This window comes from Poecile atricapillus, chromosome 3 (assembly GCF_030490865.1).
Source record: "Poecile atricapillus isolate bPoeAtr1 chromosome 3, bPoeAtr1.hap1, whole genome shotgun sequence".
NCBI lineage: Eukaryota > Metazoa > Chordata > Aves > Passeriformes > Paridae > Poecile > Poecile atricapillus.
Window position 1 is genome coordinate 67,580,733 of NC_081251.1, and position 288,358 is coordinate 67,869,090.

Sequence of the window (288,358 nt, forward strand, 5' to 3'; positions counted from 1 at the left end):
AAATTTACAAAGCACTGCATCACGTTAACTATTTCACCAAGGCAAACCCCAGTCATCTCAAGGCTGCCAACCAAAATTAATAGGCATGTTTAACCTTAATCTCTCTGTCTCATTTCTCAATAAGTAAAATGTTGATGTTCCCTACATCTCATGAACGTAATTCATAAGCATTTGTTATATGCTCAAGGTACTGTAACAATGAATGCTGTAGAAAAACCTACTACAATGTCAAAAATTCCACATTACAAGCAGGATTAAACAGCTTTAAAAAAAGCCTGAGGACATATGCTGAACAAAGAGATTAAATGTATACCAAAAGGCTGCACAGTGTCTGTCCCATGTACTCTACAAGGCAGTGGTCCTCTGAGTAAAACAGTATCATTATACAACTAAAGGCTAAATTGTAAGTCATACTCTCTACAAGTCGAAACAGGCTTGTCTGGCCTATCCTAAAGTGACAATACTTGGCTTTTAAACCATAATATTCCTTTCATGTGGGACTTGTGTTTTGCATTCTTTGGGGGTTTTTATGTGAACAGAATGTAATAATTTAAGTATATATATATATATATATAAACTGCTTTATGCTGTGCATGCAAAATCATACTGTTTATGTTAAAGCAGATGAGTAATAGGGGAAAAATAAAAATAGGAAAACAGTTGTATTGTATCAAGCTATAGCACAAAGTAAATTGCATTTATTTTTCACGCACATTGCCCTAGCTGGGAATTGTAATAATAGGTGTGATAGTTCACATATATGAAAGTAAATAATTTTACAGCTAATTTACATGTTTAAGCATGTTTCAACAACAAAGATTTATATTTCTTCTTCCTCCAGAGATATTTTTTTTATCTGTTGATGCTTAGAAATATGGCAAGAACTCTCCACAATGCAGCCTTTCCACTTAAATTTTGCTCCATTGATTGGTCTCTTATTCCATCCTTTTTTTTTTTTTTTTAATCTCTGCCTAGAGATCAAAGACATTCTTTGCAACCAGAAAAATAAAGATTTATTGATTCACCTTACAGGTGTTGTCTGTCTTCTCATCAAAGCATCCATTTTTCTCAAACATTCAGTGTAAGAGCCTGTTTCTCATCTGCAACAGCAACTAACACTACTCACCAAATCTGCAATGTTGTCACCCAAGCAAGACCGTAGATACTGAAGTATTCAAAAGAATATAAAACATTAAAACATTCATGGCAGCAGAGCATGGTAAGTGAGCCCCCAGTATTTCCTAAGTGTTTCAAAGAAATATTAATGAGAATTAAGAAGTCATAGTTTAACCATGCAATTAGTTATGACTTCATCTGCTAGAAGGTGCTGGCTGTTTCTGTTTTAAGTGAACCTAAAGGTTGAGCACAAAGTGGGCTTCTTTTTTGTATTCTGTTACTTTATCTTTTTCAGAAATGATATGTCATACCTCACTTTGCCTGTGTTACAGGTTTTGTGTAAGATTGTGGAGCATCTGTGCATCGATGCTGTAGAACTGTGTAACTAAAACCAGGAGATTCCTCTCCAAACTAAGAAGGTCTGTTTTTTCAGGCAATATATGAGTATTTTTTTATCAAGGAATGCAATAGGAATGTTCTTTATTTTAGACTCTGTCCTCTTATCCAGACCAGCAAGATTAATTTCCATATTTCACCCTTTGCTGCTGGTTGTCAACAAAAAAAATCAAAGCCAGTAGCACAGGCAGCACTTACCCAAGCCTTTCAGGACAAGTGGCAAAAACATCTGAATGCAGTCTTGTGAGCAAAATTTCCAGCTGCAAGTGTGAAAAGATTACAAGTCAGGTCCCCTAAACAGGAATAATTTTTTTTAAGCCTTAAAAGGAAAAGTGTGATGGCTTTTTAATTTCTTACATGGTGAGTTACACTTGGCTTCTGATTTCCAATTTTTCTTAAAAACCACTAGCAAATAGAATTTTTATGTTTCTTAGAAGTGAAGAGTCTCATATGATGACATGAGCAGGATCTTGGTAAAATCCCCAACTCCAACCAGGTCCATAAAACAAAATGGTAAACCAGCATTACCACCCCAAGCTTTCCTCCCTCCACTGCTGCACTGACAACGCAGGCACACGGGGGAATGAAATCTATTTCTACATCAGACAATGCCCAAGAACAAGAATAGCTCCAAATAAGCCATCAGGACACATTGGGGACATACGTTGTATAAAGAGGATGAAACTATTACGCAGCTCAGCACTGAACGAATGCCATTCACCCACCAGTCACATGGTTGGAAGTGGCTGTCTAGGAAAAACAGCATGATCGAGTAATTAGAGACTCATATGAGCCATATGTACAAGGGGTCAAATTAAGGTTGTGTGTACAATTTTAACTTTGTAATTTCTGTACTTGTCTAAAGCCTCGTCCCCAGTAGGCAGCAGCTCTGCTTTAACCACCCCAGCAACGCTGCAAAGTGAAGAGCGGTGCCTTTCGCTCCCCACGAACGATGTTACACGACTAGAACAGCAGCGGACCTTAACCCCGCCTCAGACTGCTCCGCACCCGCGATGTGGGAGCCCGCCGGGCCGGGGCAGGTGCGCGGTGCCGGCGGGCCCGGGCGGCGGCGGCGCCCGCAGGGGTCGCTGGCGCGGAGGCGGCGGGCGCATGGCGGGACCGGAGGCCGGGGTGGGCGGGCCCGGGGCCGGGCCGGGCGAGGGGCGGCGGGGCCGGGCGGCGCGAATAAGTCGGCCGCGAGTTGCAGGCGGCCGGCGGCAGAGCGCTGGCTGTAACTTGACACCGGGGCGAGAGGCCGAGCGGAGAGAGGGATCGAGAGCGGCGGCGGCGGAGGAGGAGGAGGAAAAGAAGAAGAGGAGCCCCAGGGAGCGGGATGGTGACCACCTCCTTCCCCTCCCCTTAGCGGCGCTCCGTAGCAGCAGCAGCAGCAGCAGCCGCCGCCGCCTCAGGAGCGCTGGGGACTCTCGCCTGCCGCGGAGCCGGGGGCAGCCGGCGATGGGGACGGGACGGATCCCCTGAGCTCCCGGGAACTTTCCCGGCCGCGGACAGGGCAGGCGGATGGAGGATGCGCTTCCCCCGGCGGGCTGCGTGAGCCGGCGGCGGCGAAGGGGAGGATGAAGAAGAAGCAGCAGCACAGCGGCGGGGAATGCCCGGCGCCCCGGCCCCCGGCGGCCGCGGGAGAGGGCCCGGGCCAGGGCGGGGGCTTGATGAGGCGGCGGCCCCTCTCGCTGCTGCCCTTCCTCTCGCTGCGCGACTACGTCTTCTGCATGGCCACCCTGCTGCTCTTCTGTTTGGGCTCTCTCTTCTACCAGCTCAACGGGGGCCCCCCGCACTTTCTGCTGGCCCTGCGGCACTGTCTGGGTAAGGGCGGCCGGCGGCGGCGGGGACTTGTTGCGGCTCTCCCTCACCCCCCGTGGCGGCTGGGCTGGGGCCTCCCCCCGCAGCGGGGACACGGCCACGGGGCTGGGGCGGCCGGAGGCCGGGGTGCCGGGCGGGGTGGGCAGGCGGGACGCGGCGCCCTGAGCGCTGACACCGAAGCGGAACCGGCCGGCGGCGCCCCGAGAGCCGAGTGTGGGGGCGCGCCCCGCCAGAAGTTCTTGCTGCCGAAAGTAGAGTCCCTTCGAGACTTTCTCAGCCCCGAGACCCCTCTGCGCCCGAGGGTGGCTGTTCGTGTGCCCGGTGACGGTAGCAGAGCGCGGTGTGCTCCGAGGAGGAGCGGAGCGGAGCGGCAGCGCTCGCTGCCCCAGGGGTCGCGCTCCGGGGGAGCTCGGGCGCAGCCGCCCTGAGCTGTCAGCGCCTCCCCGCCCGGTGCTGTGCCCGGAGAGGGGCAGCGCGGTGCGGATGGCCCACAGCAGAAGATGCCGTTGTTAAAAAAAACCCAAAAAACCACAAATGACCAAAGCAGAATCCCCAGATGCACTTCGTGAACCAAGCATCCATCCTCGTGCAGGAGGCTGGAGTCTGGAGAGAAGGGTGTGCTTAGTAGGGTCAGTGCAGTAGCGCTCAAACACTCGAGCTCACTCTGGTGCTTTGCCAGCCTGGTTGCTTGCGTTACCCTGAAGGAGGTGCCCCGGTAGAGTGGATGTAAGTCCCAAGCTGTGACCTGTAGTTTTCATCCTCATGCTGACCACAAGTTTCCACGTGTTTTTATTTTGTAGCCAGTTTCCGCATCGCCAAGTGTTGCTTCTCTGCTCAGCAGAGAAGTTGTGTGAAAAAGAGTTTATCGTGGGGTCGAGTAAGTGTCTGAGACTGGCAGGACTAATTCAGGTGGTGGTAGGACAAGGGGCAATGACTTTAAACTGAAAGAGGGCAGATTTCGTTTAGCTGTTAGGAAGAAATTCTTCGCTATGAGAGTGGTGAGGTACCAGAACAGGTTTTCCAGAGAAGCTGTGGAAGCCCTATCCTTGGTATTGTTGTTCAAGGCCAGGCATGATGGGGTTCTGATCAGCCTGGTCTAATGGAAGGTGTTCCCTGCCCATTGCGGGGAGATTGGCTTAGATTGGAAGAGACCTTAAAGACCTTAAAGTTCCAATCTGTGATTCTATGATACGAAATACGGAACAAAAACCAAGTGTTTCTCAATATAGGAGGATTACCACAGAATAATTCATGGTGTGGGTTTTTACTGCATTAGCTGCTTTGCTTTACTTGCCTGCAAAGGTAACTCTTTGGTGGTACAAGTACAAGCCGTAAGAGACAATCTTGGGTTACAAACAAAAATACAGTTCATGTATTTCAGAAAAATAAGCTGCAGATCCTTTTCTATGTGTCTGTATTTTATGAACATATAGAGAATACAGCCGTGTGTGCGTGTTGCTTTTCCTTATGGGAAAACTATCACACATCTTCAGTTAACTAGTGAGAGAGAATGGAGAGGCAGTAAGACAAGAGACAGCAAACACAAGTTGCAACAAGGGAAATTCCAATGAGATACCAGGAAAAAAATTTCAATGGGGGAGTCAGGTGTTGGGAGAGTCAACCCAGGGAGGTTGGGATGTCCTTGCAGATATTCAGGACTCAGCTGGACAAGCCTCTGAGCAGCCCAAGTCAATTTGTCCCTGTTTTGTTGGGGAAATAAATAGGACCAGGAGAAAAAAGTCACTTCCAGATAATGTTATTCTGTGTTTGTGCTGTAAAAAGTCAGTGAAAATTCAAGTGAAAGCAGGAGAAGAAGAAATGCTTTGGATATTACTTCATGAACAACAGCAATTTTGGCTCGAGTTTTAATGACTTTTTTTTTTCCTTAATATTACAATTAGGAAGAAATTCCTCTGCTGAAGAGGAAACTGACAAATTTTCTGCCATAGAATCAGAGAATTGCTAGGGTTGGAAGGCATCTCTGGAGATCGTCTAGTCTACCCCCCCATCCCAAGGCAGGTCACCTAGAGCAGATCAACACAGGAGCGTATCCGGGTGGGTTTTGAATGTCTCCAGACAAGGAGACTCCACAGTGTTCATGGGCAGCCTGTTCCTCTGCTCTGCCACTTCTTGTGCTTTAGTTTATGGCCATTGCTCCTTGTCCTGTCAGTGGTGTCCTTCCAGGGCACCATGGAAAAGAGTCTGGCACCATCCTCTTGGCACCTTTGAGGTATTTATATGCATTAATGAGATCCCCTCTCAGTCGTCTTCTCTTTTCTGGACTAAAGAGGCACAGCTCATGCTGGTAGAAGATTTTGTTTGCAATTGATTGGTATTTTAGTGGGATTAAACCCAATCTCTGGTTTTCGGAGGAAAGTTTTTGTCATTTTTAAAATTTTCATCTTCTTCAGGGATGTTGCTTAGCTTGGGTGAAAATAGACTGCAAGAAATGCAGGGTTAATCAACTTCTTACTTTGTGGCCTTTTGACTGCTTTGAGGGATGGGGGAAATAAAGCTAGGATCTACTACCCTACCCACTCTAGCCAGTAGCTGCATGTCTGCTGGAAAATCTTCTGAGGCCTGCAGATGAAAGGCTTGGAAACCACTGCATCTCGGAGAATGGGCCATACTAATTTTTGTGAGGTGCTCAGCAAGTGCAGAAAAGCCTTTGTTGTGTGTGCCTGAACGTGATGAGCCTCTGGGGATGGAGAGCAGTCTTATTGAAAATGTTTTGGGGTTCTTTTGAAGTGTAGGATTCTCACAGGAGAAAGCAGACAGATCTATTAATCTCTGCTCCTGAACTTCTGCACTTGTTATATTAATTAGTGTAGGAATTTCCTTTCGGTGCCTGAGCGACCTGGGATGTTAAGAAGATACAGACTTGGCTAGCATCCTGCATCAGGCTAGTGGCTGAGAGGGAAGAAAAGTCCTCATGGCAGGCTGGAGTCCTGGTACCCACTAAGCAAGTGGTTATGCCTCCACAGGCAAGTGGGATATGATTTAGGTGCCAAGGTGTCTGCTTGTGTGCAACTTCATGAAGTTACTTTATACTTCCTTGGTCTGCAGTTTCATTTGGGTTGTCAAAGTTGATCCATGTAGGTGACTTAGCTGAATATTTTATTTTTTAATTTTTCAGAGTCATGCATACTCCTTGAGGTATCCAGCTGGGAAAGCATTCCAATTAGGAACAATTTTTTTTTGTAACTAGAAGGCTTATTGTCTTCCAGGGAGCTAACAGAACTGCTTGGAGTAATAGGTATTAGGCATCCTGTCCTGCTAACTGCCAAAGCCATATATGTAAATGTGTGGTTTATACAACAGCTGGAAGTTTCATGACATTAAAAAAAAAAAAACACAACAACAAACTTCCCCCCCTGAAGCCACAGATTCAGTGTACAAGCAACTCTTTCCTTGTAGTCCTTCCAACCCATAATTTATGGTGTTAAAATTTACATCTCCAAACAAAAATGAGTACTTAGTTTGTAAAGCATGTTTGCAATGTGAGAATTTTGCAGTTGCCCTCATTGTATTTAAATCTACAGAAACCAAGGAGCAGCCTAAAGGGAATATTGATTTCTCTATTTTGTGCCCTCCATAGTGTGGGAAGGGTCTTCTTGTCTGACTGGAGAGTTTTTGTTTGCATTTGCAAGTTTCAGTGCATTGTTCATATTTAGTTATATTATTGTGGGGGGACTGCTAGGATTTTTTTTACTCAGAATCTGAAAGGAAGTTCTTGAGCAACAACACAAAACTTCAGTAGCATTCTGGACAGAAAGCACACATGCATCAGGCAGGTGTGTGCATAAAAGAAAATCAATACAGTGAAAACACTTGGTTTGAAAAATTTTCATTTTTTTATTAGGCCTGTATGATATGTTGCGGAGGAGGTATACATTTATTTTCAAAGGAATGAAGTGTGAACATTTGCTAGTTCTATTAACTTTCCTTTGGAGGTGAGGAATATGAATGTGTTTTCAGAATATTCAGACTATTAGGAATCTATTTTTTTTTTCTCTCCCAGACCAGCTTCTCTGGTGTCTTATCCATATATGCCTCTTTTTGTTACATTGCCATGCTGATTGGAGAGAATCTTGGAAAACATTATGGCAGTTTGTAGGGTAGACAATAGCTGTATTCAGTATTTCCACTTCGCATCGCTGTCTCTTCTCTTTTGTACCGGAGTCATCCCGAGCAAATGAGAGTAGATAGAGTAGTAGCTATGAGGCTGTGTTTCGTTATTTATCCTGTCCTGACTTCAAGCTCACACTAATTCAGGGTACAGAAGGTCTGTGGAAAGCTGATGGTTTCTGCTGTCTCTTCTGGATGTGGCTCACAGTGAGTGACTCGCCTCAAGTTTCACACTGTAGTCATCCCATTGGGAGGGATATAGAGCCCTGTTTTTCAGCATGAAAGGGAGGTCATGGATATATGTGGGTTATTTCTGAAGAATCTGTGGAAGATACTTACAAGTGACTCTGTTGCCAGTAGGCTTAACTTTGCTGTATTGGGGCTCATACCAGTCCTAGACCATCTATGAGCTCCAAAAAAACAGGAAGCTTTAAAAACTGCCAGGCTTTCCAGTAATGAACTGCAGTATTGGGATTTGGACAAATGAGGTCTTGCTTGTTGATTCTGCCAAGGTAATCCTGGCTCACTAATTGAAAACCAACTCCAGCAGTGGAAGGAAGTGAGAAGAGTCTTCCCTTAGATGAGTAAGACACAAATTGTAAATCTTAGCCCAGTGGCTTTTGGGGAATGCACTAGGGACTCCATTCCCCTGTAACTGCAGTGGTTTTTCATTGCTTTATTTTTCCCTGCTTTGACTTGCAATATATACATGCTTCAGATTACAGAAATGATAATTTCCAAGGGCTGGCAGCAACCCTCTAATGGCCCATAAAAACATAAAACCTTTGTATCATCAGCATTTGCTGTGCAAACTTCTTTGTGTCAATTAAAACATTTTCCCTGTTGTACTTGCCAGGAACCTGTACAAGTACACTGGTTTGACTGCATGTGAAAGTTGCCTGTCCTGTGGTTTCTTAGACTCAAGACAAGAGCCTTAAGTGCCCACTTGTGTTCCTCAAACAATTGCTATGTTGCTCTCCCTCTTCATGACACTGGAAGTTCTCAGGTATTTTGGCCAAGATGTGCTTGGTAGCTTTAAAGTTGTCAGAGCAACGGTTGTGTTTATTTTGGGCACATCGAGGATTATAACCGTAAGAGAAGCAGAAAGAAATCTGAGTATTTGGGGAGGTTGTTACAAGGATCTTCAAAATATTTAGAACTAAACAGCAAGTGGAACTTTTTATTTAAATCGAGGTAGTATGAATTGGCTTTATTTTGGTAGGGTGTTGCGGTTGGATTTTTTTGTTGATTTGGTTTTCTTTTTCCCCTGACCCATCTGACTTTTTCCTGTTAACCTATTAAGAGAGTGACAAAAAAAGAAAACCCAACTATCCAAATAAAACAGTTGAAGTAAATGTCAGTGTTTTGTATGCAAATTTTTTATCAGCTGTAGAAGGGAGGGACAACAATAGGGTTTTTAGGGTTTTTTGGGAGGGATTGGTTGGGGTTTTTATTCGGGTAATACTGTATTTATATATAGACTTAATATAAACTGCAGAATTCTTCAGGGCAAGCTTTTCTAAAAACTGGAAGCACCGACCATACTTTGTTTTTTCATGTAGACAGCATGCTGCCTTTACATGGCCAAAAAGGGTTGTCTGATCCAGTTTTGTTTTGCACATGCATGGATCAGGAATCCCTTAGAGGTTTGAAGGCCCTTCAGGTGTGTGAGTAGGAGAAACACACTCAAGAAGCACAGTCAGGTCTGTAGGTGAGACTGACTGTGGTGATGCAATACCCATTTCTGAGATGCCTGAGCTTTTAAAAAGGCCTGGGTTATGTTCTTATTGACAAATATTTTTTCTTATTGTTCTCAAAAGAGAGAGCTCTTCTGTACTCTAAAGCATTTTGATTTTGGTCTGACTTCTCAGAGGATTGTTTCGTTACAATACATGTGGAATTAATTCAAAATTCATTAACATTGTAGGGAGCTGAAAGGTCAGTTTAGAAGATGCTTCCTAAAAGCCTTGAAAAGAGATAATCTGAACCTAAATCATGAGTCTGTAGCTATATCTTAATTAGCTTTTCTGTCCTCTTTGAACTTCCTCATTTTGCTGCTGTGAAAGCCATACATATTATCTTTTAGATAAAGTGTGTTTGGACTTCCATTTAGGTTACTAAGCTCTTAAGTTTTAAATGAGCTTCTTTGGAAAACAAAAGAGGAGCCTCATCTTCAAGTAGCTTTTGTTAAAAGACTGCTCATCACTCACAGCTTGTCTGATGGGAAGATTAACAAAGCTTTGCCTAACACAAGGTGATGTCAGGAAATACTCTGGATAACCAGAATGCACCTAATTTTATGACCAAGGTCACAAAACTCAAGCCTTTTCCTTTCAAAAAGACTAAGTGGTCTCTGGACTACATTGTGCTGGCTGGCTAAAACACTCTGTACAGTGAAGTCATAGCAAAAAATGCTTGTGTGAATGTGTTGTGATGATATTCTAAATATATTTGGAAAATTGGATGGCATTTATTCAGAAATGTATTTTCTGCTTTCAAAATCAGACTCCAGTCTGGGGATCAGGAATTGCTTTTAGGTGTCTGTGTACATGTTTCTTTTTCATACTGTCCCTGTCATTTGACAAGGGATTTAAAGGATTAATTAAGTCCCTAATGAGAGGGAATATTACTACAGCTTTTTCAAAAATTAATTTATTTGGTCTACTTTTAGGTTATATGGCAGTGTGGAATATACACCTGTGAGAGAACAAGTCTGTTGGTTAAATAGCATGTTTCACCTAGGATGAATAAATAAATAAATGGGATGCCTGAGGAGTTGAGAGAAGCTTCAGTTCCCTGCCCTGAGAGACTTAATGTGACATTGAACAAATCGTGTATTAATTCTCTTGAACCCCCTTTTGTTCAAGTGACATTTTGAAGATTAACGTGTGATAGAATAGTCTGAGATATTGTGGTGGTCATAGCCACAGAAATACTGAGAGGAAAAAGATGCTTTTGATAAATCCTTTTATTGTGGACAGGTTTTGGCTGTGTCAAAGAGATAAGGCAGAGAGTGTTAGAAAGGAGCTTCTGTGTAGACTGAGACAAAGTCAGTGGTCCAGCTGCTTTACTTTCAAGGGTGTCACCACTGTTGGCTATCACAGTCTCTGCTCAGTTTAAATTCAGGAGTTATTATACTTAGTTTCCAGAGTGTCATCAAAGGGCTTCAATTTTTAGATGTGTCCTCATCTGGAAGACTTTATGTCCACAGAAGTTACCAAATCATTTATTTGTTGCTTCCCATGGTGCTGCTTAGACTTTATTTGTGAAATTGCAGTTTCTTGAAGCCTTGTTCATCCTGAGTGGCAAGCACTTTGTTCTCTACTAGAGAGTAGTCAGCCAAAAGGAATTGATTGTTATGAGGAAAAAAGTGTTTGTTGCAGTGATTCTCATATTTTCATACAAAATTAGGGAGAAGGAAGGTTGCTTTTGTTGGGATTTACAAAGGCTGATAAACATTCAAGGGAGAGAGACTGTAGCAAAAGTAACTCCTACAGAAGCTACAACACTTCATGCTCTGTGGGGAAAATAAAGGCTGTCTAATTTTTCCTCCCCTTCCCCTTAATGAAAAGTCTAAGATTGATTAACATCTGTGCTAGCTCTACTGCACTGATTCCTGATAAAAACTGTTTTGAAATCAGTAGCACGTGTCAAAATCACCAGTGACAGTAAGTGGAAGTTCTTAATTTGTTATTTAAGCACAGGGCTCTTTTAGCAAAATTTGTAGAACATATGATGAAGGTATAACAGAGGGAATTTGATTTTGCATGGTTTTTTGGTGGGAACATTCTGTAAAATGGTTGAGCAGGTATCCTTTTTTTACCACTTTTTTACCTCATTTGCAGATGGTAATTGGTCCTTTCTCTTCCATCATTTAAATTAGTATGTTAATAAAAAGTACTGTCTTTTGTGTCTAGCAAAAATCTGGGATTACTGAAATTGCTTGAGTGTATTTTATATGATAATCACCACATGTTTTTGGACATGCATTTTGAGACTTTCTGGGTTGTTTTCTTAGTTTCATGTGCAAATACTGTCGCACTGTTGGGAATGGTGAGAAGAACGACACAGACTCTCTTGGGAGTCGAACTGGAGAATTTCTCCAAGGTTTATTGCCTCAAATCTTTTTTATAGACCGATACGTGAAAGTACAGAAAAGTAAAACTCTTATTCGTTAGTGAACTAACACATCACCATAATTGGTCAGTGGGGTACGCCACCCCTGGACCTTCTCTTGCAAGAAAACAAGGAACAGACAAACAGCACCTACAAGGCTGTTTTCTATCTCTGAGGATTGTTTTAATTCCTCCTTATGATTTCCCAGGCCACTTTCTCAGGCGAGACTGAGAAAGTTATGTGGCCTGCTATTCCACAGGCACTGTGCTCCCTGCTTCATAGTTAGCCTCCATAAGTACTTGCACATTGTTAGCTTCTGGCTTCTGTAACCTGTTCAAGAAGAGCTGGATGTTTTGTTTTCATAGTAGTCCCTTTCTGCAAAGACAGGTTTTCAGGTAAGATGTAAGAGTTTTTCATCTTGGACTAGACAAACAAGTCTGTTGAAGGGTTTTTTTTGAAGTTGTGACTTTGCACCTGCTGCTTGACCCCCTGTGAGCTCTGTTTAAAATAGCAGTGGTGTGAGAGAAAGCCCTGTGTTTCCTCTGTTACAGGTACAGCCAAGGGACTCAGTAGCAACTCTGAGGCCTCATGCGAGTGTGTACGAAACACACAAAAATCAGCTACTGCATTGTTGTACGGGGCAAATAACTTTTGAGAAGGTTTCTATTTGGATTCTCTCTCCTGAAGAACTAGGCGGTAGGGGGAGGTAATCCTATCCCCTTTCTGTGCTGGGGTTTTGGTTTTTTTTTTTGATCAGTAAGTTTCAGAGCTAGGGCTTGCAAGGGTCTAGGTGCTGCTCATTCATACCATGGAGGCAGGGAAGACAAGAATCCTTTTGAAATTGGCAAGAATTAAGTTCTTTGAATCTTGCTATAAGATTTATGGCCCTCTCAGCTATTTGTCTGCTTTTCCTGTCTCATCAGTGAGGGGAGAGAGCCATTTCCAGGCCATTACAGTTGATTATAGACACAATACAAGTAGGATCATCCCTTTTTGGAGATGGCAGTTGTCTGTAGCCTGTTGATGTTAACTTAGAAGGGAACACCGAGCTGGGATGGGTTGCCACTGCCTTTCCCTGGGCAGCAGAGGTGCTTGCCTGCAAGACCTAGTCTAACTGGTACAGCAGTAGCTCCTCAAGGTTTAGCTTATGTCTTGGGTTTTTTTTGTGTGGTTTTTTTTCTATTTTCAAGTGAAAGCTGTGGAAAGTGATGACATGATTTTTTACTTTTTTTTTTCCACCAAGAAATGTTTCCTCATCCTTATTGGTGAGCAGGCAAGTAGATTTTCAAACATAACTTGTGTTTATATAATGAGGCATTTGTTTTTCTTTGTTTTAGAATCTGGGTTAGAGGATGTTTGGAGACTGGAGGGATGGATAGGAAGTGGAGAGCAATTATTTGACTGAGATTTATTTTACTCTCTTGCTCTTTAGAGCTGCACTGAGGGAAGCTCAGTTGTGTTTCAACTGTTGTGTTGAAAATGGATGTTTGGCTTTGTTTGTAAGCATGGAAGCACAGTGATAAGGTTTGTGTTACGGTTTTTGAGTACTAATGCTTTAGAAATAGACATTTGGAAGCTTGCCAAGGCTTGCTACTTATCATACTTAATGATTTGGAGTAGAATTAATCAGGAGACTGAGATGGAGTTCATAGTGCCTGTGCCTGTTTGAGTGAAGAAGCAGTACATCTCTGCCATAAGTAAATAGTATGTTTCAGCACCCCTGAGAGTGTTTATTTTAAAAACCTCTGCTGATCAAGTGGATGGTTCAGTTTAATGTAGCAGCCCCAAAGAGAGGATGCCAGCATAACATTGTACTCTTACAGAGTTACTAACTGCTAGCAAGTGACAATTCTGGGAGATGAGATGCTGGTGCCTGGATTAACAGTTGCTAGTTAAGGAGATTTGATTTATTATTTCCACTTTTTTTTTTTTCCCCCTTTTTTTTCCCTAGATGTGGAATATCCTGTGTTTCTGGGAGGGGACTTGCTCCTTACAACTCTTCTCATAGTTTAGTAATAGATGCTTCTGAAATACATACAACAAAGTTAGAATAAGTGAATGTTTCTTAGCTTTTGCTTAATTACTGCTGGAGACTATTGTGAGGCTTGTGTCTTTTCTTGGCCTTTGAATGTAATGGCAGATTTCTTTGAGAAAATCAAAGGTTCCTCCAAAGATCTTTACATGGTGTTTTAGCCCAGATTTTAAAGCTTGCTTTTGAAATCCAAATTCCAGTTATGTGTCTTTTTACCTTGTAAAATACCCTAAGATTTGGGAATTCTTGCGCAGATTAGATCTTTCATTGTTGTCTGAATGTTCTGGGGTTTTTTTTATTCTATCCAGATTATCAAGTTTTACACTTTTCCTTCATGGCAGTGTCTTGTCTTGTGTCAGGGCACGAGTCCTGAAGGGATTGGGGCATGGGAAGCCTTATGACATTCTTTCAGAAAGACCTTGAGAATTATGTCACAATATACAAGTTTTGGGTTGGATTTTAGAAGGCACAGTAATTTTGTGAATATTTAGAGTAATTGATTGATGTTTATACTTCTGTTTATCTCATGGCAATTAGGAGCAAATTATATCAATATTGGCTGTACTTAATGCTGTCTTTTTGTTCAGTCTTATTTTTTTGTTCTCTTACTACCTTCTAAGAACCTCTTTTTCTTTCTGCTCTCCTTATATTTGCAGGTAGTTTCCCAGTCCATTTGTTACTCTGTTCCTCTATAACACAAACCATGTTTAGCAGGTGATGATTTCCCAATCATGAATTGCTGGTGGTCCTATTTCCTTCAACCAGGTTTTCTTTCTTCAGTGGCTTGCATGATAAAGCAAATATTCTTGCCTCTTTTGCTGGCCTACATCTAAAGAGCCCCCTGAATCTCTGCATTGAAAATCAGGAAAAAAGGGGATCTGAGAAGAAGTGTCCCATAAGCAGCCCATGCATTTGCATTCTTAAAAGGTAAGGAAAAAGGCTGCTGAGGTACTGTGAAATACACAGAAAGATCTTGGAGGGGCAGTGTTGGTAGACCTCCTCTGTACAAGTTTGATGAGATTACAGGTAGAAATTGCATTCAGATTGGGTAATACAGTGCCTAGAAGAGTAGTGAAATAGGAGAGAACTATAGGGGGAGCAGGGGACAGACAGGTGTCTTGAATAGAAAAAGTTACACAAGATTTAAACTGTGCGCATGGCTTGTCTTGTAAGACCTTTGCTCCTTGTTTCAGAGGTTCCCTCTGAAATCAGCAGGGAGACAGTGGTATCTCCAAAGACTAACTCAGGCTTCTTATGTGTCTGTGATGACAGAACCCCTGACTTAAGCACCGAGAAATGCTTGAAGTTTGGTGGGAAGGATCTGAGTTGTTGTGGTACTTATTCTGAGAAGCACTCGTTGATGACAAGTGGTAGGCTTCCAGAGAGAAAGGAGAGAAGGATGGGGAGGTGAGAGAGGAGCTGGGAAGTTACACTAGCAAGATTCTTAAATAGAAAGGTCATCACTTCATATTGGTGGGTCATTGGAAGCTGAGTGCTTAGGATGCATAAAATAATGACTACGTAGGACACTGGAAAAATATCACCATGGGGATATTTATCCCTGCTTGATGGATGGATTTGGTGCCATGTTTGTTTCTCCCTAACTCTTGCAGTTCCATGGAAATGGTGCACGACACCAGCTTAGATATGATCTGAAATGTTGAAGCAGATATTGTAAGGGAAAGGCTGTGAAATTGCTGACTTCTCAGTTCCTTTCATGTCTGCAGCTGATTGTTCTTTTCCTAGCAGAACTCCCCATACAAATGTGCAGATTTCTTTTGTGTTGCCTGTAGGGAGATAGCACAATAAGTAAATTAGGGTGAATAACAAAATAGCAGAGTCTAAACCCTACCAACTGTTTATGTGAGGTTTTGTGGGGGTTTTCTGTGAGGGAGCATTTGTTTTGGGGCATTTTGTGGGGGGAGGATTGTTTTTGTGAAGTAGAGATTTTCAGAAGTGTGATTAAATGAAAGCTGAAATAGAAAATGTTTCATTCTCTAACTCATCTCTCTACCTTGTCTCACCGTTAATGAGCAGAACTATCACTTAATATCATCCATTCAATAATATTTTTCTGGGGAGTCAGTCAAATTCAGCATGAGTTATTTAATCTTCTGATGAACAGCCTTACTTCATTAGGCCTGTTGCATTTTCCCCTGTCCATTTTTGAATCTGATACTTGTCTCATCTAATCAATGAAGCAAATTTTGGCAAAGCTCTTTGATTTTTTTATAGCTCAGCAGTTGTCTGTTTTTTGCACTATGTTACAGGGAAACAGCTGACAGCTCCAGTTCTTTTTCCTCAGCAACTCTTTGATTATGAATTTTAGAAGCTGAAAGACTTAAATAGCATATAGTACCTTTCACCTTCTGACCCCAGCTCAAAAACAGCTGAGGCTGGCAGTAACTGGATTTTATTATTACTGTGCTGAGGTGTTCAGTTAGCTGTGTGCAAGAAGTTCATTTAGGTGGTTGTGATACTGCCACTCCCCTCTTCGCTCCACTGGCTCAAGGATGCTGCATGTCAGGCCAGTGTGAGCGTGTAACACCAATGGGGGATCCAATGGTAAGGTACCTGGTGAGGGTCCCAGTGGGCTGATGCACTTTTTTCCCTTTCTAAATGTGCTGTGGCTGTAGTGGTGGTGTATGTGCTACTCACACTTAGTGCAAGAGAGACTTGGGATTCAGAAAGGTGTTAGTGAGGGTTGCAAAGCTTGGAGGTGGAAAGGGAGGCATGGACCCAATCTTGTCCCCAAGATAAGAGCTGTGCCTGTATGCTGAATTTCTTTGTACTACCCTGCTGCATAGTTAAGCTTGTTTGTTTGTAGCTATTATATCAATGATAAATTTATTATTTACAGAAAAGAAAAAAAAGGATAAGCCTGAAATTTCTGCTCAAGTGTCCTAAACAAAGAAATGTTTCCATCATGTGTAAAAGAAGCTGCTCAGTGTCCTTGCTTCCTCTTCACTCAATCACTACTGACTGGAGAGTACAACTCTGGTTTTTTATCCTCAGGCCTCAGTTTTCATCTAGCATGTCAAAGAGGAAGATAATTATTAACAATTTTAATTCATTTAAAGGGCACAGAGAGGTGATGTGCCTTTGGTGTCCTTTGCCTAATTAATAGCAGTATGAGGAACTACTCATAAAATTTTCCAAAAAATTTTGATTCTCTGCACTCTTAGAAGGACAGAGATTTTCCCAGAAACCTGTGCACCATGTCCACCACAACTGATGCTCAGCAACAAGGAAACTCTTCTAATTGCCCTTACTTCAGCACTTGCCTGCCTCTCCTGGCTGGGGTGGTTTGAGTTTGTTCAGTATGTGAGCTTTTTATCTGCACAGTGTTCCTGAACAGTAATGAAGTTGTTTTTCTGAGGGGACTTCTGAGGCACAAGGTAGTTCAGGGAAGAGTGAAGACAGGTCTACCAAACTGTGCAGCTTTTGCCCAGCCGAGCCTCCATCCAGCCCAGGCATAGAAACTCGTGTTTTCCTGTCTTTGAGGAGCAGCTTTTAGAGTCTTTTCTCACCCTGTTTCCCTCGCTAGGGAAGCCTGCTACTGCAGAACTGTGTATTGGGCTTGAGACTCTCAAAATGACAGGGAAGCATGTGGGAGGGAGTGATAGCTGGGAAAAGAAAAAGTGGGGTGAGAGAAGCAGAGGTTGCTGGGCAAAGCTTTCCTGATTTAAGCTAGAAAAGCATACCTTTTAATATATTCTGCTTAAAATGAGCTTGTGAGAGACAGGAATAGTACTGGGGGAGCAGACAAATGCTAAGCAGCATATTAAGGAACCTATTCCTATTGAAAAATAATTCTTGCTCCTTTCTGCAGCTGTCTTCAACACGTTTGTGGAATTTGCTCACTAAAGCCTCTACTGTGAGTGGGAAAAGTTGTATTTGTGGCATGAGTAGATGTTAAAACAGCTGCTTTATATAGCCATCATAGCTTAAAAGCTGTATAGTCAGGTTCAGAAACGTTTCCTTAACTTACTTAGTCTCAAGACAAAAATATTTTTAATACAAAGGAGCTCATAATTCAAGGGAGTTGATTTGCTCAGGCAAATTTTATCCATCTGTTAAGCTCTCTGGTTATTTTTAACTGAAATTTTAATTCCACATTTTTACTTTGTTTGGGGGTAATGCTTGCATTGTATGAGAAGAATGACAAGAGAACCTGTTCTTGCACTCTAACAGAATTATCGCCATGCCATGGGCACAAAATAGTTATGAAACTGAAGGCAGATCAAGACTATGATGCTCTTACAACATGATTGTTTTGGCTCGCAAAGCCTGAAAACTGAAAATTTTCGTACAGATGACTCTGGATCCACATCCAAGCTTGAAATCCAATTGTTGTGAGAAATAAATGTGGTGGTCTCAGGCAATTCCTTTGTGAATATGGTCAACATCAAAGAAAATAAGAAACCCACAGTCATTAAATATATAGTTAAGTTGAGATAAAAATGCCAGGTTTAGCTATTCAGCTAAATATAATATGTAATATGGCCCCGGTTAAAAATATTTCCTTACTCATGCTCTATAAATAACATCATAAGTATGGTTTATACTTTCTCCAAATACCATTCTTGACTTCTGTTCTAGCCTGTTTGCACTCCTCATCTCAGACTGCACTGCGTCTGGTGAGGCATCTCTTCTATTTTCAATGAACCTTTTATTTGCTTTAGTGGCCAGTGAAGGGTTCATGGATTGCAGAATCGGGGACCTTTAGTTCCTGATGCCACATGAGCAGTGGGATTTCTTATTGCAAACCTGTATGTTGCATTTGGTCCTATTGTATAGGGCCAAATTTACTGTGCCCTTCATAGCTATGGCCTGGCAAATGCTCAGCTGGGAAAGGAGGTGGGAGGCAAGAACAAGGAAGAGGAGAATAGTAAGCATTCTTTCACCTTCCTTCACTGTGTTTATGGACACTTAGAACAAAGTGATGGTAGCACTAATGTGTTCAAGCTCCACTTACTAAAAAACCACAAAAAACAGTTTAAAGAAAGTACCAATTCATGGAATGTTCTTTTGTGTTCTCTTGCATGCATTGCAGTTTCTCTGAGAAAGAAAAAGAGTTGCTTTACTGCCTTAAAAATCCTGGGAAGAAAAATAGTTTAGAATTGGGAAAGTTTGTAGTTGGCCATGAAAGTTAGAGTTTGCATTGATGGTTCTTATGTTACTCTTACCAGCTTTAGTCTGTCTGTGACACAAAAGTTAGGATCCTACTAAGAGTTACGGCTCAGTAGAGCCTGATATTTATTTTCTTTTACTAGAAATAATAGTGTGTGACCAAAGTCGGGTTATTATACTGGCATATATTGAAATTTCTTAGAATTTGCATTTCATTATATAATATTATTTTATTTATGTAACTCTATCTTCTGTTTGTTTTATTTGGAGATCAGTCTGTAATGCTGTATTTTCGTTCTTAGGAGGAAGGCATGCTAGATTTGTTTCATGAATAGTAATATTTTTCCTGCATGTGTTTTAGTATGGAGGTAGTGCAGAGCTTAAATGAAAAGTCAGCTCTAGTGTAAAGTGTGGAAAAATGTGATGGACATCATAGACATGTTGCTGATTAGTGGCAGTTCTAGGAACAGAGGTTGGGACCTAGTATCGGTCTCAGTGTGAAGGAGATTGATACGTCAAAATTGCATGTCACATTTATGAATCACTTGTAAGGCTTGAATTTTTTTCCAGGACTCTGGAAAATTATTTTCTATGAACTGATTAATTAACATGCAAGAACAGAAGTTTTGTGTTGCAAAAGGAAAGGTAAACTACTTGGCTGCTAACTGTAGAACTTCAGACACTACGAATCTTACTTCCTAAGTAGTAAGCTAGAAGGTAGAATATGCTGCTGCAAACTTTTCTTGATCATGGTGTCCTTTGTATAGGTTTATTTTAGTGCCTGTGTGAAATCTATCTTTTGTCTTGCGTCGTGTCTATCTCAAGGAAGGATACAGTGAGTGGCTGAGGAGAAAAATAAGTAGTGACTTCGGTATAAAAACATGAGTTTGCTTTATGCACAATTAAATATCCTGTTGGACTTGAGCCTTGGAATCAGGATAATGTATGCTTCTAACATACTGTAGCTGAAAACATTTAGAAACAGTGTTTTATTAGCTTCTGTATGTGTTCTGCAGAAATAAGTTTTTCCAAAAAGGGTCTTGGATGATGCCTGGGTGCGAGGGAGAAAAAGGATGGATAGCTAGTCCAAGAGAGAATGCGTGTGGTTGTGCTGGGAAGGGAATGCTTCTTAGCAGTGCTGGTTATCATTTACCACTTTTAGCACAATTGCTTTTTTCCCCTTTGTGGTATGTTTTCCCTCTTGGATCAGTAGGAGAGCAGTTCCTTAGAACAGGGAAGTAGTACAGTAAATCCATTGTGCCTCTAGGATGCATTAACTTCAAAAGATATGATGCCTTAGTATCCTAGTGAAAGATAGAATCTAGCCTGCTTGTTTGTTGGGTTTTTTTTTTCCCTCTTACTGCAATGTGATTTTATCTTGCAAAGGCATGGTCTAATTCTTTCAAGTGAAAAATGTTGAAGCAGATTTGTTTCAATGAAATTGATACCTCTGGCAAGTTGGATCTAATTCAGATGGCTGTGCCAAGGATGGAAGTCCTGAAGCTTAAGGAGACAAAAGAAAACAAAGAATTTTTTTCAATTAGAGCTTAACTTTTAAAAAATAGAGCTTAAAATTACAAACTGAGCTTAAAATTACATGTGAATTGAGAGCTGTTGTGTTAATTTATTTACTAAGATAAGCAGCAATATTACGAGATTTTTCCTTCGCTCAAATGACATTCATATTTGGCACTGGTGAGCATTCCTATCTAAAGGAAATTTTCTTGGTTTTTGCAGCACTTCTGTTTGCTGGAGTGAAGGAAGAGCAATTTGAATACATTCCTTTTCCTACAGTCCCCCTGTAACTGTGTGTGTTAACTAGATCTTGTCAACTGGCAAATTGATTCTGAGGAAGTTTTAAAGGAAATCTTTAAAGAGTCAAGACTGAAAGTATCAGGGCAGGCTCTGATATCTTTGCAGAACTTCAGTGGATGCAGTGATGAAGCAAGCTGACAAAGAATTCAATTGAATAATTTAAGACATAGAATTGAGGTATATAATGGTACTTAATTGATTTTTCTTAATTTTTCCCCCTCTCTTTTCCTCAAGTATCTAAATAGATTATACAAGTCTTACTTGTGGTAGTCTCCATGTAAACATACACCAAATACTTTAAAAAGGTAAAGACCTAGCTCTCTACTTTCTGTACCTCTCCCCACTGGGTTGCCTACTGACTGCCTGAACCTCTGAAAAAACTGAGTTGCAGAAAAAGGATAAACCAGCTAATACTCACTTCGTACCCTTTAACATGGAGTCTGCTGCTGAATCACCACTGGATAAGAGATGAAGGAATTCTAAAAAAAAAAAATCAGCAGCCCAAAACCAGGAAACAAAGGAAAATAAAAAGGTTTGAATACTTGAAAGATGTCTTGTGACCTTAGCGGAAGGGTCCCTGTCTAGCAAAATTTTAATATAGTAGATTAAACAAGAGGGTAGCAATTCTCAGATAAGGGGCCTGTGTAACTTTCCTTTGAAAGGAAACCCACAGTTAGTGGGTGGTAACACCCAGTCTGCCAGCACAAGCCAGGTCAAGAGGGTCTTCTTGAGAAGGAGGGGGAACCATGCTACTGCCCCTCTGCCCAGCAGCCATTTAAAGCTGATGATTCTCTGCTCTAAAAATAAACCGTTGCAATAAAGAGAGTTGGGATTAAAGATAAACATTGATACTGTAATGTGAATATTAAATCCTGCTTTATATTGTAGACTTGTATGCCATTTGTTACAATGCTGTGCTTTGTTGACCTGTGGAACTATACAAATAGGAAGTTTTCCTCAAGTAACCTATGGGTAAGAGTAGTTTCTCAATACTTTGGGATGGCAACTTTATGATGCACTCACCATGAGCATTCCCTTACCCACTGTGCTTGCTTTTCTATTCTGCCTTTTCTTGGGAAGGCAGGAGTGTAAGCAATAGGATGAAGAACTTCTTCTGAAGTTGTTCTGCAAATTAAAAATTGGTCTAGTTAATACACATAACAGTACCTTACACTGTGACTTAGTTTTACGATTTCAAAAAATGTTGATGGGACTTCTTGTTCTTACATGTAGGAGGTTTTTTTTTAATTAGTTGTCCCATATTTGGATTGTAATTTCCTTACAAACTGAAAGGAGAAGTTTGAAGTTGAAAATCTAAATAATCAGAGCAATGTTGTAGAAGCAATACTTATCAGAACTAATGTTGAAAGGCTAGCATCAATATCCTAAAAAGAATGTTTGAGATCAGAAAGAGGAAAGGGTCTTGAGATAATGTTCATAATTATTAAATACAAAATAAACTTCATTAAATACAAAGTTTTAGATAGACAAGCTTTTAGATAGACAAGAATTTACAAAGTATGTACCTTTTATAGCTCTAGGGAAGAATGAGAAATTACTGGAGTTTTAAGCTTATTTCTGTCAGTGTGCTACTTCCTCCACCACATGAACAAGTATCTAGAGAAACAACTATGAATCAAATGGTATTCCAAAAAGTTAGCAGTTTAAATCTCCAAGGAGGAATGTTTGAAATTGTAGGAATTTTTGAATATCTCTTTTGCTGTTCTGTTAAAGAAATAATTTGAATCTTGGATCTTCATTTGAATCTGTCTCTCTGAAAGTAAATATCAATATGGTCTGTTAATTTTGAAATATATTGAAATTGTCATCACGTCGTTGACAGTGACTACTAACAGTTAAGAAAACCCCATGATCTAAAGAGAACAAATAACTACTGCTTACTGTTGGACTCTCATCAAAATCCTTCTCTCTCTCAAAAATGCAGCTGCCTGTAGCTGCCAGCTAATGTACAAACAGAACCAAGAGAGGGAACAGCTGCGCTCTGAAAAACAGCATCGCTCAAAGGCAGCAGCACCCGCCTCAGCTCCTCTGGTATTTGGTTTCAGGCTAGAATTATATATTTTGGGGTACTTTTATATATGTAAGTAAGCTTTTCTAGGGGATCTGTAGGATTATGGATTTCTCAAAAAGAAAAAAAAGTAGCAGTATATTGATTTTAAGAGTAACTTCATCCCATTTTTGCTTACCTTTTTGCTTTTAACATTTCTTACCATTTTCTGTAGCAGTTAGTGGTTTTTGAATAGGGTTTGTAGGTCCAGTATTATGCAGACAGCATATCTGAACCTACTTGGTGAGTGCATGTTGGCCAAATGGTCCTATGCCTGGTTCACCTGGATTTTGAGGAATACCATCTAGAAACAGGTGGCAGGTACCTAATAAAAATATTTCTGCTCGGTGGGCTGCTGTGTGGGGCCCCCTCATTAGAGGGCATTTAGTGTGTGTCATATTTCAGGTGGGACTGGAGCTGAATCAGCATGTGGCATATATAAAATAAGATAGCAAGTGGTGGTTAAAATTAGGTCAATTACACTAACAGAAAAAAATTAAAGTGGTATGAAGAATGGTTAGTATATAGGTGTGCATTTATGCAGCTCTTTGTGTGCATTGTGGTGTGCCAAATATTCTGCATCTCACTGAAACACACAGAGAGCTTGTTGTAGTGAAAATTTGTTAGACACTAGAAACTTTTGACAAACTATGTTCTAGTGAATGTAAATTCAATATTGCCATAAAATCTAACTCCAGTGACTCTTCAAGTGGCTCTAGGTTTTTGTGTAGTAAAATGTCCTTCAGTTACTACTGAGAACAGAAGCATTTTGTCTCTATTGCTATTGTGTATTTTGCTCCAGATGACACAGGATAGAGTATCTTATTTTTGAACTCCATAAAAATAAACCTTAATGCTTTGTTTGCTCCAATCCAAAAGAGCCTTTATTTCCTGTTTGTTATGGTTTAAAATGGACTGTATTTTAGAAAGGGTGTAACACTTGTATTTTCTAGGTAGTATGAATATAATTTTTCACTCAGTGGAAAAAATATGTGTGTTGTTTTGATTTCCTAAGAGGTAACTTGTTTCTGGGTTCATGTTACAAAGTCCTGGTTTACTGAGAGAGTAGGCTTTACTCTTCCTAGGCACCATATGGTGTGTTGTTTTCTGCATAAAACCTGGTAATTTTCAAGGGCAAGACAATTGCAACTTGTTCACTGTTTTTAGGCACTTGGGTGTTGCTGTTGCCGAGCATACAAAGTAATGTTGTACATTGGATTTTCATGGTGACACTAACATGGAGCCTGTCTGCTCCGTCACTGACATCTTACTCCTGGGAAGTCTTTCCTTGCTGGGAAGGTGTCAGGCAAAGTCTGTCCCCAGCCTTGCTACCCTGAATCCTTCACCTCGCCTGCCTGTGGGGCACCCTGTGGTCAGAACAGTGGACCTCATCACATATTGTAGTCTTAAAGACAGTTTGTCTGACTTAAGACATTTAAGTTCCCCCATAGATGGACAAGTAGTGTTAACTTGGTTGTTGGTAAGAAGTCTTTCAAGTGATATGTAAAAAATAGGCATTGGGGTTTAGTAATGACTTCTGTGAACATTATGATGTATTAGTAAACTTAATTGAAAGTGTATTTCAATTGACAGTGTCCTAAATAAGGCTTTTGAGATCATAATTATGGTAGTTTGGGACAAAATGAATACTTAAGGTAAACTTACTTTTAATTAGCATCATTGTTTGTGCTTGCAATAACATCAGATTTGCAACATTTGACAGTTTAGGAAAAGAGGAAAAAACCCAATCACAAAAGACTCAAAACTAGTAATATGTTTTTAGTATTATGCCTCATAGGAAATTTATATTTATTATATGGATACAGAAGGTGTTTCTCTGAAGAAAGAAAATGAGTGGTTTTCTCTGAATTCTAGTCATAGGGAAAAAAAAGCCAACCTGGTTATTGTCTACTTCTATTTTTCTGTGAAAAATATTTAAAAATGTTATAATGGCAGGTGTAGTGGTAAAAGTTACACTGAAGCAAAGTTGAAGAAAAGGAAAATACAAGGTTGGCAGTAGCAAGATAAAGCTTTGAAGGTTTTTCAGAAATTACAGCATTTTAGTTTTATTAATATTTTAGTTCAGATTCTTTGTTTTCTCTTACTTCAGTGTTCTGAAGCTGTAGTGACTTGAGGAAATGTGTCTGGTTTTGGGTTTTAGCATGCACTCAGTTGTTTCCTTCTGACATTCTGGAAGTTGGATAGCTCCTGGGCTAGGTACATCTTTGACAAATTAGAAAGCTCTTTAGTTTTGTGAAATGATATCAATAATGTAATACAGATTTTTATAGTAAAGCTTCTAGTAGTACTGAACAGCTGGAAAAAATTACAAATGTTGTAAAAGCAGAATAAGCAGAGCAGAATAGTGTTTTGGACATGCTGTGCTGAGTCTTCTGGTGATTGTGGGCCATGTTTTAGTCATGGTGGCTGGGGAACATCTCCTGTAGAGCTGGAAGAATGATGGTTGTGCAGGAAAGCCAACTTCCCTCGGAGTATACCTGTGGTGTGTATTGGGCTGAGGTTGCCTGTCAGAGCTATGGTTTTTCTGGTGGTGCCAACAATTTGCTCAGGAATAGTGTAATCGGTATTGTCTGTTAAAATATTGAGTTATATTAGCTGAGTAATACTTGTTGGGTGGGTGCTGAATCATTCTTTCTGACCATTGCAGAATGGCAGGAGATGCCATTGTAGGCTGTGTGTAGTTCTTCCACTGTTGAATGCTACTATGAACATTGAAAATGTCTTGAAGACTGTGGGAGGAAATGCACAAGTTTGTGCATCCCCCATGCTTTGTGAGTTACTGACCAGAAGTTGTTTGTTCAGTCTTGCCGACAGTAGACCTAAGCTACATGCAGGATCCTGGCCTCTCTCCAAAACAGCTTGTGCCTTTGCTGCGAGGTTTCCAGTCTGTTCTGGGCACTGACTGAGAATCTGGACAGCCAGCCAGTGCCTCTCACAATGGCACCAAGTGCATTTGGACCAGTACCACGTAGCTCTACATCAGCTGTTTTTGGGGTGTGTGACAATAAGTTGTTGTATATTGCAGTGAGTTTAAAAACTCTTGACAAGGTCCTTGGGGTGTGGGGGCTGAAGAGGATGCTGTGTCATGCAACACCTGGATGCCTGTACCAGTCCTGAAACACACCAGGCATGTGGTCTTCCTACGCTAAGTCATGGCGTTACCAGTGGCAGACTAACAAGCAACTGAGAAGACCCGCAGGGTCACTTTGTGAGATGTGCAATAAACCATGTGCTGGCTAAATATAGAATATGTAAACTGTATTTACTTGCATTTAAGTTTGGATTTAGATGCAGATGTTGGGAGCTTGCACTAGTGAATTTTCTAAACAAATAATCTCCTGCCTATCAAAAGGCAAGAGATTGGCCTTGATTATGATACCAGATCCTATGTGTCCTAGCTGGTTTCATCGTGTTGCTTCAAATTGTGTTAACACCTGAATGCAAAAGTAAATGTTTGCTAGGTTTTTTGGGTGGATTTTTTTGTCATGATAATAAAACTGGGGGATTTAAGATTCAAGAAATCTGTTGCATTGAATGACCGAGCCTATTTTGCAGAGCTTGAAAATGGCATTTACAAAAGCTGGAGGTGATAAACTGAATTTGAATTTTGGAGATGCTTTTTAGGTTGGTGAAACCTGATTACAGCAAACTTCTTGATTTGAGTACTGCCAAGTTCCCTTGGAGGGCTGTCTTTGTAGTTTGAACTTTGCAGATGTCAGATTTTTTTAATGCATTATATGAAAGCATTGAAAATACGTGCATCAAATGTTTTATGGAAAAATTTGTAGCATAAAGCTAAGAGTGAAAGGAGTGTTCTGTCATCTGCATCTGCCCAGACACCAAAAGCCTTTGCAATACTGTGGTCAAGATGTTTTGTTTCAATTTTTTTCCTGTATGGTAGGGCTGTTGACATTTTAGGAATTTTTGTGGCAACAGTTCAGTGGAGGAAAACAGGATTAGAGGCTTGGGTTGGGGGAGACAACCCACATTCTATATATACCTCTGCTACTGGATATATTTGGTATGCTGTTTTAAATAACTTACCTTTATTTTCCCTTTCGATAAGCATATGGGCTAAGCTGTTTGTTTTTGAATAGTAAGCCACACAGTGGTGATTCTAGATCTGTAATTACTGGAAAGTCTCTGAACATAATCAAACCTACCCTTTTGGCGTTGCCTGAATTGGACCGAAGTAAGCAGCTTTTAATAGCACATATCAGCGTACCTGCCTCGTTCAGAAGTTGTTGACTTTGTCTTCCTACACTTGAATTTTAAAATTCAACTGAAGCTTCAAGCTGGTGTGGCATAATTTGATGGAAACATTAGGGTTGTTTTTTTCTGTTTGTTAGTTCTTGTGTTGTCAAGAGAAGGAAGTTAGAAATAAGTAAAAGAAAAATCTAATGCTGAAGCAATGCCAGATTTGATTGGTATTTTCAATGGCATAAACAAGGTGCTGTCTTTGAAGAGACTTTCCACCCCTCTGGTGGGGATGGTGGCCATCAGCAAGTATGGAAGCCACTGTTCATCAGAAGTCTGCAAGCTTGTAATGTTTTCTTGGTACAAGTGACTTTTGTCTTTTTTCTTTTTTCTTTTTTTTTTCTTAATTGCTGATCACCATACATTATTTAGAGATTGAAAATAATGAAAGGGAAAGCACAAGTTAAAGAGAAAAACTTGATGATAAATATTTTGTAAGTATCTGAAGTAGGTTTTATTGAAATACAGATTAATGTCTGTAGCTCTGAGGCAGCTGTGACTCTGATGCATTTTGTACCAACTGATGCCTCCGTGTTGATCGATCTGTAAGGCGAAGGACTGAATTTCTGTGTGTGTGATGGTCTTGCGTTGAGTCCCTGCTCTATCTGTTTAGGTGAAACAGTAAGCTGTCAACACTAGTGGCAACAGTAATGGTGACGAAGATTTTTGAGGCAGGTGTTTTAACTCCTGGTGTTACCTGAACAGCAGCATGAGATTATGGAGGGAGGTGGATGGGGTGGGTATAGCTCCGCAGCTGAAATCTCTGCCCTTGTGGTTTTTTTCTAATACTCATGATCCATAAACAAATCACCACATTATATGAAGATATTAAGCTATTAGAGAGCATCCAGAGGAGGGTAATGCAGATAGCCAAGGGCCTTGAGGGGAAGTCACATGGTAGGAGTGGCTGAGGTCACTTGGTCTCTTCAGCCTGGAAGAGACTAAGGGGAGACCTCATTGAACTCTACAACTTCCTTTTGAGGGGAAAAGGAGGGACAGACAGATCTTTCTTCTCTGGTGCCCCGAGAGAATGGCCTGAGGCTGAGTTGGGGGGCTTAAGTTTAAGGTATCAGAAAAAGGTTCTTCACCCTGAGGGTTTTTGGGCACTGGAACAGGCTCCCCAGGGAAGAGGCAACAGCACCAAGCCTGACACAGTTCAAGAGGCTTTCAGACAAAGCTCTTAGGCACAGGGTGTGACTCTTGGGGATGGTTTTGGGCAGGGCCAAGAGTTGGACTCAATGATCCTGATGGGTCCCTTCCAACTTGGCACATTCTGTGAAATAAAGCTTATAGGCTTGTTCCTAAATGCTCTGTTTGAGGGTGTTTTTATGGAGATAAGCTTACTGGGTAAAAAAACAACTAATAGTATCAGGTAGGTTGTTCAGCTGTCAAACTGCAAGGATGAAATTGTAGAATGCTATTCTAATCTTTCTCTTGAATAGAGCTAGAGATATGAGGGATGTAATACAGAAATCAAAGCTAGGAATACAGGAGGGTAAGACCCTACAATCCAATTCACTACTACTAAAAGCATTTATCTCCCATAATGAATTTAATAACTATTTTAAAATTGGGTAGATTTGTTTACTTCTGCATTCTTACTGAAAACTTGTTACCAAACACTGCTGTGTTGTTTAGAAAATTCCCCTCATATGCAACTGAAACTTTTTGCTCTGGCATCTTTATTTATCTTTGGTTTTGTGCCATAGTTTTTTTGTCGTTTAAATAACTCTCGTTTCTATGAGCCTGTAAAAGCCTCTCTCATAAAAAAAAAAAAGCCCAAAACAACACTTTTAATTTCTGGCAGGACTTCCTCCTTTCCTCTGGTGGTGCTGGTAACACCTCTTGTACCCATTAGAGGGTGAATAACTTTCTGGAAAAATGGACAATAATGTTAGACAATATTTTATATATAACCTCATGCAAAACTTAAATGGTATTACTTGTTCCTTTTTCCACTGGACATAACTTTCCTGAGGCACACTATGTTCCCATTTTCCTTTTTTAACATTCATCTAGATATGGACTTGTTGATCAATCCATTGTTCCCAGGTGGAAAGCTCATGTCCTGTTAGGGAGGGTTTCTGAGTGTGAAGTTTGTCGTTTGAGTTGCATCTCATTTCTGTTATTCTAATCCTCAGCATTGCCACAGTTCTCCATAGATCAAGTTGTAATTCATCTCTGATGACAATTCCTTCAGCTTTCTGTTACCAGGGAGCATCATTATGCCTGTCCTAACCTTTGTTGCAAAGTAATTACCAAAATGATTCCAATTTGCAACATGTCCAAACTAAGGTGGTGCAACTTCTGGTTCTTACACAATTACAAACTTCTTTTCTCTCTTTCTTGGGTAGAAATGATTAAGTTCAGAGCAGAGCAGTAAATTCTGTTGTGTTTTGGTGTGGTATTGATTTACAGTAAATATATGAAACTGTAACAATTTTGCATTCCTTTGAGTGTCAGACTAAGATGAAACAAGTTCTTCCCTTTGAATTTGCTATTCCAGTTGTTTATAACTGCAAATGTAATATAGGAACACACAAATGGAAATTGTCTGAGATGGATGACAGCAGGGAACACTCCTAAGATTACTAATTTAAACTAGGCAAGTGCTGCCATTGCATTTCCTCTCTGTTTCATATGTGTTTTCTGCCCTATACCTGAAGATGCTCTGTGGGAGCTTTTGTGTCCAGTGCATTCCTTCCACAACCCTGGCAGAGCTCGCAGGAGACCAAATTCGAATTCAAAGGATGTCATTCATGCATAGGTGATTGCTCTGACTGGGTCTTAAAAAAATTGTCAAGCCATTAATCATTTATTTTTTAAGTAGAAACATGAAACACTATTATTATTTAAATTAAATCAAGTACATCACTGAACTACAGGTATTTGAATTTTTTTCAAATCTATTTTAAAATATTGAAGTGATATTTTTGATAAACCTCATTAAAGGAAGATTAGTTTTGTAATCCACGATCTTAGAAGACTGTGATAAAGAGTAGGATACCTGAACTAAATGTGAGCAATACTTATCTGTCATGGTGGTTTCTTTGTATGTTGTTTGGATTTGGAGAAAGGACTGAAATGCTTTTTGCCTTACTGTGCTTAAAAGTCTTCTTGGTGGTATGAAGCCATTTCAACAGTTGCTGTAAGATCTCTGAATTTGTTGATGTCATTTATTAATAAATACCACAAGTCAAGTATTAGTGTGTTAGGTGTAAACTGCTCATCTTTCCCTTTCCATGTATGAAATACAATGCATCTGACTGAATATTATTGGTTGCCTTCAGAAGACTTTCAGAGAGACATGTGGAGTCATTTATGTGAGATATCAAAGTATCTTTCTTTTCATCATTAAAAAATGTGACATACTTCTAGCCATTGACCTCTGTCTCCTCCTATTTTTGTATGTCTACTGAATCAAATGAACTGTGCGTGTTGAGAATCAATGTTCCTACCTTACAAAACCCATGAGATCTGATATGTTACGGAAAGGAAGGACTGCACACCTGCAAGAGAAACTTTGTGTAGAATTTCAACATGTGGGTGGTCTGTTTTCCCTCTTGGAGTTTTCCAAGGTTGTCAAAGTACCTGAATGTTTCATTGCAATGGAAAGCTCTCTGATGTTTTCTTGTGCTCAAAATAGGAAGTGTTTGTCCCTGAATTTAAAGGTAGAGAGAGAACTAGGATGAGTTGCATTCTGGGGCAAGAAAGCCCTCTTAAAGAAACTTGCAAGTATGTTTTGTGCAAGATTGGCCTAAATCACCCTAATTAGGATGTAGTCCTGGAATGGCTGTATCGGCTCTTGTTCTGCCTGTTGAATTAAGCAATGATAACATGGCAATTGGCTGCTTGGAAAATAACATCTGCTGTTAGAAAACTTTCTAAAATGCCTGAAGTGTATTTGGTTTGCTTTCTTACAGCAATTGTTTTTATCTGTTAAATGAGAAAAAAGTTGTCTAGATGCTGGGAAGTATGTAAAATGCTTTGAAAGCTATAAGGAGTCTGCTCAGTACTGCTCAAAACTGAGCTTGCCGGGTTGTCCCACCAGGTGCTCTCGCTTTCATTCTGAACAGGGAATTAGACCAGCTGGCAGTGACTTATCTGATGCAGAGAATTTTGTACTCCAGTAGGTAGAGAGTACAGCAGAGATTTAGTAATTGTTGTAACAATCCTTAAAATGCTTGAGCATGTGCAACTTTGACTTTAGCATACTTATATGCTTCTGTTGCTTACTTGCATGTGGTGAGAAAGATTTAAACAGCAGCAAATCTGGATCAGAGGTGATGCTTCTGTCAAACAGTTGAAGGCCTCCTCTCTTGAAACAAGATTTTTACTCTTTGCAAGTTACTATTTCTCTGTTATTATTTTTTCTAGTTTTGTGTGGCAGAAAATGGGGGGACTTTTGAGTGTAGTTACCTTTACTGGTAGTTCTGTAGAAAATGACTACCGTGTGAAGCCAGCAGAAAGCTTTTCTGCTGTTAGTGTGCTGATTACAGTTGGTTATGATGTAGGTCAAAGGGGCCTGAAGATACACAAAAATATGAGATGCACATGGGTTTTTCATAGTTAGGGGATTAGGTAAGAGAGTTACTACAGCAACAAAGAGTCAATAAAGTGTTCCAATTGCTGGAGTCCATAGGCTGTGGGGTTTCATGCATGTGCCTAAAGGGCTTCCTGCAGATTCAAATAATTTGCCTAGAACATAAGGACTGTATAATAATGAAAGTTACTACTTCGGTTTGAATCCTTTATTTAGGGAATAGCTATTTCAATAAAAATGCTGTCACACTCTTGCACTCCAGAGGTGGGGGAAGAGGTTGTTGAATTGGCTGTTGCAGGAGAGAGCTCACATAGATGCAAGAGAAGATGCTGGGAGACCAAGCTGCAGAGAATGTGAGACTTGCCATTGTGGCATGTCCTCTCAGGAAATGTGATGTCTTCTTTCCCTTCCCACATCCTGCGTGCAGTCTCTGTTTACACAAGTGATTTTGCTCACACTTAGACTTACTCTGAGGACTGTGATGGTGGTTGTCTCATGGCTGCTACTGTTTGTGGTTTGGACTGGGATAGAGTTAATTTTTTCCTAGTAGTTGGGATAGTGATGTGTTTTTTGATTTAGTACGAGAATAGTGTTGATAACGCACTGATGGTTTAGTTGTGCTAAGTAGTGCTTAGGATAAGTCAAGGACTTTTCAGTTTCTTTTTAATGAGGATGATAGCTGAAATGTAAATATGGGAAGGAAATGAGGGGGAATAAATCTGAGAATGGTAAAATAATTAAATACAACAAATAAAGTTATGTGGTGTTTTAGACAATGTATCCTTTTTGGCTAGATCTGCTCAAATATTTCCTCCTTAAGAAAGGAAGACTTTCCATAAATCATGAAGATAAGTTCTGTGGAAATACATGTATCTGTGTATGAGAAAGATATATGCAGTTCTTCTGTAAAACAGGGTTTTTTTAATATAAAAGGTGATGCCAGTATGATGACCAAAGAGGATAAGATTTCATTAGAAGTCATGCTTTGACTTCTGCTATTATGGGCTTAATTTTTCAAATGTAGATGACATGCCAGAATGGCTATTGACAAAATAGTAGTTTTAAATTATAGCTGTTATTAACTTGCTACAGAGAGGTGTATTTCACTGAATAGTCACAGTGTATTTCACTAAAATATTAGATTTTAAGTATTTTGTCTGTAACCAAATGGAAATTAGTCCCAATTCATAAATCAAAGGCAGAATATTTAAGGACTAATCCTGAAAATTAGCTGGACAAGTAGTACCTGTAGACTCTATTAAACAGCATTGTCCTTTTAAGCTTTTCTTAGCTATTACTTGAATACTGTTGCTGGTATCAAGTTTAGCCATGTGAGGAGTACAGTTGATTTGGTTGTTTAAATCTGAAGAATCATCTCAGTATTGCAGACATAGATTGGTATTCTATATATTTAAATCCTGATTAAAAATTTTGGCCTGAGCAGCAAGCACCTATTTCACTATTATGTTTGTGCCATTCAGATTTGGAATACTTGCAAATACTTAAATATATAAAATTACACAATTGGGTTGGTCAATGTTCAAGTTTAAGCTTGTGTTATATGTAAACATCTTTTTCCTGTACATCACCATGCCCCTCAGACTGATGCTGTGATTCTAGAGGAATACTTTTCTCCTAATACACGTGAGATGTACTTTCAACAGTGAAATGACACTTATCTCTGTGCATAGTGCAGTTTTGAAAGTTGTATTTTTAGGAGGGTAAAACAAATTGAAAGAGTAGTGGGAGGGGAAAAAAAAAGCATAACAATTGTTTGAAGGCTGGAAAAAATACCTTGCAATGTGACACTTGGTGTTGGCTTCACATAAAGAAGACTGGGACATAACTGGCTCGCAGTGTTCAAGTACGTTTGCAGGGAGAAAATTCCAAGAAAATTACACTATGTGAGAAAATAATAACAGGAAGCAATAGCTGGAAGCTACAGTTAGATAAATTTGAATTAGAAATAGCAATGATAATGAGATTATGTGGAGAACTGGGGACAATCATAAGATATGTGACAAGAAAAATCTGTTGTGGAGAATCTTTCTCTAACAAGGTCATTATGAGTAGCATGTTCTTTGTAAAAAGTTACAAGAAACATTTTAGCTTTTATATCCTGTTTGTGTAGAAGCTATGGAAAAAAAAGACCACATTTCTTAATTAAAGGAGGAGAAAATGTTCTGGGAGGTTATCAAAAATGCAGGACAAAAACATTTCTTTTGGCAAGGACTCAAAGATACATCTTTTCTAAAAAATAAAATGTAAATGTTCTGGAAAATACTACAGCTGTAATATTCAGCACTCCAAAAATCAGTCATTTTAATGCAACCTCATTGTGGCTCTTTAGTTTAGAAAGAAATTTGACTGTAATCTTTGTCAAAATAGTCTTAAGCTGTTTGAGAAGGATCAAGGCTTTGCTTTTGCCTTCAAAAATGGCAGCTCTCATGAAAGAGGGACTGCTTTGTAAATATTTTGAAGGACTCTACAGGTGGGAGATCAGGGCAGTAATTTGGAGGTAAAATTTCCTAACCTGTTGTACATTATTGTGACATGAGAATAACTTTTTCTGGCCTTTGGGAGGCGAGAGAAATCTGATTTCAGGAACTAATCTGAACTTTATGCCATGTTTTTGGCCTTGTTTGTTCATTCTATGTATTTTGCCCAAGGATTATTTATATTTGGTGTACTTCAGCTGGATACTCGTCCTTTCATAAAAATAAGGGTGCTGTGGGGCTTGGTATTATGAAAAATTGTGGATGATAGCTTTCATAAAACAGCCTTAAAGAAGGGTGTAGGAATCAGGGCAGAGCTCCTGGGCTCTGGCAGGCACTGTTACCATAAGATCTACAGAGATGTCACGGAAGAGTTCTGAAAGACTCTGAAGAGAGAAAAAGCTGTACAAGTATTCACTGAGTGAGTTTTTTAATGAGAATGGTTTCCTATCTGTTTTTCCTTTGGCAAGATTCATCTGTTTTGACTGCAAGGGAGGAAGAGGTATTGCAGGTGCAAGATGTCTGGGGAGAAATGTGGGCAAGGGATGGTGATTTGCTGAGCCTGGAGCTGATGGAGCTGAATTGGGTTTTGCAGATAAGGGCAGAGAGAGGAAGAGGGCTGGGGAGGAGGCAGCAGGAGCCCGGGAGGCTGGCAGAGGTTCTGCGGAGCACAACCAGCAAGTAAGGGTTGCCTTGGGTCACACCAGCCAGGTCTTGCAGCTGACAGCAGAATTGGAGGTGGGACTGTCCCAGAAGAGGGGCAAAGCCAACAGTGGAACAATCACAGATGCTTAAGAAAGTTAACATTGCATTGAATTGGGAGCTTGACCTCCTGAAAAAGGGGAGCTGAAAATCCAAATGCAAAGTATGTAAATTCTTGTGGCTTAAGAGCAGATGTCCAGTTTAATATCATATACCTCCCCAAAGCACTACATATTTCCATCCAAATCTAAACCAGTGCCAAATACCAATGTCAGAGTTAGTGCCCTGTTTCTGAATTGGCCTTACAATACTTGTAGCTCTCATCAGATGGATGGTCAGTCAGTCTTTTCTTGTAATGGTAGCTGAGTCTTTTATACTTCTTTTCTTAGTCTTTTGAATAACAGAACCAAAATTACTGAGTGATAATTCTTTCCTTCTATATTCTGTAGTCTAAGACATTGGGAAAAGTAGGAAAGTAGCCTTCTTTCACGATGGAACAATCCCAGCTTATTTTCCTCAGTATTGCAGTTAATTCTAGGGTTTCATGCTTCAGGAGTAATGTGCATGCCTAGTGTTACCAGTGTTAGCTGGTAATCTGCCTGGAGATAGGCTGCATAGCTTTAGCTTGGGGTCACCAAACAGGCCAATTTTCTATATACAGAGTGGTTTTAGAAAAACAAGTATACTTGTTTGTGTGAAAGTACTGTTAAGTCAGAGGCAAGAGATAACAATTTGGAAAGAAATGTTTTACCATTTGAAACTGTGTGTAACAAGGCAGAGAAATTATTTTCCCAAGCTTAAGAGATGATAATTGTTTCTCACAAAAGCACCCCAAAAGAAAAGGTGCAGTGTTTCTTCCCAGTTAATGGGAAGTTAATGATGTTCTGTAGTGCTTCATCATCTTATTTGAATATGTGTGCTCTACTTACAGCAAGCATGAACTTGTTTCTCAGATTTTAGATCTGTTTATTTTGAAACTGATATTTGTGACTTTGGAGAAAAAACCAATCCCTTAAAATGAGGGTTGGGTTTACCATGGCTGTTAGATATTGTGATATTGTTGTGTCTGAGGATTTTGTTCTGCACTTTGTGAGATATTAACAGAGCAGTCACAGATCAAAAAATGCAAATTCTCATTCTCGTAACCCAGCCTTTGATTTCCATAAAGCTGGAGATCCAATAGGATGACCACTTTATTAGCCCAAAAAAATTTGCAAGAAAAAGCTGGAGGAAAGAAAGGTATAAATGCCTGCATTTTAATAATGGGATACCACAAAGGAGGCTGGATTTAGTTACTTTTATGGACAGTGTAGAAACAACAAAAGTAGCTAATGGGCTCAGGCTGTGCAAAGGAAGGTATTTACATAGACAGTGCTGGAAGGCTTCTTGCTTTCATCCACTTCCTGATGAGATCTGTACCTCTGCCTCAGCCCTTGTTTGTGAACAAATACTTCTGGGAAAGCATGTGTCTCTGGTCTAAAAAAATCTTTTGGTATCTTTTTGTCAGATATTAGAAAGGACAATGGTAATTTTTGTTGTTCCCTAAGAAAAAACAGGTGTGGCTCCTATGCTCCTGTGCAAGGCACAACAGCCCAAGACATCTCTTTGAGTACTGAAGAGGAAGGATATCATGGTGTAGAAAGTTGCACAGCAAGCATCATCCAGGGTAGCACCCCTAAAAAGTCTCTTATGATCTGTTAATAAAATCATCAATTAGAAAATGTCTGAAATTGATATTTTCAGAGTTTGGACTAGCTGATCACGAAGGTCTCTTCTGTATTGAATGACTTGACTGCACCAGCAGCTAAAATCCACACTAAAGGAAGCTTCTTTCAGGTCACCTCCTGCCTGTAAGTTGTCTCTGAGACATACCTCAAATAAAAATTGGGAAGTTGATACGAGAGCTGGGCTTACAGAGAAATCCAAATTGTCATAAGTGACATCAGAAAGAAACTTCAGACTATTTCTGTGTTGTTGCATTGGAACTTTCTGTGTATCAATATCCTCATGTCAAGTACAAAACAATATCTTGAAATATTAGACAAGAACGAGCTCTTAATTACATGCATTTTTCAAGCTTATAGATTTACTTGGGTGGACTTTCTATTACCAAGGACAAAAAGAACCTTAATCTGTCTTCTGAACTCAACTCATTAAATTGGGGACAAATTAGCACATCATCTGTCTGCTCAAGACTTTGAGGATAAACAACTACCTAAACTCAGAATATATGAAATAGTAACAGCATGACATCTCACTGCAGTATATCCATGTGATCACATTCCACTTTTATTTTGCACGCAACTTTTCCTAAGGACTTAATCAAAACTTGGATTATGCTTTTAACGTCCTGTGATTCTGACATTCAAGAATGATGAGTTCACATAGTTAAATTTTCAGTACTTAAAATAACAAAACAAAGCCACTAAAATTAAAAAAAAAAAAAAAAAAAAAGCAACCCCCAAACCAAAACTTTTGTTAATTGAATTCAGATGTCTTATTTGGAGAACATTCAATTAAGAACAAAAAAAGATAATTTTTAGTTCAGTGAGAAAGTGAGTTTTTAAGTTTTAATTTCTTTATTTTTTTCTGTATAATAGTGCTTCTTATGTGTCCTAAAACCTGTCTGAGTAGCACAGTATCAAGATTTTGTTTGTATGGTCTTGCTTTCCTTTTTTTTCTGCTTAGTCAACAACCAGGTTATGTTTCCAGCTCCAATTTCCATGTCTAGCTTCAGAGTCAGTTTCAAAATAGGTGTTTTGTTTTTACAAGTCTTCATAAATTTGAGATTTTAGAAGGAAAATGTTCAATTGTGTCTTTAGATTGCAGAAAATGTCATTTATAAAAATTCACTTTGACCTTTTTTTTTAACATTACTTGATGCAAAAATTTGTATTGGCATTATGAAAATAATGGTTTAGCTGGAGGTGAGTAAAAGTATTTATTTGTAATAGTGCCATGTGAAGCTGCAGACGCACAATAGTTGAAATATCGGTGATGTTTCCCTCACTATTTTCATGAAAAGTAGTCACTCTTCATAATCAGTTGTTCTGTTGTCAAGCTGGGCAGATCAGTGAGAGCAGGAGATCTCCTGTGACCAGTCTGATAAGCTGTCAGGACTACTGCCAAGGACCAAAGAAGTGAAATCCCTAGAGAGGCTGGAGAACGGGGGCAGGGCTCTGTTGTCCCAGTGATGCAGGGAGCCAGGCTGCCCTCGGCTTCATCAGGCGCCAGTGTGAGAGCAGTCCCAAAAGAGGCAGGGAACAGGAGGGTGGGAGAGGAAAGCCTCCTGCTGACCGCCCCAGTGCCCCACTGGAGGCTGGCATTTGTTCTTGCCTTTGCAGTGGGTGCTCTAGTGGGCAGTATTTTTGTAGGTGATTGCAAACTGAGTGTTCCCTATCTTCTGGACCTGGAAAGGAAGATGTTTCTGTCAGTTTTCTGGAAGCTTTAGGTGCACAAGTGACACAAAACCTGTAGTTCAGGCAGGATGTTTGTCTGCCTTGTGTTGTTGGAAGATTGTTTTATTGACTGTTCCATAACCCCAGCAGCCACTGTGTGTGTGGATTGCATGCTTCCTGATGCATCTGTACCTTGGCTTGTCCTGAAGGATCTTCTTCAGAATAATTGCTGCTGTGGCTGCCCATGTGGCCGCTGCAAACACAGGGTGGAAACAATTCTGAGAGTTACTGTAGGACCACGGTGCCTCTGTGTGAGACAGGTTCCTGCAGGGTGTGAGCATGGAGAGCATTGTTTTCCATGGTGGCCTTGCACAAGGGTCCCTCATGACCAGGCTTGCAAAATGCTGCTGGGGACTGCCAGCCAGACTCCAAGGGGTTTGGCTCATGCAGGTCCTTGGGAGGAGAGTGTGACAGCTCAGCAAGGGACTCCACTTCTTGTGTGAAATAGGGAGGCAGGTGAAATGTTGCTACGACTGTAAGGATGAATTGATGCCCACTTGCCACAAAGGTTGTTCACTTACCGTGATGTGCAGCAAGAGGCTGTTTGGAGGTTTAGGTTTGGTTTGTATTGCAACAGAAGGCTGATACTGCGTGGTTGGAGTTGTGGTTTGGGAATTTTCTTTATTTTTATTTCATTAAAACAGCATTCCTAGCAGTTGAAGAGGATGCAAAATGGTCACAATTAGTGTTCACTGGAAATGTAACTGGAGGGTGGAGTATACTGAGAGACCAAGTTAGCAGGCCTTCTGTTTGATTTGGCAAAAATCTCAAATGTCATTGAGTAGTAGCGGGTTATTCAAATTTGGGTTATTCAACTTTGACTTTGAATGTTCTCTCTCCCTGTACTGTTTTTCCCTGTTGCTGAGCAGACTGAATCAAGAGGTCTTTGGGATGAACCACAGTAACACAGCTCTCCCCCTGTATGGCACAGGATGCTCTTACCAGTCAAGAAGTATTGTTTTTTAAGAGTAGTGTATGGATTTCTGCTAAAGTGAAGGCAGGAGTTTAAATGAAAGTGTGAAATCGAGTTTTTCTAAAAGCAGCAGTAGGAAGAGAGAGCAAACAGGTTTCAGTTTGTGTGGAAGCAATGAGGGGAAAGAAGAAAAAAAGCATCTTGTAATCCCTGTGTTGCCTTCACACTTCAAGACAAACAGGAGTCTCTGAAGTAAGCAGCTTATCAGGATTCCTACTTCCAAAATTAGTTGTTTCAATTCATGGGGGATAGAAATGAAAATACAGTCAGGAACTGTATCTCGGTGAATGATTTCATATATAGCACATGGTAGTTTTGGAGTATCCAAAGGTGCATTTGCTGATTTGGTCATTAATTCAAGTTTAAAAACACCATGGTTTGTAGTGTCTCACAGTTTGCTATCAGCCACAAAAACATTACTGTTCAGGTGCTTCACACAATGTGTGGAGAAGCCAGAGGGAGAATGCTGTGTGCTGGTAACAATGGACTTGACGCAATTGTTCGGCACTCTGAGGTCGTGGTGAAAGCTGCCCACGCAGTGTGAGATGTGGCACTTCTGGTGCTGCTCAAGAATGGAAAGTGACACTGCTGAGGTGCCTCTCTGGTCTGGTCACTGTGATTGGGAGAGGCGGCTGAAGGCCATTGCCAGGATGTCACCAGGGCTGCAGAGTGGCACTGGCAACTCAGGGATGCAGGTGCCATGTTCACACCCAGGAACAGCTCAGGGCAGGTTTGGAGAAGGGATGGGAGTGATGATCCTATGCTGGTTGTGATGGTTGCTTGGGATGCTGAGGGTGATGATAGTTTAAAATAGAGTCTGGTTTCTGGGTGTGATTGTGGTTCTCTCAGGGTGTGCTACCATGCAACACTGCCATTATAAGCAGAAACCTGGTAGTGTTTTATAGAAGTAAGTTTTCATTACTGTGTTTAACTCTCAGTCTTCATTATGAGATATTTTTTATTTGATGAGAATGCTAGTAATGAGTATAATATTTTTCGTATACTACGGTGCTGCAGCTATTATGACATATGTACATATAACATATGTTAAAGAAGATGTCTATTAAAGATTAGTACTCTTGCTTTGAGCAATATCTGTTTTAGTGCTTAGAATGGGAAGATGTAACATTTTGGTTATATTTGCAGGTGATTCTGAAGTAAAGATACTGTAAGGATACCAGAAAGGGCAGAGAAACATTTCAGAATAATGTAGAAATAGTACATTGACAGTAAATAACAGATCAGTTGTGGGAAAAAAACATGGAACCCTCATATTTACAGAAAAATAGTTAAAATGCCAAAATTGCATAATATTCTGGGTTCTAAATGGCATACCAAGAACAGAAGTAAAAAACCAGATTGTGTGCCAGATTTGCAAGGAAGTAAAAAATACTATAATTTTAACTGTGTGAAAACAGTGTTATGTTAGATGTGAAGATACTCTTCCATTTGTGACAACAAAAAAACTTCTAATCACCAAAGACATCATAACTGGGTTTCTCATATTTTTGTACTGCCTTTATGAGTTTCCTGAAAAGTGTGAATTGCCTTCACTTACTCCTGTGCTGAAAACAATTTTTGAGATTGTAAAATGCCTGTTTCTCTGTGATCGTTTTAACAGAAACCATAGTTCATCCAGGATATTGCTCAGCAGCTGGGAGGAGTAAAACTGCTCTCCCCTTTGTGATCTTGCAGTGACTAAATTGTTCCTAGACTTTAGTTGTACTATGAAATCACATTTCCCAGCCTTCCCAAGTTACTAACATACACTGCTGTCCTATTCTGTCTGGGTGAAGGCAGTGCTAACCAGCAATGTACTATAACACAAATACATCAGAGTTGTCTTCTATTTGTATTGTACACTTACAGATGTATGCATACTTTAGAAAGGGTGCCTTGATTGTCTGGTATTTTTATGTTAATATTACCAGAATATTGCATGAAAAGTAAAGTGTCAGAAAAGTACCCCTTGTAACAGCTCGGGTTTGTGCAAGAAATCCCTCTGTCATTCAGAGGAAGAACTATTATATGTAACCAAAACTTAAGTAGCTGGAAGTTTCCCATGATTTCAGTGCTGTCTTCCAGCAGAAATTCTGAATGTTCATTTGGGTTCTGATGATTTGAGTATCTGTTCTGCAGAACAGCTGAGAAATTAGGAATAAGCACCTAGGTAAATGGTGGTTTTCATTAGTTTTCTCTTTCTGGGTTGTGGGTGTTGTTTTTTGGTTTTTTTTGTGATTTGTAGCCACAAAAGAGCACCATTATCTAATGTGGTGAACTTACTTGCTTTTGGTGCGTCATCTACCTTAGCCCCAGCAATGGTACCAGTGTTGGCCAATGAATAGGGTTGGCTCTGTTGAATCCACAACTTGGAGAAACAACAGTGGAAGTCCAAAAACTTTTTAGCCACAGTTTATCTTAATATTTGTTTTTTAGTACATTTGTGCTAAAAGAGGAAAGGGATCCACCTGATGCTGTGATGTTTCACTCCACGTTTCTTGACACTGATGTGCACTGTCCTTTTTCTCTGTTGGCTCCCACGGTAACTTTGAATGTGTTTACATTTAAATGTGTCCAAATGGCACCTCCAGAGAAGACAAACAAATCTGGTGAAAGGTCTAGAGAAAAAGTCCTATGAGGAGCATCTAAGGAAACTGGCATTGTTTAGCTTGGTGACCCTATCACTCTTTCACCTCAAAGAAGGTTGTAGCAAGCTGGGGGTACATCTCTTCTAAGTAACAAGCAATAGGACAAGAGGAAGTGGCCTTAAATTGTGCTAGGGGAGGTTTAGATTGGATATTAAAAAAAAATTCTCCACTGAAACCGTAGCATTGGAACAGGCTGCCCAGGGGAGCGGTTGAGTCACCATCCCTGGCAGTACTTAGAAGATGTATAGATGCAGTGTCTAGGGACATGGTTTAGTGGTGTACTTGGCAGTACTGACTTAATGGCTAGACTTAATGATCTGAGAGGTCTTTTCCAACCAAAATGATTTTCTGATTCTGCAGTCTAAACCGAGACTTGTGACTCCTGGGAGCTGTGAACATTGGTATTTGTGAAGGCTGCCTCAGACTCTGTCGATGTTTAACTTAAAGGAAGTTGTCCTGCTGTTGCTGGTAGCACTCCCAGATTCAGCAGTGATGGTGGAAGATGTTGAGGACATAGCTTGATCCTTTGAACAAGGCAGGCATTTTGCATGGGGTCTGGGCTTTTTCAGGGTCTGTGTACTTGCAGTACCCAGAAGGATGCAGCATAGGACTGAGACCTTGCAATGCCAGTGACAAAATGCTGATATCCATGTTTCTGCTTGTTTGGTTTTTTCTTCTCTTGGTGAATTCATAAGGGATTACCTCTGTTAGTTAATAGATTTCAGGCATGGTGCTTAAAATTTTACTAAGCATTCAGCAAGTGCCATGAGAATACATGGTGAAAATGGATCCTGTCATTCAGCTGCATTATAAAAAGGGAGAATATAATGAAAGCTATGGCTTGTTGAGTTCAGAAAGAAGCATAAGGCCCTGAAATTTTTTCTTTAACTGAAAGTGGCAGGAGTATGCTTAGCCTACTGTCATCCTTCCCAGGCCTAGCAGAAGTGTAGTAGCCTAATATGACATGATGAATCAAGTGCAAAGTTGCTTTTCTTGCAGTCAAGATTGTATGTAGAATATGATTCCATTATAATAAAGATACACTTCTAAAATAGCAGGTGAGATAGGAGAGAAACAATGAACAAACCAAACTCAGAAAGGATATATGAGCACAAAACTGGTCTTCTTAGTTCTGCTGTCAAGCTCTAGACTTTTTTGTTTTATTGAGGGGGTGGGGTGATGGTATGTGTGCACTGGTTTCATGCTGTGATTCATGTCCTAGGCCATTTGTTTTAAAAAGAAAACAAAAGTGACACAACCACCCCGGTTTCCACCAGGATTCTCTGTCTTGCTGTAAAATTGTATAGTTTTATATATGCCTCGTATAGCTGCCTGTACAAAATCCTGTTTGTGCTCACTTGATGCATGTTCCAGCTGATGGCACTCTATTGTTCCTCTGTCTTTAAGTTTCCATGATCTATAAAGGCGGTATATTACAGGGTTTCTATGGAGCTAAATGCATTGCTTGTTTACCTGCCAACCAAAGAGTCAAAAGTGTAAGAGTTTATAAAGTCCTGGGCTTAAATAAATGAATAGTAAACTTCTAGGGATGTTGGAAACTTGATGTGTTTTAGTTAACAGTGAAGTTAGTGAGTGCTGGGCCCTATGTGAGTGTGTCAGAAGGATGTATCCTCTTCCCAAGGAGGTCTAATCTTAAGGCTTGGTCCTGCAAGCGTTGCTGGTATAGACCTTATTTTAAAATACCAGTTCTGTCAGTAGCCTTTCCAGGAACTATGGTATTAAAGTGACCCATCTCAGGGCTTTTATAATGGCTCTCTTTTTATTACTCTTAAAAAATACATAAACTATGATTTGTATTTAAGGATTACTCTGATGACAAAATTGCTATTAGCGATGTTTGATGTGATGACACTATTTTGTCTTATTTGAGGGAAGATTGTAAAGAAGGGAGGAAAGCTGCCTGGCATGGGAATAGGAATTCTAGGATCAGTCATTTAAAGCCCTTTATTGCTTGTGTCTTGGCTGTGAACTCTCATCTCAGCCTGAATAAATACACGGGGGTCTTCTGAAATATAAGTATTGGTAATCCCAGTGCCATGGCATTATGTCAAGTCTTCTACCTCAGATTTTACCTTCTTAAGGTCCCATTTTCAGCTTTCTAATTTTTAATAATTTAGACTGGTATATTTTCCATGTCAGGAATATGTCTAGGGCTGGGTTTTCTTTTTTCTTACTTGCTCGTTCTGATTTTATTAAAAAATAATGTATTGATTTGAAAAGGCTAGGGGAGTTACATTGTTCTTAGAGTTTGACAAAAATAAATTCTGGAGGATTGTTAAATAATGTAATACAGTGGAAACTGCTGTGGGAAATGAGAAGAAAACAGTGGAGACCTATTAAACAGCTTGTGTGAAGCTGCAGCAGCAGCAGAGAGGAGGTATTTTCACAGCTGTATTTTGTTTGGAGTTAGGGGAGCTGAGGAGCTGACACTGGATGACCATACCATGAGAGCTGCCGATAGAGGATCCATAAGGATGTCAAGACTTGGAACAAAATGACTTGTGGTAGGAAGTCTGAGATGAATTTTTGAGGTCTAAAAGGGAAAGTAATGCCACAAAGTCCTGACACGTGTCCCAAAGCCTAGAGTGTTGTGAGGCCAAAAGACAACAGAGCACACAGTTTGCACAGAGCAAACTGCTGCAACTTTGCTGAAAGGTTATTTCACGTTCACATCAGGGCAGCAAATAGCTGTGGCAGTGCAGTTCACTGAATGTGCTCTTTTCAAGTGTGTAGGTTGTGATCAGACTGAAACAAATTTGGTGTTGGTAATATACTGATTTTTGAGTATTTTGGGTTTTTTTTTAAAGAATCTCTTTCCCACAGGTGTCTATTAAAAAATCAGAGTTCCATATTCTGCAGAAAGTACCTCTGTCTTTGAATCAGAGGTCAGGATAATTTACAGAAGTGTTACATTTTCCATGAATAACTAATGTCAGTACTGCAGGCACCATCTCCACAGCTGTTTGTGTGTCCTGATGGTTTTTATATTGCAGCCCATTGTTTCTATGTCTGGAGATGCTAGGTTCCTTAATTTTTAAGTACCTGGCTTTAAAACACAAGCATTAAAAAACCCAAGACCAACAAAGATCACAGTAAAACTAATAAAAAAAACACCGAACAAAACCTGTGAGCAGTGAACACTTGAGTACATGGAATGAGATTTGATTTTGTTTCTGCAGTGCTTGTGTCAACACATTTCCTGAGTGAAGACTGCATCCTAGATAGGGCTTACTTAGGAGAAGACAGTTTTGCAATCTATTGTTGCCTGGGGAACTCAATGATTTAACTTGAGAATTTCTTGTTACCAATTACAGAAGTACTTAGTTCTCATCTTAGTATCTTCTCTGTAAAGGGACAGAAATCTCATGTGAAGGAAAGACAAAGCCATAAGAAAATTAATGAGTGAGATCTGGATGTTCTTGCCATGAGAGTGTTTTTGCTTAAGGAAATATATAACTTGCAAGTGTAAATTGATCGGTGATTACAATTAAACTGATCTGTAATTGTATGTAAGTTTGTATTTAAGCTTCTAATGCACAGAAAATTACAACTCTAACTTTGCTAATAGGGGAGAGGATGCTTCTTGTGTTACATTTGTATGAGTTTTTGGTTTTTTTGTCTTCTTCTTGCATCCTTGGGGATAAAGAGAACACATTTAATTGTTAATATTCTAGATATATACTATATAAATAATAGTTAATAATAACCTTTTCCTAGTACCACAGTTGCTGTTGAAAATAGCATTGAACAGTAGCCTAGCTTAGCTCAAGAGGGTCTTCAAGCTTTTTTTTTTTATTTAAAACAATATAAACAACCCTACATTAGATTTCTCTAGGTAGATTTCCCTATATTTTTTGATAATGCTGTCTTTCTGAGAAATGTAGAATCTAATGCAGAGTAAAGAACAAAGGATTACATTTTTCATGTATCTAAATGTTGATTTCAGAATGCTGCAACTTCTTTACTCTCCGTCTCAGCCAAACTCAATGGAAATTTGTAGAAATTAAATACTTTTGCTGAAATGACCCTGTGAAATGTAGAATAACACCACTCTGCCTGCTGTATGATTAGAACAAGAAGCCTATTCTCACCTTTCAGCAAAAGTTAAAAAATATTGTCTTAAAGTGTCTGGCATTATAAAATCATCTTTACTCTTAAGCAGAAGGTTGACAAGCAAGTCCTAAAAACGTTACATCATCATACGTAATACAGATGTACAATAGTACATCTAATTTATACTACTCTGTAGGATGTGACAATGTGAATATCTTTGTTATAACTTTTGAAACAACTAATTTAATGTTGCATAGAAATCTCCCAACAACTGAAGCAAAGCAGAGTTTGTTGCTTATATATATATACATATACATATATATATATTTAATTAGTTAGTTACATGCAGTACAAAAAAATTCCTTAATCTATGTGTACATTGAGAAGTTGAATTTAAATAATGGCTACTATATTGTCATAGTCTACATGGCACAGATGTTTTTCATATATTTTGAGATGTCTCTTGTAAGAAACATTGTCTGCAGGAGGCCTGGTGAGTGGCAGTTAGAGATCTATTAAACTACCACATCTTAGTGGTGACATCCTGATGTGGTTCTCCAAGCTAAATAAAACACAGGAAAATGATATAAAAAGAAAGAGCACGCCTAGGTAATTGTTACCAGTAGTGAATGTTTGCAACTCGGAGTTCATGAGTGCAGTCAAAGCATCCAAGAGCAGTCCTAAGTAAACAGTTATTCCAGTGAGTCAAAATACATTTTAGACCCTCTTGGTTGCTTTCATCAAAGTTGCTTTTCATCATTTGACCTCCTCACCAGTTAGGTTAGGATTAGATATATATAAAGTGAAAATCTGTCTGGGACAGGTAGGGAGCATGAGAGAAATAATTCTGATTTGAAGACTTCTGCTGAAGCTGATGACACTTGGTCTGCTTCTGTGGTTGTATGGCACTGCTACAAGCATAGTTACCTTCTCTGTATAAAGATGTTAATGCAGACCTGCCATTGCTAACGCTTCTAGAATGCTGTTTTAGTCATTGCTGAGCTTAAGGCAACAAGAATGAATCAATACATCTGAAAACTTGTCTTCCAAAGGTTTTCACTCAAACTTTTGAGAATTGAAAGCATACAAAATGCTTATCAAAAAATCAGTAGTCAAATTTTTTCTGTTTCAAATTGGTGCACATTTGTATTTACTGCTGGATATGTTTGAATTGATGAAACTCACGAGGGCTGTTGTGATGGATTGGCATTTAAGAAAACATAGGGAAACACCTAAGGAAGTTAAGGCTGCTAGAGGCTGATGGGAGTTTTTTTCTCCTGGCCAATAACTGGCCATTTCTGAGAACTGACAGTAGTTCTGGCCATTGAAAAGTGAGATCAACCTGTGAACACCACCTTAAGACCTAAGCCCGAGAATTTCTTTGTCTCTTTGTTTCCTGGCTGTGAAAGGTAACAAAGCTCCAGCTGGCTCCCGTCCCCTGCCCAGGCTGTGCGGCCTGGCCGGGAGATGGGGCCTGCGGGGTTTTTCCCCTTCCTGGGCTGGGCTGGGCTGGGTCTGCCACAGTCCCCGGGCAGGAGATGGAGCCTGCGGGGCTCCCCCCGGCCCCAGGCTGGGCCGGGCTCTGCTGCAGCCTCCCTGGAAGCTTTCGGGGTGGCTGAAGCTTTTCTCGAGAGACTCCGGGCTCTGAGCACTGCTGAGCTGAAACCTGGCAGCATGAACACCTGCGGCTTGAACAAGATTTTAACCCTTTTACCACCCAGATGAAACTTGCAGATTTAATCCTTTTTCCAGGAAGAAGGCAAGAAAGAGTGATCAGCAGGTAAAGAGACAACATAAACTATCAAAAACAGTGAAGAAAGGAATTAAGCTTTAGATGGGGGAGAGAAATAAGGAGATGCTTTAATAAGCTGAAATATTCTTTTGCTAAAACTACAGAGATGGACAACAGTGTTCTGAAAAACTCCTTTAATTCATGAGAGAGTATTTTGGGGGGAATAGAGTATTTCAAAGTGTGTATTTAAGCAAATGGTGAAGTAGTTGTGATCCTATGAGATGCTGGAACAGAAAAAGAAAAGTAATAGTTGTTAAAAATTTGTGGCCCTTAAGAGGCAAAGAGAAAACTTCTGTTTCCGGAGATGATCACAGAGACAGATGAAGAGAACTTTTGCCTTTGAATAACTCATCCTTAAAATGACACCCCTGGGCTTATGACCCATAACACACCTCAGAGTGGTGTGAAATGGGAGGAGTGAACTGATGACAGAGTTTTCCGGGTGGCTGGCATCAGAGAAATAGAAAGCCATGAGAAAAATAATTTTCTTGTGAAAAACTCCATAGATTGGCAGAAGAGAACTTCTTTTTCTCTACCAAGACTGATAAAAAGACTATAGCAAAGTTAAGACTGTTTTAACCACCAGATTTTTTTGTCTCTATGTTGCCATGTGAATGAGAGAATGGTCGAGTAGCGAGGAAAAAGGAGTTCTGGAAGTTTTATTCTGGTTTCTTATTCTCGTGGTTTTGTTAATAAACTTTCTTTATTCCTTTTAAGTTTTAAGCCTGTTTTGCTCTTCTTCTAATCCATATCTCACAGCAAAAAATGAGTAAGTTTTCTAGTGATTTTTTAGCTAATGCTTTAAAACCACAACAGCTGTGTAGTGTCTTTCACACAGGTAAGCCCAGTTTATGCATTGTGGGTCCTTGGCTTCAGTAGTGAGGACAGTGTTAGATTTTGAAGAGCAAAACAATGCATTCCTTTTATTTTTCCATAGGGCATCCTACCAAATGTTTATGAATCAATCTAACAAATCATGCAGTCCTCCAAAAATGGGTAGAAATCTTATTTAAGATCATGAGAAATGAGGCTAAACACAGAAAAAGTAATATTTCTAGAAATCATAGGTTTTGCTGGACACTTGCAGTGCTTTGTAGAAGAAAATACTTCCAGAAATACTGACTTTGTTACCTATTCCAAATGTACCAAAATGACTCTTCTCAGTAAAGGCTGAAATTGAAAGTAGAAGTTATGTATTGCAAGGTTTTGGAATGACAGGAATGGGGTTAATCCTGTACTTTTACAGTTGCAGAGTTCAACTGAATGAAAGGGTGCTGAAATAGAAAGGCAGGTTTAAGTCTAGTGCAAAGCTCTGTGTATGCTAAATCTCACCCCTTGGTTTCGAACATGCAGTTTCTCTACAGAAGTTCTTAAAATACAAAACTTCTGCACTAAGAAGTCTTTGTGTCACTCAGATGCCTGTGTTTGAGACTGGGGTAGAAAGGAGTTAAAATGTCTTCATGAATAGAAGCTGGATAGTGTGAAAAATGAGCAGTTTGGCCAAAGCATTTATAGTAATGGAAAATATTTCTATTAAATCATGTTGAAGTCTCAAAAGCCATCTGAAGCTGTAGTATTTTTTGTAGTAGAAATTAATAGCATTTTATGCTAATGTGTCATAAAGAAGAAATAGCTCATTTAGGTACATTATGTTCCTTATCTGACCTACTTATATGCTTCATTTTGCAGTTATAGGCATCTAACAGACTTGGCAAGAAATACTATTTCTAATTTTGTGTCTGTTAAGACCTTGGAGGATGGGAAGCTAATAATAGTTAAGCAGTTTGTAATTCTTTATTTTAATTCTATATTCAGAAAAGAAAGCAATGCAAAGAGAGCTGCTTCTTATAGAGTGGTATTGCTTTTCAGGAGGCATATAAGTATAGGGAAGAGTTTTACAGTGGTTCTCCTGTGTCACAAAGAACTGCTTAGGAGGAAAAGGAGACAGACTTGTAAAAAAGCTCTTTTTAAAAATTTTCATCTGTACTTTTTCAAATCAGATTCTAAAAGAACCTGAACTATGGAGAAAGTGAAAAACAGACATACAGCTCGATCTTGGCAGGCTACCTCTTATGGGGGGTCCATTATCCTAAATGCAGCTGCCTCCGTAAAGAAGTGTGACAAAATCTTAGCAACCATATGACTCAGATGTTGTGAAAAGCACATGCAAGGAAAACTCATTTGGCTTCAGCACAATAAAAATATGAATAATTCTTTAGAGATGTATGTGACCAATTTTCTGTGAAGTGTGTTCATTTTTTCTCTGCTAGGAAGGTGCCACTGGGGTCAGACCACAGACCTAGGCAGCTTCTCGGAAATGTGCCTCCAGGGACAGAAACTTCAAACCAAATGCCCAACAAACAACTCCTTCTGGATAGCATTTGCAGTGTAGTACTTAATAATACTAATAATAGTAATAAAAATCTTCCTTGAATAACTGGTGATGTGCCAGCTGGGTGTTTCCCAAAATTCATTGACTTGCTGTTTGCCAAGATTGCCTGTGCAGGGGGGAAAAGAGAGAAATATATCTGCATAAATGCAGCAGACAGGAATAAAGCTTGCAAGTTGGATTAAGTTTAAATACTAAAACCCTTGTCTCTGGAAAAACATCATGTGAAAGTGCAGAGCTGATGTCTGGCACTGATGTAAGAGGAAACTCTTGAGACTGGTATCATCTGAGAAGGTGTCTGGTCAGATACAGAGTTTGTAGCCTGAATAGCAGAGTGAAGTGAGACTAAGAGGCCTTGCACTGGACAAGGTCTTTACTGAAGCTTCATCATAATGTACTTTGTCCATCCCTCAGCCTCAGTGTCATCACTTTGGTAAGGGGAGTCTTGTGAAGACAAGGTTCATCTGTGGAGCTGCAGTCCTGCACCTCAGCTGTGCAGAGAGTCTCCTGTGTTGGCTGTGCTGTGCCCTGTGTGGCAGAGTGTATGCACTGAAAGTATTGTGGCCCTGTCACCATCACTCCTATAGTGTTTCTTCCTCTGCATCATGCGATCTGCGCAGTAGAGGGGAAAAAAGTTTTCTCTGAAGAAGTCAAATAGCTTGCAAATATTCTTGCAATTACCTCTCTATTAGGAGGAAAAGGGGAAAATGGAGTAATCCTAAGTCTTAAAAAGTTTCTTCACATGACAGTCAGTTAAAGCAAACTTCTTACCAAGCTAGTGAAACTATCTCTGTACATTCAGCTGGGGTGGAATGATCTTCCTGAAAAGCTTTCACAGACTGCTTAAAGAGATCTGAAGGAAGGAAACTGATTTTCACCTCCCATTATGGCTCTTTTCTGCAGTTACCACTTTGTTTCCATTCTGCTTTTATGAAGATGTTGCCCTTATCCAAGTTGAAATTTGTATTCTTGTTTTTACTGGATTGTACCTTGTGTTTTCAGACCATTTCTTTAACCGATCAGTATGTTTCTGTTCTCCTCAGAGTTTCAGCAGATTTTAAGTCCTTTCATTTGGTATTGTTATCAAATTTGATACTAGTGCTTTTTAATGTATCTTTCAAGTAATGAATGAGAATATTGAGTAATGGGATCCAGAACAACAGCCAAGGGAAGTTTGCCTGATTGAAAACAAAAAACTGAGATCTTCATTAAAAAGAAATATTGCTGGAATAGGACCTGGTTTAATTTGCCTGTTGATTCTAAAGCAGAATGGTAACACCTGGCTCATTCCTGGCAGATGCTTGACTATTTCCCTCTTGGATATCTCCAGTGTTGTCCAGTCCTCATCCCTGACTGTTGCAATGTTTTTCTGTTTCCAGTTTAAGAGTGTTGGGTTCTGATAGCTACTTTCAGAGTATTTTCTTTCAGCCATGTTTTGTTCATTCGTTTCCTGTTAATTCTCAGGTATCGTTGTTACTGCAGCCTTCCGCAGGCAGATTCCCAAGTATGCTACCTGGATCTCATGGATTCACGCTCTTTTACAACTGTCAGATGTTCTACTCTCTAACTTGCTGGTTTCTGTGCTGCTCTAACCACTTTTGTATTCAGCCATAATAATTTGATACAGTGTCCATTATTATTCTCACATTATCCAGTTAAGAAATGAAGTCAGAGACCAGTGTTTGTCTGTGTTATTTCAGTGGGTGGTGGTTCAGCTGTTGAACTGTGAGCTTTTCCCTACTTGCCCCTTTAAATTCTGAACAGGTCTGTTGGCAGCTGTGTAGCTGTAGGTATTACTTGACCACACATCTTGAGAGATTTTTTTTTCCCCCCTCAGGAACACCTGTGTGTATTTATAGAACTGACTCTGCATTTTGTTAAGTCTTGCTGAGGAAATTAAGAAAAGAATAGAAGTCATTACAAAATATTTGGCACACTTTTTGGCAGAATGTAAAATAAAAATCTTTGAGGAGAAAAAAAGAGGACACCGTATTAAATTTGTGCCCATTTGCTGTGTGATACCAGAATGTTGAATTTAAGAACCATCTGAAAAGCATACTGAAGTTAACAACAGGTTAATGGGTCTTTGAAGTGTATTTAGTGAAGGGCTGCCAGGCCACAAAGATAGATCAGTCTTTGTTTACATAGCAAAGTGAATTAAATAAAACTGCAATAGTTTGGCTTAATGGCACCCTTTTTTTTGGTCAGGTTTTCTCTGCAGTGCCTCAATAGAGCTGTATGTGTGCTTTTCTTTTGCATGCAGGAAAGTACCTGGCAGGGCTGGTTTTATTTCTTGATTAAATGTTGATTTTTACCCCCATCCCTTCTCCCAGTATTAATAAAGTAGTGTAGCAGACAAAACAATTAAATTAAACACCTGTCTGTACATTTTTAAATGTTTAAAATCAGAGTGGCTCTGTGGCTTTGTCATTTTGATCTTCTGCAGTCTCCTCTCTTTGCAAGAGGAGGGGCATCTGATGTATATTATATCTGGAACCTCCTGTTATTCAAACCCTTCATATCTGTATTCCAGTGGTACATTCACATATAACACATATGCAGAATTGCCAGTAAGTTTTCAAAAACTCTCCTAAAATGTGCCGTTTTCTCTCCCAGTTCTGTTAGAAGTATGAAACTTGTAGGTAATCAAATCTGAATTACATCATTATTAAGTTCTAGGCTTCAGGTCACTAGGTAACAAAGCAAAATAGGTATTTTTGTCATGTTCCAGCTTTTTTCCTTCATTGTGTGCAGTAATGTAGAGTAAACTGAATGTGGGTTTGGTGCTGGTTTGGTTTTGTATTTTTGGCTGTAGGTTGGTTTTTGTTGTTGTGGTTGGTTTTATTGCATTTAGGATTTTAAAAATTAAGGATAACTAAAATTATTTTAAAGGCAAAAAAATCCATAGTGGATTTTTCTAAAAAATAATGTTTACTTTAATTTTTTTGTGGTTATAAATGAAAATTTTGATAGGATGTTAGTCTTGCACAGAGAAAACCAATTGTAGGTATGCAACTTTTTACATATGATAGAGGAAATGGCAATAAGTCACTCTGTATTCCAATGCAGACTGGTCAGCGGGGTTTTGCTATGTTTTGCTGTGTTAATGTTCTCTGTACACCTCTGTGAAAACTTTCCTCTGTGAAAGCTGGTGTGGCTGTGCTGACCTCAGCAATAGCAGTGTTTTTCCCTTTAGGTTTGATTTGAGCTGTGGGCAACATCATGCTGCTCATCTGCTAGTTTTCAAGTTGTAGGTCCTAAACCCCTTCCTGTCTTTGGACCACAAAGGGCTCCAAGACATGATGACTAAGAAAATCATATTATTTCAGATGTGGAAATATCTATAAAATTTCTATGGGTGTCCACTGCTTAATTGTGAGAGAAAAAAGATAAAGAAGGAAGCACAGCAGAATTGATCGTCTTCTGATAGCTCACTGGCACTTCAGTTTATTTTGAAGGTGCAGCTCTTAATGATTAGTCGTGCTTGGTGGGGAAATTGTTCTTCAAGATCTGATTTCCAGACCAGAAGACTCCTCAGAAAACTATTAAACTGTTCCTTTCTTTAAACATCAGAGGGTCTAAGGGATTGTTTGCCAGTAGAGGTTGTATTGGCGCCTGGGAATTTGGAATGGTGACTGAATGAAAACAAAGAAGAATTCCCACAAGACAAATTAAATATGGCCTTAGCTGGATCCCAGCTCCCTTAAACTGCTGCTTGTGATTTCCTACAAGGGAAAGCCCTGCTCCAAAAAAATAGTCCAAACTCCACATTTTCAGTGTTGGCTTTCTCTCACTCTCTTTACACAATTCTTTCTGTGGGATATCTGAATTGTCCAAGTAGAGTCACGCTGTTTCAGTTGCTATCAAAGGGTCTTCAGTTCACGCATAAGTCCATTTATTTCCTATTCTTGTACTCCCCAATCATTTTTTGGAAAGGTTTTTTTCCAGAATTGCAGTTACTTTCATTATCTGTGCTTCTGAACTGTACACAGCAATATTTGTCCTTAATCCTGGTTGACTGACCAACTTATTCTGTTTAAACTTGGCTTGCTTCAAGCAAAACCCCCACACTTCAGTGATTCCAAGAAAAAAGGAACATAACCACAACGTTTCCCCAAAGATTTTGCATACAGCTGATTCACTTAACCTCAAAGATAATAAATTATGGACAAATTTGGACTGCATCCATGTATTCACCATTTTCTATAATAAAGCTGACTTTTTTTTTTAATCATCTCTGGCAGAGTGTGGAGAAGTGTTCAGCCAGCCCAAGTGTGCCGTTGAGCATGTTTGTGGAATGCATAATACCACTTCTTTTGAGATTTGATTATTTTGTCTGACTTGTTTCTAATGCCTAAGATTTTCGTGCTATTTCAGGAAGGCAGAAATTTTCCTTTTTATAAAAAGTAAATACTCTTCTTCAGGAGAAACAAACAACTAGAATAATCTTGTTATTAGCAGACAAGAGCAATGATGTCTTTATTAAAGCTTTATTAAAGGAGTTGAGAGAAAACATCCTAATAATTTACTGCCATAGGTTGCTTTGGGGCAACAGATAAGGTTCCTAGTGAGGGAAGATGACTCCCTCTTCTATCACTTTATCATCCACCACAGAAAGCCTCTTCTCTTCCTGTGGCACATAGTGACGTCAAGCATACAAAAGCTGTAAGATAATGCTCTCCATCTTCTAAAGGCTTGTTAATGCAATTGCAATAAAAAGTTGAGGTTATGTGCTTTTGGTACAGTGAGGTTTGGTGCTTTTGGTATCCATTCCTGTGTCTCTGATTTTTACTGTGCAACTCTCCTGCTACATCAGCTGTTAGTAGCTGGTAGCTCATAGATTGGCTTTAGCTTGTATTTCTCAATGGTTGCAATTTTTGTAATGCTGAATTTTTCTTTTGTTTTTAAACTAAACTAATCTGATATGTATTGTCTGGGAAGTGGCCCTGTGTGTGAAAGCGGCACCCTGTTTTAAGTATTTACAATTTGCAAATACCCAGGTTGGGCATCATGCCTAAGATTTTCATGGCCTCTTGTGTTAGAAAGTCATCATCTTTCCTTCAGGCCTTTGGCGTAGGTACACATGTTAAATTATATTTCTGCATGCATTAAGGCTCCCATAGTGTGGCCCCTGTTTCGCAGACAGAGGGGAAACAAGCTGAGATCTCTGATGTGGTGATCAGTGCTGGGCTTCACAGGGTTAAGGAGCTGGCTGGTGTACCTCACAGGCTGCTGCTGCGCTCCATTCAGCTGGGCTTGTGGAGTTATTTTAATGTATTTTACTTACTGTATGGTATGAATCATGCAGCAAAGGGTTCTGCTTTTATTACTGGAAACAAATTCTCAATTAAAACTTGAACCCAAAAGAATTTAGACTGTTAAATTGGTGTGGCAAGCCATGGAAGCTGAGATTGACTGGGACTTGTGTGCCTGAGGAGCAGAAGGAGGAGCTGTGGCATGAGACAGTAGCTAGCTCTGCACATGGAGTTTGGGGCAGTGTAAAGGTATGGGGGCTGCCTGCAGCTCACCATTCTCTGCTCATTGTGAGTTATTCTAACTAGGTTTAAAATCAATACTCTGTTTCCTTCTTCATTTGTAGTTGTCTGGCAATTAGTTTCTGTCAGTTCATAGCTTCTGAATTTGAGCAAGCATCTGCCTTGTAAAAAACCTTTATAGAATGGGCTATAATTGTACTCTTGTCTTTTAAGTGGATACAGTAGTCGCTAGACTGCTGTGAAAAAAAACATTTTGATTAAATCAAATCTACAAGGCATATGTTCAAAGCTAGAGATATTTCCATGTTGCTTTAATAATTAAAAAATTTCCAAGGAAAAGGAATGCAGTCTCCATACTAAGGACATATATTACTGATACAGAGAGGTGAAATTAGTTACAAGCTCTTTAATTTTAAGGAATATCTTAAAAATGTTTCTGTGATATTACTCTGACACTCTTGATGCTGTGCTATAAGCTGCTGTGGAGCTCTTGACTAGTAATTCAAGTCCTTCTCTACTGTGAAATAGGCTGTGATAGGTGATTGGTAAAGATAGTACATATGTAATTAATATTCCTTTTTATTTAGGTAAGCATAAATTGCATATGATTTGGGGAGACAAGAAAAAATAACTTGTTAGTCCTGTAACCACCTTAATACTGATTATGAAACTTAAGCTTTGCTATTTTTAAAAAAATTAGCAGTTTTCATCTAATGTTTATGACTTATCTAATGTGTTAGCTTGTTTAGACAACAAACTTCACTTTTTTGTTAGGTATCAAAATGAAACAATTTTCCTGACGCCATGAGAAAACAGTAAGAAATTATTTTATCAATAACTGTCAATCTTTCTGCTTGCCTAATTGTAAAGAAGAGAAAGCTGCTATGAACTAGTAACAGCCTGGTTCTACAGAAAAGGTAAATCCTGAATGAGAAGTTTTCCTTGCTCTTGTCCCAGATTAAGTGGGAGGAGAAACACTTATTTTCAAGTCTGTGTGTGTGGAATAGCTACTCTAAACAGAAAACCAGACTGCCAACTCTTTTAGCAGTCTAGGAGCTGAATTTCTTCCCTAGCAATTAGAATCCTATCAAAGGGACGAATAAGAAATTGTCCTAAATGTAGGGCATCAGCCATGTTATCTATGGCATTAAATTAAGTCACTGGATTGTTCAGAGGGTGAGTATTTGTGTCAAATGTATATTGAGATGGGTTTCTGGTATGCTTCAGAAGATGACCATTAAAAGGTTACTGTTCAGGCTTTTGTAGTTGCACAACCTCTTCCAAGATCAAGGTACATACATTAAAGAATGTGTTTGGGGTATTGGGACTTCTCTTTAGATGAGTTGGAAGCCTTTGGACTGAAACTTTCATGGCTTTGTAACATGTGTTGGAAAACCAGAGGAAAAGCAGAAAGCAAAATATTTCTGAGAAGTTATCCCAACTTCTTGTACATAGAAATCTGTCATGCTGTGATGGCAGTGGTGGTCTGCAGGTTCTCTCTCCCCAGGATGGTGTGATCCAGGTGGCAGCTGCCTCTCCCAAGAGTCTGGCAAGGGAATGGCGGCCTTTCCCCATCCAGCCCCGTGCTTATCCTGCTGAAACTAACCCCCCAGTACTGTTGTGGGTGATACTGAATATTCCACACTAAAGCTTCACCTCTTTGTTCTGTAACAGTAACACTCACACACAAACACCTCTTTCCTGCCTCCTGGATCCAGAAAACTCTGGGAGAGGAGTTTTGGCACTTGGAAAAATGAGGGGTTTGGCCAGACTGTGAAGAGAAAAGCCATTAGGTTCCAGCTTTATCCCACTAACCTGTGTTTGTTGCCTATTCAACACCCCAGAAGCTCATGAGCAGGACAAGCTTTTTTAAAGTCCTCTTCCACGTGACTTTAGGATGTCTAGTAGGTACCTGTAAAAATAATTCTCATACCTCATACTGATGTAAGGTTAGAGCAGAGATATTTTTTCTGTCTTTGGTAGGAGAATGACTGAGAGGAGAGGCATGTGTGGCCCAAGGGGATATTTTAGGCTTGCTGCAAGGTTTCATCATCTGCTAGAAGTTGTTGGGAAGGCACGTGATTAATACTTTTGGAGAAAGGTTGGGGAAGGACAATTACAGAATACAGCCTATGTGTGTGGGGGACTGTGTATTTTATGTATCAGTGTGTGTTTTTAAGGAAGGGGTAAAAAGTCTGAAATTCTTGCCTTTTTTATTGTAGCTAAGAAGGGTGCACTTGTTTCACTTGTTTAGAAGCTTTTTTTTTTTTTTTTTAAGCTTTTTGTCTGAATTTAAGGAACATCTTGAAAAGGCAGATGCAATTACATCAGAATACAGTTCCCATTCCACCAGTACTGTTTAGGAATAAAAAAGTAGCTTGGAGGTTGGGAAAAATACAGTTAGAGAAGTGAATGCTTGTCAGTTCCATCAGACCAAGAATTGGTAAAGGTCTTTGATACTTGATTATTTAAGAAAACTTTTTGAGGTTTGCCTTGCTCACTTAAAATGTAGAAGGATGCAGCTGGCAGATTTTTGTCATACATATGATTGAATGCTGGTTGATTGATTAATTAAAGCCACCTTGGGCCATGTTATTTTGTTTGTAAAATGACAATGTGCATCTAATCTTGTATTACAAATGTAGTCAAAATAAATTACTTGTTAATCAAAAATTAAAACAGAGAAAATTTATTTTCCTTTAATTATTTGACATTACAAAACTAGTGGGATAGAGATGCACTGGTTCCATGAATTGGAAAGTTTGGAAGTTGCATTGGATGGCTTTTGTTTATCTCCATCCTTCTTATTTTTGTAGGAAATTCCACTTATCTGGATGACCACGGACCACCACCTCAAAAGGTAAGCCACTGTTACTTTTGTATTTGCTTTATCTTTACTTTTTTGGCTTTTGTTTTTAGCTTGTATGTTTACTCATACAAGCCAGGCAACTCTGCTGAGTTTACATCAACAGCATGTGGCCTTTCTGACTTTTTCCCCGCTAATGTTTTCAGATGTTTGTAAGTAACTTGGGTTAAAATGCATTATGATTAAGCTAATGGATTTTTTCTCACTGGGTCAAGGCGAGGCAGGGATTTAGTGGTTTTGTCTGTCAGCACTTTCATGCAAAAAACCTAGACACTGCAGTTGGAACTAATCCGGCAGGTGAAGATAGCCTTTGGCTGGCAGCATTTCCTGAAACGTGTTCTGCTGCAAACACAATACTTGAAGCAGATCAGTAGGATAAAGTTAATGAATGTGAGTAATGAGCTCTTTTTTAGGAATGAGGTTCACTGCTCCTACCATATGGGACTGTGCTGCATAAGCTTTTCCTTCATGTCATCATGGCACCTCATGACATTTCAGGTTAGGAAGAGCATCATGATAGTTTCTTCAAGAGGAAAAAAGTGGAAGTAAGCATTTAGGATCTCGTGGGGGTTTTTTGTCCGGTGTTGGTTTGGTCTCTAAATATGATTTGGTAAAATATTGTGCCTGCCTTTCCAGCCTGTTAGAGTTCCTTTTGCATAGTACAGACACATACTAAAAGGATGGATTATTTTACTGATGTGGCCCACCATGGGTGCTAGAGCAGCAGGTGACAGTAAGTAGTTAGAGAGGGAGTGGGTGTGAATTGCCACTACCTCTGGTTGTAGCCCTCCCTTGCCTCTGTTCAGCTGACCGTCAGTCACATCCTGAGCTGTGGGCCTTGAGTTGAAATGATCAACCACATATGTGCACCTGTGTGGTGAAACAGTTGGCTTCTGGTCAGCACAAGGAGGATAAAGTGGAAAGCAATTCCACTCAGCTTAATTATTAGTGAAAACAGACAGGAATCTGGGTATCTTCACCTTTTTGCTGTGCAACAAAATCTGCTGTTTTCAGCTGATATGTGAGTATTTGTACATTGTTAAAATTGAGGTGACTCACGTGGAGGAATAATATACATTTTATTTTCTTCCTGTCAACACAAATTACTCAATTGCAAAAGCAAATGGACGTAGAGAGAAGTGACAAAATCAACCTGTTATGTTTATAATTGCAAACTGAGATAGGACACGGGTATTCTAAGGCAAAACAAAACTTGCCAAAAGAAAAAAAGCTGTTTAGTACTCTCTGGTTCTTTTAAAATACTTTTTTCTTTTTTTTTTCTCTTTTTTTTTTTTACTTATTTAATATTACCTGCTTCTCTTGTCCAGGAGAACAGCAGGCTGCATGAAGTAAAGAATTATGTTTGTTGTGTCTCCACAGTGAGCACTCTGCTTTGAAGAATAGAGCAATGCTTATTCCAAACCTGTATTTCTCATGCATGCATTAGCATTCAGAAATGCCAAGCTGTTCTAGTAAGGATAAGGCTTTCATCTAGATAAGAGTTTTTAACCTTAAAAACTTTATTCAGATTTTGGTACTTTTTCTTCTGGAATTTTGCTTTACCAATTAATGGTGCCGTGGATGGGATCCATACTCCAATGGGCAGTAGGAATTGGACAGATTTATCCAACCCATTCACTTTTCTGTTTACATTGTGAAAATATCTTTTGCCTGTCTAAACATGTAATTTTAGGCTATGTTCACACAGCCTCATCCAGCTGCAGCTCAGCTGTCTGTAGAGAGGCCAGCTCAATAGATACCTACATGATTGATTGGTTGGGTAGGTACTCTTTGATTAGCTACCTACTGTCAGTGAAGTTTTTGGGCTTCCTCTGTAATCATCCTCACTCCTGGAAGCTTGGTAAAAAGCTCAACAGAGTAACAGGCTATTATATAGCCTGTTTATATACATATATATACACACACATATATATACACATATATACATATTATATATATATAAAATATATATAATATAGCCTTGTATAAGTTAAAAGTATTTTATTTTTTTAAGTATTTGCCTGTGTTTCAAAAGCATTGATAAAATATGGATTATTTTGATCATCCCTTGGACAAACTTGCTTATTCCTTAGTGATTTGGGGTTTTTTGTTTTGTTTTTTATTCCTCTAAGCAAGACATGGGTGGAGATTGATAGATCCCCAGATAATTCCTGGTATTTGCTTGGGGTCATGTTTTGAACTAAGATGCTCATGCTTTGTAAATCTCATGCATTGCATTTTTGGCTACGTGCAGTTATTTACCCCCTTACAGTTTCATATCTGAACTGTGAACTCTGTGGGTGTGAGTGAAATTCACTGTAATTGCCATTATCTTTCAAGTAGCCTCCATTCACATGGCTTGATAGCTGCCTTCATTTAAACTAACAGATGGTTAAGGTCTATGCATGCTTTAATTCAGCATATAAAAATGCATCAGAAGAAATCAATCCTGACTCCAACATTTAAAATATTTTATTATAAAATGCTTAAAAGCTAGAAGTGGAGATAATGAACAACAGTGTATTGCCTGAGGTTGAAATGACTGGGAGCTAATATGAGAATTGTGTAGTAAGCTGTAGAGGAAGGCCACCAGCAGTTGATACGCACTGGACCGTAGCTGTTTTGCAGGGTACATTCCAGTGTTTGTAGGAAATCATATTAGTTTTGGCTCTTTGTCATGGCTAGGTGCCAGAGCTTTGGATTTTTTAAAATACCTGTGTGGTTTTTTTTTTCCCCCAGTGGAAGAACTGGAAATAGCACTTGTTCTCTGGGTAAGGAATTAGCATCCTCACATTTCAGGAGATCAGGGTACTGGTCTGGTTTTTTCAAATAAAGGTGGCAGCACAATTTTCTCAGTGCAAGCACAGAATGAAGGCCTGGCTCATTTCTGTACCTAAGCATCGGTGGTGTGGTTTTGATTCTTCCTTGAAGACCAGGTGAGCCAGCTTTTAAAATGTTCCCCCAGTACAGGTTTACTTGACTGTTGAAGATTAGCAGTGATTACCCTTGCCAATGATATGAAGGTAATATGTCTAGGTGTGGTGGTTTGACCCTGGCTGGAGGCCAGGCACCCACCAAAGCCTCTCTATCTCTCCCATCCTCAACTAGACAGGAGAGAGAAAATATAGCAGAAGATGAGATCATGAGATAGGGACAAGCAGAGATCACTCACTAATTTTAGTCACAGGCAAAAAGATTCAACTTGGAGCAATTAATTGAATTTACTGAAAATCAAAACCAGAGTAGGATAATGAGAAGTAAAACAAATCTTAAAACACTTTTCCCCCACCTCTCCTTCCTTCCAAGTTTAACTTTATTCCCAATTGTCTACCTCCTCCCCACCAGCAGCACAGGGAATCAGGGAATGGGGATTAGTGGTCATGTATTGTTTCTGCCTCTGCTTCCTCCTCTCCAGTACAGGATCCCTTCTGTGGGAGACAGTTTTTCCCAAGTTTGTCCAGCGTGAGTCCTTGCCACAGGCTTCAATTCTTCATGATCAGCTTGAATGTGGATTCCTTCCACAGGGTGCAGTTCTTTGGTAGCAGACTGATCGAGCCAGCATGGGTCCCCCATGGATTCATTAAGTCCTGCTGAGAAACCTGCTCTAGTGCTAGTGTGGGCTCTTCTCTCCATGAGTCAACATGTCCTTCCAGGAGCCTGCTCCTCCATGGGCTACAGGTGGATCCTCTGTGGACCTTCATGGGCTGCAGGGGCTTCTCTGTGGACTGCAGGGGAATCTCATTTTGGGTACCTGGAGCACCTCCTCTCTCTCTTTCTTCACTCACCTGGGTGTTTGCAGGGCTATTCCTCTCACATATTCTCATGCCTCTTTTCTCTGGCCACAAATTAGTTTTGCACAATAACATTTTTTCCTTCTTAAAAATATGTTATCTCAGAGGCAATACTACCATTCCTGATTGGCTTGGCCTTGGACAGCAGTAGGTCTGTCTAGGAGCCAGCTGGTGTTGGTTTTGTTGGACATGGGGGAAACTTCTGGCAGCTTCTCACAGGAGCCATTCCTGTAATCCCCTCTGCAGCAGCAGAACTTTGCCATGTAAACCAAATACACAAACATAGGCCACTCAACTTTGGTCCTTAGGCACCAAAGACTTCACAAGATTGACTAATCCTAGATTTTTCATGAGTTCTGAGACAGATCTGTGTGTGCTTCTCTGCAGGTAGATGTAACCTCCAGCAGCCGTAGCAGTGATGTTAGTATATGATAGATAAAAAAGGAATGCAGTTGAGCAAAACAACCACTGCTGGTGGTTCTACACTGTGAGTGAAAGTTGGTTCTTTCCTATTTCAAATCTCTCTTTCACTCCCTCCTGGCTTTTTTTAAAATGAGCATTTGAAAATGTAAATTTTAAGATTTGCAAAGTGATCATTTGTTTATCCTTTTTCTGTAGATTGGTGTTTAAGTGGTGCCTTTAAGATTATGCTAGCTTCGTTTTTACAAACACTTTTGAAATGGATGCTCACTAGTGGCTGATGGTGTTCGCTTAATGTATTTAATGTCTGAGCATTTCTGCAAATAAAGTGGGTGTATTTTGTTCCACTATTTGGACCAGCTATTTCCTTATCAAATCTTCCCAAGATTTTCTTATTCTATCCAAGATGGTGAAACTGGCCTTGGAGGACAAATGATACAAACTTTATCAGACCTACTGTTGTTTTTAATTGAAAGCTTTTCCCTGAGAACTTAGCAAGAGCATCAAGATATATCCCTCTTTCAGTAGTGATGACATATATATTTGTGGGGGAGCTGTGCATATGGCTTACAGATAAATTACAGTGAAGTAATCTGTTCTCCTTTTCTTGATGGTTTTCCCTTAGGATGCCTGTCATGGACCCAGTGTCTTTTGGCAGCTGTTCAGGTGTCAGCAAGACACTATGCTTAGCATGTGTGACAATGCTTTAAATGAATACAAAAATGGATGGGGGTTAGGATGAGGTCAAAATCAATCAAAATAAGAGACATAGACAAAATAAATCTGATTGGATTTTATTGGTTTAAATCTGGAAAGTGGATAAGTACTCTTTTCACCACTCTTTCAGTTCTTGGCTAGTAATTACGTGCTAATTGTTCATGTTTTTCTTCTGGAGCAAAACTACCGTATCATAATAGAATCATTTGGAAAAGACCTCTAAGGTCATTGAGTCCAATCCCTAGCCAACACCATGTTCACCACTATGGGAAAAGATGGCAGAATCCTTGGGTGGCCTTTGGTGTGTACATACTGTACCCAGTCCTAGTCACTCTCCATTGTCAATTAGATTATTTATTCAACTTTAAATCTTACTAAAAGGTCATTTCAGCATTGCCCCTTTTACACTGAGTTTTTATGTTCATCAGGTTTGTGTCAGTTTTATTTTTACCTAGTATTTTGATAGCAGCATTAAGATAATGAGAGCTCTGTGTATATATTTTTTTAATTAGTTTTTTTTTAGTTTTGATTTTTTTTTCCCAGTGAATGCTTCGTGTTTCATTTGAACTAGTGTTTCAGTTCTAGCCATCCCTTATGAGAACATGGTTTTAACCCTTTAGTCTTAAGTGATTGATTTGTTAGAGATAAAGTGTTTGGTTTACAGCCGAACAAACAAAAGAACAAATTAAAAGAACAAACCAACAAACCCCCCAACACTTGGAAGCAAGCAAGATTTGTTTTCTTTTAGGTATATGCTTACCATGGATTTTAAAAGCGTGAGTAGTAGTGTGTTGTTTTTGATAGAGTTGAAACTGTTTAGCTGAAAAATGGGTAGATAATCTTTAAAGTAATCCTTCCAGGGCAGGTTGGGAAAGATTTCTGTGATTAAAAAAAAAAATTCTACCCTGCTTATGAAATGAAGAGTTGTGATTATTGTAATTTCTCTTTCTTTGCCTTTTTTGGGTTGAATTCTCTGTGGATATATCTTTTCCCTTATCTCAGCTTTCTTTGGGCTGAATTTCTCTGGGATCCTCCCTCGTGGGGAGTCCCACTTATCTCAGTTCTTATTATTAGAAGAAAACTTCCGAGCTCGTTAGAATCTTGTTTCTCGTGTTTATTAAAGGATCCTTACAAAACTTAACAGGTCTCTCCAGGCTGGTGACAAGGTTAATCTTTGCAATTTGGCACATTTCTTTCTTCTGATGGTACAAACAAGGCCTTGTGGCACACTTCGTGTCTGATGCACAAAATGGCCCTGAACTACGCAGTTCTTTTATCTTTATACCTATTTTTACCCAATTAACAATAGACACGTATATTATTTTTCTTAATGACCCAATGACCCATCACCTCTGTGATGCACTGCAGCATTTTCTATCCAATCACTTACTATTACTCAAAAACCTCTAGGAGAAGAACATGAAGAAAGAAGAAGGGACAAGGGACAACACCCTAAATCCTCCATCTTGTCGCCTGTTCTCTAAACTAACTTTTTCACCCAGTGATTTAAAAAACTTTCTAATCTACACACTTACACTTTTAGCTTTTTCTATCTAACTTCAACATTTGTTTTCATGTATCACCATGAAAACATGCTCATGAATTTCATATTATATGAAATTCAGTGTTTTTGTAGATCTTATAACTAAGTATCAGAAACAAGGACACACTCTGTATTCCAGACTCCAACAATTATTGTGCAGTGTACAAATTTTCAGCTAGAAAAAATTGTCAGAATTTAGCAAATAGAGTAAGTAATAGAAGCAAGTAAATAAGATATAGATATAAATATAGAGTAAGTAATAGAAGTAAGTAAATATAGATAGAAGTAATAGAAGTAAAATAGAGTAAGTAATTTCCAGTGGTTACCAGACTTAGTACCTGGCTGATAAAATACTAAGAGAGAAGAGAATTCACTAACTGCCTTAACCACAAAGATCCCTTTTATAGTTTGAAGCACTGTTTTACAATAAAACTGAGCTTTTAGGCCTAAAAAAACCCATAAAGCATTTCTCCACTTCCCTCAGTTTACTAGAAGCAGTGTGTTGTTGTTTAACGCAGCCAGCAACCAAGCCCCACATGGTTGCTCTCTCACACTCCCACCAGCAGGACTGGGGAGAAAATGGGAAGGGTAAAAGGTAGAAAACTCATGAGCTGAGATAAAGACAGTTTAACAGGGAAATCAAAAGCCACGCACACAAGCAGAGCAAAACAAGGAATTAATTCACTGCTTCCCATGGGCAGGCAGGTGTTCAGCCACCTCCAGGAGAGCAGGGCCCTATAACACGAAACAGAAACTTGGGAAGACAAGCCCCACCACTCCAAACAACCCCTCTACCTTCTTCTCTTCCCCACTTTATATATTGAGCATGATGTCATATGATCTGGAACGTCCCTTTGGATATCCCAGTTGGGGTCAGCTGTCCAGCTGTATCCCCTTCCAATTTCCCAGGCACCTCCGGTCTCCTTGCCAAAAGAAAAGCACAAAAGACCTTGGTTCTGTGTAAGGCCTGCTCAGCAATACAAAAAATCTCTATATTGTAACAGAATATCTCTCTATTATTGCTGTTCAGCACAAATCCAAAACATAATAGCCACTGGAAAGAAAATTAACTCTACCCCAGCTAAAACCAGCACATGGTGTAAAATATTTGTAGACTAACTGGTTTCTGTTCTTTTAAAACTGTGTTTTCATTTCTTCTAAGTGGCAGTATCTCAAGGGAAGAAAAATCTGTTTTTTACAGAGGATTTTCCCATTGTCTGATATTCATAATTCTTTGCAATCCTGCTGAAGCAGGTGGTGAATGATACAGCACAACAGGGAGATATATCCAAAAGCTAGAGTTGAATCTCTGCTATTAAGTGTGAATTGCGTCATAAAAATATATGAATTGTACTGGAGCACTAATTTTTTTTTTTTGTTCATTTTAATTTATTGCTCAAGAATCTTAAGGATAAAATAATCACTTGATTCCATGATTTATCAATATAGAAATGATTACTTACTTTTTAATACTCGTTCAGTTTATAGTATGTCAGAAAGTTGTTGATATGGGGAGGCTGACTGATCGTAAATGGAAGTACAGAGAGACTTGGGAAATTAAAGCCAGATTGCCTGTCACAAGAAGATAAATTTGTGAAGGATGCTGTGCATGCTGATGTCCTGCAAAAATTTAAACAGTAGTCAGCTGGATTTTTACTAAGCCTGACATTTACAGCCTTTAAATTTTGAAATATGTAGACAGCAGGTATGCAGGTTTTGTGACTACTACAGTAGTCTGTAATTTTCATCTAATTTCAAGGATGCTTAGAAAACATTTTGCCTTTTGGTTGGTGCTTTGTCACGCTGTGCACATGGTTAAAGGTGAATCTTGCTTGCCTCCGGCATTAACACAGCAGCCTACCCACTGTTACCCAAAATAGAAAAATTCTAATATCACCAAATTTTCAATCTGTAGGTTTTGTTCTATGTCACACGCTGTAGCTAAAAAAGTACGTAAGGCATAATCACCATTTCTGAAGCTAGTAAAGTTCTGTGCTTTCACTGGAATTTAGGACATAATCCATTCTGAGATGATCTTTGTTCACCTGCAAATAATCTGTGCAGATTATTACACAGCACATGAAAATCTCTTAGAGATTACAGGTTTAGATTTCCAACTGTCTTGCATATTCCTCCTTTCTTTTCATTCTTTCCATGATAGGAAGGTATTCATAAACTAGCATAGCATATGAGAAGGTCATGGCAACTCAATCATAACCATTATTCATTCATTATCTTTTTATTAGAAAGTGCTGCATTATAATACCAAAATCCAATTGCAGCTGCATCTGGATGACCTAAACCTTCAGTGGAAAAACAAATCTGCCATTCTGTGTAGGGTCAACATGATGGAGTATCTTTTGAAAGTGACTAATTGATTTGGTTAATCTTGCTAAGCTTTGAGACTCCACTGAGTATCACTCAGGTTTCTACCACCGGTCTTATTTTTGTTAATGGTGTTCTTTAATCCTGAACTGAAAGGATTTTCTTAGCTTTGATGCTTGAAGAAAAAAAGTACCTGAAACTTGAGATGTTGGGGAGTCTTACAAAACTGAAAGAAAAAACCACCAAATATGAATTCTAGTATTAATTTTGCAAGCTTCATGATTCTAAAGATGAGCTGGTAGGTCCTGGCAGTCTTCTACTCAGTCTTTAAGAAAGGATAAAGTTTAGGTCAGGAAAACTGTAAATAGCAGTGAAGTGCTCTGATAAGGGCCATGAACTTTAATCAGATACGAGATTGTGAACATGCCTACACGTGGTCAAAAGCAGAGTCAAAACATTAAGCAAAGAGGACAGAGTTTCATGACTGGGCTGTAGAAGCTACTGTGAAAGTGGCAGTGTCATGATGATTAAGGTGAAGGAATTCGGGCAAGGTAGTTCTCAGGACAGGACCCATAGCATCCCCCATGTCCTGGGGGAGTGTGGAGGCCTTTGTGGCTGGCACTACTGGGGATTTTCAGTAGATGCAAGGAGAAGCTCCTTCCATTAAAATGGAAAGGAGTCATACTCTGATCAGCAGGAATGAGGTTTGGTTTGTCTCTGAGCAAGTCAGATTAATAATTTCAAAGTGTAGCAGAGTGAAATGGGAGCACTTGATGCTGGACCTCCTCTGTTACTGACTCTGACATGTTGTCTTCAGCACCACAAGATCCATTTGTGATTCAGGACATGAATTGTGGTCCATAAGAGAAAGTATTTTGGGACTCTGAGTCATTTTAGTGATTTCTGCCAAGCTCTGGTTCTGCTGGAAGAGTTGGCCAGCAGCAGATTGTCCTTCCTGTAGGTGCTTCTTGGTGCTGTTCCTTCCAGGTGAAGAGACAATGCCATGAACTAGATTTGAATCTGTTACCTGCAGGAATGGTGAAGGTGGTCAAGCATGCGGAGCAAGAGTACCTCAGAGACAGCTCATCGGTAATGAGCGTGTGGGTTTCAGTCCTGCAGAACTGGCCTGTTTTACAAAATTAAAATCCAGTTATGGCTATAAACAACCTTTCTTTCATACTGTGATTGACTTATGAAGTGCCTGTGCAAAGTACAGTGGAAAAGACAAGCACACTAGAGACTATAAAACAGAATGTGGAGTTACTGAAAGGGAGCCTAAAGTAAAGGGCAAACTGAAATTCAGCATGACAGGTCCTTGGCAGTGGTGAAACTGAGTTGCTGCACTAGCTGCAGCCCAGTCAGTAGTCAACCACAATAGCTACCAAAGAGTTAAACCTTAATGTGAAAAAAGACAAGTGCATACAGAGGAATAAATTATTCAGTCTACCACTCACCACATCCAAATCCAATATTATTGGCTCCCAGGGTGAATTTGTGAATATTGCATTGGAAGGATAGAAGCAACCATAAGGTAGAAGTGAGGTTACTTAAGGGAATGCCAGTGCTGTGAAGTATTGTAAAAAGTTTTAAAATCAGACTTAGTTACTTAATATCTCTCATTTTGCAAGTATCCAATATAAACATGTGGGTTGGATGTGATAGGATTTACTACTTAAACAGAGAATAACTGTGCCAGTGTGTTCTGAGCACATCGCAGAATGTACAAAACCCTGGGCTCTGAAGGAAAAACAGCAGTTTTGAACCTTACAGTTCCAAGATACATATAACGTGATGCTGCTCTGGAGGTAAAATCAGTCTTGCACAAATTCTGCAGCTTAAGGGTTTTTTGATATTACATAGTAAACCTTCCAATGGAAAATGGGGCAATTAAAGTGACACTTAAATTCTTAACCTACCTGAACTCATGTTAATTCTTTCAACAAATACCAGTATCAGTGAACCATGTTCTTGGATAATTCATCTCCTTTATCTTCTTATTAGGTAGGTGCATACCAGAAAGATAACTTCCACAATGTGATTAACTTAAAAAGAGATAAATATACTGCTTTTCATAAGAAAGCTAATGAGGGTCTTCCAGTTCTTTTTCTGTTGTAATCTGTAGGATAAAGATGTAATCTCATGTAGGATAAAGAAAAAGAGCAATAGGTTTGTTCTGCATCCCTCTCTATAGTAGTGACAATACCATGTTCTTTGATTCTTCTAAATTCTATCCTGAGATGTCTGCAAGACATGAACAATGACTGTTCAGTTCTCCTTGGCACGTTGGAGACAAGATACAGTACTATATCTGATTTTGACCCCAGAAGAGGTGAACAAGTTGCAAAGCTGCAGAGGAAAGCAAGAAGAATGAAGAAGAGGTTGAAAAGCATGTCATGTTAAGAAGGTTCAAAAGGAAAAGATTTTATTAATCTAGAGGTGGTGGTTGTACCCACCCCCAAACAATTATCCATTTGTTAGGGTGATTCCCTCTCACCTGCTTCATCCCTGAATGGAGCTGGAACTGAGCTGCCATCACTTAAGTACAAGTGAGCATTGCTGGGTGATGAGAGCCAGGAGTGCTGCTGCCACCTCCAGAGGCTGCCTAATATCAGTGAGTACCTGAAAGTGCTGAGTGAACAGAACATCTGCTCTCTACCAACCTGTTTGACTTTGTATACCTGTGCTGAGTTTGAATGTTGCTGTGTTGCTGTAACTTCACATGCCTGAAATAAACCTGGTTCTGCACTCCCTGTGGTGTGGGGAGTCTTGTGCAGCAGATTGGAGGTGCAGAGGTTTTGTTCTGCTGCAGCCTGCTGTTGTAGATGAATAGTAAATCAGGGGTAAGGTGTAAGATGAGCAAACCCAAATGTGTTGACAGGATGTATCCAAAACTTTGAACTTTAAAACTGGATCTTTGACTTTTCTTTGTAGTTTTCCCAGGTTATTATTGATGTTATTGTTGTTTCCATAGCCACAGTATCTTGTAATAGATGTCTGAGACTTAACGGGGATACTTTACTATGCTTTGAACTCGGATCTTTTTAGATTTGTAAGTGTGCAGTGCTTTTTCACAGAAAAATTACTGCAAGTTTTGATTTTGGCTATACAGATCTGTCTTGTGGGACACATCAGAGATCATAGGCTTTGGCAAACACTTCATAGTAATGCTTTTCTTTAGTCTTAATAAATTCGAGGACTGTCTACAACCAAGTTTCCTTTTGCTGCTTGTGCTCCATGCTTATGTTTTCAATTTAGCTTGGTACTTAGGGATGTTGAACCATTAGAGAAGACATTTTAACTTAGTCTTCCAAATATGTCATCTGTCTAACAGATGAAATGCATTGTTTGTGGTGGTGGGGGAGGAAGTCACCCTTTTTCAATTAAATTAGTTTCTTAATGAAAATGCAACAGAAGAATATTCTGTTTCTTCTTCTGCCTTATTTTCAATGCTCTGCTGCAGTTATATGGCATTTAAACTTTGGAAACAAACAAATTTCATCCTTACCTTTTCTTGTGGTTTCTGGTGTATTTTCAGTGACCCGGAGAACTTACCATGCTGTCTAGTCTGCTTTAGAGTTGATTAATTCAAAAAGCTTGTCTCTGTCTAGCATCACTACATTCTACAGGTGACTGTTTATATAACTGGAATTGTGTGGTTTAGATGGGGAAGGAGTCTAGCTAGTACTTTATTTTTTTTACTCCCTTGTTCATTGTTCAGTAATATTTTCTGCTGACATAGCTTTGTGTTAGCAACTTTGCATTGTGATTGCTTTAAAAGTGAGCAAGTTGATACTTGTTTGGAATGAGATTTTTAAGCAGCAATTCCTGAATTTAGTTTTGGAAGGCTATCTCTTAGTGGCCTTTGAGTTTTTCTTTAAAGACCATGGCAGGCTTGTGAAAAACTTCAGTTAAAAAGAGCATCCAATGTATCTAAGAAGATCTCAAAGCTGATGACTGAATTATCTGATCTGATGATTATCTGATGATGATTATTATAATCCACAGTGTGAGGACAGATACTCTGTGGAAATGGTAGAAGTTCAACTGAAAATTAAATGTGTGGTGGGTAACAGAAATCTGGAACAAGTTGTGTAAGAAATTCTTCAGGGAGCATGGAAGGATGTGCCTTCTAACATGCCATGTATAATTTTTGGGGACACTGAAGAAAGAAGAGAGACACTGGAGAGAAATGGACTGTTGACAGCTCTCAGGTTTGTAGTTACCTTATGAGTATCATCCTCCTCTCATGAGTCAAATGGGCCATTCCTTTGACCAATTAAGCCATTTTTAAAATTCTTATAACACCGTCTCAGTTGGACAGGAAAAGAAAATTAAGAGGTTGGACTGGGAAGGTATGATGCTGTATAAAGATATGCTGGCAAATTTCACAAGTTTCACTGTTCGCACAACCTTATCAGTACTTTCTGTGTTGGTTGGCCTTATTCACCTGGTAAACATGGAGCACTGCCTGACCACAGGTTTAAGTGTTTGCTCAGAAAGGAGAAGCCACATCTGGCCCTACTTGTGTGTAAGGACATGGGTCACTTGCTTGCAGAAGGTGTGAATATAATGGATTGCTTTCTGAAAACACATCTCTCTGACATGAGTCAGGGACTGATACCTGGATTGGGAGATTTTTGGCAAATGGGCAAAATTGTACTGGATTTGTCTCAGTAACAGTGGAATGATTTAGGCCTATGAGTGAATCCCTACATCATTGACACTGCAAGTAATTATCCAGCCTAATTTTTTTTTTTTTATAAGTGAAGTACCATTATTTTTTTAAAATATTTATCTGTAGAGAAAGCCCCCACTGAAGATGAAAACATGGGCTTTTATCAGGTTATCTGTTGAATGGCTCCTTTTCTGAGATTGACAGACCTCTCTGTAGAGGTACTTGACAGTCATCTTCTGCAAAGCAAGTTCATTTGGGGTTATACTTGCTTTCTCTCCTTGATTTAATTTCACAACGATTCTTTACATCTTCTTTAACTATGGAACAAAAGAAAAAAAAAAAAACTGTTTGAACTGACAAGTAAATTGTTGTATAACTTTCCAAACCCTTGGAGGGAGCTGTTTTAATTATACTGTGGGTTTTACTTTTTTATGGCTGTAAGTGCTAATTTGTGTAACTCCAAAGTGAATTATCTGTTTGAATTGTTTATATTACCTCTGGGCTTTGATGCAGTGCTCAATAAAGTCACTCTGCAATTATTTTGCAGTTGTGTATATTGTTACATGAATATCAAGTTGCCAGAGCATCATCTCAGCAGTTAGTCAGTCTACATGATACCCACTCTTAGGCAGTAAGTTATAATAAGTGTAATCCATTTAGCATTTTGTAAACATCCAACAGCTGTTTTTCACCTTGTGTCTGCTAATACAATAGGAGCCTTCTTTTCAAGTTCCTTCTCTGCCACCATCTCTTGTATTGTCGGAGTGTCTTGTGAGCATCATGAGGGGGAGAAGAAATTTCCTCTCTGGAGAAGTTTTCTATTTCTTGCATCTTTAGGTTTGCCTGGTACAAAGTCATGTTTCTGGAAGAGGTATTTCTTCTCAGAAATAACTTCAACATTTTCTAAATGCAGAAAGCATATTTACAGCATCCAAAGGGAACTGGTCACATTAAACAAATAGTTGCTTGTGCACCAAAAGCCTGTGTGCTGCATGGCTTTGTGCTCTGGACACATCCTTTGGGGCATTTGGGTGTGATAAGTGCAACGGTGACGTAAATGGATGAAATATGAGCAGAGCTTCAGGAGTGCACCCCGAAAACCAACCACACTCAGCAGTGCTGCAAGGGAAGTTTTGGTTACCACTCATGATTGTTCTTCTGAAGTGAGCTTTGAGCTGTAGTGTTAATCTTGAATCTTGTCCGATTAGGCCTAAGTGTATTCACTGTGTACTGAAACAAGGCATTGATACATTGGTCTCTTTTAAGCTAAACAAGTATCTGAATATAATAGCCCTTTATTTCAGGTTCCTTTATCTGCAGTGAGTATTTGCTGTGGTTTCTTTTTGGGGATTACCATGGTTATTGTTTGTGTGCAGAACAGAATTGTGCTACCTAGGAAGGTGAGTTTCAGAAACAAATGTGAGAACCGGCCAAACTTGGTAACTGCTGTCGTTTTTTCAAGCTGACAAAGTTGTTTTCAGTTAGAATAGAGAATTTACAAAGGCCTCCTTTAATTTTACCTAGTTTTTAAAGAATTATAAGATTCACCCAGAGTTAATAATCCAGTCAAGGATTTAACTAGAACTTGAGTGTCATCTGTATGCAGTAAAATTGTATGTGACTGAAGTACCAATAAAGAAAAAATTTTGCTCACTGTCTTGCCTAGTCCAAACTGCTAGGAAAATCAAAGCAATTAATAATTATGAAGCATTTAAAAATATTTCCATAACTCTACAAACTCTCATCATTCATCTAATTTCTGGGATGCTGGGCAAACACATAGTGTATGTGCTCTTCCTCCTTCACTGGCACTTGTCAGCATCTACTTACCATTTCTCTTGAAGGCTTTCACTTACTTACACAGCAAAGTATTCCAAAAGCATATGTCTGAGCAGAGGAGTAATCCCCAATCCACAAGTTGCAGTGATGTGTGGATGGTGCTGCAGGGCTGTGACAAGTAGTGATGCTAGTGTTTGTTATGCAAAGAAATGAACCAAAAAGGGGGCAATCCAGATTAGGGCGCGTGTTCTTTTTCATGATGGTGTGATAATCAGCATAATAAAATGTGTTCGAATTATAACCGTTCACCATTAACAGTAGTTTCGGGAAAGGTTAGCTACAGCTGTAGCGCAGAGATGCTAAATTCATCACCTTCGGAGTTCTCTAATAATTGAGGCTAAGATTTTGCATTTCATAGGAAGCAAGGCTTCTGAAGGAAAGATTGATAAAGAAGTATGGGGACTATGTTTCTCATAGAAAACCCTATAGAAATGTTACAAAATAGTAAGACTTAGTGCATTGTGTGGGGTTTGTATGGGCCTTGACAGGCCCTTCTTTGCTTCCTGAATCAGCAGATGCTAGGTCCTGGAAAGTTTAACTGAGGATTTAACTTAGTTTAATCACCCTAACTCTACTCCTTCCTAAGGTAATTTGGGGAAAAAATAACCTCCACATTTATGTTGCAGTGCAGGATATCCTAAATATTGCAACCAGTAACAGTAGTAATGTTCATTTGGTCATGAAATGTAACACTGAGAGCAAAGTGCCAGTAGGTTCCCGTTAAATATAAGGGAATACAGATTTTTTCCTTTTTTTTTCCATTCTAGTTGGCAGTTCTTTTTGAAAGTAGTCTGAAGGGTTGCCTGATGAATCATTTTGCTTCTCTCATGAAGATCTGTTAGCATTTCAAATGCATGAAGAAGTACTCTGCACTGATAGTGCCATATGCCTCATCTGACTGCTTTTATGTTAGAAATCCTCTGCTGGGAGAACATGATTGCAGGAGTAACTATATATGTTGAGGCACACCATTGCTTTGGCCATTCCTTGTGCTGAACACAGGTTGCCTGGAACCCAGGTGCAGGCCCTATGTCAGGAAACATTTCGTGCTATTGTCTTAATAGAAAAATGATCTTTCCTTAAATTCTGTATATGCACCACTATGGGTGAAACTGAGCTTGTTAGCTAATTTAAAGACTTCCTTTGGAAGCCTTTAAACAGTTTCCTCTGGACCTGTATTATCACATGCTGCTATATGATATGCAGCAAATACTTGTCTGGTGCAGTAGTGTGACTTTAGAAAGCCTTTTGCTGAAACAATAGCCCATGGACATCATTCAGGAACAAAATAAGGCTGCATCTGTCATACTGTGAGACACTGACTGCCTTTTCCCTTGTTCTGGTTTCCTGGGGAGGAGAGCAGGGTGCAAGAGTTTGTGTGGGCTGGACACCATTCCCAGTGCCCAGGCTGGATCAGTATAGAACAGGCGGCTGTTTTATTTAGTGTTTCATTTATTTAATAAATTAAATAAATAAAATTTTAAAAAATATTGTTTTATTTATTTAATTTAGTGAACATTACCTGTACAGAGGTGATCAGTCTGTGCCAGTTGGCTGCAGGCCCCCTGTGGCCCTGTGTTGATTATTGTGCATTTAGGTCCTTGGCCAGTGGCATGACTTGTTCTCTGAGTCTGTTTGAAAGATTCATATTTATATTTGAAATTGAAAGGGTTGATTAAATTTGGCTCTGTGCAAATGGTTGTTGTTTGATTTCTTATGTTTCTTTTTAAGCTGAAGTTTTGCAATTCAGGCATTCATTCCTCCTGCATTATGTCAGCTTGACTTTGAGTTGCAAACTGTAGCGCAAATTCACTCCTTTTAATTCTTTAAATGGGAGATAGTCAACTAAAGATGACTATTTGCATTGAGATTACAAGCAGTAAGCTCAACATCATTGCCAATAATTATGTAGTATTTCTGGAGTAGTTGCCAATCTGTTACATTTAACTACATCTCAAGGGGGAAATCTCACCTTGCCACCTCCCTGAACTATGCTGTTTCTCTTCTGAAGAGCTACCGTGCTAGAGGAAGTGAATGCTTCTGATGTAGGCAGGGCCCTAGAAACTCTCCTCTATGTGTCTGTTGGTTTAAGGCAAAAACGTGTGATTCAGAGGTACACAGAAACAAAAATATTAATATACTGACTCCATTTTTTTCAATCTTTGTTTAGGTACTTCCTTTCCCCAGTCAGGTGGTCTACAACAGAGTTGGAAAGTGTGGGAGTCGAACTGTGGTTTTGCTTTTGAGAATTTTATCAGAGAAACATGGATTCAACCTGGTTACATCTGACATACATAACAAAACAAGACTGACTAAAAATGAACAGGTAAGTTACTCCCGCTCATCTTAGATCCTGTTTTCTTATTACATGTATGAAACTGAGATACAAAGGCATATGCTAGCAGATAATCATACTGAAAAGATGTATTGCTACTTTGTTCTGAATAATCATGCAGAATTCATCATTCTCTAAGTGACTTCACTTAATAAGAGAAACTTCACTTAATAAGAGAAACGAGTGCCAGAGCCAAGAGCAACATGATGTGGCAGCTAACCAGAAAAACTAACTTCCAGTGAGGCAGCTCTTGAATTTAGTCAGCATAGCAGTTAGACTACCAGCGAGGCAAGAAAGGTTAGTACAGTGAAGTTAGGTGCTAACAGATCTGGGACATGTATTAATGTATCTGCAGGCCACGGCCATTTATCGTATAACCAGAACAGCTTATTCAGACCTAGCTTGGGTCTTAAACAGAGCTGAAGTAAATAATAGCCAAAAGGGTCTTTTCTGTTGACTTTCTTAATTCACTTTAGCAATCAATTGCTTCAAAAAGTTGTTTCCCAAGGCCATGCTAACCCATGTTGCTATAATATGACATATCCTTGATCCTATCTCAGCTTCTTGGTTATCTGTCTTTTTCATGTTTATTGCACAAATCTCACTGAGAGAAGTGAAAATACCACACGAAACCTCTTTACCCAGGCACCCTTTCGTTTCCTTAAAGTTGTAGAAGAATTATTTTGGCAGCTTTTTTTCTATGAAAGATGCAGTTATTTAAATTTTCTTCTTTCCAGGGTACACGTGTACCCACTGTAAGTATCACTTCTGTTAGTAAATTGATACAAATAGTGCAGGAAAACCTCAGACTCAAAGTGCACATCTGTAGTCGGATGCTGCACACATTGCCCACTGCTGCTAATTTGAGCTACTGTTCAGGTAAAGGCTGCAATTGCTGCCTGTGTCACTTCTAGAAATAGCAGCCTGCAAACCACAAAAGGATGTGTGCAATGATCAAAATATGGATGTGGGCCTGCCAGTGACATTGTGCTGTGATTGGGTGTCACTCACTTGCAGCCTGTTCATGAGCACAAGTTTGTTATTTTACATGCAGCAGTTCATTCCAAATGAAAATTTAGGAGCTGATATTGCTCCTGCAGGTTCCCCCTTCCTCCCCTTCAAGGTGTCCCTTATGGTCCCACTACAGCTGGATGACCTAACTCTCCATAAGTGAAGTTCAGAGGTGAGACCCAGCTGGGCAGGGTTGCCACACCAGCCCAAATGCGGCTGCTATACATGGCTAGGTACATGGTTGTGGCACGCCAGTGACAGGCTGTGGAAGGGGGACGGTGTCCCCTCACTGCCCCTGCTTGTGGCCAAGGGAAGGCTTGCTCTGCCTCTGCTGCAGCATCCCCATGTGTATCCTACCAGCAGCACCACCACACAGCCTGGAAAGGTAGCAATATGGTCCCATCAGAAAGGAATCAAACTATCCCTTGCTACTGAGCCTGTCTAGTTAGTTTCTCTGGTGGGATATGAGAATTCTGTGGGTAGGACTGCTTCTGTGTTTTGAGCTGTTTGGGTTTTGTTTGTATCTTTCATCCATTTTCCTTGCTGATTGGAGGATGTGCCATAAATCCCAAAAATCTTTCAGGTGTTAGTAATCACTAGCTTTCACCATGATCAGCTTCTTCCTTTCAGTTCTGTCTTTCTCTGGTAGGTGGATTTTCCTTTATTAAAACCTGATACAAGATCACTTCTTCACAGTCTTCTGTGCTTAGTCCAGCATATGGAGATTCCAGAGAGGCCCAGACTTACTTTTGATGAAACCAATACACTGACAGATAATTATCTGCATTACCTTTTGCACTCCCTAAGCGGTTAAGTTACTAGACAACAAATGTGCTGGAAGTATTGTTATGAACTGATGATTACTCTATAGATTGCCGTGCCATAATTTGAGTCTCTTTATTTTCATTAATGGTTTATTTCCATAGTTACAATAGGCTCATAATTTAATGAGTACTTTTGCTGAAAAGTGCCTTTGATCACCAGAAAACATGCTTGGAGACAGTAACTATTCTGTTGTTCAGGGCATTTTTAGTTGTCTTCTCAATTTTTAAGAGCAGAATATGAAAAAATAAATTATGTTTTCCACCTTTAATGTGGTGTACACAAGAGGAAGTTAAGGCAATGAATGATCTCAGGCTCCAGGCATTGGAACAAGAAAAAAGAGAGCTGGGCTGGGCTGTAGGCTTCCAGCAGGAGCATGGGCTTCTCACTTAAGATAATATGTCTTTCCTTCTTCACTCATTTCTCTGTCCTGTATTTGGTTAGAGCCCTGATCCAGCCAAGACCTTGCTGTAAATATTTAGCTTATGCAGTCTGCTGTTGTTAAATAAAGTTAAGCATGTAGGTGTTTTTAATGACTGTGGGGATTGCACATAATTGGAATCCATATTCTCATTGCCTTTTCCAGTCTCCTTCCTAATAAGAAATTTTCCCAAATTATGTGTGTCTGCCAGCAATTAGACGTGCAGCCTCTGAACATCTGTGGGCATAAGGGAGTGAGTTCTGGAAACAGATGTATTAATATATGGCTTTCCACTCGCTATAATATTTTCAAGTAAATTAAATACAGGAAATAACACATAATATTAATGTAATTGATGTGACTTTAAAATGCCACTCAAAGTGTTGCAAAATGAGCTCTTCCCCTGCCCGGTCTTTGTCCTACACTCCCATTTTATTGCATTCAGGGAAGTAAGAATGAGTATGCTTATAGGTATAGAAATGCCAGTCACATACAAGAGTAATTGGTAGTTTATCCTCAAATTGTTTCCTTCTACCACCCATCATTATGGTTGTGCAGCCAACTTTGTGTAATTCCAGTTCAACGCACTAAAAATCCATCACTAATGTTTCTTAAATGCTGTTAAAGACAGAAAATTGGTCATACCAGCTTGGGGAGGTGAAGAAATTCTTGAAACCGTTCCAAATTTTTGAGAGCTGAAAATGAAGATCTAGTCTCATTCCTGGGATTTGGTTGTTTATGGAAATGAGTACTGAGATGAAAGTGATATACCAAGATTATTGTGGGTACTTGTGCCTCCTGAGCCCTAAGTGCCTTCAGTAGAGACTGAAAGCAGTGGAAGAGCATAAAGAGCACACAAGAAATATACACAGAGATTGGTTTTTTTCATCCTTTTCATGTCAATATTAGTGGAGACCATAGTGCGATTTTGCAAGACTGCATTTGGAAAATCCCGCTTGCCTCACCATTTTTATACATTTTGACCTCGGATTCTCACACTGAAATACAGCATCGTTAAAAAAATGGTAACATTTAGGCTGTTGTTCAGGTGGGATTGTTACCTGATTATTTTGTTTTGTTCCCAATAGAATTTACTTATTGAAAACCTCTGACAAAGCAGGGCTGCTCTGGGTGGTCAGCACAGGGACTGGACTAGCCATCTCCAGAAGAGAGAAAGGTGACCTGTCTCAAAGGCCAGAATTGAGTTTTTGTGCAGGAACAATGCTGTGGCTAAAGAAAATCCATGCCCCACGTTTCTCCGCTCTCAGGGAGGACCCCATCCAGCCCTCCTGGAGTCACTTCACGGTGCCATCTGCTGGAGTGTTATTTGCAGTGCAGCACCAGCCCACTGCAAGTTAATTTCAAGAGCAAATCAGTGTGTTTTTCAGCAATGCTTCACTAAAGCTGCCTAATTCCTGCAGAAGAGCTCTGGGCAGTAGTGAGAGAGAGAAAAAACTCTTTATGGGCCCTAATGCTAGCTCCTTTCATATTTCTCAAAATACTTCTACAGCTTCTCCCTCCAACCATGGATGTGTTCTGACTCATCTCTTCCCTAGCAGAGTTTGCCAGGATTGTTTATCTTCTGCTGCTTGCACCTTTTTACTTCTTTTCAAACTTAGGATGAAACAACCATCTGTACTTGTATGTCATTCTCCTTCATCAGTCATTCCATCCAAAAGTACTTGTTTCCTTCAGCCCTCATCCTCTGCTCACTGTTGCTCTCTGTGGGTCCTCTATATCTTATTTTCTTTCTTTCTTGTTTCATCTTACAGAAACAAACATACGAACAAACAAAATCTTAACAAACAAAACCAACCAACCCAACATACTCTTCAGGAAGACACTGGATGATTTTTCTTTTTGTTCTGCTTTTTTTTCTGTAACATAATCTTAGAAGGAAGGAGGGATCACCATGTCTTTCTGAGCAATACATTTGGGTTGTTAGACTGAAATCAGTTCAGGACAGCATGATGTGAGAGGGAGAGGCCCATGGGAAATATGGCCACAATTTGCATGTGGCCATGAGCCATTACAGTTACTTATTTTTCCCTCTTGACATCTGTGTGTCATTTCAGTTGAGCCTTACTTACCCTTTTGGCAGGATTTTTAGAAGAATGGATTTTGCTTGTTTGTTCTTGTGCACATTGTAGCTTTATCCACATCTGCTTACAAGTCCAGTTGCTGATCATTAAGTGTCTAAATATGAAGGTACTCTAACTCAGAACAAAATTCTGTTTCTGCTTTGAAGCAAGCTGTTGTCTTAGCTCAAGAGATTGAGTTTGGTAGCAAGAGATGAAAAAAAAAACCAGGAGCCAGATGCTGTCCTGCACTGTGTGCATCTTTCCAGCCTCCCTTTGCTGCTGAAGCTGAGGTGCTTGTGCTTGTCCAGCAGCAGGTTCATGGGACTCTGATACCAGGTGAAATGGAGTGAGAAACATGGCAGTGCTGTGATGTGAATCTGCCTCCTGATAGCAAATTTGGGTCAGCCTTGGGGACAGCTGTGAGCCAAGGGAAGCACGTGTGGTGCTTCGTAACACTCACATATACACCCAGCTAAGTTTATCTATCAGTATTCTACTGGAGCTGCCTGTGCTTTTAGATTTAGTGGGGTTACTTTGTATGGTTATAGTATCTTTATATCTCCATATTTATACTCTAGTAAGATTTTCTTCATTTATTCCAAGAAGGAATTACAGTGATGACCATGGAGCCATGAACAGAGTTTTTATATCAGATCAGTAACTTCCTTCTGCTGTCTTCCTTCCTTACTTCATGCAGATAGAGCAACGCAAGTAAAATGCAAAATATAACATGAGGCTTCATACTGTTCTGAGAATTTCACTTCTTCTGTAACTCATCTCAGTAAAAATAAAAATAAAAAAATAAAAAAAAAAGTAGCGTGTTGGCTACCACAGAATCCAATTTGAGATATCTGATACACAGACTTCTATCTGATACTTCTATCTGATACAGGGTCTTCTATTGTTTGATTCTGCAAGGTGAACGAAGAATATAATTTTTTGGCAGAGTGACTTCTAAAGAACTGTCAACACCTTTGTTTGCTAGGAAAGCCTTTGTCTCTTCAGAGCATGAAAAACAATATTCAGTTCATTTGTGCTAAGTGTTGGAGAGTTTCCTGGGCCTTCTAATTCTGATCTGGACAAGCTTTGCTCTTCAGGTTTATTAATTTCTTGCCCAATGCATTTATATTGTATTGAAGAAGCTGTGCAAAGACCTGTTTGTGCTTGAATCAAGCAGTCCAGACTCCAAATAGCACTACATAAGGGATGCTATTTCCTTCCTGACTTTGTTTTTAATTTGTTTTTATTTTTTTTAACTGCACATCTTTTTTCCATATTCTCTTGTATCTCTTTTCTCTTTATATTGTCTTTTGGTGATCCTGTCTTATGTTCCATTTCTTTGGGTTTACAGCCTTTTTCAAATGTAACATACCCTCCTATACTTTCTCAAACCTAATATGCTAATGTGCTTGATGTGTTCAATTCCTTCCTTGTATTCCTGATGGACAGGAAAAGGTCCATCCTGAGAAGATGAACAAGCTGAACTGTTTGCTTCAGTGGTCATCATACATGTATGTGTATAGAATTGTTGAAGACAAAGGGCAAGTCTATAAGTGTGTGCACTTCTTTATTCATTCCCAGCAGTTAAATGGCTGTAGCATGTGTTGGCTGAAAGAAGGCAGGATATGTGCACTGGGAAAAAGCAGAGGATGCAAGATGGATAAGAAGCAGTAAGATGACACACACATTATAAAAACCATGGCAAAATATCAGTCTATTGAAACTGGACATTAGAAGGGGAAAAAATTTGGCAACTGCTGTCTCTATGGTTTGGTATTTGCTGTGGCAAAGGCAGAATGTTTTACCATGCTCTTTTTGCTGCTAGTAATTCCACACATGCCAGTCACTTTATTTTGACCACACAACAGGCTGGACTCCATGTTTTCGCTTATTTTATTTATGTCAACTGTAGCACTCAAGTTTTAAAAAATAGATTTTTAAATTAATGTCTCCTTAATGGTGTTAAAATTTAGTGCATAAATTAATATGATTCAAATCAGAACACGTGGTTCATGGACTTACCCCTTTTTTTTCCCCAGTGTATGAATTGCTTTCCACTACCCAGTTTGTAAAATCAATAAACCTGTCATTTCAAGTCATTTATGTTCAGTGTCCATAACATAGCCTGTGTTTGAACACAGAACAGAAAACTGAAAAATACATCTTAGGAAATTAGTAAGAAGGAAGTAAAATTAACTGAAACATCAACTCTCTAGCATGATGCTTCACTAGACACTTCCAGTTTCCTATAAATCATAGCTAGAGCTTAGCTGACACAAAATAGACGATCATATCCATGGTATTGTTTACGTAATTCTATTTTAATAGTCAAAAATTCAAATTATTTTTTTTTAAATATTAACGTTTTATGAATGGGCCTGAACTGGAATTTAGCAGCATCTTTCTAAAAGTGCTCATTTAATTTATACTCCTAATTTGTTGTAATAGGAAAAGCAATTGCAAGTCCCAATTTCTATATTTAAACAAGCAAATCAATTGGTGTCTTGGCTGTGCTGGCAGCATTTATTGTTACACGAAAATGGCCATTGGCTCAGCTCCCACTTTCTGCTACAGTTGCAGACATTTTACATTTTTGGCATTGGGGTGAATAAATCTGGTGTCTTTAGAGGGCAGCTGCCATTTGGAAAGCTCTTGCAGATTTACAAAGAGTTGAGATTTTTCCTTTAGTTTTTGCCTTTCTTTAAACTGATACCCACTTCTGGAAGTATTTTGGAAGTACATAAGCTCCATGGTAGCAGAATGGTGTCTGCAGCTCAACCTTTCTTGCTTAGACATAAAATATTAATCATGCTATCTTGATGACAGTATTCAGGAGGGATAGTGGGGAAGGAGGTCCTGAGTAATTCAAACTAGAAAATTATATCATCATATGTTGTTTGAAAGTTTTATGTTTGTCTCAAGTTGTGCATTGATGTAACGTGGAAAATTTGATTTGTTAATTCTTTTTAGATGGAATTGATTAAAAACATAAGCACTGCTGAGCAGCCCTATTTATTCACTAGACATGTTCATTTCCTCAACTTTTCAAGGTAAGGCATTTTTTTGGTCAGAAATATTTTTCTCTGAGTTTTATTAATTGTAATACATAAAACACTTTCCCTCTTTTACTCATAAACAATACCATGCACTTTTTCCCCCTTTCTTCTGGCACTAGAATTCACATTCTGAAGTTATTGGTTTTTCCCCCCACACTCACTTTTCTGTAGCATAATTATGTACAGTATGTTTGTGAAAAGCCAAGATGCTATTATATGCTTTTGCCTCTTGAGATGATTGTGATTTACAGTGTTTCCAGTCAACATGCAAGAGATGGTAACTTAGGTCTTTAAATTGTGTACTTGTGTTTCAAAAGTGGCAGAATATTTCTGTTAACATTTCATCTGAGTATAGCCAGACACTAAAAGGAGACTGAAAACTTCACTGAGTTCATTAATTTTGTGCCTGGAATAACTCTTCACCAATATAACCAATTTAATTTTGTTCTGACAAAATAGTCCCCATTCCACAGGCTATGGAAGTATTTTTAAACCATGCAAACAGATTATGCTCTGTATCATGGGAGTGCAGTTTCTTCTGGCAGATATTTAAAAGTATGCAGCAAGGCTCTAGAGACTTTTATAGCACAGAATGTGAAGAAAATTGAATTTGGATGAAACTTCTAAGGAATTTTTGGAAGGACTTGAATGAATGATGCCAGTTAACATTTAGCCAGGATGCAGAGGTTAAAGCTGACTGTAGATGGTTATTGCCCAGGCTGTGAATTTAATCTCCAAATTATATTCAGGAACCATGCTATCTGTGCCATCAGATTGGATTCTTGCATTTAGATTTAAAAAAATTCTGTAGGATTATGAATGTACTGCAGATCTTTGCTTGTCTAAATACACAGAATTTTGTTTGTATGGTAGTGTGAGTGCATGGCTTCAGGCTTCTATAGACATGATAGTAAGAAATTAGAAAATTGGGGGAGGGGTGTGTTTAGTTTTGTTTTCTTAGAAAATAAAATATTTTGAGCAATTGGAAATTCACTTGATAGAGAACTAAACTATGGGCACGATTTGTTTACATGGAAACAAGAAGAGTGTAACAAAATTTTGATCTTCTGTGTTCTCTTTTCTGATTCCTTGAGAGTTCCATTTCTAATGTATTATCTTTAAAAAATAAAAATCATTAGGACTTGACACTTTTTGGTAAATTATCTCTTTCTTCTTCCAAACTGCAAGATCAAGAGTAGGCACACATCAGGGTCAAAGGAATGTTTCCTGAATAGACTGATTTTTCAGAGATGGTGCTCAACTTAGGTATGAGAGAAGAAGATCAACAATCTTAACCTCTTACTCCTGCCTATGGATCCCATTTTCTGTACCTATGAAATGATGTACAGAAATGAAATTTCTGTACCTATGAAGTGGTACATCCTTGCCACAAAGGTACCATGTTTCTTCTGCAGTGTATACATGATGTATCTACATTGTATTTAATTTTTCTTACAATACAAATCTGAAAAAAATACAAAACAGTTATGTAAGATGTATAAAATTATTTATAGTTTCTCTTTTGGTTTTTCCTTGCAAACCTGAAAACATATCTTTTGTTTTATTGAGAGTGTCCTTGGTTTAACTAGTAGGTGTAAAGTAGTGAAAAAGCTGATGAGTCTCCTAAATCAGACAGCATAGAATTGCAGCAACATTGCTTGCTGGTGTTCAGCATTTCTTTGTTTTCTGATAAATTAAACATTTCTGAAAGTTTAGTCCCTAGTTTCAAAATTTATTAGCAGTGTTATACTTAATAGTGAATTAGCATGTTTTATATTTTCTCAGTTATTTAATTCTAAGGTGATTTTTTTTTTAAACTGATATTACGAAATGGATTGTCAAGTATTCCATTTATAAAGATTTTGGGATGTGATTTAAATACACATCATAAATATTAAATTATTAAGAAAGTGTTCTAGTTTTGCTTGATTTCTTTAAACTATTAATTTATAGAATCCTTCCTATCTGTAGTGATTACCTGGACTCAGATTTTCTATGGAATACTGTTCTTGCCCCAGCTTTTCTGCCAGCTCAACATAAAAGTTACGCAGAACTCCTCAGACTAAAAGAATGGGGCTCAGAATACTGATGTGGTGCTTTCTGGCTGACAGCTGAAGACCTCCAGACAGTAGCTGGGCATGAGCATCCAGCACAGTGGGGAGCAGGACAGATGCACAGGGATGGGTAGGGGACAACAATTGACTCCTGACCGCAGGTTTCGGTCAGCTCTAGGTCCATGAAAGGCTCAAAGATCAGCTTGAAGATTAAATAATCCTATTTTGGTGAAACTTGCTGCTCCCTCCCAGGAAAAGGCATGAGGCTTTCTACATGCCGTCGCAGCAAAGCCTTTACTGGAATCTGTGAATTTTTGCAGGAGCAGCCATTTTGGACATCAGTCCAGTGACTCACTTCTCTTGTCTGGCATTTTATACCTTTGAAACCAAGCTTTTGTTCACTTGAAGGGAGAAGAAACAGTTTGTTCTCCTTCCTCCTGCATATTTTGAGCTGGCAGACAGCTAGGAATTAGTAGCAAAGTTAGCTACTTTGCTACTCTTTTGATAGGTCACATTTGGAACAAAAGAAGTCTCTTCTGCTTGCCTTGCATCTCTCTGCTTGAGTGTGGGGATTGTGTTAGCTCTTTAGGGCATGTCACCAAGGTACTACAGAAGCAGAGAAAATGTAACCAGAGTCATGAAAAATGTGAATCTGATTTGCTTTGGCTTGAAATAGAGATGTAGAATCATTTAGGGTAGAAAAGATCTTTAAGATCGTCAAGTCAAAGTGTCAACACAGCACTGCCAAATCTGCCACTAAACCATGTCCCTGAGTGCTGCATCTACATGTCTTTTTAAACACCTCCAGGGACGTGGACTCAATCACTCCCCAGCAAGCCTGTCCCAATGCATGACAGCCTTTTCCATGAAAAACATTTTTCTGAACATCCAGTCTAAACCTCCCTGGTGCAACTGGAGGCTGTTTCCTCTTGCCTAGTCACTTCCTACTTGGCAGAGGAGACCAACCCCCACCTGGCTATGAACCTTCTTTCTTACTTGTAGAGAGCAGTAAGGTTTTCCATGAACCTCATTTTCTCCAGGTCAAACAGCCCCAGCTCCTTCAGCTGCTTCTCATATGACTTATTGTCTAGACCCTTCACCAGCTTTGTTGCCTTTCTCTGGACACACTCCAGCATTTCGGTGTCCTTCTTGTAGTGAGAGGCCCAAAACTGAACTGAGGTGTGACCTCACCTGTGCTGGATAGAGGGGAAGATCACAGCCCTTGTCTGGCTGGCCACACTATTGGTGATCCAGGCCAGGATGCTGCTGGCCTTGGCCAGCTGGGCACAGCTGGCTCCTGTTTGGTGGTTGCTGGCCAGCACCCCCAGGTCCTTTTCTACCAAGCCGCTTTCCAGCTACTCTGTCCCCAGCCTATAGTGCTGCTTGGGGTTGTTGTGACACAAGTGTAGGACCCAGCACCAGGTCTTGTTGAGCCTTTTTCAATTGTCCATCAATCCAGCCTGCCCACACCTCTCTGCAGAAAGCAGAGCCTTTCTACCCTCCAGCAGATCAACTTTCCTGCCAAGCTTGGTGTTGTCCAAGGGTGCACTTGGTCCCCTCATCCAGATCATTATTAAAGCTATTAAACAGAACAGGCCCCATCCTGAGTCCTGGGTAACACCACATGTGACTGGCTGCCAGTGGGAGTTAACTCCACTCACCACCATTCCTGGGCTCAGCTGCCCAGCTTTTCACCCAGCAAACAGTGCAGTCATCCAAGCCACGAGCAGCCAGTTTGTCTGGGAGAATGCTGTAGGAGACTATCACAGGCTTTGCTGAAGTCCAGACAGACAACATCCACAGCCTTGCCCTCATCCACTGAACAGGTCATCTTGTTGTAGGAGTAGGTCAGGTTGGCTAAGCAGGACCTGCCTTACACAAACCCAAGGTGTCTGGGCCTGGTCCCATGGTTGTTGTGCACGTGCCACATGGTGGGACTCAGGATAATCTGTTCTACAACCTTCCCTGGCCCTGACGTCAAGCAGGCTGACGGGCCCATGCTTCACTGGAGTCTCCTTACAGCCCTTCTTGTGGATGGGCATCACGTTTGCTAACTTGCAATAACAGAGACCTCCCTGCTTATCTAATACTGTTGGTAAGGGATGGAAAGTTGCTCCGTGAGCACTTCTTGCATCTCCTTCTGTACCCTTGGGTGGATCCCATCTGGACCAATAAACCTGTGTGTAGCTGACTGGTGTAGCTGCTCACTGACCATTTCCCCTTGAATTAAGGGTACTTCTTTCTGCTCCCTGTCTCTGTCTTCCAGCTTGGGGCAGGGTGCCCCAAAAATGACTAATCTTTCTATTAAAGCCTGAGGCAAGGAAGGCATTAAATACCTCAGCCTTTTCCTCATCCTTGTTGATGCTTCTCTGCTTCCCAAACAGTAATAAAACAATAAGCTTGTTTGTTTTGGTTTTTTATAAACCTGTCAGCATTTAAGACTTTCTGATTATTCAGAAAAGCATCACAGCATTTACTTACGATTGTTTCCGAGTGAAAACAAAAAAAGGCTGTATCTTCTTTCCAGAATAAATCTCCAGTGGAAGTGAGCTAAGCCTCCAGTGATGAGTTTGAGTACATGCATGTTTCTGAACCATTAGTTTTACTGAACAAAGTTCTAAAACCTTGAAAATCTTATCCTGTCCTGAATGCTTGCCAAGGCCATTTTCTCCTCATTCTTGAACTCTTTTTTAAGAGTGCCTGTTGGTTCAGCCAAGTAAATGAATCCCCCTTTACTCCTTTGCAACTTCATCTTTTGATTCAGTACTATCTTTTCTCGATCTGAAGTAGTGCAAAGGGGCAGACAAAAAGATAAATCTTAAAAGGAGACATGAAAGCAAATCTTATGTGAATTTTTACAAACATAACTCTAATTAATTCCAGCTTCAAACAGAAGATAGAAAACTTTCTTGTTCTTCTTTCATGTTAGCGAATTTCTACATAGCCCTTGTCACAGAGAAGGCTTATATTCAAAGTGTTTTGCAGCTTCTGTTCCCAGTCTATCCAGTGCAGTTATGGCTAGCTTTAGGAGATGACCCCATGCTTCTGGAGCATCCAGTCCATTTCAAGACTGTGTCTTTTGTAGAAGGTGGTGCTTTTTTTTCGTGGGTTTGGGGTTTTTACTGTCTTTTTCTGGTTTGAAGTATATATACTAATGTTTCTGGGAAAAAACACCCGAAGTGTTAATCAGGAGCAAATATTAAATAATGTGTCTAAGCAGGTTAAGATTTTTATGTTGGTATATTCACTGAGATTCCAGGTGTTGCTGGTAGATCCAGGCAGTACAGCCTGCTACAGTGTTGGAGTGCAGAAGCTGTGAGGAAGTGGAATAACCTGCAGAGAGATAAAAGGCTATTCCAGAATAGCTGTAATTTGTTCACTGTGCTTTATCATATGTGCCTGTTGTCATCTATTTAGTCTGAGAAAAAATGAATGAGGAAGAAGCTTCAAGTTTGGGGAAAAGCCCCCCTTGATTTCTCAGTAATCTGCTGACTTAACTGTAACAGTCACTGGGCAGCGACTCAAGACACTTGGTGCTCCAAGTGTCACAGATTTCAGAGAAGTGGGAAGAACATTTGCAGAAATGCATAGGCGAGTGGCAAGGCCATAGTTTTGGGTAAGGATGAGTCAGGGATGTGGAGAATTGCATAACTTCTGTTTTGGTCACGGGAAGGCAGCGTGTCTCTCTCCAATATCAAACTGCTGTCCTCCGGCCATGCGCTTATGGACCCCAGTCCTGGCAGAGCAGGGAGCTTGGGTGTTCCTTCCTGTCTTGGGGTAAGTGAATGTTGCAGGTGAGTGTGTAAAAACCTAATGACAGGCCTCTGTCAGTGACTGGTGAGTTTTGCTTGTTTGAAGGCTGGCTGGTCAGGACAGGGTGAAGTCAGGGGAAGGAGAAGCATTAAAACAACCACTCAGAAAGTGAAACAGGTCTCACTGGTGCCATGAATTCTTTACTTCTTGCAGTTATAGGCCACGGAGGAATTAGCTCCTTTAAAATTTCCTATGATATGCTAAGAAGATGCAAAGATAAAGCACTGGTTTGATTTAATTTAATTAATTTAATTTTACAGTTTAATTAGCCCTTATAATTCAGTTCAGTATATCTTACTTGTTCAGAGCTGGGATGAATTATCACCCATCACTACTGTGTCAGGAGTCCTCCTTTCTGTGTTGTCAGGCTGCTGCCCTCTTTTTCCTTTCAGCTGCAGTTTTTAACATCTTAGGTGTGTATTTAGCATATGTGTGCATGTGCTTTAGGGGAGGGGACAATACTTCACTTTTGGCATAAGTTTTTAAAGAAATAAGAGCCATGCAGGAGTTCTAGGTGTTCTGCCTGTCTTTCCATCCTCTCCCTCCTGAATTCCTAAATAATTTCTGAATATGTTGGCCACTTGGAAACCACATTGAGAAGGTCACTAGAGGACTCTGAGGCAGCCACACTGCAGATACATCTGCTGAAGGGAAAGCCATGCAAAACAGAGTTGGTGGACTTACCTGCTGGGCCACAGCCAGCAGTCACCTCCCTGTGCCCTGCTTGGATGCCAGCCCCAGCTCTGTTGTGTCCTTGCTCAATGTGAGAGATGTGGGGAGACAGCTTTGGGGGAGGAGAGAAAGATCTGTTGGGTCTTCTGCTTGGGAAGAATCTTGCATTTAGTTGCTAGAATCAACATAAGAAATATTTCCAGTTTTCTGGTTTTCATTAGCAGAGTTCATGTGTAAAGTTCTTGTTTTTCTTGAAACAAGCCTTTTTTGGTAGACAGTCTGTATCAGCATTGCTGAATTTTTTATTTTTTTTTTTATTACTTTTTTGCTCAGATACAATGGCCAACACTAACTAATAAAAATTAATAAATTGAGCTGACAGTGTCACATGAAGCAGTGCTGGTCAGGTTGGCGATTTTCCTTCAACTGAATTCTGACCTGAATTCTGACCCACGGGTAGCAATAAATCACATGCTACATGAAGGCAGGGATGGACAGAGAAATTCAATCTGGATAAGCCCAAAACAAAACTTAATTTCTGAATGTTGCTGAACTTTTTTGTTAGTCATTGGTTCTGTGTTTTTCTCAGGCAGAAGCAGTTCTAAAAATTACATTTAAACACAGCACTTTGATGTTACACCATTCCCCTGTTCTTGCAAAATGTGTCTATAGCTAACAAACAAAAAGGAGGTAAATCTTGATGAATTAACTTTGTCACGTGAATAAGCTTCGTGTTTGAAAGCACAGTCTGTGCTGGCAGCTTGTGTTTGGAAGCCTTGCATGTTAGCTTGTTGATTTGGAAGGGTTGGATGATACATTTACAATTTTTTTTTTTTTTGCAAATAAACATCTTGCTTTGCAATGACTTAACCTATGTATGTATATCTTTGGTCTGTTGATTTGGAAATAGAATTTCACTTTTTTTATAGACTGACATACTGGAGGTCAGTTAAACCAGAGTGATTCTGTGATGCTATTTTCATTGTATTAGAGTGATGTGATTTTTGTCACAACACCCAGATTTTTTAGTAATTTGAGGGTTATTGTTTCTTCTTTTCTTTGTAACAAGTAATACCACACAACGTGTTCATGTTTTATAGAACATGCCTATTATGTGTTAACCACATTAGCATTTGAAACCACTAGCATTTGAAACGAATGTGTTGGGCAAATGCGTGGAGCTGGCATAACCAGATGCTGAATGTCCATGACCCTTTGAATGCAAGCTCAAGTATACTTTGTACAAAAAGCAGTAGTTGGTTCAGCCTGCACTGACTATACAGCTCAGCTGTGGGAGGGATTGGGCTCTTTGAATGCCTCCTTGAATCAACATCTTGAAACAATGATTGCAGCCTAAGATTATCTACTAAAGTAATTTTATGTTGTGGGATTTTTTTTTTCTCCTTTAAAAAAAAAAATACACACTTAGGGAAATGCCATTAAAAATATGGTAGCAAAAAAAATTACCCTCTGGGTAAACTGTTAAAAGTAGGGAAATGTCAGCCAAACTCATGCATGGCTTTAACACTGTGTCTTTATGTGTGTTCATTATAATCTGTACTTTTTGCTAACACATCATGAAACACTTTCTACCATCATGTGAGGTCTGCCTTGTAAAGTACACATTTCATGAATGGCCACATGGTGCTGTAATCCCTCCTACATATTTTTTTTCCTTTTTTATACTACATTTTTTTAATTATGTGAGTGTGTAATGATGCTTTTTAACTGTAACTTGATGGAAGGCTAAGCACAAATCTAATGTGCAGTTTGACCTTTATGTGATCTAAACAGGGTTTTTTGGGGGTTTATTTTTTTAAAAAGCATTGCTTTATGGTGAGCTTTTCCACAGATTCTAAGATCATTTAATTTAGAATTTATTCCCCTAGTTTTCCTGTGTTCTTTGCATAATGGACTTTTTATCTTTTGTTCAGCTCATAACACGATATTCTCAGAATAGAGATTGTTGCTTGAAATCTAGTTACTGAAGGTGGGGTCAGGCATAACCTCTCAATTATCTTGTTCTTACTGTTGTTCAGCTTCCATGCTCACATTCACACTGCAGATTACCAGTTTGGGAGTAATTTGATTTAAGAAGGACGATGATTAGTCCAAGGGGTCCAAAAGAGAATAAGAATATGATCAGAAAATTTACCTACAATCACAGGAAAAGAAAAACAAATAGAGAAGACAGGGAAAGAGGGGACTGGCATAAGACTTCTGAATTTTTATTTAAAAGGTTCTGCAGAGATAAAGAAACTATGCAGTTCTTAATGAGTAATGATAACACAAGCAGACTTGAATAGTATCAAGTTCTTGATCAGACATTTAGGAAAAAGTTAAAACAACAAGGACAGCAAAGCAGCAAAAGAGATTGTACTTCAGGATTTTGAAGCTGGTAGTGGCACTTGCATATCTGATCCTGCCTTCAGGCAAAAAGATGGACAGTGACAGTTCTGAGTAATTTTGAAGCTTTTTTACCCTTGATAAATAAGTTTAAACCTAAAACTTCCATCTTTCAGGGAGGAAATTGAAGTCTTGATTCTAATTCACCAGTAAGAGAGAATCTGTTGCTCTTGATAAATTCTTTCAATAGTGAATTGTTCTCTCAGATAGTAAATTAGGAGTTATTTTTCCTCCTAATTTTTCTGAGAAGTTCAATTGACTCCTTTTCCTTGGATCTCAGAGTGCATTTGTCCACTATGTAAAGACTCATCAAATTTTTCACCACTGTAATTTCATGTGTAATTTCTTACACAACTAACATGCAGTCAACTCTCAGCTTTCTCTGTATTTTTTTCCTTCTCATTCTCTTTGCAAGTTGGAGGCTTGTAATTTTTTTCATCGTTTTTGTGATGCTGCATTTAACTTCATGTTTTTCTGAAAACTGATTCTGTGAATGGTCACATGAGTGCTATCAGGTCTTTGCTCCTCTCTCCTCCTGCTTCTCAGAAAAAGGGAGACTAGGATTATTCTGGCCTGTAAGGTCTCCCACACTGCTGATAATATATGGAAGTATGCATGTCCTTGCCAGAACTACTGCTTGCCTATGAATATGCTCTGCTTCAGTTCTAGATGCTTTGGGTTTCATTTGCCATATTACAGTGCCATACTACAGTGCAAAATTGTAGTATTTTTGTAATATGCAAAATTTCTTGTGTCTTTCTTGCCTGGCGGCTCAAGTGGCTCTTTACCAGCAAACCACTTCCTTCATTATTCTCTTTTTGCAGCTTTGTTTTCTGAAAATATTATCATTTTACGCATAGCTTCTGAGTCACAGATTATCACTTCAAACTGTGCAGGTTCAAAGCATAAAGCAGAGTGATGTCCACAGTCCCTCTCTGATGGTAGATTTTCACACCTGTGACAAGGCAGCCATGCTCTAAGTTTCACTTAAGTTGATTTCTATACTCTATAGATTGCATACTTAATAAATACTGCAGAGTTACAATGATTTATTTTTTTGTTATACAGTTTACTGTATTTCAGTTTCCATGTGGACACTCCGAACAGTGAGTTGCTCTCTGCAACAGCCATTTCCACAGGACAGTTGTAGTCACCCATACTCCCCCTTGATAAACGAATTCATACAGGAACTGCATATGCATTGCTGAGTGCATTGCAGCATCCTTTGCATAATAACCTTCCTGAGAAGTTGAGCCCCAAGATTTTATGAGAATGTAACTTCCTCAGCCAAATCTGTGGTCTCATTCAGTTTTGAAAAGAAATCTTTTCCACTTATCATATTTGTTGATTTAATGCTTTCCAAAGAGCTGTATCAGCTACTATACTATTTGCAGGAAATTTGTTGTAATACTTTGTAATTAGTTTTTCTGTTCTTCTATCTAATGCACAACATTTGCATCTCTGAATTACAATGAAACATTAATCAGAGGTCCAGAGAGATCCTGAGCCAGACCTTTGGAAGAAAGTCTTAAATACAGGGTGTCTGGAAATAGGTGATTTTAATTAATAAAGAGTTTAGCTGCTGTTAGTCCTTTATGGAGAGTTAGTGTTTACTCTCTTACTTGTTTCCAGCTGTAACTTTGCATTACATAAATGAAAACATAATTAGTATTTCCTTTACTTGGGACCATGCAGGATACTTTTCCATGTTGGTGCTGTTCATTGTGAATTTATATAATATTAAACTACTTTGATATCCTCAGGAGAATGAAAAGTACAGGGTAAAGAAATGACCCTCACTGTTTAGTATGCATGAATGACTGACAAAATAGAGTCTAAAATATTCTGGTAGATTTACAGGATAGTGAAATAGAGAAATACAAGGCTTTACAGTGTTATCTTTTAGCCATTCACTGGTCTGAGGCAGGTTACTAAACAATTCCTAGAGGACTCCATTGTAATTTTACAGTGACATGACCCAGACACATCACTTCAGAAACTGAAATTTCTACTATGGAAATCTCAGGTCCAGAAAGGGTGATCGATGAGGGGTGTGTGCTGTTCTACTGCTGACCTTGAACCACTGGGCATTTTGTATCCCTGCCCTCCCATTGAAGGGCAGGCAGTTCAAGGTTGGAAAAGATTGTTAAGGTCATCAAGTCCAACTGTTAGCCTACACTGCCAAAGTCCACAGCTAAACCATGTCCCTAAGGGCTGCATCTACATGTTTTTTCAATGCTTCCAGGGGTGATAATTACATCACCTCTCTGCATTGCTTGTTTTTTGTCTGGGATAAACTAGAGAGCATAACAAAAAAGCAGACTGGCATAACTTTGAGTTCAGCTGGGGAGAGTCAGCCTAGTTAGTACTCTGCAAGAAAGGAGAAAAGCCTCATGAAGCCAGAGTTTTTCACTGAAGTCTGCTCTACATAGTCCTTGTACCAGTTCAGCATTATGACTGAAATAACCTTATGGCTGGCATAAGTGCATCAGTAGATAAATGCCCTATATCAACTCCCCCAATTTTAAAGAAAAAGTTGAAAACATGACCACAGCATGAGGGGGAAGTCTGCAATAGAGGCAGTGCAGATAAGAACAGGAAGGTAAACAAATACTTGATTATGGGGGCTGGCAGTACCACGTACTCCCAGGCAGGCAGTACCTCAGCCCGTTCCTCTTTGCTGCTCATCCTTGAGGAGGATCAGAAGTGACTGCTGCCTTGTGTGCAGGGGATTGCTTTGTCACAAGTTCATCCTGATGCAAGATGGTACAAAAACTTGTATTTCAAAATACTTTTTTCAGAAGGTAAATGTTGAAGTAACTGCATCTTATTTAAGTCCTAAAAAGGTGAAGGTTCTGTGTTAGTGGTTTTACATGACCTCATCGTTAAGCTGTGCTGCCGGGCAGGTGAGGGAGCTCTAACATGATTGATGGGTAAAGGTGGCAGGGCAATTTTACTCTCAGCTTGTGATTCTCAGTTATATGGCACTGTAAAAGGAAACTGTGCTTCCTTTATAAGAAGGACACAATATGCCTTCTCCTAATAATATTATGTGGCTGCTGGCTCTTGTTTGTTTCCATTTTATTGAATTTCTAGTAGCTGCCCTTTTTGTTTAAGGGAAAACTGTGTATGTTAAAAGAGTAAGAGGCAGACAAAGTTGTTACAGAGAATAGAATGGGAGTCATCTTTTCTCTGAGGAGTTGTGCTTTGCCTGCAAGGATGAAGAAGGCATCTTCTGCTTGTGTGAAGAGCTTTGTATTGAATGCAAAGGCAGCAGCCTCCTGAAGTGAAATGAAAAGTAATAGGAACTAAGAGAGTCTCCGTTTTAAAGTGAAGCAAGTCACTTTTGTTGATTTTTTTTCCCCTAATTTTCAAGGGGTTTGTAAATGGTTTTAAATTAAGATTTGGTCATGTAAATAATAAAATTGGAATTCATCAGAAATGTGAAGGGGCAAGCTCACCTACCTTGCATAGGGAATATACTATATATTGTATATTATATATATTTTATATATAAGACATAGGGAATATATTATTAATGAACCTAAATAAAATTGATTGAAGCTTTCAAATAGTCTTTTTGATAAGGACACCAAAAACATACCTTCAACAACAAATCAGTTAAAATTAATGGGATTTACTAGTATATATAAAATAAATGAGACATTAAGTACGGGAAGAGTGTTGTGGGGGTTGTTATATCCATTTACAGTGTTCTGGTGGAGTGGTGGTATCCTGACCCACTCTTCCCAATTGCACTGATTGCAACTTCATCATGTGGGATCCAATCATGATCCCACTCAGAGAAGGTAAGTCTGCTACTTAGGCCTAGAAAATATCATCACGTCCTATTTAGAATCCTTCACAATAGGTGTTTGAGAGCAAATAAGGTGATGTGATGTATAATGAGAGCACATATCTATTTTTTTGCAAGAGCACTTTCATGTGGGTGTTGTTAATCTGAAAAGTTTCACTCTGGAGAGCATTTAATATGTTGTGATTGATAGATATCTAAAAATACGCTGAACATACTTGAACAAATGGAGCATTGATTTGCCCTTTTCTTTAAATAGCTTAAGGTAATTGATTTTTTTTTAACCGTTAGGATTTTTTATGTATTTGAGTGCTGCTTAGCTTCCATAAAAGCCTCTGAGTACAGTCCATAGAAACAAATGGTTGGAATTTGAAGTATTGTAAATTATGTTTTAAAAAATGCACATTTGAATAAGGCCAGAACAGACTTGATTTTTCTAATAATTCCTTGCTTGTTGCCTGGTGGAGCAACCCACAGCTGGGTGTATAGCAGCTGGTTACATTGTGCAGAAAATCAGAAATTTGAGCTGTCCTGTGTTTGGGGAGGTGGGAAGCATGCACAGTCTCCATTTCAGAAATGGAAGTTCCTCTGTAGCGTTTGTGAAAGAGTGACCTTCTGTCTCAGCTGTCTTCTTGGGATGAATGAGCCCTCTTTTCTCAGGGCTTTTGGTCCTGAATTTACTGTTCTCATGTTCAGAAACACGATCTCACCAGCAAAAGGACTGGTTCCGGGAATATTGTTGGTTATGTAATCTCACCCCTCCTTTTACTTTAGAAAAGACAATATGTATTGAAAATTTCCATCAGGACAGGCATTAGCTGTCTGATTTTCGGTTTTCATTCTTCTGATGAGCATTTATGTAGATTTAACATCCTCTACAAAACCTGGGGCAGGACATTCCTGCTGTCTTGCTTCTATGAATCTTGTGGTCTTTTTGTCTTTATCTTAAGACAACTTGCTTGTGTCATCACTTCTTACTGTCTCTATTGTTTCCACTTTTCTTTGTCCTCCTCCGCTCACCTCTGTCTTTTGATTATTGCTATCTGCATCATGCAGCAGGAAGATAATGTGTTCAATAATTTAGATGCAATCTATTACTTCCAGCCATTTCACTTGAAAAGTTTGGTTTTCAAAACTATCAGGCCAAGGCATCCACTGAAAGCTTTCTATTTGAGTGAGTATTCTCAAAGCTTTATGCCCACATTGTCCTGTGGTATTTACAGGAATGTTTTTGGTTTTTTTTTAGTGTAGGTTTTATTTCTGTATAAAGATTAAAAGCAGCAAAGATAAGCTTAGAGAAGAATTCAGGATCAGGATACTAAATTCGGGATATTTCACTTGCACATCCTTGTCTAAACTGGGTTGTGCACTAATCAGGAAGCAAGGAGCATATGCCTTTTTAATTGGATTGTTTTAAAAATTTATGCTGTCTGTGCAATTTCAAATTATGGCAGTGATCCTGCAACACTGAGGTCAATGAGATTACTGATAGGCATAGTTACTCATGAGACAAGCCTTTGCAGACTGTATTTTAGGACTCTGGGGACTCATGCAGAATAAAAATCAGTTTTAAACTCTATGAGATTTTTCTCTTGACTTTTACTAGAATTCATAATTTTAAACAATTTTGCTATGTCTTTAATATTTATGAGAAGCCCTGATACATTATTATACAAATTCAATTATTCATCACCTCAAAAGATGAGGAGAAACTGAGAAGTTTTTTTTAATTTAAAGGGTGTATTCAGTTTTTCTCTCTTTTTAATCTAGTATTTTACATTTTAGAAGAGATTGTATAAATGGTGACTCAGAAAATCATCAGAATAGCATTTAAATGCTGCGTCCTCAAGCTCCCAAAAATAAAACATAGGCTAGTGCTTAAGTGAGAATTGTTCTCCTAAATTGGGGAAACTGAAGGAGAAGCATAATCCCTTTTCTTAGATGACGAAAATTCTAAGTTGGATTTATCCTATGAACTTCTCAATCCAGGAAAGTTTTGTTTTATTCTTTGTCTCACAGAATTTGTAGTCTATAATTATATTCCATGAATGTTCACTTCTTAATTTTGGCCATGGAACAGTGTAAGCAGCTTCCCCTTTTTTCTTCCAGTTAGGCCTGCTCTCCTGATGCTGTGTGTTGATCTAAAATATGCAGTCAGTATTTTAACATTCTGAAAATACAGTGTAATCACAAACCCTCATAAGCTTCTTTTTCCTCCTTTCCACTTTTGGTATCTCAGCTATTGAACTGAAGATGTTTATCCCTTAGCACCTGGAGGAGACATACAAGAGGGTAAATTCAAGGTGGTGAAGTTGTTCTGTTTTATCTTCTCATCTCTAAGTTGCACATATCTGTGCTACATTTTGCTTATGTGCAAGCCTGGTCACAGCTGGTGTTACGCTTTCTTTTTCCTTGGACTTGCATGTACTTGAGATTGATACTTAATTTCTTTTTTGAAGCAAGAACTTTCATACTGACTTTAAAAAAAAAAAAAAGTTCATGAAGTGCAGTGCAGGGATAAAATATTGCATAACCATGAAATAGCCTCAAATCCAGCCAGTGGTGCAGGGTGAGGGTGAGGGGACAAGATTCTGCACATGTTCCAAAAAATAAAAAATTGGAAATACCATGCATATCTGTCAGTTCATCCAGAGGAAGCTTTTGGAAAAAAGCTTTCAAAGTAAGCTGAAAATCCTTTGCACATTACTACGCTTACTGTACAGGCAAAGGTGATCCAAGGCTGCCTTACAACAGTTACTGCTGGGTGGTGCCTGTTCTGACATGACTGCCCAGATAAGAAGTGTGCTGAGAGGAAAAAATGCTCATTCTCTGACTCATCTGCAGAAGGATCTTCATCTGAAAACAGCAGGGAGAGAACTCAAGAAGCAAAACCATTGATACAGTGTAAGAAATGGTTTTCAACTAAAATATTTGTAGTATGCATATTGCTTAATGTGATTCCATATTTACTGTTCATCCTAAAGAGATTTATGCATGCATTTACAAAGGTCTAGCAATTGGTTGTAAGATTCTAAGTTTCACTCCTCACCTTGTAAAAGTTCTGAATTTCTGTAGGAAGTAATTTGAAAGCATTCAGATGAGAAACAATAGATACGTGTCTGTATGGAACCTTGTGATGAGATTCACCCATTTTTCTTCCCACCAGGTTTGGAGGAGATCAGCCCGTGTACATCAATATTATTAGAGATCCTGTCAACAGATTCCTATCCAATTATTTTTTTCGACGTTTTGGAGACTGGAGAGGAGAACAGAATCACATGATCCGTACCCCCAACATGAGGCAGGAGGAAAGATACCTGGTATGTTTAAATAAAAGGTTTTGATCACCAACTTCCCATCACTGTTATGTAGTGCTGTTATTCAAACTGGATGTGTGAAAAGTGGGAGACTGAGGCATCTTCGATCTTGTGTTTTTTCCTCTGTGTTTTCTTGCCCGGTCCTTAGTTTGCTCAGCTTTACTGTGTAGAATTCAGTTTGAGGTTGAATAAGCTGACAGCAAGTTCCAGATTTCCACTATTGAATTATGGTCCTTTCACTGAGTTGCATTTGCACTGCATAGTAATATAATAATTCTGCCTATATTTATCACTGTGAATGTTCAGACAGATTTTTAGGTTCAGACTGTGTCTGCAACTCTGCAGCCTCAGAGGAAAATTGAGAAACAGAGCAATTCAGGGAGCTCAAGTCTCTAATATTCTTGCTGCTAAGTTGTTTGTAATGTTCTTTATGCCAGGGCTCTAATCTCAGCTCTTGCTTTGGTCTTATTGCCTTTTGTCTTTTTTTTTGAGTTGATGATGGCAATAATGATGAATAAACTGTTCATAATAAGTTTTTAATTTGTACAACTGCTTAACTGTCACAACACCTGCCAGCTTTTGTTGCATACCATGTTCCCATGGCAGTAGGTGTTGAGTGAATGCTAAATAAGAAACACAGAAGCTAGAGAGATGGCTAGTTTGGTTTATATTGATCTCTTTGCATGTACACAGACACCTCTCAAAAAAGGCAAAATGGTGGAATTACTTCTTGCTCTCTCTCTGATGGAGATCCAGTTTGATTTGACTCAGCCTTCAGGCATACTTGAACCTGCAGAGTGAAACCTGCAGTGAAACAGCAGTGGCAGGAAAGCTTGATGGTCTGCTATGAGATGTTGCAGGCCAGACATAATGTCAAAACAAGGTATGTCTGTGGCTTTTGGAGGAAAAAGAGGGGATGCTTTTGTGAGGTTTTGAAGGAGGCAGGATTGCAAGATGTGTGATGAGCCATAGAGAACACAGCTCTAAACAGCTGCCACACAACACCTTTCAGCCCTAGCTGAAGTTAGATGAATCCAAGGAGAGCTGGGGTTTTTTTCCGTGTTACAGATCTGTTTTGATTTCTTTTGTCATCTGTTATTTGCCATGCAGGACCCTGTGAACAGACAAGCTTGTAGATTATGAGTAGTTGAAGGGGTTAATAATCAGTGTAACTCTCTAATTGCCTTAAATTTAATGACATCTCCTATACAGATATAAACTGTGAAGGGCTTCTTATTTGCCATTTGCCTAGAGATCCCAAAGAGGTCCCTATGTTGGCTGACTGAGTCTTGACCTCCTGGTGTGCAGAGCTGGAAGGTTTTGCATGTTGTGTGCACATGGACTTCTGCTTCATCATCTCTGAATGAGACAAGAGGGTTGAGGAAATTAATGAGGGGTGGGGGTTTTTACCAAAACTTTATAACACTACTACATTTTCTTTTTTGGAAATGTTAAAAGTGAGTAGTAGAATCTGTACTTTACTTCGAGTGCCTTCTCATTTGAAGTGCAGTGATTGGTATCTCTTATGTCTGTGAAACCTGGTATTATTTCAGTAGTGACTGAGCAGCTTAAGACATGATTGATATATGTGTATATATATATATATATATATATATATATATATAGCCAGTGAATTTTTACTTCAAGCAGAACTAAAATAAATAGATCAAATTCATGTCTTGGTTTAAAAACTAATAGAAATTACCTTGCATTTTCATGGGCATTGGCATGTTCTTTAAGAAGTTAATTGTTGATGTGCATATGCAGATATCTATGCATACACAAATCATTACAAAAGCTGTAATGATAAAGAAATAAAAAGTGCCTGAAGCCAGCAGTCATTTTGTTCAAATGGCAGTTTGTTGATCTGAGGCACCATTAGCATCCTTCATAAAAACTGTTTTTACATTTTCATTTTGATTTTCTCTGTTGGTAAGTCAGTGTTAGAATCCTGGAAACATTTTTGGAACCTCTTTTTCAGCCCTCCTTGGCAGACTTTGGCAGTCACTTGCACTGCTCAAGGAGAGTGACAGTAACATATAGGCCACTTGTCATTGAAATTAATTTTTACAAAAGCCACTCATTCTGAATGTTGGGCATTTTTAATGCTTGAGCTATCCAACCACATCATATATTGCATGTCTGCATTTTAATCTTCTCCTCAGTGGTGCAAGAAAATTAGCTGGTATATTTCTTAAAATTCATGTATTGGAGATTTTGGAATCATAGCTTCAGAAATCTGCAAAATCAATTGTCAGATCTAGCTGTGAAGAAGGTAAGAAGCTGGTTTTACGTCTGAGCATGAGCCAGTATGCCATTTTAGCACAGGACTGATGGGTGGCCTCATTGCAGGTCCATAGCTTTTGCAATTATTCCCTAATAGTCTTTTAAATGCAAAACTCACCATGAAACATTACTCTTTTTTGTGGGGGACTATTTAAGGAAACTTAGATTTAGCATAATAAATAGTTTCAACATTGATCACAATATTAAACCTAAGCTGTTTGGGATGAGGTGTGCCTGACCATGGGCAGATACATGTAAGTAGGGGGAGGATATGAGCTTTTACTTTTCTTCTTCTGTCATGCCTCAGATCCACAGCTAGGAAAACACGTAACTGCTGATTGACCCTGAGCTCATTGCTGGAGTACTTGAGAAGCCTTGTGTTGATAGCAGTTACAGACTTACAAAATGGACTAGAGAAACTGTAAATATCACTTTTCTGTTTTACCAGAACACTTGGCTTTGCAGGCAAAAGACATGTATGTGTAAACTGGGTCTTAGAGGCTAATTGTACTTTTATCAACCATGATGTTCTTGGCTTCCTGTCTCTTGGAAGGTGATGTGGGAAACTGGGAACCTTTCCAGGCCATCCTGGCATCTTCATCAACAGCTGCAGGCACTGTCCATGTCCCTTGAAAAGCGGAGGGTAGCATCCATATTCCTTAAAACTGCAGTGTGAAGGTGTGGGAGCTCAGCTGCTCTTAAGGGAGGAAAAGCATTTTAAGATCAGATTTTGTGTGATGTGTTTGTTGTGATGAGCTCCAGATTGTGGTGCCCTCGATGGATGCATTCCCTCCCCTCAATTCTGATCCTTAAGAAAAGAAGGGAGCTGAAAAAAACCCCAAACTATCTTGAAGTCTTGTAGTACCTTGCATACTGGGTTTTTAACATTGAAAACCTGAACTTCTGACATTGCAAAGGCCAGAAACTGAGACAGAAATTTCTACCATTCACTGATCATTTGAAATTTTCTCTGAATAGAGCTTCAGGCTTTGACTTTGTTCCAGGAAACACAACCATTCATTTGGGAGTCAGATAAATTGTTGTAAACATTTTGGTAAATATCTGTGTTTACCAAAATTTAATTGAAAGTCAAGATAGAAAAACAAGCCTTTTATTCATGAATCAGATACAGCAGAGGCAGCTGCTGCAATGTGGGACTTTTTACCCAGGTCCACGAGATCCTTGCCCTGACCTGGCACTTTCACTGCTGGAGTGAGTTATTGTTAGTCACTTGAAGAAATCACTTTCAAGCTTCCCCAAAATAAATAGTGGCAGTGTGGTAGTGTGGAGTATGGCAGAGAGGTAATTAATGGTGAGGACCTTGAGTCAAGTCTCAAGCATGCTGATGTGACTGTCAACCCTACCTTATGGTCCTTTAGGATGAGATAAATTCACAAAAGTTAATTTAAAGTCATTGTAGTAAATGTGTTTCAGGTTGAACTAGCATTCTTAGAGTAAATATGCTTCAACAAAGCAAGCAAACCCCTATCAGTGCAGCTGTGAATGCTGCAGGTACCAAGCAAAGAAAATATGCATGAGATGCAATTTAGTTCAGGGCTTGGAAGCGCAGAAGGTAGGAATCACCTCTGATGAAGAGGGACTACTATAAATATCTTAAAGCTTTATATTAAAATCATTCCTTCCAGAATGTTAGTTTGTAATTATCTAGTATCTATTACCGCTTCAGTTTGAGACAGCAAATATAAAAAAGGGAATGTACAGAGTTTTCATCTTTTCTTAGTACTTGGTAAAACTTCAATCTAAGACTACTAAGGCTGAATGAATATGTGAAGCAGCATGGGCTATCTGTTGTTGCCCAAATTGCAGGAAATCTGGTTACATGGGATTATGATCTCTGTTAGGCTCATGAATACCATGGCTTGTAGTTCACTCCAGTAAAAGGTTTCTGAGCTAATGTATCAGAAGTGAGAATCTTTGTATTTAAAAAATCATTCAGTAAGATAAGAACTTGTCACCTTCCTATAGGATGTTTCAAGTTTTCATTACAGTTAGCATCTCTGGGTGACTCTACAAAGTTTTTCAACTTCATCTCTGAAAATAAATATGCTTTTCTCAGCAAAAATAAAAATATTCTAACAATATTCAGCCTCATTTATGTTAAAGATTACTCATGCAAGTGATCCCATAAAGGAGCATCTGTCCTTTTGTCTTTTAAATGAAATGTTAAAATAATTGTTAAAAGTGTATTAGGATTACTGCAAAGGAGGGAAGTAAAATTCAAGTGGTGTCAAGGAACTTTCACATCAAATTTCTTATAATAGGGAAAAACTATTCCTTTTGCAATGTTAGCTTTTATGACTTAATAAGAAAACTAATGTTGTTTAGGTTATTTCATAAATTTCAAACCAAGTAAAAAGGTGAATGGGTAAACTCCATAGAACATTTTTTTTTTTTCAGTCCTGAGTCTTGAGAATTTCCTTTTATGATTTCCATGGTTTTAATTAATATAGGAATATTCACTAAATATATTTAACTACTTTTATTATTTATGTTTTCAAATTTCTATCTACAACAAAAAATACTCTTTTACCATTTACACTGGTTTTCTGACAGCAGCTGGCTGTCTTATCTCCTGTGTTTATCTGCATAATAACATGGGTAATTATGTTATGAATTGTCATCAGTCATTGTCATAATTGAGCTTTCTCCTTCATGACTTCAGATAAGTTTCTTCAAGCTTTTCTATTGCCAGAGACAGGGCCTTTGGGAGAGACCATGGTATGGAGCCCATGCCTTCATCTTCTGACTGTCACTCTCAGGAGTGTGTTTCTCTATTTAAAAAAAAGGCTGGGAGAGAGTTGCCTGCCCATAGATTTGGTGCAGAGGGAGCAGAGGGTTCATGACTCTGACTTCTGACTTATGTTGAGCACCCCACAAGAGGGGCTACAAGTGTCTATTGATTGAACCTGGGAAATTTTGGGATGGCTCTGATAACTTGGTTAACATTGTTTAGACTGGAAATCTGAGGCATGCAGAGGTTAAAATTATTTGCCTTTGTCTGTGTAGTGCATACCAGATATTGGGGAGTTAAATATATAAATTAAAAAGAACATTTTTCACTTACTGGGTTCTGAGCTGTAGTTAAGAGCCTAAACATTGTGTGCATTCTCAGTGTTTTCCCTGACATAGCCCCATACACAGAGTAGTTGTTTTACTGTCTGTGTTATACACTGGTGCTGCTGAGGTGGTTTGAGTTGGTCACCAGACCAGCTTTGCAGCTGCAGGTCTGGTTTGGGGATCACACAGTAGCACCAATCCCTGCGGCTGGGACGGGGCTGCCGGGAGAGCACTGCTGAAGCACAGCCACCTGTCAGCTGACCCAATTAGAACAGTTTGCTGCTTCTTCCCTCTAATGAGTGCTTTTAATAGTCTCCAGCTGTTCCCTTTTGCTGCATTACCTCTTCACAGCAAAATTTCTGGCCATTTCTGCAGCTCTTCATCTATTGTGTGTGCTCTAAAGCACCATTTTCCCCCTTAGATTCTCACATCTTGTATTAATAATTTATTGAACCACAAAGTTAATGCTAATTCAGACCTCAGCTGGAGGAGGGACTGATTAAACAACTTACAAAACATAATATTAAAGGAAATATTTTCATGGCTGACATTTACTTTTCAGTGACTTTAATTTACAAACCAATATTTTTTAAATGTTCCCCTGTGGAGTTTGCATTCCAAACATTGCAGCATTATGCGTTTATACAAAAGCAAGAAAATGTGCCTTCCTAATCTGTTTTCATTCAATGGTCTGAGTCAATTGGACATAGTAAATACGCAATATAGCATTGGTTAAGATTGCAACACTAAAACTTCTGTGTAATTCACAATACATACTTCTGTTCATAAAAAATGTGAGATTAATACCATGCTTTTATTTTGATTATATCATTCTGTATTGCCATTCTCCTTTTTGTGGAGACAGGATACAGGATAATAACAATATATTGCTTCAGAATGTAAAAAGGTGAGGGTTTTTTTCTTGCTGTGTTGTAGTGGTCTGAAAATTTCTGGCTGTTGCAGATTTTAAGGAACTGCAGAGAAGCCAGAAACCAAGTAGCAGTAGAGGACCAAGCACTAAGTACCCACAGTCTTATTTAAATGTAACATTATTACTGGATCGTACCATATACTGTGTTTCACTAGTGCTTTTTGAGACATTTGTATGTGGAAGAACTTATGATCTTTTATTAAAGGACCTTGCTGTATTAAGTTTAAAATTATGTATCTTCATTTTTATGGTGATTTTGCAGAGTTTTTATATTTGTGCCTTCCTGAGCATGAATACAGGACAACTCTTGATGTTCTTTCTTTTTTTGTTTTTTTGTTTTATGTGTTGTGGTAGCTTGGGGGAAATAGTTTTCTCTAGCTTCTCTATAGGAAGATCCTGTTTGTAGAGTGGAAAATCCCAACCAAGAACAAAGATTCTAATATATTGATGCCAACTTTTTAAGGCCATGTAAACTGTATAAGAGAAGAGGGTATGTCTGTGTAATATTTTCAGGAGATATATTTTTGGATCATTGAACAAGAACATAAAAGAGCATTCTTGTGCAGCCCAGGGACAAAAGCCAGCCACGCCTTCAGTGAAGGCAGGACAGCAGTTTGCAGGGGATAATCTTTATTTTACTTAGAAACTGAGGGAGTCTGACAAGCCTTTTGCAGGGTTAGGAGTGAGATCTTCTGTGTGTGTTGGGTGGTTCTACCATAGCATCTGCTTGGTTCTCAGTAGCAGTAAAAAAAAGGCAAACCAAAAGCAATAAAGAGCAGTACAGAGAACTTCATTGTATATAAACCTCCAGTGTGTCTGCACTTGACTACTTTCATGCGACATTTGTGACCTCCTGTCCTAGGGTATTTCCTCCCAAATCTGCCCTAAATCAGGACACCTCCCATTCCCAAAATGGGACTGAAAGAACTGGAAAACACTCACAAATGGGTAGGAAAAATGATGAATAATTTCTATATGAGGAATGACAAAGGTTAGTGCTCTTCAAATAAGGAAGAAGTAAACAAGGGAAAGGACATGAGAAGACAGATTTTCAGGATGCATGAAAAAGTGGCCTCAAGGATGATTGCTTTTGAGCTGTTTCAGTGTAAGACTAATAGAAGTTTACAATTTGAATGGGTAGTTGCCAGATCCAGTAAAAAATAGGTGGTTTGGACAACATGTAATTAGGCTGTGGAAGTCCTTGCTGGTCATTGTTGTGAATGAGTTTAGATGTATTCAAAAAGGAAATACTTTAGGAAACATTTCTTTAGAGAGAGTGACCAAGCACTGGAACAGGCTTCTTAGAGAGGTGGTCAATGCCCAAGGCACGTCACATTTAAGAGTGATTTGTACCTTAACAGCACACTTTAAGTTGCAATCAGCCCTGAATAGGTCAGGCAGTTGGACTAGATGATCCTTGTAGGTCCCTTCCAACTGAAATATTATATTCTATTCTATTTTTAAAAGTGCAGCCATGTGGCCCTCAAGGGCTATTAATTACAGAAACAACACCTCTTCATCAGAAAATATCTGATCAGTACAAATCTAAAGCCTCAGGGGTACCCAGAAAAAGGTCCTTTGTGTATGGTAAATGTTCCTCATAGCCAGTAGTGATTTTCTGAAATTGGTTTCTGCTCTGGGTGACTCAAAACCAAACTTTATAATTACATGCTTACAAGTGAATTCTACTACTTGGTGATTTACATAAGGTAGTTATATAAATAACTTTATATAAGTTATAGACATCTCCAGTTGAATGTGTTGTTTCTTGACTTTAAAATAGTTGAGTGTTCTTGGGTATATGCCATAGTGGCTAAGACTTTGTTGCCTTACATTTCTGCCAATCAAATTAATTTTTGTAAGTTCCAAACTGATGCTGAAGCAATTAACTGTTAACACTGTCATGACTATTCTCAAATTTATTGCTAAAAGCTAAGATACAAATGCATTTAAAGTATGAACTGCATCCAATTTTACATTGTTCACTGTACTACTAAAGATACCAGAAGATGTAAAAATCTTTAAAATAGTGGGATAAAACATTTTTTTCAGTGTGTACTTTTTAGAAATGTGAAGTCTCTTTCTTTTTATGTTTTCGTATAGGTTAATTTCAGGTCTTCTATAATTTTTGTGAGCCTCGAGTTGAGTATTTGTATTTTCAGTACTCATGTACTTTGTTAATGTGAAAGTAACAGAAAGACATATCTAAGCAGATAACACTTGGGTGATTTCCAGTGAGGGATGACGTAACAATGATAATTAGCTGACAAATAACTATTTCAGGTGAATTAAGACAAGAGGATCTGTGGGTGATATGAATATTATCTTCAGAGCATAGTCTAGCATTTTGGGCATTATGAACCCAAAACCAGTGTTTAATAGTCATCAAGTAAAATTAATTATTGATATTTTGTTTGTCTTAAGTTGGAATACAATGGTTTTTAAAACTGGAGTGTTTTATGATCCAGAAAAAAACAATTCCATTTCTTTTCAATTAGTGCAAATTTTAAAACAATTCACTTTAAAGTTACAGGTTGTACATGGCATAAATAACAGAGATGGGGCATTGACCAGCAAATAGTGTGTCTTAAAAATATGATATAATAATATATATATATATATATATACATGTGTGTGTGTGTGCATGTGTGTGCTTAGGAGTCAGACTTTTTGAAATTATGTTTCATTAACAATTTTTTTGAAGATTTGTCTAATGAGATCATGGTAGCTGTCCCTAGAAAACCATACTGTAAAACCTCCTAAGTACACTCCTTGCTAGGAGCAGGCCTATTTTCTTTTCCTTGTTGCGTTATGCTTTAACCACCTTAAATGAAAACTCTTTTGTTGGCAGTAGGATGGGGAAGGAAACTGCAGAACCTTTTACTCCTCCTGACAGGGGAAGGGCAGAGAGAGACAGCCCTCCTCTTGCTGCCAGCATATTGAATGTGTTCAGGCTGTGGCATGATAATGTAATTTCAAACAGTCAGATACTCACTCCACTCTGTAGGTGTCAAAACCTGCAGGAGCTGACAACCCATGAAAAGAAAACTGAATTTATTAGCCCATTTTATTCCTTGTCTGTCATTCTCCTTCCTCTTTCCTTTCTGTGATTTATACCTAAGTTTTCTGGCTGTCAGAGCTGCCAACAAAGTGAAATAAGCAGAGATCCTGATCTCTAGAACTTCCTAGTTAAAGCAAAGCTGAAACTTTGAGGTGGTGGATGGCAAAGGAGAGTGCAGGGCGGTAGAATTAGGAGAACTGCCCGCCCATGGTGTGTGGCTGACGTGGTGAGGGATAGACATGTCTTTATACAAGCATCCAAAGCTGTCCTGAGCCTTAGGTGTTTGTTGACAACAAAATATTTTCCTATCGTGTAATTTTTTGGTGGTGGTGTGGACTCTTCTGCTGACTGCAGGATGGCTGGGTCACACTTGTGAATTCTGTATTTTTAAGACTGAAGTAGTTTATGTTGAAACCATATGGAAGCAGAGATGGTATTTTGTGGAAAAAAGGGGCATCAGTGCCCAGACATACTCAAGACTTAGTTTATTCTAGTTTTTCTGAAGTTTTTAAGGTTTGTTGTACTCTGCAGAGTAAAATCCTGTGCCTTATCCTGGTCCAAGCTCACAGGGCCCCCAGGGCCTGCTGTGTGCTTGCTCCTTTCTGGTTTGCACTAAGGCTCATGTCTCTGGAGCCAGGGCACACATGGGGAGCCTGAATATCCTGTGGGACACAACTGGGCTCCTTGTCCCACTGGGGAGGTGGCAGGTTCTCCCAGCCAGCCCGCCCAGCAGGGAGAGCTGTGAACATGAAGTACAGCAGTGAACATGAAGCACAGAGGTGCAAATTTAAGTTTTATTTCTGTCTCATTACAGAATGAATACATCTCAGCTAGTGAATAGACTGCCTAAAAATCAGATGCTGTCTATTCTTCCTTTCTTTGCTTCAGTATGCTCCTAGGATGGAGAGGTGGGTGTGTGTGTTTCTCCAAAAACAACCAAATGCCATAGGTTTGTCTTGGCAGGTGGATTGTAATATTCTTTCTGGTTGCTTGGCCCTGCCTGGCATGTGGATGCTGTGTTTTCCCTCAGGAGTGCTCTCAGGTGTCAGGTATTCCAAAATCAGATTTTCCTTCTTGGCATAAAACATACTACTACAGTTGCTTTTCTTCTTTTCTTCTTTTCTTCTTCTTTTCTTCTTTTCTTCTTTTCTTCTCTTCTTCTCTTCTTCTCTTCTTCTCTTCTCCTCTTCTCCTCTTCTCCTCTTCTCCTCTTCTCCTCTTCTCCTCTTCTCCTCTTCTCCTCTTCTCCTCTTCTCCTCTTCTCCTCTTCTCCTCTTCTCTTCTCCTCTTCTCCTCTTCTCCTCTCCTCCTCTCCTCCTCTCCTCCTCTCCTCCTCTCCTCCTCTCCTCCTCTCCTCCTCTCCTCCTCTCCTCCTCTCCTCCTCTCCTCCTCTCCTCCTCTCCTCCTCTCCTCCTCTCCTCCTCTCCTCCTCTTTTATAATTTTGCTCTTCCCCTTCTCTTCCCCTTCTCTTCCCCTTCTCTTCCCCTTCTCTTCCCCTTCTCTTCCCCTTCACTTCCCCTTCACTTCCCCTTCACTTCCCCTTCACTTCCCCTTCACTTCCCCTTCACTTCCTTTTTTCCTTAAGACTTCCTTTGCAAGAGTGGATTATGTTGGGAGGTTCTTGGCATACTAGTAGCTTCTACTGGAGTAAGAGGTTTAGTGCTCTAAGTCTGGAAGCTCCAGACTCATTTTAGGTGTCCTCCCTTCTCCTTTAATTGAAAAGATATGAAAGGAGGAGGTACTTCAGACAATGAGGTGACAGATTGGCTTCTTTGCTAGACAGATAAGCAGCTGTAATCAAGAGTGGGAAAGTTTTGCTGCTTAGTGCAGTGGAAGGACTAATGGCTTCTGTTCCCTGAAACAAAGATGGATTCAAACCGCATGCTCTAAGGCATCTTGGCAGCTTAATGAACTGGAAACCCAATAGAAATAACCCTAGACATTTGAGGGGTACTGATGGTCAGAAGGAGTCCTTCAGAAAGTTGTTTCCTTCAGCCTTTTTGTGGTGGATTTTAATCAGTTTCAAAAGGAAAAATAATATAAGTTTTTCATAACTTGGTGAGAGAATATTACCAGGAGAAAACGTGAGGGAACAGAGTGTGATAAACTGTAAAGCTGTATTTGTTGTCACTGAGTTGGGGTTCAGGGCATTTGGCCATTTTTTCATTAATAATCAGTCAAGCAAAGAAGAGTACTGCTGCCAAGAAATAATTTTTTATTGTCTTCCTTATAATTCCACATTATTTAAAGAAAGAAATGTGAAAAAAAAAAAAAAAGCCCCAAGGTATCAGTTGTTTCAAATGTGGTTTTGGTTTTTGCCTTAAGATGGCTGTTTGAATTACCTTTTTCAAAAATGTGTCCTTCCCCAGTTTGCTGATGATACTACATGATTATGAGTTACCACAATCATGGGATGGTGGGTGCATCGGGGATGGCGGTGTTGAATGAAATGGTAATTCCATCTTTCAGAATAAGCAGTAGGCCTGCTGTGTCAGCTGAGAAAATTCCCTGTGTAACAAGGTAGTGAAATTCTCCTTTGAAGTAAAAGCAGTGTTCATTTTTTCTGGTTATTATTCCAAGCACTGCTTTCTTTTTTTCTTGTTTGCTAGAATTTTCAAAGGTCCTCTATCCCTTGTAAATGTAGTTGCTTTACATAAAATCAAAATCAAGCTGTCCAAAAACCCCAACAGAGGGTGTTAAGCTGATTGTTTGTTGTTCTAGACTCTAGAAAATGGACTGCCATTGTTTCAGCAAAGCTGGCTACTGCTCAGTGAGTTATTGAAACACAGTCTAGTCAGGTTACCTTGAACACAACTTTTTCCTATGAACTCTAATCCAAGCAAAGCCAGCCACTATTCATAACTGAGCTTGTCAAGAGTAATTTCCTTTTTCTTGGGAAAAAATCCACTAACTGGTGGCAAATAGGAAACTTTCCATGGTGAAGATGGATTGTTAAATGAGATTATTATTTTCTTCAAAATTAATTTTCTGTTCTCTTTGAAAGGGAAAAAGAAAACTGAAGTGTTCATCAGGGGCTAATGAAAAAAAAATTTAAAAATATCTTCAGAATGTAATCCAAAGAGATTGTCTTTGATAAAAAGAAAGGGATAGGGGGGAAAGCATATTTTACACTTTTTTTTCTCTTCCTAACAGATTTATTAACCTTCATGATTTTATACTTGATCTTGTTGCTTGCTGAGCTTTTTAAAGCCACAGCACCTGAGCTGAAGACATTGATAGATTCTGGGTTTCTTTGTAGAAAGGGAAGTATGGTTTTGTTTTTCGTAGTCGTAGAAAAGAACTTCAGCAGATGACTGAAGATTAAAAAAACTAAAAAAAAAAAAAAAATACAAATAGGAACATTATTTATGCTTCTGAACCTTGTAATTTTAGGAGGTTTTTAATACTTGGTGTTGTCAGTACAGTGATAGTCTTGTCAAACTGAAAAGTGGAATCAATATGTTCCATTTTGTGCCCGCTATTCAGAATGGCAATGCTATGAATAATGCAAAGTATTAGTTATTTTCCAGAAAAGCATTAGAACTGTTCAGCAAGGGGAAGATTTTAACTAGGGAAATTAGATAGGGGCAGCAGAGCAGAAACCATCTCCAATTGTAGCAGCAGGGAAGCCACATGCAGAAGCATGTGTATGATTTTCTTCTCTGCTCTGCAGCTCCTTTTTCATTTCAGCCCTGAGAGATGAAGGGAGGGATTCCAAATCAGTCAACACTAGGCAGAAGACTGATAAGAAGGTAAAATTAGCCCACAGCTCAAACTTGTAGCTGTTTTCTCACTATTCAACAGGTTTGTGTTAAAGTGCCACCACGAAAGTGGTAGGTCAAGGGAACATAAAGGCATTTAGACCTTGATACTACGAGGAACTTTTTTCTTAAAAGTCAGTACTGTGGTTTTTGAGATTTACCATCTCAACTTAAAAAATGGTCAAACCCAAATTTTATAATGTGTGCTGTATGATGAATCATATATTTTCTCTTTTTTAATTCAGAGGTCAGCAGTATGTTTCTTTTCCTTTTTTGCTAGACAGTGTGCTTGATGTGACAGAGACATCAGGAGATGTTGAATACGGCTTCTCTCTTTTTAACTTCAGCAAAAGGGAATTGTATCACTGGAATTTGTAACAGCAGGTAGTCTAAGCTATAACTGCACAGTATGTTGAAATTAAACATGTATTAGCTAGCAAGTGCTTATTTTCTTAAGATTTTGCTATATCTGCAGATTAGGAGAAACTTAATAATTTTTAAAAATTATTTCTTTCCTGATGCCTGCAATAATTCTTTTCATTTTGTGGGGCATATCTTTCCTTTTCCATCTCTTCACTCTTTTATTTTGAAGATTTATGTTGCAGAAAGTAAGCATTTTCCTCCCCAATTCTTGTCACATGAAGTCCTATTTAAAAAAAAAAGGCAGACTGAATGATCTCTTTTGTTTGTTTGGGATCTCTCTGTCCTGTTGGGATGTGTGAAAGTAATAATATCTAATGCTCATTGATAATGAAATTAATTTCCTTTTGGCTCATGGATTTCTTTTATCCGAAGATATATTTGGTATATGGAACTCTGACATTTGTTCTAATAAGCCTCTTTTAAACTTTTATATTGTTTAAATTTTATGTGGACCTCTGCTAAAAACAGTGTGTAATATTAGCTTTGAGATGTCGAGGCTTTCATAGAACTTAAATGCGTTTCTGTTAATATAAGCATTTTTGAGGTTTTGGCTAAAGTCTGCTGAGTATGATTTCTGTGTATCCAGTCAGGCTTTAAAGGAATGGAAACGTTTGACCTGGGGAAGAAAATGGGAGAAAAATGTGAACTACAGAAATGTATCATTATTAAAATAGGCTTTTCTGTATTGTAGGAAATGTGATATTTTGAAACATTTAAATTCCCTGATGGCTGTGCAAATGATATTGTGTCATATGTGGAGGTGTGAATTTTCTGCATTAGGCCCTTCTTGAGACATGAGCACAATCCAGCCCAGCTGGGGAAGACAGTTCAACCTGGGGGCAGGCTAAAAGGTGCTTCCCCTTGAGTGTCCTCCCAGGTTCTGACATCCTTCAGTTTACCAACAGACATTGCCACTGTATCTGTATTTAATTGCCCTTGATATACCTCTCTTCTATAAATATGTAACTCCTTTATTGTTGTTGTTATTCTTTTGGTGCTTTGGGTTTTTCTTTTTAAATCTGGTTACATCCTTGTCATCCAGAGTATCCTGTTGTAAGGATCTATGGTTTTGAATGCTGAATGTCTTTCAGCACTATAGAGTCCTTCTGTATCTCCTTGAGGTCAGATTTCTTACCTGCTCCCATTAATATTCCCTGAGAAATTTGCTACTTTGCTGTTAACCCTTCTTTGTTGTTCTCAAGAATTGTCCCAGCACAGATGCTGTGCAACCTTACTCAGTGTCTCATTTCACAGCTATTTTATTCCAGTCTTTAGCTTTCTATCCTTAATCAACCTCTCTTCTCTTTTTCCCCCCCCTTTTTTTTGTACTGGGAACAAAGGATGTTTATTACATCTTTAGTGACTGGATTAAAGATAGAGAGGCTTTTCTTGTTGCTGGTTCTTCCCCTTGCTGATTGTGTTCTTCATTACAGTGTTGTCTCATACTGGCTAGGTTCTGGCAATCTTCTGTTGATTTTATCCAATTTTTTTATAGTGTCTTGACTGTCATTTCAATTCAAGACTGTTTTACCTGAATTATGCTCTTTCTAGAGAGCTCTTTTCTGTATGTGAACAACCTGATGTAGTGGAAGGTGTCCTTGCCCTTGGCAGGGTGGTTGGAACTAGATGCTCTTTAACTTCCATTCCAAATCATTCTATGATTCTGTGACATCCTGTGGATTTTCTCATTACATGATTTTTCATTCTGAGTAATCTGGTCATGCATATTATTATTCTGTTGTGAGCAGGAATTGCTGTCAATACAGGTCACAGAGTCTTAGTATTACAATATACTTGGCTGAGCATTGATGCTTCTAACATTAAAAAAGTGGTGTATTAGAGAGGTGATGATCCACAGTGTTACATGATGATTTCCTCTGTATCTCCTCCAATTTGGTTTTTTTTTTAATGTTTTAGCAGAAAAGTGGTTTCTGGGACACAGCATTTCATGGTAAACAAAAGATGTTAGATTCCAGGAGCCAGAGGTGTGAAATGATTCCTTAATTCCCTTCATGAAACTTAAAAATTGTCCTGTTTTAGGACTTCTGAAAAATTGAAGAGTCCAGAAGATGCTCTTAAAAATTAATTGCTGTAGGGAAATATAAATCTTCAGGTGAATAAAAATCTGCTGTGAAGCAGATGTCCTGCAGCTATTCCTTGAGTTCATCAAGATGAAGACAAAGCAGTTTTCCGAATTACATTAGGGTGTTTTTTGTCAGATACTAGTAAAGGTTTCCTGACAGTAGGAGCAGGAAAGCATTGCTATGCATTAGAGTGGATGTGAACTTTTTTTTAACAGATTGGACAAATGGTAACCTAGTATAGATAAACTTGCTTCTCCTTTAGCAAAGGGCTAAAATAGTTCTCAAAAACCTGAATCTTCTGTAGCAGCCTTTCTTGCTGGGACCAGAGCAGCCAAGGCTGTACTGCCAGGTGTGGTGAGACCACCCTACCAGGAGCACTGTCACCCACCAGTGGCATCTCTGTCCACTTTCATCCCACTGACTTCAGCCTTGCAGTCAGCTCCAAGATGAGGCTCCTGCCTGTCAGAAATTAACTTTGTCTGTGCTCTAGAACTATCTTTTGTGAGCATAAATTGCTGGATGTATCTGTTGACTTGTGTGAAGTATTTGACACTGTCCCGCACAACATTCTTGTCTCTAAACTGATGAGATGTGTATTTGATGGAGTTGGTCGTTAAGGAATTGGCTGGATGGTCACACTCAAAGAGTTGCAGTCAGTGGCTCAATGTCCAAGTTGAGACCAGTGGCAAGTGGCATTCCTTGGGGTCAGTATTGGGACTGGCACTGTTTGACATCTTTGTCGGTGACACTGACGGTGGGATTGGGCGTACCCTCAGCAAGTTTGCAGATGACACCAAGCTGTGTGGTGTGGTTGACAGTGGAGGGAAAGGATGCTATCCAGAGGTACCCAGAAAAGCTCAAGAAGTGGGCCCTTGTGAACTTCATGAAGTTCAGCAAGGCCAAGTACAAGACAACCCTTCTGTATCAGGACAGGCTGGGGTTTGAACAGATTGAGAACAGCCCTGGGGAGCAGGATTTGGGGGTGCTTGTATGTAACAGCCTAGACATGAGCCAGAAATGTGCACCTACAGCCCAGAAAGCCAATTGTGTCCTGCACTGCAACAAAAGCAGCGTGGCCAGCAGGTCAAGAGAAGTTAGACTCCATCTTCTGTGATTTTTCTTTTAAGACTTCACCAGGAGTGCTGAATCCAGCTCTGAGGCCTTCAACCTAAGAAGGACATGGATCTGTTTAAGCAAGTCCAGAGGATGTCCATGAAAGTGGTCCAAGAGCTGGAGCACCTCTTGGGCTTGTTCAGTCTGAGGAAGAGAAGGGGAGACCTTAGAGCAGCCTTCCAGTACCTGAAGGGGGCCTACAAGAAAGCTGGAGAGGGACTTTGTAAAAATAGAATGTAGTGACAGGACAAGGGTCAATGGCTTTAAACTGAAAGATGGCAGATTTAGAGATTAGGAAGAAATTCTTTACTCTGATGGTTGTTGGAACAGGTTGCCACAGAAGTTGTGGATGCCCCATCTCTGGAAATGTTGGGGAGACCAGGCTGGGTAGGGTTTTGCTGCACATGACCTAGTGGAAGGTGTCCCTGCCTTGCCAGGGGCTTTGGAACTAGGTGATCTTAAGGTCCCTTCCAGCCCAAACCATTCTATGACTTGCTGCTTTTCTGAAAGGCATCAATTTGCTAGAGACCACATGCCCTCCATTAAGGAGGGCTGAAAAGTCCTTGAGGTGGTGGGTATTTCCTGCTTAGCACTTGCAGAATTGAATACATGCCATCCCTAATGGATTTTATTAAAGCTTGTCATCCAAGCAGAAAAATTTTCCAGGTTCTTTTATGAAGAAATGTTAGTAAACAGAATTAGCAGATGTACTGTCTCCCTGCTGTTAGTTGCCAGTGGGATTCATTCTTGATTACAGTATAATGATCTTCATTTTTGGTCTTCCCTGGATCTGTGCCCTCTATAACAGGATGGTTATTTAATGCTTACACACTGCTTCCAGCTGGCAGCCACTTGCCCTTTCTTTGGCAATTTCTTTCTATTTTTTTTTAATATATTTCCCGTACTAAGATGTTTTGAGGTGAAAAATACAAAAACAATAAAGAAAGATATTGTCTGCTTACAGCTATGAAGTGATTCCATTCTTACCAGTAAAACTTATCTTTGACAAATTGCTAACATGATTTCTGATAACAGAAAAGAGAGAAATATATCCACCTATGTATTTCTGTGATGCTGTACATAATTTTAAGTTAGAAAATAGTGATGTACAAATGTGTTTCATGTTTGTCACATCTGAACAGTAGCATTGTGTGCATAGTTCATCACTTTGGCTATGTCAATGCCAGCAAAACTTTGTATATGAATGAATAACTTATGTCTGCACTTAATGAAAATGTAGATGGTTAGCAGAAGATGCTGTTTTGTTAGCTGCCACTTCACTTGTAAGATGCCAGAAAGAAGAGCTCAATACATTGTTGGCTGAAAAGTCAGGCAAATTAGCCCAGGCAAAAAAAAAAAAAAAAAGTGGGAATTAAACTTGGCAGCCTATTTATTTATGTGGTGGCGGGGAGAGGAAAGTAAAAACATGCATTTTGCCGGAAGAAATTGGAAAGTCAATTGGAAGAAACCCCAGAATTATCCTTTACAAAAATGTATTAAGTTTGCATGGCAAGCTTTTGGTAGCAGTGGTGGGAGACTGGAGGGCAGAGGGGCTACTGGGGTGGCTTCTGTGAGAAGCTGCAGAAGAATCCCCCATGTCCAGTGGAGCTAATGCCAGCCAGCTCCATGATGGGTCCACTGCTGGCCAAGGGTGAGCCCTTCAGTGATGGTGGTAGTGCCTCTGGGATGGTCTGTTTAAGAAAGGAAATCAGTTACTGCACAGGAACAATTGCAACTGGAGAAAAGAGGAGTGACAGTATATGAGAGGAACAGCTCTGCAGACAGGAAGGTCGATGCAGAAGGATAGGGAGGAGGTTTTACAGCAGCAGAGCTCAGATTCCCCCGCAGTCCATGGTGCAGACCATGGTGAGACAGATGTCACCCTGCAGCCCATGGAGGTCCATGGTGAAGCAGAGATCCACTTGCAATCCGTGAAGGACCCCAGACAATAGAGGGTGGATGCCCAAGGAAGGCTGTAAAAGAAATTGATCTAGTGACTGAAGTCATCCACTGTGGCCTGCGTCACCCTGTGCAGGTTTGGAGTGCTGTGGTGGCATTAATGTGAGCTAGCCCCATGTTGTTCACTCTCCTGGTAAAAGACCAGAAGGCAGTGGAGGAGGAACAGAAAAGGGTTTCTGTTGCTTTTTGAGCTGGCCGAGCCTCACAGAAGTGAAGGGGCAATCACAGCTGGTGCAGGGGGGCATCTGGGGATAGAAGTCCTGCATTCTAGGGTTAGCTGGATCTGCTCTGCTGTCTTGTGGAACTTCTCCCCAGGATGCCCACTGGTCACTCTGCAGCCTGCCGCTAGTGTCCCAATAAACTTGTCCAGCTTGCTGTCAACTCCGGAGGACAATCATCCCACAGTTTGGCACAGTCCATCCCACCTGGCACCCCACCTTGGAGGGCCTCAGTGCCACCACAATAGCACAGGATGAGAAACATTTGGCTTTGTCTGTGTTGGCAATGCTGATTTGGGAAGCAGTGCCCAGCACGTGCCCACCCCACAGCAATCTGCTGCCTGTGCTGTTGGCATAGATGCACAAACAGATACCAAATGTATTTGAAAGAAATAACTAATCCTGCTGCTGTGTGGCTCTAGTTATCCAACTACTTAATTGAGATTGAATAGAAACATTAAATATCACCTGGTGAAGTAAAACTGTCTCTAACTAGGGTTGAAAATGTACTGCATTGTATCGTATGTTTCATTAAAATGTGTACATAATTTAAGCTCCTAAATAAGATTTAGTAAGTTCCATTTCTACTTGGAAACTTTCATGACAACTATACCTTGACTTTTCAGTATCCTCCTGCAGCCTTCCAAAGTCAGAAGTTGTGCTTTTCCTTCTTTCATGTCATATTTATACTCACAAGCCCTTTTCTGATACATCATGTTTACATGTTCCTTCCAGTCACTCCAAGGCCACCCAGAGCTCCCTAACTTGGGCCAGAAAAGGTGGGGAATTTTGTTAAGGTTTTTGTAGTGTGGTTGTGTTCAGTTTACATGCTGTGATGTTGTCCTCAGGATGTAATGGTCAGTTTGACCTCTTCACAAACACCAACTATGTAAGAAAACACTTTACAAGCTGTGAGAAGATTCTCGGTGGCTCTCAGGAGAGTGGAAGAATTTTCCTTGGCTGGCAACAGTGAGGACTACACTGCACTGCTGACTGTAGTGGTGTATGAAGAACAGCCTTTTAAGCAGGAGAGGTCACCATAGACTGGGCTCAGTCACTGGTTTTCCACATCTTTTTATTTCATTTCCTTTTATGAAAACTTGAAATTTAGGTTGCTGCTGACACACCCCCACATCTTCACTCTTCAGACTGAAGGAGCATGCACTGTTCTTGGGCTGTGAGCAAGGTCTCCTGGTTTCACAGAAGTTGTGGTATCTCACAGGGCGTAGAAAGAGGATGTGTATTTTTTGTTTTGATTGTGAAAGAAAGGATATTTTTGTGTTTTTTCCACAGATGAACAGATGGAAATTGAATGGAAATTATTTGCAAGGCATGTATGTATTTGAGTTATGATTCCTTATTTTAAATTGTCAGGGCTACTAATAATTGTAATGCATCTAGGACAAAATATGGTGTTTCTGTAATTTTTGGTTGAGACACAGATAATCAAAAAAAAAAGGAATGCCTTGAAACCCAAGATTATTTTTTTATTGTTCTTTCTTTTTTTTTTTTTAATTTGGGTGCTCCTTTTACTGGATAAAAATCAAGTTTTTATTTCTATCAGTACTCTTAGGATTTTGTATTAGGAGGGAAAAAAGTTTTAAAATCTTGTGTCACATCTTTTTCTATATGGTACAGTATTTGTCATAAGACATTAACTTCAGTAAATTGCTTATTTAGTAATTGCTCTACAAAAGAACACTTTTAAATTTGCTCTTTTTGTGATAGCATTAAAATTCCAGAATGAATTTTGTAGCCCTTCATTCTCCACAGCTACCTGAAAGGAGTTTTAATGAGGAGGAAATTAAAGGATGATTGGAAATGTCCTGAAGTTGCGTCATTGAGGTTCAGATTAGATATTAGAAAGCAAAAAACCTTTACTGAAAGGTGTTAGACATTGGAGTAAGTTGCCCAGGGAAATGATAGGCACCATCTCTGAAAGTGTTCAAGAGGCATCCAGGTGTGGCACTTGGGGCTGGTGGTGCTTGGTTAGCAGTTGAACTAAATAATCTTGAATTTCTCTTCCAAACCTGATGATTCAGTGATTCTATGAAATATTTTTAGTCAGGTGCTGACTTCCTCTTCTAGCACGTATGAGCTCACCATGGAAAATGAAATTGTGTATTATTAATCTCAAAAAAACATATTAATAATACACCTTTGATATATTTCTGTTAGATCAGTAGTCTGACTCACTAAAAGATTAAAGGATTAAGGCACGTTGCGCTTTTTATTTCAATGACAATTTTACAGTACAAGGAAGCAGAAATTACCAGTTTAACTTTTCAGACAAAATTGTTGCATCAGTAGAAAAATATAGTACTATTTAAAAGAAGGATAGTTACTGTTGTTACTTGGAGCTGCAGGACTGATTCCCAGGCCTCCCACTGCCCTGTTGAAGACACAAGCCCAGTGGGATGTGAGTGATATGAACTGTATAGCCAGGAGCTAAGGAATAAAGTAAAATACTGCTTTCTTTATTATGAAAGGTTATGATCAAAGTAGCTCTGTGTGTTTCCATCTGTATTTTTCCAGACTGTGTTAAAATAATTTTTTTGCAAGACTCCTCCAGTGATTTAAATGAGCAAGGTTGTCATCTCTCACCTTGCAAATTTTTGTCATTGTCGCCTTGTAGATAGAAATATTTCTGCCCTGAAGGGTCTGTGTTCTGCTGAGAAAGTATCTTCTCTTAGTGGGAGATGTGGCTTAATTAATATTGCTTAGGATAGCAGAGTATCACTGCCTTGAATAATGTCATTTCACCGTGGATTTCCATGTTTGGAAAAAACACAGAAGTTCCTGAGCACCAAAATGTATCTTCTGTAGGTGTGTTTAAGTTTTGTAATGACTAGCACACCTCAGGCTGACCTTTCTATCACCCACTTTTTGGCTGAAAACCAGTTTCACATCTCATGGAGTGAGTGGGTGCTGCAAATGCGTGAGGACACTCCAACAGCTGGAACAGAGATCTCAGCAGTGGTGGTAAACAAAGCCTGGGAAGGGACAGTGCTTCTACTGCAGAGAAAGCCTCGTGCTTCTGGTGTCGGGAGGGTGAGGTGCATGTCCTTGTGTGGCAAAAGATGGTAGGCTTCTATGAAAGCTCACCTGGCCCTTGTCTTCAACCTTGAGTTATCAACAAGGAGTGGGGAAGATTAGATTAGAGCCAGTCTGGTTGTTTCAGTAATCCTATATCAGTGTAGCCTACAAAGGACACTAAAAATCTCTTTTTGAATTAGTATCAAATGTTTACTTGTAAAAGCTGTAGGATTTTCCTCCAATTTCAGTATTTTCAATTCCAAATGAATTTACATTGCTTTTATTATACAGATGTTTCTCTGGCCATGTGAATCAAATATTGTTTTCACAATTACAAGAAGGTCCTGGTTACACTTTTGTGTTGGGTATTGATACTCATCTCAGGGAATATTTTCTGGTTTACCATATTCATTACTCTTGCAAAGAAATTGTAAGTTTCTTTGTTGGGGGCTAATGTCCATTCACCTTTGTGTAAGAGTGAGAAAAGAGATAATGTTCTTAGCTGGGTGTTGCTACAGCTTTTTAAGTCTTACGTAGGTGTACTACCCACCTTCCATCTAACTTATCAAGGGCAAGCCAGCTTGGACATAATTTCAAGTATTGTCAGGGCAATATTTCAGATTTTTTAAAATCCAAGCAATTTATTAATTCATTGCAGGTCTTTAGGTTCTTATGAAAGCAAAAAAATTTGTATCACTGAAAACATCTCTGGTGGTGTCTGTAGTTAAAGCACAATAAGCCTTTAAAGAAGTGCAATTTGTGATTCATATTAAAAAATGCTGTTGGGATGATAGGAGAGACACATTGCATGTCCAATCTATGCATCCACAGAAAGATTTCTTAGTAATCATAGTATGCAGAATGGGGGCCTGGTTAACTTCAGCTCAGAGCCTTTAATGTCAAAATTCAGGTCATGACCATAAATAATCTGGTATGTATTTAAGGCAAACCCTGAATATACTGTGGGGAGCAGGGGAAATGGGTTGTTTGTATCCCAGTTGGCAATTTTTGTGTTTTCTTTAATGGTTCCTCACCATGTGATTTACTTCCTAGCCCAGGGTCTACTGGTGTGCTTATAAAGTTGGATTCACATACGTGTGAGACAGAGCGGGAATCAGAAATGTACTTTGAAAGGCTTACAGACCCAGTGGGGATCTAATGAGGTTAGGTGAGAGAACTGAAGTTCTGGGAAGAGCTTTTCTCTGATGAGGCCTCAGATGCAGATGCTGTGGCTGGAGTCTGTACCCTGCCCTGCACTGGGAGAGCAGGGGGTGCTGTCCATATTTTCCATGCTGCCAAGCACATCTGTCTTGTGGAATGTTCTCTATCACTTTTTATTTACTTGATAAAATATGCATTTGTTTAGTTGTTGGTTTGGTATTGATTTGTATAGCGCCTATAGCATTGTGGAAGCGCATACCTAAATAACAATGAAGATTGATTCTGCAGAGGTGAGATCCTTCCATCCCTGCTTTTGTTGTCTCACCCATTTTTTGCACTGTATGTCTCTGGAGTGGGTGTGTCTGCTTGCAGAGTAAGGCTCTGTTAGATTAAATAAGGATTACGGAATTCAATCCCACATACCTATTATTGTGCTGAAATAAAGCTATAAATCTAATGCAGTTCCTCTGGGTTCAGTAGCTATGCCTAGTCTTTGAAAAATGATAAATAGCTTCTAATTTGATGTATGATAATTCATGAAAATGATAAATACTTTTTAATAACCCCTTTTCTCAGTAGGGTTTGCGCAGTTCAGTTCTGAAAATCTGAGAAGTTTACAGAATTGTAGCCAAAAGTGATGTATGTTATAATACTGAGTGAGATATACAAATTACAGTCATTTAATGCAGCAGAATGTAAAAAAAGGAGGGGGAGGGGACCAGGTAATAATTGTTGTCTCAATTTTATTTATTCTGGATACTTCAGGTTTCCTTCAGGGTGTATTTAGAAAAAAGAAGAATCTGAAAATAATCTTCTGAATATTTAAAATGTTACTCAGTATGAAAGCTGATTAATGTGTCCCATTTTGAATCATACAGTAATTTCAATATAATAATTGTGGGGTTTGCAGCAAAGAGGAAAAATTGCTTTGTGCATTCTTGGACAAAATAAGTTTTTGTTTCCCCTGCTGATATTTAGAAGTAGATGAATGGACCAATAGATAACTTTTAAGATATTTTTTATAGCCTCAGCACAATTCTTTGACCCTGAGACAACTATAAAAAGTATGAGATAAAGAAAATGGTTGCTAATAGAGAAAGGAAAATACAGTATTTTTTTTCTTTCCTCCCCCACAGGACATTAATGTATGTATCCTTGAAAACTACCCTGAATGTTCTAATCCCAGGTTATTTTACATCATACCATATTTCTGTGGACAGCATCCAAGATGCAGGTAAATATATGCAAGGTATTTCAATTTGTTCAGCCATAGCTACTGCCAACATTTTGTCAGAAATTGGTAATAAAGAATGGCATTATTTGAAGTACAAGAGAAAAATAAAAGTACAGGGAATATATCACCGTCTGTGGTAATTGCATGCATATATTTTGAAGTAGGGAGGGCATGGCAAATGTAGCACTATTCTTTTTTCTTTATAGCATGAATAATTCATCAAATATGAATGTATTTATATAGATTTCTTTTTCTGGGTTACTCATTTTATCTGCACTGTAATTTTGTAATACATGTTTTTGATTTACTCAGATGCTTGTATCAAGTCTATATGAGGAATACATGTTTCTGTGTCCATGTAAGGAACCATATTCATGCTTAAAACTATGTAAAATGCAGTCTTCTACTGCTTTAATTGAGCTACCTCATTTTTAACATCTATGTATGCCATTCTAATATTGCCGCATTACTGATACCATAGTAATTTTTTTGTGCAATAATATAGGAATAATTTTAAATACTTTCTTGGTTTAAAATACTTCTGTATTGTTGGTAACAAATGTTCTTTATTAGGTGTGTTCAACTTCAAGGTGTTCTGTTTCTGTATTATTCAGGCTTCTCCATAATGCAGTGAAACAACTGCACATTTTCCAGAATTTCTTTGAAAAGTCATTCTTCTTGTAGCAGTAATAACAAATGAAAATGTGTTACTTCTTCTGTCTTAATTTCTAAATATCTATGTTGTAAAATCCTGCCTTATTTTTTTCTGCTGAAGAGCGTTTATGTTTAAGAAACAAAACATTTTCATTACAAAACAGATTAATTACTTAATTTTCATTCCACTTTCTTTTTAACATATTTTGGCCTTATTTGCAAATGCTTATGATTGCACATTTAACTTGCATGTGTGAGTAATCCCATTAACAACAGTCACATGCGTGAATACTTTCACAAAATCTCTGTGAGGTTCCCAAGCAGAATATTGAAGTACTGTTTTGTACCTTGTAGATTTGTCTCATGTCATGCCCTTGCAGTTCCTTCAGCTACTTCTTAGTCCAATAAGGAGCTAGAAGCAGGAGGCTCATAGTGTTTGTTAGGACACTTTGCTTTTCCAGAAAACAGATTAGTGCACAGAAGGTGGTAGAGCGTGAAAAACCTGCTACAAGTCTGCTCTAGCAGGAGTGGAAAGTAGTAAGCTTTTCCACATGACACGGAAAGAGCTTCAGACAGATGTTAAATTCACTGTTGCATAGGGTCTGCAATAACCTAATGAGGTCAGAGAAAAGGTGTGATTTACAGCTACTCCTAGGCAGTGTGGGAAACTGATTTCCTTTAGCTTGGGACCCTGGCATTATATCCCATGTCAGTATGAATGATGGCTGCTGCTCCCAGAACATAAGTAATATGAATTATTATACGGAATTTAGGATTCATATGGTTGTCTAACTACATCGTGCTTTTGGGAAACAGAGAAGCATAAAGATGTAGTGAAGTCCTGCCAGCTTCTCCTGCTGGGAAAAAAGACAGAAGAACCCTCAACTGTTCAATCACAAACCAGTATCAGTCACAGCAAAAAAATGCTAGTCCTGTAGCAAAGCTGCAAGGCAACCAGGGGTAATGAGAGGGAACAGAACACTCCTGGAGACTTTGGCAAAAGTAAAAATGAAGGACAGTGTGGGAAACGCTTGTGTCCTGTATAGGATTTACTGAGTAACAGCAGGCCATGCTTGGTCCCAACAGTTTTCCTGATGTAGCTCAGGGACACCACCACCCCTCAGCACCTTCCAACACCAAGGGCAGTCATTCTTCCTTGTCAGACGGGTTGTGCTTCCAAGATGAAATACCAAAGTTCATAAATTTGAGCTTATAAACAACTTGGCAAAAGATATCTTCAGAATGGAGCACTTTCACACAGTGATTAGCCTCCTTTTAATGTGATCCTGTTTTTACATGCCAATCCAATTTTTGATGTTGCGTGAAAAAGCTCAGTAAGCTACTCGGCTTTGGTGGGGGGCCTTTTTTTGTCCTAAGTATAGCACTGAATGTATTTTTTATTCACTTGTGTTCTTGGTTTGAATTTGAGAAGTAAATGCATATTTAAACTTTTCTTTTTCCCTCCTCCGTCCTCCCCCATCCATTTCATACAGGGAGCCTGGTGAATGGGCCCTTGAAAGAGCAAAGCTGAACGTTAATGAAAATTTTCTGCTTGTGGGCATTCTGGAGGAGTTGGAGGATGTGCTGCTTTTATTAGAAAGATTCTTACCTCATTATTTCAAGGATGTGCTTAGCATCTACAAAAATCCAGGTAACTTTTTCCATTAAAAAGCTATTCTTATGGAAACTTCAGCTAAATCTGCATAGCTGCTGAAGGGTACATGTTTCTCTCTTGTTCAGTCAATGAAGAAGTTTATCTCCCTTTTAGGGAGCAGATTTGATGACAGGGGAAGGTCACATATTCCACTTGTATCGTTAATGTTACTGTGTGATTTTCTTTCCTTGCAAGCACTTGTTGCTGAGTGATCTTCCCACTACATGCCAGAAAGCTACCCATTTTCCACTGGACTGGTTTCTTCTTTTAATTGTGTCATACTCAGTTCTCAAATAATACTGTCAAAATATTGTGAAAATGATGTCAGCAATATGTACTTAAATAAACCTTCAAGAAATGGTTTGGGGAGCTGGACACTTGGGAGATTCTCCAGGACCAACTTATTTATTTTCCTTGACTATGAGTTGAAATAAAATGAACCTTCAGTTGAACTGAGTTTAAGTAAAATACAAAGACAAATGTACATTTACAGTGCTTCCAATACAAGGCATGCTGAGGAAAAATACTTTGGAGATTGGACTAGAGAAATGAAAATGGAGAGCACTCAGTCTACTCCTTAATTTGCACCCCATGGTCAATCTGAAAGGGTTCTCAACATCAATCCATCCCTCCAACATTTATTGCTGACTTCTTTAAAAGGCAGTCTTGTGTCCTATTCCTAAAAATAAATATGATGCTTCTGGAGGGCTGTGCATGTCATTCCAGCAGAATTGATTTCTTGCTTGCATTTGACTGGCACATCAACTCTGTCTGCACCAAGCAGGGGTAAAACTTCCCTTCTTCCTTTGTGACTCAGTTGCATTTTTGTCAGTGTGAAATGCCTACCACCATTAATATGTGTGTTTTGTACCAAGCTTTATATTCAAAGCACATGGAACAAAGATCGAATTTAGCTTCTGACTGAGAACAGCTATTACAGCTGTCAGTCAGTTTGGAGAAATTATGGGTTTCTGTCCATAACCAGGATTTGTGTGTGACTTCCCACCTAATCCTTCTTTGAGGGTGCATCTTTGGAAATTCTGTATTTAGCTGTGATACAGGTACTGCGGAAAGTATGGCATTCTTTCTCTGAATATGCTTGCAGTGGGTCATTGCCTGCTTGCAATCAGGCAGTTAAGGCAGCTCTTTGGAAGGTGGGAGTGTAACTCTGTGGTGCCACATCCAGCCAATAGAGCAGTTTTGCTTACTAACAGACTTGAGAGTATTGTACTGACATAAGAGCAATGCCCAATTTGGGATCAGGTATTTTCCTTATCTTTATAAATTAAAAAATACAAATACCTATGTTTGTAGTATGTGGAAGTCATCCTAAAGGTTTGCACAGTTTGGTCTCAAAGGTTTCCCCGTAGGGATGTTAGACAAAAAAAAAAGGCAGGGAGATCAATAGAAGGATATGCTCTCTGCCATGAGAGTTTTCTTTGAGTTTATATGACTTCTTCAGCTGTTCAGTGCATCATGTATTTTCCCTTCTTTTACAATGAGGGAAGCTAATTAGCAGCACGCAGGGTTGTGATTTTCATCATGGTGCCCTAGAAATCATCATGTGGCAAATAAGCAATCTGCCAGAATCATTAAGTGCTGGTTAATCTTTCTGTGTATTTTCCAGTATCTGGAGAAAATTTGATCACCTGTTGCAGTACAGTGATTTCCTCTGGGATTTCATGTGAAAGACAGGTCTTGTGTCATGTCTAAAGATTCACCACTTTCTGTCAGTGTTCCCTGCGTGGATTAAACCTTTATTTTATCTTTCCCATTCATTTATTGACAGTGTATATTAATACGAAAACAGTTTCCTTAAGTTAACTTCTCCTCTTTTCATACATGCGTATGTTTGAGGATTTTTTCCTATCATAATTATTTTCTGGTTATTTCTGAGTAGGTGCTAAATGCTTACAAAAAAAACCTTAACAGAATCATCCAAAAAACCAAAGTATTCAAGCAGTGTGTGTAAGAAATCCTACATTGTTCTTCTCAGGGCATCTTAGACCTCTGTTGATCTGCAACACCCTCTGCTGTTGCATATGAAGCACGTGGCAGAAGACCTGCTGTTCTGCCAGCTGTGTGGTGGTCACACAAAGCAGCAGATAACTTGGGCCAAAAGTGACTTTTTGTTACAACTAACACTTTCAGATTAAATCTATACAGTTTACAGTATTGTCTGCTAACCTGCTGCTCCATTTGAGATTCTCTTATGTCAGTCTTTCCTCTTTCCACATGAAGAAGGAAAGTTTTTCTAGAACTTTATTTTTTGTCAGCTGCATGTAATAATATGAGGAAAACACAATGAAGAACATGTACAGAAAGGTGATTCACTTCCAGATCTGTGAATATCTGCACCAGAGTCCACTTGCAACAAGCAGTTCTATAATAATAATAATTCAGAAACTGGATTTGTAGAGCTGCCTTGAAGCAAAAAGTAGCTGAAGAAAGACTGTTTCAATTCAGTGTTGCTTTAGTGGATTACATAGATTAGAAATCACAGTAGGAAATATGTGATTGCTGTCCCACCAACATCATTAATCTAAACCGTATTAAAAGCACCTTCCTGCTACAGGAAGCGAAATGCCTGATGTTATCAAACCCATAAAATCACATGTGCATTTAGGATACATCTGCAGGAGTTGTGGGTTAAACCCCTTCTTCCTGAAGTTGGGACTCTCTCATTACAGGTGCTTTGGATTGTCATCAGATCACTGTAGCTCCCATCTAAGCAAACTTCTTAGTATTGGAAACCTTTAGTATACGTTGATAATACAGAAATCAGGAAATTTAGAAACTTTTCCTCATCTCTGCTCCTTTGAACTGTGCAGGCCATATTCAAAGTTCTCTGTTTCTTTTGTGTCTGTAGTGAAATTTCTCATCTGAAGCACTATAATAACATCTATCAAGAAACTCTAGCTCAGTGTTCTCTTAGGAGAAAACTAAGCCTGTAGTTGTTTTGCCTTCAAAAACATTTTTCTGCTGTTGTTCTGAAGCAGATCATTAAAACTGCAGCTCTATGATCAGATAAGTTAGTGTGGCATTTTCATCAGAGAGCTATTGTCTGTCTGTATACCTGATGACACAGGAAACTGCTTAAAGCAGTATGAATCGAGTGGTTTTCTTGCTGATGCTAATGATTTGTCTGATATAAGCTGGCAGAAGGAACCTGTGAAGAAAGGTAAAAAGTTAAAAAAACTTGGCAATTCAGCATGACAAAAAATTTTAATGTCAAAGGACACTAGGAAGGATTATTCCTTCATTGCATTAACAAAAAGGTTGCATTCAGCTATCCCATAGACCAAATATTTTGACTTTTGTGTTTTATAACCACATGTAATAAAATGTGAAAGCTCTTTGTGGTGCTAAAGTTTTCATTGGAACCAATCTGGTTTTATCTTGTACAGTACTTTAAAGCTGTGGGCTTCCTGGTTTTCTGTGTCTCCACTCCTCCTTGAAATTAAGCATTATCTTAATACCAAGTCAAGAATTGCAAAAGGACTCCCTTTTTAGATGCTTATCTTGTCCAAATTTACAAACTTGCCTTGACAGCCAAAACTGGCTTTGACAAGGGATTAAAAGGGCAGGAATGGGGGCAGCAGATTGTGAAATCAATAGATGATAAATAGATGGGTAGAATAAATTTCAAAAATATTTTTTGTTTTTGATGGCTTTCTTTGCTAACACAGTAAAATTTGCTCAAAATTTTGTCTTTTTTCCCCAGCATTGAAGCAGATAGGATCCAATTGCAGAGCCTTAGATTATATTTATTACAGAATTTGAAAATATTCTTTAACTCTTTGAAAGGCCTGAAATAGTTATAACAAAACTTGACATGTAAAATCTCTCCTCACTCTCAGGGGCTGAAGGAAAAAAAGAAGTGGTCAGTCCTGTTCAATTTTGCTGGCTATAGCTCACTTCTGTAGCCTGGCTGCTAGCCAGAACACAGAGAATACTTACACAGGTTTTTGGGTTTTTTTAATGGACACACATGAGTTTCATATCTTTGGTGTTTTTAAGAGACAAAAAAATACGTACTATACTCGGCAAAACAGAGTTTTCTTCTGTCTTGTCAACTTCTGTGGCATGGGGTAAAATTTAATAGCATCCAGTGTAAAACAATAAGCAATTAAATGGTATTTTATCACCTCAGAAATAAGCCATATCCTCACACCTCTCTGCAGGAGTTCATAAATTTTCTTTGGCACCAGAAGCCCTATAAAAACACTTCTTCCCAATACCAGGAAAAAACCCCTTTGTTTCCTGAAAGGTGCATTTAGCATGGAGAATGTATAGGTCTTACTCTATAACAAGAGGACTGACTTTAAGCTTTTCAGACAGTGAATTTTATTGAGTGCAATGAAATAACTCACACTGTCATCTGAAAGAAAATATATTGTTTAAGTAAAGTGTAATTTTTTTTTAATGCAATGAAAATTTGGTTCTCATAAGAATTGCATTTACAGGGAATGTTTTTAGCTGTAGTAGTAATATTATCCCAAGTAATATAAACCCTCTCATTTTTTAAATCCACTATGTTCATGAATGTAATGATGCAGTCTTGACATTTTCTATTAATAAGTTTCCCCTTCTCTTTAAACCCAATAAGGAGAGAGATGGTGCCTATGTTTGTCTTTATTGCAGAGCTGAGGTCCTGAGAAGCAGAGCATTTTTGATGGAGGAAAAAGATGCAGTCAAGCTCAGCCGTCTTTGCACTGTGCTGAAGATCACTCCTGTGCCAGGCCAACACTGAAGGCGGGACGAGCCTTCAGATGGTTCAGATGCCATTCATTTGGAAAAGTTCAGAAACCAAGGGGGTTTTCCCTCTGAGAAATTGTAGTGAATGTGTCTACAGGCACCACCTCCAAGAGCAAAAAGTTGGAGTAAGAAATGATCATAGGATTCTGGTAGAAGGAGGCAGTGCTTTTTGTGCAGTGTCTTTAAATAGCGACATCTTATCATCTTATATTCTGCCTTTGTTCAACACAAGATGAAAGTAAAGAAAAAATCAGGAAAATTCTATGAGGCTTCTTATTCTGCTGGCTTCTTGTGAGCTGCACTTTCTGGAGAGGGTTGTGACTGGTAAATGGGAAGGGAATACACTGGCTCATCTCCTGGGCTTAAGTGCCCAACCCTTCTCTCTCCTGCAAGCACCTGCACTCTTGATGGGTGAATAAAATCAGCATGGATTCGTTTTAATTTAAATACTGATGGGTTTTGTGGTGAGGTTTTTTTGGTTTTTTTTGTATCACTTCTAAAGTTTCAAACACATTCAAATGTTTAAAAGCTTTGGAGATGCCAAATATGCTGTCTTTTCTTTTTCCTTGCACTCTAGAAGAGCTTTATGTTTTCCCTAAGTAATACTTCGAACAGGAATCACTGACTATTAAAATTTACCGCAGGAGAGGAAAATTCTAAATTTCACACGGAGGCAAGACATGAGGTTGGACTTGAGAAACAGCTACCTGTGTAACACTTGGGGAGCATGTTCAGGTCTCTGGTGAGAGGTGTCCTGTGTGTGTGAGCAGAGCAGCTTTGTCCAGCAGATGGAGCGATGTGCCCGTGTGTGCGGCACTCCCAGCGCTAACAGCACACGTGGATTATTTATATTCTGCCTGGGTGGCGTTTTCTTATCACCCAACATCCTGTTCTGAAAATAGAAAGTGCGAACAGACCATTCTTTTCTTCTCCCTCTGAAGTCTCAACTTTCAATATTGCATAGAGAAATGCTATAAAACCACATAAATGCTAAAACACACAGTTTAAGAGCTAGGAGAAGTGTTTAATTGTACTTTTGTTTCTTGTAAAACAAATTCCCTGTTCTCTATGTGCAAGATGGGCAGGGAAAGAGGAGGAGTCACAGTGCATATCCCCGAGGACATTTATTTTTTTATTAGGTCGATAGCATCTAGGACATTCTGCACAACTGATCTGTTCCTTGGTTTGTTTTATAAAACTGAAGGTACTATCAAAAGCTGTAGATTTATTATCTAGCTCTTCGGCCATGAAAATGCAAGGTCTGGGGAGCAGGGACAAAACCAGACTGCCTGATCCAGGATGCCTTGAAGTTAGTGGATACACCAATGAGTGATAAGGATAGTCATTGAAGGTACCCTTTCTTCTTCAGTCCCATAAAGAAAAATATGTTATTTTGTTGTTTGAAATCTTATTGTGAATAAGCTAAGCAGTTTTAAGAATAGGAGCTCTTGGAAGGATTTGAGCACTTCTGGGCTTTCTCATGACTGTGTTTTTCAAAAGAACCACTAGGTCTTTGGAAGATTTTCTCAGAAGCAAAACTGCTCTGTGGTGAGTTCTGAAGCAAAACTTGACAGCTTATAAAAGCTGTGGTTCTTGTTCTGCTGAGGAAGGTGAAGCCACTCCAGATAATACGTGTGTGGAATGAAAACCATAACTGTGGCACCAATAGATAAACCAAGATAGTCTCATTGCTAAAATGTGATCAGGAGTAAAGGTGTGGCAAGTTTGGTATGGCTTTCCAACCCACATGGAGCCTGTGTACATCCAGGCCCAAGTCCTATCTTTTTACTCTTCCTTGCTAGCATGTACTTGTTAGATTGAGTTAGCTCGTATGTGCATAGTTACACAGCAGAGAAGTTGCCTATAAATATATCTCGTGGCCCCAAATGAATGGCATTTTGAGATGAAAAGTGAGGCAGCTGACACCCTGACACAACACTGACACTTGGTCTGGGTGAATCTGCTCCATGAGCCTACAGTACAGGGAAGTGGGATTTACATGTCCATTTGCCAAGCACATTGCTATGGCTCTGCTTTCTCTTGAAGTCAAGAGCAAGTGGTTGACTTGGTAAGTGCTGCTGCACCAGCAACAATCATTTAGATCAGGTGAGAAATTTACATAATTCCTATTGGCAGGCCAGGATTTTGGGCTTGATTCATGAACCAGAGAAATGAGGAGTGAGGCTACTGTTGATCCATGGTTCCCCTTCCCAGTGCTTCTGGTGTTCAAAGATGTTGGCTGCCTTCCAGATCTCGCCACTGATTATGGCAAAGAAGTTTCTCTTGATAATTACAGCACTGATTTTAAATCCTTATTTTAGGCTTGGGTTTTCATGGGAGTTGAACTTGTAAAGGCTCTGCTCAGAATCAGTTGTAGTGGAAAGTGAAGTCCATTTTCCCTTAAAACATTGTTTGAAAAATCCTGGATCTAATGTTCCTTTTCTAGTAAAGTTTCTGGACACATGAGCTCATAGACTGGCTCTGACAAACTGCAATGTATTGTAGATACATGATGAGTATGTTTTGTAGAATTACTTAATCTTCCCTTTCTTTGAGCTATAATACATGCCTATACTGAGCTTGTGCTCTGCAATCTGCTACCTTTTCCCTATTTCTATCCTCCACCTTTTTCATATTTCTCTTTCCTGTCAAATGGCAGAGTTTTTATCAGAAGCCAAACAAATTTTACTTTTTTGCATGCTCATCTGAACTTCCCTATCATTAACAGAGTTTCCCCTTGCTAAAGTTTCTGTATATCTGTAGGATTATGAAGACTGAGACCACCTATCACCTATGCACCTATGCATCATCTTTGTCTTTTAGTACAATTCCAGGACTTCAGCCTACAGATTTTGCATTTCATCCCACCTATTCATGTCACTTTCATTCAGCTTCCTTTCATCAGATCTACCATGGGTTGTCTGGTTTTGGATTAAACCCACAAAGATGTAGTTTCATACTGTGTTGCGGTAAAAACAAAACTTATTTATGTTCTAAATCCTAAGGGACCAGTCAAACAACCTTACATCTCACACATCATGAATTCACGTATGTTTTTTTGGTGCATGTCAGGAGATTGAAGGCTTGGTGCTGATATCTTCCAAGCAACAGCCATATTTATCTAGTGAGCATATCAGTCACTAAAGATGTTATGGTTTATAAGTGTGCTCCTGCTGCTCATCTGAGGTTGATTGCCCAAAGCATCTTTTGAATATTTCCTGTTCCTAGTATCACAAAATGGAAAACCCGTGGATAACCAGCTTTGTTAAAGCTCTAGCACAGAAGGAAATCTCCATTTGGATACAGCATTAGTGATATCTCATAAATAATCCAGGGTTACTGATGACAATATACCACAAACAATTTAATGACAGGCAGTTAAAGCCTGCAATGACAGTTCATTCCTTCTTGAGTAACTTAGTAAATAAAATCACAATGCTACTGCATTTCAGCTAAACCTCAGTTACTGCTTCTGCTTTAAAAATAGCATTTAAACTAAAATTACAGCAGTAACAGATTATGCAGATTGTTTCTTTGACAACTTTGGCCTCTGTCCAGGCAGCAGAAGGCATACAGAAGAAGCCATTAAATCCCAGTTAACAGGCCTGCTTCTGTTCCCAGGTGAACAATTCTTCATTTCACCTACATGGAAACAAGCAAGCTGCACAAGGTGGCTGAGGCTGGAATATAAAAAAATTCTATTAATAATAGGACCAAAACAATTGAGAATTTAGCTCAATTATCATTGTGTCCCACAGTATATTTTCAAGGCCAGTGTTTGAGGAGAAACACCTCTTAATTGAAAACAAAGCATATTTGGTGTTGAAGATACAGGAGTAATATGAAACAGATCACAGAGCTGACTATTCACTTAGCTTTTAGGAGCATAATCTTATTTTCAGTCTTGAAATAAAGTCATTGTCCTTTTTTTCTCAGACTAAATCACTGTATCAGTGGTAGAATGTGCTGCAGGTTAAAATGATTATTCTTATCCCCAAGGCATCTTGCAAGAACCATGGAAGTACCATGAGCCAGTATCTTTGATGCCTCAGAAACGTTTTGAAAAACATTAAGGGTAAGGTAGCTATAGAAAAGAAATTTAGTTGTTAAAACACTTGTAACTGTAATTATTGTACAATAGAGACAAGGAGTCATCCCTTAGGAATTACTTGGATTTTCACATAAATGTTGCAATTTAATATCAAGTTTTTACAGTGATGCAAATTAGCTGCTCTTGTAATTAAAATGTTGTAATAATTAAAATTAGGAAAACATGCGATAGCATAAATTTGGAGAACTTAGGTGTGAAATTACAGCAAAGCACTTTCTGGCATGCAACTTGTGAAAGGCATCAAAGCTAACACCAAAAGGGTTTTTCCAACTGCATCGGGGCTAGGTGACTGAGAAGAGAGTCAGGGAGAGGGAGACATTGAGCAGCTGGGAGAAGTGGCAGGGAGACAGTCTCAGGGAAGAGACATCCCCAGGCTACATCTGTGAAGGGATCACTTGCTCCCAGAGGATAGAGTTTATTGCGCTCTGAAATCATCTGAAGAACATTTGCTACTATTAGAAAAGAAGGGGAAAAAATAGTAACAGGAATTTCAGCAAAGTGCAAGGGTCAGCTCTTGATGACAAAATTGTAAGAATTAAAATGAAGTAAATGTTTGCAGTGTGGCTCTCAGCTGCTACACAGCTGGTACTCTCAGCTAGTGTGTCTCCCAGCCATCACTCCTCACTTGAACACAGCTTCACACCATGCCTGTCCTCCTTCCTGTGAACCCTTTTGCTTTACCTGCCCTGAAGGCAGTTTATGATGCTGGAGAGCTGACCCCTTGCTCTTCCAAGAGTCTTGGAGTTATGTTCCCTACTTCCTTTCCTTGTTGGGATTTCCCGGCCTTTTTGATCTGTACCCCTTGAAAACTTACTCTGCAAGAAGCTATAGTGAGAAAATAGGGTTTACTAAATACAGCTAAAATTCCATTTTTCTTCTTTTTCTATGTTCTTGGAGTAGAATCGTAAATTTTCAAATCTAGCATGAAAGAGCATCCTCCCCTCTGTTGCTCTCTAGGCTCATCGTCCCAGTTTCCTCCCCTTCCAAACTGCATTCCTGTTGTGTTCTTTTATTGCTGTCTTCTCTCCAGTTTTCTGTTTTTGTCTATCTCCAACATTTCCACAATTGTTACTACACTTTATAAATCTTCTATTTTGTTTTGTACTATTTGCATGCCATTTGAATACCTTCTCAGTTCCTTGCAGATGCCATCTGTAATCCGGGTAAGTGTTAGGGTGTGGCATTTTTTATTCCACAGCTGTCTTTACTTCTTGGCAGTGTTAGGGATGCTGCTATGAGAGCTAGTATTCAGATTCAGAAACTGAAATTGCCAACTCTGTGGTGTGTTCCCTGATTCAATCAGCAGCTATTTTGGAAGAATAGTTAAGATCACTCCCAAGCTTTTAGAGGGCTGCAGTTGTCACCTAGACAGCTACAAATGAAAGAATCAAATTTACATACCAGGAGTAACTGTAGTAGAGGATGTGATTAATAGACAGTTGGGAAAAGTCAGTATGGCATTTGTAAAACCTCTAAAATAAACTATTTCCTTTAAGGACTCAGCAAGCACTGGGATATGAGATGGTACAGGTGTGAATTTCAGCAAGATCTCTGTTCAAAAGCTCTTTAAGAAAGCCGTTTGTCAGGATAGGAAAAAGAATGTTCTCTTGCAGGATAAAGCCGGTGGAAGAGGTAGGCATTCATTGTTTGATAGTGCCCCCTTGCTTTAAAAAAACAGGGAACTCTTGCGGGGGCTGTGCTCCAGCCTGGGATAAATGTTCTCTTAAAAAGATATGACTGAGGTAAGAGAGGTCAATGCTGATACGATGTTACCAGGAAGCAACAAAAAAAAAAACCCTGAAGTGGTTTACTAATCATAACAAAGCAGAGCATTAAAGTTCAGCTTGTGAGCAGCTGAGAAGGTCTGTCCTCAGCACTCAGTTGCAGTCCTCAGATGCTCTGGGTCCTGATCCATGTGGAGCTTGGTACAAAAGTGCACAGATTATCAGGTGGGTTGGCATTTTTCTCTGTACAGGGAAGCAGTTTCCTACAGAAGAAATTTTTGTGTGAAGCTAGATCAAGTAATGACTCAGTTTTCCCAGATGGCAGAAAATGATGATACAGGACAGAAGGGTTAAATCCCAGCTGAATTGCAAGAGCAGCTGAAGGAAAGGCATTCACATTTGAGGTGCTGCCCTCGCTGCAAAGGAGGGAGTTCACACAGCTGTAGTTCTGATTTGTGTTTAATGGCAGGTGATTCAGGAGCATCAGAACATGCCTGCTCTTGTTCTGATTTATCCGTTCTCTTTCAAGTTTGCATTCTGGGCAAGCAAAAGGTGGCAAGGCTGACAGTGAAACCAAAGAAAGATAATTTCCTGCAGACACACCAGGCCTCATCTTCTAGCTAGCCTTACCAGAGAAAGAAGGAACTGTTGAGTTGGCCTCTGGTTTTCTAGCAGTGAGCAGCAGCTGTTTTGGTAGCAGTAGCAGCAGCTCATATAACAAATGTTTCATGATGAATGCAAACAAAAGACAGCCTTGAAATTCCAGCTCCACTATATACACATAAAATATAAAACCAGTTCAAAATAACGTAACTACTCAACTTAAGGGAGTTTTTTTCTCCCCCTCTAAATAAATTCCATATGAGAATTAGTGTTTGGTCTGTTCAGTTCTCCAGGGCTCACCCAGAAAATTTTTATCATATAGGCCGAGGGCAAAAAGTGAGCTTAAAAACAGACCAAGAAAAAGTATTTTTAGAAGACGTGCACGTGCAAAGAGGTTGTGTGGTTTGGGCAAAAGTTTTGAGAATGCCAAACATGCTTACTGAATTGAAATTACTGTTGATGCTGGTGAGTTGGCTGAATTCACTTGCCTCCAAAATAAGTCTTGGAGGAATTCTTTATGCATCTCTGTGCAATTTGCTTTCCGAAGATGACTTGTAGTTTTAAAGACATCTACATGTTAAAAGAGTTATGCACTCTAGCATGAATTTCTTTCCAGATAGCTAGTGAGAGGATTTCCAGGGAATGCAAGTTGCTGGTCAGTGCATACTCAGGGGAAACAAGAATATTGAAGAGAGAGAAAAATATAATAATTGGAGACTTGGGAGAAATACCAAAGCTATCCAGGGGGCAGTGTCTTAAATTGTTATCTTCCTCCAATTGCTTAAGTTAAAACAGCAAGTAAATACCAGCATTTACTCATCCCTCCCTGCTCTGCTGTTTGCTGAAAGTCTGGAACATCCTCTGTTGTCTGCCCACTCAAGCACTCCTGCTCTGTTCTCAGGCCCTGAAATACTTTCTTCACCATCAGTTTGCTTTCCTCATGGCAATTTTTTCTGAGCTGCTTCCCTATAACTATGGAATTGTTCAGCTCTATGCATCCAGCACAGGAAAAAAACTAATTTATTGTGTTCTGACAGATTAATGATAAAATAATACAGCTTATTGTGCCTTTTGCAATATGATTCTATGTAATACCTTTTGTGTAATGCAAATTTTGAATGAGGTTTGTCTTCTTCCATTTTGTTCCTTTCAACTGAATTTTGAAGGGCCTGTGAAGTTGTGTTACAGTGTGATGTATTGCTGTTCTTGGGATACATGTGTACCTGTAAGTCATTATGGGTATCGCCCCTTCAGTGTAGCAGAGCATGTAAATGTAGGGCTTAGAGCAGAAACTGTGTGCTTGTTTTGTCTCTGCTTCTCCTGCTTCTTGACTGCTTCCATTCATTTCCAATTCATCAGCTACGTTATTTGATTTCTTGGTATTTGTGGAGTGGAAGAGGGAAAAGGAGATTGATAAAGAGTACTGTTGGATTTGGCAAAGAAAAGAGAACAGAAAGAGTTGGCTCTTTCAGGTTTTGCTTCTTTCTCACTAGAAAGAAGTGCAGCACAAGTTACTGGGAGAGCCCAGTGGTTGTGTTGGGCCTGTGTGAAGGGAAGACAGGGACACAGATGTTGCTGCAGCAGAGTTTGGTGCATGCAGGGAGCCACAGGTGTGTACAGTCGGCCAGAGCCCACGGTGCTTTGCAGAGCTGTGTGCTTGTGGCTTTTAGGATGTTACCAGGTTTGGAGTTTTATTGCTTGGGCACCAACAGATTCTTTTTCTGTTACATAAAATGAGAGTGTGGAATTAACGGGTGACTGATACATAATATACATCTTCAAAAAGCTAGTGGAAATTGGGCATGACAGAAGTGACAGCATAGTCAAAGCAAATTTATTTAAAACATTGAATGAAAATATTCACCAAAAACTCTGTTTTATCCTATATACCACTAAATATTTTCTGGGTATCAGAGCCTTATTTTTATCTTTTAAGTTTTCTTCCACTTCCTACTGTTCCATGAGTGCACTGCCAATTTCACAGTAGCCATGAATCATCCTTGAAGAGTCTTCAGACAGCTGATAAATCTGCTTTACTTCTGGTATTGGCATTATTTAATGTCAGTGCTTAAATTATGTATTGAGGAAACGGAGCTCTCTGCATGATCAGTCAAGAGACGTAATTGGCTGTTTTTCTCTCTGGAGGTTGTTTGGTGCCCTGAGTGGAGTTCATCAGCAGAAATACCCCTGACTTGTGCTGTGTGCTGGTACATCGTAGGGTAGAGAGGGATGCTGGCTAGGAGTTGACATGCAGTAGTGTTTGTAGGAGCAAGTATGAGGTATGCATATAAAAACAAAGTTTATGTCATCCTTTTTAGTGTTTTCCTTGCCTATCCAATAGACAGATCTGTGCATCATGGAGTGCTATTTGATTTAAGTTTTGGTGGAATTGTTTGGGGTTTTTTTGTGGGCTTCACTTGGGGTTTTTTTAGCACCCCACTGTATTTGTCTGCAGTGATTCCAGGAACAAAGTCTATGCCCTTAGTTCCCTGTGGGGCACAGAAACCCAGCAGAAGCCCAGAACTCTCTTATCAAGAGCAAAGGAGGGGAATGAAGAGGAAGATCTATTCTAGTAAACTCTCAAGAAACCTCTGTATGGTGACCAAAGCAGCTACTAGAGAGCGAATGAACTGCTGGAGATGGGAAACCTGGGGAAGGATTTTGGATAGTAAAACTATGCTGGGATCTTGAAGAGGGTGAAGCATGGCAGGACCAACTGGGATTGAGGGATGATGTTTGAACAAACCTGCTCAGGTATTTTGGCAGTGATGCAATTTCACTAGTTGCCTCCTCTGTATTCTCTCCAATATTTTTGGATTAGCACATGTGAGATATGTTCTCTGGCCTTTCACAGTTTACGTTTCAGTGTTTGAGAAGTCCTCAATCTGTTTTTCTGCACTGAATCCTGATTCATAGGGGCTAATGTTTGTCCAGTTTCACCACAGAAGTATCAGATGTTTTCCACATCTTCCTTAGGGTTATTATTTCAGGATCTGTGGATATTTCAGGTGTGGGGTTTTTTTCTCTGTAGATTCTTAACCTATCTATTCCTATTCTTAATTTAAATCAGTAAGTATTAAGCTCAGTGGTAAATTTGGGATGTTGGTGATGGCAATTAAAAGCTATTAGAGTCAGGACATCGGTATGGAATCCTAGATACCAAATAGCATTTTGAAGAGTTCGTATTCTTTCCTGAATTTGGGTACTTAGTCTAGTTCATGACTTTGTGTGTCAAACCAATTAATTGATTTTTTGTAATGACCGGGTGAGATGCTAGGCATGGAGCGTGTGTACTCTTCTTAAGTGCAATGAAACAGATTTCTTGTGTTAAGATTGTTTTGTTTGCAAATGGCAAATTGTTCTCTCCATTGAGCGAAGTAAAAAGGGATGAGATGAGCGCTCTTAGACTAAGCCCTTGAAAGAAACACATTATTATGATGGGCATACATATACAGACATCCTGATGCACATATTTATATTCATCCAGATATACCAAGAACAGCTCTTGGAGGAAAGCAAACCCTTTTTGTAGTCAGCTGGTTTTAGCTCTTATTACAAGAACAAATTGCATCTTGTACAACTTTGCCTATTTGGTGCATACATGCCAATGCAAGTGGTTGATTGCAGGAAAGTTCAGTCCGTTGTCTTACACTTTAGTAAACAGCTTACCAAAGATTGTCAGCCCATTTCATCTTGAACTTTTACTAGCAGAAGAACAGTGAAACAGCAAGACATATCTGTCTGTATATTAAATTTCAGAATTTACTTGGCATTGCCTTCTGCTGCTGGTGGAATATGGTAGTGGATCCCTGGCAGGCCCCAGTACTTTGTGCATTTGCAGAACACCTTATTTAGCCTATTTTAACCACTTTGATTCAAAGCAGAACCTTTGGGACTGAAAATTATTTTCCTTGGTGCATGTTTTTGCAAGCTACTTGTAGAAGTCAATGGTCTTAATTCAACTGTTCAGTTCACAGACTGCTTCGGTTACCAGTTCAGACCACATCTTGTTGTGCATCCCGCTCTTTCAAAAATAACAAAAAGTTAAGTGCATAGCCACTTTGTATCTCATGTGCAAAGAGGGAAAAAGTCCTAGTCCCACACATCTTTTCATACTGTATACACATGTGAGTAATTTAGAGAACAAATGGCGCATGATACATCAGTATATTTTATTAGCAATTGGCACTGCCAGACCAATATTTTGATTTTGAGATAGTGGCAGAACTTGCCCAGATTGCTGCTAAAATCAAAGGTCGAATCTAGCACTGCCATCCCCATTTCTGAGTTTTAGCAGGAAAAGACAAAAAGCAAAAGATACAACACAAGTATTTTGATAAACAGATGTCACCCACTTTAAAGTGTTGAATCTCTGTTTAATTTTTCCCATGCTACATAAATAGTCCCTTCACTTCCTTTAGCCTTACAGTTTTTCATTTCCCACTGTTACTCAAACAAAACGAAAAAAAACCCAAAGACTAGTTATATTTATGAGGACTCTATATTTGCTCAGTTTAAGGGTTTTTGTTTCTTCAATAAATGTACTTAATAAAATTAAATGCTCTGGGAATGTGCCAGAATGCTGTCAGCCACTATGGCAAGCAGATGGATGAAGTTTCAGCTGAACGTGATGTGCCCAGGTTACTTTATTTGTTTAGAAGCTGATGGCCACAGTTACTGGACATACTGGAGCAGCCTGTGAGGAATGTGTTTTTAAAGACTCAGAGTCACAATTTCATACTCCCAGCACTATGGGTTTACTGATGAATTTGGCAGTATCCAGGCATTGAATAAGGTTCTGGGACCCACGTATTCAGCACCAAGACTGGATGTGAAGGCAATCCAGCTGCAGCATCTGTCCCCACCGGCTGCCAGGACTGATTCTGCTGTTTTGACTGGTTAGGCCAGATGTCCCCTTCCTCCTTCAATAGCTCCATGTGTGTCCCTCCCAAAGCTGCACACTCGGTTGCAGAGGACAACCTCCCCAATAGGTTTTTTTGGCTGGAAAGTGGCCCAGCAGAGAAGGAACTGAGAGTGCAGCAGCCAAGTGAACATGAGCCAGTGTGTGCCCAGGTGGGCAAGAAGGCCAGTGGCATCCTGGCCTGTATCAGACACAGTGTGGCCAGCAGGAGCAGGGCAGGGATCGTCCCCCTGAACTTGGCATTGCTGAGACCACACCTCGAGTGTTGTGTCCAGTTCTGGGCCCCTCATTGCAAGAAGGGCACTGGAGAGTGCCCAGAGAAGGGCAGCAGAGCTGGTGAAAGGTTTAGAGAGTAAGTCGTAGGAGGAGCAGCTGAGGGAGCTGGGCTTGTTTAAGCTGGAGAAAAGAAGGCTTGGAGAAGACCTTACCACTCACTACATCTGCCTGGAAGGAGGCTGTAGCCAGGTCAGTCTCTTCTGCCAGGGAACCAGCGACACGACAAGAGGAAATGACCTTAAGTTGCACCAGGGTCCGTTCAGGTTGGACATCAGAAAATTTTCTTCACTGAAAGTGTGTTTGAGCATTGGAAGAAACTTCCCAGGGAAGTGATAGAGTCACCATCCCTGGAAGTGTTCAAGGAAAGACTGAATATGGCACTTAGTGCTATGATTTAGTTGACATGGTGAGTTCAGTCAAAGGGTGAACCCAGTGAGCTTGGAGGTCTTTTCCAACCTTAATGATGATATGATTCTAAGACAAAACCTGATTGTGTGCATTGGTCACCCACTGAGCACAGAGCCTGGGTGAAAACATGTTCCTCAGAGCCCTGCTGTTATGTGAGTGCATACACACATCAATGTGGCCAATGTCCCTTCTACACAAATGTACACTGAGCCTCCCAGATGTGAATTTTTTATTTTTTTGGGCAGGCCTTTCTAAAGTTGGCTTGATTGTTTATTTTTTCGTTGTTTTTCTTACTATGGAAACCCTGAATGTGCTATTCTCTCAGATAACTTTTTCATCATGTTTTCCACAGAACTTCATTAAAATATTCTGTATTGAAAAAAATATTCTTCTAGTAAGCTTAGGAAATTGAATAGGATTTTGTAGATTCAGGCTCAGATTCATTGTTTAGAGGAATAGGTTTTGAAATCGGGCACTGAAATGTTGACTTTTGGTTCTTAATGATATTTTCGTGTTGTGTTGTGTTGTCAGGTAAGTTAAGTTTACTTATAATCACAGAATCATAGAATTACTAGGTTGGAAGGGACCTTTGAGTTCGAGTCAAACCCAAAGAACTCACACAGCGTCAGTGCCTTCTCTCCTTGTCACTTTGCTCTTTGGTCAGTAGGCTGGGGATGGACAAGAGGTTGGGAGAGGACACAGCCAGGACAACTGACCCCAGCTGATCAAAGAGATAGTTGATACCATATAACAACATGTTCAGTAACATTCTTACTGAGTGGGATCTTCAGCTTCTAGGATGGCCATTGCATATGCACTGACTGGGGAATGGGGAAGGGATGTCATTTGTATCACTCCCTCCCTACCCACCTTCTCTACATTAAACTGTTCTTATCTCTACCCACCAGTTTTCTTGCTTTTGTTTTTCCTGTTCTCTCCATCCTCCCATTGTGGAAGCAGCAGGAGAGAGCAAATGCCTACATGGATGCTTGACTGCTGACTATGGCTAACCTGCCTCAAAAGGTTTTTCTCTTTATCTTGATACAACTTTTAACATTGCACGTGTTGTGAGTAATGTTGAATGTCTTTATTCCACCACTCCTGAAGATTGTGTTGTGGAAAATTGCAGTGTTCTTCAACAAAAGTCTAGGTGTTCAACAAAAGCACGCATGGTGTTCCTTTTAGTAACCTCACTCCCTTCCAAAATTGATTTATCTTGTAAAGCTTTTCCTAATTGCTGTCACATCCTTCCTGGTTTCTGTCTCATTTTATTCTTATTCAGAGGTGTTAACATTTATGAGTCCCCATAAATACTGACATGGAAAAAGACAGCAGCTCATTTTATCTCCTGTTTTGTTAATCACTAGGGAAAGGTTTGTGCAGTTTAACTTTGAAGCACAGTAGTCATTATGTCAGGTCTAGTATTGTCATTAAACTAATGTGCAGACTATCCTGGAAACTTTGATACTAGCCAGTCCAACACTGGCATGAAACTACTGGTTGAAATACTGCAGACATAAGACAATTTACAGGATTAAGTGCAGGAGCAATGGGTTTTCTTACCACATAAGTCTCTCATTTGGATTCATCTGTGCTTTCAGAGTGTTAGCTAAGTCCTTTAACAAGCAGTAGAGTTAAGGCTACCGAGAATATACTTCCTATAAACAAGGTGATAGATGGCAGAACAATGTGCCCATTTATCTCTTCCCTGTCTGTACATTAATGTTAAATGGGAATTGAATTTAGAAAGATCATTGGGCAAGCCCTGTTTCCTCAATGGATTGTTCTCGGTGCTGACACACAAGCAAGGTGTGCTGATCGTGTCAGTCACTGAAAACAGGTGAGAGTTACTACAGAGGCAGCTCTCTTGGCTGCTGGCTGGTAAAGGTGCATGGAGTGCATAGGGAAGCTTTTATCTTCAAAGATCTTAGTCCTGTAAGTATATCAGAAATGCTATTTTCACTCTCCTTCTGGAAGAAAATACAATGCCTGGAATATAGAGCAAGTATGTGCATGTGTAAATCTTGACGGTGTTTGAACAGCTTCCAAGCACCCCAAAATGTTCTGTATTCGTTTATATAAACCCAAACAGATTAAAATCACACTTATCCTTGAACTGGGGCATGCTTCCAAAAGCTCTTATGCATATAAAGAATTGCCAAGGGAAGTCTCCTGCCACAAGTCACTGAGATACTACATCCTGTGATACAGCCTCTGAGGGAGTGCTTTGGTGTTTGGGATCAAACAGGTCACACCAGACCTAGGGAATTTCTTCTGCTTTTTCCAAGCCTCTATCCCTTACCTGTGGCTGTGCTGCTGAAGATGTTCTGAGGTTGGCATGAAGAGCCAGTGTATCTGTAACTTCTGCAACAGCATCTGCCTCCGTGATTTCCAGGACAGATTCAAATTGCAGTAAATCCTAAGTGTCCCAGGTTCCTCATTGCAGACATGGCTGCAGGCTCTGTACCAGAGGCAGTGAAAAGTCCAGGCATGAATTCACCTTGACTTAGGTTTAATGCATTTGTGGAAATCCAGCAAGAGCTTTGGTCACTGTGAAGTCCTGAGATAGCTAAATGTTTGGCTTATCTATCTGTCAGATTCTTGGAGGTCTGCTAGGTGCGTAGGAATTACTCTTTTTGTGAGTGAGGACACTTGCCCTTCACGTGAGCCTATTAGTTAAGGCATGGAGGCCAGAGTGGGTTGCCTGGAGCTTCCTGGAAGGAGGAAAGATGCATTCTTGTTTCTGGTTCATAGTGATCTCAGGGGATGTGAAGACACTGGCAGTCTTATGGCTTAGCCCTGCTGGGACATTGTACTTTGCCTTCTAGCCTGGGCAGTAGAAAATCAAGATGTTCCCTCTTCAGGAAAAGCATAGGGTGAGAATTGCATTAGCCACACTACAAGATTACTCTCCTCTCCCAGGGCTTCTAGTTAATATAATTCCCCTTCCTTTTATTTTTTTTCTCTTGCTGAAACAAGTCTGCCTGTGTTAAACAACAGACCCTTTTCCTCAGTTTTGGCCAGAGGAGGAAGCCTTTGTCCCGATCTCCTGGCAGCTAGCCAAGGTAGTCGGGCTTTGGGCCAGGAGGGGGTGAACTTGAAAGGAACAGTGTGTTGTTTCTGCTCTGGTAGCATTCTTCCTTCTTCAGCAGTGCCTCGGCCCCTGGCTGCCTTCGGTCACTCATTATACACAAAAGAACCTAAGGGCAAAAGAGACAATTTTCTCTTGACTGCCTGTAACTTGAAATAATAAGGAATAAAACCATTTTGGGGCTTTCAGTTGTCTGTGTGCAGACATGGTCAGGAGAAAATCTTCTTGGAACTGGCAACTTTCTCACAAGGGAGAAAAGAATCAATAGCACCTTTTTTCCCCCCCATTTTAATAGCAGTTTTCATACAGTAACATGAATCTTGCCAGTCCTGGATCTCCTATCAGTTGTGATTTTACCTTGGCAGTTCATAAGTTTTATTACTGGACATTACTTGCATACTAGTTAGTATTTTTGCATTCATTTTTAATTTCAGTAGTTAAATAAAGAAATAAGCAGTCATATGTATGCTCTTGGAAGACTTAAGTCTAAGAGGCTAAAAGTCTAAGAGGCTGCATTTAGAATAAACAAATTTTAAGGCCATGGTCTCGACATTTTTTAAAAAAATACAGGATTATGTCCCATTCCTGCAAGGCCTGATACTACAGGGTGGTGACCACTAGGTTTGAACAGTCAAGAAGTGGAAAACGTAGCAAATTGGGTGTTCAGACATCTTCCAGAAAAAGACATTCACACTGAGGTATCTGAAATGCAGTGACAAAAAGGCTTTTGCATCTGGTGCTTCTGACTTGGAAGCTGACATTCGAAAGAAAGTCTGAAAGACTTTAATGGATCATTGGGTCATTGAGCTTGGCTTCCTGTGTGCTACAGGCCACACTGTCTCTTCTGCGTAGAGACCAGTATCTGGAGTTCATTAAATTATCCATCATTGATGCAGAATTATCAAGTGATAGCAAATGAACTGTGTTTGTTTTGTATTAATCACCTTCACCACTTCAAGAAAGCAGTGCCATACTTTCAGTCTGCGTTTGTCTGGTTCCTGCTTCCAACCCAAGTACCCATAGTTTTCTCACCATGAAAATATGCAGATGCTGTAAACAAGTCACCTCTCAATCATCTTTTTTTGGTAAGCTGACCAGAACGAATTTATCATCTTTCCTCAAAGTGTCCCTTTCAGCCCCAGTGTTCATTCTGAGGCTGTTTTCATACTTTTTCTGATTTAGGATGTGGTTGAAAAACTGGATGCTATGTGCCAGTGTTTCACTTACCAATACTATATATGGAAATAAAGATACCTCCACCTCTCTCCATCCCTCTTGGACATCTTAGCTTGCACAGCACGCCTCTTCATCATTTCCTTTTTGTGGACAAAAATCAGAGATAGCAGCCTACTATGATTCGAAGTACAAAGGCAAGACGCCTGCTCAAGGTTCTCAAGTCCTGGGCTCTATCTCTGCAGATTTTCTGCATTACATAGCTGTGGTGAAGCTTTTCCTGCTCATAAGCGCTGCTGAAATTTGTCTTGGTCACTGCAACTCTCTCTTCTGTCTGAAAAAAAGTGGTAATGTTAGTATCTGCATAACCTACTATGCAGCACTGTTCACAAGCCATCTGTAAGAACCTATTTTTAAATTGTGGTTTTGTCAGATCCAGATTTGACTGGATTCATTCTATAACTCTTACACAGCTATAAAATACACATTAGAAATTGCAGCATATGAGCTGCAACCATAGCAGTTGTTTCGGCAACTCAAACTAGACAATCCTGGCATTTCCTCTGCAGATGACTTCGGTTTTGGCACATCCAGCTCTGTCTAGTTCAACTTAAAAGTTGCTTAATGGCTATAAAAGTACCTGACCACATTCTCATAAGAATCTGCCTTTTCATTCTACTAGTGTGGTTTATTTTTCAACTTTTCTTTTTTTTCTGTGTTAACCTAGCTGAACTGGGAATACAACATTAAAATGCAGCAAATAAAGGAGTCTCTTAGGAGATCCTGCTGAGATTTGTTATCTGATCTTGTGTGAGATACAGCATATTTCCAGGAGGAGGACAGCATCAGAGGCAATATGTGGTACAGGAGTTGGTTGAAGTGTCCCATGCAGCTGGAAATCCATGTTGTTGGATCCACAGCTCTGAACTGGTAGGAGCAAAGGCACAGCACTGTGACATTTCCAGGAGGAGTGTTTAGAGATTTCATTATACTACTTACTGGTTGGAGAAGAGCCTTCAGAAAGTGGCAGCTAGATAAAGTTATATATTTGCTTTGCTGGCTGTGTTGTATGGCAAATGTTTCATAATAGTGATATGATGCGATATAATAAATGATTTAGCTTTTAGCAGCTAAGGTAGTATGTAAGAGCACTATTGAATTTGTATCGCTGTTGCAGTGGCAAGTTGACAGCCAGACCAGTGCAGTGCTGACCTCTGCAATATTAAGCATAATTTAATATTTATATATTAAATTTTATTGTCATTTAATATTAACATAAATATATGTTACTCACATAGTGTAGGAAGATGTTCATTATTTATGGCCATATCAGCCCAAGGTACTCCTTACATTTATCGCTTATCACTAACTTTTATTTTCTTTTTTCTTCATCTTTCTTCCTCACTGTGATTTTATGTCATGCCTCCTTGGTGTTTACATCCTTGAACATTAGCAGTTGTTTGATTGCATGTCTTTCAGATCATCTCTTTGAACTCTTCCTGGTTAAACTCTGTTTTGGCATCCCTCCATTTTTCTGTGCCACCTTATCATTATCAGAGCTTCCTGCGTTTTGTCTATGTTAATATAAGTAATGAATTATATAAGGTTTACAGGGAGACTATTCTTTCTTTCATTTTCTTTATTCATTGTAGTGGTAAGAAAGAGGAAAGACTATTTCTGTCTCAGTTCTGTTACTGACAGAAATAATTTTACAGTGTCCAGGCTAATTACAGTCTGGTGTATCTGTTCCCAAGATCCCTGTTTGATAAATAATAGGACATACCATTTCCTAGTATTGCAGATCTCTGAAGTTCTGGGAGTTTCCGTGACCTCTGGAGAGCTGCTCTTTCAGAGAGATCCATACCTGACCTTCAGGAGATAGGAAACGGCTGTGTGCCAGTGTGCGAGAGTTCTCCTAATCCCCTGGAGTTGGGAGTTGTTCTGTGTCAGCAAAGCACCACAATAATTCAGAACAGAAATGTAAAACACGGCAAACATTGCTGTGAGCCTGGCATAACTGTCCCAAGCATGCACAGGAGGGTGTAATTTTTATCTACATCTCATTAAAACTTACACCATATTTTGTTGGTGTGAATAATTGAGAGGGGAGTAACTAGTGGTAAAGAGATTGATAACAGGGATTCGTGGTATTTCAGAAAAAGTTGGTAGATACTGTGGGACAAATTGCAACTTCACTTTTCCATCAGTTTTGATTTTTAATATATTTCTGCCTGGTTGGTGTCTCTGTTAGAATTTCTCCAACATCTCTGCTTTCCATTAACAAACTTGAGCAAGGTGCTCCATTGCAGAGTGTGGCTGCAGCACGCCACCCCGGGTCTGGCTCGGATCAAGGGACCTGCCCTGGGCTGAGACTCCTGAGTGGCAGTAGCCCTGCTGCCACTGGAAAGACATCCGAGCCCAGCACACCAATGTCTCATCCATTCTCCCCGAACTGTCCTTTTCCTCCTTCAAGAGCCAGGCTGAAAATTTCAAGTTTGTAAGGCAAATCAATTGTGCCAGAAAATGTTTTGCTAAGCTGTAGTTGAACATTCCAGGGGAGATCATTTCTAGTGTAGCCATCAGAGCGCTGGTTGGCACTACAGCAATGAGAAGCAGATCAAGCAGAGACCCTCGCCCCTTCGTACGTCACATCTAACCACAGTGACACACATCTATTTCCATTTAAACTCTGGAGAAGTAGGTATGTGCTGTAACTCAGCTGCATACAATTGAGACTCAGGACCTCCCTGCACAGTTGCAGGAAATGAGTTTGCTGTGTCTGGGACAGCCATCATGTTCTCACAGCCGTGGGAGCAGCGCAGCTCAGTGTGGTGTTCTCCCATCGCGGGTGTGAGCCCGGCAAGCCCACGGTTCTGCTGGTCTGCAGCCGCCCTGTGCTGCCTCCAGCCTGCCTCACCTCTCCTCAAGGGCCCCCCAGGGCTCCCTGTGGCTTCATCCAGGAGCAGCGCTGAGGAGCAGCCTCTGCGTGGCACCCCCCAAAACAGCAAGATGCTGCAGAGCCCATCATTCTGAAATTTTCTTCTGAGGTGGAGAATTCCTTTAGGATCATTTTGTCTAAATATGGCAATTCAGGGGTTTTGGAGCCACAAGTTATAATACTCACTTTTCCCTATGGTTTGGATTGCTGCAGTGAGTAATGTCCATTTCTTAGTTTAAAAAAAAAAAAAAATAAGTGAGAGTGTGGAAAGTAAGAGTAAACACTCTTCAACTGGTTACCCAAAAGAATTTCATTTTCTTCATTCCTATCTGCGTATCAGTTTAGTCTTAAGGTATGAGCCTGCTGCACTGGGAGGTTGCTTTACTGTATAGTATATTCTTCTAGTAATTTAAAATAATGCCAAAGCAAACACGTTTTAAAAAAATAAGCATAAGAAGTAAATGGTATAGTTTGTTGCCCTCCATGTGGTTAGCTGTCTCAAAGGTCATAAAATGGGGGTCCTTTGGTGGAGCAGCTGGGTTTATGTAGCATATGCAGATTGGTATTTTGGATTTAAGCCAGATCTACCTAATTTTCCATTTTGCTTCTATGATGAGAATAGGTGGTTGAGGTGACTTCAAGGGGCAGTTTTGTGATTTCATCCATATTTGTATTAGAGAGACTTTTAAGAGTATTTAAGATTAAAACACAATCTAAGTAAAGTTCATGTACAAAAAATAGCTGATTTGTTTTATCAAAAGGCTGAGCCTGCAGCCAGGCACAGGCCCAGCTCACGCCATCCAACAGCCCACACCTCACAGCTCTTCTCGCTCTGCAGTTCCGACAATTGTGCTGCGAGGCAAACAAACAGGAGCCAGAAAATTTACACAGCCCCTGCAGCCTTCCAGAGTGTGGGTGTTTCTGCCTGTTTGGATGCGTGCTTCTGCAGTCATAGGCGTGTGCACAGAGCAGAGAATTGCGCACATCCAGAAACCCCTCCTGTGGCCCTGCAACAGCAAATTCAGAGGAGCGTGTTGTGCTGCAAGGGTGGCACAGAGCACCGTACAGCTCTCTGCCCGGCACACCAGGAAGACATTGCCTTTGGCCACTCCTGCCCCCACAGACTGCCCCCCAAAGAAAACAGTCTCGTGCTTTTCACCTTGTCATCGTTGGCAGCGCTCCTGGGCTAAGCTCAAGTGCCTCTCTCTGCTGGGAGAAGCAGCCACCGAGGGGAGCTGGAGCTGTGAAAGTGGCTTTCCCCACTTACAGTCCTGAAGGGACCATATAAGTAAAGAGCTTTTTCCAGTGAGCTAAATGGAGTTTTCTGTAGCAGAAATAACTTACATAAAATAAAAACGAAGTTGGCAGGCAGTATAAAGGCTTAAGCTAATAAATGCAATATTTAGTAGTGTATATTTGCTGCTGAATTTGTAAAGAAAACCAGACTGCAAAGCTGGCAGGAGCGACCAGCTAAGCACAATAAAGAGGAATGTCTTGAAGTGCTCAATAACCATAAAAAAGTTTTCTCACCAGAGGACAGACTGAGTACACTGAATACGAGTGTATTCATCTCGTACCCACCAATGGCAATTTGAAGGTAACTTGAACAACTTGACTGAGAATTTAACAAGATTGAGACATTTCTTGTCTGTTTCAGTCTATGGATAAAGGTGTTGCAGAGCCGAATCAGCTCGTGGGGAACCAGATACTTCAACAAATACTTTCACCAAAAATCCTTCGCACTATTCACTAACTACAGGTCCTGCTTTCTATGCTGTTTCTATGTCTGTTTTGAAATGCAAGCACTTCCTGATCCTTCCTCTACACTTTTTCTTAGCTAAATAGCACATTAAAATTGCATCTTTCTTTCTGTTTTTGTATATTTTAATCATTTCACTACTATCTAATTAAAATTATGCAAATTGATAAACAGTCTGTAAATACAGGGCATATCTCACCATACATTATAGTAATTAAGGAACAGAGAACTCTGTGTACTAAGTTGTTTAATTACTTAGACATATGAACAGAGACACAGATTTCAGAGTAGAGCTACTAAATTCAGTGTAAAAAGTTCTATTGAATTACACAGTAATATTTTTTAATAGTTACCAACTAATAAAAAACATTCTTCCTTTATAGAAGGAATTAAAAGTATAGTTGTGAAATATAATTAATGCTTTAAATAATTTTTTTGTGATTTAGAAGTGTTGCACTGGGTAAGATAGTCAACATATCTTCTCTTTGTACCATTCATCCTACATTTCAAATTACTCTGCTGCAGTTCGTAAGCAAAACTGACTATTCCAGATATAGGTATTTCAGATATAACTTTTTTCTTCTGCACCAGATGGGTGTGACACAGTGAAGTCCAGTGATTAAAAGAATGTCCAGCCCAGAAGCAATTCTCTCATGTAGTATTATTAAAATATTCTAAGTTGTTTTTCTCTAATTCCTTTACTCTGAAGGAGGAATATGTGTCCACCGACTGAAATTGAATATTTTCACAAGTATGGCTACCTTAAGCTTTATGAATATTAATCTTATAAAATTTAAACAAACCAGTTCATGTTAAACGCTGTGCTCTGCCCATCTGTTGTACTTTTGAAGATTTAAAATCTTGTACCAACTTTTTGTCCAAAGATCATTGCTGTTGTACTTGCTAGATGAACTTACTCATATTTTATTACTTCTTGGGATAAAAGGGTTTGTCTTTGTTTAAGTTCCTCTCTTCCCTAAAAAGCTATTCTTGATTATTTCACTTGGATAAACATATAGCTTGTGGGATCCCAAAATAACTTAGTTTTCCTGCTAGGAACCAACGTTGCTGGTAGGGTAGGAAGGATAGGAACCCTTAGCTTTATGTGTAAGCAATTGTGAAAATCTCTTTTTTCTGTAAAGATACTAAGCCTATGTTAGGCTTTGCTGGCAGGTATTTCAGAAGACCTCCGTTTGTTCTGCTTACATGAACAAAACTCTATCCACGGTAAAATCACATTTTGATTCAGGGACTCCCTCTGGAAGTGAGGGTGGTTGCTGCCACTGGAACCCAGCTGGAAACATGAAATGTTCTTTGTTGTCTGCTTCCTCCATGTAAGCTTTTTCTTTGTCATCCTTCATGGCCTGACCCTTTTGAATACTTCTGACTTGAAGAACTGCTGTTACAATAAAAATTAGGTTCCCATGTTGTATTCTTAGGATGTTCTGGCAGCCTATTGCCATCTAGAAAAGAGCGCAATTATTGCCTTCAGAGTTTGCTTTACACCTCATTCAAACACATTCATCTCCAGTGACAGACTCATCTGTGGAGAGAGAAGGCAAAGAGACAATTCAGTGTTTATGTTAGTAACTAATTCCTTATCAACAATAAAATGTTTGTATTTTAGTTTACCAAAGCAAGAGTTGTCAGGTGAACAAAAATGTAGTGAAATCTTCCAGGGCATGACAAGAAGATGAGATGTTCCATTAACAGGTGTAACTGGATGAGAAAGTTAACAGGCACAGTTGAACCTAAGGTGTCATGTGGTGATGCCAACAATCCTTCGGTGCTACCCTAAGATGGATTCAGGTTGACAAGTATGTTTAGATTTGAATTAAAATAAAGCACAACTGAGACAGGTCACCATATGCCACATAGGAAACAATTGATTAGTTAAGCTCAGTGGCATGCCTGACATCAAATTTCCAAAGCTAGGCAAGATTGTGGGTTTCTCTACGTGTAGCTATGCTTATAGTTCATACACCGTGGTTTGCAATTTCAGATAACCCTTGACAATTAAGATCTTTGGTGACTGCAGACAAGACATGTATGAATTAGCCATATTTAAGCATGCAAGTCTGACTTCAAACATCTGTATTTTTTCGTATCTTGTTAAAAGTAAATCCACTGTTAGAGACAGCTTGAACTCATTTGTAGCAGTAATGTAGTAGGGCCATGCCTTAATGTTTAAATTAAGAAGTTTGCGTCTGGTTTCACTAATCAGCACCTACCATGTTGCTTCTTGTTCTTTCTTTACAGAACATAGGAAACTTGGTAATCTGACTGTGACAGTGAAAAAGACCGTCCCCTCTCCAGAAGCAATACAGATCCTCTACCAACGCATGAGATATGAATATGAGTTTTATTACTATGTCAAAGAACAATTCCACCTGCTAAAGCGCAAGTTTGGACTGAAGTCTCATATCAGGAAACCAAGTCCCAGACCTGAGTTCTTCATTCCTTCTCCCCTGGAAACAGAGGAACCAATAAATGATGAGGAAGAAGATGATGAAAAGTGGCTAGAGGATATCTATAAAAGGTGATGGATGGAAGAGCTATCCTTTCTCTTCTGGTGACCCCTCCAGCTTTCTTAAGATTTTTTTTAATTATTATTAAAAGTAATTCCTTAAGGAACTGAGTTAATGCGCAGCGGATTTGGAATGGAACAGAGGAGACCATTCCCACATGCTGGAGCCATCGGGAGGTACCTGATTTTGCAGGTTTGATTCATTATACAGTGCAGGCTCTATAGCATTCTTGCTATGGCATAGTTCAAGAGAGAAGTACCTACTATCTGTCACAAAATAACTTTTGGAGTACACAGTAGTCCTTTGTGAATTGCAAAGTTGAAAAGTAAATCTTACAGATTCTCATCTCTCTCTTTGACCAGCAGCAAATCTTCATGGCACAACACCGTGGCACGAACTTCCAGCAGGTGAACTGCAGGCAGTGAGCCATTTGGGAAGAGTGCCAAAGCACACTGGTATCCCAGTGGTATGGTCAGAGCCATTACTTTTTCTTCAGATCCAAGGATAACAGGCTCAGAAAGAGACTAGGTAACAGCTCCTTGAATTACCTGTGCCGGAGGAGCGAGGCTGCTATTCTGCCAAATCAGTACTAGTGACTGTAAGGCAACTTACACAAACCAGATATTTCTGGTTCATAGAGTGGGAAAAGTTACCAGGTCAGTGAATGGCAACAACAAATGAAAAGTACCAGGCAGAGCTTTATTTCAGTAGTTGACTGTGTTTCTATTGGACTCTTAAGGAAAACACGTAACATATGGGGTTTATGTTCAAGAATGGTATTTTTAGATTTTTATTATTCTTTTGGGTCACAAATCCAAAGAGATACCAAAAAACTACTCATTAAAAAGCTCAGGTGATCTGGAACTCTTATTGAGCACAACCTGTATTTCTGCAACTGCAGAACTGTTCACATCTGAATCTTGACAGTTTCCCCACCAGCACAAACACCAGACTCCTGCTTTTAGTGTAGCTAGAAGGAAAATTAACAGTATGAACACACACAGCTTCTCTAGTTGAAGCATTTCAGAATCATCAAACAAATGCTAAAAGATGCACTCTCTGAAACCAAAGCTGGTTCAGTGACAGGTTATTAAGAGAGTCACTGTGGAAGTTGCCCTTGTTAATCACTACAGGTATTGTCTGCCAACACTAGGAAAGGGACCGGTGGAAGCTGGGAGGGGAAGGAGAGGTAGCACCAATATGTGACATGCTGTTGTTACTGAGGCAGGTGTCCCTGGAGTGGATTCCCTGTGATGTGTGGGTGTGCTGGCTGTTGGGCAGCCTGCCAGCCTGGGTGGTGCAGAAGTGACAGACCCACAGGCAGCCCTGGGCAGAGCTCTTTGGCCTTCCACTACACAGAATAGGGGCGAGCTTGGGGTCTTGATGAGGCCTTGACCTCTTATGCACCATTTTGACAGAGAAAGCTGGACTAATAGAGAATAAGAGCAATAACTTCCTGTCCCTAGAGCTCAGGAAAGAAGCAGCTACAAGATGCTGCAGCTGTTTGCCAGGATGAGGACAATCCTCCTCTGTCTATCTCGCATCCTTTCTCAAATATCTACCAGAAAATTTTTGGTTCCTATTCCACAGCTGCCATCTGCAAGGTCATACTTTGGTTTGCTATATCAAGCAAAAGTTATTTTGTGACAGATGAATCATATCAACTCAGGATCAGCTCAAATGGGCTTTCCAAGGAGTTTTCTCTTCCATGAGCCTGCTGAGAGCCAGTAGAAATTATGGTCGATCTTCTTCACCGCTCAGTCTCTACCTATACACAGAAAATGAAAATAAAGGAGAGTTAAGACAAGATGCTAACTTACAGAAAATACTAGGAAGATTCTGTTCTCACTATTAACATCCCAGGTTGATGGTAGCAATGCACTACTGTGGGGGAACACATTAAAGAAAGCTGAAAATGGCACAGATAGTAACTAACATATTAGCTAAAATATGAATCTGCTGCATTGTATATTTTAAGTGGTTTCTATGAAATTACATTGAAAGAGTAATGATTAGTTTACACACTGTGGAGTTGTTATATTTTGGAAAGAACTAGTATTCTCATGTTTCTGAAATTCTGTTTGAATCCTTTTTCTGCCAATGTTTTAACTGAATATAGTCACTTAACACATTTAGCCTTCCTGAGAGTTCACTGATGCTTACAGTAAAATCTGTTTCTATCTGTTTGTTCATTTAATGGTATCTTCAGCCATCACTACTTATAATCTAAATACAGAAGCTGCTTAGTGATTTACTCGCTAGGTTTTAATATTGTTCTATTTTCGTAACAATCAACCTGGCCTCTCCTCCTCAAATGGTAATTCTTAGATTTATCTGGCACATAGCATCTAATATTCCTGGTCCTATGGCCTATTTCTCTGTCATTAAATATATTTTGCTTAACTTTTAAAAGGTACGTTATAAGCTGGTAAATCTTTGACTTATTTATTGAAACTTTTTAGCACATTCCAAATTCTAAGTTGCTCAGGAAGAAGTTGATTTAAATAATTATATTTGGGTCTGATGAATATTTCTTATTCAAAAAAAATCACTGTTTGTAAGCCTTTAGTCCACAACAGCTTTGTAGAAAGTGCCAATGCATATCCTTGGAGATCTTTGTGGGGGGAAAAGGTGGCTGTTCAACACTTAGAAAAATAAGAAAATATATGTCTACATTAGCTTAGCTATGAATGAAGCAACGTATGTTTTGGAATGAAATCTTCTTTAACTTATTCACTACTATCTCCTGAAATATCAATAAGCCATATGATTCTTTTTTCAATCCAACAATGTTTAAAAATAAAACTTGCACATTTCTTCCTGGCGCCATAGTCCTCTTGCTTACACTAGTGTTCCTGCCTGGATACAGCGGCTGTGGGTAGGACGTGGGAGTTGCAGCCAACAGTACAGGGTTGGATAAGGCATAGGGCATCCTCTGAAAGTCATATTTGAGCAGTGAGACTGGAGCAGGTTGCTCCTGGGTTATTCCATCTCCCAGTGAGGTGTGAGCTGAATTGTTTCACTCCCCTGAGATGTGCGGTCAGTACGTTAAAGTACACGGTCTACTGTTCCGTGGCTGCTAAGTGGAAGTTTTATCCAGGAGAGAAACAACTTAGTCTCCATACACCGCATTTTTACTAGATAAGGTGTTTGATGGCCCGGCATAAAAGTTTTAGTAGTCACAGTGGTGTTACAATGTAAGTGAAGTATCACAGTGCTTTCACACTAAAGAGAGAATCAACTGTTGTTAAAATGCAGCATTCTGGAAAAAAAAATAAATTTTAGTCTTAAGTTTCAAGTGACAATGACAAATCGTGCCTTTTTTTGTTTCTGTTCAATTTACTTCTCTTCCACATGAATTTTGTTGGTGATGCAAGGCTAAGTCCAAGTATCTCTAATGTTCTCTGCTTGTATGTAGAGAAGTAGCTTGGCAGAACTGAAAGTACATTAACCTGATGGTGTATTTAAAGCATTCCAGTTTCTTTGCAATTCTTTTATCATTGGATCTTTGATGAATCATTTGAGTGTTAGGATATAGAATGGCATATTGTATCATAAACACTTGAGCAGAGGCACAAATTTTAAATGTAGGAGACCACATCTGTGAATTCAAGCCATGGAATTTTTCCTCCTTTCATTATTTTATACAATAAAATTGAATGTACAGGTACGTTTTTGACTAGCAAAGGAAACCACACTGCATGCCAACTTTTATCCTCTTATCAAATGAAAAAACATTGTCTGCCAAAGAATAAAATTCTACATTCTTTTAAAAAATAAAGACCTGTAATTCCCAGCTAAGAGTAATGGTGCTCTGATCTTTCCCTCCATTTTAAGAAAGGGAACATCTGTGATGTTAGAACATTAGCCTAAAACAACACAGCAACATTTTTGAGAGCAAAAATATTATAATTCAGTACCACAGCATTCCTTCTGTTTTATTTTTAAGGACTCGGCCTTTTTTGCAAGGAGTTCAACTAACATATAAAACACTGTTGATCAGTCTGCTTGCGTGAGCCAAGACCAGAGTAAAGAACTGAGTGTTGCTACGTACAGACCTCCACACGCAGATTCCATGGGAAAAACAAGGGTGTTACCGAGCCTTGGAAGTGCCTGTCTACTGGCGGTGGAATCACCAGAATCACTTTTGCAGGGTCTGTGCCAAGGGAGGGTTTGCAAAGTTAGGCTCTGCCTAAAAGTACCCACAGGAATGACAGGAAGGTGCTGGAAGGCAGCTCCGTGAGAAATGGCCACTGCAGCATAAAACAACTTCACTGCAGAATATTTAAAGTGCATGGGAAGGGATCTCAGTTTGAAGGTTGAAAGTTAAATTGCAACCAGCATAAATCAATTCCTGATGTCTCACAGCTGAGAAACAGTCGAAAGTTTTCTTTGGTTTGTCTGGAAATGGCATTGTCTGCCAAGCTGCAGCGTGCAGTGAACGTCGAATCTCAGTTGTAAGCTTCAGAAAATGGGTGTGTGTGTGATGAGAGCACCAGCACACTGAAATGGTTGTGTCTCGGCACCGATGGCTGACCCTGTCATCTTGGAAGAGCCTGCAGAAAGGTTGTTGTGGGAGCAGTGGGATGGGGGAAGGGGAAAGTTTTCTGCAAATACAAATTTGGCCTTGCAGACACTGTAAGATGGCAAGATTTCATCAGTGGTTTATTTAAATGTGGATTTTGAGTATAAACATGTGGATTTCCTTTTCTGAGTGTGTAAAGGAAGAATGTGTTGATTTTGTATTTAACTGATGGTGGCTGGAAGGGTAAGTTATACTGCTGTCAGTCAGGTGCACTGGGGTGTACTTTATGCACACTTTGTCATCTCTCTGTTCCCTTCTTTGGATGCAATGGGCAAAAAACCCAAAAGCTAAAGAATTCAGCTATACTGCAGGGCAGTTGGTGCTGTGAAAAGTAGAGATTAGCAGGAATACATGGAGGTGATGCTGTTCTGAGTTAAGATTATTGGTCTAAACGCAAGGATGATACAGAGCAGCCGGCAGCAGTGGCACACAAGCTGCTCACTCTATGGCTTTGTCTTGTCTAGAAAACTTGAGACTATGCTTCAAAATCAAATGTTGCTTCATATTTGTGATTTGTACTGTTAGCAGGACAGTACTGGATTTTTTACTTTTTCCCTATGCTTTCAAATTGCCACTTCACCTGACAAACTTGGCAAAGCATAAGCACACAGCCCATTCCTGTATCTGATGTGCAGGAGCTCATCAGAGACATGGATTTGATCCTTCAGCAAACCTTTCCAAGTGCAAGTGACGAGCAGAGTGAAAAAAATCTTTGGCACAGTGTTGCTGCTAACAGGCAGAGTAATATTTAGTTACTGTGCCACAAGGGGAAAGTATTCCTGCAGTTCTCCAGTTTACTACAGGATACTTTGGATAACCTCAAGCAAATTGGCAGGTAAGCAATTGTCAGGTAGCAAAAGCCAATTGCATGTCACAGTGTTGAACTCATGATCATCTCCAGGTTATGTGCAGGAAAGAAACAGAGGTGGTTACCTTTTGTACCAGACACAAGAATGACAGTTCAGGCTATGGTGTCCCACAGCCCACAGAGATTTCTCTCCTTGAAGATTCCTATCTAGCTTGTGTGATGGGAAGCTCAGGGAGAGGAAATCAGCTGCAGTTGTTAGTCTCTGACTCCTCAAAGAAGACAAGATTCTCGAGATCATGCTGGATAACCGTGCCAGAGGGAGCAGCAGTGAGGCACCTGTGCTTCACAGAAGAGCTGAGCCTTTTCCGTTCTCACTTTCTCCATTTGTTTGTGTTTGGCTTTATTTGCTGTATTTCCCAAGGTCAGTCTGTGTAGGGTATTTCTTCACTAACCATATTGTCTAGGCATCTTGGAAAATGATTAATATGCTTATCCTTTTGATCCACAGTGGAGGTAAAGAAGTGCTGTTATCCCCATTTCATACATTGGGAATGCATACAGCAGGAGGGTAAGTGATATTCCAAATGTCACACAGAAAGGTTGTGAAAAAGAACTGATGATAATTTAGCCGAGTGTCTTAATCCTTGAACTTTCTTTTCTACTGTAAGATCTGCCCTAGATTTTAGAAGGCAAAACAACTACTATGGAAAATTTTAGTTACTTGGAGTCTTTTCCTTAAAACTGGGAAAACCTTTCAGTTACTGCCTAAATATGAATGATGTTTTAGCCCTTCAGCAGACCATTTATTTCCTTTTGGGACAAAGATTCATTCCAAGTTTCATCTGTTCAGTTGCATACTAAACACCTGCAGAAATGGTATGGTTGTGAGACAGCTTTGTGTTTGGGAGCAGTGTTCCTATAGCAGTTACGAGGAGATAAGCAGATAGATGGGTGGCCAAAGTCACGTCTTGTAAATTTAGCTGTTCACAAGAATATGGTCACATTTTCTCCTGCAACATATGGCACCTGTGGCATACCTGAAATGTCATCAGACCTGAGTTCATACAAGTGGTCTAAGTTGTGTTTTCATTTGGTTTTCCACAGTGCTTAAAAACCCAGAAAAAGAAGCGATGCCTCACTGTTCAACAACCACCACGGAGTGAAAAGAGTTCTCACACAGCTCACCAAGTAGTCAGTTTTGTATGATGTACTCATAAACCTGAACTTCTGATACCTTCTACTTATCGGACAGGGGCATATGCCTCTCCCCTGAGAGATCTGGTGCTTTCCTCTCATCTCTTCCCTGTCCTTGCCTCACTTGCACAGCACACATCATTAAAGCTTTTGCCTATATCTTCTGGGGAGCATCGTAAGGAAGATTGCGCAAATGTGGACATAAGCCTCTGTTCCAAGTATCCGTGGAGATGTGTGAGCTGTGGAGCCTTGCTCTGAACGTTAATAGTGAGGGAAGGCTCTTGATTTTGAGCCCAGCTTGCAGGTGTCAGCTTCGTTCCTGCTCCAGATCTAGTTTCTGTTCTGAGTGTTAGGGCGGGTTGCTGGCCTGTCTCTGTTGAAATGAGACTTAGCAACCCCAAATGCATCTCCTCTGGCTTTGGGCTGGGAGGCTGAAATGCACTGGCAGGGAAGCCCACAGGGGTGCAAAGAGGCCTCCAGAGTGTCAGTCCTCTGATGTGAGCAGAGACACTCAGTGTCAGCAGCAGCTCTGGGGGCTGGTGTCTGAGTGGGGTGGGGGAAACAGAGCTGCCTTCTCACTCATGGTGTGCTGTTGGGCACTTCTGCCAGTCTCCCTTGGACAAATTTCTGCAAGTCCAGTCAGCACTTGCTGTGGAAAAGAAAGCTTTTTTCCTGCACTTCTTTGGACAGAAAGCTGGCAAAGAAAACCCAGCAGTGCTTCTCTTCCATAAGTGTTGCAGAGATCCAGGGGAGATGTCAGGGTGCAAGGGAGGGAAAGCAGAAGCCTCCTGTCTGCCCCACAGGGGCTGAGTTCCAAGCTCTTTCTCATCAGACCTAGGCAGGATGGTACTGGTAGAGGACAATCCTGCTCCTTGAAGCATGAAAACCCAGCTCCTCACAATGGAATTTTGTGTCAGAAACTTAGCTTGGAGTCTCTGCACAGTTGTAGCTTTCCATCAGGCTTTGCCCCAAAGAAGATGATTTGGCCCATCAGCACTGCCTGGAAACTGAGCTTTCAAGTGACTCCACAATCCAGCCCTTGTCAGTCACGCCACTTGGGTCTGTGCATGGGGCTCTTTGTGATAAACCTCACTGGAATTTGGAAAACATTCAGCAAATTTGACCTCTACTTTGTCTTACAAATATCAGTGTCAAGCAGCATCATGCATGCTTTATCACTCCAAAGCGGGGAAAAGGAGATGGAATTAGTGCAGTCAGCTCTGATTTTCCAAAACAATATCTTCTGAGTTAAAAAAGCTTTTTGCCTCTCAAGAAGAAAATATAATGTCCTGGTTTTGCCCCAGGACCACGGCTTCTTCTCAAACTTACTCTAAATCCTTATGGACATGGACTGGTCAACCCAAAGGAGCCTAAAGTGTTTCTTGTAGGTAGAACACTATGGCAGCCAGCTCCAGCAAGGAAGGTGAGATGAGACCCAGCCCATTTCTCTGTTTTCACCACAGGAAAGGGAACAGAGGCATTGGAAAGACCTCAGTCAGTAACAGCTCTGACCAAAGTTAAGAGCTTCTTACTTCTCTACAAAATAGAAAAGTGCAAACTAGATAGCAGAGCTTACTGGGGCAAGCCAGGGAAAACACATCTAGCTAGCTGCAGGTCAGCATCTTTTCCAAAAGCTGCTGCTCCTGCTACCAAAAGGAAGATCAGACCCTTTCTTCCCTTAAGAAATGGATGTGGTCCCACAGTGCCCCCTCCCTGGCCCCCTCACAGAGCTGCCCAGGCCAGGGGGCCGTGCCGGTGCTGTGGCAGATGAGGACGCCTTGGGAGCCCTGCACAGCTGGCGGCCCGGCCTGCTGCCGAATCGCTGTGTGGCCCAGCCTAATTGCTTAAAGCTTTCCTTCTCCCCTCACCGCGAATGCTGGAGTGTAGTATTTATCTACTCTGCAAATCTTTTATGAGAATTGGTACGGTTTTGTAGAATTCCTGAATAACAGGGATCACAATAGCTGTGGCGGAGCCAGACTCTGCAAACCCAAGCACTTGCACTGTTGGCCTTATTTACACGCAGTCTCTGCAGAGAGGAGTTGTGCTCCTCTGCCTCCCACCAGTGTCTGCACAAAGTGCCCCAGACCCTTCACAATCCAGCTGAGGTGCAACTCCCTCCTTCTCTTTCAGTCTCAGCAAAGAGCGTGGGCACCATTGGAAGGCAGCTGAAGGGAGCTCTCTAAACCACTTTGGGACTGCACACGTTTGTCTTCCTCCGGAAATAAAAAGGAGGTCCCAGAGAACTTCCTTGGGGAAATTATCCATTGGAAAAACTTCCTTGCTTTCCTATCAGATAGTGAGCTAGGAAAAGTAATTTGAAATGGGACAGGTAATCCGAACCTTCTTCAAAATAGCCCTTCAGGTTTTGGCCAGCCCTTATGTACTGTGAAGCCAGCAGTGATATGTCATATCCTTGAAGACTCTTCCTACTGGCAATATTTAAGATAAAATTGTGATAGTAATTACAAATAGTAATGATAATAATGTTGTGTTTACCTCACAGTGATGTTCAATTCTGGAAAAAAGATGCTTTGCATGCAGAGTAAGCCTTATGCAGGAAGGGGATGAGTGCGGGTTAAACTGCAGGAGCCTGTTGCTGAGGAGGCCTATACTTCAGTGCTCAATAGCCAGCTTTCCCCTTCTTCCTTCCTCTCCAGTGCACACCAGTCATTTCAGTTTAGATGAAACTAAAAAAAATTACCAAGCCAAACCTAAGTACCCATTTTTTTTTCCAGCCTGTCCATCCAAAAGTAGTTTGCTTAAGTCCAGCCAGTCAAAAGGTATTACTGCCTTACTCATGAGTCCCATTTGCGCTGCTCAAGGGGAGATCTGGCAGAGAAATGGTGTGGACAAGCCCAGAACCTCACACCAGCACTTGGTATCTCGCTCCTGGGGAAGCACTGCATTAGCTGTAGGGACTGCAGGCTTGGAGACAAAATGGTGAGTTTGTTCAGGGCTGGTGGAACCTGCCTCAAAGTGCCACCATAAAGGAGATCACAATCTGAAACGACCAAGGGGAGCAAAACCAGGCTGGCACATGCAGCAATGGCAAGTTCCCAGCATAGCACTGCAGTGACACAGTCAGCGTGCGTTTGGTGTGCGCACCATACAGGAGCACAAGCAAGGGTATGTGCACAGCTTCAAAACACTGTGGCCCTCTGGAACTCTGCAGGGGGTTAGAACAAAAGAGAGAAGGGTTTTTCTTCTACAAGATTTGGGAGATGTTAAAGACCAGAGGAGATAAACCAAAACACAGGTGATGAACAGGGTGGGGTGTAAGGAGCAGCACTCTGTACAACAGGGATTGAGGAAAGCTACTCCTGGTACCCGCATTTGGCATTCTCTGTGCAGCATGATATCCATAAGGGAGCTGGCAAAAAGGCCAGTCACAGCCTCTCTGGCTCCACTTTCCCTGCCCCTGATGGTGAGGGCACACTTTGTGAAAAGCCCACACCTGATGAAAGACAGGAGCACACATCAGTGGGGAAAAGATTCAGCCTGTGCCAGATGAAGTGACAGATCCAGGTGATACTGCTTAATAACCCTGGCAGGCACTGGCTTTTAGCTGCTGGAGCCAGTCTGAGGGGAAATGAGCAGAGATGGAATTTGTTCGGCCTTTTTTTGTTCTGATCATCAAAGGTCAGTGCTGGTGTAAATTAAATAATGCTGTACATTTTTAAAAGGAACCAAGGCTGCCTGTAATACTGTTTCAAGCTTACTTCTAGTGAGCTACCGATATCAGCTTTGTTTAAAGGTTTTCTTCACCTCTCAATCTCAGTTTTGTGCCCTCTGCTTCTCAACAGAAAGTACTGAAGTCAAGGGGGACTCTGGGCTGACTCACTTTTGTCAGAGGCAGGATTTTTTCTCCTGCTGCTGTGGTCCCTCGTTCCCATACCTCGTGGGTCTCTGCATTTCCAATGCAGAGCCTGTGCTCCGCAAAAATGCACCGCAAGCTTTCAAAGAATGCATCTGTTTATATTACCTCCCATGGCCCAACATCCTGTTTTGGGAAAAATAGCTTTTATAATGAGAAGCAGGGGAAAACGAACAAATTACTGTCCTTACGAGAGTTGAAGGTCTTACTTTTCCCCCAGCGCTTTTGGGGTGGACTCCGTTCTTTGCCCGGAATTCCTGCCTCGGAGGAGGGAGCCGATGTCCCCAGCCGGGCTCTCGGGGCAGAGACGCGGTGCCCCAAGAGGCGCGGGCGGAGCTGCCCGGGGGCGATGCGGGCTCGGCCCCTGCCCGGAGCCGGGCGGGCACTAGAGGGAGCCGCGGCCGCGGCCATCCCGGCCCGGGCAGCCGGAGCAGCGCCGGGAGCGGCTCCCGAGCAGCGCCCCGGGCTCGCCGGCCCCGCGGGAGCAGGCAGAGGGGCAGGAAGGGGCAGGAAGGGAGCTGCCGAGAGAGCCGGCACGGAGCCGGGCTGCCCGACCAGTGGCTCGGGCTGGCAGCGAGCGCTCGGGCAGCCCGAGGCGAGAGACTCCGGGCGGGAGGTGGTGTGAGATGTAGCGGGATATTAGGAGATGAAAGCCAGGGGGTGGCCACGTCTCGAGATCTGGGCAAAGGCCAGGGGCGCTGGAGGGAGAGAGGAAGAGGGAGGAAGCGTATTGCGGAGTTCTGAAATGATAATATACAGCTTGCTTTCAAAAGGCAACCAAAGAAACCGAGGCTGTGAAAAGTCGTTTTCAAGCTGGGGTTGTAACAACCTTTTATAAACAAACATCAGACCTGCAAAACCATATTCCCATTGACTTTTGGCAGCAGGAACAGCGAATTAAACTTCCACACAGATGGTAGCTTTCTTCTGGTGACATCAAAGCCCAAAAAAGATGAATAGCCTAAACCTTATCGCTCTCTTGAGAGATCATTCGCTATCATCATCCCAACTTTGCTGGGCACATTTAGAAGCACATAACATGCCCACTGTTCACTTCAGGGGTGGGAACTTGAATCTTTTCCTTCTCTTGAGGCAGGGGCCTTCCCCCATATATTTCCCCTTTCCCATTACATCTCCTCCACCAGCACCTCGAGGGATATGTGCAGTTTTCATTAGGTAAACTCGCCTGTGGTTCCCTGTTCGCTGTTTTCATCCGGACAGAACAGAGGTTCTGGGACATGGGCACAGAGAGAGATTAGGTGGTTTAAATCTTATGCCTCGGGCCCCTCTCCAAGGAAAAGCTGTTGCTAACTTACAGCTGTCTCGTGCTCTCTGTGGAATGAGAGGGAAGTCCATTCAGTCCAGTGAAAATAAACCCACCATCATAGCTGGCATTCTCGTTGGTAGTCTCAGCGCAGAGGCCAAGGATTTGAGGGTTGTGACACATGAGGCAGCTCGCTCCTAAAGAGCTTGATCTGGGTTGAAATGTGTCATCAGAAAAGTATGAGGAGCCTTGTGCTCCCGCTGTCAATACAGTACTTGCCCTCTTCACACGGACCAGCTTTCCTTTTCTGTCCTGCCAGTCTGGCACACGGCATGGGTACCCTTTACTGTACATTCACTTTAAAGGAGAAGGACACACAATTTCCTCTCACTAGGCTCCAGGACTCAACCATCAATCCTGTAGCTACTATTTTGCCTTCACCATCTGTCCTTCTCTCCTCAATAAAGGTGGTGGCCTATCCTCCAGCTACCTGGCAGACACGCCATCATCTCCTCTGCCTGTTAACCCTCCTCTCTTGTTCCCCAGCTCCTCCTGGGCATGAGGCTGAGTGCCTGGGTACAGTGGCACAGAGGTGGGCAGGCTGCCCAGTAGATGAGCAGTTAGGAGCAGCTCTGGGAGCACAGCAGCGGGTACAGTGTAGCTGTGTACGTGCTCTGCCATTGTCAGCCTTTCCCTCCGAGTGAGGATTAAGAGTGAGTCCAGGGCTGTGCAAGAGGCTATCACGGGCAAGAAGTGTTGACTATAGCAAGGTTATTTATCATATGATATCAGAAAGCTGAAGCTTTCATCATAGAGACCTGGAGGTTTTCTCTTTGCTCTTCTATCAACAGGTCTGAGAGTTTATACAGGCTTCTCACAAGGGTTGAAATCTCTGTCGAAGTGGGTTTCATAATCATCCTGACCTAATTCATTTAATATACTAAACATAAGTGTAGCATGCATCAGACAGGCCAGAACAGCTCTGTGAGGCAAGAAGGTGCAGCGAGTGAGCAGGACAGATGCAGTGAAGAGATACACTCCCAGAAGAAACTGAAACGCAAAGCAAAGCCATCTAGAAGAGTTGTCATCCATCAAAACTGATTTGTCACCATATATCGCCACTGTAATGGTTTCACATTTCACAAGCTCTTTCCTCATGGAGCCTAATCCAATGGCCACTCCCTCTGTGGGAGCAATTAAGGAGGTCAATCATCCTGGAGATGACCTGTGAGCTTTTCAAGTGAAAGAGGAATTTTTAAAAATGGGTTAAAAAATATTCAGGATTGAATCTCCAAGCTTTCCCAGGCAATTTTGGATGGCCTGGTTTGGTCTCCTCCCCCTGCCTTCACTGCCATAGGTCTTTTCTTGGTACAGCTTCCACATACCACGAGCCCTCCTCAGAGCTGACTGTGCTATGTGCTCATTTTCCAGCTAAAAAAAAAACTGGAAAAATGTAAGCAAGGGGTGCTCCAGTGAGGCCATGTGGACAGATCCGCAGCCTCTACAATGCGTGCCTCCTGCACACCTTCCTCTGAAGGCTGTGGAAAGGGTTTTAAACTGTATGGTACCAAGAAAAGGGGAAGCTTGCAGGGGAAGTTCTGGGGTGAGAAAGTTGAAAGAATAAAAGAATTAGAGGCAGTTCCTTCACAAAGGTGATTAGTGCAAAGGAATGTCAGATTTGGTGAAGAAACTTTCCTTATCGGGCTGCAGATTTATTAAATGCGTTCCAGACTTGCATTGCTTCATTCAAGTTTAACAGAGCAGTAATACTTAATATGCCCTTTAGCAATTTAATACTCTCTTGTACAAATCATTGGAAAATTTAAAATAGAAAAATATGTCCAGGCTTAACTGTAAGAAGGGGAACGCTGTACAAAAACAGAGGAGAAAGAATGCATGGGTAAAGCTGAATATTACTGAATATCTTACCACATGTATTATTCTGCTGAGTTATTAGGACGTGCACCCTCAGCTGCGGGCTAAAGGAGGAACTTGCAGAAATAACTTACAGAACAACAATTTTCAGCATCAGGACTCAAGGCTGGCATCATATCATGCCCAAAAATTACTTCTCTGGAAATACATTTTATACAACTTTTTTTTTTGCCTTTGGGGAGCACAAATGTGGGTTTCTTCTATAAGGAAATGAAAATCAGTTGTTGGTGCTGCTTATAACAGAGAGGAAATACTGCTGTCAGACACAGTTACTTTCACAATAAAGGGGGATGTAAACATTGGATTGGCACATCACTGAGACATTAAAGGCAGTCTTTGTTGGAGACAGAGAGAGGACAAGACCATAAAATGCCTCACTGCTGCATAATTACGTGTGAATATAAACACATCCATATAAACATGTTTCTGCATAAGTACTTTTGGTCTAATATCCTGTGTAAGAAAGTTCCTTCAAGGCTCCACGTGCCCAAGGTGAAAAGGGATCTGTCCCGTTTTGGACAAGAGGATGTTATTTAATATTGGCTATGAATGTGGGAAAGAAGGGAAGGGCTTTATTTTGTGGTAGTCAATTAGACTGCTTGGCTTTTTTGTTTGTTTTGAAGAAGCAAAGGTTCCTAAAGCAGCCTTCCCAATTAATTGCAATATACAAGCATACTCCTGAGTATCTAACTGCCCTGCAGAGGGTTGGACAGAAGATGCAGTGGTGCCTGTTGCATCCTACATGGAGATGTTCCCAGGACAGAATCAGAGTGCAGGAAAGAAAATTACATAAGTCTCAAGTACATCCATCTCGACCTAGGAGAGCAATGGATACAACTCTGGATACTGACCACTTCTAATGGCACTGAGTCAGTCTGTGTGCTGCTGCTGGCCCAGGCTGGCTGCCAGTAGCCAGCATGAGTCAATATACTCAGAGATCCCAGGGCCTTGCAGAGGCTGGGAAGAGCCATTGCTCTCAGGGGATGAACTTCCTCAGGTCATAAAGGACAGCAGTATTAAAGATCCACCAAAACTAATGATTTGAGTTAAGCAGCTGCTGGGACTAGAGTCTCCCCTCCTGCCCTAGTCACACACTTCCAGTCCCTGAGCCCTTTTTAACAATTACCATTGCTTTCTGCTGGCAAGCTCAGACTAACTCTTTCCATTCTATTTAAGGGCTGCAGGACTGGAAGTGACCTCCTGAATCACTGATCCCAGTCCCTTCTAATTGGAGGCAACCACATCATGTGAGCCTAGTCAGAAATGTCTCAAAGAGAGCAGGGTGGTGGGATGCGTGGTGATTTCATCCTTCCAAATTCCAGAGGCAACACCCAACCTGTGGCAGTGATTGTCTCTTGCTTGGGCATTTTGGCAAATACAGTTGCCTGATACCAAAAGGAATTTGTGCTCAAAGGTGTTTTGGTTTGTTTGTGGTTTTCCTGACGTGACAATGGAAATTCTGTGGCGAGGTGGGTAAAGCAGCCACTCCTCTCACCCACCATGCAGCAATGGCACTGAGTGCTAAGAGCAACTTGCCAGCATCTGAGAACTCAGAGAGTCCTATTGAAGGAGAAGCTGAGACAATACGCTGAATTTACCAGAAGGATCAAGTGTGGGGCCTGCATTAATTTATATTAGTGGAGGAATGTGTTAGAAATGTCTGTCTTTGAAAGGCACGTATTTCATGGCCTCTGGGATAAACAGAACAGAGGAAAAAGGCTCTTCCATTAGCCTCTATCTCCAGCTTCTCTATGTTGGAGCCTGTCTCCAGGCCTGCAGGGATGACAGAAGGGAGGACCTGTCTCTGCAGGGTGCAGGTCTTAAAGAGATTATTTTTTCTTTTCCTTTCTTGTCATCTAATCCATTTAGAAGGGATGCCCCCTGGGATCAGCTCTCCTGTTTGCTGGGGAGGAGCACACCCTGCAATGCCCTTTTGCTGCCGCCTTCCTCTGCCAGTCCTTTGGAGGCTGTGATCTAGGGAGCGGCATGGAAATAGCACCTATGCCTGAGGTAGAGGAGCATGAGAAAGAGAGAGGCAAGCAGGATTGTTTGGATTTTGAAGGTGGGATAGAGAAGCAACTGTTACAAGAGGTGTAGGGCTGTCACAACAGAGATCCCATAATCCTCCCTTCAGAAAAGGCTCTTTCTTGCCTTGTTAGATAGAAGTCCTTCCTTGCACCAAGCTGCACACTCAGGTAATCCAGGAGCAGAATGTCAGCTCCTGCTGATCCTCCTTATCTCTCCATGTCTTCCTCCAAAAGACATTGAGAACAAGTTGATGTATGCCCAGCTGGGGTGTTGGTGCCTGGTAGTGGAACTTTCATCCCTGCCTGGGAAATTCTGAGATGGTGGCACTTCAGCAGACCACGTAAAGCCCATGCAAGGTAAAGGTGGATTAAGGGAATCCAGTCTCCAGGATGGTGAAGAGAGATGACCATCCAAACATTTGTCAGAGATTTCTTCACTGCTGTGAGGAAAATATTGAGCCTAAACCTTCGAGAAAGTCCAGGCAGTCCAGACAGATTTTCATTGTCACAATGGATCTATTATAGCTGTATAAAAAAAGGTTCCCATACTCAAATCAGAGACTGACTGAGCCTGCCCCCCTGAGAACACTGTCAGAGATATCAGAAGGTGACCACAGACTGACCACCCTTTTCCTGGTGAATAGCTTCATTTATTACAGAATTTTAAATGTGATATCTTGAGATAATGACTCAAGGATTGCTCAAGAGGACAGGATGCAACGTCTCTGAAAAGCCTCTTTCTGCTCTTTGGCTGGTAAGACAGCTAATAAACATCTTCTGGAATGGGGCTCTGGTGCACATTGCCAAAATTCAACTTGTGCATTTGTTCTTCTGAGACAAAGAGTTTGAGTGATGAAAACCAAATTGCCACTGTCAGCTAGGTAAAACCATTTAATAATCTGCATCCTGGAATAAATTTCTCATACCTGCATTCCTCCTAGGTACATTTCACTGAGGCATTCCAAGTATCCATTGAGTGAATACTGTGGGATTCGGAGGTCAGCAGTGGTTAAAACAGAAGTGCTCGGAGGCTAGTTGGCAGGACAAGCTGTTTTGACTGGAGAAAGTGAGGTATAAACCAGCACCTTCTCCTCAGGCATGAAAGAATGAGGATAACTCAAACTGGTTTGGCTTCCATCAAAATACAGGCAGTTCTGTTAGGGATAGAGGTTTCAGTGGACAAGGCTCGGCAGTGTGCCCTGAGCTCTCAAGCACAGAATATTTACAATTTACAGCAGCATAGAAGAGATCATCATCTATTGATTGCACTGTGCACCTCACAGTGGAAGCAGTGGTACCACTATGCAACAGAGAAATAAATAGCCAATGACAGGGTTACTGATCTTGAACAGTAGGTCAGCCACAATTAAGATTTCAGGGAGTTTTTTTCTGAGCCTAGGAGTAATGAAAGGGTTCTTCTTCAATTTAGTGTTTTGTATGAAAACTAATTCTGTTTTATTAGCAGTATGTGGATGGATGCATGCACATCTGCAGGCATTAATGTGTCTAGTGAATATAAAGGCTTGATATGGACAGTCCATATTTTGAGGTTGCTTTGGATTAGACTATATATCCTATTGGGATGCTGCACCCACAACTTTGTCTCTGGAATCAAAAAAGCTTTTCCATTCGGGTGCTGCACGTCAGTACTTCTCCGTGAGAGCTCAGCCAAAAGTTCCAGCTCACACTGACAACTCACCAGTGGCTGTGAATGCCAAGGAGATGCAGGCTGTATTGGCATCCGCCTCCACTGATCTCCACCCTTGGTTTTTGCTGATATGGTCTAGACCTTGTCCCTCAGAGCAGAGTAGCCCTGTGCTTTCTTGTGCTAAAATAGTGAGAAAGATAATATCTGCAACAGACAGACTGAGAGGAATCAACACAGTCCAGGTAGATCAGTGGGACTTTCCACAGGAAGAAGGCTTTTCTATGGGCCCTCCTCAAAAACCACAGGAAAGCTGTAGCAGCTGGATGAAATGGATGTCTTGGGCAGAGGATCAAGACAACCTTTAGCCTGTGAATTTAACAACCCGAGCTGATGTGAGGTACTGTGAAAGGCATTCATCAGCTTTATCTAGTTCAGAGTTAGCAGGCTGGAACCCTGTATATCCATGTGTATATTCCCACTCCAGGTTCCCTTGCAGAGCACAGCCGCAAGGGAAGGGCCATGCTACTGATCAAGTGAACAACAGAGCATTTGACCTGCAATACAGAGATGCTGGTTCCTGGAAGCTCTTCCTCTGTTCTGTAAATTAGTTTTGAACCCACAAGAGGTTTGGTAAGTGATCCGGACGTGGCAAGGAAAGTTGAACCATTCAAAAGCAAAAGGAAATTACAGACAACAAGTACCTCTCCCTACAAAGCTTGCCTGGCTTTTATCCTTACCTAGTCACTGCTAGAGCTACTCTGAGAGTTGTCTTCTTTCAAGTGATTAAACCCTGACATACTCAGGGGAGGAGAAGGTGATTCAAACCATAAATAAAAATGCAAGTCTAAAGGTCAGGCAAGCCAATGTGATGTTTCAGCTCCCGGTTCAAACTGGGCTCTACAGTCAGTTGGGCTCTGTGTCCAATACATATTTATTAAAATCTATCTCAATAAGTCCATTTAACTCCTTTCCCACTTGCCAGTGTACGCTAAAAGATGCTAACTCCAGTGCTGGTGCTGTGTTTTGCATCACACACACACACAGAAATGCACACGAGTGAGTCAGTGTTCTAACCCTAATACTAGTCTTTATATCCCTATTTTGTAGCTGGGCTTCAGAGTCAAAGTAGGATGCCAAGCTCATACCCAAGATCCATGAGAAGCATCCCAGGTTAATCCCCTGACCCATGGCACAGCATTCTCAAGTTTATCAGAAGTTACTGGAACCATTGCAGAAAGCATCAATGTTGTTACGATGGGCAAACATGCAATCACATAAAATATTTTTCTTTCTTAACTCATAGTTAGCCCTCCAAAGATCCTGGGGAACAGGAGGGGACACATGCTAATGCAGAAATTGAAGAACTTGAAATTTTGTGCTGAAGTAAGCTTGTAGCTTTGTGGTTTATTTTCAGGGGTAGGCATTACACTCATTGAATCGGGCACAAAATATCTCTAGGTTGGAATCTGTCCTGTAGGATTAGAGTCCTGGACTTGGAGCCAACCAGCCTGTTATTTGTGGAGGGTGAGGAGGTGACTGTGTCTGAACTGTCCACTCGATCTTGCCAATACTTCAGTGACCTTTCCCTAGATGTGGAGAGCTGGAGTCCAGTGGGAGCACCATCGCCGCTTTAGAAATGGAAGAAGTGGAGGCAGCTTCTGATTTCAGCAGCATAAGCCTACCTGTTTCAGGGATACAGCAGCCTCAGACTTCATACCATTAACACCGGGCCTGGAATGTGTTTTTTCCTTCTCAGTGAAAACAAGTTTAGGTTGTATCAATAAATTCCTAAGGAGACACGTATGTGTGTATGTATGTATGTCTTTAATTGCCAGAGAGCTATGGCCTAGAATGCCAACGTGTCCAAGCACTTTGCTCCCTTAATCATTTAAAGTGCTGTGCATGCTGCTTGGATACCTCCTAACACTGTTTGCTAGATCAGATATCAAACAGGAATGTTAAACTTTGGAAGCGGGACAGTGGTATGCCTTCGTAATTGCCCTTCTCTATGAATAATGGAAGCCCTCTGGACAGGACAATGATTTATTAACATTACCTCTCCTGCCTTCCCCCTTCTCCATGTGCCATCTCAAGCAATGCAGTCAGGAATTTCTTATTGCTGTATTTTAATACAGCAAACTCATCCTAGAGGACTAACAAATTTGTGCCCCAAGAAATCTTTTATTCTTATAGTTGATGCTGGCATCAAAAATATTTTTCTACCATTGTTGTGGGAAAAGTTTCCTCATTCTCAGAGTCACAATGTCTTGCATTGCTGCTCTGGCTCCCATTCCCTCTACTTCCATCAATAACAAAATTATGCTGGGAGTTAGAAGAAGTCCTAGGATTGGGATCTGGCCTCTGAACTCTTCACTGAGACCTCGGGCATTCCAGTAAACCGTGGTGTGACAGAGCAGGGTTTGGAATGGAACCCTCCAAATGCTACCAAATTGCAGGAGCTGCTACAACAGAGGGCTGCTTCCTCCCCCAGTGCACACATTTAATTTCTAGATAATCTCCGAAATTATCCATATTTCATCTGCTCATTTGCTTTATGTTTGCTGAGTTGTTGAATTAGCATCAATAAGAAATCTCACTGTGCATAATGGTTGAAAGCCAACTTCTAAAGCCCAGTGAAGCTTTTCCCTCTACTGTTCCAGGGACTCCGTTTGCCTGCCAGCACTGTGTTTAGCTCAGAAAGACCCGATTTGCAGGGACAAACTGATACCAACCCATGATCTTATGCAGCTGAGCAGATGGAGGTGTGTGTCTCTCTCAGTATGGCTAGTATACTTTTGTCACTCATGTTCCAGTGCCTGTACCTCCACACCTCTGGAATCTGCAGCTCACTCGGCCTGCTCTACCTGCCCAACCTATAGTGCTCCCAACACATGTCCCTGACTGATGCTCCATACCAGCAGGCACTTCTGTCACCTCAAAGCTGTTTTCTCAGAATCTGGCCATAACAATCCAGCAGGGCTTCCTGGACATGCCTGCAAGTCTGAGTGACAAGTTGGCCTCTAAGAATCATGAAAATTGCTGCTCTTTGTTACAGGGCAAATTTAGCGCCTTCTATGCTGCCAGTGGGACTTAAAAGGCCTTATTCACCCAACTGCCACTCTTCTCAAGAGTGCAATAAAACCTCCCAGACTAGAATGGAAGCAATTGACATTTGCCAAGTTTATGTGATCGTTTTTTTATAGCGAGCCAAATAAGTCACTGGAGCAAACTAGCCAAACAACATTTTCAGAAAGAGCTGACTCCTGATGAAGCAGGTCAAATCTATCTCCTTCTACTTGAAATTATTGTGAAACACAGGAAAGCACTCAAATATCTCTTCTTCCACTGCAAACAAGATGTGAAAGACACACAAAATACACAAATATATTCATTCTTTGTGTATTCCAGTTAAATCTTCTCACTCCTTGGACATCATGAGTGCACTAATCTTGAAGAGATTTTTAGAGTTTTTTTCCATGTGATGACTGAGCTGGGAAACTGTGTCAGAACTAGCCTTTGTGGTGAATTGGTACATCTTACTGAAAATATGATGGATATGTCCCAAAAGGATCCTATGAAAATTATTAGCAAGAAAAACTCCGTTCATGTTTGGCAAAGCAGTGAGCCTTGCTTTGACCAAAATAGTCTTTCTACCCATACTTGGCTAATAAGAGTCAGTATTTTATCCTTAAGGGGCAGACAAACATCTTTCTTACTGCTTCATACTGCCAGGTCTTTTTTTCCCTGTGGATGTGGATAGTAGCTTGCCACTGGTTCCCATAGGAATGGCTGGATTTGGCCCATGAGAGAGCACTGGTAGGCTCTTGGAGATTCAGCTATGGCACACAGGGGAGGAAGCTGATATGGAGCCTGTGAGGCAGTGACTCCACAAGGAGCACAGTGTAGGTCCCATCTACATGTCCAGTGTGGGAAGGTCTCCGCAAGCACAGCCAGGACTCAACAGCTCACCCACGCAAGGTGGAAGTGAACAAGTCACGCTGCCGCCCTTTATAGGCATATACATATAATATTTATTTAAAGCAGCCTTTGTCTATGGAAAATGGCTCCCTTGTATCAGGAGGCCTGATCTCAATTGTTTTCATAGAGCTAGGCATTCGGTCCAGCCACTTTTCCAGAGTAACTCGGCAGAAAATACGGTATCGTGTCAAGCAGCCATTTCCTGATAACGTGGCATCTTCTTTGGCAAATGCTTCTTAAAACAAACAAAAAAGCCACAATAGATAAATTTCTCAATTCCAGGCTTGTTTTAGACCATATCTGCCAGATAGCAAACACTGTTGGTCCCACAGTAAGTGACTTTCCCTTCCTTCCTTATTCCTGTGGCAAGGCCCTGCAGACACTCTGTGCGTGTTTACGGATACAGCTCTGTGATTACTTTGGAAGTGCAAAATACTTGGCATAGGGGATTGTGACGGGGTTTCATTGGTTCTGACAAGTCTCAGTACCTTCAATTTTGGCTACCCAAACCTTTGCTTCAAAATACTGTTCAGTTTTTCAGCAATAAAACAACCATCTCAAATGGCACTCTCTGGTGTCCCCTGCCCATCCTGCTGCCTTCAGGATCTAGGAAGGAGGCAGGGAGAAGAATGAAATCACACATCTGCAATTGGCAGTGGGATTCCTAGCTTTGATTCCTCCTCTGTGGAGTCCTGTCAGCCAGACAGTTGTCCAGATGTGAGTGTTTGAGTGTTCTCTGGCCGTGACAGCTTGAATCATCAGCAATTGTGTGGGATGCCTCCCCCTCCTTTGGAGATGACCTTGTGCTGGGATTTAAGGTTATTTGCTGCTTTGTTTTTACCAAAAGCTCTTTACTCTCAGCTGCCTTGTACCTGAATTGTACCTTTTGTCCTGTATCCCTTCTCTTTCCTCACACCTACCCACTTCTGGCTCCAGTTAAATCTGCATTGGATGGCTCAAGCTTATGCTTGTAACTGAGCTCAAGACTGCTCAAGGGTTTTGCAAGAGCTCCACATGACCTGTGCACGGGGTTGGTGAGTGAAGAGTTTTGTATCGGAACATAATTACTGAGGGGCCTGGCACAGAACAAGAAATACAAGTCCTTTTCTTACACAAACATTTGCAGTTTGAGTTGGCTGAATACCTGGATACCAGTTCTCTATGGGTTGGTATCCCCTAGGTTTATTTATCCAGTTACATTCCTGTTTTTGAATTTAATGACTCCCTAACTATCATCACCATAGTAGAAAAAATATTGATATGCAGGGTACAGGAGACAATTTTATGTTCAATTTCAGCAGCAAGAAACTATTTAGCTGGAGGCATCACAAAACAGCTATGTCTATTTACACAAAAATTTGGATGAACTGCATTACATTTTCTATTTCTTCTGCTTTCCAGTATGGGGGCTTAAAACTCAGACACAAGTAAACAACAACTGTTTTTTCTTAAGTACTCCTCATTCTGATTAGAATACTTTGTTACAGGAAACACAAAACCAAAAACCCTACACATAGGGCAATGAGGGGACTTGTGATCAGAATATTATTAATTGCAACAGTATCAGAGATTTGTGCACTGAAGAAGAGACTGTCAACACTGAAAACAGTCTAAGCAATACTGCTTTGAGTTTTTAATTACGTGGAGTGTGAAGTACACAGGGCTTGTGTACAAGTAATAGATTAGGGTTGAGAAGGGTGTCCATAAAGCAAGTTCACTGTCTGTCTCTCAGTCAGTTTTACAACATGTGCTTGCCTTTACCCCTCCTCCTCCCATTTTGCTTTTGTTTCCAGCAGAAGGCCACTGATGGAGACTTTGGAAGGGCTGGGGAGGAGCAGACATGATTAACTGCTTTATTTTAAAAAAAAGTTCTGAAGAGGTAAGATTTCCTCACAAGATAATTTTTGTCTGAAAAGAATTTCTAACAAAAGTGTATTGTGTCCAAAGAGGTAAATCTTTTGGTTTCTTTATACTGGAGAAAGATAATTAGTCACTGGATGAAACTTGATAGTAGCCTGCCTGTAGCAGCATGATACTCAGTAGGGGCAAATGGAAGACACTGCTGATGAGCTGGAGGCATATTTTCATTAAAAAAAAAAAAAAAAAAAAAATTTCCTGGAACTGAGAGGAATTGGGAGAAAAAACTAGTCAGAAGAATAATGATTATTAACTTAAAAACAAATATATACATGTTCACATAAAACTGAAGCGAGAAAGAAATCTTGAGTTAAAAGAAAATCAACTAGGACCAAAAGCTGATCTACAGTCACCAACACAGTTGCAGCACTCACTCTTATTTAGGTTTTCAAAATGTAGTGAAAAGCAGAGCACATCACAAAAGAGCCTGAATTCTCTACTGAACACAGTGATTCTTTTAAAGCATGACCCAGATGCCAAAACTTCAAGATGTATGAATATTTTAGTGTCTCTCAGAAAATTTTGTCCACCATCAGGAGCAATACTCAAGTGAAATTAACTGAATAACTGAAATTAACTAATCAAGAAGAGAAAGATTTGGAGGTTTGGTGACATGTAAGATGTAAAAAGCAGCTGAAGACAGACAAGAGTGGGGCAGCCATATTTGTATCATAAGCAACAATATGACTACTTTGCCAGGATGCAAGGCATACTACAAGAAGTGACCCTTTGATAGATAAAAATTATAAAATTACTAATGGCCATGTAGAATAGATAGACTTATTCCATTCCAATTTGTATTTGGAAGCCAGAAAGCTAATGAGCATGAATATAATGAGCAGGACTCATTATGAAAACACACTGACTCAGAATTAGTTTTTTTGAAAATCAGCGGACCTAGAAAACTTGCAGTCAAGAGACCTACAGAGATGAAGCAGCATATCCTGGCCTAGAAATATTCATTTTTAGTGAATCCTGAAACACCAGAAGGACAGTAGAACAATGCAGAGTGTTCAGCCAACCTCACAGTAGGTCACCAGCATACTTGACAGCACTGCAGCTTGGTCTGCCTGACAAGGGATCCTAGGCAGCAAAAAAATGAATTGTTGATGAAATTTAATGGGAACGCAGTCACTAGAAGTCTACACTGGTTTACAAGATAGCATCCTTGCAAGAAACTAATGATACACAATGTCTGTGTGGTTTGTTCCAAAGGGATTAACATAGGGCTTGAAGCCCCTCCAAGGAGCTCGCTTGCTGGTTCCCTTCAGGCAGCCGTCTGTTCGCAGCAGGTTATTCAGTGCTGCTGAGGTATGACCAGACTGAACCAACAGGCAGTTAAACTGTGCTTTCACTACAGCCACTCAATCGTCAGCTGTAGGTCACAGGCAAGAGCGAGGCAGAGTCAATCTTGCCACACTGGCAAGAAACTCTTCAGGTGAGAGGCACACGACTGATCTCTGCTGTAAAAAGAGGTAAACACTTCACAAATGTCCTTGATGATTTGACCTTGGAAACCAAGTCAGGTGATCAGTATGACTTGAAGCATGTGAGCAAGAGACACCATCAAAGCACCTAAAGAGAGTGGGACCTCCTTAGTAAATGGAGTCCAGGCCAGCTTCTGACAGTGACCAAAAAACCCACAGAAACAGAAGAGTTTGCAACCCCAATCCAGTTTGAGCAGGGATGTGCTTTTATCTGTGTACAGTATTAGGGATACTGTTTCAACACCAACAGTTTTAGGAGGTTGTTGAAATATTGGCATGGGTGTGGAAAACTGCCAAAACACTGTGCAGGATCTAGAGAAAAAGGCCACAACAAAGACTTGGAGAACACAGTCTGTTGAGTTAATCAAGACTTATAAAAAATGAGAAATTATTTGATTACAGAGAATGTTTCCTGGCAGGAAATGTCATGGATGAGGGAGCTCTTAATCTAGCAGAGAAATGTGCAACAAATGCCAATAGCTGGAAATGGAAGCCTGGCACCTTCAAATGAGAACATGATCAGAAATGTTTAACGATGAGAGTAAGCATTAAAACAAATTGCCAAAGAAAGTGGTCGGTTCTTCATATCAAGCTATCATCACATTTAATCTCCAGGCATTTCTAAATGATGAGTTTCTGTTAAACAGGTCATTTGGCTCCTAATGGGAAGGGCTGTCCAAATCTAATGGCCCATCCCAAGGACTGAAACTCAGCTGGCTTCAGGAAATTCAGACCAAATGATTTACTGACTTCCCTAGCCATCATTTTGTGTATCTTAGAGACTGGTACATGTTAGTTTAAATTTTTAAATTCTTACCTACCAGCCTTATTTGTCATCTCTCTTGTAAGCAAAGACTTCCTCCAGCTTCTGCCTGTCTGGACTCCACAGGTGGGCAAAGAACTGTTTCTGCATCTCTGGACATGCAAAGGCAATCTCTCCTTGTGGCTGTGTACCCTGCAGTAGGCTGGGGCTTTTCTCAGGCTTCTCAATTTTTCCTGGAAAAAGGGCAGTTTCTCTCTATCCATCTTTCTCTCTTTCTCCATCTTAAGCCACAATTGCCAAGTCTCCTGGAAAATATTTTCTAGCTTCTGGAACAGATTATTATCCCTGCTTGGTGCAGATCTTTCTCTGGGTGGTTTTCAGAGCCTCTTGGGGCCCACTACTTCCCAGGGTCTGGCAAAATCCCTGACCACCACTTGGGACCTTGGTTTGTTTATTTTAACATTTACAGTGAATAAAATGAAACCAATCAATGCCAACCATTGGTACAGAACAAAAAAATTAATATATACCAAACACATTTCTATCTGCTAAAGAAAGATGTAGAATAAAGGCCTCACCCAGTGTCAAATTAAATAAAGGCCAGAGTTAAAAGTTTTGTCTTGCGACACATTCTACAACTGTTCAAACTCTGTGTCAAGAAGCAATAAATGCTAGAGCCAAGGGCTTGTGGGGAACAAGTTCTCCTTCCTGGTCCCAGAAGCTCAGGCCCAGAGGCAGACACCGGGAGCATTCTGGTTCATTTCAACTGCTGCAAAAATCAGACAGCCCCAGGGCAGAGACAGGCGCCTGTTGGAGAGGGTGGGTCAGATAAGGTGCTCAGCTTCAGCAAAGCTGGTGCCTTAAATAAGTGCCTGTGACACGGGACTGAGAGGAGCTCTCACCTCGGGCCCTGCCTTTCCAATGCTCTGATTTTGTCCTGCTCTCCTGTTCTGTGTGGGGTGTGAGCTCTGGGGCTGGTGGTCTACACCTTGTCCTTTGCACTTCTCTTCAGAGTCTTCCCAATTTGCCTGATTTCTATGCTCTGTTGAAAAAACAGAAGGCACGGGAGTCAAATGTCACTGAGGCATTTGGGAAAAGCTGTCTTATGCTTTGCCATGGCATGCATGCCCAGGCTGAAGCTGGTGATCTGCCTCGACTCCTCTTCTGGGTCTCTGGTATGGCTGCTCACCACAGTGGGGCTCCTGGGTTTCCAGCCCTTAGCTCCTTGGCTCAGGCAATGCCAAAGCCATTGTTTTCTGTGCTGAAACTATGTGGTTTCTGTGCTGGAATTATGAGTAAACCATGAAAAAATATTAACATTTTTGTGTAGACTTATGCAACTTTTTCCATGAAGACCCTCAAAAATGGCAAAAGTCTTGTCATTAACTGTATGGGTGTGTATGGTACAGGGGTGTCTCCTGAAAGCAGCAAATGTTTGTCCAGAAAGAGCATGTTTTCAGACCGGAGAGGTTCTGAAGGACATCACTTATAAAACTCCCACCAAAAGGCCTCTGTGAAGGCCTCACTAAGCAGACATATATAAACCTGCTTTACAGGCAAATTTTGTTCTACAAACACAGCTGCTACTGCTCTCAATGAGTCATGAAGCATGGCTACAATGTCAATTAGATTGGAGCAAAGTCCCACCACGGTGCCACTTTTTACCAGGAGTCGGTGCCTCTTCTGTCCTGGAGCAAGAATGGTGGTCACCCCCAGGGGCCCACTGGCTTCACCAGTACCTCACCAAGGGCCCCAGAAATGCTCTTCTACCAGGAAACACTCTTGTACATGAGATCCCAAACATTTTATAAAGGACTTTCAGCCTTAGCATGTGCATCAGCACTTTGTAAAACACATGGGGATGGAAACACATATGCCAAATTCTTTGGGCAGTGAGACTGATTAGTGATTCAAGGTTTGACCTGGGGAAATGCTTGCTTTTACAAAATAGTGGGCTGCTGTCACTCATGTTTGAGCAGCCTTCATTGCTCAGGGGCTCAGATGTATCCTGTGAAATTCAGACATACCACTGCGTGTTTTTGAGGTTGGTGTGTGGATGTCTGCCCATTACAGAGCCCAGCTATACAGATGCTGAATGATTAAGCTGGACTCCTACACACTTGTAAGGTACACAAGGCTCATGGAGTGCCTGCCAAGTTCCTCAAGTAGTAATAGTTCATGACACTCTTGAGATATCTGCCAGATGCCGACACAGTGTTCTGAAGTTCCTATTTCAGGACATAATTTTAAAAATACTTCTAGCTGGGGATTTAGATGCCAAAAAGCGTTTGTGTATGAATTGTAATGTAAGCCATAAACCCAACAGGAAACATCAGAGCCTTCTCCTTTTGTAGACACCTTGTGACTAAGGAGTTAGGAAAATGTTCTTCTATTGGCAAGAAAACAAATACATTTTACTGTTCCATATGTGCAAAATGAAACAACCGATTAACATATATCTGGCAAAGAAAGAATATTTTTACCTTCCAGCATTGCCCACACATCCCAAATTTTATATTGATTGCAACATTTATGACTATTGCACAGGGAGCAGATGGTGAACACTCTGCTGAGTCCAAGTTTGGCTGACAGGGAGATATGGCACTTTTAATAACAGAAGCAGCAATTTAGCTCAAGCCTGAATTTTCTCACATTTCTGCAGCTTATACAAGGAGGGAAAAAGCTTTATAACATAGTCGCTTTCATATCATCAACTGGCTGGCATAACCACTCTCAGAGTACTGATATAATTCTTATCCTTTCAGTAGACATCAAAATTAAATGCAGAAGAAAAGAAGTCCCAAGAAGAGACCCTTGTCTCTTTTTTGTAGATTCAATTTGTAGATTCAAGTTCAATAACCCACTGGTGCATGTGTATGTTGTATGTGTGTGCTTTCAGCACATTGGCTCTTTGAAGTGGCTTCTTGGTTTTTAAATCTTTTCTCAAGTAAGACTCAGATAGGTCCGAGGAAGACTTAAAGCTAACAAAACACTAGCCCTGCTTTTCCAGTGTGTTTCCACAGGGGAAATGCAAAGACAACAACAGTGTGAGCAGAAGAATGCAACTCCCACCCATGCAGCAAGCCATCCTCAATGCACGTTTTCAGCCTGGCCACACAAGCCTCTGGGCCAGAATAAAGTATGTATTTGTTGTTTGTTTGTGGGGTATTGTCACTGATTGCTGAATAGACACTATTGACACTAATTGCTGAATAGATTCAAATGCCCTGTGCCATCATTTTGAGCCATGTACCATCTTCTTCATCAGGTTGGCATATGCTGGGCCCCTGAGTGCAGTAATGAGCCTTGATCATCCTCAGCTGGAGCTTCCAGACACACCCACACCCACAGGGCCAGGAAGCCCCATTTCAACCAGCCCCAATCCCCAAGCTGGTTGAAAAGGCTGGGGTATGATGCCCTGGCTGTTGATAGTCTGTCTTTGTCCAGCCTGGTTGTTGTGGACCTTCCTGCCCATCATTAAATCTGGTCTTAACACTGACCTATGGACTGAATTTCCAGCTTGATCTCAGGCTTATTTTGTCACCATGATACTGCCTCATGATCTGGGCTCTTGGGTGGTTCCAGCTATCATATCCAGGTTTGTCCTGCTTGCCTCATTTGGGTGCAGTTTGGGGAGGCTGGGTCCTGCTAGGTCTGGGTTCCCCTTGCCTCCTGGATCCCCCTGCCTCTGGGAGCAGCTGGCTGTGTGGTATCATGACCCTAGGATGTGCATTTAGGTTTATAGGAGCATGGACATGATCAAGGGGCCCTGACCCAAGAGTCCTTCTTGTCACGCAGTAGCTGGCAGGCCATGTGGGTAGTTTCAGCTGGAGAATGAAATGTGATGGGGTGGGGAACTGTATCTCAGGCCATTTGGGGTGGTTGAAAGTAGGATCAAAGCCAAGCCCCTGTATCAGTCATTAAACATTTAGGTCTAGTTTTTAAAGTCAGTCCTGTTTCTAATACAGTGAAATGCCACGAGTGAGTGACTGAACCCTTTCAAGTCATTATTTTGTGAGGGCCAGAGTTCACTCCATATGTGTTAGTACACTCCACACTGACCTGTAAGAGGCATAAATATAGAGCTCTGGTTTCCCACACAGCTGCAATACCTGTCTCCTGTAGTCTTCACCAAAATGACCCTGTCTTCTTGGCATCTTAAGACTTCCCCATAACAATATCCCTGGGCTCTTCCCATGACCTCAGAATTACTCCTTCTCTGGTTCTTCTAAGCCTCTGCTTCATCCTGTATCCTCAGCATCTTCCCTTACAGTTATAATTTGACTTTGTCCTGCTTTTCAATTCAAATATTTGCTCATATTCTCACATTTACCATTTTTACCAGGCAGGTGAGCAAGAGGTTGTGCATGCAAGGCCAAAGCTGGAGCTGCATGCCCACCAAAGCCACAGGTAATGGCCGGCTTCTGCTTACCTCTTCCTTGCTAGATGGAAGTGCTCTGGTTTGGGGTGCCCCTCTTTCCCTCTTCCCACATGGATTGCTGTGAAATTTGTTTTAAGAGGTGCTGCTCTGTTCAAACATGATTGAAACTGACCACCAGATTCAAGGGTACCTGGGGAAAGGGCTGGCAGACAGACTTTGCGTAAGCCCTTGTTCCTCTGAAAACTTGAACTATGTAGTGAGATGCAAATGCTCAGGAAATGGAGTTAGTGTGCCTCCCTCATATTTTAAAATCACACAGCAATGGCAGTAGTATATTAAGTGTATTTAAAATACATAATAAAGCTTGCTACTTTGTTTTCAGAACTGCTGTGGAAAATCAGCATTTTACACTGGGTAATGATAAGAAAGTTTTTGAACAGCACAAGTGTGTGGGGAGCTGCTTGTCTTTAACTTAGAACAGAGGGAAATTTTCAAATTGGAAAAATAGAGTAGTAAGTGTAGTTTGAATGTGCCTCTCTCCTTTTCACTGTTTTCGTGCTAGCTTGAATGTGTAACCAGATAGTTTTCTGAGACTTTTGTTAGCAACCGGAGTTTAATGTGCAGGCACCAATCTGAATATTATGGGAATTTAGAGGCTTTGAGTGTGGAATAAATTTGTTTTAAAAGCAATAGCAATTGCTCAAGGGATCATTTTACAATAATAGATCTGAAAGTTGTGAGTGATGCAGTGGATGAGAGTTGAAGAGATGGATGAAGCGTTTTGTGAGCTGCTGGGAACAAAAGAGACCATGATTATTGCATTGACAGAGGTGGGTTGTGGGGGCAGCTGACACCTCTTTAAAGCTGGGTGTTTCAAGCTGTCCATGGTTACCATGGGACTTGGGAAGGCTTCAGGAGCACCACCCACTCACACTGATGGATGAGGCAAGGAGGAGAGCCTGTGTCTGTATATGCAGTAGAGCTCTGCACTGGCTAACACAAATGCTGTTGTGTTATTAACTCAAATAGTAAATTATGAAGATCAATAAAAAAGAAGGGAGCTCAAGTAAAAGGAACTCTAAAGAGATCTACATGACCCTGACAGAAGAAACCATGGCCCAGACCACCAGCGCTGTTCAAATGAGAGTCAGGTGCCTGAATAACTTTTAAGATCTCAGACATGGTCTGGAGAGAGAAAAGGAGTGCTGGCAGTCTACTGAGCTACTTCTTAACAGATTGCTTTTCTTCCATTTTGAGAGGAAGCATCAAAGGCTGTCAATATTATTCAGGATGCTATTGTGAATTTCTCCTGCTCTTATATACTAATTCATAATGTTAGCATTTTGGTTTACATGTGGTATGTACACTGGAAGTAACTTGAAATTCTAGACTATTTTTGTCTGATTGCCCAAATACAGAAACTTCTTGTTTGGCAAACTGAAAAAAAAATATTAGAAGTGCTTTATCTGTAACTCCCTGCTATGATCAAATCAAGACCTTGATGTCCTCATACTCCTTACCAGGACACTTTAGCAGCAGTGATCTATGTCCCTGAAACAGAATAGCTGTTATTAGCTAAAACTGAAACATATTCAGTCAATCAGATTCTGGTTTGGAGATGTTATGGATGGCATGTAAAATGAAGTACTGACAAAATAGCACAGCTATGAAATTCTATTCATAAACTCACACTCACTAGTTTCCAAACTATTGTTAATGATAAGATCTTCATGGATGTCAACGAGGCAGAAGTGGGAAGGCAGAAAAACAAGAATCATTAAATTAAACTTGAATGTGCATACATATAGAAACATATACCTATGTGTTTATTTTCACAAGTGAGATAATGCTATGTCTGTTTTAAGTGTACTTTTCTGCTGTTCCATCTGTACAAATGCCTCTTAAAGCAATTATGAAAAGCTATAGGAGATGAAGGGAGGAGCAAAGGAGTATATGACCCCAAAGAAGTGAATAAATCATGTGGACACATCCTGTGTGGGCAGTTTGAGCTGGCTCACAGGCAGCACCAGATAAGTCTGTCCCACAGAGGATGCTACTTTGTGCTCTGGATTAAATCCCTCTGGATTTAATGTTTCACAAACATCCTGCGGCCCTCAAATGGCTGTAAGGATGGGTGTGAAAGTGCAAGCCTAAAATAAGTAATACAAAGGTCTCCACAGGCAGGTAGAGCAAGGTCTTTAAAGATCTGAACTTTTGCCATTCATCTTAATGGCATGGTATTACTTAAATCATGCAGCACTGTACATTTTAATATTGTTAGCTATGTCATTACTGGGTAAAACTTGCAAGGTAAAACTGGACTGACAAGTAATATGAAGATATATAATAGTCACTCTCATTAGCATTGCATCATGTTAGTGTTTTTATGAGTTTGATATGTGCATTATAAAGGATTGTCTTGAAACTATAAAATAAGCTGATACTGTGACTATTCTACTGTTTACCTGGCAACATGCCTTTACATTACAATTCAGTGTTACTGTGACCATGAAATGATAAAATTTAAGCCCATGAGGAAAGGAAGGAAGGCAGGGTGATAATATGGGTCTTTAGGAGAGCAGATTTCATCTTCTTCAGGGTACCATGGGAGGCTTCATAGAGCACTGTGAAGGAGCTTCACATTTGTGTGATCTTCAAGAACCCCTTTGGAGTAGAAATGACTAGTCCTGGCAGGGGACTGGCTTTGGAACAGGGACCTCCTGACTGAAATGCAGTACATCCTTTGAGGTTTTCAAAACTTAACTGGATGAAGCTTTAAGAACCTTAAAAGTTACCCCTGCTTTGTGCAGCAGAGGTGGGGTGATCCAAAGGTCCCTTCCAACCTGAATGAATTTTATGCTTATGTTGTGCCATTATGGGTACATATTAAAAAGCCATATTCTTTTCAGTTAACAAATGGAAGACTCCCAGCCATTCTTTGAACTGCTGACAATTAAAAAAGAAAAGTCTGTGATAGTCAAATATGATGATGATGAGCCCAGTACAAATTTTCATGTTTGCAAATTGAGGAATTGTGTAGTGCATCAGGCAACAAGTGTCATCATTTTGCCTTTGTACAGTGTTGTATCTTGGTTATTCTGAAAGTTTTGAGACAGAATCTGTGTCCTGTTCCACTAGTGGAATCAAGTGTCTCTTCCTCAAGCAAAAACACCACGGTTCTTTAAAGGCAGGACACAGGTATCTCTCACAAGTTGCAAGGCATTTTGACAAAGTGTGGCACTTAGAAATGTTTATTTCTTGTTACCTTCCACTGAAAATAGGTGTGTTCTTCACAACCTAAGGTGGTGTGATGTGACTCCAAGCTGACTAGAATGTTGAGGCAGAGCTGAGTAAACCTTGTTCTTAACTTGGGAGTACTCAAAACTGCAAAAGAGTTTTTAAATACAAATCCAAGTTTTATTTTAACAGAAACTAAATCCCATAGCTTAAAAAAGAGATAAAACTTAGAGTGAGACAAAAAAGAAATCAAAGTGTTTGGAAACCAAATTGCTTCTTGCCTGGTACGTCCTGGCAGAAAAGGTCCTTTTTTCATGCTTTCTCTCAGTTTAGCAGCTCAGGAACTTTCTGTATTGCAACAAAATCTCCTCTGAGGAGGTCTTTGAAACTATAATTTTTAAAATATCTCTAAGCCCATCAGTGGGGCTTGGTTGTCTATTTGTTTTTCTTAGCACTTTGCCAGTCTCTGAGTCCTCACACCCTCAGCATAGGCTCTTACATGTTTTATTCAGTGTTCAAGTATTTTAATTTGATTGATTTTTTAAACTAGATTCTTATATCTAAAAAAGTCACCTGAAGAATGAAAGAGGCTGATAAGAGGGGAGCTGTCTGCCAGGGGGTGGAGGATATAAATCATCAAAGGAAGTGTATTTTAAAACCAGCTTGGCACTGAACATATGTGGTGAAAGAACCATGTAAAGAGAAGTCACTCCTCATGTTTAGGGTTAGATTCCTTTTTATTTTGTTTTTATTTAGCTTTAATGTTTAATACCTTAAAAGTTGCACAGGGCATGATTGGAAGAACTGACCCATAGAGTAGATTGCTGTGGTTGTCAGAGAAGAACAGAATAATTAAGTTCTTCAGAAAAGGTTGCTGGAGATGAGGTGAGGAAGCATGAAGCACTAGTGGAAAGACAAACTGAAATAGAGAGATGATTTTACCATAGGATATGAGGTTTTGGAGCAATATTGTAAATACTGTAAGATATTTCAATCTTATACATTGACTTCTAAGAAGGTAAATTGCATGTAGGAAATTACCTGGTAAATATATGTTAACATGAGAAAGTAACTTCGCTCATGGGCATTTTTGTAGTGAAAACCTTCAAGAGACATACAGATGTTTTTCAGATTCTCAGTTCATTCAGTTTAGTGCCATGTGCTGCCACTGGTTGTAAGGCTGCTCTAGCCCCCAGTCTTGGCTTTTACCTATTTTTAGTCTGAAAGTACTAAAGAGTCTCTCAGTACCTATTTAAAGATGGATAAGAGAGAGAAGTATACAAACACCTTGCTTTTCCTTCTGATTAGACTGTGTTCATAGAAAATGGTGCAGAGATTTTGGTCATTCCCCTCTGAACCACAGACAGCTGTGCAAAGGGCCATCCCTGGGTCTGTCAGCAATAACAGATCTGTGGCTGTAGGGCTCAGCAGAATAGATGATGTTCTATCAGTGAGACCAGGTCAGGCCAAGGATGTGCTGGGCTCCTGAGAGTTTATATGGGGAGCGGAAGGTCTGGGTGTGAGGGAAGAACAGGGTACCCAGCTGCAAGTCACAGTGGCAGCTTAGGAGTCTCAGAAAGGGCAGAATCACACATGACAAGTATTCGTGTGGGAGAGCTATTCCTTAATGAGTTTGCAGTGTGCCAGGCCTTAGATTGATGTGAGTCAACCATTTGGTTTTTAACCTCTTCCTCTGCATGCATAGTGACTATTCATGGGAGGACTACAGTGAAGTATCCTGAAACTAAAAGGCGTTTTAGGATCTCGTGGCTACAGGAATGAAAGTCACAGGCGAGTCTGGATAGCACAAGCAGGCTGCAGTATAGTTCATGTTTTCTGCTCAGTGTCACGTCCCTGCTCACATTTATCCTAACGCATAATTCAGCATCAACTCTAAAAATTCAACTGCTGCTGCCAGTATGTAAATTAAATACCTCACATGGGTGTTACCTCTTCAGGATCACCCTGTTCTTACTGCTCAAGAAGTCAAGTAATGGGAGCAGGTGATCACATCAGCTGAGAAAGTAGACGAGCCAGTATCTTCTGCAGATCTAACGTTTTAAAACGTTCTAAACAAGCACGTGCCTGCCTAGATTTACCCTGGAAGACATTATAATACCCATCTGTGTAACTGCAGAATTACTGCCTGCTGAAATGAGACTCCTGTGAAACTGAAGTTTTATGTAGCTCCAGATTCCTCAGGCTCACCCTTGTCTCCAGAGCACATTTTGCAATGCTTCATATTTAAAGCTATGTACATATACTCAGCAAAACAAGATCTGTTCCTTGGGGGGTGAGGGAATGGGGGCATGGCAGCTAACTACCAGCCTAAAGAAAGAGGGAAATGAGTGACAGTCATTAAGTAGGTTACTTCTACTTTGTGTAACAGTGTTCTTCTGGTACTCAGGTTAATCTGTCTAAGGAACTGTCTGGGTTCAAATTTTCATCTGAGCTCGTTGTTTCTGCTCCAGAAAAGCAGGGAAAGTAAGGAAAAAAACCCTGTATAAAAATTGGTGTTTTCAGATGATGAATATATGATTGTAGATTCTAGTGATTCTAGTCTATTTAACTCCCACTAATTAAACATGTGGTTTAGTTTTGTTTTGTGCATCTATGTAGCGTCTTAACAAAAAAAAAAAAAAAAGAAAAAACCCCAACAAACAAACAAAAAAACCCCAGCAACACTCTGTAGCAGCTGCATTGGCTTCTGCTAATATTTGGTTCCCTTACAGTAAAACCTAAAGGAGTTCAGCAAAAGATGTAAACCTTTTCTTTACTTTTATGTTCAAAGACAAAGATCATGTCTTTGAAATGGTGAGTTTCTGCTGGAAGACAGAACACAAGTTTATCTGTGGTGAGTGGGAAGTTGTAGTAACAGATCTTCTTTCAGGAAGCTTCTTTGACCTCAAATAGAAGGTCAAAACATTTTGGTCATCAAAGCTCTGAAACAAGGGAGTTCAAAGATTAAGATAGAAAAAATATTTTTTCCAAGAATTTTTTCCAAGAAGAGGGAAGGGTATTACTATTGTCATTGTTTTGTTGTGGCAGATAGACTGCTGGCCTGAGACATTGTCCTTGCTGAAAAACTGATGACAGTTCAGTTTTGAAAAGTGGGTGTTTCCTCTGCTTTTAGTCACCACATTACACTTTCAAAAGGAAACAAACATAAAAACCCCCAACCAAAAATCCACCATCATTTCTCATGTTCCTGTTGCTTTTTTGAGAGACCTGTGTCACAAAGACTTACTGAGAGTGAAGCAAGCTGCTGCTTCATTTTTTTTATCCTCCACTTCTAGGAAACAGTTGCTTTAGGACTGATTCTAGTAACCTGATACCACTTGATGTATTTTTGCTGGAATATGGAACCTACATAAATTGCACCATAAGCAAATTTCTTTATAATGGAAGGATTGGGAAGCTGCAGCTTGGCAGGCCATTTCATTGGTGTGGCTTTTTTAAGGTGGATTTTCCAGATGCTTTTTAACAGATGATATTGTAGACTTTTTTAAAGGATATTAGGAATACGCAGCTGCTGCTGTTTTTAGAGCATCCCACCTTGGCTCCACATTTGGAAAAGCCTGACAGATACCAATGTACAATCTGAAAGGAAAATTGCTGTTATTTGCACTTTCCAATGTGCCTAATTATGTGTCAGTGTTGCACGAACCCACAGACTCCTGCTGAAATCAAATCCCATCTTTTCAGACTCAAATACAGAGGAAAAGTTAGGTCTTTCTTCTCATAGAGATAAACTGACAATAATCCATGAAGAGCAGCAGAAACTAAGTACCTCATTCATTAAACCAAAACATCATTCCTCTCTGGCTGGGACACAGTAGATGATATGGGGTCTTATTTAGACAGAGAATGAACAGATGTAAAGTGGCTCTGCAGCACGGTGTGATGCAAGCAGGGGCTCTTCTAGTGCTGGTCCTGAAAAGGAGTCAGAACAGATCTTTAAGTAGGAGAATTTTCCCCCAGCTGAGCAAAAGCTCTTGTAGACTGTGATTACAGTGAGATCAACCAAACCATCTGGATCCACTGCACACAGAGTACATCCCAGGACTCTGGGCTAGTGGAACCCTTCATACCCTCTAATTGATGTCCTGAGACACTCAGCACCTCCTGCTCTGCGAGGGGCTGGCACTGTCTGAACACATTAACAGCAGCATGGCCTTTGCCTCAGACCTTTTAGGTTGCCAATGCTTTTGTTAAGATTTCCTGACAGCTCTGAGAAAAACAATTCCTCACAAGGCCAAGACTTATTTCTGCTATCAATAGGAGATGCCATCCCTTCCTGTATTCAAAAAAAGAGTGGGAAACCCTGGCTAGTGACTTCCACATGGAAAGTGCTTTTTAGAGAGTTTAAAACTTGTATTGTTTGCCTGGCACAGGCTGAGGCACTGGGGAATGCTCTGAACTATGAGGACCATGCAGTCTCTGTCACCACTCTATCCCAACTGGAGAGCTCTGTTACAACTCATTAATGCTCCCAGTCTATTCAGACTTGATTTTGTTGTCATTACAGTATTATCTGTCCCTGAGATATTGCAGAGTAGTGCACCTTCCACCAGCTCTTCCTTTCACTGCTGCACATGGCTGCACATTGCACAGGGCTGAGCTGTTTTTCTGGCTGTGCCATATGGGAATTTCTCCTGATAAGGTAAACCTTCCTGTTCTGCCCAGAAAGGGTGCCTGGCCCTTAAGAATGAAGGAAAGAAGATTTTTCACTTTGTTCCTTCCACTATGAAGAATGCTGCCCAGTGGTCAGATTGAAGTAAACACAAGATAGGGGGCTGGAATGCAACTCTTGCCTTATCAGCTCCTGGCCCCTACCTCAGGAACCCTCTGTCATCTCATAACATTTATTACAGGCTTACCAAGCATCAGAAAGTGTTCTGGGTTTTGGGCTTCTGCTCTTAAATAATTTACGTGATGATGAATGAGTAATTTAAGCTTACAGCACCTTGCTTCATTATCGCCAAAACTCAACAGGAATTTTACTGGGCTCCCTGGAAGCTCAGTGTTCATAAATTGCTTTAAGGGTCTTTCCTGAAGTATTCTCTTGTTATGTGCAAATATGGTAATAACCTTAACTTGAGATTATTATTCCAGAGCCAAGTGGTAAACAGCAGCTCAAATTCACTCTGTGTGGGTTTGCCTGCCCTGGAATGGGGTGGCTGCATTGATGCTGTGCTGCTGCTTTTTGCCTTGGTTTCCTCTAGGACCCATGTACCATAATTGCAGCTAGAAAAACTAGCTTTTCTTTTAGAGTAACTTTTCGGTTCAAAGTCTTTGGAATAACCAGATCCCCTGTTAAATTACTCAACTTACTTTTAAAAGGTCTTTTTAAAATAGTCTCAGAGGCTCCTTTTTGAAGAAATGATTACAAGAGCCATGTATCTTCACATAATAATTATAATAATTAGATTCTGTCCTTTAGACTTATGCTTTAACTATTCAAAAATGAGGGTATAACCTTACAAAAGCCCTTTTTAATATATGTTTAGAATATGTGGCAACCTGGTTTCTCCAGGCAAAAGACCATTTCTGCTGCTTTCTGACTGCTAAGTAGGAGCTGCTCTGTACTTGTGGGAGGGATTTCCCTAAAACTCAGCACCCGGGAATCCCAGCCCTCAGACATTGACACTTTGTCCTATGGGTAAACCAAACACTTCTAGCTTTGGGGATTGCCTCAGCTCAGTTTGCAGGTATCCATAGCCACTGTGCTTGGGATTAAGATTATTTTTTTTTTTGTATTTTATTAGTAATTTCATAATCTGTAAGCAAGAAGAGGTGGGTTTTGAAATTAATTTTTCAGATAACCATTTGTCTCCCAGATTCTTAAGAAGTAGCTGCTGGGATCATATTTTCGTCACAGCTGCCTTGCCCTGTACAAGGATCAAAAACTAGATGTGAGCCAAGAGATGTAGATGAGGGGTGAAATGTGTCATTTCACTGTAGCTGTGCAGAAAACAGGTGCTGCAAACAAGTATTAGGGAAGAAGCCCAGCTTTTAAAGGGGCATGTGGTGAAGGAGCCAGGGAAGTAAGGTACCTAGGACAGAGATACAAATTTATGGCAGTAAAGGCTTTCAGCCACAGGGATTCCCAGAGATCCCTCACATATGAATATCTGTGTTTGTGCTCTAATAAAAGAAGATTAACTAGGAAGCAGTTTGTTTGACTGAATTCTACTCTTAATTCTGGTTGGGCTTTTGGTTTTACTGACTTGGTCTATATCTTCATGTTGCAAATATAAAATGCTTCACTTTTGTAACTTTTTCTTTGGTGTCCAGAGTTCTGAGAAACAGTTAAATTATCCCATAGGGACACACTTAGGAAAGACTAAAACTAGGAAGAGTGCTTCAGTAGAAAACATGGAATATCTCTGACAACATATGCCTGGTAACAGAAAATTGGTTGTGTGGGATTTTTCTGGAGAAGGCCTTCCAAACAAGGCTCAGACATAAGTAGTTGCCTAAGGCTGCTTTGAGTCAGATACGCTGATGATACCCTGTGGGGAATGCTTTTAAATGGGGTGAAGTCCATGTCCAATAGACTAGTTCAACTGCTCAATTTCCACTGAACAAATTATTACTGTTCTTCAGGACAAAAGACACCACTCTCACAGAGCAGTGCCTGGCTGATGGATGGTCCTTATATGGTTCTGCTCCAACAAAAGTTGCAAACTGAGGCACTTTGCAAAATGGAGTGAAAAAACAGCAGTTCTTGTTTCAGTGTAGCAAAGCATTTGTCATTTCCATTTCAAGACAGATGAACTTTTGACAGATAACCACCCCTATGGGCTCTATATACCCTATGATAGCCAGAGTGTGTGACAGGTGCTCTCTTCCCTGAGACTTTGCTTTGGGTCAAGTGCAGTGAATGTTGGCATCTGAGAGGTTCATGACATTTTTTTAAGGTCATTAAACAGTTAAGTAAATAGTGGCATTTGTATATATTTGTACACATGCACACACACTTATGTATTTAAGACATTCAAAGAGGTTGCAAATTTTTAGCAGAAGTTGTGCAACTGGGTCTGTGTGACAGTATATAAAATTATTAAGTTTTGGGGTTTCTTCATTTTTATCATTCTTATTAAATGTTTTTAAAGGATCCCTTTAAAATCCCATTAAATGCTTGCATTTGCCTAAAATGTTTTGTTTTAATAAATGAGCATACCTGTGAATCAACTAAGTCTGAATATAGTGGTGTAGGAGCATTTGTTTCTATTTGCTAAATTTTCACTCTGGGAAAAGTCAAAAAAAAAAAAAAGAGATATTTTCTTCTGGAAAAGATTCCTCATATACAATTTTTTTACTAAGTTTAATAAAAAGTCAAAGAAAAGAAAACATTCAAGTCTCTTGACTCTTGCCAGCTCCTGCTGCTGCTATTTGTTTATAGTTTATTCCTTTCTTTTTATTATTTCTGACCATTTATTAGTACTGTAGTGGTGCCCAGATCTTCCCCATGACGATCGTAAGTACACGTACAAGTCTCGTAAACAGACGAGCTGATACCATTTCTTCCGTGAAGAATCCCAGCACAGTCAGCCGACCTGGAGCCAGGAAGTGCAATACAATAAAATCACATCCAGGCTTTGGGGTACATTTATGAGCAAACACAACCAGGGAGGGTTTTGAAAAACTGCTGGCAAATACTCAGGTCTGCATGCTGTCGGGACACCATTTTATCCCTTCTTCTCGGAATAGAAAGGGGCATTTCTCAGACAAAAAAAGGGCTTGTAGCCATCCTGCAGAAGTGGCCAGTAACTGGGTTCTGGAGAAGGTGTGTTCTGTGTCTTCAGACTGTGGGTCTGGGGAGTGGGGGCAGTGCCCCAGCAGCCTAACTGCAAATGAAATTTGGAGCCTAGTGTCAGCAGCTGCCACTACCCCACAGTGTGTCACCCCTGCTGCAGGGACAGGAAGGACCTAGTCTGGAAGGGCAAGGTCCAGCCACTGTTTTGGGAACCTGGGTACATTTCTTCCCTGCTGAGGGCTTCAATAGGAGTCACCAAAATGGGCCCTTGATAACAGAGAGGGTTTGTGAAGGCAAGAACTTAAGCAGATTTGAAGCTTAAACAAGCCCAAATAAAGATAAGTCAGATAACCAGTTATACAGTGGATAAAGTTTGGGATGACTTTGAGAAGTAGAGAAGTGTGTGGACTTGCACTCTTTTAAGAGTGTGGAGGGACTGAGAGAGAACTGATGAAATTTAATGGAAGGAGGGATGATACTAGGTCCTCTGAGACTGGGGAGAGATTTCCTCACCTACTCACTTCTGTGTGAGGCAGATAATAACTTACTTGGAGGCAAGATAATCTCAGTAGAGCAGAAATGAAATCTGTGATTTTTTAAATACACGGAGGTTGGAAGGAAGGTTTTAAGAGGCTGTAGACAATTAAAGTACAGTAACTCTCTAATAGAGATCTATATTAGTAATCTCTATTAGAATACAGTAACTACGAATGTTATAAAGTTGTTGAGTAGAAGGAATGCAGGTGTAAATGTCAGGACTGAGTAACACATGGGTCAATGATTTTGCAGTAAAAGATGTGCTGGGCAGGACTGTGAGGGCTAGGCTGGTACTAGTGGAGAAAGCCAGCCATAAGTAAGCCTGAAGTTAGAGAAAATGGAGTAAAGAAACAAAGGCTGCTGGGGCACTGGAGCGAGATAAGGATTTTGGGATGCAGCAGAAGGTTAGACATCACAAAGCCCGGACATCTCCTGGTATAAATAAAAGTAACTCCCTGGAAGCTAATGGACCTGGTGTGATGCTCATTAGGTGAGGACAGAGAGGGAATGAAAGAATAGGATGATGATGCAAAAAAGATCTTTGGAACATAATTAATCTTTAAACTTGCTGGATAATGTCTGGCTTGGGCAGGCCTGTGCAGTCAGCAATACCAACACAGGAGAATAACTCCATGCCCGCCATGGTGGTGAAGCTGAAGGCAAGGAAGTGAGTTATTAGCTGTAGCTGTAGTGAACTAAACCGATAAATAGTAAGAACTGTTTATGGTTCATTCAATGTAAATTAAGCCAACAATAAGTAAAATATAATCAGGTATGTTATAAATGTTAATTAACACACTGGAAACATGGAGACAGTTACTGAGAAACAAAATTATAAATGTTCAAATAACACAGTAGTCGCAGAGGGAGATGTAAATTAAGTCAAATGGACAGTCTCAGTGACAGAAAAGATATTTAACAGGTAATAAAAACAGCAAGAAAACAGCATTCTGCAGTGGGCTTGGAGGTCAGTACAGGCACTAGGAGAGCAGTATTGCATTGCCATATATCAGATGTTTTGCTTAGAAAAAAGCAATGATTTCTGGTTCTTTATGAGAAAAACAAAAAAAAGATAACATCTGTGTTCCTTCTGTGAAAGAAACCATGTCTGCAAAATTCACCACAGCAAGTCTGAAAGAGCATGGAAAGTTATCATGCTTTTTGATTCAATAATCTGCCTTGAGAAGGTATTAAATACATTGTTTTCAACAACTATTAATACTATATTAAGGATGAAATCCAAGTAAGCTCAGCAACCTATTGCAAACAAGGGTAATTTGGCATGTTAACCCTATAGTTTGTTTACACTGATTATATATCAGCCTTGTAGCATGAAAAATGCAATTTGTTGGAATACATTTCTTTATGGTATGTTTCTTTTGGCTCTTGGGAATTGTCCTGTGACTTAGATCATGGCAAATAAAGAAAAAGGCTCTACCTGAAGTGTTGCTGCTGTCACATGGTATTTATGTTGCTGATAAACAGGAAAATGCTTGCTCAGCACCTTATTCTAAGGCAATTGTGAAGCAATACACAGTTTCTGAAACAGAACTAATACCGGCTGTATCCGGTATTTTAAGGCTAAAATCTAAAAAATTATGTGTGAGATAGGAGTCTTCTTGTTCTTTTAATGTGTTTGCTCTCTTATCCCTTCCTGGCAGAACCAAGCTTACATGTGGGAGCTGTGATGCAGAAGTCTGGAACTTTGTTCTTAGCACAGTCTTCTTCTAGCAGGGGAGAGTTGTACCCTCTCACCATCCAGCTAAGTCAGGTTTTTACATGGCCACTGCAAATATGTTATCTTGCTGCTGTTTCCCATACCTAAATATTTAACTCCTAGGTCCTAAACTCAAGGAGCAGCTGTCAAGGGTTATCTTTAAGAACCCCATTGGGAAAGGAGAAAGAGTTCTCTTCCTCTCTTACAACATGAGAGATTTATTCTTCAGAATAAGATCCTTCTGTGTATAATTTCATTAAAAATAAGGAAAACCCTGAAAACAGAATGAGTGAAATTTCCTGATTTGAAAAATACATTTTATATTCTGTATTTTGGAAGAGATTTTATTGCACCTTTCTTCAGTTTGATTGTTTTGCTTTTGTTAGTGGAGAGGAATTCAAAGCAATGAAATTAAGCCTATGAACCAGTACAAGTAATCATATTGAACCTAGGATAATTGAACTAGCAATTTCCCCCAGCTGTAGGCAGTTTGTGAACTGCCAGGCAATAAATCCACTGCCATCTACCACAGAAAGTACTGTTGCCTAGTTTCCCTTCCCTTTGCCTTGGGATTTACTTTGCATTCAGTGGATTGTTTTAAATCCTTGCCTGCATTCAATATGAAGGCTGCGGTCCAAGTGCAGCTGAGGGTTTCCTCCTTTGCAATCACTGACCAGGGCCAGACCTTTCAGTATTAAACATGCTTCAGGGGACAGGCACAAAGAAGTGATCAGGTGCTGGGGAGCCTGCTCTGTTGCTGAACTCAGAAAATAGGTCAGCTGTCCTTCAGCTGCCTTGAAAAAAATTATAAAGGGGCTGAGGAATAAACTTCTTTTTCTTTCTTTCCTATCAAAATTGTTCCAAACCTGGTGGGGGGAGGGGGGGGGGGTGTGGAATATCCATCTCCTACAAGCTGTACAAATACTAATGTTCAGATTATATAGATTGTTTAATCTTTCTTCTGTTGTGAGTTATCCACTCCTTAGGCTGTCAAGGGATGTGATTGCCTGAGCAGTGCTAGGGCAAACAGAAGTGCTCTCAAAGCAGATCTGCTAAACCCCTTGAGCACAATGGTGTCAGGCCACTGCAATGCTCTGCTGCTGCCACCTTTCTAAGCAAAATCACAACTCTGTAGAAAGACCTCCTTTAACTACCCTGACTTTAATTTCCTCACCAATCCTACAAAAAAAATCCTATGTTTCCTTTTTTTCCCCCTCTGTACAAAGAAAAAACCCTCTGTGAAAAAGAGGGCCTGTACTTGGTGTGTAGCATAGTAACATGAGCATAATAAACAAGTGGCTGTCCCCATAAATAATAAAAGGAATGTTTCTCTTCACATGGCAGCTTTTCAGAGAAAAGGCAGGGAATAGGTAGCCCTCCTCTAATGTGCAACCTTGCAAACTCTAATCCCCACTTCTGTTGTTTTCTTTGGCAAGTCACCAGCTGGTGGAGAAGGAGGTACCTCCTTGCCTGTACCTCTCTGCTCTGCACTCCCTTCTAACTTTTATTCTTTTTTATCTCTTATTCCTTATGCCTGCTGGAAACTCAGAGGTTCCTTAAAAACACAGTTGTATTTCTTCCCTCTGCCTGTGTGGTGTTCTACGTTCTCATGATGATGGAGACATGCTCTGCTAGCAATGAACTTGGACTCATAATATCAGCATAGAGGTGAAAATAGACCATTCACAGCTTAACATCCTCCTGATTTACGTTCTTGCAGCAAAGGTGATGAGCTCTTGATACAAGTGAATAACTGTATCATTGGAAAATGTTTCTGATGTTGTTTCAGCTGCTTAAATAAAAATGTTAATCTTTCTCACCATTAGGAACATGATTTAGTGGCACGTCAAGATTTCCCTTTTCTGGCCACTCAGTTCAGACTTTGAATATATTGTAGTTGGCTTCAGTTTTCAGAGCCATGTGTTAGCTACTGCAGTAGCTGAAAATGCATGCAAATTATCCCTTTATTCTGGCTGAGATTACGACATTAAAACAACAACAACAGAGAAAAGCCTGTGCAGAGAGTATCATAAATAATTTAGCTTAAGTGAATGCTGAAATTAGTCAAGGCACCGCATTGCTTGGCTCCAAGCAGTCTATTTACAGCCAGATATGTAGAGTACCCTCCAGCCAAAGCCTAGGCTTACAAAAATGGAAAGCAGGAAAAACAATATGATCTTCTTTAAAGAAGCATGTTGGAATGATCCGCGGGGTTAAATATACCTAGACAGTGCTCTGTGCCACAGCTCCAGCAATCTTGGGAGAAAACAAACTGTTTATAGAGAGCCCTGAGCTGGGGAAGGAGATAATGAAATATGCTCGTGTATTATTGGCAAGTGCTCTGAATGGTACAGGCGAGCTAAGTGCATACAGTATTATCTTGCATAATTATTGGGTCACTGTACTGTAAACTAAGTGGCTTCTATACTTAGCCACACTACTGTGCTCACTGCCTGATTAAGGGCTAGATCCAGCTCTCTCTCCCACCAGGCTGTATTTACACTGAGCTCAAAGGATTGATTTGGGGCCTACTAATTCTTCTTGGGGCCTTCATTTCTGAATAGCTGAGATGAACGTGGGGACGAGATAGTGATGGGCATTTGTAGTCATAGCAATAGGGATGTTCCCACTGCAGCCAGGTACAGCAGAGCCTTTCCAGAGTCCAGGGCTTGAAGACACAGTGAGGCAGCAAGAGGACAAATCCAAATAGATTACTTGGATCATTTTATAGAGACAACAAGAACTGATTTGAACTATGGACCAGATTATTCATAGCTAGTGCTTAGTTTGCACAGATCAGAAACCCCAGAAGATCTCAGCTGTGGAGAAAGTGTTTCTCAGGCATTTCTTTGAAAGTGGTTATCATGTACAGGTACCACTTGAGGAGGGACTTCTACCAGCACAGCATAGCAGATCAGGGAGCAGGTTATCTGCAGACTCATGGGTTGGAAGACAACTCTGGCAGACAAAAGCAGCAATCTGTGGAAGGGGAAAAGTTGAAAGACTTTTTTTTATTACGGGCACTTTCAGAACCAATCTCGGCACTCTTATGAGTCCCAAAGTGACTGTTCAGTTGAAATAGTCATGGAGAATGGGATGAAACCCAAGATAGCCCATGGCAATTACTTAGGCACCAAAATGTGTGTATATATACATATACACACACACATATAAATATATGTATATATATATACTTGGAGAGTTTAGCAGGCTAGCTGAAATGACATAGGACTAAGGTAAAGTCAAGATGAAAGGCTGTGAAAACAAGCTGTGAGAGAAGCAAAAGAAGCCAAGATTACAGACTGGGATGAGATTGGAACAAAGGCCAGGGACTGCAACAAAGAAATAGAAAACACAATGGGAAGAAATGAAGTTGAGAATAGAAGACAAATAGAGAGAGAGTGGAAAATGAAAATAAAAAAATAAAATTCGTATTTTTGTTGTTTAAAGGAAGAATAGCAGTTTGAGCCTTGGGAAATACTCAAGGTCAGATAATAAATGAAACCAAAAACCAATGTAGAGAAAGTAGTGTGAGAAATCATTGAATACTAACATGGCAAAGGAGATGGGAAATCTGTCCCAAGACACTAGTGGCAGTATTTACATTTACTGACAGGCAAAAAATGGGTTAGATCTCACATAATTAAGATACATCCTTATCCTTTAAGCAATGATACCACTTCTAAATGCCTGTGCTGCACTGTGAAAGGTCCCCACCAGTCTTTGTTCTGACAATCCAGAGTACAGGAGTGAATACAGAGATAATTAAGAGTATGATTTTTTTATATACCTGTATCATCTGACATCTTACTAATGCTTTCCAAGTCCCAGAGTAACACTGAATTTCAAGATCATAAGGCCAAGTTAAAAAGGTTCTTGCTAACTAGGTCTTCTTTCTGTTCTGGTTTCATGGGAAAATGTAACAACAAACCCTAAACACTAAGGATTTCCTGTGCCTACAGCCACTCTCTCCAAGGCAGTCAATGGGTGTATCACATTGTGTGACTGCTGCAATAGAGAATTTCCTCTGCCAGTCATGCCTGCCCTGTCAATGATGTCCCCCATCCAAACAAGCAGACGTGAGGAGACAACAGTCTCATGGAGAAAGAGGAGACAGTGTATGTGCTTTAAGTTGTACATAAAGATCCTCGCATCCAGTGAATCTCTAATGCCACTTTCATAGAGGAAAAGCCAGTAAGAGCCTGTTTTTATCAGTTCCACATGAAACCTTCAAATCTAGGTCAGAGTCTTCTAACCATGTATGTTTTAAGCTCTATAAAAATATTTTTTCCCAAGATTGGATTCTATTTGTGAACAATGTAAAAAAGAAGAATCCAAGATCTGACATAAAACCTATAAAAACTTCATTAAAACCTTCAGCCTTCTTATAACCTTGTCAAGAAGCAGTGGAAATAGAGGTTTAATGCATTCACCTCTTCTTGTGCAAGCTGGGACAGGGCTCTAGAGGCATGAACACAAGGAAGAGGCTTTTGCTGCATGACAATGCATAGCATGCTTAGGATCACCACTTATCACTGGACTTGGACAGGCTGTGAACCTTGCGTATGGATGTGAAGCACTTTGATAATGGTGCTTCTATTTCTCTCTTTTTTTAAGTTGAAGACTGCTGGTGTATTCCTTTGGAGCCCAAAAGTATATCAATTTCATGGCACAAAGGTTCATCTTTCTACTACCAGTCCACTTAGGGTAAGTGGCAAGTATTTTTAATTCCTTGGATGTATTTACCTGCTTCAGAGATGGCAAGTTATGAAAAAGTGAGCTTGCTTTTTCAGACTGAGAGGTGTGGGTTTTTTTGTGAGAACTGTTTGGTTTTTTCACTTTTAAAGAGGTGAAGTCTGCCTTAGGTATTTGAGATTAGGGAAAAACCGTACAATACCTTACTGCACAGGACTATTTGCCTTATTAAGTCATGTTTGCCTCAGGTATAAAATCAGTGCATTGAACAAGATGCCACCAGGGCTAGGTATATTTATTAGAAACTTACTGCAAGTCAGAAAATCTCACAAAAAGAGGAACTTGGTGTTTCCATGAGTAACCTTTTAATCTTTCCTTGTGGAGGGGTCAAGATGCACAGGAGTGCCTTGTGAATGTTAAGGTGAGGTCTAAATGAAGGTTCCAAAAAGAAAAAGTTATTTCTGGAGCTTTTATATCTTCAGTAAGCTCACACATGAAATAAGTTGCCATGACTCAATAATATTTTTTTCTGAATCCTTGTGGGCCTTGTTTGGTTTATTTTGTGGGAATTAAATTACACTTGCAATTCAAACCTGCAGTGTGTGCATGCAAGGTAGAAGGAGGCTGCTTGGAGGGAAAGTGTTATGCACTAAGTAACCTTTTTGTATTTATTTGTTCAGCATGCTAGCTCTTGTGCTATTTGCTGGGAAGGAATGCCTACACAAAAAGCTACGAGGTGGATCAAATAAAAAAGTCTAGAATGTTTTGAAAGCCTCCCCCTTGACTTTGGACTGAAGGGATCTGTAGAATTTTTGGCACATTATAAATCTGTGTTTACTGAAAAGAGAAAAAACCCAACCCAGCAGCCCCCTCTGACTCTGGGTTTATGTCCGTTGAAGTCTGTGCCAGACCTGGTTTATAGAATGTCAAGTGCTAATAAGTCACAATAGATCCAAGAGAAAAGAAAACTGGAACTGCATTTCAGGTCAAAACATGTAGTTTTAAAGTCTAAAAATACTATGCAATTTGATCTTAATTAGAAGATCCAAGCTTACATCACATTGTTCCAACTCTTCTCCTAGAAACTTGAATGTAAACTTTGTGTTTAAATATAAACCCACCTCTGGGGCTGGCCTATTCTCTGTATTTATTTTATTTGCCAAGTTGCTGAAAAGGTCGCGTGCACAAAAAGAATGCCCTGCTCCTAATCTTTTTTAAGCTATTGACAGGGTAGCTCATGCAAAGCACTTGGTTTCATTGTGCCTCTAGAAATGGAAAGCAAACTGTCTTTCTTATTCCACACTTCTTTTCTTTCACATTGATAAGTTTCTGGTTTTCTCTCTTAAATACTCATTCTGGCCTTTCGTTACAGGCACACCATTCTGTATGGGACATAGATATATGCTACAGTTTAGAAGTAACCTGGGCACAAAACTCTTTTTCTGACAAGATAAATCTTTCCTTATGAAGTCCTTACTAATATCAATAGAATAAGTTGGCATTTCATTACACACTCCTTGTTGTAATCCTATCTGCCTGTTGCTCATATGCTCCCTGAGAACTGGGGCAGGAGAACTTTGGGAAGAGTAGATTGTGAGGTAACCTAAAATATCACCAAACTTGTAATCTAAATAGGAGCCCTGACGATGAAATCTAGCACTCAGGCATGTGACTTTGTGTCATTTTCCACATGATGCATTCTCATTTTCCTGAACTTCTGTCTTCTGCATTTTTTTAGAAATTTTCACACTCCAGTCAAAGTCCCAAGGATGGGCTTAAAGCCACCTGCAAGATTTATGCTTACTCTTTCGGTTATTCATTTAGCTGGGGATCAGAACTGAAGTATCCAGTTGCTCTTTGGAAGAACTGAGTTTAAGGTATCCACTGGGGACTGGACCCCTGCACTTGTGGCACCACCTGTGGCTAAAATCCCTGCTGAGTGCACACCAGTAAATGACCTGGGAGGAAGGAGAAGCCGGGGTGATGCTGCCACATTCTAGTGCTGACACTTCTTTTCTGCTGTTCCTGTGATACAGCACCACATTGAAAAGGAAAAGTAACTTCCATGTTTTACTGAGGTGGAATTTAATGAGCCATCCACAAAACACACCTGAGGAGGCCTAGGCATTTCTAATTTTCTAATTCTGCTGATTTTCTGCTCAGGATGGCTGCCACTGGTGCAGCTGAACTTCTCCGCTGCTGCTTCCTCATAACCCCAGCCTGAATTCACCAGGTATCCCTGGTCATCTGAGGAGCTTGGTTTCACATGGATATACTGAATTCAGCACAGCCGTGCCAGATCCATTTTTCTCAAGGATTTTCTAGTCTGTGGATCTGCTGATATGGATTTCCAGTGACCAACTTCTAGCAAAGTGAATGGACCTCTTTCTCTCTTAATTTCTCTTAAGTTGTTTTGGAGCAGATAAAGCTATCTACACGTGGCAAGGTGAGCTGAAACATCAAAAGGATGCTTTGAGGGAACATCCCGAAAGCTGATTCTGCATACAGTAGCAGGATCAGGACATGCAATAAGGGAGTGGCAGGGGAGATTAGATCATAGATTAAAGATAAAAAAATAAATAAATTCAAGATTAAATAAGCATAACTGTAGTAACAAAATTTGCCAGATTCAGAAGCTTTGAAGCCTCCCTGGTAGCCAAGGCATTACAATGGCTTAAAAAGAAAGCCTGTGAGCTGCTTTATTCTGCTATAGTGGAATACATAGGCTTATTTTGTACTTGCTGGCCTATTTTATACTTATTTGGTGTTGATCAGGCACAGAAAATGCTCAAATGCAGAGCAGGATTGAGTCTTTAAAGCATGCTAAAATGTTTTGTTTATTCCTGTATTTTATCACTGCAAACTTGATCATCTTTGCTGGCATTTAGAGACTCCACAGTTGCTCTACTCTCAGCACTGCCTGATAATAGGAGATTTGTGAAGACATCTCTGTGTGAAAAGGAAGGGAGTGGACAGAAACAAACTTTTCATAGTAACTCATTGATAAGTCTAGGGAGAAACAGATTTTAAAAGCTCCTGTTGCCTTTGGAACAAATTGGGAGAGGGAAGAAGCAGTGTTCATTTACATTGTAAAGTCTTAATTTTTAAATAGAGAAAGAGAGAGGTACTTAAGGAGGGAGAATTGTGTAGTGGTACTCTTCTTTCTACCAGTAGTTCTAGAATTTCCATTAGAGAGAAAAACAAATAGCAATGCTGCCAACCACAGAGATGGAAGAAGAAGCCAATGGTGAGAAACAGACTTTTTCAAATAGTACAGTGATGACAAAATACCAAGGCTCATTGACAGTATGTCAAAGCTTAAAATTCTAGTTAATGATACAGTAGTTGTTTCTGACATTTTAAAATGCCACAGGACATGGATTTCCCGCTGCATTTGCATTTTTCTTCTTCTCTAGAGGGCAACAACCTTAAACTGATTCTGCTGCTAGGTAATAACAGCCAGTGTAAAATAATTATTATCTCAGACTATAGCATAAATTGGATCAGGTGATCCTCTGTACACTTTATCAGCCTGCTGGGTGCAAATATAGCCCAGTAGTATCAAAAGTCATTAGTTCAAGTCAGGACTTGGGTGACTGAGCAGGTGGAAGTTTTACATGTCAGACAGAGGAAGCTTAATGCAATATTGAGTAGCAGTTACATAAACTCTGCTAGGGTATTACTGCTCCTTTACAGACAGACAAGCTGCAGAGGTTGGGGAGTTTGTAGTGGTTAGAAAAGACAGGTAGTCCACAGCCATAAAGCTTCTCTTAAAGTTTGGCTGGATTCAGTTTTATCAGCAAATTTTTGCTAAAGAAGTAATTTTGTAAGCTTCTTTGCCTCTCTATCTGAAGGCAGGCTAATTTGCACCAGAGTGGTGTTTTCTCTTTCCCACCATCAGTTGGCACTGAACTGTGAATGGGATTGAGATTTACCATTCATTCAGGGTTTTGTTGTGAATCTCATCTTGGAAGATGAGACTTCTGTGCATTTGATCCACAAAGAGCTGGTAGGGGCAGCCAATGCTGTGGTACTGCTTTGCCTCAGGGTGAAATGCACTACCAGCCTGGGGACTACAGCTGAGGCATCGCCTCTGCCAAAACCCCTGGCACTGGGCTTTAAACACAAGCTCTTTCTTCTTCCTTCCACTTTGGGTGCCAAGAAGAAGGGTTGTTTTGTTTTTTTTTATCTAAACAATGCAGTCACTCAGGTACCAGGTGGGTTGCAGGAGGCTCTACATGAGAATTTCCTGTGATGCATAGGTGATCAGAGCATGCACATAGGAATGACTTGGACCCTTCCTGGTTGAGGAAGATTCCACATCCAGTTGGTTCCTTTCTGGTCAGCGCTGTAGGCTACTGTACAAACTGTAGCTGGTGTCCACTGGTTTAAATAAGTGCCAATAACCAACAATTTGAGGAGAGATAGCACATGGAAACAAGTAAAGGGAGTAAAAGTAGAGGTGAAAATTTGTATTACCTCTAAGCTACTGAGAAATACACAATTTAAGGAGAAATGTGTTTAACACTGAGAAATTAAAATGAGAACACCTAAGATAACAGCAAAGTTGAAAGACCTGAATATGCTCATTTGAAGGGTGGAGCAGAGATAATACAAAAAAATAATCTCTACATTTGAAGAACTAGCACATGAAATGGAATCTAGAACTAAAGATTTTGAGTAAGCGGCTGTGACTCGGTCAGATAGTAAGGAAAGGGCATAAATAGCAAATATGTCCCTATGATTAGGATGAAGCAGGAGTGCAATGTATGTAAGTAGTTGGATCCATTGATCATATCACAACCCTCTGCAAGACTTGCAAATATTGAATGAAGTAAAGATATTGATACCTATACCTTAATATCTCAAAACTATTGATAAAAATTTAGGGTAAGATCCAACCTATACTTTAGGAATAGATTATATCATAGTGATGAGGAGTATGTCTTTACCAATGGTAAAGTTCTTCTTGCTGACAAGAAAAGCACTAGACCTGAGTGCTTAGCATGTCAAAGAAACGCATCAAGGAAAAGTTAATGTATTAAAGATGAAAATTAGGAAAAAATGAAAGGTGTCTAACAGACTGGCAAAAGAAGAGGAAAAAAAATTTAACCTAAAACCAAAGAGAGGTTCAGATTGCTATCTCCCTCTCTGGTTGAAAGAAAGTTGATATTTAACATAAAAGTCAATTCTGGCACAATAATGAAGTAGCACAAACTGTCCTAAACAAATATACTTTGAAAACTTCGGAAATTTTGAAACATCAGAGGAGAGGAGAACAGCTGCCTAGTCAGTATAATGGAAGTAGCATTTTAAGACAGAACTTTGCAAACATATTGAAGACTGATAAATTGTAGACTGCAAGGCTGACTCTGATAACAGAGACATAGTCTTAATGATCCAGGAGATCTTTTCTAATCCTTTTTTTATAAACTGGATTACTTGTGGACCAGTCTTCTTATTGATAATGCCTCAGATGGTCATTTCTAACTCCAAATAATATTAAAAAATGAACAGATCTGTTCCTTGATCACCTCTTACTCTGAAGGAAGATGTAGAGAGGAGAGGTATAACCTTTGTGAACCATAGGACTCTGTAAGAATACAGATATTTTTTCTGCATTGGACAGCATTTTTTGCATGTATCTAACATGGTAATGTTTTACATAGATAAAGGAGATGATCACAAGGGTAAATGTTAACTAATACAAATATTTGCATGTTAAGTACACATTTTTATTGTATAACCAGAATCACATGTAATAGAAATAGGCCTGGGGAGGGATTTAGAGAAGCAATTCAATTTATTCCCTCAGGGATTAACTATACCCTGCAGCATTCCTGACACATTTATACCTTAAGTTCTTTGCAGGTTTCTCCAAAGGTGGACTTGTGTGAACTACCCCAGCTATTGCAATGTTTTTGTTCCACTCACTGTTTAGAAAAGTTTGCTTAGGCCAGTGTTGAGCAGGGTAAGGTTACTTTCCGTATCTTGCTGACTTTTCTGTATCTCAATGACTTTTTTTTTGTAAAGCCTAATATGGCATTGCTTACTCTGAAGTCCTTCCTGTTTTAGAAAAGGATCATTTCATGAAGATGAGAACATGGATCAGCCAGCACTTTCGAAACAAAGAACCAAAACAAACTATTGTGATTGATGAGCAAGAACTGGTCCTTAGTAAAAATGTTTTAAAGAATCCAATAATAATAAGAAAAACTCCACACAAAAGGTAGAGGTTTTGACTTTCAAAGGGAAACACAGAAGCACAAATAACAAGGACAGTTGTTGGTTGATAAATTTCAATCTCAGATTTCTGGAACTTAGTCAAGGGAGAATACTCTGGTAGAAATAAGCCAGTAAACGTGTGGAATATTTAATTGTTTTCCACATATTAGAAACTAAAGGAATTCTAGTAATAGTTGTAATTTTTTCTAGTGGAAGGGAGAAAAGTTACATTGAGAGTATCATGGAAGAGAAAATATGTTTGTTTACTGGAACTGTTATGTAATTTGAAATAATGCATTGTTGCATTTGACCTACATCCCAGCTCTTGCTGATGTTGAGGTGAGGGGGTTCTTTGTTTTCAGGCTGTTTTGTGTCGTATGCATGCCAAAAGCCAATGGCTCCAATCTCCCAGTGTGCTTACATTCAGACCAGGTTTTCTTCATGTATTCCAAAGAACCTGTTTTGCAGCAGGGGGAAGGACCCAGCCTTTGCTCAGGTTAATTCTGCTGCTGTTTGTGGTTTTGAAGAGATTTTTCTACATGTAGATCTGTTTGTAATAAATCCGTTTGTTGCTGTGCTGTCCTTCGTGCTTGCCTTTTAATTAAGGCATTTCTAATGTCTCAAATTTAGGTGTATGGCATTTATTTTTCTTACCGCAGGAATAAGTAAATACTTTAAATGTAGGCATCTTGCTACAGAGTTAAAATGTTAGGAATTACAGTCCTCAATTAATTACTTTATTAACAGTATTTCAGACATTACACCTCACAGAAACCTCTTGCTTACTTCTTATTTTCTGTTTTTACCATAAAGATATGATAGTGCCCCCTTTACCTTGCCAGGGAAGGAATTATAAACAGTACTTGCTTTAGATCACATGCAAGTAACTGCTGTGCATTATGCAACGTGATTAAAAGACACATGGTACCGCTTTCAGTATCTGTTGATCACTCTTAAGCGAGGTATCTTTAAGGCACCTGTTGTCACCATAGTCCAGGTACTGTGTGTTGAGTAGAGACATGAAAGGACTCTGCTCATAAAATTATCTTGATTAATGAGGGTTCTATTTTGAGATGGGTTGCAGAGCCAGCTGTGGTTGTAGCTGTGCACCACAAACTGCTGCTTGGTACTTCCTGCAGTTTTCTGTTCCTGCCTCAGCTTCTGCATAGGTTGTTATAAGGCAGATGGAAGAGTTCGTGCTTGCAGGACCCTGCTTACAGGGTGATCTGGCATAGCACTGCAGCCAGGATGATGCTCTTTGCCTGTAGTAAAGCCATGAACACAAAACCTCACTACATTCTACACTAGCCAGCTTCACAGGGGCAAGGACCAAGAGCCTTCAGATTTACATTTGAAATGCTCTCCTACCTAGCACTAAACAAGTAATTAATGCTCATAGCACTACTGACTTTTGTGGAGTTTGTAAAGTTTATTATTTGTTTAAAACACACAGTAATGAGGCCCCTAATATGCGTAACTGGTTTCTTAGACAGGTGGGTTTTTTAACTACTGATAATTCCCTTTAAGTACAAAACTTAAAAGTTGTATGAACTTAATACTTAGGCAGGTAACCAGTACAGAAGGCATCTGTGCTAGCTACATTACAGTGACATTGGAGCTCTGCTCAGCAAAATGTTTTAAGTGTACATTTGAACACAGTCATTATCTGATCTACATATTTAGAGGCAGGGCACTGGATTATCTGAAGATGTAAACTGATATGGATACTGCAACTCCACTATATTTCAATAGCTATTTTCAACCTAATTTCAGTGCCTAGAAGTTGTGCCACCACAATACTACTAAAAGTACTTTTCAATGTGATACACACATTTTTATCTTTAAAATGTTATCAGATTATTGCAGTTTCAAAATTATTCACTTCTTACTGTTTCTCTAGGAATTGTTACAAATCCATACAAATAAAAGGCACTGTCTCTCACTGTTCTTGATCTGAGAGAGAGACAACTGCAATACAAAACACCCTACCGGAAATGTAGGTGTACTATCTGCAAGCCAACTCCTTTACTGCAATGCATGGTATTTTAACATTGCACACTATTATGTTATTGCATCATTGACAATTGCATGCTCTTTCATTTCAGAAAAAAATTACTGACTGTGCTACAATTTTTTTTCTCCTCTCTTTACCAACATTTCTATTAGATTCTACTCTGAAATGATACCAGGTATTGTTCTTTCATCACTAGACTGCTTCAGGGTGACTATATACATATAATTTCCTTTGATAATTTATCAAACCTCAAAGAAATAGAGAGCTTGTAATTAAATTGCCCAGTTAAACAGCCATGTGTAATTCTTTTTTTTAAGCTGCATTATCTAAATTGCAAACTACAAATTTACTTAGGCTGCAGTTATGAGAAAGGCTGTAGATTAAATTAGATGAAATCTAATTTAATTAGATGAAACTCAAAATTAATGACTTATGCATTCTTAAAGTAAAAGTTGGATAAATTAATGTTTTATCACAGGTGAACAATCAAAAGGAAGCCAATTATGTAGGACATCTTGACTTACATATTTTAAAACTCACCTCTTGTGGAACACATGTTACTTGTTCTTTATACTGGTACCTTATAAGTGTCATCTGCAGCATTGTAACACCTTCTTTTAGCTGTTTTTATTTTGTTGTGACCTTCCTGTGGGGTTTTTGTCAGGGTTAGGATAATCATAACCAAAATAATAACTAAAACCTACTTTCTTTTCTGAGTCTTTTATTTTATTTTGGAGTTTCTTCTCTCCTATATAAGCTGATGCATCAAAGCTAGTTTAGATGTAAAACTATTGATTTTTAAAATCCCAAAGTTTCTATGAGTACTAATCATACTTGAAACATGCTAATTACTTTAATATTTATTGCCTCAAAACCACACAGGTTCTTTGGCAATTTAATACTTGCATTGCCTTTGTAGACCTTCCTTATTCAGAACAAAAATTCATGCATAGTACTGTAGCAAGATTTCTGGATCGAAATACTATTCCTAAAAATTAAACTAAAACTTTATAAATTAGAAACAAAGTCTGTTTATGCTGTTGGGCATTAAGTATTTATAAACAAGTTACTGAACTGTTACTAGAACACTGTTACTAACAGTGGTTTGAATCTTCTCCTTTTTTTTCTTTTTTTTTTTTTCTGAGAATGGTGGTCTTACCAAAACAATTATTTAGCAACAACTATTTTAATCAATAGCAGTTCAATGAATGTACGAATATCAGATTACTACAAGGTATTGGATTTTGGTAGTTAAGATACTGAACCAAGTAAGACCTCGATGGGTCATGCACATAGTTCCATGATGCTGCAAGAACACATTTATTACATTTTATTACATTTTCAAACTAGTTTTCTCTCACCCTTGCTGTTTGAAGACTATTTCAGAACTTAATTGCTGTGATTAGAAACTTACTTTTGTATTACTGCAGAGCTTTACCTACTACTGGGACTGATTCTGACAGAGATTAACTGAAATGAGTAGGAGTTTCGCTTGGAGAAGGGCTGATGATTAAACTTTAAAATATGTAATGCATTAGGAAGCTCCCAAACTGAAATCTTAACTGGTGGGAGTTTTTATGGTTCCATTACTACAGCTCTTTTAAACACAGTGTTGAGTTAACTGTTGGTGAACCTGAACTGTCATTCCAGCCATGTCGTACCTTAGCCTGCTCCCTGAGGCTGGTTTCTTTTGCAGGTCAGCACATCTTAGCTTGGCTGCCCAGTTTGACTTAGCCCCAGCATTGGTGCTATTGCCAATAAATGAAACTTTCCTTTTTGCCACAATCTCAGTCAATATGGAGCTGGGTGCTAAGGCTTCTTTACAGTCCTGTCTCAGCATAAAACCTGCACAATTCCAATTTGCATTCTGGTCTTCTGCCCATCAGTAGTAGATGACAGCCATACAGTGGAACTGAGACGTGACTCATGTGTGTAATTATTCTCCATGATATTATGGATTGCACAGCGCTTATGTCCAGCTGAACAGGTGGCACTGGAGTTTACTAGGAGTGTGCAATTAAAAAAAAATATTAAAATTTTTAACCTTATTAATGGTATCTGTGCACAACACAGCAGAAATCAATACAGGACCTCAGAAGAGTTGGTGAAGAGGTGACTTGAAGAAAAGGCAACCTCTGACATAAGTGGTAGGAAGAATAGATTTTTAATTTTTTTTTTTTAAACAAGTCCTACTAATTAGAGTCCCATAACTGTCTGTAAGGATTACTGGAGAAACCATCCTTTTGGAGCCATTTTTCTTACCATCTATGATCTCATAAGTTTCATGCAGTCAATAAATTTACTGTTTAATGTTTGTTTGTTCTGTTGGGCACTAGGACCATGACTAGGTCTTCACTGAGCAGTGGGCCTTGCAAATAAGATGAAAAGAGGACTGTGGATCCTGAGCTGTAAAACCCAGTCAAATCAGGAATTTATTAACAGTGGAGCAATGAAACCTGCTTTTCATGTGTCTCAAGGCTGGTGTTTCCAGTGGATTCCCTCATGTGTGATAAGGGTGAGATAAGATCCATCTTCATTCTTCCCTTTTGTAAGGACACTACTGTCAGCCCAGATGCTTACTTTCTGAAAAAGTTCTGAACTAGAAGCGTGTCTATCTGAAACTGTTCAATGGGCTCTGGGGCTGTAGCTGGTAATGCAGAATAAGCACAAACACCTGCAGGCTGTGCACTCAGCAACCTTGCACCTTTGCAAGACTGGGTATAAGGACAGAGCTACTACAGGTCAGTAAAAGACCTAATTTAAAAACAATAATGATGTCTTCTGAATGAAGGTTTTTCCCTTTGAAAAGGCAGAAAATATAGTGCACATGCATTGCCTGGTGATTCAGGTGTGAAGCGATGCTAAAGGAATAGATGACATTTATTGTGGAAGTCTAAAACATCTGTTCAAGGATATTAGTGAGAGGGTTGCTGGTACAGCTCCACTGCTGCTTGGAAGTGCCAAAGTGTTCTTTCAGAGTCCTGCTGTCATCACTGGTGCCTCAATATACAGAATCACAGGGAGGGTCAGATTGGAAGGGACCACAGGGGGTCATCTGGTCCAACCTCCCTGCTCAAGCAGAGTTATCCTAGAGCACACAGCACAGGATTGTGTCCAGAAACTTCTTGAATATCACCAGGAGGGAGATTTCACAACCTCTCTGGGCAACCTGTTCCAGTGGTGAGTCACCTGCATAGTACAGAAATTGTTCCTCATGTTCAGGTGAAACTTCCCAAGCACCAACTTCTGCAAATGAAACTGGTGAAGGATCTGGAGCACAAGTCCTATGAGGAGCAGCTGAGGGAGCTGGGGTTGTTTAGTATGGAGAAATGGAGGTTTATCACCCTTTACAACTACCTTGAATGAGGCTGTAGACAGGTGGGGGTTGATCTCTCAGCTAACAAGTGATAAGAGGAAATGGCTTCAAGTTATACCAATGGAGGTTTAAATCGAATATTAGGAAAGATTTCTCCAGTGAAAGGGTGGTCAAGGGTTTGAACAGGCTGACCTTGGAGGTGATAGAATCACTGCCCTTTGAAGTTCAAAAAATGTGTAGATCTGGTGCTTATGGACAAGGTTTAGTGCTGGACTTGTGAGTGATAGTTAACAGCTGGACTCAATGATCCAAGAGGTCTTTTCCAGCCTTTATGATTCTACGATCCTTGCTTAGGGACACAGTGTTCTTGAGCTTGGAGGAAGTAGGGCTTGAATATTGACTAGCTCCCTTGCAATAATCTTCCCTGCAGGGCTGGTTCCCATGGGATTCTTCCAAGAAGGTTGCTGAAAGTTAGCTCTCCTGAAGTGCACAGTTGCATTCTTACTTGCTGCCCTCCCTCCTCCATGCAAGATACAGAATCTCATGGCTGCTGTAGCCAAGGCTGCCCCCAGCCCTCACATCTGCAACAAAGCCTTCCCTGTTTGTTAGTACATGGTCGACCAGCTCACCATTACTCGTTTTTTCCTCCACCACCTGTGTCAGGAAGTTGTGGCCAACACTTTCCAGAAACCTCCTGGACTGTTTGTGCTTTGCCATGTTGTTCCTCCAGCAGATGTCAGGGTGGTTGAAGTCCCCCACGAGAACCAATGACTGGGACTTTGTGGCTGCTTCCAGCTGTCTGCAAAAGGCCTCATCTTCTTCTTCCCTGTGATCAGATGGCCTGCAGCAAACACCCACACAGTATCACCCTTACCAGTCTGCTCTTTAAACCCAGCCTATAAACTCTTGACTTGCTCATCAGCCACCCAAGACAGAGCTCAATTCAATCCAAGTGTTGCCTCTTTCCATAGAGGGCAACTCCAGCGCTGCCCCTCCCTGGTCTGTGTTTCCTGTAGGGCGTGTGGCCCTTCACACAAGATAGAGCAGCTCTGAAGGATGACAGATAGCCCTGTGCTTTAAATGCCAAAGGAGCCATAGCTACACTAGAATTCATACTTTGCCCCACTGTTGTTAGCAACAGAAAGGTTTTGCTGGAAAAATTAAAATTAACACGGATACAGTCTGGTAGAATTGTATTCCTTCTGGTTTTGGGAATGATGTAAGTTCTCTTTAAAGGACAGACCTACAACATCAAATATTCACAGAGGTTCTCAGCATTAAAAATAAATACACATCAGTGCACAATGCATACAAGAGAATTAGTTAGCTGACATTTATAGTATATATGCAATTATGTGAACTTGAATGAGCAAATTCAGGTGCACATGTGTAATGAAACTGTTTAAAAAGCTTGGCCTCCTGTCTGTCCTCTTCTCCAGGGAATGCAATGGTGTATCTGGAACAGCCAGGCTGTTACTAAACAGTGGGAAAATTGCTTTTGAAACTTGTGCTTGGAAAAAATGTTTTTCCTTGATGTGCAAATCAATTTGCTTTTGGGGGTGCAAGGATGCAAAAAAATATTTTTCTTAAAATGAAAATAAATTTAAAAAGTGCTTCTGTAGCAGACTAATTAGTTTGCTATCTAAAATGTTTTGTTTCACGCCTGATTTCTTTTCTAAATATATAAATACCAGCTAGTGTTTTAAAGCTTCTGTAACTGTGAATGGCTCTGCTGTCCCTCACTGCAAGCTACATTTTTATTACTTCTTCCCAAGAAATTTATTTTGCTGACATAGGCCCTAATCCAGTAAAGTGTTAAAACATATGCTTAATTTTAAGTGAGTTGAATAAAGCCAACTAAACTTTCCTATGCCTAAATCTAAGTACAAATTTGTATTTGGCTTAGCTGGGGTTACAGTTTCTGGGTTATGATCTAGAGGGCTTTGTGTGTTTTGCAGAATGGATGCCCTCCTGAAGGAAGAACAGTTTTGTGGAATTTTAAGGTATTTTGTTATTTATCAGAAGATTTTGAGGTGAAAAAAGTGCCAACAAGTGAACACTAAAATTTTTGGACCTGAATGCATTCCTTTAAATATGTATGTCACACATCTCCTAACAAACTTCCCACAATTTCCTCTTCTCCTTCTACGTGACAATGTAGTAGCTGAAAACAGCTGCAGTGGTAGATGATTGTTTTCACAAATGATCACCTCCTTTTCTGTATTGGTTTTCCTAGCTGTATCAAGAATTTTACCTTGAAAAAGAGATGACCTTTCTTCATGCTAGTGAGCTGATGATTTGGAAGCTTAGTATGTCTTAATATTTTGCTCTGTGATACTGAAACATTTTTAACTGTGGGTGCACAAGTGATCATTTCCCACAGAAAGGGTGAAACCACGGGAGACTATGACTGAAACACAACTCAATTTGGAACTCGAAAGTCAGACAAGTAGAACAGGAACCTGAGGGTTCCAATGCAGTAGCTAGAAGACAACTGGTTACACAGAAAAATATATTCCTACAATTTTCACTTCTGCTGCCAGTCTCAGACAGACCTAGGACACAGTGGACCTGCAAAGTGGAGTGCTTCAACGGGTTCCAGAAAGTGACCTGCGCTTTCGGGGCCCAGAGCACGCTTGCTAAAATTGCTCATGAAACGGGCAAAGGATGGGTCTTTGTACAGAAATCCAAGAGCCCTCACTGAGCCTCAAAGGGAGTCCAGGGACAAAGACGAAACTGGGTGGAGGACACAGGGTTAAATATTGGGTGAAGGGGTGGAACTGAGGGTCAAGGGCCAATAGAAACAGGTAAAAGTGATGCAGCAATGGGGTAACCAACCAGGGGAACCAATAGGATAACAGGGGTGGAACAATGCAACAAATCAGGGCCCATAGGGATCAGGAAAAGGGAGGACATTCTAGGGAACTTACAAATAAGGTGAACAGGGGCTGAACAGAGGTGGTCTCCACTGTATGTACCAATAGAACTTAAAACATTAACATGTACCTGCATGTACCTATGGAAGGGAGGCTCTTTTTGCCGTAATCTCAGAGGAGTGTCTCTCTTTGCTTGTTTTTGCCCCTCCAGGGTTGAGGTGTCACTGCCCCAGTGGCAGGCCTTTGAGCCTCCACAGATCTGGAATAAGCTGCCTCCTCCTTACAAGGGCTTGCATGAGACCCAGAAGGAAACAAACTGGTATAGTGCGTATATAAACTCACATGATTGATCATTTTGTTATGCCAGGGAGTTTTCCACTCATAACGGGGAATCTAGTATTATCTTCTTCAAAACCAACTTTGTCTAATACCTATCAGCATTAGAAAGCTCTGAGTTGTCTTTTTTTTTTTTTTTAATGTGGATGCCTTAAAGGCTTTTTGTGTTTAATTTGTACCATGCAAGCAGTCAAGTACTGCAGCTGAAGAGAAGAAAGAATGCAGAGAATTTGTACTAAGCTTTAATTTTCCTTAATAACAGGCACAGGATTTGTTCAGAGGGTTTTATTATTGGGTGATAAGTTAAGGTAATTACAGCGGTAGGGCAGAAGGCCAGAAGAAGACGGAGAAATCTAATACCATGAAACATTTAGATTTAAAGAGTACTCTGGGTTGTTTTTTAAATTATACTAGCCACCTACAAACAGCTTCCTGCACATTTAGGGAAATTTAAACACAATATAATTATTGTACCTTGTGTGTTAACATATATAATAAGATTTAATATCTTGCAGTTTTCACTCTCATTTCTCACATTTACAAAATGTGTAAAGGGAAGGGATTTGGCTCTAGTCACTGAGACAGAAGAGGTTAAAATCAGTAGCTAGAGAAAGAAAGAGCTGTAAGACATTCTGCAAAGGCTTGTACTATGAAAACATTCATGCCTGATTTGTATCTGGAACAGGCAAGTCATTTGTTTGGACTTCAAGGTAAGTTTCCTGTCTCAACTCAGCAAGTTATACCTGTCCAGAAACACTTAAGCCCATTCTTTGTCTCAGGTTTCAACACAGCATAAAGTTTAAGCAAGTGATTGAAAGGTATTTGAATAAAGATGGACTTCAGCAAGAGACTAAAGGTGTCTTGCTGATCAAGACCCTAAAGATGTGTAGGAACTATATACCAGTATTACATAAATCTTAAGAAAAGTGGAAATAAATTTTTATCATTACTTTCTACTCCATTTCCTACAAAGCATAGGAAACAGTGGATTTGGGAAGAAACATAATCTGTGTTTCTCCTGAAGCATTTTGAAGCCTCAAATGGTCCTGGCTTTTTATATTTTATGTCATTGAATTATCATAAAACAGTTTAATAAAAAAGGTTTGTGGTAGCATTAAGTAATACTAAATTTGTCTCCCTAGTAGCTACTGACTCAACTGTATGTCATATGAACATATGAGCTTTTATTCACACATTTTTAATTCTCTTATTCAGAGTGCTGAAAGATGTGTCATGTTTCCCTACTTACTCAAAAGATTGATTTAATATGACCATCTTTCCCAGTTTTAAAACAATTATTGAAAAAAACCTTCAGAGTTACTTTGGGTAGACAAAGATATCGTCCTTCAAGTGTAAACATTCTCCTAAGATGCTCATAATCAATATAAACAAGTATGTTTTTTTTAATGCGTTAAAAAGAAGTCTTACCAAGTCTCAAAACATGCTATTTCTGTACATTATTTTAATACATAAACTTCAGTAATGCTCCACTATAACACAGGTCCTCATGCTTTTACAACTAAAAAGCCTGGGTAGGCTAGCTGTCCTCAAAATCTCAATGGATTTTCCTTCAGCAAAGGCCTTATCCAAATCTTGTGAAGCTGCTAGAACTCATGAACCACTAAGGCACCTCTTAATCACATCCTTATCACAAATGTCATGTTTGCGCTCCACTCCCAAATAGATGAGCTGCTAGGAAGTGAAAAAGCTGTGCTATCTTAAAGAAAGGACAGCAGCAACCTGGAAAAGAAGGCAGTCTCAACAGTAATAACAGGAGTTGTTTGTGTTCTGTAGATTGCAAAGAAAAACATCAGGGCACAGCAGCTTTTCATAACTGCATACAGCTGGTAACTTCCACAAGGAATGGGAGAAGTACAGTGCCTGAAATTTCTTGTGAAATAAGGTGAATTTCTGTATTTCCTCATCATGTTATTAATTCAAATTCAAATTGTTTCTGCAGGAGAAGCTGTGGTTGCAACCTCAGGCTAGGAGCTTGCAAGGACTATCTTTGGCCCGTTAATGCTACTTCTGTTTTTGTCACCCTTCCAATAGGAGGACTGACGAACCTCCTATCTAGAAGAACGAAAAATAAATTGCCAGTTGAATGCTCAATGGAAAAGTGTCTTTAAAGCTGTCAATGCTACCTTCTTCTGCTGTGAAAGACGACTTTTGATCTCAATTTCAGAAATAATTATGCCAGTTGTGGATTTTACCTGGACTCCTCCTCTTACCTTTTCTAAGGAGCATTCTCAGGAACTTTTAGCATCAGAATTGTCAGTAGCAAGATGATGGAATTCACTGTACTTTGTAGAAATAGCTTTTCTGTGTAATATGCTTAGAATAATTCCCCAAACCTATTCAAAATACAATTTTCTAGCAGGGAAAAATATAAACGGTCTGATGAAGGTTTATTAAAAAATATCAACTCATACCTTCTATGACAAAAAAAGAAGGGCAACCTCTAAAATCTTCAGGGAAAGAAGCAAGGCCTCTCCCTCACTGGTGACTGAGCTTTGATTTGCACCACAGTAAGAGTTACACACAGAATACACCATTAGATAGATCTGCCTAGTTCTTGTTTCAGATACACAGGAAAACAGTTCGTTTTTGAATCTCACTACAACGACCTAATTTCCTAAATAGTTGCTCTTTGATTTTGGGAAGGTGCTAAAAACTGATTCCAAATTAGCTGCTATAGGAGGAGAAAAGAGCTACTTTAGCAATGGTCTCAGACGTAGATGTGGTGTGGGGAGCCAGGAAAAAGGGGGAAGGGACAGTGCAGCTCACTTGCATGATCCCAGTGCTTAAGCATTGCAGTAAATTCCACTGATAGCACAGTGAGAGACGGTCTCACTTTCCTGTGGTAAATCCGTTTTAGCAGATATAGGCAAAAGGGTCAAATATTTAACTTGGTATTACACTTAGCAAAATAAACTGAGTTTCTTGTGCACAGAACATATTCATGTAAGTGTATTATCCTATCTGTCTGAAAGGTCAGGAATGGCTTAACAAAGTTTGAAACAGTTGTGCTGGAAGAGCTGAAGAGCAGGGTGCTTGAGCACTGACCAGGCAGACCATGAATTGCCTACAGCACAGGTGGCAAAAGAGAAAAGTTTGTTTAATGTACCTGGACACTTCAAGTGGGGCAACACCTGGTACAGCTGTGACCTGATGTTCCTACTGCATCTTCTTTCTAGGTGCCCCATTACCCATTTTTGTAGTGCTCTGTAATAATTCCTGTCTCAGTTTGGGGAAATGCTATTTTGTTTACAACTAACAAACAAATTTCAGTGACTCTCAGCCCTGTAAAAGCTTTACACAGCTTTTATAGCTGAGTAATAAGGTTTGGACACATGCATTTCATGCTCCATGCTGCTGATGCACAAAAGAACTGCAGACTTCTCTGCTGCAGCTTATGAAAACAACTGATTTTTACTGGAATGTATATATGTACACCCACCCCCCCACCCCCCCCCAAATTTCCACATTTTGTGAGGGAAAAAAAATCTGTCTTCCTCTTCCCCTTTTTTCTATTTTTTCCCCCTCACAGCTTAACAACTCACTATTAGACTCCTTAGTATTCTTCCTCTCTCCCTGCCTACTCCAAGCAGTCAGTCCTTGCAGTTGCTTCTCTTGGGATTCTGACAGCTTTAACTACATGAAGTTGAGAGGGATTTTTTCACTTGTTATTGCTTTCATTTGGAAATGCATTTCCAATAATTTCAATGGCAAGGTTGACTTTACTTCTTGTAACAGAACACTTAGCCTAAATTGTCATGAGTAATTTAATTAATGCCTACAGGAATCTATGCTACATTTTTTATTAGTTTTTGTCATTCACTGTTGCAATTACTAATTGGCCAGTCTAACAGATGAGGTCTTGCAAAGAAAGTGCAGCTCTCTCTGGTCACACCACTGAAATGGATAGTGTAAGGGATAGTTTTAAACTTTGAGATGATTGTGGCCTTCCATACACATTATAGCCATTTTGTAGTACACACTGGCATGTGCTGGAAATCACTGGTGCCTCTGGGAGTTAAGGTGTTGGAGAAAATCTTTCTATTGATTCCAGTCTAGTCCCACTGTGTGGGAAAAGCTGGAAGTTTTAGCACATCCCATTCTTTCCTAGGTCCCATTCTAGACTGCAGGGTTTCAGGCAGTTTCCCTCTGCTATAGATTATAAAGATTATTTTAAAATTATTTCTGTGTCTGCCTGTATTTTTCAGAGTAAGATGCCATAAGAATGGATAGATGGACTATTGTTAGACAATATGTGCAGCACCTGCTCACTGCAGGGAGGAAGGAGGAGGATTCAAGAGATGCAGGAAGAAAGCAAATATAGGAAGAGTAAGGAGTAGATAATGTAAGGTATCACAACCTCAAAACTCGACTGATTTGCTGGACGATTTTACAGTATCGTGAGAAAGTTATCATTTAATTGAAGCTGAAACTTCCCAAATTACCAAAATAAAAAGACGTACTTGGATACGCCACTAAAACTAAGGATGTCTGTCGTGGACTGGGCCAGGGTGTTGGTGGAACCGAGGGGAAGAGGGATTCACCAGCATGCCGGGCCCTGTTCGCCTGGCGGCATTTTTGGGAGATGATTAGTCAGAGCTGTACCTCAGAGGGATGAGGGAAATCACGTACTCTGTGTTAAGTCGAGTAAGCACTCCTATTTCTGATAGAAAGCGTCTGGCAATTCCCTCGAAACAACCGTTTTGGATATAAACTGGGAGGGAGGGCTTAATTAATATTAATGTTCTGAGGGTTTTTTTTCCCCTTGGAGATGCTTCCCTCCCTTCTCCAGTCCTTTCAGACCCTGATCGCTTTCCAGGCGGGCAGCCCACCTACCCGCCACCGCCGCTTCCCCCTCTCCCTCCTCTGGCGCCGGGCCAGGCGGAGCAGCGGCGGCAGGGCAGGAAGGGGCCGCTGTGAGTTCCCGCGCATCCCGGTGTCCCGCTGCTGTCCCGCCGGTGTCCCGGGAGCGCTGAGGCGGCGGCGCCGCTCCCGCCCCGCCCTGAGGGCGGAGCCGGCGGAGGCACCGCCCGCGCGCTCCCCCCCGCCCCCGGCCCGGCGCCCATTGGCGCGCGGCGCATCCCCGTTAGCGCTCGCGGCGCGGTCTCGCGATGCTGGGGCCGCCGCCGCCATATTGTCGCTCTATTTTGATTCGGAGCGCAGCGAGCGCGGGGGGAGGGGGCCGGGAGCGGCGCGCGGCCCCAGCGGCGGCTCCGGCTGAGCGGGAGCGGCGCCGCCACAGCCACCGCACGCACACCCTCACACACCCCCACCCCGCCCCGCCCGCCGCCGCGGCAGCACGGACCCCCTGCCCTGCTTCCTCCTACTCCTCCTTCCTCCTCCTTCTCCGCCTCCTCCCCCCGCGGAGCGGAACGGCGGCGGCGGGAGGCTGCGGAGCGGGTCGGGTCGGCGGGGTCCCCCCTGCCGGGCGGAGGCGGCGGCGGCGCTGGTGGCGGTAGTGGCGGCGGTAGTGGCGGCGGCTGCTGCCGTGGTGGTGGGGGAGGCGGCGGCGGACGAGGAGGAGGAGGAGGAGGAGGAGAAGAAGCGGCAGCAGGGTAAGGCTGACCCCGCCGAGGCGGGCCTGGTGGCGGCTCCCCGGGCCGCTTTCCTGGTCCCATCCCCGGGGGGCTGCAGGGAGAGGCGCTGGCGGCCGGCAGGGGCGGGGGGCCCGGGCTCCCGCGGCCGCTCAGCGCGCCCTGGGCTGTGGCAGGGTGAGGAAGACAGGGAAGGCCTGGGCGCGGGGAGGGAGCAGCCCCGGCACCCCACTCGTGCCGGCGTGCTGGGGCGGGGTGGGAGAGCGGCGACGGGAAGGGACGGGAAGCCTCCGCGCAGCGGGGCGTTCAGCGAGAGATGGAAACTTATTTTCCTTCGCGAGACGCTGGAGCTTCCCGACGCGGGGAGGGATCGGGGGGCTGCGGCTGCCCGGGGAGGGGCGGGAGCTGCCAGCGGGCTCGCCTGGCTGCGGGAGGGAGCGGGGGAGAGAGAGAGAGAGAGGGAGGGGCTGGCCCTGCGTCTGGCAGGTGACAGGTGTGAGTGCGCTGGGCGAGACTCCGCCATTTGAGGATGAGTACCCGAGTGTCTGAGGTGTGAGGTTTTGGTGCCCCGTGTCTTTGCGGGGGCTGGCTGGGCTCGATTCCATATATAGTATATTTGGGACGTTAGTTTCCGTTATTCAAGTCAATTTAATTGTCGAGTAGAAATTCTTGAAATGGTTCTGATAAGAGAGGGGTTTTGCAGAGAGGAGACGTGTACTGTTTCTCATTTTCTTCCCTTTTTCTGTTTTATTCCTCTGAGAGACGTGGGAACACTCTGCGGAGGTGTATAGTACTCTGTCTCATTCATTGTAAGGCTGAATGTATGAAAAGTCTGAATGCTCAGTCCTGTTAGATGTAGGGAAGGCCTTCAGGGCAGAAACCTGGTGTTCTTTGTGCTGTGCCTGGTGGCTCGGCAAGGCCTGGTTTGTTCCCAAGACCTGCGGCTGTTTCTGTATTAATGATGGTAAGCACATACATAAAAAAAGAATTCCAAAGGGATGCAGCTTAGCAAGGAGAGGGTTGCAGGTGTGGTTTTCTAGTCTTAAGTTTAGGATATCTGATACAGACTTGATAAAGCAGTTTCTGAAGTTCACCCATAGAACTCTGAAAATGGTGCTATAATTTTCAATACTCAAACATATGCCTTCTAAATGTCAGCGTAAATCAGATAAAGTCTTTCTTTTAGACTGTTCAAATTAGTTCATGTCATGATTTTACCCACCAAAATGGTACTGTTCATGCACTACTTTATAAGGAGGGCTAATGATGCTGTAGCAATAGCATTATATTCACAGTTTGCTGAAATCAGGAATAATTTTCAGCTTAGCTATTGATTTGCCAGATAATTAGGCATTTATGTTTCACATACATATTTCAATTATTTGTTCTTTACCTATACTTTTGCAATTGGGTTTTGTCAAACTCCAGAATTCTGATACCTGCTTTTGGCAAGAGGAAAGTTCCACTGACACATTAGGAGAGACATGTCATCAGCTTCAGTGAGTTCTGCTCTGCATTTTAAATGAAAATTTCAGTCAATTGTGACTGTGATCGACATGTTAAACTTGGGGATTCTTAACAGTGGATAGTACCTTGGTTTCTGCTGCAGCAGAATGAACCCTCAGTTGAGTCTCAATTTCTTATAAAAACTGAGAAGACCTGGGTGGTTTTTCTCATATTGCTTCACAGGGGAGAGAGCTTACAAAGGGGAAGAGGTAAGAAAGGTGGTTGGGGGAGGCACTCAATCTGGGTCATCCCAATTTTGTGTTTCAGAGACACTTGATAAAGCATCATCCCTATCATTACATGTGGAGGCAGTGCCATCTTGCTATGCTCTGCTACGCTACCCTTACTTATGCCAGATTTTCAAGACTTCATGATATGCAAACCATTATCTTTCTCAGTATAAGAGAAGTCAAATGATTCTACTCTCTTGCTTTGTTTCTGCTGATAAAATAATGGAATTCTTGAAGATAGGCACTCTTCCTATGACACTGTCCTGGTAGAAACTTCTCTTTTCCAGCAGTGACAGAATGGAAGAAGGCAGTGGTTTTCCTCACCATGGCATTGCTTTGAAGGCCAAGGTCTTGTGTTATTTTGTAATGGTTTTTTGGTGTTATAGGTAACTGGTATGCTTCTTGAGTCTTGTAGAATTAAACCTATCATCTGGTGAAGAGATTATTCTCAGAAAAAAAAAATTCTTTTTTTGCTCGACAGCTTAAAGAGCTGTTGGCAAACTATTTCTTTGTGAGAGTGTACTTTGAAACATAAAACTATGTTACTGTTCATCCTCTTGCAAGTGCTGCCTCCTTATCATGATCTCCATGGTTGGAAACACTGGAAGAAATAAGTTGGTCAGACGTGACCTCAAGTTTATGAAATGACTGTAAATTTGGGACTGCAGAATCAGGCTGATCTTTTCTGAAGTGCTGCAAGCAGAATGCTGAACGATGTTACTGTTGGTGCTTTTACAGAAGACAGAACAAAAATTCCAGTGATTCAGAACTGGATTTTTTTTTTAAGCTGTATTCAAAACTCAAATATTTAAATGTTTGACATGAAAGGTAAATTTTTACCACGAATATATACAGTGATTCAAGCTGGGTTTTTCTCAGTTCGTTGGTGTAGTAGGTTATCTCAATTGGGCAAGTATGTTCTTTCAGTTTCAAGGAGGAGAAATGCTGCTGGATGCTCTGAGGCATCTTGAACCTCTCTTAGCAACCTGGTCTGGTTTGGATTCCACATATTTAAATGCAACTGTGAAAGCAAGAAAGCTGTCAGATGTACAACTGGATAATATTTTTTATAAACTCTTCAATGTCATCAGGGGTTTTTCAGTATAATAGTTGTTTCAGTTTCAACCTCTCTTGAGAATGCTTACCAAAAAATCACTGATATAATATTGATGCTTTCTCTGCCAGAAGCTTTTGTAGAGCTTTATCCTAATTATAATAAAATTAGGGATTTATTTTTATTGAACTGATCAGCAAGTACAGCTCTCAATCAAGAAGTTACTGCAAATGCTATACCGATATAGTTAGTGAGTTTTCTGGTTTCTGTTATGCTGACTTTAGGTGGTGTTCCTTAATTGGTAGTAATTGGATTCTAGTGAAACCCAGTGAAATAGCTTGATATAAGTAAAGTTAAAAGATCTGTAGGGTTTGTGTGTAGTATCCCGATATTTGTGGAACATGACTGTTGCTGAATGAACAGCAGCTGGGATATTCTTGTTGCCGTTGATGCAGTTAAGGTGTAGTTAAATAGTTAATATTTTTAGAACGTACTAGATATTTGTTGGTTGCAAGAAGTCAAGCATAATTTGGTAATGCACTAAATAAACTGTAGGTTAATACTTAGAGAATTCTACCAGAAAAATACTCTTTTTTTTTGTTTGTTTGTTTGAAATATGCATTTTACTCTTAGAAAAATGCTACGTGGAATCAATTTTTGTTACAATAGTCAAAATGTGTAGCTCTTTTCTATGCTAAGCACAGATGAAGATCAGATTTCGCTCTCTTTAATGATGAGTGGTTTAAAGCTCATTCAGATCCTGGTTGTACTATGAACAGAATCTAATTTTTCCATTATTTAAAAATCTGTGTTTCAGCATGAATTTAAACATTGTGCTCCCTTTAGTGTTTAAAAAAGCATTAACTTAGGAATACATATATTCCATGGCAGAAGAAAACTGTATGTTGAATATATGAGTTTTTTAAAAATGGTCACCCAAGCAACTAGGACTGTACACCTATTAGTCACAATATTGTTAGATTTGCCAAAATTTGCCAAAAATTGGATGCAGCCACTTTATATGCTTACTGCTTTGATAATTAACTTAAGGTAGATTACCACTTAAATGCAAAGTATCTTCTGCTTGTTCCAAAATTAATCAAATCTGGTGTAATGTGGTGTTGGCTGACTGGTCTTCCAGGGCTGCCAATGGAGAAGGCAGAATTCCACCTGCTTTTACTCTCATTGAAAGCATGAATTCAAGTTACTTTTTTCTACAACGCTGCCAGTTTTCACAAAATTTGTAGAATCCTTTTTACCTGTGAGATTTTATACGTCCTGTAAAATGCACTTGAAAATGATCAGAGGATGCAAATAGTTATTAAAAAGACAAACAAAACACATAAATGCAATTTCTTTAGGAAGCCTTAGCTAACTGGACATGCTAGAAAATAAAATTTTGCGGTTTGGGAGTTCAGAATCAGCTGTTCTCTTGTGGATAAAAATGTTGAGATGCACCTATTTTCTGTGGGATTTTTTTTAAGAAATAGTTGCTGGTTTTGTGTATTTGTGTACTGTATAAACTGTATTCAGTTTGCTTTTCTAAAATCTTGAGCAATCATATTTCATTTAATCTTGTCTGAGTAAATTTTGAGCTCATCAAAATTTCAGCAGAGAAATTAGCCAAGGGTCAAGGTGTGAAAGATTGCACATTATAATAATGCTGAACAAAAGTTAAACTTGTTAGAGTTGATGGCTTCATTAAGTTCATCTCTTTAGGGGAAAGTTTTGCATGAACTTAGCAGTTACCTGTACTTAGCTGCCAGTTGTCTGTGGGGTAAGAACCAGGTATGAAGTGCTGTACTCTTTTCTTCAATCAGTAGTTAGAGGACATGAGAGGTTAAGTATATTGTGGCCAGTGCTTGGAAGAGAGCGGTAAGATAATAGGCATCTGGGATAGAGGTGGAATGTGACTAATTGGAACACAAGGGCATGGCTGAGACAGAGAGAAAATCTGTGGGAAATGGGACTATATTACTTCTGCTGTTTCTGGGACAGCGCCCTGAACAAAAATCACATTAAAGTAAGTTCTTAAGAAGATGAAGACTGGAAAAAAAAAAACGTTTGGTGACATTGTTGTTTCCACTCATTACACAGCCTCTTGAGCTGTGCCCGCTCTTGTGTTTATGTGGGTCTGATTGAACAGGAGTGCTCAGACTGAAACAGTGTGTGAAGCAGCAAGGGGGCAAGAATGCACATAAGTAAGGGAGGAGTTACATAAGTGTGTAAGACATGTTTTTCTCAAAATACACTATCAAAAACATTATTTTATTGTTATGTCATGTGTAGTTACAGTTTCTTTAGATAATGGGACTTACATGTTGGTTGTATGTTGGTAGTATAATTCAGTCGTATCTCTGTGGGCTGTTGCATTCAGTGGTACATGTGATGTACTCCCAGCTCTAGCCAATTTATTTGTGAAGATGAGCCATGGTAGTAGCAAATTATTTTAGTAAGCCTGAAATTATTTGGTTTTTAATATAGATTTATTACAGACTAAAGATTTTCTGGAGGTTTTTGGGTCTTGAAATAAGAATTTGCTTGGTACACCTCTATTTTGTCCATAATGCTAGTAGAAACATCAGAGTGTAGAGTAAGAAATCACTGGCAGATGGAAAACACTCTTTAACAGCAACTTTTTAATTTTATTTGCTGCAGCCTGTCTGTATTGTTCCAGAATATGCTTTCCTGTTACCAGGTGTTTTCATAAGTGACTTGTAGAAAGATCAAGCATAAATGTGTTTATGGAGTAACTCTTAGGGGCTGTCAAAACTAGGGCTTTAGAATGCATTTTTCAAAGGAAATTGCACTGTGTGTAAAAATGTCTTTTATCAATGTGCTCTCAGAATGTCTTTTTTAACACTGTAAATGAGACAGATTTAGTAAAGTAAAAAAAATACAGTAACTTTCAAAATTTAACTGTGCCACAGACATTAGCTACTGATCTGATGCCTCAGAAGCTATGAGTGACATCTATATTCAGATAAATCATCTCTTTGCTTGAAGCTGTTTGGGTTCTGGAAATTGATTTCTGTTTTGTACTGAAGGCTAGAAATGCAGAAAAGTCTTTCCATGTGTAAGTCCTAAGCCTGATTTCCCCAGGTAGGAAGAAATTAACTGTTTTATCTATGTATAGAAAAAAACCCCACACGAATAAAGAAATATTTAAGTTATATTTAAGTGTGGTCTGTAATTGTATCTTTTGTCAATTCATGTTGTGTTTAAACTCTTAAGAACTGAAGTCTCCCCTCCCAGCGTCCATGCTGTGCTTTACATTTCTTTTTGTAGTACTCTCCAGTCTTTTTACAGCATTCATAGTTTTTTTCTGTTTGTTTTTTCTGTTTATTTTTTCTTTACTTTTTGAAAAATCCGTGCCATGCAGAATTTATCTTCTCCAAGCACTTTACTGACATCCTGTCATATTTGTAGGTGAGCTAGAAAAGAGGAAATTTGGTCATTCATATCCTCTCCGTTTACCTTGCCTAGGCATGCTGATCTATACTTTATAGCTGAAGCATTAGTGCCCTCTTGTTTATACTTCACTTTGTCATTCATTTTTGTTCTAAACTTTCTTGGATACCTTTCTTAAGAGACTCATTCAGCATTTGTCATTTCATTCCCATTTTGTCTCTTCAGAGTATCATTGCTAAGTTTGCTCCTTCTTCATTTACATTTTCCAGAGAGAATGATAGGAAAAAAAAAGTCTTGAGTTCTGTACTTGGATTTCTTTCTATTCATTCAACTGGTTCAAACTACAACTTTCCATTTGTTGAACAAGCATTTGTTTTTCAAAGGGTATGGTAGGTTATCTTTCTTAAAGAGCCTTCTTAAGGCTCCCAGCTTCTTAAAGCCTGGGAACAGACAATCACCAGGGCCTCAGCAAAAGTGTGCTTAGAAAGGCATTATAGGTTGACGAGTACAAAGCCCTAAAAAACCTGGTGTCTTGATCTCTTTTTTTCTTTTTTTAAGCACTACTCTTGTCTTTGGTAAATGGGGATAAGATTATTTTGTATGCACAAAGCTGTGTATGCCAATACCAGATTATTATATTGTATTGACTAGAGTTCAACCTGGTTAGGCCCTTTTGTTCAAAGCAGTGTATAAATATTTATTAAATAAGTCAGTCCTGGAAGAGTTTGCAGTCCCATGAACAATAAATTTGTTTATCTAGGTACATATGTTGGATTAGACACAGACATTTAACAAAGTATTTTTATCTTTCATTTATTAGGCCTGTTAGTTCTCCAGTAATTTTAAAAGTGTTACAGTCTTTAAAAATTAATTAAAACTGTCTTTGATAGAAGTAATTCATTTAGTGATGTTTTGACATGACTTAATATTTGTCTGGCAAATTCTTAGAAGGGTTATCAAAGTACTTTAGTTAGACCCCACTAGCTTGTATTCATTGGTCACTGCTTAGGATAGAGGTCAGTGTATCAAAGCTGAGAGCTGAAGGTTATCACAGTGGATCACACCTGTGACATACTTGGGGCTTCACTCAGAATGAGAATTTTTCATTTCTTCAGAAAATTAGTTGAATACAAGGAAAATTTAACCACAAGCAATTTCTTAAAAAATATATTTTATTTTGTCCTTTACCTGAGTTAAAACTTAGTACGTACATATGTGTAAAAAAGGTTGCTAAAGGATCAGTTTTTGTGCCTCTACAAGAAACCCATTTTGATCTTTCTTTTCCATGCATAAAGTCCAACACTTTCTTGTTCCTCTTCCACAATATCTGATGAAGGAGAATAAAATAAATTGTAAGCAGCAGATGAAAGCTGTTGTTTGGATTGTGGAAATTCCTGTTCTTTCCCATCTCTTGTGTCTAGCAGGTGATGTGTTAAGCAGCAAGGTTCAGAGAAAACACCCATTATTTGTTTCTTCTTTTTCCCTGCATGGGGCTGAAAACCCCTGTGGTTTCCAGATCAAAAGGAAAATATAGTTTCTGCCAGTAGTGCTTTCATACATATACTGTTGAGGAAAAATATCAATTTGACAATGTAGTATCTTCACTGTTTTGATGATACTGGTCTTGTCCAAGCTGGGAAAGGTACTAGCATGGCTGCATGATTCTGGATGGATGAAAGGGTGTCATCCTTCCATAATGCGTGCGCAGAATGGTGTTACTTATCTGGAAGAGCTGCAACATTGAGTGAGTAGTTTTGGTTCATTGATACAAAAATATGCCTTTGCTCCATGAAAGGAGTTATTTTGCTATTTTGACAGTATTCTGCATACATGAATTACTCTTGAAGTAATATAACAAAATGTCTTTGAGATAAGAGGTTTAGAGCAAAAAAAAGGAAGAACATAAGTGTTTGTGAGCATCAGGGGCCATCGATATTTTGCTGTGACTGAACAGGGAAGATTGTTTTCATTGACACAAGCAGCTGGTCCCTTGTTCTGGTCTCATCTGTCTGTGAGCCAGGGCAGTTTCTGAATGGGTGGTTAGAAAATTAACCAGATTGCTATTTAATATAGGTGATCTCTGGGTGCTGAGGAGCTGCTGGATCAGTCTGGTAGCCTCCTGTAACTTCACACTGAGGGGGTTGTTCTGCACTACATCAGTGACAGGGCATGGATTTGCCATCCTTTCCTCTGAGTTCACTGATGTGGTTTTAGTATGAGCCCACAAATAGATTTTTTTGCAAAACTGAGATATGGTATGAAAGCCAGAAGAAATAAGAGTTAGTTAAGCTGGTATTGTGGATGATGAAAGCCCCTCATGAAACTGTAGACCTGAGAGTGGTCCTGTGACAGAGAAGAAGGAAGACCAGTTCAAGGAATCATCCCTACACATTGTGGCACTGCAGCTGTTCAGAGTCACCAACTGAAATATTGAAATGGTGTAAATTAAAAGCTTGCCCTTCAAAAAGTAGAGCTAACTTCATTAGTTGAACTACCTTCACCATAGAACCCACCTATGTGGATTCTACTACTGTGTAAAATCTTCAGTAGTGACCTACCTAGATGAAAGGCGGTAACAAGTAATTTTTCTCCTCTTATCTGAACATAATCAAGAAGTTTTAAATGCTTTCAACAGCTATAATTTAATTAGCTTTAAGTGATGATGCCTACAAGACTTGTAGCAATCTTCTCTTTGTCAATAAGAAAGAATTTTTTCTAAGGTTTTGTGATCTTTAAGTGCTGTAGTCCGGTTTCACAGTGCAGTAGGAAATTCAGGTCCCACTGAAGCTTGTGAAAGGGTGACTAATAGGTGCAATGAGTTATATAAACCATGGAAAGAGAGAAAGATTGAGAGAAAAGGTGCAGCACTTGTTGACTCTTGAGGAAAAATGTGGTTAAAATAGGATAGCAAAACAGATGGTTATTTTAATGATGTTCATGTTTCACCTGTGTACTACAAAGGAGCATTATTTGTGGCCTAGAGTTGGAGCCTTTTGTAACCTTTAATGGTTATAAGGCAAAACTAGTGAATCTCTTAAATTATGATCTGCTATTCAAACATATTAATGAATTCAAAGCTTCGTTTAAAGATGAGTAAATTAAAACTAGTGTATATGTGTTCTTTCTTTCAGTCACAGATTTTGAATGGACTTTGGAACTCAGCAGTAGCTGCTAATCTGGCCTGCACGTTCAGATTCTAGGCTGAGATACACCAACAACTTTTTCAAGTGAAAGCTTAGGCTGTGATTTCTTTCATGTTTTCTTGGTTGTGTTTATTGTATTGGTTTTGTTCGATTTCTTAAGGGTTTTGGTTGCTAGTAGTTTTGCTGTGACAAGAGAGTATCTTAAAGTCAAAGTACCACCTAATGGAGTTAGCAGAGTTGATGGAGCTACAGGCTTCCTTCCTGTTGAAACTGGCCAAAAGACTAGGCCAAACTGAAGCTTATGTTTCTTCAGTGCAGAGCCAGGGGCAGCTCTCTGGAATGTTTTTTCCACTCCCCATCAATGAGTGGGGAAATCCTTGCCAACGCAAATGAGACCTGCAACTTGCCTCAACATAATATAGTTTATAATAGGAGGAATAATTCAGAGTTATACTAGCATGGGATCTTGTTAGTTAAAAAAATTTGTCTTTGTGTTTGACGTTTTTAAGAGTCTTGGACAAAACAATATTTCAGCATTGTCTGTGTGACTTCAAGCTGCTGCCTGTTTGTGATAAGGGCAAGTCATCACCTTACACTGTCATATCAATGAATGTTGCAGAATGCCTGCAGTGACTGTGCACTGTTGAAATTCACTGGTTTCAAAAGCCCTTTCTCATTTTATGTTTTGCTATTGCCCACCTTCTCTGGCTGTTGTAGCTTTGTTTTTTGGTATATATGGATTGACTGGGATTTAAAATCTATTTAAGAGCCTAGCAATGCAGCTTTGTTTGCCTGGTGAACTTAAGAATTTGTTTTCACTCCTTTATTATGCTTTCTGAACCTCTTGTGAGAATGAAACTCTATGTAATTGTAAAGAATAGTACTTAGTTTGCTATTTATTTATAGGGGGAAACAGTGGTGATATCACAAAATTAAAGCATGAGGTATTTTTTTTTTTTATATACCTTGGTTCTTGACAGTTCCTCTAAAAAGTCCCCATCTACATTTTTTAATTATGCCTGCCTGTAACCTAGGGCTTATTCGTTTTCCAGGACAAGCATTAGAAAATTGGGATGAGTGAAAAATTGAATTCTTGTGAAATACAGAGCCAAATAGTTACAAATCCTTTGCTGCTTTATCATTGCTCATTTTATCTTTCAAAAGTTGGTCTACTTCTATTAACAGGACTCTTATCTTTGTTGCAAATGCAAGAAATGTATTAGTATGTCAATGCTGCAAAGAGCTATCTGGACTAGCAGAGTTACTTTTTCGCCATGCATTTGTTCAATATTTATTTTTATAAAATGGGTTCTCAGCTTTCTTTAGTTTCCTGAAAATACACAATATCTGGCTGTATGTCTGGTTAGAAGATAAACATTGAGGTTTAACAGTTCTTCTTAATTGTATGTACGTTTTATATTTTTTTTTCTCTAATAAAAGACTATCAGTTATTATCAGTATCCAGAAAATATATCCAGAAAACACTGTGGAAAGTCAAAATCTGAGTAGAAATGGTTTGTTTCTATTTTCTTCTGCTTCTCTCTCCACAGTTTACAGAAAGGGTCTGGAACAGAATCACACAAGGACAAAATCTTAATTGCAAGTCCTCTGGGTTTTTTTAATGTGAATTTTAGTCTTACTAAAACTTACTGCTGCTCTGGGACTCTGTTTCTTCCCAAGTGATGTGCCAAAGTGGAAGACCATACAGGGCTAAAAGCTCTTTACTCACCTGCTGCCGCGAGGAATCTTTTTTATTCTTTCTCAGCTTTCCTGTTACTTTTCCTCGTCTGCCTTTTACAGCGCAGGTTACTTACTTAGTTAATTTTTTCCTTTTGAGTAGCTAGTTGTCTTGTGAGTATGTATCTGTTGTCAGGATTCTTGTACAGATTTTTAGTTTTAAAGGTAATGAAAACGTAGATGATAGGTTACTTTGTAAAAGGGTTAGTGATCGTCTTTTAAAGGTTGTAACAGCAGGAAACATAGGCACTGAGAGGCTGTGAATGCTGGAGACATTTCAGCTCTTCCTAGCTTTTCTCTCCCCTTTCCTTGTTAATCTCCTTCCACCAAATCCTTCGTGGAGTAACATGCAGAAAAAAGGATCAGTGGTATTAGTCCCTTACATAAGAGCAAGTGAGGTTTTCTTTGCATTTTTCTTTCCTTAATAAACGGATGGAGAATAACTAGCACTCTTTTCTTCCTTGCGGACAGTTCATAGTGAAACATGGGAAACCTAGGAAAAAAAAAAAATTTAAAATTACATATTATCAGTTCCTTGATAGGAAATCTGTATCTTATTGTAGAAGAAAAGTATGGGAAGCTAACTGGGAGCTAGAGGAATAGCTGCTTAGATGTCTGCCTGTTACTTTTCTTGTGCCTCAGATAGGGCCTTGGAAGGAAAGAACAGGAAAACCAAGTTGTATGGGCGCCACCATGAGTATTTCTATTTGATTCATGCCTGTCAGTGTCTGTTACCTCATCTTGGTGTGGGTGGAGGATTTTTTCACAGGTTAGTGGATGGATTTTTGTTTATTTCTGCCTATTACTACAAATTTGGCAGAAAATAAATGGAAAGTAGAGGCTTCTTCCCAAATATTGCAGTGGTGCTCTTAGGTTTGTCCTTATATGTGTTGGTTTGGGAGCTAATAGAGAAGAGGAAACAACAACTAGTTTTCCATGGCCACACTTCACCCTTTCTTTCCCCCTTTTTCCTGGCAGCTGTCAAAAGTTCTCCACCATTACCCCAGGGATTTCTGCCAGTGCAGTTTCACAGGTGAAGATAACTGCAGATACAAAGTAAAGCTCTGTTAGCCTGAAACTATGGCAGCCCAGCTGCGAGTCTCTTCCTAATATGGATACCCTTTGTATCCAAGGATTTCAACTGCCCTTCTAGAGAAGAGGATTGTTAGAAAAGGGGAGTTCTGTGGCCATTTTTTTGCTTATGGTACTGTGTTAAATAGCTAAAGGTATTTTTCCCTAACTCTTGATGGGAGGTTCTCTCTTGGTGTTTTTCTACCAGTCTTTGTGAAACTTCTCCACTCCCTTTCAGTTCAGATGCTGTTTTGACAGAGTTCTTTCCAATTATAGCTGCTACCAATTGAAGGAAGTAGTTAGCTGTTATTTACCCTTTGTATTGCTTCTCTGGAACTTGTATATTTCCTCCTTCCTCTTATCCACAGGCCTACATTGTTGCTTGTTTGTAACAGCTGCCAGAAGCAGCTTTGTGTGATTGGACTAGGTTTTTAACTTCTTTAGTGTTAATTCTAGTGCTAAGGTAACGTAAAATCAGAAAAGTCTGATTTAGTGTTGAGTAGAACCTCAATTTTTCTCCTCTCCTCCAAGATTGTTCTTAGGAAATATTGAGGGTATGATTTGTAAATCAGTGTAAGTTGGCTCTGCTTCTTTCCCTGTGTTCACTCTCACATTCATCTGACTCAAAGCTAAACTAGCAGAAAATTAACACAACATTGTTCCCTGTCTTGACTTTGCTTCATGAACTGGCTTGCTGCAGAATCAGATAAGTGCCAGAATTGGGCACTCACAGGAGGGGAGGGAGAGGGGGAATGCATGCCTGGGAACAGGGGAATGACAGTGGCAGTATTGAACTGTTTTGGAACAACATTTTAAGGAGTGTCTGAAATATCCAGCCTTACTGTCATTAAAATACTATGAGTAAATGGTATATGGGTAAACAAGTGCTTGATTAAGATGAAAAAGGAATTTATTTTTTTGGCTTCCATTAAGTATTTGCACAAACACTGGATTTACCAGTGGCACCTTTCCCATCAATTAAAGAAATCGTTTGCATTTTGTAAGGGGTGGAAGAATGGAAAAGAAAACAGTGATCCAGCCGAGAAGTAAAGGAAAGTATTCAATCAGCCCAGAAGTAAAAGCATGTTTGAGACACAAACCTCTGTGCTTCTTGATCAGGAGAGAATACCATGAGGGTTGCTTGCAAATTAAATCAAATCTCAAAGTTCATGAAATAAACTGAGATGTTTCTCAAGGTGAGTCACACAGTATAAATGAGAAGGAAGTAGAAGTTGCCCTTTACTTACTTGGTTTGTCATTAAGGACCAGGAAGGAATTTGGAGCTCGTGGTACTTGGCTGATTAGTTATCTACCTACTTATTCCCTGGCCCAGCTGCTTCAGACCTTTCATTCTGCTGCATCTGTTTCTGTGGAAAATAGGACCACGGGGCTTTCTAAGCAGTACCCAGGTGTCCGACAGTGGGCACACGTTTTACTGTTCTGACTCTTCAGTTGTGATAGGTGATATCATTATGCTGTGGAAGGTGCAAGTGCTTTCAAAATTATCAGTGTACTTCCAAAGAGTGGGTGGATATTTTTCTTTGCTCAATAGCCTCTTTCCACCCTCTTACCCACCTCTATGGAATGGGAGTTAACCTTAAGAGATTTCACCATTTTGGAGTGTGCAGGTCAAGGTATTAGTGGTCATGCCAGAGGAGAGTGAAAGAATTGCATTTGATGCTTTTTTGAAGCTTGTCCTACTGTCCCAGTTTCACATGTAATTGCAAAAACTTTAAAGCATGGCAGAATGAAATAAGGAGAGTTTATTTTGGATCAGAAGCGTAGCAAGAAAAATTCAAGGAATTTTCTTCAATAATTGTAGTCATTTTCTCAGGAAAATGTGGATGAAATGAAGTACAGCAATGTGCAAAACTGAAGATCTGTTCTATTTGAGCATCAAGTGTATCTTTTAAATGTGCATTTGCTTATTACTGTATCTTTGAGCTTGCTGTCCTCAAAAGATAACCCCTATGAATAAACTCTTGAGTGGAGATGTCTCCAAATCCTTAAAATAACCAAAACTATTTGCCTCTGCTAGAACAAATCTGCTTTATATTTCATTAAAATAAGACAAGCGCAAGACTGATTGCATTAGCCAATCATTTTCTACACGATCAAAATTTTTACCTCAGCAAAAACCATGATTTTCTTTCAGTTTGATAAAAATTTACACTGTGACATGTATACATTTTTGTATACTGACTTTGTTTTCTGGATTGAAGTGTAGTTATGAGCATTTTGAAATGGTTATTATCTGTAATGAAGTGTTTTAATTGAAGCTGCTCTTGAGCAAAAAGAAATATCGTCTGTTTGAATGGGGTAAAGACAGACAATTTTCTTTGAAAAGCTGGAAAACCTAATTTTCTGCCTGGATATTCTGAACAAACTGGTTTGCAATTAAGCTTAAATAATTCATTGAACCTCTTCATTGAATTTCTTCACTCTTTAAATGAGTGAAAGGAATTGGTAGTTTCTTAACACCAGTATTTTAACCTTTTTTTTTTTTTCCCCAGAAGCCTGATTGGCACAGATGTTTATAAGGCACGAATTTTTTTATTTCTTTCATTTTTCTTCAGCTGTTAGGGATAGTGACATTGAGAGTATCTTTGCTCTGTTAAGGAACCATGATTATAGCTGTCAGGTATTTGGTTTTTACCTTTACATGAGTCTGTGTGCATGGGGAAGTGTTATATGATAATCTGTTCTGAATTTTTAACTGCCCTTTTCTTGGTTAGGATTATGTGTTTACTTTTTTCCTTGGAAAAAAAAAAGGACTTTCTTGTTTTTGTTATCCTCCCCTACATGCAAAATGAATCATACAGCTTCATGTAGGTAGCAGTTTTCTCTTGGCAACTTGGACTTCAAGAATGAAATTTTAAGATGTTGGAAATTGCTGTAATTGGAAGGGGAGAGCCTGAGCTTTGCATTTTGTTATGTTGGTGTCTTATGTTTTGAGGTAGATAAAAGTTTATCAGAGCAGCCACTAAAACTTACCTTTCAAGAGCAGAAGTAATTGCCAATAACTGGATCAGCAAGTCATTGTAGGCAGGCATATGGACTTTCATATTGAGAATGTTGTAGTTTTATAGAATATTTGGGGGGATTTATGACAATAGAAGTTAAAGGAATTCAACAGAGTGTAGTAAAAGCCTGTTTCTAGTAGGCATTATTGACTCATCTGTTCCTCTCCAAAGATCTGCAGTTTAAATTGGGTATCTGCTATGTGAGATTTTTCTTCTCCTTAGTGGGTTGTTTCTCAGGATTTTTCTTCTCCTTTCTTTATTTACCTAAGTGTCCTACAAGGGAATCTACACTGTGCTCTTCCTATACCTGTTTTTAACATTTTCTTCCAGCCTACAGTGCCAGATCTATTTCACACTACATCTTTGCCTGGTTTGATCTTGCTGATTGTGGCAAGATTCATGAGAGATTAGACAAAAAGGGATATAGAGTAATGAAAGTGTTGGATTCTAAATACCTTTTTTTGTTCATTGGTAGGATGTGCTTGAAGAAATGACAGGAATAACTAGAAGAAGCGCTCTGCCAGCTCCAGTAGTTTTGCAATGAGCTGCATGGTGCTGCCCGGTACTGAAGTTAGAATTTCAATATTCTTAAAACACAATATTCTGTCCTTTGAGGCTGAAGAACATAGCCAACATAACTGCTGATTATTTTGAATGAAACAAAGGAAATAAATTGCACTGATAAGAATTTATTTCTTCTTTCAGACCTTCTGAAATCTTCAGAAAACCAGAGCCCATTTATATGTAACCATATGTATTGATGACTGTTTCTTACTTTTAAAACTGAAATTCCAAACACTTCTAGTCAGCTTCATGCTGCTGATGACTATAATTAATCTAAAATTATATTTGCCATAAAGTTAAAAATGTAAAACTGCCTAACTGAATGTTTGGTGTTCTGAAGGGTTTTCACAATTGAGTGATGAAGTACCAATCTAGTGCATCGTCATGGCACTCTGGTGGAAATTGTTATCTTTAGGAATTACCAGATACCTGTACAACTCAGTTCCTTTGGTCATGATTCATGCCTTACTTCAGTTGCAACTTCAGGAGACCTAATTCAAATTTAAAGGAATTTAGTGGATGGATGAATTGGTTTCCTGTTCTTTCACCAGACTGATGGGTATTAGCACAGTTATTAGCAATGGAGTAGTTTGTTTCAGTTTGGAGATTCATTGCAAGCTTGAAATCAAATATGTGTGATCTTCGTATTAATTCAGTACTTCAGACTGTATTTTCTTTGCAAAGGGACACAAGACCAAGAATTCTAGAAGGTACCTAAAGTCAGCTGAGAGTTTTATTTTTGAAGGGCCAAGTGTCTTTAAACATGTGTGTGAAAATAGACTTGAGAAACCAACTTTTTATGGTTTTTGTAATATTGACATGGTTAGTTTTGTTGATAATAACAGTAGGTGGGCTTTATTTATAGCTTGCAACATTCTAGTTGTATTTGAGAGTTCAGCAGTCATTCTACTTGTTCCTGTCACTGGAAATAATACTGTGGCAGTCTAAGAATTCCCTCCTGTTGAGGAGCAAAGTGTGTCTTCCCCTAGATATGGCACTTCTCAGGCACTATTGGCACTTCTCAGGTACCTCTTTTTACCAGCTCCATTTGTTACAGATTAATTCAGGCTGCCCCTTACCTGCCAGATAATCACTTTCTGATCACCTAGCAAATGGACTTCCCCTTTTCAAATGTCCAATGAGCAGAAGATCCAGAGAAGTTTTCTCGTTTTGCAATGGAGAAAGGAGAGTAAAGCTCTTCCGGCAGGTGGCAGCAGCAAACTGTTGAGCTGGGCTGGCTTGGAGGTTTGAGGGCATGGAAAAATGACTGGTAAATGATAAATAGATGAAGAAACTTCACTGAAGGTAACTTGCTAGCTTTTAATAGATAATGTCCTGTTAAACGATTTTTCTCAGACATTTGCACAACAAGGTGTAGTGCAAGACACTTGCCAAAAGAGCTCTGGAGTGGTCTTCAGAAAGGAGCCCCACTGAATGACAGCAGGCTGTTATTTGCTCAGCTACTCATTGTAGGATCTTATGAGAAGGTAGGTTAGTTTAAGCCCATCTGTGTTACAATAATGGTACTCCAAGATGTATGTAAGAGGAAATACGCATTTTTAAATAAACAGTTTACTTTTTGTGCAAGATAAACAGGTAGTACTTGTGTCAGATGATGTATTTGGTGACATCAAAATTCATGGCTCTTTATTGGAGTAATACAAGACCAGGTAAGGTGTTAGAACAAGTACCTAAATAAAGTATGTTTGTGGGCTCCCACAGGCAACAGTTCGACCATGATTTTATGAGAATTTATACTGTAACAGTAGTACAGTGAAACCTGACCCCTGAAGAGGTGTGTTCAGGCCAGAGAAGCCAGACTGCTGTCTCAAAACTTCTATGTGGTGTTTCCTTCATGACATTGGCTACTGTAGTTATACTACAGGATGATCAGTAGTCTGGGGTCATTTGGGCAAGGTCTGACAAATGCAGCACTTACTCTTTTGTGTCTCTTAACTGCTGAAGAAGTGCATGCTTCTGGCTAGTTTTTATTTGAATAGATTTGGAAGCACACAACTTTAACTCCTGGGAGGGGATAAGCAATAGAGCAAGAGGCAAAGGGCAGAAACTGTTGTAGAGGAAGTTCCACCTGAACATGAGGAAGAGCTTTACTGTGAGAGTGACTGAGCACTAGAATGGATTGACCAGAAAAGCTGTGGAGTCTCCCTCCTGGTGATATTCAAGAACCATCTGGACGCAGTCCTGTGCTGTGTGCTCTAGGATGACTCTGCTTGAGCAGGGAGGTTGGACCAGATGACCCTCTGCGGTCCCTTCCAACCTGACTGATTCTGTGCTAAGTTGTACTCAGATGAGAGGGGAATTCTATCTTAAACTTAATTAAACCTGTGTCAGTGTTTGGCATTATAGTCATTCTTGCTTGAGGTTTGTTTTTGTTTTTTTTTAAAAAAAGTAGTCCAGAGTCAGCAGGCTTTCATGTATTATTGTTACTGGTTTGCCATATTGTAGTATCTGTTGGGAGGTGAATAAAGAATCAAAATACTAAACAAGGCCTGTTCCTCATGACTCATCTCTAAGAAGTACCCTGCCCAGCCATGGCTGGAAAGCCTATGGTGTGTACTTGGTGTTCAAAATTCTTCCAAATCAGTATTAAATGGCTTATTCTTCAAGTACAGTATTTCTTATGAAAAGTTCTGAACTGTACTTTGAATTAAATCTGAGGATAAACATCTGAAGTTAACAGGTGAAAAAAAAAATACATTTATTCCTTATTCTCTAAGTTAATAGTGTTAAAAATATCTTATTAATGCTTTGAAGCAAATTCATAGAATCTACAAAAGCTGGACATAGCTGTTTGATATATTTTAAATTTAAATGTTTGGAATGATACATTTAATTTATTGACTTTTCTGATATGTGTTCAGAGATTTGACTAAGTGTGTGAAGTATGTATGTGTGAATGAGATATAAAATAATAGAATGTTCCCAGAATTAGTGTTTTTTCCCTTTTAAGAAAAAGTAAGAGCATACTTTCTTTCAATATTAACTGCAATACTCTCAAAAATTGTGCTGTAACCAGCAGGAAGTAGAAGGTTGTGTGCCAGAGACGCTTCTTTTGAATGTGGTTGAGACATGTGTGCTCATTGTGTGTGTGTGGAGTATGGCTCTATGCCATGCTGACACGATATAAACCAGCTTCTGTTGGGAAGCTTTATCCATGGAGTTGCAAACCTGACTATTTGTATGCCAGTAGCCCGTGCCCAAGGTAGAAAGTGCTCAACAGAGCACAGCCAATGAGAGTTCATCCCTTTTTTTTGGCCTTGTAGACATCTTTATTCATAAACTTGGAGTAAAGTAGATCACTAAAAGAAAGTAAGTCTTGTCCTTTTGCCTCTGAAGCTTAAAATCTTACCAAGCAGCTAGGGTGTAGCCCTTACACAAATAGAATAGCCAATATTGTGAGATGAGTTGTATTGGTTTTGTCTTGTTACTGTATCAGAGCACAGAAAATTTGCTTCCATACAAAGATGCTGTAAACAGTTGTTACCATCACAGTTAAGAGTTTATTTTCCCTTCCTTTTCCTTTGCCTAGAATTTGTTAAGAGGGCAAACGCAGTTACATTTTGCTCCTTTGTCTGAAAGACAGAGAGCCAGGATCAAGTTTTGTGTGTGAACTAATGAAAGAAACAGTGAATGATAAAATACACTTCTTCCACAGACAGGAGATTACGGTGGTGGGGGACTGGGGGGAAGCAGTTTGAAACTTCTGTTTTAAATGTGTTTCTAAGAGAATTTCTTGTAGCCCTTGCATAGACTTTATTGAAACGTATGTGGAAACCTTTTCTTTTTTTTTAAACGTGCTTGTGAGGTAGTATTTGTATTCCCTTTTATTCTGCAGTAGTTGGATAATGCACTTAATCAGGGGATGCCAAAACATTTAAAGACCAAGAGTGTAGTTTCATGAGCATTTCTTTCCATGTCAGCACTGGCATGGGCTGTCTTGACCTTAGCTTCCTATTCCTGCCTTACCCCTCAGTTGTGCTGGTGTAACTAGTTAATGTGCCAGGTGGCTTTGCAGCAAAGCAGATTGTGGAATTTACCATCAGAAAAATATTATTTTTAACCTGGATCGATTCCCTGGCTGGCCTCACTGCTCAGCTGCACAAACAGTTGTGCCAGCACAGCTGAGGAATGAGGACTGCTTAAGCTGGTACTGCAGTGGAAAAAGTGTTGTGAAACTATAGCTTAATCTGTGTATTGTAGGTACGGTTGTACTATGCTGGCAAAATATTCTTCACATAGATACAGCTTTTATTAGCACAGTTTGACCGTGGAATGGAGAAAAGGATAATTGTGGGTTTTGCTCTGATACGTTGTTGAAACATGTCTATAAAACCTGTCTTGACAGTTCTGTCAAGAAATTTATTTTTCTTTACATAAACTGATTTGAACTACAATGGATCATTAGAAAATTGAAGAACTCTGAAATCAAGACATCCTCTGATTTTTTTCTGCTGTCTGCTTGGAATATATGTAATGCTGAGATAGTTGCTTCCATCTTCAACTGCAATGATGTTCCTACAGTTCATTCAACCTTTATTTTTGAAGGTGAAAACAACAGAAAGTCATATAATAAATGAAATTCACAGTTTTTTGTAGATATGATAAGAAACTGAAAGATCTGAAAAACAGATTTAAGATTTCAGGAGATAATATGCAGTTTTGAAGAATTCCTTCTTACGTAGCTATGGGTCTTCATTGAATCTATGTAGCTATGGGTCCCCTTGGGAAAAAAAAAACCATAAAATGCTTTCATTCTTTGTCCTAAAACTTTGTCTCTCCTATTGCTAGTCAAATGTCCTGTACATAGACAATTAAATTCTTTAATTTCTTTTCTGATTGGATTTTTTTATCATTTTAGATGTCAGCTTCAGTTCTCGGTCTCATAAATGGAAGGCAAGTATTTTCCCTTACTTGGACTAGTTAGTTAGAATTTTATGATGCTTTGCTTTTAAATTGTGTAATTCTGCATATTGGTATGCATAGTATACAGTGTTGAATAATTAAGAACTGATACTACATTTCTTTGTATTTGTGTATCGTTCTGCTAAGGTGGTCTTTCTTCAGTCATGTGTACCTAACAGAATATTTCTAGGATTTTTTCTAAAAAATGCTGCATTATTTCATGGCTTTCACTCTCTAAGTTGGCAAATATCTAAGCTTTTGTGTGGCTGTAGAACAGTTTCATTTATTTCATTCAGTAATGACTCTTTGGAATGCCTTCTACCCAATTCAGTTTCCAAACATCCATCTGGAATGGACTTAAATGTGTGCACAATGAGAAATACTAGGTTTTGAAACAAACTAGTATTTCTAAATGCTTTTGTTCAGCATTACTTATCATGTAATGTTAAAGTTGAACAATTGCAAATCAATTGAGAAATGAAAGGTATTGTTACAGTAGAAATCTGTGCTTTGTGTTCCTTTAAGAGTTCACTATCCGTATGGCAACAACTGCAAAGAGCTTTTTCTAATTATGTAAAGTTTAAGGTTTCATTAAAATGGAGGGGGGGAAAAGCAGCTCCTAAACTTCTACATTTTGTGGCTTGGAAAGGAAGCACAAATCTTTTCTTTGCAGACGGTTTTTTTTGCTGACTATTTGTAGCTTTCCTATGCACTGAAGAGAAATTTTAATGTAAGGGTAAGCTTACTGATCTCTGCAAGATTGAAATTGTTACAGTCACTGATATTTGAGAAAATTATGTAGTATTTGGGAAGCTGTAAAGACAACTCATGCAGAAATTCCTCTGATGTTGGAAAAAGGAATAGGGGCAATGCATTTCACTGTAATTAATAGTGGTTTTCTTTGCTGAATCTGTAAGAAATATATTTCTAACGTCCAATGTTGTTTGTAATGGAATTTTCTTTATAGTATTTTAAGTTACAGGAAGAGCTTTTTTTGTCTCTTATAAATTGAGATACAAGGAATACTTTTCTTAAAAGGCAAGTTACATATATTGTAGAGTTTAAATAATTAATTGTTAAATTGGTTTTACTGGGTAGAATGTGTTTTATTCTACTGTTACACTTACTAATTTTACTATTAACCCATGCATAGGAGTATTTAATGACTCCTCATTCTAAATTCATGTGACTGGAGTGTTGACAGAAGATTTTATTGTTCTAGAATATGTTGTTTTGTTTTGTTCCTGAAAGATCTCAGCTTGGTGGTATGGTGTCATGTAGGGTTCTTTTGACTGAGCTATTAGTCCTTTTAGGACTCACTGCTGATAAAAAGGGATTGATTTTACTATAGCTGAAGGAAGTAAAAATATTTCAGAATATATTTTAACATAGTGAAGTTAAATGGCTCTAGATAGATTTATTTATTATAACCTGTGTTGCATTTTGACAAATTCAGTGCGTTCTTTGGAAGACTGAATTTGTCATGCATTCTAAACTTATCTGTCATTGATTCACAGTATGGTTAAAATTCCTGCTGTGCTGTCTTGAAAATTCGTCCTGCTGTGATGAAGTTGATTACTGTCACACCTAAACTGCTCTATCTGTCCTCTGTGCCTCCCAGTGAAAAGGTTATGATATCTTGGTCAGTGTTGTTAAAACTACTGCATATTAATAGTGGGGGATCAGTCACTGAGGAAACTGCTTTTTTAAGATGTGCAGTGAGGGTGCAACATTTGACAGTGTCAGATCACTGACATTTGTCAGTGACAAATCACTGACATTTTTGTACAGCTTGAACTTAGCTTTTAGGGTAAACTAGAAGGATATTTAAGCTTTTGTTTTGAGGACTTCTTGTGTAATGACAAAAAAGGGATTTTATTTCAGTTTTGAGACTAATCAGTAGGCCCTCTTGAAGATCTGTAGGATAAGAGCAAGCCAGAGCATTTCAAATACTTTTAATCTTTTTTTTATTTCTACATAAGGAATTAACTATACCACCTCATTTAAAATAACTAACCATTTATTTGCAACATGGTGGTAACTTCTGTTTTATGGAAAGTGTAGCAGTTTCCATTCCTTGGTGGTAAGAAGCAGCTCAGCTTTTCAGGGCAGTGAGGGGAAAATGAAATTTAGAAGTCCATCTGAAAACATTTGGTTTTGGTTTGGATTTTTATTTTTTCCTTAGTTTCATAATGACTGGTGTCAATAGCAACTCAGTAGTAGTCCTTTTTGATACCTACCTGCTTTTCCGTTCCCAAGGCTTGCTGTTCTCGTAGGCAATAGATGGCCATCCTGCATTTATCCAAAAAGGCAGAGCAAGATCTGCCAGCTGTGATGACATGGGAAGATTTGGAGCTTGACAATTTTTTCTGAACTTCAGTATATGATATTGGAAAAGCTTTTCCACTGTCTATACTGGCATCAAAACTTTCCTGCTGTGCAAATAACGTTAGCAGCGGCTTTGATTTTTGGCATTAAAAAGTTTGGCATTTTAAAATTTCAGTTTCAAGTATTTAAATGTGTTCTCTGTGATGTCTAGAGAGGACATGTGTCTGGGCTAGAAAGAAATAAGTCTTACTCAAATGGAACCAAATTCCACCAAGATATGTAAGTTTCTGGTTAGTGGAGAGGGATCTAAAGGTCTGGAAAAAAATGTTTGGCTTCACAGAAGCTACTGATTAAGGATTTGCATAGAGCCCAACAGTAGCAGACAAATACTTGGCACAGAGGTTTGAATTTAATTTGGAGACTCAGTGTCACAAATTGCACTGAGGTCTGTAATTTTCCTATCACTCTTCCTCCTACCTTGTTCAGACCCACAACTTTCATTTCTCTCTGTGTTTTTTTCCCCATTTCAATTCTTACGTAGGCAGCTGTCAACCCTGAATGTTTTTCTCTGTGCTCTGAAGAAGAGAGAGATGTGGGAGATGTGTGTATTACACACATAAAAGCAGAGAAAAAGTATTTCTATATCAGTTATTGTATTTGCTTAGATACCTAGCTTTGCTTGATTTGTAATAAAACTGCTGGTGCAAAAGCACTGTAAAAGCATCAAGTTAATTAACCTTGTTTTAAAAAAAAAATCTTTCAAACAGCAACTGTGAATGGGCTTCGCAATATGTATTTCTCATTAAGTCAACTTGTCAAAGGATAAGCAAAAGGGCTTTTCAGAGTGAACATAAGAAATAACATAGGCATCATGCTGCAGTATGTGATTATTCCTTCTCTTCAGCCTTGTGCCTGCCATTGCAAGAAATGCTGACAAATGGGAGCAGCTTCAGCTGAGGGAGATAAGATGGTTAGCGATGTAAGTGGAGAGGCTGAGGAACCTCAGCATGTTAAATGTGGGGGCGAGAGGTCTAAAGATGGACTAATGTACAGTTAGAATTGCAGGCAAGATGGGACAGGAATGCTTTTCTCAGGTAGCAAACAAAATGGCAAGAAGTAATAGATTGCAACAAGGGAAATCCCAGTTGGATGTAAAGAATATGTTGCTCTTAGTGAGTGTTATTAATCAGTGTAGGTGATTTTCCAGAAACGTAGTGGGATATCCATACTTGGGATTTTTCTGAATTTGGCTGTTCAAGGCCTCGTGAACCTGGTTTAAACCTGAAGTAAAGTTCTGCTTTGAATAATGTTTGGAGCTGTTGACCTCTGTCAGTACCTTTCAACCTAAGTTTGTCAGTAATTCTATGAAGATAGAGTTGGTTTTTATTGTAGAGTATTCAAGAATCATAGGCCCAAGTTAAGAAAACATTCTAGATCAATACAGTTTTATCTGGGATGCTGTTGCAAGTGCTTTGATACAGAGCAGCCTTAGATTATATAGTTACAGTTTTTATGAGGCTCTCTGAATTGAGATTATTGCTTCCTAAAATCTGCGTTTACATGTTTCCTAGAAATGCTTTTGATTTGTTGTTTTTTTTTTAGGCAGTTGCTGCTCTTCTGCACCTGTTCCAGATGTAGAATTGGTTTAATATGTAGTCCCATAGGAGTGGGATATAAAAACAATCCAGTCATAGCACTGATCCAATGCTGGCCGCTGGAATAACAACACATGGCCCATAACTCACTGCTCCAATTCAGCTTTTCGTCCAGCCATGCTTACAGGGTCTGTAATTCAGGTTCTTAATTACAGTTCTTGGAACGCAGGTGTAATTTATGTCAGCCTAGTTCATTATTTCTTTCAGTTTCGCAGTAAAGTCTTTGATTTCAGAATAATGCATTTTCAGGCTTTTTGCATGATAGGATACTCCAGTCTGCTGGATGCAATACGGTTGAATGTATCCAAGATAGTTTGAGCTTATGCAGCAGCTCATCGCTGCTGAAACACAAAGAGCAATCCAACAACAAGAAAAAATGTATTATGTTCTAATAGATTGATCTCTTGAATTTGCCACAGAGAAGAGGTGGACAAATATCATGGCCAGAGCAAGAAGGAGGACAGAATTGCAGGGTCTAAGAGCAGAGTGGCAAAAAAGGCCAAGTATACTGAAGATTTCGATCTGTTCAGCTTTCTCACATAGTTTCACCTTAAATCTGTAAGCACTTCAGTAGTAAAGGAGCATGCAAGGCTGGCTGTTGCTGCCACACAGTTAACTTGCATCCTGCAGTCTTCTCATAGGGGAAAATTCATGCGATAATCTTATCCTCACAGTGAGTGAGAACAGTGATTGTGGAATTGTGGTCTTCAGGGAAGCTAAAGGAGCTGCTTCTGTGCTTTTCCTGACTGAGGTGGTTTCTTCGCCAGCCTTGTGCCACAGGAGGCAGCTGACAGATTCTAATAATCTGAGTTCTGGAGCTTCACTGTTTGCATCTGGAGCTGTGAGTGGCCTTTATACCCCTGGTTTGAAAAGGCTCATAGACATTTCACACATACATATTCAAAGGATTTTTTTTCTGCTTTTTTTCTTTTTTCCCAAAAGGAAGTAGGCCAGAGTGTTAATTCTGGAATTACTTTGAAGCATTGAAAGATATAAAACTTTTAGTTGGCTGAATAGCCAGCTTTCATTTGTATTGAAGCCAGTAGACTGTTCTCTAAATATTTATAAGTATCATTTGCTTAGGACACTTAATGAAGAGCCTTAAATATTGTGGTTTGGTAAAACTTTAACTGTTTTGCATTAGTATTTATTTATTTATTTATTTATTAAGAAAGAACAAAGAAGAAAAGTGAGATGAATTTACCTGTGGAGTCCTTAATCTGAATGAGCACAATGCTCTTTAGCAACTAATTTTTTTTCTTTTTTTTTATGCATATAGGTTCTGCCATAAATTATGGTCTTAGTTTGGCACTCTCAGTTATAAGAAAGGTCCTGCTTTTGAAACGTTATAATCAGTATCATTACCATCCTGGACCAATTATTTGTTTTACATGAATATTTTTAATTTTAATTGATGTGACTGAAATTTTGTTCTTTTTTAAAGAACAAAATATGAATATAAAAAATAAGGGATTTTTTGTGTATAGATCATGGAACTGAGAGTACTTTCTGAAAGGAGTATCTGAAAGGAAAGGGAATATTTGGAGTTACTCTTCAACTTTGCGGATTTCTTGTGGCTTTTTGTGACACATGCATTCACTACTTTGTGAATACCAGAGAAAGTGTAATTTGATCATCGAGCCACGTTTGGTAAATACCAGTTTTGTGGGGACAGCCTGTTCTATCCATAGGGGAAGAGGTTCCTGCCAAAATCTAAAAGCTTTCTCTGTTATTTGGTTGTCTGTTATTTTGCTCTAGAGGACTAAATACAGATGTGTGTTATTTGTGACACAACAGCATCTGCATTTGTGTTAGTTGCTGTAGTGCTTGGTTAATAAGGTTTCAGACTGCACTTTTGATGAAGTATGGATAAATAGTTGGAAACTTTTGATAGATGATTTTGCAAAACTTTTTCTAACATATCAGTGAAACATTGAAGTCTGATGTGATGCGCACAGCCTGCTGCTGCTTAGCAACAGTTCAAATAGTTCCTTAAGCCTGGTATATATGAAATGGAATTACTTTTGTTCTGTTGTTTGATGCTTTCTTTAACAGTCCAAAGCTACTTCCAGTTTTTCTGTTAATGGTGTATTTTAATACATGCCTTCTCAGAGGAAGTTGTGTGGTCTCATGGCTGAACATGACATCTAGGAATGTACATGTATCTAGGAAGAAGTAAACTGGCTTGTTTCTTCCACTTGTAGCACAGTGCACACAACTATGGGTTGCTGATGATCCATTAAATGCTTTGTGCTATGACTTTTGTGGAAATGTGGTCACAAATTCTACCACCAAGCTTCCAACTACACTTGTGTGTAGTGTCAAAGGTACATTTTGGTGTACAGGTAACTGTTTGTACTGTCGAAGAAAGAACACTGAAGATGCAAGATTATGTTCTTTTGCTCTTAAATCATACAGTTTGTAACTTGTAATAGGTTACAGATTTGCTCAAAGTATTATTGCTCAAGCTATCCTTGGTATCTTTGCTTTTCTCTAAGCAGATAATCTTCCTAAAGCCAGTTTACTGCTCAGGAATTTTTTCACTTTTCTTTTGAGTAATGTTTTGTATAAACCAGGCATTCTCAAAGTAGTCAGTGAATCACAGTGAAATGCTGTATGAATGTGGCTTCAACAAGCTGAATGGAGGTTTTTTGTGCACATTGTATACAAGTGCTGACAGAGCCTTTGCTATAAATTTTTGCAAAATGTTAATATTCTTCTTAAAGTGCCTGCTTAGCATATGGGGAGTCAGAGACTGATCCGGTGACCTGGGAAAATTCCTGTTGTTTCAACAAGTTAGAATTGCTGCTATGTTTCAAAATGAGATCAGCAAGGAGACTGCATTGGTAAGTGTTTGGAAAAGGATAACAGTTCAGAAATGTAGTGTTTTGCCTTCTGCAAAACAAGAGAAAGATGATGGATGAACTGGAGTATGATAAGACAGAAATCATCTCTTTGGTTGTGTTCCAGTGTGTTAAATTCAGAATGTGCAGCTCTCTTCCTGGCAGTTCTGTGGAGTTCCTGCAGGATGTTAGGCAGTGATGTGTGTGTGAAAGCAGATCCGGCTTAACTGTGATGTTACTAATATTCTTACTCTTAACTTCCAAGTCCTTTATGATTTTTTTTTTCTGCAAAAGTGATGTTATTTTATGTGTATTTAAAGCCTTTTTTCAGTTAAATCACCATTAGTACAGGGTGTAGTAGATACATCAACAGTGAACACTGGTTTTAGATACAAATTGAAAGTAATTAATGGAAACCAATATATATTTAAAGAAGGCACTACTACTAGAGTTTGGCTGTCATATGACTGCACTGGTATTACAGTTATACATAATTCAGAGTATCACAACTGTTAGTTTGCCTTTGGTGCAGTCATGCTATTTTGAGGCCTTTTATTCACTTACTGAATATGATGAACAGAACATAACATGGCTACAAGGGCAAAGACCCAGCAGCAATATTCATAACAATATTATTGTTTATAGTAGCCTTATTGTAGCAGGAAATGAGAATTTAAAATAATTTTTTTTTGTTGTTGTTGTAATTCTGATATACCTACTGTCAGAAGCTCTTTCTTTGTATTTGGTAATGAGAATTCCTCAAGCTAGTGGCCTCTCTCCCTGTATGAAATGTTATTGTATCTCATTGGCTGAGTTAGAAACTTAGTAAAATATGTGTCCCTCCATGGCCTGAGGAGGTTTCTGCTCGGTGCCTTGACAGCCACATTCAAAAGCATTGCTAGTGGTGATGTTCTTGCTGCAGTAGTAACAACCTTTAGAGCAAAAGAATAAATGAAAGATGGAGAAATCTCTTGGCTGGCTGGCGCTGTTCTGGGAATTACTAAGAAAACAAGATTAAATTAAGTCTTAGTGCAGAGATGGTAGTTTCTTCCAAAACAGTTTTCCAGACCTGGGTCATTTTTCTTCAGCTCCTGCTTATGGCGAGAGTTAGCCTTATATCCTTTATGTTCCCTTAGATCCTAGTCGTTAACCTTATACTTTTATCCTCAGTAAGTCGATGGACTGAGCCTTTAGACAGCTTCTGGCCACTCGTAATGGTAACTCAGGTGAGGCTATACTGACACCTTTTGAATTTGTTCCATCTGCTGGTTTAAATGACAATTAGGTTACCTACTTACCTCATTTAATCACATTCAAGAGACATAAAGAGAGCAAGGGGAAAAAATAATAAAAGGACCATACTTGCCAAATGTAAACATCTTCCAAATAAGAGCATGTATGTTTTGATTTGAATTTTGAGCAACTGGAGAGAGTGTCAAAAGGTGCCACTAGACCTGGACTAGAAATGTGTGGTTTGTTTCTTTTTATAGTCATACAAACATTTGAGAAACAAGTTTTCCAAGAGTATGATTTCCAGATTTTTGCTTCTTGTACCTTTGCTTTCTGACCATGGACGCTGCTCTTGCTGGGCTGTGCTGCAGTGATCAGGCTGTGCCAAAATGAGTCACTGTATAAATGGGGCTTGCACAACTAAGAATGCAGAAATGTAAGTTAAAAAGTAAAGAATAGAGAATGGTTCCATGAAATTGGGGAAATACTTAGAAAATCTTCCTTGTAAAATCAGGAAACAGCCTATACATTAGGTGTGCCTAAGAGAGATGTAAATGTCTTAGGAGTTTCTCTCATAAATTAATGTTTCCAGACAAAGCTATAAGGAAGATTCACCATAATTTTAAAATTATTTGGAACAAGCTTTTTTTTGTTTCACAAAATCTCAATTTTTATACACTGGTTGTGCTATCACAACATTTTTAGGCCAATATTATACATGAGCCATTTATTTTCTTCAGGGAAAAATGTAATGTAAGTACTAAAAAGCAGGACACATCATATAATGTGCATAAGACAACAATTGGCATGCTTTGTTACTGCTGGGATTTCTGTATGTTTTTCTTAATGTGACTGTATGCATTTAATTTTCTATACAGCCTGCCTTCAGCAACATTGTGCAGTGAAAAAAAAACACAGGGAAAAAAAATTCTAAAGGCATTACTTAACTGCATCAAAATCCAGTTAATTATCCTTGGTTTGGACACCACAGAATGTTTTATGTCTGAAGGGGCTTGTAAGATCAGGATCACCTTTCAGAGGTTCACGTTGCTCAAAGCTCTACCTAACCTGTTCACTGCCAGTGAAGGTCTCCCACAACTTCCCTGGGCAACTTATCCCAGTGTCTCACCACCCTCAACACAAATAATTTCTTCGTTATATCCAATCTAAGTATATGCTATTCTAGTTTAAAATTATTACCTCATCTTCAGAAGTTTTTGACTGTGGCTATGGGCAATTATTGAGATATTTTGATTCTGGAATGTTTTCCCTAAAATGCTGTCATGTCCCTTGATCTCTGATTAACTTCATTTCTGGCTTACAGTTATAGGATAATGGAACTTCTCAGCATTTTTAGGGGTACTTGCTTTAGTATCAGTATGAAACACAGAAATAAGTCCTTCAAATACCAATCTAGTCATCAGCAAAACCACTGCAATATTGGGTTACATAATGCAAGCTCTGAGATTTGTAATGCTGTTGTTGGCTTCTGTATTGAACTGTTGAAGTTCAGCTATTTGCCTGGATACAGAGGCTTTCCAGAGCTTCCTCCTGTGAACTGAGTAACCCAAAATACATATCAGAAGTTGAACTACCTGGCAAGCTGCTAAAACTTGGCACAACGTGTTTATGTTCTCATATGAATTTTAACGAAAGACAGTAATATTGTCATTGGGAACATACTAAAAGGGCATCAAGTTCACTCTCAGACTTTCCACTGTTGTGGAAACATGACAACAAGATAGTTTTACATTCAATAATTGCAGTCACTATAAATGAGAACAAAATTATATATCATATATGTAACTTAGCATTTCTTTAGCCTTTTGGATTCTTTCATCATTGAATTTGCAGTATAATAATGAAATGGAAGGTTTTTGGTTTCTTTCATGGATAAATCTGAGAGTTATTGCAGTTTCAGACCAGGTGGGTTTGAAGTGTTTCTTTGATAAAGTCTTCTGAGTCAGGGGGAAGGGTGTAGTGTTAACAGCACTCTTAGTTCTGAATTGAAGCAATGACGCTTCTTGCTGTTCTCTTTAGAATGAGAGTTAAGGAATATGGAGTTTCAGTATGAAACTCAGCAGTGCTTTCATACTTCAGTATTTCAGTGTGGATTTGAGTCTGTTTGTGCTTGGTTAAATCAAATTTCAAGTTGTTTTGATTTAATTTATTTCTCTATGTCATATTTCTGTTTTCAAAAAATAGATTGTTAATGTGTGGTTTAGAATAGAGCTTTACATTGAGAAATCCAGAAATATTCCTGGTTATGTGATCTTCTAAGAACAAAAAGCATCTTGTCCTTCCTATGTGCCCACTTCTATACATTGATGTCCCATGATGGCTCTTCAGTAGTAATTGTGCATCTCTTACTGAAAGGTTTGATATCTGGTGTGTGTGCTGTCTTGTTTTGGTTTTAAATTGGGAAATCACTATCCAGTGATCAAGTATCAATCACTATCAACTTGATCAAGTATCATGTGATACTGCTAAATATGTAGCTTGCTAGGAGTTGTGATTCTCACTTCATGAGATGTCTGTTTCATTTATGCAAAGATTTTTCAATTAAATATGAGTTTAGCAAGTGTAAGCTGAATCTTCCCTGGGTTCAGTGAAACTATCATGGGGCTGATGATTCTAGAGTTCCGATTGGCAGCTCTGAAGCAGCCAGTCATGCTGGACTGTGGTTTTCAGTGGTGGAGCCAGGAGTCTGCAAGCTCTGCAGATCTGGGTCTAGTTGGAATGTGGTTTCATACTATTGAAAGGGTGTTCAGAGCCAAGAAGTTTTGTGATGGGCTTCTGTGTACTTAGGCTGCGGGGTAGTCCCCTTTGGCCCGGAGTCAGCTATTGTAGAGGTTCCTGAAGCTATTCAAAGAACTTGTCATTCACATACATTTTATTGCTGCTGTTGGCAGTAGGTTACTGGCGAGTTCCCTGAACATCTACAGCTTTTTGGGGGCAGTTTGTTCAAGACAGACTTTAATCTGATTTGGACTGGTCAGATGTAAAACCTGGAACTTTCCGAACTACGCTGGAGCCAACTCGGAACCAGCTTTTAGGATTGTTCTTGAGGTAGTGTCATGAAAGCTAGGGGATAGCAATAAACAAAGTAACACTTTCAGGTACTTGTTGCCCTACTTGTTACTGTGGTCACAGCCACCAGGTCGGGTTTTTTATCGCAATTTTCACACTTCTCTGACTCTGAGGTGCTGTGGCTCTGGTTCTTCCCGTTGTAGCTTTTACCAAGCTGTCTTCTACTCAATGAACTACAATGTTAGATGAAATATTGGAAAATGTTTAAGACTTTCATAGCTAATGATGTTTATGGTACTACATATGGTAAAGGAAATGTATAGGTGGGAAAAAGAGGAATAGGTTATTAAAGTTCTACTATGTCATCTTGTGGTGTGTAATGAGCCTGGTCATGCACACAGATAGTACATTCATAACTCATTGCAACTAAGAGGAGCAGTCTTGGATTTGTGAGGAGTTATGTGAAACTTTTGGTGCAATGTTCAGGAGCAGATGGAAAAGCCAGCAGAGCTATTGGGCATCATCAGAAAGATACTGAGGACATGAGGAATGGTGTCGTTCCTGTGTAAAGCCCTGGGAAGCCCTACCCTTGAGAGCTACAGTCCCTGTATTTCAGGGAGCATATGTTGGTGTTAGAGAAGGCAGTGAGATGTTATTTTATTTTAATCAAGGGAACGCCTCTTGCCTTCCAAGAAAGACGTAACCAGTTTGGAGAGGTGAAGATTGTAGGAGGATTTATAAGTGAAACTTGAAAATTAATGCAGGTGGTGAATGTAGAACTGTTATGAAATCCTGCAGCTTGGAACTGTGTACTACTCAGGACCTGTAGGACAAGAAGTTTGGAAAAAGTCTAAGGAAGACTTTTTGGTTGATTTTGAATAATTATTTCAAAATGCACGGAGTAGTAAATTTCTGAAATTCTTTGCCACAGGGTATTGGAGGAGCAGATTGTTTCAGTAGCTTAAGAAAAGGAATTTGATGAATACATTGTCAACAGGTCTGTAAAGAGAATAGACAGGGCACTGCTCTTGAGTTTCCCCAATCACACAGTTGTACATACAGAGAGAACGAGAGTAATGTGCTCAAAAAAGGCTTAGGCTTACATGTTCTTCCTGAATATTGCTTTTTGTTGCCACTCGTGCAAACAACACTGAGCTAAAATGACCCTTTTTTGACTCAGTAGGATATTTGTGTTCTTACATTAGTGCACATTGTGATCAGAGAATCTGTGAGAAATTATAGAAACTAGTTAGATTTGAACTAGTTGTTTAAAATTATTGCTTCATTTTAGGAAGGCTTTGTATCTTTTTGTCAGTCATCAATCAAAAACATATATTAAAGGAGATATAGCCAAGTGAATTAAAGAAAAAATGTTTAATCATGTTTCTTTGTAGACTGTCATTGTTTTCAGTTACTTTTTCAAGATTTTTTTTAATGAGGGCTGGTCATATAGATGTGGTTTCCCAGCCTCTTTCTCTGATAGGCATTTTTATTGTCTTAAGTTTTTTTCTTTGCCTTTAACTCTTGGAACAGTTGCACTGAAAATAGTGCATACTCTTCAAAATAGCCACACCTGCTTTTGACTTCAGAGAGTTCTTAGAGGATTCTGTTTATGAAAGCTGTACACTGCAGCAACAGTAGAAATTAAGTATGCAGAAAGGAAAAAAAAATACTTGACAGCTTTCTCATATTGTTAATCAGTGGAAGAAACCTGATACAATGATTTTTGGGGATGTGAAGATTAATATTTGATTCTTGACCCTTCCTGTGAATTAGTAATGGGTTTTCCATTCATTGGGAAGTTGACAAATGTAAGCAAATGTACACATTTACATAATAAAAAAGGGAATAAATCTACCTCAAGGTAGAGAGTTTTGATTATCTAGGTAAAACTGACATGAAAAATATTAGGACTCATGCAGGCAGATTGTAGAGTTACTCTGGCATTCATTAATATAATTTTAAAAAAATACCCTGACTGGATTATGCAGTGCAATTTTAGCTTTGTGTATTTCATTTCCATATGACATCCTACAATTGCCATGAAACTGGTTTTACAAGACACATACAAAACACATGGTTGCTTCTAAAGTAAAGAATAGGGTTCATAAAGATAGAATTATAACGTTCTTGGACTTCTAATTCTGAATTTCATTAAAGTGGTATATTTAAGGATAGACATGTAATTCAGAAATCTGATTTTTATCTTCACATGTATTTTCAGTATTACTTCATGAGTAGTGATGCAGAGCTTTTAGGGGTCTTGTGAGAACTGTGTGGACAGGAGAGCACATGAGAAGTGTTGCTCTTAAACAGTTAGCTGTGCCTTGGAGAATAAGTGTAGGAAGAATTGAAAATACCTTCTCAGCTGTCTTAGAGGTCTTTTGCTTTCCTCACCCTTAGTTCATCTCCAGCAAAAATGAATTAAACCCTTTTTACGAATTTCAAAGCTTTCAGATCCAGATTTCTGTTGTTAACATGCTGCGCAAAGAATACAGGTCAAATCTCAAACTGCAAACTCCTAACAGTAACTTAAGGCAAACTCAACTGTTGTTGATCGATTTTTCTCTAATGAAACCATATTCTTGAGGAAATTTTTACAGTGGTCTGAAAAACCTCATTTCTAACGTGCTTATGTGTGGGGTTTACCAACATACTGCTGAGCTCTGTAAAGGTCAGCTATGTTTTGATGGAATTGACAGAATGACCTGCAGTAAAGGAAGGTGTCTTTATAATGAGTTCTCTTAAGGGAAAGGGAAAAAAAATCCAATCTAAATTTAGGTGAAATCCATTACTAGAATCCCTTAATGTGTGTGCTAGCATTGCTGAAGTAGCAAGAATTAAAAATTCATAGTCAAACAAAACAAAACACTTTTTTTTTATTTGCTCAACATGAAAAATGTACAACCCCAACTAATTTCCCTTGAAAAAGAAATTGTGTGACTGCTCATAGTTTCCAAGGAAATACCTGACAGATTAAACCTCTTTAAATGTTTCGTATGTGCACACATTTGCTGGGGGACCCATTAAAGTACATTGTTATTCCTGCCAGGAGTTTAAAAGACATTATGAAATGTGTTAAATAAAAATTTATTTCTGGAAATTGTTCTTTGTAATGAATTTGGAGGAAGAAAAATAAAAAAAACCAAGTTGTGCTTCCAGGTAGGGATTGCTTCCAGGTATGGTCACTTAAAATAAATTTTCCATAGGAACAGATTATTTCTTTGAACTGTTCCAGAGTTTGCCATTTTCCTCGGACCTTGCTCATCATTAATTATTTGATAGAAGTCTCTTAGTTTGATCCAGTTCACTAATGTGCTTGGGGAGAATTCTTAGTGATGCTTATTTGCAATTCTGATTTTTTTCAGTTCTAAGGTCATGCAATGAAATCAGGTTTTTATCCTTCATGTTCTTGTCTGGATTCAGAACAGTGCAGAATAGAAATCTGGCAAACAGTTACAAGGAAATATCGCTGTGTAGTAGGTTGAGGATGAGATAGGAAACTAACTGCGATGGGCTAAATTTATTCATTCTTTATTTATTTAAGAAATGGATGGTAATGAGTGAAGTATAACATCTGGATTTGATAATACTATTCTTTAAGCAGAGATACTGGTGAAGAACTGTTGAAATGGTTCAAATTAGCCATGGAAAAGCTGAATAATATATTAGAACAATTAAATTCTACTAGGAATATTTAATAAACCTGTTTCCATCATCTGATTCTCACTGGATTGTTTTTTTAAATATGCATTTAAAGCATTAGTGATGTTAGTGTAAGCTTTTAGATTTTGTCCTGTCACTTCTTAATCTCTTTTGCAGAAAGAATGTGGGACTCTGGTATAGAATGCTCTTGTTTTTATATTCTATTTTCCCTTAGAAAATTACTCTGAATTTTAATTTTAAGAAAACAAGTGTGTGTTCAGGTTGGCTGATATTTGGTTCCATGTACACTTTCAGAAAAAGTTTATTAGAGCTAGATGGGGAGCAAAGAATTGCATTGTTTCTTTCTGTTTAATTTCTAAATTTTTGTTTATTTTATTTTGCAGTTTCTCAGAGAACCATAAAATTTTGGTTTTGTTATTCTTGGGTTTTTCTTTTTTCCTGCCTGCAAGGTGTTGGTGACATAGTTAAGTAGGCTGTCCTGTATGTAGCTAGGAACCTACATTCTCTACGGAATGTTGGCCTTATATGCTGTGCTATCTCTTTAATTTTTTCCCCCTCATCTATTTGCTAGGCACACATGCAGTGAAAGTTTCTAGTCTCATGTTTAACAAGAATGTACACTTACAAGTAAGGAAGAAAAGGAAGAATAGGTAAGAGGTTGAAGAGGTAGGCTGTAAGAGAACAATATGGCATTTATTGTCTGATGTTCTTTTTTTCCCCCAAGCAATAGGGATACAAAAACATGCTTCTGATTGTAAGGGGAGTGTTAACACATAAGGAAGTACAAATTGGCAATAAGCTTGCAATGCTTATTACTGTCAGAGGAATGGAGATCTGCTTAGGAGGGGTCCTCTGTGGATCGAGATTCATATATTTATAATGTGATTACCAGTCTTGTAGATTGGAGGGGAAATTATATTTTTTAAAGAAAGCTGAAGGAAATGCTAGCAATATTGATATCAGCTATGCTTTGTCATTCAGGCAATTCAGTGTAAAGAAACCCTTGATGGAGAGTGACCTAAGGTTAGTCTTTAGTTGAATTATTGAAACATCAGAATTGAGTTCTGGCTGAAAACTGGGCCCATAGAAGTTTCTTAATATTTGTTGGCTTAGTGCCTGGATAGGTGTTTTGAAAAGATAAGAAAAAATGTAGCTAAAAATATGTGGGAAGGTAGAAGGTATTGCTCATGAAAGCATGGAGTGAGGAGGGGTGAAGATCATTCTCCTTTTTGGAGTTACCCAATGCACAGATACATAGTCCATGTGTCTTAATCCTGATGAAGGGGCGTGAGATAAATATAGAGGGTTTGGGTGGTTTCCTTTTGGTTTTTAGTTGGGTTTTGGGGGTTTTTTCAGTCATGTTTATTTATTATTTATTGCTTCTGTGTTCTGCAGTTGGTTTAGCAATCTCTACCAGGCTTGCATTGCAACTTGCTGCATCTGATTTCCTGTCATTACAGCAGTCTTTACAGTGTCTGTAACCTGTACTACTAATGCTACAAGAAAATGTTCTCTTGTTTCTTCATTCACTCTCTTCAGAAATATTTACAGCCAGATTTCTAGAACAAGCTTTTAGACAGATTACTTTTACAGCATTTTAGCCAGGTAAGTAAAACACAGATCAGATGTGATTAGAATAAAACCACAGAAAAGCATGAGAAATCTACTTATTAGATGTAGCTGAAGTAGGGAGATATAAAGGCTGCAGTGATTTGAGTTTGGAGAAGGTGAAAGGCATGCTGCTTATTGTGGCAGTGTGGTGCGTATTTCCAAAAGCTGTTCTCTTGAACGCACAAAGGCTGTTTCCCAAATGGTAGCTGACCATAAATGGGACTTCAGTTATAATGAGTGCATCATAAATTCAAGTGGAATTATTAAATACAGCAGTTATGTTAAAATCTGCACAATTACCTTTGATATTTATTGTGGCATGGACTGTATGTGAAGTTGCAGTGGGAAAAAATTAGTAATGAACAAGAATTGCAGATAACATTCTAGTCTGTCAGCTCCTTTGTTTAGTTTTTGTCAAGTTTAATTATTTTTAAAAATCCGTTTTGGCAGAATGTACTCTGAAGAACACTTGCTTTATAAGTGTTTTGTGGAAAGTCAATGTGATACTTAGTTAGGGTTTGTATTGAAGAATTGTCTGTGATATGTTAAACATGTGCTCTGTCAGAAGAAAGGAGACTTGAAAAATTCTGTATTTAGCTAGCACTGGTCCAGCACTATAACAACCTAGTATTTGGCATCTGAATTATATTTCATATTAAGTTTTCTTTGAATATTTTCATAAACAAGAGAGGCAGTTTATTTTGTGTCTCAGGGTTCTGAGTAGTCTTTGGGAGATGACACATTGTTTACTTTGGTTTCAATAGTTTTCACAGAATAAAGCTTCAACAGGAGCTCCATCATGATACAATTGCCAGGCCTTTTAAGTTGTCTGGGGATCATGCCAACACTCTTTGAGAAGGACACAGCTAATTAATTCTTCCGGTTACTTAGTATTTCTGGCATAAATGAGCCCTGGGATCTCTGTCTCTATTCAACATTATAAAGTCACATTGAAGGGGTTGTTTGTTTTTTTTTTAGTAGCTAGAAGCAGTGTGTAAAACAATTAGTAAATGGACATTACTACAAGAATAACTTTATGTTGTACTGCACTCCAGTATTTAGAAGTTTTCCTTTGTAATTAAACTCTGATATTAATGATTTTAGGAAGAATTATTTCTCTGAATCACCAGTGTTGAATTTTCCTTCTTCCAATAATTAATTTCTTGAATAGATTTTTCTGATTATTTCTGTAATGCTGTATTGCCTTTATTTTTATGCCAGTCTCTGAATGAAGCCAAAATGTTGCTGCCAGCAGTTTCCTTTGCCTCCTGTTGGTACCCTTTTCTTCTACAGTCTAATTACTGGCACTCTTGGCTATTCACTCTTGCTTTCATGCATTTTGTTTTCCACTTGCATATGTAACTTTCTAATGATATTCTGAGAATATTTCTAACAATATTCTGGATGATCCTGAGTTCCATTGCTGACAGCAGTCTTGTGTGTCTGTTCCTTAGGCTTGCATCTGTCAAAGTAACTTTCAGTTCCTTTAAGTTGGCCTCTGGAGATGGATCCTAAGTCCTTTTTGTAGTTTCTTGCAACATCAAGATCTGGGAAAAAATCTTTTCTTCTGTCTTTACTAGAGAGACCTCCAAAGGCCTCGTGGCCTGTCACTTCAGCCTTCCTTAAGGCTGAGTTTATTAATAATCTTTTGATACCTTTGAGCTCTTTAGTGGGTTTTTCTTCTTGAAGCGATGATTGGAATGAGACATTCATATTCATATGATATATTTTTCATATGTTAAATTGTCAGTGAAGCCATATTAGCTGCCTATTGTAATTGAAGCTAAACCAAACTTTTTGTGTTGGAGTATATTTCTCTGAAGTAAGATAGTGGGGCCAGAGCCTCTTTGGTTTATTTCATCCCATATTATGGTAAATATCATATTTTGCTATGCTGACACATTTGATGCACATGTGCAAAAATTTATCAGTAAGTTTAGTCAAGTGATACTGCCTGCAAGCATTTGCTTGGTGCTAAGCCACCAAAACTTAAAAGTACAGTAGAAAAAATAAAAATAAGCAAAGTCTCCAAAGTTTTGCATGCTACCAACAAATAAGTCAACTTTGCAAGCACTGAATGACCCATGAGTCATTTTATGCCTCATGAAGATGCAGACAAGTTTTTCTGTAGCACTTTTGAATTTTAAGGTAATTGTTATAATACTTTGCTGCTTTGGAGTAATAAATGGAAATTGTGGTCATTGAGTGTTTTAGCAAGACTTCAGACACTGAAGAAAAATGAGTTAGAATACAAAATACTTCATTGAAATGAAGCACTGGGGTGACAGTGTGGAACATTTGTTTCAAATACTGGTTTTTTAATTTATTCTCTGTGTTTTTTTGGAAAGACTACATGCATTAATCTCTTTCCATGGAGTTTTTGCTGCAGCAGCTGTGAAGGTGCTTTTTTGCTGATACAATTTAAATAAAGAGTAAATACAAAATTTTAGTACTGTACATGGGGAACTTGAGATGCAGATCATAGAATTTGCTCTTCTGAATAATAGAACCTATTGCAAAGTGGTTTGCTTTAATGCAGGTTAGAGAAATTGGAAGAAAAAGTTAAGTGGTCATAGGATTGAGGGGAGGTTAACTATTTAGCAGGAAGTTTTATGGACTGCTCAGTAGAAGGGGGTAGAAAAATGGCATTTGATACTGAACTAGGGTAAACCAGTTTTCTTCTTGCTCAAAGAATCTTCTGGTTTTGTGGACTTGCTGTGATCTTGTCACATTTGAAGTTTAATTAGAGAAGTATTGCAGTACAGTTTTTGATAAACAATGTAATGGCTCAGTTGTTTATTTTGAACAGTGTTTTGCCTTATAATTTCTTTAAAGAAGGTGCAAGATCAGTAGTGTCTTGTCATTGCTCAGATTAGTCTAGCACTGGAAACCATTGAAGAAATAACATGGATGCACTTCTAGTGAGACACAGACTGAGTAACTTTTGATTGCTCTACTGCTGCCACGGAGAAAGTGAATAAAATTCATGGAGATGCTTGAATAACATTTACTAATTTAAGAGGTAAATGTATGTTGGAGTTGACTACAGTAGGGTTTTTATGAACTGTATGGTCATATTTATTTATAATATTAGTTTATATGGAGAAGATACCATTCCATTGCTTAGCATGTAGGTGCATTCTTTGAAGATTTATTGGTAGAAATTCTTCTTGGTAAAAACCTATAGATATCATACAGTCTGGATAGATAATCTGTATAAATGTGTTGATTTGGTGATTGTAAAATAGTCTTATTCATAGCTCTTCACAATTTCCTTCAAAGCAAAAACAGAATTAGTTGAGGACGCCTAAATTGTTGCAGTATTATTTCTTTCTTGTAATAATTTCTGAGTATTCTGAAATATGTTGGGTAGAAACAAAGTAGACAATTGCTAGTAAATCCTGAAACTTAGAGACATTGAACTTCTATTATCCACTGTATCCTGACAGGAAACAAAAACAATGATGGTAAAGATAAAAATGCAGGTACATTCAAAAGTTGAGTGAACACTATTTTCCAATACTTGATGTGAACTATTTCATGTTCATTTGGATTTAAAATAAGTAAAAATGCTGTTCTTAAACCAAATAATTTTAATACTATGATTTTTTAGTTTTAATGTGTTTTATAATATCAGTATAAAACTAAATAAAGTGATCCCTGGATGTGTCTATAAATGGGCAATTTTCAAGGTTGAAAGTGCATGAAGGACAATTACTTAGCCAGAAATGTCGCACAGGAAAACATCAACATAAAGTACAGACTTAGACTTAAGCTAGGGTTTTGTATGTGTGTTCTAGTTTTTTGTGGGGTGTTCTTTTGTTACGTCAGAAGTGCCTGCTTTTGGTGTCTCAGGGTTTTCCTTTCTCTTCCAGAAAATGCTGGGTCAGAAGAGATGAGTACTCCCTTTACTAAGGCCTGAAACTGCCTGTTGAAAAACAATCCTGACCAGGCAATATACGAATGGCCCAAGGAAGCCAGCAAATTGATATTCAGGTTTTACATGACCTGCGACAGAAGTTTCCTGAGGTACCTGAAGGTGTTGTATCCAGATGCATGTTACAGGTCAGTGCTCTGTTAATGGCTGTACAAGTAAGCAGTGTTGCTAATTCAAGTTTTCTGTATGGGCATCCCCTTTGAAAGCAGATGTTTTTCTTTTTGTTTTTCTCTATAAATGTGACAAATGTACAATTCCTTTATATTGCGCAGCAAGCAAAGTGTTAAATTGGCCTCTCTTTTTCCATGCCTAATCAGGGGTGGTCGAAAGTAAATCAGCCTGCAAATCGATACTTGGTGTGTGCATGGAGACTACTGTCTCACCAATCAATATGCTCAGGCCTTTTGGCCATCTCAAGAGCTAGAACTAACCATGGCAAAAGGAGGGATGCAAAGCCAACTTGAGTCCAGTAGGGACAATTTAAGGCAATGCTACAAACTGCAGCATTTTAAAATTTTATTTTCATTTTTATTTGAGTATTAGAGCAGATCCAGAAACAGCTTTGCTGCCTGGTCTCCATCGGACGTAAAGGTGGGCCCTTGCCTGCGTGCAGGCTGGCCCTGATGCTTTCCATTCCCAGCCCCCTTGGCCTGCAGAGCCAGCGCTGGTGGCCTTAGGTACCCTCTGCACCAGGGAGCCTGGAGTGTGATGTGGGCGCAGCCAGGTGCTCCAAGTTAGGCTCTCTCAGGCAGATGAGGTGCTTGTAGCCTCGCCTCCAGCGTGTTAGACTTGAGTGAGGGTGAGGCACTGATGTGCATCTGCCCAGGGCTTTGGCTGCCAGATGGGCTTCATTTTTTTGCTGTACCTTTGGAGTCTATGTAGTTAATTTATGGATTTCTGTTGGGCTTGATAGTAACAAAGCATTTTTGACCAGCGCTGTAGTTAGTGCTAAAGCTGCATATTCTCAACTTCTACATGCAACTGTCTGTTTTTAATGCTGCCACTATCAGAACACATACCATGTTTTCTATCAGCTTCCTTCTCTATAACTACATGTTAGCTATTTCTGAAGATAAATTGATGTCCCTCCAAAGCCCAGCAGGGACACCTAAATGCCTAGAGTTAACACATGCTGGTAGACTTAATTTGACTATGTTGCTTAAACATGTTTGCTTTGCATTTTCCATCAATTCAAAGCACCCATACTGATTGATTTTCTTTTTCACTATAAGATATTCAACTTTTGGTTTACCCTGGTTAATAAGAGAATTATCCAAGTAGTCATACTGATCATCAGTGTACACTGATAGGAAAAATGGTGGGTTACAGCTTCCCAGAAGCTGTCTTTGGACTATGGCTAGGATATCTGGGGTTATGATTCAACATTCTTTACATCCTAATTGTTTGTCTTGCTTTTTATGTGTATTTTCATATATGAAATACATATTTTTCTATACTTACATATGTATATGTACTCACATACATATTGTCCTGTTGGGAAGAGTGTCTGTGACAATTTAACATATGTATTGCCAAGACTTTATCATGACTCTCCAGTCTTCCTAGAGTAAGAAGTTGTGAAACTTGCATTTTATCAATAGAATTGGTTTTGATTTGCAAGAAGGCAAAATTCTGCTCAGGGCTCATGAAATTTCAAGCTTTCTTCAGTCCCTTTTTTCTCAGTATTTGACTGAAAAGGAAACTGAACCTGAGTATAAACTGCCCATACTTGTTCTCAGGATTGTACACTGCTGTTTTTATGTTGGTGCTCTGTAGGACTTTATACGACAAGTACAGTTTTGCTCTTCAAAAATGAGAACTGCTTGTTCAGCAGTGTCTGTGGACTTGATGGAGTGAATACATCAGTAATCATCTTTCGAATCTAATTCTTGATAAATTTTAAAACTAATCCTTGTCTTTAAGAGACCCAGCAGTCTTCACAACATTTAAGACAGTGGATTTATTTTAATAAAAAGAGCCTTATAATTGAAGAATATGTGTACATCACATATTATGACAGATTTATGGGGGAGGGTTTAGATTCTGAGGAAGTGTTTTAAGTCTGCTTTCATAAGAGGATCTTTCAAAAACAGTCTAGAGTAATTAATGTTCCATGTATGTAGTATTGTTAAACTAATTTGTCACAATGGAAAGATACCTTTTTTTGTGAACTGAGAGCTGAGACTTACCGAGAAAATTCTGTCATGTTGGTGCTTCTTTGAAATTTCATGAGCTCTGGTTTCTCTGATGCAACTTCTAGCTTTGCAACTCTCTTTGGCTTGGGATCTTGTTTGTGTTTTGGTTTGTTTGGGGTGGTTGTTGTTATAAAAGCTGCCTAACATGACTTCTTCAAACCAAGAAATTTTGTACTTGGACTGATGGGAAAGATGGAAAAGCAGAATTTGAGAGTACTTGTGCAATGTTTGCAGTGCTGCTAGAGCAGTGTCTGAATCCCAAGTTCTGCCACCTTGTAGTTGAACATAGTAGAAGGAATTTCCAGTGAAGGCAGTAAGTGTAGTTTAGTAAGTGCTTGCTTAAAGACAAGCACTTGAGGACGTTTGGTATAAGAAATGCCTTGCCCCCATAGTACCTTATGTGCAGGCATCATATGTCAGGGTGAAGTTATTTTTAAGCTAGGAATTATAAGATACCCCAGGTGAGAATCTGAATACTATAACTGATGATGCAGGTTATAGTATTATTGATGAGGCTTTTATAACAAGGACAGTTTCTTTGGATCACTGTGAATTGTGCAGAAAATTGTACAGATAATTCAGTCATTCTGCATGAATTCTTTGTAGCCAAACACAGCTGTTTCTAAAGGAAGGTTTATAGCATAATATGCTTTTAATGATAAAATTAAGGATAAAGAGATTATGCAAATACCTCTAGGTAAATAGCCTACTGTCGAAATACCTAAACAATATATAGCATACTAAAAACAGAGGATGACCAAAGAGCTAATGGAGGAATCTTAAAGCTGCTTAATCCAGGGAGTAAAAAGTCTTGGGCTGACAGCATTGAATATTCCTAAAAAGTTTTGTATCCCTCTGTTCTTCCCAACAAGCCTCCTGCATTCAGCTCTCCCATTCTCCTCATTTAAAGGAGTCACTGCAGTGCCTGCAATCTGTGGACGTTGTTCCCTGTTGTTTTATTTTTTGTGTCTGGAGCATTCTATACCTGCTCCTCAAGTCTACGTCCTCTCCTTGCTTCCTCATTTCCCTCCAACATTCTTATTCTTTCTTTTTTTTTCTTTCTCTTTCAGGGTGCCAACATTTTAAACTCAATTGGGACATGGGCAGAGATAAGATGAGGGGTATTGTTTTGCTGGAATATGCTCAGTTCTGCCATCAACCGGTTCTCTGATCTGTAAAGAGCTAGAAGCGGTTGAAACTCTGCCTCTGCCAGCCAGAAGATGCCAGGGGTTCCATGTGCCCCCGTTTCCCCTTTGAGTTCTCCAATTTTCTCATTGACGTCACTGAAATTTGGGAATTGATTGGATGCGGTCTTAAAAAAGAAAAAAAAATTGTCCAAAGAAATTAATTCAAGCTGAATGTAAGGGCCTTGCAAGCTTGGCCTGTTCCTTTTTGGTTTGGTTTTTTTGGCCTTTATGTTAATAGTTTTAATTCACTTCATGCAAAATCTGCCTTTGAGAACTTTCTAGCTTGTTTTTCTGTGGCATCCTATCTTTTTGCCTTTTCTGGCTCCCTTTTCTCCTTTGCAACAAATACCAGGCTATTGTTCTTAGCTTCTCTTACCCATTGTTCTGTCCGCGTGTTTCCTTTCTTCACTACTAACTTCCTTTTATTACTTCGTCCTCTGGTGCTTAGTCCAATCTAGAGCCAATATGCGTATCATCAATTTGATCCATTTTCATATCTGAATACTTTTTTGCAGCAATCCTTATATAGAGCTGGCTTTTCAGATAGCCTTTAGGGTATCCTGTCATTTTAAAAAGTTTTATGGCTGGGGTTTTTTGGGGATTTTTTTTTTGCTTTAATTTGGAAGAATTCAGAACTGCATCTGGTCTGTATGAACATATAGTTTTGGTTTTGTGGGTGAAGTTTAGCCTTGTCATCCCACTCCCTCTCCCACTTCTGTTTGCTTTGGGGGTTTTTCTTCTGTGTTTTTTTTTTTTGTTGTTGTTTTGTTTGTTTGTTTTTTTTGTTGGTGAATCTATAAGGTAGAGACAGTCTTGCTGTCTACACAACACTGTCAGCTTCACCGTGGTTGAAGAATGAGAAATGTCTGGTAGTTTAACAAAAATGACATAATAGAAAGCATGTAGCATGGATCAGTTTATCTGGTTGTGTTACTCTTTAACTAACTGATAGTATTGCTACTTGGCACATGCAAATTTTTTCCTTGATCACATGCATTTTTTTCTAGTAACTGTTTCTATGTGCTGGATGGATTTTCCCCTTTTTGGTGTTAATAACATGGGCCTGAACAGGTGCTCTTCTGGCTGAAAGTATTAACCTTTATTTCTTGGGGTGTGGGAGATTCTGTATGAAAAGTCATAAAAGCTGGAGCACAGTATGATGAGATTAGGTCATTGATGCATGTTCACTCTTTCTAAAAATCCATATGTAGGAAACTAAATTGGGAAGATTATAGTACAATATTATTAAACATGGAAAATGAGGAGATTAGCAGTTTCAGAACTGCTTCAGAAATGTTTTTTTAAAAAAGTATTATCTAGGTTGTGGTCTCTGTTCTAAAGTCATCCTATTACAGGTTTTAAAAGGTACAAATATAAGTATTTAAAAGGTTTGCAAGCAGTGGTTTAAAATGAAAATACAAATGCCCTCTGGGTTTTCAATTAATAGTTTTATCTGACAAAAGAGTAATCCTGCTGTAGTTGTATAAACTGAATTTTTCCATTTCTTCTGAAGTCATGTACAGTTCCTTGGGTCAGCATGTTTCTTCTCTTCATAAGATTCACTTTCTGTTTTCAGCAGGAGGTAATGCATAACTGGTATTGAAGTGTTTGGGAAAACATGTAAAATAAACTTACAGGTTTTTTTCTGGTTTTAAGTTATTAAAACTATGCAGATGCTGTGAATCCATTCCTGCTGTTATTTTCCTCCCTAAAGCCAGAGATTTGGTCTCTGCTGAAGGTGGTTCTGATACTGAGAAGGAATAGGAAAAGTATTCATCCGAGGTGTATCATACTGCATAAAACTAGCTTGCCAAGGTGCAGGATCTCCTTGTCGCTGCTTCAGAGGCAATGCAGACCTCTGCCCTTGGTGCCACTGGCTGAGTCACTGTTCCCTGATCAGTGAGCTTCACATGCAAGCCCTTTGTGTGCGTAGAGCAGCTATGCTAGCCAGCCAACTAAAGCTTTCTATCTGATGCTATATTGTTAATTTTTCAGTTATGGTTGGATGTATTCATACATAAGTGATAGTATTTTATCAGTAATGTCAAATTTTCATCTATCTTTTCTAGAATAACAATAATTTGGATGCCTGTTGTGCAGTTCTCTCTCAGGAGAGCACAAAGTATCTCTACGGTGAAGGAGACCTGAGCTTTTCGGATGATTCTGGAATTCCTGGACTACGAAATCACATGACATCTCTTAATTTGGATTTGCAGTCACAGAATGTCTATCACCATGGAAGAGAAGGAGGTAGAATGAATGGAAGTAGGACTCTAGCTCACAGCGTTAGTGATGGACACCTTCAAACCAGTCAGTCCAACAATGAACTGTTTCAGCAGGAACCACAGACAGCACCTGCGCAGGTTCCACAAGGATTTAATGTCTTTGGGATGGCTAATACAGTTAGTGCTTCTAATCCAGGGCAGCATCTTGGATTTCACCTAGGCAGCAAAGGAGTATCTAACTTGTCTCAACAAACACCCAGATTCAACCCCATTATGGTAACTTTAGCCCCAAACATCCAGCCTGGTCGCAATACCCCAACGTCTTTGCACATACATGGTGTACCTCCTCCTGTACTTAACAGTCCCCAGGGAAATTCTATCTATATTAGGCCTTACATCACAGCTCCTAGTGGTACCGCTCGACAGACACAGCAGCAGCCAGGCTGGGCATCTCAGTTTAATCCCATGCACCCTCAGCAAGTCTACCAGCCTTCGCAGCCAAGTCCCTGGACTACTATTCCTACATCCAGTACTACGCCACATACCTCATCGCAACACTCAACACAGCCAAACCAGCAAGGCCACCAGACTTCTCATGTGTACATGCCTATCAGTTCTCCTACTACTCCACAAGCACCTATGATTCATTCATCTGGTAGCTCACAATCTTCTGCTCATAGCCAATACAACATTCAGAATATATCCACAGGACCTCGCAAAAATCAAATTGAAATCAAACTTGAACCGCCACAAAGAAACAGTTCTTCTAAGTTGCGTTCAACTGGCCCTCGCACCTCCACTGTTCCCTCTTCCCTCAACAGCCAGACATTAAGTAGAAGTCAACCCACTGTTTACATATCGGCCAGTCCTCCAAATACTGATGAAGTGATCACACGTGGTCAGCCCAAGGTCTACATTTCAGCAAATGCCACGACAGGAGATGATCAACTTGTGCGGAACCAGCCCACGCTTTTCATATCGACAAATCCTGGAGTATCTACTACTGCTAGGAATATGTCTGGTCAAGTAAGCATGGGTCCTGCATTTATTCATCACCATCCACCCAAGAGTCGAGCAGTGGGCAACAGCACCACTGCAACCTCTCCTCGAGTGGTTGTTACGCAGCCTAACACAAAATATACTTTTAAAATTACAGTTTCTCCAAATAAGCCCCCTGCAGTTTCCCCAGGGGTAGTGTCCCCAACTTTTGAACCTACAAACCTTCTAAACCTTCCTGATCATTATGTTGAACCAGAGGGTATCCAGCATCTTACTGACCCTGTTTTAGCACATGTGGATAGGATCAGTGATGCACGGAAATTGAGTATGGGATCTGATGATGCTGCCTACACGCAAGGTAATATTCTTAATATAAATTGCAGAGATTTTGACCAGGTTGTCAATTCAGTGTGTAGATTGCAGAACAGGAAACAGTTACTAACCTTTGTGATGTTAATACAGTATCTTTAATTTTAGCATTTGTGAGTGTTCCCTAAATAAATAAAAGTGTTTTATAAGCAAATCATAGATTTCTTTTTATGGTAAAGACATGTAACTGAATACTTGGAGATATTCTTCTGTTTGTCTTAAGTAGATATGTTATCTGTTTAATGAAGTGGAGTCATACTATCTTCGTTTTTATGTTGTTCTGAAAGAAACATCTACATTTGTTTGACTTATCCTAGTGACTTAAAGCTACAATTCCATTGTCAGATTTTTGAATCAGTTGAGGTATGTTTACATTGGATAATGTTCCTTTTTTTTTTTGCGAGTGTTATTTAAAAAGGAAGAAAAGCAGACTTCAAAAGCAATTAATGGGACGAAGTGTTGGCCTGGTTTCCGTGTTTACTACTGTGTGCTTGATAATAAAATGCTTAAAGTCTTGATACACTACTTCTGTTACATTTTAAAATGTGAAAAGGAACACCAAATCAAAGGAATCTGTTTTAAGGGATCAGTGGTGGTAATGGAGGGGTAAAACTTAGAATATGTGATGTGGTGAGATAACCTGTTAATATTTTTCTTCTGTTTTCATGGGTTTGCATGCTTTTATTACCAACTTGATGATTTATTAACCCTCCCGTAAGCTTTTTACATAAAGATGTTGAATGAGTCTCAGGGTATTTAAGTAGTATTTGTGATAGGTTGTCAAAATAATTTGTCTTTAACTTCACTGCTCCTCTCTGGACTTAGCAAACAATTCAGAATTTAAAAAACTGGCTTGTTCCATGACCAGTGTAAACATTCTTCAGATGAATTTAACCATTTTTTTTAGCGTAAGTAAGTACGGTGATCAGGACAGTGGAAGTCAGGTCTGCATCTGGAGTACTGTGTTAATGAAGTAAATCAAAAAGTGATTCTACTTTGTGCACTACTTCTGGATGTAATTATCTTTGGTGATAAATAGTCAATCTTAACTCAAAAGTTTCTAAAGATTATGTGTCAAAACCAAAAAGCTAATCATCCTTACATTCTCTTACGTTCAGTGCATAAGGAACTTCAGAAAACTCATCTGTAGGTAAGCAAAACAATTGCCCCCCAGATCATATTTTCTTTTCTTACTTGGAAGGGAGACTTAGCTGGCTGTTTCAGTCTTCATCCTGGAAAGCTTCATATACTAGAAACTAAGCAATTGAAATCTTGTCCTTAGGCTCTAAACACTCTTCTAGATCATGAATTTGCATCACAAGCAATTTGGGTATTTTTTAGGGGGTTGCAAAACTGCACTTTGGGTACTTTTTGGGGAGTTGTCTTTCTTCTGTTTTTCTTTTCTGAGGGCACTGACTTCTACCAGGTCTGCCTCTTTATCTCTTGCACCTTTGGTAGTGATGGCCACTGTAATCTCCTGCACAACCTCTACAAGCTGCAGGTATCAGCATTCAGTTTATTGAGATGAGGCAAGCTTGGTACACAGCCTAGAGTTCCAGAAGTATTGACCTCCTATCTGCTGTGGAGCCCAGCTCTTCCTGAAGCCAAGCTGCAGCTTTTAGATGATGTGTAGATGTATGATGTGGGCTGGTACGACTTTAGGGACATCAGGAAATCTCCATCTGTCTGTGTCCTTCACTAGAAAGTGTTTATAGTTATGAAGTTCTTTACACGTAGAGATGTTTTGCATTTCTGGCATGTGTGCTCCATTTCTGCTGCAGTAAGTACAGTGTTTCTTACAGTTTTGTTATTAATTAATATTTGGAAAGTTGAAAAGTCTCTGATATATTTACTTCTATAATATTGATATCTGGAAGTCCTGTTACTTTTAAACATGTTTCTTACACTTAGCAGTGGTTTTTTTTTTCCTCTTACATATGAAAAAGGGCTTTATTTACTTGATGTTTTCTGTGTTCTAAACTGCTTATGCTTCTGCCAGAATCCTTCCATGTGAGGTACTTGTTTCATTTTAATTTTAGACAGAGAAGATGAGTAGTTTCTCTGGCCATGATTAGAGAAAAATGTATTTTCATCAGCTTTTCCATTTCTGCCAGAATGCTCCGTATCTCGGCAGGGAGAAAGGAACCTGGCTTGGGGGAAAAGAAATCTTGGGGTGGAAGATGGAGCTGCTTTGATGTCAAATGAAATTTCCTTTTCTTTTTTTATTTATTTTACATTTATATGCATGGTCCAACCCAGGAGAACAGAAGATGTGTTGGACATCTCTGTAGGTGCTGCTGCTTTCCATCAAAGAAGCATTACTTAATTACGTTGTGTGTAGGCACCTTAATCTCCTTCCATGATATTTCTGGTTTCCGTCACAGCATGTAGTAGAAGGCTGCCCCATTCTCTGTCTTACTTGCTGCCAAACCTGAAGGTTATACAATGTGTAAAGGAGTGGGTACTGCTCAGATGAAATCAGTGTCATTTCCCTGGAATGCTTGGTTGTGTCTCTGGCACTGACTCTGTGATCCTAAGAAACTCACTGTCACCAGACTTTTCAGAACCTGTTGCTGAGGGATGTTTCTCATTTTCAAGGATTCTACTTTGAGATAGTGAGGATTCACTTGTGGAAATGTTGAGTGCATGTGTCCGCTGTTGAAGTCAGTAAGAATTCACGATGCTGTGAGAAGAGTAATGCTAGGTGCATGCCCAGGACAGCCAAAAGGGGATGCATTTTTATGCCCCTCTGTTCAGTATCACTTCTGTCAGTGTGCAGGGGTATTCTCATTGCTTAGCAGAGATTACAATTTATAATTTGTTTTATTAATATGAAGTAGTTAAGTGAGATTTCAATATTTTAGTTCAGTATATAGTGTCTCATGGATGAAAAATTGGAATCCTGTTAGAAACTGAAGATTCTGTACTCTGATACTTTTTTGTGATATATGTTCTGTATGCATGTCATGTGATGAGTAGTGAGGCTGAACAGCTATTTAATAGTTGCTCATTCTGCGTATAGCTTTCCATCTATAAGGGAACACATCCCATCAAGAAAATACACAATTGTGTAATAAAATCACTAGCTAGATGTTTTCTTACTAGGGAACTTAAGTCTTTTGGTTAAATATTACATGGCTTTGACTGTCTGACATTTTCATACTATTTTCTTTAACTTGAAAGAGGATGGTGTGCAAAGTTGAGTTGAGTCATTGGTACCAACTACAGTTATATATGTGGATGCATGTTTGCTTAGCAATTCTTACCACTGTGTTTTTAATGTAAATAAATCAGTTGATAAACTAGATTCGTAAATTAACATTTTGCACAGCTGTTGATTTGGTTTCCTGGAGCTTTTTAAAACTTTAAAAAATAAAGCTGCAGGAAACAAATTGCTTTAATTTTTAGCCAGTCCTTGTAGATGTTTAAGAAAAAAGACTTGAATGAGATACAGCTGTGGCCCAAGCTCCATGGGGCTCTGAGCCTATTGCATCATATGGTCTAAGAAAAAAATACCACCTTATATTTGGCTCTGTATATCAGGCCCCACTTTTCACTGACCCTCTTTTTAAAAAATTAAGTGAAGAGAGTATTGAAAAGAGAGAACAAAAAAAGAAGTTTGAACTATTTGAAGTTGCATATCAGATGACTGAATTTTGTGCAGCTTCAAATACAGGTTTTGAAAACATGCACAAGCATAAGTGTGTTTTGAGAGTCTTGTTAACCTCCTGCTGCAGTCTAATTGCATTGCCAGAAATTCCCTTCATATCTGGCAAACTAAGAGATTTTAAAAATACATAGGTCTGTAGGATAGGATGGAATCGTTGTATTGCTAGATTAGAATTTATCTTAGAAACACTTAAAATAACAAAAGATACTCTTACTTTAAAATTCACATTCACAGAGTCTTTGAGAAAACAATTATGCATACATTTACAAACTTAAAGGTATATTTAATGCCTGACTGGGAAGGTCTCTGAGAGAGGAAGAGTGAACTTCTGTCCTCCGTGTTCCTCCCTGTAATTACAATGATGTATAGCCTTTATGTGAAAAATGTTCACTTTGGATGTCAGAGGAAACGGTGGCATCTGTGAGAGCATTGAAGTGTACTGCACTCTGCTGAATGCAAATGCACAGAAGTGTAAAAAACTTAATTTGCCAAATACCCTGTTTGCACTTAATTAAGAAGTTAAACTGCAGAGTTTTTCTGGAAGTTTTCAGTCGCTCTGAGCGACACTAGAGGGAGCTGAATACTTAAATTGCTAGTTTCCATTCATAAATACCACAATGAAATAAGGGGAGGGTTTTGTCTTCCCCCCCACCATGGTTTTCCTGCAGCTGCCAAATTGGTATTTAAGCAAAATTACCAAATTATATATGAAAGCTTCTACTTAATCCAGTCTCTTTCAAGTTCCTTATCAAAGTTACTTTTAATAGTAGAAGGATAGCATAGTAGTATTAAGTGATTCTTCTTTAATCACAATGGTAATTTTTTAATGTATTTTTTTAAAACCTGTTAGGATTTGAAATTGTCAGATGGTAGTCACAAGGCTCTTAAGAGAATAAATTTTGTAACTTTCCAGACATGACATGAAAATTAAAAGCTTATAATGGTGCTGTGGGCATTCATCAGTGTCTTCTCCTCCTTGTGCAGTTCCATAATGACTGCTGGGAGTCATATCACAAGTAGGAGAATTGTAACATTGTCACAAATGAGAAATCATGGGTTTTTTTCCTTTACAAGATTAGCTTAAAAAAGGAGATGAGGGATGCACAGGCAAAGTCTTGGTCATGGTTGAACTCTTGAGGCCATGCCATGCCGTGCAACCTGATATTCTGGTAACAATGCACCTCACCTACCACATCCAGCAGAAATGGCTACTCGCCAGCAGGCTGCATCCACAGTTTGACAGGTCTGAAGAGTTCTGAGTCTGGGCAGTGGAGCATGGCTTTGTTGCCTCAGCAGTCTTACCAAGGTAATGAAAGCAGAAGAGACTGCCTAAAAGTGGAAATAAAATGTAGAAAGAAGAAGGGCTTGGACTGTCCTTGCAGGAGTAGAGGCAAAGTCTTTGATTTCCTTTCTTTAGGCTTGCAGCTACATTTGCTGTTTGTAAAAGGCTTTTCAAGAGGAGAGACTGTGTTGACATTACTTACCTGATAGTTCCAAGTCTTTGACAAAAATCTTTATCTGGAGATTTCAGTTATTGCATTTTTGTTTTACATATGAGCACAGCTGCAATTTTTACTCTAGTGCAACTACTGTGACCTAAAATAAAGGTGTCTGTTCATGAAGACTTCTCTGATCTGAACAAAATAGAAAGTAGGTGATATTTCAGTATCTTGTGAGTATTTGCCACTCAGAAGCCTAGGCTGGGTCTCAGTATGGCCTTACAGTCTGTAACACTGTTCAAAAATAGTTTGGCATGCTTCCTCCTTTTAAAGAACCTCTGGAAGACAGAATGCAATGTGTGAATGAATGAATGAACAGGCAGAAGCTGCAGGAGAAGACAGTTCTGCTTGCCAAATGTGTGGAATGTTGCAGCTCTCTGATGTGTTTTTTTTTTTTTGCCCTCTGCTCCTGTTTGGGAAACCTAGGCAACCAGATCTGAGTGCTTCTGATTTTTTTGGTATGTGAAGAAATTGTGAGGAATTAAACATCATGTTCCATGATAAAGACTTTGTGAGGCAAATTCAGTCTTTAAAATACCTTGTTATTGCTACTTCTTTATAATTTCCAGGGTGATATAAAAGTATTCATAGTCCGTGAAACTGATCATAGTTTATATGAATTACTAGTTTAATGGATGAATTAATGGCTGTGCAGAAGTCAAAATGATTCTTTGCATTATTTAATGAAATACATTTTTATAGAAGGTGATGATTACTTTGAGCAGTGATATCTGCTTTTGTGATGACATTTAATAGTAAACCTGCATTCGATGAAATAAACACATTAGATTGCATGAATTTGTGTAATCTGCCACTTAGGTTCTTTATAACTTTAAACTTTGGTTTAAGTGCTAACTTCATTGTTTCTAAATTAGGTCTCCTTGTGCCTTTAGCTTTACAAATGGTAAGCAATGTTAGAAATTAGGAGATGAGCTAATGGTTCTGCACTGTAGTTTAGGGGTGAAGTGACATACAATCCAGCTTTTGATTAATAGCTCAGTTTGCTAGTGGTGTGCTTATTTGCTTGTTTCTGGTTTGGTCTCATTTGGTGGGTCCTACTACGATGAGCACTGGATCCAATCCTAAATGCAATAAGCATATGTAGTGCTTCATATTGCACTTGTCTGAAATCCTCTCCATGCTACCTGTTTTACAGTGGTTTAAGCTGAATATACAAAGAAATATTTGTTCCTGGCTTTGGGTAGTCAGTCTTGTTGGTTTTTACAGATTACAGTTAAATCTTGCATGGTCATTTATTATGTTGTATGGCTTTCCCATATTTGCTTGTCTGTAGTTAGTTTGTGCTGTTTCCAAAAACAGAGCTGTCTTATGGCAGAGGTTTTCTTGTGAGGAAATTGGAAAAGCAGTCTGTAGCAGTGTTTTTTTTCTGTTTTTTCCCAAAGTAGTACTAATTTGCATCTTAATCTGATGTCATGTGAAGGATAATGAAGTAGATAAAACGGGACTTTATGTATTGCAGCTTTACTGGTACACCAGAAGGCCAGGATGGAGCGACTTCAACGAGAACTTGAGGTTCAAAAGAAAAAGTTGGATAAACTAAAATCAGAGGTCAATGAAATGGAGAATAATCTAACACGAAGGCGCCTGAAAAGATCGAATTCTGTTTCCCAAATTCCATCAGTAAGTTGAAATGTCTGTAGGGTATAAACCTAAACAAGAAGTGTGGTCTGTCACAATAAATTGAAGAAAGAGTTGTTCATGTATTGACAATATACTAGGGACAGGCAATATAGTTAGAATTAAGCTGGTAAACAGTGCAGTTTAGAGTAAGAACTAAAAATGTGTTATTTGAGCACAGCCTTGTGGTTCACTAATTGCTTATGTGAAGTATTGCTTTTAAAGGCAGTCACAAAAGGTTTGACCTGGTAGTCCTTACAAGCTAATACTCATACTGCTACCACACCAAGTCCTTTTTGGTCTTGGTGCATATACTGGGCTCAGAGAAACTGATTAATGTACCAGTTTTCAGTGCTAGATGATCATCCATTGATCTGGTGGACCGGACCATTGGCTGTGTCTGCCCTGACTACAGTTTGGAGTTCATTCAGCTCTGAAGTCTGATGGGAGAGAACTATTCAGTGGATCTGGAAGCTTTTTGTAAGATTATGCTTAGATTAAAAAAAAGGTGGTCATGAGGGAAGATTCTTTTATCATCCTTTCTGAAATAACTAAATGCTGTCTGCCTGTGTTTGAATGATAACTGTTCATAAACTGGGAAAATTAGTCTAACAGGCAGATTTATTTTTTCAGCTGGAAGAAATGCAACAGTTAAGAAGTTGTAACAGACAGCTGCAGATAGACATAGATTGCCTAACCAAAGAGATTGATCTTTTTCAAGCAAGAGGTACAGTATGTCTTAGTACATCAGTAACTTTAAATGTTGATTTTTTTTTTCTCACTGTCCACATGTTTCAAAAAAATCTGTGTCATAAATGATGGATATACACACTTTTTGCAAAATCATCACATTAGTTTGAGTGAAACCGTGGAAGTAACTGTCTTTAAAGCTTGTTGATTTTGTTTGCCATATGATTTTCCTAATTCCAGTCATTCCTATTTCATACTTGGCTCAGAAGAGAAGATTGTAATGCCATTTATTTATTAAATGCTGGGGAGGGGGGGAAATCTGGTTATCTGAGTATGAAAGAAAGAGTAAGTTTTTTGAAAGATACAGCTATACATATATGTCCATCTCTCTTTTGTCTTCCACTTCTGTCTGTATTTAACCTCTCAAGTTAGCAAATATAAGGTACAGTTGTAACTTCCAGTGTACTCTCTGCTTTCCTGGTCTGCAGGGACACAGCCTTTGGTATGAAATTATTTGGGATGAAATTATGAGAGAGCTGAGCTAGTTCAAGAACTGCCAACAAGAAAGCCTTCTCTCTTCCTGCTTCTCTCTCTTGCCACTTAGTGAGCTCTGGCCCTGTATTAGTTTTTTAGACCCTTTGCATAGCTGATTCTGTTCATGAGCCAAGTTAAAACTTGCATTGGTGGAAAAGCTTGCTACAGCTGATGTGAGGGAGAGGCACAGGAAGGGAGAACTGAGATAGTGAGAGGGAAAGAACTGATATGTCCCACTTTCAGCAGCAGTGAGCTGTTTGATCAGTTGGGAGATGAGTCACAAAAGTTCTGCTTCAGACAGAGTACCTGCAGCTCAAGAGAAGGTAGACAAGTGTGCTGAATGTAATGCCGTACTGAAAATCTGACCTTAAATAGAATGAATGATGGGTGGTTGTGGGTTTTTTTTGCTAGTTACAGTAAATCACATTTAGAACTTCCACTGAGTTTTAATTCTAAGGATGTATAATACACTGTGTAGTAGGTAAGATACTTCTGAGTATAGCTGCAATTTAGAAAAAGCTAAGATTTACTAACAAAATGATCGTAAAGAGTAATAGAAAAAAAATACTTTTACTGGAGTTTAGTTTGCTAGATTTTGTCTCTGACTTTATATTGTATATTTTGGGCAATAAGTTTCTTAAAGTGTATTGTTGAAGTCACTTGATATTTCACTTAGGTCTGTATTGACACCTTGATATAAAAGGTGACAAGTGAATAATATTATTGTTACACAATTACTGCCAGAAAAAAACTGATAAGCCTCCCAACTCAAGTTTATTTTTTTAAACTACTGCACTTTTTTTTATTTGTTTTTATTTTTAGGACCACATTTTAATCCCAGCGCTATTCATAATTTTTACGATAATATTGGATTTCTTGGTCCCGTGCCACCAAAACCCAAAGGTATTGTATTGATAAAATTTTGATTTGATACAAATATTTGGTTTGTATCTAATATCAATTTCCAATTTACAAATCTTGTGTAAGTGTTGATTATGAAATAGATTACTTCAAAAGCATACAAACTTTGCATTTTATTTGTATTGGCAGTAAGTATGCTTCTGTTTGCTCCTGTTTTCTCTCTATTCATACATTCAGGAAAGAGAATTATATTAAACGGGGATGGGTAACATATTGTAAGGTTGTTTATGTAATGGAAGCATCCATATTTCTTTAAAAATGAGCATCAGGTACATTGCTTAGGGGCCAATGAAACTCACTTAGATGACCACCATTATCCATACCAAAGAGGAGGTTTACTTACATGTAGGAACAGCTCAGGTTGGTTACCCACACTGGAATTCATGGCTACTGTAGAATTTGTGTTAACAAGTTACGTGAAAGCCTCTTCTGACTATTGGTGAATATAGTTCTAGGTAGTTGAAGAGGAAAATAATGCAGTCCAGTAGGGCAGTCAGTATTGCTGAATATTAGCCACTCTTAAACATGCTACTTGTCGTTACTTGCATATTACTTACTTTTTTCCCCCTCTTGGGATGTCAAACAAAGCAGAACAATTACCTCTTGTGTTTTACATAAAGCAGAGAATGAAATTGACTTGTTTGGAACAGCATCACACTATGACTTTAGGCAGACCACCTCATGAAACATTGAGATAATCCACTGCTGCAGTCTTCCTGTCCAGGAGGTTTTCCACAAAATACAGATGTGTGTTTAATTGTTCTTGCAGTGTGCAGTAACTGTTGTTACAGAATCTCATCTTAGAGATGTCTGACATTTCTGCATTGTAAAATGGTCGAGATAAATTGGACTTTTTGTCCTTCATTACCTGAGCTGGTAGTGAAAATTTCTAGTAAAGTTAAATCCATGCACATTCCTATTGGACACATTTTACAACTGAACCATGAAGAGCTGTCACTTATGTAGTTCCTTTTACAATAAATAAAAACCTATCAAAGAAGAAAACTTAAATTAGTTTTCTTGGACTAGTTGTTAATATTGCTATTGGCTTTTCTTGTAGAAACTCACAAATTTAAGTGTTTCATTCAATCTGTCTTGAAAACACAAAATTAACCTTGACTGGGTTATAAAGCTCTAAAGTCCATCTATCAATTATCTTTCTTTTCTTCTTTCTTTTTAAAGAAGTATCACTGCTGTATCTTAGTTCTTTATTAACTTTAATTTTCATTTCATTTTAAGCTTCAGTTTAGCTATCATATGGGCTTTGACTTAAACCAGAATTACTGCTGTTCACAAAAGAACAAAAGTAATTCTTGCAACTGTGATCAGTACCATTGTACTTCTGGAGCTCTTGCTGTCATTTTGCAGCACTTGCTGTTGATGAGTTGCTGATGAGATGTTTTCCAGATGAAATAATGGGCTAAGAGGATTTTGCAGTTGCCTAAACCAGGGAACCCTTAATTTGAGAAATCACTCATCTCTCTTTCCACCCTTTTCATTCTTTTTCTCTCGTCTTCTTTTCTCTTTTAAAATAGTTGTCTAACACATCATGCAAAAAGATATGTTGGTATGATAGGGAGGATTACTCTGTAGAATGACAGAGCCAGGCAATGGTTTTTCTTTAGCACATCCTGAAGAACTGCTATCTTCTTTCTAGGATCAAAAAGTTAAACTTATGTCAAAGGGTTACAGAGCACATACTTCTTGTTATAATGAGTTTTAGACTACTCCATAGAGCTCAAACTTCTAAATCTTGTCCATGTTTCCTGTGCTGATTAATTCGCAAATTTTATCTCGTTTTTATGCAGTAACTTTGAACTGAGGGAGGAAGGGAAGAAAGCGGAGTTAAGGGACGGGAAGCTTTATTTTTCTAGTTTTACCTTGAGCCTTTTGACTGGCTTACAATCAAGCTGTAGTCAAGAGGGTGGTAAAAAGCTGCTTCTGTCATTTTTACTAACTGTGCTGTTCTCAGAGGAACAAGATAGTTCTCAGTTACTGAAAAAAGAAAAATCTCAAAATTCTTATAACTTAACTGCTTATCTTATCTCTTCCATGTCACAGATCAGAGGTCCATTGTGAAAACACCAAAGACTGTTCCAGACACAGATGAAGATGAGGGAGCTCAGTGGAGTTGTACCGCCTGTACTTTTTTAAATCATCCGGCCTTAAACCGCTGTGAACAGTGTGAAATGCCCAGGCATTTCTGAGCCAACAGGCCCATTACCTTCCGTAAAACCATAGCAAATGTACAAGGAATTGTCCAGGCATTGGGGGACAAAAAAGCATTTATGCATAGGATTTTGTTAAATGGAAGGTGTGACAAGATGGTATTTTGCTAATGTTAAATGTCAGCCTACAGAGCAAGCAATACCTCAGAGTTGTGTCACAGGCAGTTGACGCTGGTCGGCTGAAGGGCAATCTGCTGAGACACTCGCCAGCTGCCTAAACCATGTACAGTATTACCAGTAGCACACACCGTGTTCAGTGCCTGGGTGTTGCCCATCCTCTTCTCTGCCCCCATGTCACTACTGAATTTTGACAGGGGAAAGAAATAGAGTGCTAGTGTTTTTGTTTTCAGAGCTTTCAGTGAAACACTACATGCACAGAGGAGATCTCAAAAGGAACAAGGTTTAAATATTTAAACTGTTTGCTGCCACATAGTGCCTTTGATAAAGGGAAGAACTTCACAAATCAGTGGTACTCTTTGCCTTGTCTTCCCTGAAAACATCTCTGTGAAGCCAGAAATCAGTACAATCACATCTAAAGATGAAATGGAAAAACTGCATGCGTTGTCTGTACAATACACACAGTGAAATACCCCAAAGCTTTTCCTACTGTACATAGCTCTAGAGCCTGCTTTAAGTGATTTCTTTTCCTCACCTTTATTATTTTCTTGTACTTCTATATGTATAGTGTAATAGTCTTTTTGTTAACTTTCTTTTTTTTTTCCCTTTAAGTGATTAAGCACGATCATGTCCCTTTTTTTTAAGCTTTTATCTGAGAGAAGCAATGCCTTAAAATAAGAGCATTAATAAGAAACTATGCACAAAATAGCTTTCCTCTGCTCGTTCTGTACATTGCTCTTGTAAATGCTGATGATCTGTGAAGACCTGCAGATGCAGCGTGGTAAAAGTGCAGGAAAAGTTGGAAGAGTTATGCATATAGTTCACTCTGTACACTGAGTTTTACGGTGGGTGACACAAAGGGAGCATTTTGTCTGGTGTGAGGAAACTTTATACTAGAAAACTTTCAACCCACCAACAGATCAGCATCCGAGTTAAGCTTGCTTCATCTGCTGGGTGTCTTGCAGACGCCTGAAGAGAGATTCATTGGGGAAGTACATCCAGTGCCAAAATCAACAGCAGCAGCATCGTACAGCTTTGTTCAAGGACTTTAAATGCTTTCCTGTTTTGGCAGCCAGTTTCTAAACCTGACTTTGTGGTGAAGTCTCATATTTATAGAAAACAAGGATAGCAATATTTAGGACAACTGAAATAAAGGCTGGAAAAGAGAAATCAAACAGACTTGAACACTGAAGCAACCTCAAGCATCTCTTTTATTTTGATGATCTATTTTTTTAAGGAAAATACTCACATGATCGGGGATGTATGTAACCAAGATCAAGAAAATGGAATTCCAGTACAATATGCATGAAAGACGGCACACAAAGAATTATGTAGCAGCAGCACTTAGCGTGAGGCTGGAGGGAGTGCTAACAATGTAGCAAGAGACAAAGTAGACTGTCACCCACTGTAAACATCCGCCAGTGGACACTTTTATTAGGAGTTTTACAAGTGATCTATGTGAATGCACAGAGGCCTTTGTTTTGAAGGCTTTGCATTTTTTTTATGTGGGAAGAAAATGTCAATCCCAGGTAATTAGGCAGTAGACCCAAAGCACTTGCATTCAATGCATTTTGTTTATAAAATGAGACCTTGTTTTTCAGCTTCATCTGCAGTTCTATGTGAAGATTGACAAATCAGTTTTTACCTGTTTATTAATAAAACCTAATTTGGATATCTTGAGTTGATGGTTTTGTGATTTAGCTGGGTAAACTGCCTTTGTAACAGATAAGTTATTTATAAAAATTAAAAAAAAATATATATTCTAATGTTTTCTTTTGTGATTTGTTTTCCTTTTCCATGCTGTGGGGCCACAGAATACTCAACGGAACAATAAGCATTAACAGTATTAAAAGTAGGCTGGTTTCTTATAACCAGAGTTTTTATTTAAGCCCTTGCTTTGTTTAACCTTGTCTCTCCTGCCATGCATTACTCTGTTTAATTCCAATTCAGTGAGCGTAAGGAATGTATTTCATAAAATTGCACTGACAAGATTGTTTTCTGACCAAAGACCGACTCACTTATTCATAAAGCAATAAGCTAGACACAGGCCGTTTTTACTTCATGCTTCTGGGGTTTATGATTTTTAAAATATTTTTTCTAAATCAAACTGGGCAACCATTTTGTGGTTTGTAACATGACAAGCTTATGTTGATATAAGCACAGTTAAAGGATGAGCGTAGTTAAATTGTATCTTGGTGCTATGGATAGAAATGTTGTGAGATGTGGAGTGTTCTTTGACATGTTTTTCCCACATGGACCTTGTCAAAGCAGGTATTTGTTATGTGGAGTTGGGCTTTCCTGAGCCATGCTGATGCTGTGTAAAAGGCCTTCAGGAGACATCCATAAACTGATTTAGCAAGAAAAATTAGCTACAGATCCAGCAAAAAAAAATATTTAATGCATATTATTAAACTACTGTGCATTAATCTGCAATATGAGAAATAGTGATTGGAGTGAGGGGGCAACTATTTATAAAGGAAACTATAAACTCCAGTCAGCTGAGGGGTGGAAAGAGCATATTTGGGGAAATAGGCAAGATGGAATCCTGTTCATTTTATGAAATACGTAATTGATCTTTTCTCTGAATTTGAGTGGCTTTTTGGAAGGGGAAAAAAAACCCTGACATCCCTGTTCCAGCTAGCTGTGCAGAGCCATCTGCTTAACATGAGCATGTATTGGACTGCCTTTTCCGGAACTGATCCTGGAACAGTGGGATAAGAAATGATATGTCCAGTGTCTATTCCAGACTTTTGCCTTCTCCTTCAAGAGTTTTATGTTCTTTGTGTACTTCAGATCACATATATCGTCAGATCATGGCATATCAATGTAGTGTGTCATTAAGGGTTTCAGCTTGAAGGATGAACTAGAAATAGATTTTGCTGCTGAGTTTTTCTTCCTCAGAGGAAATAATAAGTATTTGCACCAAGGTTAAACTGTGTTGTGAACATCAGTAGTTTATCTTGGATGCTGATTTATGACTTTACTTTTCTGTGTGGTCTTTGTCAGGGATCTCTGTAAAAAAAAAAGTACATATGGGCAGGAAGGGAGCACCCTTCTTAGCTTTCAGAGATGGTTCTGTTTATTTTTTGTGAATGGTTAAGATTATCACTTGGTCAAGTTTCAGAATTGGGATAACTTTAGAAATGTAGCAGTGAAATGGAGCTGATACTGGGCTGCTGTGTGACATCAGCTCTGTGGAACTGAGTTCACCTTGCTACTTTCTAGATACATTAGAAAAATGTTTGTCTTGTGCAGTCTTCAATCAGTAGAGCTATTCTGTTGTCCAGGAGTGTGGCACCCATGAAATTGATTCATGTGAAATTCATTAATTGTGATATTTAATATCTTCAATCTCAAGCTGATGATAGATTTGCTTTAAAACTGTGTGGTCGGCATTCATGCCTGTCTGTGTATTTGCTTTATTCATGCAAAGTTAATTGGTTTTGTGATCTTGAAATGTCCACCTTCAGCATGTTTTGTAGATGACCAGGGGAAAAGTGTTCTTATCAGTACCATATTTCTTCAATCAAATTCCTCTAACTTGAATGTACATTGAAACCAGGACACAATTTAAAGGAAGACTTGATTAAAGATGTAGAAGAAATTAGAAAAAAGCTATCTATTGAAATTTACTATTTGCTCTTTTCAATACTGCTTTGGCATTCTAAAATGGGAGTATTGCTGCAAAGCAGTGGCAGAAACTTTTCAGTTAACAGAATATGTAGAGCAGCTTGTGAATGCACAGCAACTATTACTTATGTTTAATTCTAACTTTAGCAAGAAAATCCTTTGATATTTTATCTCATATTTGTTAAAATATGCCCTGGTAAGTTGAACAGCAAATACAAATTAAACTTCAGATTACTTTCATTGGCGCAGAGTGAAATAATTGCAGTGCATTCCTTTTTCAAGCCTGACTGCTTGAATAGCTCTTTTATTGCTAATTTTGAGGAACAGTTTTTGATTTGATGTAGCCCAAAATGTTTTGTGAGGTTCATATTTTGTGTAAACTACTTTAAAAGTACTGAGAGAAAACAGGAAGAGTTAGTATGAAATTTCTGGGGACTTCAGGCTCTATAGCAAGCTCAAGTGCTATAGGAACAATTGGGACTGGTGGTGAATATTGAAAATTACATTATCAGACTCAATTTTGACTTTTTGATAGGATTCTTTAGTTTTAATTTGTTTATTTTCTTTGAGCAGTTCTTTGTGGATGCTGAGTAGAACTCAAACATTGTCATCTTCAGAGGCAGCACTGGGTAAAAGTCTTAGAAATTCTTGCTTCAGTCAAGACTTCAGATGTGTTAATTTCCAGCAGTGCATATAATTATGCTTTCATCACAAATTCAAATATTTTTAATATTTAATGAAAATATAACAATCTTCAGCCAGTGCAGTGCTGCTGCAGACATGAGTTTAGCTGATTATTTTTCCCAGTGTCCTGTTCTCTTCATTGATTTAATTTGCAGATGTCCATGCGTCCTTACAGAGGATTTTGAGCCAAAATTATTGATCATCTACAGGGGTGCAAATTGCCTATGATTTTCCAGTTCATTTAAAATAATGAAACCCTATTGCATTGCATTGCATTTGAATGCAGATTTTAAAGGCAAAAAGTAGCATCTCAATTCAGGTACTACTCAAGAGTTTGAAATCTCTTTATAAAACAATTCCACTTTGTAAGGGGGCGCATTGAGTTACAGCTTCAAATTCTGTAACTGTGCTTTTTTTTCAGGAGCACAGTGTCAAAATAATTTTAATGTAACTGATGTAACAAATTGAGATGCTGCATATTAAGCATTTTAATATGCTTTTTGTCTTAGTAGATATCAGCAGACCTTATCAGCCTGTGACTGATAAACTTGACCTAAATTCAGGTTCCCCTTACAAGTGATTGAAGGTCCAAGGCTAAGGAATGCAGTGTTGGAGACATCAAGGAAATGGACTAAGGAATGCTCTGCCCTTTGTTCTCTGTGTGCTTTCCTTGCACCCTGCTGTAACAAGCAGACTAAAATGTGGCAAGCAGAAGACCTCAGAGCTGGACAGGGTGTGTTGGAGTCAGGAACTTGGGACATCATGTGAGGGAAATGCTGGTGTCACCACTGTGCATTTGCTGACAGGACAGCTGTGTCTTCATTATGTGCTGAGGTCTCACATGTGCCACGTTTCATTACGTGCCAAGGAAAAGTTCACAAGGTTTTCCTGAGGAAAGGACAGTGGGAAGGGAGTCCCTGGAGTTCCTCATCTGGCTGGTACACAGCTGCTTACCCACAACAGAGAAGAGGTGCCTGCATGAAAAAGGGTCTATTCAGCCTCTGTGGTTATGGAGGTTGGACACTGGTTCCTTAAAGGAGACACTTTGTACTCTCAAAAGAACAACCCCTGCATCATTAATTCTGGATTAGCTTTGTAACGTTGTACTGCAACAATAAACCCATAAAAGAGGTGTTTCCTAATTCAGGAGGTAAATCTAAAAGTGAGTTCAAAAGAGGTCAATGAATATTGATAGCTCTTCTGAGGTGACAGGAAACATGATTCAGATGATAGAATGAATGTGTGTTTGTAATGAAAACTTGATTACAAAAGTTACTGTCCCAAAAACTTTAAATGAAGAATTTGTATTATGGTGGTTTATGTTGATCTAAGATTACAAGTAAAGCAATGTTTGCACGTACATGATGTCTCTTTTCAGCTGATATTAAAAAAATATTTCATTTACAAACTTTTATTCATGGTAGCAGCACTGTACTTCATAGTTAGGTGTGAATGGTAAATTGGGACCCCTTTTCTGATTGTTGTTTTGGCTTTTTAATTTGTTTCTAATATTTGGTATTTCACAGGTTGTATCCTATGTAGAACAAAGTTGGATGGATGGATGGATGGATGGATGGATGGATGGATGGATGGATGGATGGATGGATTTATTTTTTTTACAGAATCTCTTTGCAGCTTTGCTCTTGTTTGTACTTGCTTTGTGTCTTGTCACAGAGGACTACTGTGGTTCCATCTGGGGAGCTGCTGTTTGGGAGATCATGTTTGGGTGCATTGTGTCCCATCCCAATACTCTGGGGCTGGTGCTGACTATGAGCCTGTGGACTGTAGTGAAAAAGTGTGAAATACCACTTAGGCCTTAAAAGGCATTTGGCCAAAGGTATTGGAGAATCTTTGAATGGTTTGGGTTGGAAGGGACCTTAAAGATCATCTAGTTCCAACTCCCTCTGCCATGGGTGGGGACAACCTCTACTTGACCAGGATGCTCAAAGCCCCACCCAGCCTGGCCCTTAGTTTGTCCATCTCAGCAATATTGCTGTGTTGCTGGCTCAGTTTCTAACAGGTGTTCTGTTCTTGTGCCATGGCAGCGTGCAGAACGCAACCCCAGGATTTTGTTATTCCCTGTGCCTTCATTTCTGTCTTTTCAGTTTTCCTTTTCTCCATCTTTAATTAGAGACTTGAACAACTGCTCAGGCCAAGTTTCCTATGTTTTGTTGCAACTATCCAGTAGCTACAGTAAAAATTTGGGTTAGAAGTAGGATTTATCTTTTGGGGGTTTTTTATGAGTCTTTTTCTTCCCTCAGTGTTTTCGGGCCAGATATAAAATTTAA

The 288,358-nt window shown here is 39.6% G+C and overlaps 2 protein-coding genes and 1 long non-coding RNA gene across 6 annotated transcripts; all 3 read left to right on the top strand.

Moving 5' to 3' along the window:
- Nucleotides 1-2,697: 2,697 nt before the first annotated feature.
- Nucleotides 2,698-158,957, top strand: UST (uronyl 2-sulfotransferase). 2 transcript variants are annotated; one of them, XM_058836123.1, is made up of 9 exons: nucleotides 2,698-3,333; nucleotides 58,286-58,329; nucleotides 75,816-75,971; nucleotides 83,286-83,365; nucleotides 99,297-99,450; nucleotides 123,696-123,793; nucleotides 125,941-126,098; nucleotides 154,123-154,402; nucleotides 158,341-158,957. In XM_058836123.1, the coding sequence occupies exons 1-9, from the start codon at nucleotides 3,087-3,089 to the stop codon at nucleotides 158,405-158,407; spliced, it is 1,284 nt and encodes a 427-aa protein (XP_058692106.1). In that variant the 5' UTR covers nucleotides 2,698-3,086; the 3' UTR covers nucleotides 158,408-158,957. The 2 variants fall into 2 exon arrangements, with proteins under 2 accessions (XP_058692106.1, XP_058692107.1); XM_058836124.1 differs by lacking the exon at nucleotides 158,341-158,957 and having other exon boundaries at nucleotides 2,700-3,333; nucleotides 154,123-157,689.
- A 23,950-nt stretch (nucleotides 158,958-182,907) lies between these two features.
- LOC131577591 (uncharacterized) lies at nucleotides 182,908-202,210 on the top strand. Its single transcript, XR_009277248.1, has 3 exons — nucleotides 182,908-183,013; nucleotides 184,220-184,284; nucleotides 202,126-202,210. It is a non-coding gene; the product is annotated as an uncharacterized LOC131577591 (long non-coding RNA).
- A 19,904-nt stretch (nucleotides 202,211-222,114) lies between these two features.
- TAB2 (TGF-beta activated kinase 1 (MAP3K7) binding protein 2) lies at nucleotides 222,115-283,522 on the top strand. Of its 3 annotated transcripts, none has more exons than XM_058835425.1 (7): nucleotides 222,115-222,543; nucleotides 263,423-263,612; nucleotides 268,936-270,448; nucleotides 277,109-277,269; nucleotides 277,900-277,993; nucleotides 279,313-279,393; nucleotides 281,473-283,522. In XM_058835425.1, exons 2-7 carry the CDS (start codon nucleotides 263,511-263,513, stop codon nucleotides 281,616-281,618), a joined length of 2,097 nt encoding a protein of 698 aa, XP_058691408.1. In that variant the 5' UTR covers nucleotides 222,115-222,543; nucleotides 263,423-263,510; the 3' UTR covers nucleotides 281,619-283,522. The 3 variants fall into 3 exon arrangements, with proteins under 3 accessions (XP_058691408.1, XP_058691409.1, XP_058691411.1); XM_058835426.1 differs by lacking the exon at nucleotides 222,115-222,543 and adding an exon at nucleotides 243,141-243,175; XM_058835428.1 differs by lacking the exon at nucleotides 222,115-222,543 and adding an exon at nucleotides 266,750-267,039 and having other exon boundaries at nucleotides 263,474-263,612.
- Nucleotides 283,523-288,358: the final 4,836 nt, after the last annotated feature.

Coding starts and splice junctions, on each gene's coding strand:
- UST (XM_058836123.1), top strand. CDS start 3,087: ATGAAGAAGAAGCAGCAGCACAGCGGCGGGGAATGCCCGGCGCCCCGG. Junction 99,451..123,695: donor GGCAGGAGGAAAGATACCTG/GTATGTTTAAAT, acceptor CCTCCCCCACAG/GACATTAATGTATGTATCCT. Junction 123,794..125,940: donor GGACAGCATCCAAGATGCAG/GTAAATATATGC, acceptor CATTTCATACAG/GGAGCCTGGTGAATGGGCCC.
- TAB2 (XM_058835425.1), top strand. CDS start 263,511: ATGGCCCAAGGAAGCCAGCAAATTGATATTCAGGTTTTACATGACCTG. Junction 277,270..277,899: donor CTGTTTCCCAAATTCCATCA/GTAAGTTGAAAT, acceptor TTATTTTTTCAG/CTGGAAGAAATGCAACAGTT. Junction 279,394..281,472: donor CGTGCCACCAAAACCCAAAG/GTATTGTATTGA, acceptor TCCATGTCACAG/ATCAGAGGTCCATTGTGAAA.